The sequence below is a fragment of the Aulonocara stuartgranti genome, assembly GCF_965226115.1.
Source record: "Aulonocara stuartgranti genome assembly, chromosome: 1".
NCBI lineage: Eukaryota > Metazoa > Chordata > Actinopteri > Cichliformes > Cichlidae > Aulonocara > Aulonocara stuartgranti.
Genome location: NC_138939.1, coordinates 15,040,987 through 15,293,147, shown reverse-complemented (window position 1 = coordinate 15,293,147; position 252,161 = coordinate 15,040,987). Strand labels below are relative to the sequence as shown.

At 40.6% G+C, this 252,161-nt stretch overlaps 10 protein-coding genes across 16 annotated transcripts; 5 read left to right on the top strand and 5 right to left on the bottom strand.

Moving 5' to 3' along the window:
- The first annotated feature begins 2,028 nt into the window (after positions 1-2,028).
- On the top strand, positions 2,029-22,127 carry urb2 (URB2 ribosome biogenesis homolog). Its single transcript, XM_082534879.1, has 12 exons — positions 2,029-2,568; positions 4,182-4,332; positions 4,421-4,597; positions 4,828-5,954; positions 6,053-6,191; positions 7,282-9,724; positions 10,406-10,566; positions 10,809-10,919; positions 13,589-13,831; positions 16,832-16,928; positions 18,560-18,693; positions 21,724-22,127. The coding sequence occupies exons 2-12, from the start codon at positions 4,207-4,209 to the stop codon at positions 21,919-21,921; spliced, it is 4,956 nt and encodes a 1,651-aa protein (XP_082391005.1). The 5' UTR covers positions 2,029-2,568; positions 4,182-4,206; the 3' UTR covers positions 21,922-22,127.
- Positions 22,128-30,947: 8,820 nt separating this feature from the next.
- galnt2 (UDP-N-acetyl-alpha-D-galactosamine:polypeptide N-acetylgalactosaminyltransferase 2) lies at positions 30,948-99,792 on the top strand. Of its 3 annotated transcripts, none has more exons than XM_082501583.1 (16): positions 30,948-31,599; positions 69,764-69,851; positions 76,572-76,725; positions 79,284-79,382; positions 79,465-79,532; positions 79,628-79,693; positions 79,838-79,959; positions 83,608-83,695; positions 84,814-84,901; positions 85,038-85,141; positions 86,920-87,046; positions 90,937-91,029; positions 91,816-91,899; positions 92,956-93,109; positions 94,636-94,755; positions 94,849-99,792. In XM_082501583.1, the coding sequence occupies exons 1-16, from the start codon at positions 31,504-31,506 to the stop codon at positions 95,002-95,004; spliced, it is 1,707 nt and encodes a 568-aa protein (XP_082357709.1). In that variant the 5' UTR covers positions 30,948-31,503; the 3' UTR covers positions 95,005-99,792. The 3 variants fall into 3 exon arrangements, with proteins under 3 accessions (XP_082357709.1, XP_082357710.1, XP_082357711.1); XM_082501584.1 differs by having other exon boundaries at positions 30,953-31,599; positions 92,956-93,082; XM_082501585.1 differs by lacking the exons at positions 30,948-31,599; positions 69,764-69,851 and adding an exon at positions 70,521-70,544.
- Positions 99,793-106,691: 6,899 nt separating this feature from the next.
- Positions 106,692-118,347, top strand: smyd2a (SET and MYND domain containing 2a). Its single transcript, XM_082543259.1, has 12 exons — positions 106,692-106,955; positions 108,506-108,569; positions 109,305-109,415; positions 110,058-110,118; positions 111,401-111,528; positions 112,375-112,442; positions 112,951-113,053; positions 113,143-113,253; positions 113,999-114,119; positions 114,234-114,408; positions 114,802-114,910; positions 115,899-118,347. The coding sequence occupies exons 1-12, from the start codon at positions 106,783-106,785 to the stop codon at positions 115,980-115,982; spliced, it is 1,308 nt and encodes a 435-aa protein (XP_082399385.1). The 5' UTR covers positions 106,692-106,782; the 3' UTR covers positions 115,983-118,347.
- Positions 118,348-119,709: 1,362 nt separating this feature from the next.
- Positions 119,710-139,536, top strand: cenpf (centromere protein F). 2 transcript variants are annotated; one of them, XM_082534889.1, is made up of 38 exons: positions 119,710-119,790; positions 120,681-120,854; positions 120,996-121,121; positions 121,484-121,554; positions 121,655-121,791; positions 122,103-122,194; positions 122,275-122,548; positions 122,654-122,856; positions 122,944-123,069; positions 123,174-123,302; positions 123,670-123,792; positions 123,907-124,042; positions 124,140-124,269; positions 124,361-124,640; positions 124,861-125,067; positions 125,500-125,708; positions 126,270-126,399; positions 126,889-127,167; positions 127,292-127,879; positions 128,021-128,194; positions 128,311-129,215; positions 129,326-129,519; positions 129,605-129,740; positions 129,829-129,967; positions 130,152-130,263; positions 130,461-130,714; positions 130,792-130,900; positions 131,020-131,225; positions 131,480-131,698; positions 132,023-132,166; positions 132,268-132,457; positions 132,560-132,657; positions 132,745-132,786; positions 132,911-134,038; positions 135,656-135,785; positions 136,294-136,998; positions 137,222-137,331; positions 138,683-139,536. In XM_082534889.1, the coding sequence occupies exons 2-38, from the start codon at positions 120,693-120,695 to the stop codon at positions 138,827-138,829; spliced, it is 8,544 nt and encodes a 2,847-aa protein (XP_082391015.1). In that variant the 5' UTR covers positions 119,710-119,790; positions 120,681-120,692; the 3' UTR covers positions 138,830-139,536. The 2 variants fall into 2 exon arrangements, with proteins under 2 accessions (XP_082391015.1, XP_082391016.1); XM_082534890.1 differs by having other exon boundaries at positions 119,744-119,790; positions 120,685-120,854.
- Positions 139,537-149,756: 10,220 nt separating this feature from the next.
- On the bottom strand, positions 149,757-165,337 carry LOC309707650 (potassium channel subfamily K member 2-like). 2 transcript variants are annotated; one of them, XM_082535077.1, is made up of 9 exons: positions 164,987-165,337; positions 161,621-161,727; positions 161,382-161,494; positions 160,207-160,297; positions 159,223-159,340; positions 158,499-158,659; positions 156,115-156,301; positions 155,870-156,009; positions 149,757-154,074 (listed from the first exon to the last, which is right to left on the bottom strand). In XM_082535077.1, coding segments are annotated over exons 1-9 (1,254 nt in total). In that variant the 5' UTR covers positions 164,988-165,337; the 3' UTR covers positions 149,757-153,738. The 2 variants fall into 2 exon arrangements, with proteins under 2 accessions (XP_082391203.1, XP_082391204.1); XM_082535078.1 differs by lacking the exons at positions 161,621-161,727; positions 164,987-165,337 and adding an exon at positions 160,577-160,622 and having other exon boundaries at positions 161,382-161,412.
- A 17,582-nt stretch (positions 165,338-182,919) lies between these two features.
- Positions 182,920-193,961, top strand: LOC309707702 (uncharacterized protein). The gene is made up of 14 exons (XM_082535185.1): positions 182,920-183,262; positions 184,021-184,126; positions 184,403-184,477; positions 186,492-186,568; positions 186,718-186,842; positions 186,946-187,047; positions 187,166-187,441; positions 188,603-188,675; positions 188,875-188,965; positions 190,943-191,015; positions 191,226-191,302; positions 191,795-191,837; positions 191,960-192,026; positions 193,401-193,961. Exons 1-14 carry the CDS (start codon positions 183,226-183,228, stop codon positions 193,517-193,519), a joined length of 1,341 nt encoding a protein of 446 aa, XP_082391311.1. The 5' UTR covers positions 182,920-183,225; the 3' UTR covers positions 193,520-193,961.
- Positions 193,962-194,981: 1,020 nt separating this feature from the next.
- adpgk2 (ADP-dependent glucokinase 2) lies at positions 194,982-210,431 on the bottom strand. The gene is made up of 7 exons (XM_082542602.1): positions 210,178-210,431; positions 204,084-204,243; positions 201,508-201,698; positions 201,311-201,407; positions 201,075-201,211; positions 198,430-198,566; positions 194,982-197,971 (listed from the first exon to the last, which is right to left on the bottom strand). Exons 1-7 carry the CDS (start codon positions 210,371-210,373, stop codon positions 197,408-197,410), a joined length of 1,482 nt encoding a protein of 493 aa, XP_082398728.1. The 5' UTR covers positions 210,374-210,431; the 3' UTR covers positions 194,982-197,407.
- Positions 210,416-221,258, bottom strand: ctsba (cathepsin Ba). 2 transcript variants are annotated; one of them, XM_082542611.1, is made up of 11 exons: positions 221,093-221,258; positions 217,799-217,926; positions 217,630-217,715; positions 215,428-215,542; positions 215,102-215,217; positions 214,746-214,831; positions 214,515-214,661; positions 214,063-214,179; positions 213,563-213,691; positions 212,911-212,992; positions 210,416-210,431 (listed from the first exon to the last, which is right to left on the bottom strand). In XM_082542611.1, the coding sequence occupies exons 2-10, from the start codon at positions 217,919-217,921 to the stop codon at positions 212,919-212,921; spliced, it is 993 nt and encodes a 330-aa protein (XP_082398737.1). In that variant the 5' UTR covers positions 217,922-217,926; positions 221,093-221,258; the 3' UTR covers positions 210,416-210,431; positions 212,911-212,918. The 2 variants fall into 2 exon arrangements, with proteins under 2 accessions (XP_082398737.1, XP_082398736.1); XM_082542610.1 differs by lacking the exon at positions 210,416-210,431 and adding an exon at positions 211,580-212,632 and having other exon boundaries at positions 221,093-221,257.
- Positions 221,259-228,010: 6,752 nt separating this feature from the next.
- On the bottom strand, positions 228,011-237,992 carry LOC309702266 (XK-related protein 5-like). Of its 2 annotated transcripts, none has more exons than XM_082526846.1 (13): positions 237,621-237,992; positions 235,083-235,172; positions 234,894-234,999; positions 234,590-234,756; positions 233,076-233,209; positions 232,841-232,919; positions 232,496-232,665; positions 231,928-232,039; positions 231,655-231,822; positions 231,366-231,556; positions 231,062-231,172; positions 230,601-230,784; positions 228,011-229,360 (listed from the first exon to the last, which is right to left on the bottom strand). In XM_082526846.1, exons 1-13 carry the CDS (start codon positions 237,727-237,729, stop codon positions 228,672-228,674), a joined length of 2,310 nt encoding a protein of 769 aa, XP_082382972.1. In that variant the 5' UTR covers positions 237,730-237,992; the 3' UTR covers positions 228,011-228,671. The 2 variants fall into 2 exon arrangements, with proteins under 2 accessions (XP_082382972.1, XP_082382973.1); XM_082526847.1 differs by having other exon boundaries at positions 231,366-231,553.
- Positions 237,993-239,593: 1,601 nt separating this feature from the next.
- Positions 239,594-251,922, bottom strand: eva1ab (eva-1 homolog A, regulator of programmed cell death b). The gene is made up of 5 exons (XM_082523435.1): positions 251,325-251,922; positions 244,426-244,487; positions 243,339-243,528; positions 242,119-242,475; positions 239,594-241,190 (listed from the first exon to the last, which is right to left on the bottom strand). Exons 3-5 carry the CDS (start codon positions 243,439-243,441, stop codon positions 241,078-241,080), a joined length of 573 nt encoding a protein of 190 aa, XP_082379561.1. The 5' UTR covers positions 243,442-243,528; positions 244,426-244,487; positions 251,325-251,922; the 3' UTR covers positions 239,594-241,077.
- Between the last annotated feature and the right edge of the window lie 239 nt (positions 251,923-252,161).

The window sequence follows — 252,161 nt, the reverse complement described above, 5'->3', positions numbered from 1 at the left end:
GTCCTTTTTTGCTGTATTCTTCATTTCATGATGCTCCAAATGTTTTCAGTTGGTGAAAAGTCTGGACTGAAGGCAGGGCACTGCAGCACCTGTACTATTCTACTATGAATCCAAACTGCTGCAGTAGGCAGTTTAGCATAGTATTTGCTGAAATATGCCAGTTTACCTAGTGACACCTCCACCTCGTCCATTTCCTCTCGTACCCACATTTTCCAGTACAAATTAATTTCCCTCCCCTTCTCTTCTAGGCAATAATATAGTATAGTATAGTAAATCTGACTGACTGTCAGAACTGAGATTATGTAAAACAAAACTTTTCTTTCTGTGAGATTGTTCACCATAGTAACATGATTATTGCTGTCATATCTGCTTTGTATGGGTAAAACAGTCCTCTCTCGTGTGCTTTCTGGTTAATTGCATCATTTTCATTTTCTCCAGAGAAAAAAGGAATCACCACATAGCTGCCCACATCTGTATCTGCCTATTTCCTGTAATTTATTTGAAACCTGCTGCAGGCTCCCTTCCTCTCTTCCAGGTGGCTGTGTTGTCAGTGAAAACTGATTTATCTATGTCCCCTGATACCTGATTAAATATATCATTAGTCATGATTAGAACGAGCAGTGGGTTGATTAAATTACCCTGAGCTATTCCAGCCAAGTCCTTGATTTATGCTCATCTTTTTAATGGTAAATGGTAAAATGGCCTGCATTTTTATAGCGCTTTTCTAGTCCATAGGACCCCAAAGCGCTTTACACTACATTCAGTCATTCACCCATTCACACACACATTCACACACTGGTGATAGCAAGCTACATTGTAGCCACAGCTGCCCTGGGGCGCACTGACAGAGGCGAGGCTGCCGGACACAGGCGCCACCGGGCCCTCTGACCACCACCAGTAGGCAAACACGGGGTTAGTATCTTGCCCAAGGATATTTGGCATGCAGCCAGGATGCAGCCTGGGATCAAACCACCGACCTTCTGATTAGGGGCTGACCTGCTCTGCCACCTGAGCTACAGCCAAAAAATTGATTTTTTTTTCACAGCAAAACAGTGCTGCTTACTGTTTCTTTACTTCCCTAAGCTTTAATTCTCAGCTACATTAGCATGGCAGAGCATACTTGGATTTTCCCACAGGAAGTTATTTTGTGCCTTTGAGTGCTGCTTTACACATTTAAACTATGCTCATCTCCAAAATTTACTCATTTAACAGTTCAGTCTCATTTATTTTAGTTCTTTCTCTCTCTCATTTAGTTTCCCCTTAGTTTAGTTTTAGTTTCCCTTGTATCTCAACAAATTAATTAGCCAGCATTTCTATGTTGTCTTTATTTGTAATTGCTTTTTCCTTGACTTAAAAGTGAAAGGACCCAAAACAATTAAAGCTGTATGCATATTGATATTATGTTTAGTTCACACAAACATATGTGTTGCCTGAAAATATAGAGACATTAAAACTGTCTTTGAGGGGCGAGTGTACAGGTAGACCATGTGGTTGGCGCCCAGGTCTCTGTAGTCACTGGCTGTGTCCCAATTCAGGGTCTGCACGCTTGAAGTACGCATTTTAAGTGCGGTTACGTCACCGCCACGCGACGACGGCTGTCCCAATTCGGAGTGTACTTCAAATGCATACTCAAAATGTGCCGTCGATTTCCCCAAATATCAAGCGTGGTCCGGTGCACGATTCGTGGTCCCATATATCCCACAATTCATAGCGCGGCGGTGGGTGTGGAGAATTTTGCCAGAAGGGAGCAGCCGAAGAGGTTTTTTTTCTCCAAACTTTATTGAAATTATAAAGCGAACAGTCAGTCATTCCAGTTCAGTTTGTACAGTAGACATACAAGGCAAATAAGAGTAACAATATACAGTACAATGAAATAAGAAGATAAATAAAGGATAAATAAATAAAGGGAAAAAAGAAAAAAAGGGTGACAGACTTCATAACAACTTTGTACTTTATACTTTGTACTTTATTTATATGTATATGTATATATATATATATCATAATAATCTGACAATACTATAATATTGGCCATATTATATTTACATTACCACAGTGAGATGATTTTAGTCTCATGAACAACATTAACTAATTGTTATTTACTAACTAATCTTAAATGACTGTTCAGCACAGAAATGAAGCCCAACAATCATGTTTTACAGTCCCGTGGTCTCAGCCTCAGATACTCAACTAATCAAAGTGATGTCATGACAAAAATGAATGACCAACAAAACATTTTTCTCCTTCATTTCTGTCAAACAATGCTGTATGTAAGGTGTCTCGCGGTTAGTATCATGGTTGCTAGGCAACCTGAACAGCGCGACGAAGCGTATACCGTCCCATTTCACAAGCCTCTCACTTCCGCACTTCTCGTACTTATAGTACGCACCGTACGTAGTACGCGTAGTGCGCGTACTTCAAGCGTGCAGACCCTGAATTGGGACACAGCTCCAGTCTCCGTTGGCCGACAGGTTCATATCGTCTCTCGATTGCTTGTGCCTGGGCCGGCAGGGTGAAAGTTGAGGGGTCGTTCAAATCAGAAAACAGGAGACACGTGCGGATTCCAAAGCAGTAAGTTGAAAGACCTAAATTTGTCAGATGTGGGTCGATGGTAATAATCAAGTAAATCAGACGTTCTGAGCTGATTTGTATGCGTGCAGGCGGCTAGCAGCACCGGGATTAGTCCATGTTAGTATCAATATATGCTGCGTAGCTAGCCGTTAGCATTAAGCATGTCAGTGTGTGTTTCTGTGATGGGACTTCTACTGGTTTATCATTCTTATAAATGCTTTTTTTTTTTTACTTTATAAGTTAAAGTAACTCCGACAGATGGGCAAATAAACTCGGAACAACAAGTACTCTATAATATAAAACGACAGAATGCATAAAAACGATCAGTTCTAGATTATGAATTGATGACTTTTGTTTAAAACGGTAAAGAAAAATTTATCACTGCTGTAAAGACTTCTCGGGCTGCTTTTAAATAGTGCAAAGCGATACACTCTCAGGCCACTTCACTAGGAGCACCTTGCTAATATCGGATTTGATCCCCTTTTCATTGAGAGCTTCCTTAAATCTTCGTGGATTCATCTTGAAAACATTCCTCAGAGATTTTGATCCATGTTGACATAATAGTATTACACAACAGCTGCAGATGTGTCAGGTGCATTTCCTCACCACTGTGTGAATCTCGTCTTCCACCACATCCCAAAGGGGACCATATTGAATTGAGAGCTGATCACAGCAGTTCACAGCAGAAAATTGAGACTCGTCAGACCAGCCAGCTTATTTCCAGTCTTTTTTTGTGCTCATAATTAGTTTAATAGATATAAATAATCAGTTGTTTGATCAATAAAGTGAAAAAAAACCCCGCCTTGAATGTAGTCACATCCGGTTGTAATCCAGATGTTAGACAGATGGGGAGCAGTCTAGTGAGTACAGAGAGTTTGCAATGATGGGGATAACTGATGTCTGATAATTTAGATGAAGCCTAACACAACTGTTTTGCTGTTTGTTCATAGGTAAAACTCACAGTGTCATTACATATATATGTGTATATATACATTACAACATATGTCACAAATACTAAGACACGCATTGGTGCTAAAATAAAGTCAAGCAGCCACTTCTATAGAACACTATATCCCCTCACTCTTGACACTATTTCCTGTTATTTAAGTAGGAGTAGGTGAAGTTCAGGGTATTGACAATTACATATAAAAAGCTTTGAAGTTAAAATGATGTGGTTAACTGTTTCAGACAGCTTGTTTAAACACTGTGCCAAACTTAATTTGCTTGTCACTAAACTACTTCATGTGTATAGTAATTATTTTCATTTTATCGCAGCTATTTGGAGGATGCTAATAAACTAAAAAAATGGATGGAATAGTTTTTTCCCTTTTATATAAAAAACAGGATCTGAATATTACTTTATAACTGACAGACAGTTACATACTTCTATAGCATCTATTTATAAAAATAAAATGAAGTAAAACTTCCAATTATTGTTGCATAAAATAAGAGTCAGGAAAAGCCTTACTTATCTCTTTCTGTTTCCTTGTCTGTCTTATATAATCCCAGCTAGCTGGTTTCACCATCACTAATGATTATCAGGAATATCCAGGTTTCCTCTTTCTTCTCCTCTGTGTAACCGCTCACTCCTTGTCTTCTTCCTGTCTTTCCAGACCTTTTGCATCAGCAGCTGCAGCGATGGCTGCCATCTACTCGGGTATCCACCTGAAACTAAAGAGCCCACAGACTCCATGGGATAACAAGCTGAAGCTGGCACGTTTTGCCTGGATCTCCTCACAGTGCCTGCTGCCCAACAAAGAACAGGTAAAAGTGGAAGCTTGTGAATGTTTGTAGCGCGGTAATTTCTTTTTTGGCGTGTATTAAGCAGCAGCTAACCTAAATCTGTCTGTAGGTGCTGTTGGACTGGTGCACCCATGCCCTCTCACTCTACTACAGTAAAAAGGTGGAGTTTTCCCAGGATTTCTTGGAAGGCCTGTGGTGCTACCTTGATGATGTGCTTCACAGCCGGAAGCTCCAGTCTTTCCTCAAGCAGGGAAAGACCATCACTCTCAAGCTCAACATGGCACAGGTACTCCAGCAGTTAAATCAGAAATCATGTCTGTGATATAACAGCGCATGTGATCTCCTCTGACTCTGTCTTGTGTCATTAGAAGATAGTAAGAGCATGTCCTGCACAGTTCTGGGTTAATACTACAGTTGTAGCATGAATTGATAAAGACGCAATTATACTAAAAGGTCCCAGAATTACTAACTTGACAAGTGGAAGTTTTACTCACAGCTTTTTCTCTTTGCTTCCAGCTGCTTGACCAGCTGCAGAAGTGCGCACACGTTGGCTCCAAGTTGTCGGGGTGTGTGTCCTATATACTGAGCGTGTGTCAGTGCATTTTCTCTTCTCCTGCACTCTCATCTGTTTTTACATCTAAGTATGAACTTATGGTTGATCTGCTGGCCAAGCTCTGCTCGCTGGCCTGTCGTGAGCTGCAGGAGCAGTTGCCCATGGAATACCTAAAGAAGGAGCCTGTCACAAGTCACGATGAATCGATGGCCGAGTGTCTTCAGACTGAACCTGCAACAAATATGGAGACTTCCCAGATGGACATGCTGAATGGCAGTTCAGTAGATCAGCCACAGTCGGACGTTGACAAATCCTCTTCCAAGCCGAAGGAAAACCTCCATTCAGCTAACCTATTTGAGGTGTTGCTTCAGGTGCTGTCATCGTATTTGTCAGTGCAGCGACAACAAGCCAATCCTAGCAGAGTCTCTAGTATGGTGACAAACCACCTACTCCAACCCTTCGTCCTGCTCCGGCACCTGCTGACCTCGGGAGAATTTGCAGCGCGTCTCGCTCACCTGCGTCTCCGTCAACAGCTTTGTAGAGACATCCGCATGAAGATGGACTCCATCCTTCAGTTGGCACTCTTCCCCTCTGAGCACCTGAACTTGTACAAGGAGGAGCTCCTTCCACCTAAAGAGGATTCTGGGAAACGTGGTTCAAGAGGGACAAAGGGGCCTTTCAAGCCTGTCAACGCTGTACTTTCCAAACTGAGCGACCGGGGTTACTGTGAGCCATCACTACATTACCCTGTGAAGTCCAGTGCTTTGTGTCTGTTGTTTAAGTTTTTTCTGGAAAAGTACGGGAAAGCGAGGGTAGAAGATGAGGAGGAGCAGAGGATGCTGTGTTTCTACTTTCTAAGCAGATTAGTTCCAACTTTAGATCTTCATCTTGGTGAGCAGAAGTCACCTCCAGCTTCCATGAGCTCCCCAGAGAACTGGAACCTGGCTCTGCTGGCTGTGGAGTCCCTGCTAAGCCAGGCGCTGTCGACCGGTATTTATAATGTGGCCGCAGACAGGATACGACACAAAGACGTCCAGCTCAACTTTTACAGAGCCGTGGGACAACTGCTCTTCAACGAGGCCCAGCCGAGGTAAAGAACAACTTCTCTGTAAAACATTTTTATTCCAATAAAATTACAGAATAATTTTCTTTTCTTATGATAGAAAAATTTCCCGTCTTGACTTTCAGCATTCCATCGTGGTACCGCTGTTTGAAAGTGCTTTTGAGTCTCAATCATCTGATTCTCGAGCCAGATCTGGACCAGCTTTTATCTTCAGCCTGGATTAATGCCGAATGCATGGAAGCACGAGTGCAACGCGCCAGACAGGTCTTCATTTAACTTTTATATTTTACAAATTAAAAAAAAAAGGACAATAAATCAGTGTTTTTAATTACAAACTCAGTTCTTAAAAGTTGAGATGCTGTTATCTGCAAATCTCATAACCCCATATTTTATTTACAATAGAACACAGAAAACATATTAACTGTTTAAACTGAGAAAAAGTACCTTTGTATATCCTCATATTGGATTTTAGCTGCTCAACAGTCCCAGGTTTTCTTTGTCATATTTTTCATTTCATTATGTGCAAATGTTTTCCCTTAATGAAAGGTGTGGAGTGCAGGCAGGCAGGCCAGCTCAGCACCTGGACCCTCTTCTCCTATGAAGCCATGCTGCTTTAATAAAGTTGTAGCATTGCTAAACTGCATATTGCAGATTAACCTGCTGAAATATGGAAGGAAGACAAGGAAGTCTTTCCCTGAAACAGATGTCACCTAGATAGGTCATGCTTCTCTAAAACCTGTATATACATTTCAGCCCTTATGCTGCCTTTCAAGATGTGCAAGCTGCCAATACTATAGGCATTAATGCACACTCATATTCTCAGAGATGGAGGCTTTCGAACTGAGCGGTGATAACAAGCCAGATGGTCCCTTCTCCTCTTTAGTATAGAGGACGCAGTGTTCGTGTTTTCTAGAAAGAATTTCAAATTTGGATTTGTTTGACCACAAAATAGTTTTCTGGATTTCTGGAAGTGTTCCTTATTTCCATGACAGAATGATGGCTAACTGACGGTCCAAAGTTCAGTCATCCAGTGTTGATTTGTTAGCCTTTGTTAGATTTCTCCAAAATCCCTGAATTTTTGAAATTATGTATTATAGATTATGAGATTAAAACTCTTTGCTTTTTTAATGTTTTAATAAGCTGATGTTTGTCATGACATGTGAAAATGTCTAAATGTAAGCATTTGATATGTTTTTGTGTTTTTTCTGTGAGTTTATAAAATCTGCAGATCATTGTGTTCTGTTTTAATATACATTTTATACAGCACCACCAACTTTTTAAGAATTGAGTTTATTCATTTTAATTTATGAATATTCAGATGGTGATGTTTTAATGAAACTTTACTTGCCAACAGCTCATGGTGTGCAGCCTCCTCCAGACCTACACTAAGCTCCGTCAGCTGCCTCGTCTGTTCTCTGAGCTCGTGTCAGTGATCTGCCAGCCTGCTCTGGATGACCTTCGACCTCCTCTTCTGCCTGAAAGCATCTCCACCTCTCTCAGGACCTGCCTTCTGGACACACCTCCATCCCAAGTTTTAGAGATCTGTTCATCGGTGATGGAGGCCATTAGGAAATACATACTGCCTGACCTGGTGAAGGAGAAAACAGAGGGAGAGCGAATGGAGACTGATGGAGAACATGAGGACCAAGAGAGAAAAGACGCTTCTCTCAAACTCCTCCCCCTCAGTCAGCTGCTTCATGCTGTTTTATTCAATCTGAAGACTCTAGACAATGCCTCTCCTGTTCCCTTGGTGAGGCAGAGTCAGGACCTAATGAAGGGGTTTCAGAGCTTGATAAAGGAGTTACTACGTGTGGTTTCAACAGAGAAGAAGAATAGAAATACAAGTTCAGTTCAGAAGGCCTCAAAGAAAGGCAGAAAAAGTCTGAACCTCAAAGAGAAACCTTCAGAGTCTAAAACTGGAGCACTGTGGGAGCAGAAGACCCTGGAGGCAGCTCTCCTGCTCAGATACACCTGGGTGGAGGTGGATACACTCTTCCACATGCACTGCTACAAATATGCATCTCCTGATGAAGCTCCTTCTAGTTCTCCAATCTCTGACATAGAGAGTCTTTTATCAGGTGACATCTTACCTGCTTGTCACCGTCCGTCCCCCTCCTACAGCCCAATGAGCTGCATGCTGCTCAAGCTCCTCACTTTACAGCAGATGAAGAAGATTTTGCTGGACGACGTGTTATTAGGCGAATCCAGCACCGCAGCGCTTCTAAAAAGGTCAGCACAGTTTATTTTAGCTACATCTGAGCTGGAGGTGAGTCTGGATGGAGAGCAGGCGTGGGACAGGCAGATCAGCAGCGTGACCACCAGCTCCTACTTTGCAGCGCACTGGTATCTTGTTACGACCAACTTACCTTTGATCCTTTGCCACCTGAGCAGCGAAGACGTGCGCTGCATAGCTGACGTACTTATCAGCTCATTTCTGAACAGACGGACAGACGGATCAGAAGACTTGCCGCCCGACGCTCTGACCGTCTCCCTCATATCTTCGCAGCTTCTTCAAAGCCCAATGCTTGCTGAGTTGCCTTCACTGTTCTCCGCCACAGTTTGGTCGCTCACACAAAGGATTATCTGTGTGCTCGGGGCAGCACATACACCCGAGGTTTGTTCCACACTTCTGACATTTCAGGAAAGAGAGGCAGTCTCTTCACAGAGAGATGCCAGTCAGCCTCTGCCCACGCTGGTGAAGAAAGAGACTATAGTTGAGGATATTTTGACATCCTCTAAAACTGGAGAGATTTTTGTACTGCTGACTGAAACAGAAAGCAGGGAGCTGGTAGGCTTACTTCAAATCTTAACAATCCTACATCCAGATGGATTGAGCTCCGAGGATCTCTCCTGTGTGTTCCTCCTGCTTTTCTTTATGCTCACCTCCACCTCCTGTAAGCCAGAGAGGATGACAGAATCTGGAGGTGATGCTCTGTTCCTAGGAAAGCTGCTCGGGGTTCTCACTCATCTCCTAGAGAGTAAGAATTTCCAAAGTGTTCTGAAGCTCATGCACGGTAGTACTTTGCTGCAGGCCGCTTTGTCGTCTCTCCTGTGGCATAGAAGTAGTGCGAGAGCTCAAGCCACATGCAGCACTGATTGGTTGGATTTTATCAAAGCGGTGCAGGTCTTCATACAGACCTTAGTCAGTTTGATAATTATCAGAAACAGTAGTGTTCGACTCAACCTGGACCAGTTTGCTTCCTATCTTACTAGCGAGGAAGTGACAAGCATACAAAATGCTGAATCCAGTTCAGGGGCTTCCTTATCATCAGTTCATCTTTTGCTGGCATCTGTGACTTCTTTCTCCCAAGTGATGATCTCCAATTTGGGAAGAAGCAAGGCACTGGATCAGATTTTAACCCAAATACTTGCAAAAATAACTGCTTCGCTGGTACCAGCTGTCGAGTTTGTCCTAAAGCCCCAAACTCTCAGTGAGGGGGTGAACCAGCCCGCCAGCATCCTCGGTCAAGCTTTTCTAGTAGATGTCGTAACAGTCATGCTGCAGTCTGAGCTGTCCTCACTCTCAGTGGAGGATGAGAACAAGCACAGTGGCACCAGGCTCACTCATATGAGCCTTTATCAGGGCTTCTGCCAGCAGATCCTTAAAGAAATAAGCTCTGCCCCCAGGCCCATGGACTTCTTGGTTTCCTCTCTCCGCTTCCTGTCCTCCTTTTACCAAGCTGTGCAGATGGTGGAGGGAAAAGACACGGAGGAGGAAGGAGGGATGAAGAAGGGAAGAAATGAGCTGGATGACCTTTACATTCAGATACTGCAGACTGTGCACAGGCTACTGACAGGTATATGCAACCATATTAAAAACAAACATCTCATTCACCTGTGCAATCAGTCAGTGTTGTCCTTTCAGTAATTACCTCTGCACATCGCACACATTGACACAGGAATACAACTAAGGGAGTATTTCATGCCATCTGTTAAAGAAAATGAGCTTTTCTCTGTCGCACGTACGACAGTCAGATTCAACCCAGCTAGTTAAATTTCAAGTTGTTTGAATTTGAATTCTGTTGCAGAGGATTCTTGGGCTCCACTAGAGCAGCTTTACATGATGCTTAGTTCGACAACTTATCCTGGGGCCTTGGTGCAACTTTCTTCTGATTGGCTGCTCCTTGCAAACACAATTAAGAATATTTAATTAAGAATATCTGTTCTGGTTGACATCACACAGATCAAAAAGTAATAAAATAATAAAAGAGAAAGCCTGATAAACCCCTTTTTATGAAACCAGTCTCCCTGTTGCCTTTGTCAGTTTTAGTGACAACATTTCTGTTTGGATCAGTATATTTTATGTGTACTTTATTGTTCCCTGTGGGGGAATTCCTCTCTGCATTTAACCCATTCACTCAGTGAAGCAACCATTGCTTGCATCCATCGTGTTATTGAATGGACTGATTTATTATTAATGCAGCACATTAATGATTCTGTTTTCTTGCTAAAATCTCTTTCGATCTCTTTGATTTCAGCTCCCTGGCTGCCTTCAACTGACCTCAGTGAGCTGGAGCCGGCTGTGCAGGAGCTGTTGCGCCACTTGGTGGCGAAAAGTACCACAAGTCGATTTAATCTACTGCTGATGACGATCAGGGAAGGACTGGACATTAGCAAGCTGAGGGCAGGAAACTGCAGGGTGAGGCTGAGACTGAATTTTCCTATTTCAGATTTCATGATCTTAAAACCTGTAGAATCTGCACAATTTAGATTTTTCTGTGTTGTTAATACAATGTTTTAGATGAGAGGCTTTCTCTTTATCTACCTGACAAATGGGAGGTTGTGATTTTGGGGGTTTTTTTTCCCCACAGTGAATAAGAATGTTTAATACTCTGTGTTAACTGTTTTTTCAAACTCTTCTATCTGTTTGCTGCTCTCCAGGAGGCACTATCTGCAGCAATCACCATTAAGCTGCTGTCCTGTTGTCAGCTGCCTGAAACCTGCTCCAGAGCTCTGTGGCTCATTGCACCACAGATTATATCTGCTGTGGTGGTGAGAAAACCAAACACTCACACTCGAACACATACAGAGTTTAATGCAGTGAGAATACACACACACAAAAGCACCACTTTACTCATGCACATATATACAGTACTTAAAAGGGGCCCCTTAAATGTACAATAAAGACAGTAAGAGAGACTGTAGGCAACCTCTGGTAGGCTTGTTAACTGTTGCCTGCAGCTGCCTTTTTCTCTGCATTGCCTGTGTCAGTCGACTGGACTGCCTCTGGCGGCGCTCGGTGTTAGCTACCGTCAGCTTTGTTTCCCAAGTGGTTTCCTCTTGAGACGTGCAAGTCAAATGCTTCCTGGGTCTCTTATTGGCCCCACCTGCACCTGCAGAGAGGCTGAGGTGGAAGCTGTAAACCATCAGGAATATCAGTTGATTACATCATGGTGTTTATGCTCCAAAACATGTGCTTCTTCTGATCCTTCTGTCTAATCTCAATCATATTTAAAGTTTAATCGCATCCCCTGTATGTATGCACATTTTTCAGTTCAATAGCATGCTGGTTTGAACTGTGTTTAAAATTATTATGATTTTTTCCCCTAATTTTAACGACCTACTTTGGGTTACTGCGGTAATTTTTAAAATTGGTATTAAAATCTCTGCCAGACCACCAAAATGTCCCAGATCACCATGAAGAGAGTGAGGACAGTGTTTTAGAAACAAAATGCATTTCACGCTCGTAGTTTCCCTGCCTGCCTGTCGGGAGGAGCTGCTGTCCAAGCTAAAAGAATATAAAACCTTTTGTGTTTTTGCGGGAATGCTGTGTGTCATTGGTCAGTTGTTTGTTTCACAAAAAAAGACGGTTAAATCAGTTTGCACACCTGGTGTGGAATCACTGGAATGATGACAAACGGGGTTATGGGTGTGGGGCACGCCTCGAAATGAAGCCAGCTTTGTTTTGAGGCCAGAGTCAGAAACTGTGACTGGAAAATGAACTGGCTTCAAACTACAAGTTAAATGACTGCTTACATGTTTAGGATTTATGGGGTTTTTTTTATTATTATTTAGGTAAAAGCCATTAAACAAGAATAATCAGTTTAACATTCACATTATAGTGAAGACAAGCAGATACTGGGCCATGATGATGAGACGCGACAGTCCGATCTCCGGCTCATCATCTGTGATGGTTTTAGCGACCATGCGCTGGAAGTACATGGGACCTTTTTTATTCTTTTATTCAATAAAAATGCCTGTAATTTTTTAATGCTTGACAGCCACCAGCGCCCAAAGACAGCCACAGTCTTTTGTTCATCTTCTTTGTAATTTTCACTTATGCTCTTTTGGCCTTTTCATCAAGACCCCCACCCACTCACACGGAGTGCTCTGATAGACACACATCCCCTCACTCACGCTTTTGTTATCTGTCAAGTCTGTATTTTTATACATGTGAGAGAGAGCCTGTTCAAAAGCATAAAATATTCTAATTAAATTCTTCTTTTAAGTGAAGAGGCAGAATTTTATTAAAATCTTTTTTTCTTCAGCTCCTTAATGGTGGTTACTTGTCACGATTTCTCTTTGGAAATACACAAAACTACTTTAATTTACATGCCGATTGTTATATTTTTGTTTGCATTTATTTAGTACAGTATTACAATGCTTAACAAATGTATTAGACCACCAGTTAAAAACATAGGAAACACAAGTATTTTAGAAATCTTAAAATTATATTATTTATTCTTTATTTATTCTTTATTTATTATGTGTGTGGTAGGTAGAAAGCTTTTAATGTCATACAATAAAGTGCTGTGTAACTGTGTGTGAATGTAGGCTTGTAATATGGAAAAGTGCAAAATAACGACTACTCCAGGGTTTGGAAAACATTTCTCCTTCTTAAACCAATTCCCAGAGCCCACCAGTGAGGCGTGCCTGCATGCATGCACTGAGTCGTTTCTGCAGTTATGTAATCACCGTTAGTCACCTATAACCACGTGATCAAAATCTCACTGCATGAATAGTTCATGAGGTCATCCATCTCTCCAGCCTCATCTCCAGCTCTACCTGTCTACTCGGTGGACTGTGTTTTTTGCATGAGCTGACACCATGAATCAGTCAACAAATGCAAACTGCAAATATGTAATGTCCTTGCTAGAAGGCGTGGGCGGGGGTTGCTGTGGCCGTGGCCTTTGCTCTCTTAAAAATCATCCTCAGTACTCCTAATGGTTTTTCACCTTAAGGGCTTTCCTGGGTGTTTGAGATATTTGTAAATAGCTGTTATTTTTGCAGGGTTTAGTTCAAACTTTCAGTCCTTAGAAAACATTGACACTTGGAATTTCATTTCTGGGAGTTACTCTGAGCCAAGTACTTTGTGAATGTGGACTCTGTTGCTTTGCATGCTGGCTCATTGTCACTGACTTGATTTAATGGGACCTTAAAATACGATGAACAGGTCCATTGTTAATATTGTTAGGCACACCTGTGCTGCTGTGGGAAGTCATGTCTGCTGTGAAACAGCCTTTTGTTGTCAGTTTTGTTAAATATGTATTTTCGGTATTCATTACATCCAGAAAGCTTTAAAAAAAAAAAAAAAAAAAATGAGTTGTGAAGGAAATACTTTAATGTTTGGAAGGCTTGGATTTTTGTAGCTTCTTGCTCTCATTGTTTGTACGTGTTCATCTATCGAACCTTTACTGTGTCTTTGTCTTTCTGTGTTACAGTTCTTAGTGAGATTATCCAGTCAGGACGTCTCGCTGACCCTTCCCTTTACCATTCCCACGATAATGTCGATGACATCACTGCTTCGACAGGGGGAGGGGCAAATCACCAGCCCTCATCATGTGACTTTGATTCTTGGAGCGCTCCAGTCAGTCCCCCTTGACCACATGACCCCAACAGTCTATCATTCAGCTTTCTTGGCTGTTCACGAAGCGCTGTTCGCCATCATCCAGTGTCATCCTCAGGTATGAAGGGACAGGTAAAAGAAGTGGTGCAGGGGTGTGAAACATGCAGTGTGTAAGAGGGTCCAGTCTGGCATAGGGGATTGCTTTTTAATAAGTGAGAACTTATTCAGTTAAATTATATAAAATGTGTTTCACTGCTGCTTAGCTCTAAAATAGTTGACCATGTCAAGGTGTTGTGCGTGTAAATAGACACTGAACATTGTAATGCACATGACAGTGGCTTTGGAAATGTGGAAAAAGTATGTTCTTTAAACTGCACTTGCCTACAGTTCCTGTACAGGCGTGCCAAGAGCTTTGTTCACATTGTGCAAAGCTCTAGTTGCAGCCAAGCAGCAGAGGGTTTCCACTTTGCCACCCTTGGGATCATATCGCTGCTGTATGCAGATGACATGGTTCTTCTGGGCTCATCAGGTGATAACCTTCAGTGTGCATTAAGGCAGTTTGCAGCAGAGTGTGAAGTGACTGGCACCAGAATAAGCACCAATCTGAGACCATAGTTGTCAGCTGGAAAAGGGTGGAGTGCTCACTCTGGGTCAGGGGAGGGGAGAATGGAGCAGGAGATGGATGGATGGATTGGTACCAGTGATACTGATGCTGTGCTGATCTGTTAGGGACTGGAGAGCCCAGGATCTCACGATGGGCTTGGGAACATCTTGGTGTCCTGGGCAGAGACATGCGAACAGTAATGAAAGTTTCTCTGGAATGTCTTAAAGGGAATTTTCAAATTGCAAACAAACTTTCTCTTTGAATTGCAGATGAGCTGATTAGATTTCAGTGTCCAAAGTTCAGGATCAGTTTAACCTGTTACAAGATGTTTTTAGCCTTGACTCAAGAGTTTATGTGCTCCTGGTGTTTTATGCAAAAAGATGAGCAGTTAATTAATTTACTGCAGAAACACAGATCGTTTTTCAGCCATAACTCAGCAGCAGGTAAGGTTTATGTAAACTGCAGCTGGACTCCAAACACTGAATGACCTCCTTGATGTGAGGCCACTCTTCGCTGCTGATCTACTTTAGTACCGACAACAAGATCAAAGTGTCACACCGCTCTGATATCAAATAAGACTTTATTTCAACGTTTAGGTGAAAAAAAACAGTTATTCATTCTATAAAGGATTCCACTGGGAACATTACTCATGATCCACAACAAATAAATAAATCTCCCAAACAATAAATTCTCAGCACCAGAAGGTTTTCCAGTACACTTCTACAAAGACTTATGGCCTAAGGTAGCACCTACTTTTTTTTTTAGAATGGTCACTCAAATTCAGAACCATCAGGCTCTGTCTCCAAACATGAACTCTGCCATCATTGTCTACTTCATAAAACAGGCAAAGATCCTGTGTAACCATCCAGCTACCGCCCAGTTTCACTCGTAAATCTAGACCTTAAAATACTTTGCAAACTCCTTGTCACCACATTCATAATGCATTCTGACCAAACAGGTTTTTATTTGGCTTTGCTGCCTGTAATGCGCAGCCAGGCTGCTGGGTGCGGCTGCTCGCTTACATTATTATTGCAAAAAGCTGAATGAGCAGTTTAATTCTCATAGATAATTTTCTAATAAATTTCTACAAGATGCTTTTGTACAGCTAAAGAACATTAAAAAGGTACTTTTTAAAAGCTGTTCCTGCACTCTGCCCCCGACTTATGAAATCAGACCTACACACTTGTATAATGAAGGTCTCTGTAGGTCAAGGCTGCTGGTTTGAATCCTTGATTTGAAGAAAATGTGGTATGTGGTGCCGCTGAGCTCACAGGATGCCTCGAAGGAATTCCGCTTTCAACAAAAGGATATTGCAGCTCACCAGCTGCATGGAAAACATCACGATGTCTACTTTTTCTGCCTTGTACTGGGAGTGTTCACTTTGCACCCAAAAGGTCGTAAAAATGAACTTTTTTTTTTTATCCTGAAGAAATGGAGCCATCTACATCCCGGCCCACACGCTTTATTCTGCTCCGGCTTTGTTAATGCGATAATTTTTTCAGTTTTTCTGAATCTAAAATGTTGACAGTTTGTTGTTCAGTAACAGCGACAAAGCCGGGCTGAAATGGGGCAGCTGTGTTAAATAAAGCCAGCCATGAACGAGCTAAGTGATATCAGATGTTTGCAAGGACAAAAGACGACTAAGAGAAGGGGGAAGAGGGGAGGAAAAAGGAGGCAGTGAAGGAAAGCAGAGTGAGAAAGAGACAGGAGTAAAAGATAAGCGATAAAGAGATTAAAGGATAAAACTGGAGATGGAGAACGTGATACATGAGGGAAGTTTCAAGACAAAATAGAAAAGAGGGTTATGTCAGAGAGGTGTGAGGGAGGAGGCTCAGCAGGGAGAGGTCGGGGAGCTGGCAGGCCGGGTAGGTTGGCATGGAGCAGGTTTAAGTCGATGGAAACCGTTGCTGAGCTCCAACCAGAGCTGGTGACATCATCCCTTCCTCATTTATATTCTTCCCGTCTCTCCTTCCCTGCCTCAGTCTCCCCGAAGGGAGCAAGGTACAGACAAAAATGCATGCGTAGCTCTCGCGGGAATCCAACTTTTACCTCAGTCATTTTGCGAGCTGTAAGTTTATGGCTGCTCCGTTACAACTCTGTGAAAGCGATGTAACAGATGGATCTGTCAGGACTGCTTAGTCCATTTTTTTTTTTTTAACCGTCTTGGATTCAGTTCTCTGCTCTGTATTTGTCAGATCCTAAAAACATGTAACATTTGTCCTCCTTTGAGTGTTTTACCACACATATGACAGTATTTCATGAGTTTAGGTCGGGTTGAGCACAATTCATGTTAATGCTGTATTAGTGGTGTGAATGGAATGTAACATAATCCAAAGTCAGTTGCAAATCCTCAAGAATAAATCTAATGACTCTTCTGGGAATTTAAGAGTCTACAGTTTTCTGCCAGGATCTATTGCTTTTCAGCAATTGCAGTATAACAGTGTTTTATCAGGCAGAAGTATGACCTATTAAGATATATGTTACTGACTGTTTACTTTTTGTGTGTGTTTCCAGGCGATGTTAAACGCAGCTCCCTCCTTCTTAAATGTCTTCTACCGTCTAGTGGCTTCTATTGTGCAGGAAGGTCGGCAAAGAGGAGACGGTGACGCAGGTAACATTAACATCGTTCACTAATGTGGCCAAACCAGCTCAGTCAGGCTGTTAGGACTGCACAGTGTAAAGTTGTAGGTGAAAGACATAACAGGAAACGTTATCATGTCTTCAAGGCCCAGAAAAACAGTCTGCTTTACTCTGATGAAGGGGCTGTACTAGCGTTCACTGTTCACTACAGATGTGGCTTGTGTTTTGTTACTGTCCTCCCAACAAAAAATAACACTGCAGATTACTGAAGAATAATAAATTGCGTTGTGTAATCTGGAGCTGACACAAACTTTGTGCTATGCCCACACATGTTTCAACACTTCTGGCAGTAGCCTCCCAGAAGTAGAGAAGGTTACAGGCTCATTTTCTCATTTTAAATCCACTGTAAATTTAAGACCTCTGTTTGCAGTAACCTCCTACTTAGTCACCATAGGAACTATTCTCTGTACCAATAAGAGTGCTGCATGAGCACTCTGGGGTTTAGCTTTAAATTTTCAGCTGTCTTAATGCTGCAATCACACCATGATGATATTGTCCTCAGGCTCTTGTATCTGTAGAAATAAACATGTATGATTGATTAATGCTTCACTGTGTAATTAAAGAAATGGAAAAAAGGCTGAAGCACAGACTGTATATAAGAACTGGACATTTCTAGGGATGTACCTATCCAGCTTCTTTCAGTGTGATACAACAATATACTAATCAGAGATTTTAAGGGGACACCTGATCAGTTAGGTAACATAAACTATTGTGAATCCATTTCCCTGCATTGGTGGCAGACAACTCCCCAAAAAAAGGCTTTAGTGTGCGCACAGGTTGATGATCAAGTGTTTCCCTTAATGATTTTAGCTGTGTGAATGAAGCTGAACAGAATAACAGAATAGAAAAGCACATAGATTGGCTTGTTGTCACCTTGTTTTCAAGTTTAAGGTGCGGGTACGCCACCGGATTGGCCGCTTTGTGTGGTGCGCAACATCATCGCACTGTCACTTCTATTTACACCGCTGTTAGCTCACAGGAAGTCGCTGCAACATCCTCTGTATAATTTGTCACTCTCTGGGCTTCTGCACTGTTACGCTCGTGTCTTCAACCATAATATGGCAAGTTGCAAAAATTGAGAGGCGCACGATCGGCCACCAAAACGACAGGCCACGTTAGCAAAATTTGACGACATTTTCGGCGTGCTCTCAAATGTCTCTTTGGTTTTTTTGTTCATTAAACATTTTCATTATGAGATTATTGAGTTTTGTAAGTGCAACGTGGTGCTCATTTTGCAAATTATGGCCCCAGTTAGAGTCAAAATGGAGGATAAAGTGCTGTATCATCAAATCTGCTTTCAAGACACTAAGAAGGCAATGCTCTTAAAAGATCACCTAGAAGCTAAAACAGCTCAATTTGCTTGTGACACGAGCCATTACTAATGTCCATCTTTTATATACAGATCATGGATTTGCAGCTTTGTATCTCCAGCTGTCATTGAAAACATCCGGCCGGTCAATGCAGTGTTACGCTCCAGTTTATCTATTGATCATTAGTTTGGTTTGGGTAACATAAAATAAGAATCTTGTAAAGTAAAGAATATCTTTACATTCCACATATGAACATCTGAATAACATGAACACCTTTCTCTGTTTTCTGAAGGTCCAGACAGTGATGTGTATTTCCAGTGCTCCAGGCTCGTAGAGAGGATGTACTCTCACATTGCTGCAGCCGCTCAGAGCTTCACCGCGCTCTCAGCCTTCATGGTGGCTCAGTACGTCACAGAGCTGCAGAAGGTACACACACACACACACACACACACACACACACACACACACACACACAGTATGAATGTTCTCTGTGTCTTGATTTACTAATATTTGTACTGGAAACATATTCTTTCTGATGGTTTTTACAATTTGGTGACAGAGCAATGAAATGCCAGACACACACACACACACACACACACACACACACACTCATAGTATTACAGAAAGCCAAGACAGTTCCCCATCTGTCATCCCCTGTGATTTTCTACAGCTGTGAGTGACACACACACAGACATTGATGTATGGAAGAGGCAGCAGGATCTCAGATGATCCTTTGATCCAGCCCAGTTTGTCTGGTAGCCGTTGAGCTGAGCGATGGAGGCGCTGACGCTCAGAAGCGGTGATTTCCATTGGCCAAACTGTAGATGTTCACAAATCTCAGTGAACAGGTCCAGGATTACTGTAACTCTGAGTGCTGGAGTGAAGCTCCCTCAGTACAGTGAGTCACGTCTGGCTCCTGAGAGCGGCTGCTCTCAGCTGCCAGACTGTATTTAACATGACGCCAGCCCGACTCAGCAGTTTCCAGTCGAGTCGCATACTGGGAAAAAGAAAATGAGCAAACCGGCGGGCAGACAGACAGACAGAAATAGCGTGGAAGTCATATTTGGGATTCTTTGTACTCCGTAAATCATCTAATAATCCTAAAATTGGACTTATGGGAATAGTTTAAAGACTCTGTGCTCTTTGTAATTTAGCTGCCTCTGTGTCAGAGCTTCTCCTCGTGGCTCTTTGAAGCAAACCTCCTGTGGAGCAGCAAAGCAACATTTTATCAACAGTTTATTAAATTAAATCACCAAACATGGAGTTTGTATGAGTGGGAAAGCTATGATTTCATATCACCCTGTAAATATGCTTTTTAATACTGTAACGTTAAGGCATTTTAATACGGGAATCTATGGGGATTGACTCGCTTTTGCAGAAAGCCTCAAGTGACACCTGGAGGAACTGCAGTTTTGTTTCCCCTCGGTTAGGACCAGTGAAGATCGAGACAGTATTTGCACAAATGTGCAATCCACTGTGAGACTACTCGTCGGTGTGCAAAGTGCTGAATTGTAGATTTGAGCAAAGCTCCAAACCTCACGTGATGAGCAAAGGGGCGATTCGAACTTATCAGTCACAGGGTAGACTGATCTAGGTTTAAACAGATATTTGCATGCGTATGAATGCGTAAAATCTGGTCACAAGGAGCATGATTTTGGTGATTTTCTGCTTTGTGGTTTCTGTTTGTTTGCCCTTCTTCTATGTAGAGTTATATGATGAGCAGGATTTGGTTGCCAGTAAACAGTCCTGTGCTGAGGCCAAAAGAGGCCGTTTGTTTGGCAAAATGCAATCTCAAAACCATCGGTTGTTTTGTGCAGTTGTCGCTCTGCATGTAGTCGTTAACACTTTTGTCTTATGCATGAAGGATCCCCGGTTTGAGCACACACGCACACCTAGCCATTAGCTGGACTCTGTCAGGAAGTAAAATAAAACATATAAACGAGAAGCCAAAAATACCAAAAAAAAATTTAGTATTTTGAAACAAGGACCAGAAAACAGAACAGGAAATCTTATCCTATCATCACCTGAAAAATAAACACATGTTGGGGGTTTTCTGTTACGCTTGTTGGACCATAAAAAATTGAATATAATTGTATTATTTTCGAGCAAAAACAAGTCGTGCTTTATAAGTAAACACTGAATGTAAATATAAAAAGCGGAAATAGACGAGTGCTTTACATAGCTTTGGTTATCATGTTCATTTTCTGCCTCTTCTGTCTCAGTTTCGTATTTTTCTGCACACAAAGCAGTTACTATGTGCTGCTGACTGCTTTGTTTGCAGAAATCCCCATGGTGGGTTGTTTCCTTCATGTGTGAAGCCTATCATTATGTGACTCAGGTTTTATCTAATCGTTAAACAGGTACAGTCAGCAGCACAGAGCAGCCATCACCTCCTCGCTCATTGTCAGAGGTCTGTAGACTGCGGTCACCGCTGATAGCATCAGGTCATGGTGTGTTACACCTGTGCGTCTGTGGCAGTGTAGTGTAACAGAGATGAATAACCAGACGATATTGAATATCCACTTGGCTCGTTGTGCAGGGTCCACTGAGCACAATCATTGTTGTTTGACTATTTTACGTGTTATTAGAGTAAGACAGCTCCACCCGTCGTTGGCTGAACACGTTGCTCTGCTTCTGTCACTCAGGTGCAGATGAAACGTGTAAGACCTTCCTATTTTCAGAAAACTAAAAAATCCTCTGCAGCAGTGTGACGCCACGTATACTTGATCCCCCAGGCAAAACCCTGTACTGAATTTCATATGTAAACTACAGCGTGGGATTAAAAATACAACTTTTTACATTTTTAGCGCATTTTGGAGCAACAGTGACGCAAACTGCTGATTATTACTATAAAATCTGCTGTCATGAGGTGTCAAACTGCAAATTAATGTAGATCATGTTGTTTTTTTTAAGTTGTGATGTTTATCGATCCTATTTGAGAAACTCTTTTTGGGATGCACCTGGAAGTTTGAATCTAGGTTTGTGGACCGTTGCTATGGACTGCTCTGTATTTAGATATTTTCTGGGTTTCTGGGGAATTAATTGATCTTCATTGTTGAATTTTTGTAGTCCTACTCTGAGCATTTGCAGTAATATAGTTTTTGTCAGTATAAATGATTATATCTGTCCTTTGATGTCTCTCTAATTGAAACTTATGGCTGAACTAACGACTTAAATGTGTATTTAACTGTTTCGGCGCATAATTTCCGGTTTGAAATGTTGACATCGGGTTGATGGATATTCCAGCATACGGTATCATATTCCTATGCAAATTTGACCTTGTTAAGTGCAAAACAGAGAGGAAGAGATGTGTGTACACAGGATCATCATTTTGCTGGAACACAGATGTGATTTATGAAATGAGCAAATGATGTCTGACCTCAGATTCATATAAATTCTTCTTGTATCTCTTATTGTCTCTGCTGTCTCGTCCTCTTTCATAAATGACCTCTCCAGGTTACTCTGCGACCAGACGTGAAGCTGCATCTTACTGAGGGCATCTATCTGATACTGGACCTGTGCAAGGAGCAGGATATCAAGTTTCTGAGGGCAGGACTGCCGATGGGAGTCAGGGAGGTCTTCAACGAGCTGTACGGCAGCTACACCCACTATCACAAAGCACAGAGGCAAGGAGAGGAAAAGTACACTGTTTAACTGCCCAAATCGCCTTTGGTTTCAGTTTAGGTTTCAGTTTAATTACACAAAAGTAGATTTTCTGCTTATGTTTGATTATTTTTAAGTAGAAAATCAGTTTTGTATACCATATGATGTCACTGTTGATGTTCTTGCTCCTCGGAGTTTATTGTAAAATTAAGACGGTGGATTTTGTACCTAAGACAATAAATATATGATTTCTGCAATTTTGTTAAATGTTGTGAGAAGTCCTGTCTTCAAAACCAAGACAAAATACACTCACTGTCCACTTTATTAGATACACCTCCACTAATCTAATCAAGCGATCACATGACAGCAGTTCAATACATTTAGGCATGTAGACATGGTCAAGATGAGCTGCTGAAGCTCAAGCCCAACATCAGAATGGGGAAGAAAACTGATTTAAGTGATTTTGAATGTGGCACGGTTGTTGGTCTGAGTATTTCAGAAGCTGCTGATCTACTGGGATCTTCCCACACTGCTTTCTCCAGAGAAACGGAGAAAGAGAAAATGTCCGGTTAGCAGCAGATCTATCGATGAAAATGCTTTGTTGATGTCAGGAGTGACAGAAAAATGGCTAGAATGCTTGAATTAATAACCACAATACAATCCAGAAGAACATCTCTGAACCACACTCCAGCAACGCTTGTCAAACCTTAAAGCCTGGATGGGCTACAGCAGCAGCAGAACACACTGGGCGCCACTCCTGCCATCTAAAAAGAAGGAAACTAAGCCTACAGTTCACTCACGCTCACAAAACCTGGACTTAAATTGACCTTCGTGACCTTTAATTCACTCAATGAAGTTAAATTGGATTAAAATGCAATTTATGCAAGACAGTGTGTGAAGTTTCTGTGTAAAGATGTTTTCCCCCTACACACCTGTCCTTCATTTAGGTGTGAAGAGGTATTAAACCTGTTAAAAATAGAAGTTTGGAGAAAGGTTGCCTGGTTTCATAAGTCTGGATTTCTGGTGCAACATTTGGCAGAAAGCTGGCATAAACGGCATGAATCCATCCTGCCTTGTATCAGTGGATCAGTCTGATGGTGGTGTAATGGTGTAGGGATATTTTCTTGCCACACTTTGGTCCCCTTAATACCAACTGAGCATCATTTACTGATTATATCCAGTATTATCCATCTCTTTATGGAGTTCAGCCACTGAACAGAGACCTGCCATCTACAGAGGTTTTCTGATGACTGAGGTGGTTGGATGCATCAGTGGCAGTGATGTGACAGAGTACCGGGCTTTGGTGGACTCCTTTGTCATGTGGTGCAACAAAAACCAAGAAAATAATTGCAGACTTTAAGTAGACCAGAAATCCAGAGGGTCAAGGTGGACGTAGCGGAGGACTATAAATACCTCGGAGTTCACAATGACAATAAACTGGACTGGGTTTAAAACCACCACTGCACTCTACTGGAAGGGCCAGAGCCGTCTCTATTTTCTGAGGTGGCGGAGGTCATTTAACATGCTCAGGATTGTCTACAAGTCATGGTCAGTCCCATTTTCTATACTGTTGTATGCTGCGGCAGAAGGTTGAGGGTGGCGAATGCCAACAGACTCAATAAACTGATCTGCAGGGCCTGTAGCATTGTGGGGGTGGAGCTGGTGGTATTAGAGTGTTGGATGTTTTTCAAGATAAAGACAATGCTGAATAATACTTCCCACCCACTCCACGAAGTGCTGACCAGTCACAGGAACACATTCAGTGATAGACTGACATTACACCCTCCAAAAAACAGGAATCCTTCCAGTAGCTTGTTGAATATTAATATATATGATAATGTATCTGACAGTTGAATTTAGAAGACATGTTCTTGCACAATAGTTCACATCCATTGATGATCAGATAGTTTAAATTGTCCAGTTTTATAAATATCTCTGAAATTTCATGGGAATGTGAAGCCGTCTCATACTTTGTTTATGTTGGTTTCATGGTTGGATACCTGCCTGTAAATCACATGTACAGATTGTTAACTCAAGCAAGCATCCCTGGATACCAAAGAGTTAACTGACTCACTTAAACTTCAAACCTTTGAAAAGTTAGATTCAGCTGCTTTCTTTTGGATGAAGGTTTTTATTCAAAAAGAATAAAACAGCGTGGTGTAGAAGCACCTTTAACCTCCAAAGTCATCAGATGTATAAAATCATACCTTTTATATTTTAGAGGACAGAGAAGAAACTTTCTTTTTTATTTGATCGGCGTCTCGGGTGTGTGTTGGCTCCATGATGTATTATGCACCACCACAGCTGACTACCATCACCTTTGTGAACATTTAAACAGCTCGAACTAGCAGAGTTACAAGGATTATGTAAAGTAAAGCAGTTGCGTGGAGTGGCCTGAGGAGGGTTGTAACCAGACCTGCAGGTACCACAAACACAGTTGCACCTCATATAAATATCTGTTTAATGCATACAAAACTGCAAGGAGATCACTTTAGTTACACCCTGAACCCTAAAGACACAGCACATGTGTGATTGCAGGACTTTAAATGACTCCTTTGTCCTGTATTCTTTTTGCGTTTCAATCATTGCATGGTAACAAATATATTAATTTTAAGTTTGTAAGTTTATTAAAAATGCTTCCTCAAAATTCTTCCACCCTTCAGCATCTTTATGAGCAATGGCAGGAAATATGTTGCTGGAGTTTGAAACTTTTAAATCACCACATGCAATTTTTGGATATATTTCTACCATTTTAAAGTAAATTTATTCATTTGCACAGATCATATCATTGTGTTTTGCAGCTGTTTCGCAATGGTAACAAAGCACCGACACTGAAACATAGAAATCATACTGGTGCTGCGGCTTACATGATGATATGATGTTTCTTAATATAGTCTGCAGATCTTCAAGCCCCTGCAGCAGTGACTTTGCGTTGGTTGCCGATTTGCCCCTCTACTTCTGAAATCAACCCTGTGTCCTCTGTGGCTATTAACCGCCGGTGTGATCACGTCAGTACAGGAAATCTTAACACCGTGTTTGAAAACCAGAAGCTCATTAGCAAAACCACCTCCCACTGAAAATGTGATTATAAGCCAGCGTACCTGCTTCTTTTCTTCACCCACTTAGCCTGAGACTTCCTGACTGTAAGCCCTACATAAGAAAGAATAAATGAATGAATACATAATTAATTAGAAAATGGAGAAAAAATCCTTTTTTTTTCTCTGATGGATATACTGGGCATGTTGCTATTTTTCATCTGCTGCACTTACTCATAGCGGACAACAGCATATGTGTAATCAAAATATGAAAGTCAAAATATGACATTGTTGCAGATTTTAGGGGGACAAATGCTTGTGAAACATTCAAAGGGCTCGATATTTCATGTGTCGCAAAATTCTGTGTGCATTTTTTGCCTTTATTCAGTTGAATATAGAAGCGGATCAGACAGGAAATGTGTGGGAAGATCTGAAAGGCTGGTATTCTACAGAGACCGATTCAAAGGGGAGATGCTGCAGGTTATCCGCGTGTCTTTCAGACTGCTAGGCTCAGTGTTGAGCCCACTTTTTATTGTCGTTTCTAGTGTAGAGGCTTCAACTTAGTGCAATAAATCTACACACTTCACAGGTGAGCCAGAGCAACACATGCCTGAATGAAAACAGACACAAAACTGGGCTGGATAAAAGAAAAGATGCAAAGTGAAGGTCGGCGTCAAGAATGTTGATTGTCAGGTGGAAATTGGGTGGATAAACATCCAGAATTTAATAAAGAGTAAAGCAAGAGAAAAAGGAGACGTTTCAGTTATACATATAAGAAGAGCTCCAGGAAAAAACGCTGCCTATTGATGGAAAAGCTGATGAATTAACCGTTTAAAAAACGACCAAATGTTGATTCGATCTATAGGATTTGTAGCTGTTTTACAATGGGAAAAAAGTGATACTCATTATTTGGATTTATAGTGCACGGTGGGCACTTTTTTGGCAAGACAGATATTGCTATTATATGATCGCAGCTTTCATCTAGACACACGCTTTCATCATACATGCTCTGTTTGTTTGCAGCTGCTAAAACTGTTCATCTAACGATGAAAGCATGCCTATTTACCATTAAAAGTGTATGAAGAGCAGTTTAAATCTGCCATTGTGTGACCCTCCCTCCTCTTAGAAACACTGATCTAACAGTTTTTTTGTTTTGTTCTTTTAATATTTCTATCTTTCAATACATCAGCCGCGCTACAAAGACTGGCAGTAAGTGACAGCTAGGATTTTCATGCTTTGGAGCGAGTGTTTAAACTGACAGTGTTTGTAAACATTAATGCAAAACTGTCAAGAAAAAAAGGGTGGGGGGGCTAGAGTCGAACTCTTTCAGTATTTACAGAGATATACTGTACATATTGGCGTGACTTGTGCTTGAATCTGGATCTGGAGCTTTGATGTCTCTTAAAACTGGAAGTGCTCAGTTTTTAAATGTTGGGGGGGGAGAAATTAATCGAAAACATTTTTTTTCTTACAACCCTAAGTAGTCAGATATACGTGTTTTTAAAACTACTACATGGACTCGTCATCACTGTGCCTGCGTGTACAGAACTTACCCTCTCATAATGCATCGATCACTCTGAAAACTCCCGTCTTCCAGGTTCTGCGTTAATGGCATAAATGGAAAACGTTTTTATTTACAGGAGTGTCACAGCGCAGATCAAGAGAATTGTTTTTTTTATAAACCTCTTCTCCCCTTTGGTTTTCTTTCTTTCTCTCCCTCTCTTTCTTTCATTCTTTCTCCCTGTCCTATCCCCCAGTCATGTCTGTCCCGTTTGTAGCAACTGAAAATAAAATAAATTCATAATTATAATAAAGGTCAATCAAATGGACCAATATGGCAAGGCCATGATGATCCACTTGGTAAAATAAATCCGCTTGGCATCTTTCTTGGCCTTAAGACAACAATTCTGATGGCTAAAGATCCAAACAGGACACAAAAAAAAGGAAGAAAAAAAAACCTCGTTCCCTTGAGGTGCCGCTTGCCTCGGTAAAAGCTTCACAAATGAGGCATAAACTGCAGGTAACAACGGAGACAGGAAATGTCTTGTTAAAGGTTTTCCCGTGCACGTCTTCAGCTGTTCTCAGAAACACTGGATGCTGTTGTTTTGGCTCTTTCTGACTTCTTCTGGCTCCTTGAAAGCTCTGAAGGTGTGAGGTATGAAGTCTGAAGAGGCTGCACCTTTTAAAAAAAATGTGTGGGTCACTAGATTTTGCAAACCAGCAGCGTGTCAGAGCAAGTTTGCTTTTAGGGTCTATATATAGAACAAAGGTGTTTGTGCAGAACAGAAATGATTCGCCCTGGAGTAAAGGCTAACTGTATGACCCCCACAGCATAAGACAGCCACTGGATCGCCTCACTGTAGGATTCACCGCATCTTAATATACACTCAAAAGCTGCTTCATTAGGTCATTAGGGTTAGGTTGTACCCTCTTTTTCCTTCAGAACCATAAATTCAACATACTAACATAACAGCATCACACAGTTGCTGCAGCTCTGTCAGCTGCACAGCCATGATGCCAATCATGATGCATGGAACGCCATCCTGCTGCAGGCATCGGAAGATCGGTACACTGTGGTCGTAACAGGATGGATATGGTCAGCAACTATACTCAGACAAGCTGTATATGGTGCTCAATTGGTACTATGGGGCCCAAAGTCTATCAAGAGAATATTCCTCACACTATTACACCACCACCATCTGCCTGAACTACTGATACAAGGCAAACTAGGCCTTCAAATCAAATAGGCATTTTCACCCAAAGAAGTGGCGCTAACAGGATATTAACCATCTCCATAAACCTTAGAGATGGTTATGTTGGAAAATCCCTGCAAATCAGCAGATTCTGAAGTACTCAGACCAGCATGTTTGGCACCAACAGCCTACATTCAAAAGGCACTGACATCACCTTTCTTTCCTATTCTTGGTTTGAACTTGAGCAGGTTGTCTGGACTATGTCTGCATGTCTAAACGCACTGAGTTGCAACCGTGTGATTATCTAATTAGATATTTGAGTTAACAAGCAGTTGAAGAGGTGTACGACATGGCCTCGCAGTATGTGACCTCACTGTGGGAGTCAAGCATTCAGGTTTTTCGTGTAATCGCTGTCTAAATACTGCATATATGTCTGGAAGAAAAGCAGACTCTGTAATGACTCTAGCGATGCCCAAAGAGCCAGCTGACACTGAAAGTAACTGATGGCCTTAGTTTATCTCTGGCAAGTCAGCTTGAAGGATCGGTACACACTAATCGTAAAGTACGATGGATCTGGAAACTTTGTCATCAAGAAAGCAGTCCCCGGTCACCACAGCTTGAAAAATACTTGCACAATTCATCTCTGAGTCTGACAAATAGTTGGCAGTTGCACTGGGAAATTTCAAAACTGGATCCATTCCTCCATGTTCCAGACCTGGGGAAGAAAATCCCTTTTTTTCTTGGCAGCAGTGACTTTTAAACAGTCCTCCCAGCTCAGCTAATGTTGAACCACCTGCACTTTAAGTGAATGAGCTCATATTCCGCTGCCAAAATATTCCTCTGACTGTTATTCTCCGTGCAACTCTTTCTCCTCTGTGTTTATAACGTTAGATTTAACTAACAAATTTGCACAGAGTCTCAGAAAGCCTGGGATTCTACTTCCTGTTATCATATTGTTGCCATCTTTGGAAATTTGCCCATTAAATGTGGCTTATTTTGTAAAATTAAAAACTTCCCTCGGATGGTTTCGTCATGTTTCACTGACCCTTTAATTACAGTTTTTAGATTTCAGCTTTAATCCAAAAGCCAAAACAGACTGTAATTTGCATATAATTAAGTTCCTGTGTATATATATTATCATAACATAAAATGATAAAATACACCACACTTGTTCTTGTTTAATGGCTGCTGCACAGGCCTTTAAAAAAATAAGACCAAGAAGACAACAACATGATTTAACAAAGTTAGACATGACATTTTCTTGCTGCATAACAGCTTCACAGCCATGATCAAAGCCAAAAAGATGTCACTTGTTGCTGCTGATCTTTATCTGAAATCCTAGAGCCAAACTGACCCCTTCGGGGGTAACTTGAGATTCTCATAAGAGCTAATCAGGGCATCGGAGGCAAAAGGGCAAAACATAAAAACCTCTTTTACTTCAGTGCTGCTAAATAAGCACATCTGTTTCTGTGCTTCTTAGTCCTCCTCCCCATTCTCTCAGTTTGACTTCCATCCATCCATACTTTAAAACTACTGTAGGTAACATAAACACACCGAGTCTCTTCTCAGACCACCATAGCGAGAGCAGCGCTGAGTAAATGTGTGTTTTTCTGCATGTGCGTCTGTCTCTGTGTGTACTGCTGGGACATCTGCTGGGACATCTTTGGAGAAAAGCACAGTGTGTGTATTGATAGGATCTCTTTCTTTTTTCTTTTTTTCTTTTCTTGGACCGAGAAGCATTTTGCTCTCCAGTCAAAATCTCATTTTGTCACCATTAAAATGAAAAATGTCAGAGGCAGATTGAACCACGCAGAACATGAGCTAGACCTTTTAGTTTAGCCAGGGGTGTTCCAGCTGAGCTCGATGTCAGAGAGAGTTGGTCTGAGTGCTGCAGATCATAGAAAAGTCTATTTCAACTGTGTTTTAAAAATGTTAACAATTTTAGGCAGGACGAATGTTTCCTTTTCTTTGTGTCTGAAAGTTTTGCAGTTTTATGGATTTCGACTGCTTAAAGCCTCTGAAAGCGTTTTACTGTGAGCAAAGGAGTCTAAGCGCACGATTTTCTTCCATCGTTGTCACGTTTTTCACTGCTCCTCTCATTAGTCTAAAGATACTGGGGAGGTGATGACATACTGCACATTTGAGGAAATTTAAAGGAAACCTATGATACTCATTTCCAGATCCATATTCTTGTTGTTGGACTCTACTAAAGCAGCTTTGCATGCCTCACAAAACCCTTATTCGTCTTGCTGGGCTTGGTGCAGCCGCTCAGAAGAGCTTGTGAATGAGGCATGTTGTATAAAGTGCTCTAAGTGCTCAAGTAGATTAGAAAAGTGCAACATGGGAACCAATACATTTACCATTTCAGAATATCTGACATGCAAAAAAGGAAAATATAAAAGATTGAAATTGTTCTTCCTATTTAAGAAAGACCATACTGAAAATCATACTGTACGTGAATCGTGCTTACAAAATAATAAGACGGATGAATGGATGCATGAGTGGATGGATGAGGTCAAGTTCCTCTAGGACACATGCACATGCATTAGCTGCACAATACCTCCGCTCCTTAAACGAGGAAGAAAATAAATTAGTCTTTCCCGCTTTTCCTGCCCTTGCAGGGGAAAAAAAAAGAAACTCTGGCTAATACAGGAGACAAAATTTATTAGCTTTTTCAATAAAACCAGTTAAGCATGATTTATCTTTTGTCACTGAATGCATGGATGATGTGATAGTTAGTCACTTTATAAATGCAGACAGGCGTCTGAGGTTTCCATGGACATGTTTATATTTATAGTACATGTCCTTTGGGAAGCAGCCAGGCCACTATGAGCACTGATTACTGATTTAAAAGAACCGATAAGTTGTTTTCAAACACCAGATTTTAACTTCAACAGCTTATCAGGACCAACCAGCTACATCCAGACTGGTCTGAGCACAGAGGTAAGACACAGCTAACAAGCTTAGAATGACTGTGACTGTCTGCTTTAACGTTCTACTTAAACTCATTAATCTCTTTATTGATTAATCAGTGGATTAATTAATTTTACAGTAAAATAGCTCAGTATTGTTATTTTCTGACCATTCATTAGATTAAATACGAATATGAGTGAGAAATGACACGAAAGGTTCCACTGTGGGATTCATTTTTATGGATTTCACACCAATCTAAAGGAATGGATGCAGTTCCCATTGTTCCTTTGCTGTCCCAGATCTTTTTACTGAAATAAACCTATTTCGATGTGCAACATCATGGGCAGGAAGGAGACATGGAAAAGAAGTAACTCTTCAACCCCCCCAAAAACAAACAAACAAACAAACAAAACCTCTGCGCTGTTTAATCCGTCTCTACCTTTAATGGGTCAGTTCATGTCAGGGCAATGAAAGGTTTAAACAGGAAGCTTTCGTTTTCAGTTTTTATACCCGGTTTGCAGCAGGGAGGATATCTCTGGCGCCCCTACCGACTCCTTAGAGCGTATGCGGCTCCACACAGAGTGAAATCACGATGATCACACGTCCTCTCTCACAGCTCCCACAGACACATAACTGAACGTTTACAAGTCATTTCCTTCGGGGACTATCCAGCCCCTGTTTCTCGGTTTCAGTAAGGAACCGCTCGGTACAGCTTGACTCGCTGACGGCTCCGGCCCTCTTCCAGGCCGGTGTTTTGATTGGATTAGAGTCGGCTAGCCTTTGCCCTCTAACCTCGCTGATGTTTGCTTGCTGCTTCCTGCTCGCTCCGCTCCGTCTGATCGACTGACGAAGCCTGCCGAAGCCGCTCGGCGAAGCGCCCTGCACGGACACAGCAGACCGGGACAAGCCGCCGCTCACAGCCGAAAGGAGAGCCGAGCAAGGGGAGCCGCGAAGCGCACACACGGGCGGGGGGACGCAAAAACCAGGCAGCCATGCGGAGGAAATCAAGGATATTGTTGTGCTTTGCTGTGCTGTGGGTGCTGGGGATAGCCTACTACTTCTACTCGGGGACAGCGTTGAGTCGAAAGGTAGGGTTTCCTTTCCTCGACTGCTTTTTTGTGTCCGTGTGGAGGTTTTCTTCCAGGACAAAGCGAAGATGGAGCGCTGTGGTTCGGCGCTGTTGAGCCTCTTTTCTTCCTTTCTGGGGGCTCGGGGGGGTTGCGGCTGCACGATGCGGAGAGGAATTAGTTTTTTTAAAGAAAAAAAAAAGGGGGGGAAAGGCCTGCTTGTATCAGTGGCGAGGCATTGATTTGGTTGGAGATGTGTGGACAAGGGTAGCGGGGCTGGATGGCTCGCTCACTCCCTGGCTGGTCGGCGTACACAGACCTCCCGCTGTGCCGGGGCTCGGAGCGCGTCTGCACCAGGCAGCCCAGCTCACCACTTCACGGTGCCGGCTGATGTGACAGCGGAATCAAGCATACAGGGGGGTTGTAATTAATATAAGGCTGCTGGCCTGTCTCGCAGGGCCGGGGGAGGTGGAGGTACCGGTGGTGGTGGGGGTTAGCCTATAGAGCACGTCAGCACAAGCTGCTGCTGCTCCGATAACTAGGTAGAGATCAGGAAGTGTGCAGATTAACGCCGGGTTAAAGCTCTACGTGCACTGTGCTGTCAGGAGGAGATTTTCTTTTAAAGCGGCGTCTTTAAAACACATTTCTTCTTCTGATTTTAGACTTTGTGCTGCACAGATCCCCCCTTGTTAAAACATTTTTACACTGAATTAAGCCGATGCAACGCGGTCTATCAGCCCTGCGGTGAATCTCCAGAGATTTATCTTTATGTGGCTCATATTCTGTCCACCTCTTGCCTATCAGAGAGGGTTAAATATTAGAGGTTGGAGATGAAAGGAGATATTAAATATTCTGACTTTTCCAGTTTAAAAATCTTAAAAGTTCCTCAAAATTCTCTTTTTCACGTCCTTGTCCCGGAATGCTGTCCGGATAAAGTCACTAGATGCTGTGACAGTCCAAACTTCAGCAGGTTCATCAATAATGAAAAATAATATTTAGTGGGAAACAAATATGGGAATTTGCTGCTTTCTCCTTTTCCTAACATATTATAAAAGGTTTGAGTTCTTGACTTGGGCAACAGCATAAAGACATCACCTCTCCAACTGGCCAGCTCAGGTCTGGTGTTATGGATCAGACGATTACTTGAGAAATGACCTGCCAGATTAATCAATAAAGAAGATAATTGATATTGGTATTAATAGAAGCACCTCTCAGTATAAGGCAGTGCAAATGAACCCAAACTGCCTCCTCCAAAGTGACCACACAGTTGAACTGGCACACTTCTACACACACTTTGATAAAAACCTGAACATTATAACCTCCATTACAGCAGCTATTAGACTAGATTTTCTATAATAACCTGAAGACATGTAGCTGTCTGTTCAGCCGGACAATAAAGGTGAAACATCACAGCTGGTGGGGTGACTCTGTGCATGTTTAGGAGCCATGGATTTCAGTATCTGGCCCGTATATGCAAGCAGTACATAATCCAGGTTAAATAACCTCCAGGTGTTCATGAAGAGTAAGGCACGGCAAAGCTAAACTTACACATATCTTCTGAGATAGATGTGAGACACTGGGTTTTGCCTTGGGAGAGCACCTAGCGTGTATGTGTGTGTACCTGTGTGCTAATGTAAGTCAGTGAATTCTGGTGTGTGAGTGAGTGAGGTGTGGTCTGCATGGGTGGTTGTGTGCACAGTACACTGCCTTTATTACCTCTCCAGGCTGTGTGTGTGAGTATATGTGTGTGAATGTCCTGTGTGTATCCCACCTTTCTCTTGTCTTGTCCTATCTGTCTCTCTGTGTTTGCTTTGCATCAGTCAACCCTAGCAGCACTTTTACCTTTCCATTAGGCTGATAGCTTTCCTCACTCTGTGTGTGTGTGTGTGTGTGTGTGTGTGTGTGTGTGTGTGTGTGTGTGTGTGTGTGTGTGTGTGTGTGTGTGTGTGTGTGTGGTTCCTAGAGGGGTCAAAGAGACACTCCACAATAAGCAACTTTCACTGGCGTTGGGTTGCAGGTGGCATTAATATGGATGATGGCCTCCACCAGGTTGGTGTCTTTACACAGAGGGACATTTAATCTGGTTAAACAAAAGCGGTGCTGCACAGGTGAAGTGTTGTTTTTTCCATCGCATCTCCCCCCGTCTCAGTCTGAGAAAGCGGAAGCATTTAATGATCTCTCTCCCCCGCTTTGCTGTCATGGAATAAACTCCGTAATAAATGGACTCGACGCTTCATCAAGACTCTCAAAAGATTGACTAAATTTCATGGATGTGCTTTTTGTAACCAACTGAATAACACATTCATAGATTTTACAGTTACCGGCCGGGGTGCAATAATTCCCCAAATCCACAGTTAGGTTTATTAGTGATTTTTGGGCACTGGTTTCAGTCCATTAATGGAGGAAAAGATGGAAAAATCAATTTTCCGCAGATGTAATCAATTATTTCAACTCGGGGCTCTCCTGATGTCAGCATTTGGCTTCACAAAAATGATAATGTAGCCACATGTGTAGAGAATTCATCCTAGTTAAACCTTAATATTGTTCATTAACTCTCTTTTTTTTAAGATCAGGCTTAAAACTTTCCTTTTCGATAAAGCGTATAGTTAAGGTTAGATCAGGTGACTCTAAATCTTCCCTTAGTTACGCTGCAATAGGCCTAGGCTGCTGGAGCCTTCCCACAATGCAGTGTTTCTTCTTCACTCTGTATGTTCATACACCACTTTGCATTTCCACAGTGTGTCTTTTGTCCTGTTGTCCTCCCCTCACCGGCAATTGGTCTCGGCAGATGGCCGCCCCACCCTGGTTCTGCTGGAGGTTTCTCCCTGTCAAAAGGGAGTTCTTCCTCCCCACTATCCCCAAGTGTTGCTGACGGATGTGGTAATTGTCTGATGGTTGGGGTTTTCTCTTCGGGGCCATTTCTATGTGTTAATTACTGTGTGGTCATGTTTCATATGCAGTGCCAGCAACAATACAATAAATAGAAAGCTGGGACTCTCTTGCCTTCTGGGTCCTCGCTCTTTGTTGTGGTCTTTTTTTTTTCTTAGAGAAACACATTTGTCCCTCAAGTTTTTCCACATCTTTGTACATTGCCTCACATCTATTCTGATTTTTGTGAATGTCCCTCGGAATTTGCTGACACATGTGAGTCCTTGTACTGGTACTGTAAATATCTTTTCTTATATATGAGGCATTGATTGCTGTTCTCTACTAATCAATTCAAAAACTGTGGTGAAGTAGTATCCAGAAATGCACGGGAAGAATCGACAGTTTCTGGTGTGGTGCACGTGAGGTTAAGGCGCAGAGTTTCAGAGGGTTTTGCAGTTACAGTGTACCTATGGTGTAAATTTACCACAGAGCTGTAAATCCCCGGTTAAGGCTACTTTGCAATATGCAGAGGCTTGAGGTGACGTTTGTTGAGATTTGGTGACATTTAAATAAAATGAAATAAAATAAAATGGAATAATTGAACTGGGCTTTACAAATTTATACAAAAACGTAGTTACATTATATGTACATCAATGGCACTTATCTTTTAGTTTCAAATATCATGCAGTACACAGCTATCGTGACACCTCTAACTTGACATATCTCTTCAGTATTATAGCTTTAATCAGACTAGCATGCTGTAACCCGGAGCCAGCAGCTTCTCATGGTTAAATAAACAAAAGCTAGATGGACACATTGCTAATTAGCATATGATTTTAATGCATTTACCTAAGGCTATTATTCAGCCTATATTTGCTGAAAGGCTGTTTACACCAATACAAAACAGACCCTGTGTTAAACTGTGTATATAACTACAAAGTAGTGCCCCTGAAGGCTGCAGCTATCAAGCCTTCTCCTCATTTCTCCGCCATGGCCATAAAACACTTGTTCTGGTTGGTGTTTGAGTAGACTCATGCAGGGAGTGGCTAAACCTGTATGTCACCTCTTTGTGACAAAAGAAGAGACTAATGGAGGTGGCAGCAAATTGCTAACAAGACCATGGATGTTTTCTTAGCTGTGATTTTGAAATTTGTAACTGCTCTTATTAACTTCCAGGATCATATCATTTTTTTTGCGTGTGAAGCGTGTTTAAAAACACATAAAATGCTTAATAATTATGATCAGAGAGCCCAAAGTGCTGATTGCAAAGTGTTGCCAATTAACCTGCAATCGCTTTATAAAATGTCAGTGACTTCCTCGGTACCTGCTGGTGTTTCTTTGGGTCACGTTTTTAATTAAATTGAGATAAGGGCAACCGGCAGATGTCGATGCAGTGTTGAGTGGTGCAGCGTGAGACTTCAGAGCAACCTTTATAGCTCACAAAAACACAAGATATTTATATGCATCTCACCACCCCCTCTTATTTGTAACACATACTGCTTGCATCCAACAAGCTACACTTTATTGTGTTATTGGTGCTCACAAACACCTTGAGGTGAATTCAGCATCCTGCCAGCATGAAGAGTAGGACTCGGACTATCATGGCAGCTATTTCAAATGCCCACTCTTGAATAATCTGAAAGACCACGTCTCTGCCAGAAGAATTAGTTCAGCTGGCTTCTTCAGCTCTGTCATGATACTGTGGTGTAGATCAAAGCTCTTGGCAAATAGCATTTCCTCTATTATCAGCTGAAAAGTCCCGTATTTGGAAGAATGTGTCTCTTGTCGGCTCGTGTATGACAGTTTAAAGACTTTCTGAGCACAGTATCAGTGCCTGTAAGCTAACATCACGGTGTTGGAGGCAAAAATTAATGTGGCCATCTCTGACAAATTGTCTGCATTATTTGATAGAGCAAAAAAAAAAAAAAAAAACCCCTGAAATTTCACAGTGTTCCAATAGAAAAACCTTTGGACAAAATGTTCCTGTTGTTGTTGTTTTTTTTTGATCAAAGATATTGTGGTCTATCTTAGGGAACATTGATTTTTCTTTTAATATTCAGCCATTAGCGAGTCTGCTCGTATTGAGCCGAGTTGTTTGAAGGGAGAGAGGGAAATACTCGGCGTCATCACAGCTGATTATTATGTCTGAGGCACAGAGCAGAGGAAAAAAAGGGGGCGTGCATGTGATTCAGGTGTGCACAAACTCCACTTCTATGCGTCTGACGTCTTTGTTTTGCAGTGTGTAATCAACATGTCAGAAAAGTGTCAGCACTGAGGAGCTGACAGGAAGCTGCTACGTGCTACTCTCCCATGAACGTTGTACAACCTCATTTGTACTTTAAAAGTATTATCCTGTTATTTCTGGAAAAGTGTAGTAATTTGTGTTATCAGCCTCCTACAGTTGGAAATGGAAAAAAAATCTGCTTTTTCTGTGATGATAATAACTGTGAAATCTCTCTTCTCCTAGTTTGTAGCATAGCGGGTACTCTTTTCTTTTCCCATACTCACTCACTACAGTATGTACTACGGCGGGGAACCTCAGGGGTCTCCTAGCAGCTGGATGTGGTACAAACCCTCATATCTGCGAGCGCATTGTTGCACACAGGAGGATAATGTTGCAAATACGAGCCTGCTGCCTCACCAGGATACTCCATTAAAGTCTTCTCTGTTGGACAGACCTAAGATTTTTCTTCCTGCCAGCTCTCGAGGAGCCAGCTTCTTACAGAGTCTTGTTTTCCTGCTAATCAGTGAGGTGCGAGCAGAGCTAAATGGCTGATAGAGGAGGGTGGCACCGCACTGCAGGAAAAAGCAGCAAACGCGGGCTTTATTAAGGAAGTTATTATCTGTTGGAGAAAAGCTCCAGACAGACGGTAATTGGATTTATCAAAGAGTTGTTCTTCAGATGAAGTCTGTGACCCGCACCTATCGAAACGGTTCAACCTGTGTGTCTTAAATTAGTGACAGAACAGGGGAAAAGCAGAAGAGGGACTGTGTGGGAGCAAATCACAAACACATGCTGTAAACAGTAATGCCAGATTCATTCATCCGCACATCGACACAGTTGCTATGGAGCTCGGTTTTTACCCAAAGGTGCATCGGGCCTTGAGACGTGCAGGTAGCCTTTTGGAAAGAGTTATTCCTCCAGCGAACCTAAATGAATTAGCTCAGCGGGTATCGCGGCTGACTGAAGGTTGCAGTCTCTGCTATCTGCAGCTGTAGGCGTTCAGCCTTTGCCTGTCTGTGCCTGTTTCAAACTTCTGCTTTATCAATGCGTCTGTCTCTCATCGAGGGTAAGCTTTGCTTCACTCGCTCTGAGCGCTTTGTTGTTTTTAAAGCGGGAAACGCTAGAAGAAAAAAAATGGAGAAGAGGCAAATCACGCTTTTGGCGAGGGCGAAGATGGCGATGATGTTGGATCGCACTTGTGTTTTGTCTTCATATACAGATGAAAGACGCTGACCTCTGCTCTGCAGCGCACGAGCCCGCACCGTCTGCTGAAGACACAACACTGCACGCACACGTAAACAGACCAGCATCTGTAACATAAGATTTAGGGAAATCTGCGTGCACACACGCTGCGTCCCTCATAATAATGATAACGCGTTGGAGTTCCTGCTGCTTTATATAACTGCAATACAATCATCTAGCTTAAAGACCTGTGGATTTGAAACCACTTGAGGCAGCTCGATATTTTTATAATGCCAAAATACAATGTAATTTCAGCCAGCGTGCAGATCTGTTATTGCTAACTAACTAAATGCAGTTCCATAGAGCAATCGATAAAAGGCTTAAATTAAGCCGGGAATCCCTGGGTACCGAATGCTTTTCAAATATACGGTTTTTGTTTGAAGTATTGACCGAGTGAGCTCTCTTTTTAAATAATGATCACTTCTGACAGGTGCTCAAGTGATTCGGGGTGGAAATAGAAACACCAAAGAAGTTTTTTGTGGGTTTATTTTCTGAGGGAACCGTCAAATACAAACACTCTTTGAACCAAAGCAGTTTTAATCACGTTAAGCTTACACGTTTAGAGTCTCAGGAGAGAAAGTGTTGCTGTAGCAGAACACATCCACAGATACAAGGATGTGAAAATGTATTTGCCCCCTTCCTGATTTCTTAGTGTTGTTACTTTTTTTTGTATATTTGTCACACTTACATGTTTCTGAGCAAACAAATGTCAATAGTGGTCAAAGATAACTTGAGTAAATACAGTGTATTTCAGTGCAGTTTTTAAATGATGATTTCATTTATTAAGGGGAAAAAGCTATCCATACCTACCTGTCCCAAGAGCGTTAGATTCACTCCCTGAGAGCTCATTGATGCATCTGGGAGGTCACAAACAGAACCCAGAATAACATTTAAAGAACTGCAGGCCTCACTCGCCACTGTTATGGTCAGAGTTCACCATTGAACAATAAAGAGAGAGAGAGAGAGAACACAAAGGCTTGTCTTACATTTGCCCAAAAACACTTCAAACTAAATGAAGTTTGGTTGAGATGCTTTGGCGTGACCTTAAGCAGGCTGTTCATTCTCAAACCCTCCAGTGTGGCTGAATTAAAAGAATTCTGCAAAGAGTGGGCCAAAATTCTCCACAGTGATGTGAAAAACCCGTTGCCAGTATTCACAAATGCTTGACTGCAGTCGTTGCTGCCAATGGTAGCACAATCGGTTATTAAGTTTAGGAGGCAATTATTTTTTCACACAGGGCCAGGAAGGTTTGCATACCCCCCCCTTAATAGATGAAATCATAATTTTAAAAACTGCATTTTATATTTACTTGGGTTTTCTTCATCTAATATGAAAATTAGTTGGATCTCAAACCTTTGAGCTGTGCAGTACACTCTGGTAGCATCTCACTGTGCTTGTAGGCAAATCTGAGTTTGCATTGCAACAGGAGGATCCAGAAACTGTTTGAAACCAACCACAGTTGATCAAAAACAAAGATGATTTAGCTCCAGCATAAACGGGCATAGTTGTAGATAGTTGTGCATACGCAAAATTCACGGTTCGGTTCGGCTCGATACTGGTGTCACGGTTCGATATTTTTTCGATACAAAAAAATGTTCATGCCTTTTTAATTTGTCATTTATTAAAATTATAAATATATATTTTAACTCAAAAGTACAGTTTTTAAATTTAATGTTGCTGAAACAACAAAATAATAAATCTATCCGATCGGGAAATCACTCATCTTTGGAAAAGAGAGTTTATTACAGAGAAATGGCTCTTTCCAAAATAAAAGCTATACTATACGCTTCTTCTGGGCTGTATTCTCAGCAGCATATTAAACATATCAGGTCCCCATAAGGAGAATCATGTGCTAACGGCTGTCTAAATGACTCGGGTAAATTTTGTAGCATGCGTGCTTGTTGTTTTTGTCTGCTTTCACTTGTCTTTGTACTACGATGATGTCGGCGTAAATGTGCAGTCATATTCGTTGTGTTCCCACTAGTGCTGTCGGCGTTAATCTCGTTAAAATGACATTAACGCCACAACACGGCAAATCTCCGTTAACGACTTACCGCGGATCGCCCCGTGCGTGGGGCTGGACGGTGTCAACACGTTAACGAGCTAACTGCGCGAACACACTGGTTCCCACCAATTGAGCATTGCATGGCACATCCGACATACTGTTTTACTTTTGTCCATGATGCGCTTACCATCAGGGTCATGCTTCACATAAAAACCAAGATAGTTCCAAACGCCAGATCTGAATGATGGTGGGGGAGGTTCAGTTTCAGGTAGCGTTGAGGCAGTAGCCATGTTGCAACGAGCTTAACTTCTGTCTTGCTAGCTTGCGCTGCGCTCAGTGGATCTGCGCTCAACAGTGCAGCCTAGGCGGAGTAGTCGAATGCAGATCCACTGAGCGCTCCACACAGACAGCATCGTCAGACGAAAAGTTGATAAAATAAATAAAAAATTTTGTATTGTTCGATACATATGCGTACCGAACCGAAAGCACTGTATCGAACGGTTCAATATTGATACGTGTATCGTTGCACCCCTACTGTTTAGTGCCATCTGGGCCACATAAAAATATGTGGAACAACCAGTTTCATGATGTTTTTAGGATCTCAGATGTTCTTTCACGCTTCACCCTCTGCTCTCACTGCCTTTCCTGTTCCGGCCCACTCTTCAACCAATCAGCATTTGACCCACGCATCCACACTGAGCTAAGTGCTGCTGGTTCTTTGAAGAACTGAGCACAAGCACCCCTGTATTCCTTCACCCTGTGTAGCTAAGTACCTACACAAACAGACACCATGAATCCAGCATAACACATCAAATGTTTCCAGAAACACATTTCAGTGTGACCGTATGGCACCACTGTGCATCCTGAGTTTGAACCTGGGCCATTCTGCGTGGAGTTTGCACGCTCTACTCAGGAAATCTGGTTTTTCTCTCTCCATTGAAAAAACACATTAGATTAATGTTCCCCATTTTGGAGCAGGAAAATGTGATTTGAAGTTAAACTTCCTGTTTAAATAAAGGGAAAACTACTTTTCTAATGAGGTGGAAAGTTTGTAATTAATAAGGTACTCCATTTGGGCCAGCAATGAAATTTAGGAACAGGCAGCCCTCTTCAAGCATTTGTCCAATCAGGTGAAACTGCCTGTTTGTGTGTGTAGATGATGGAGAGCACTTACAGTCATCTGTTGTGATGCTATCTAGTGGCACGCCTGTGAAGTGTTGAATGATGGGAAACATCTTTGTCCAAAAAATAGGCGGATACACCTGTCACGGCTGTTTTATCTCACCTATTTATCCTTAAGTGATAAGTATAAAACATGCCACAGAAAGGTGTGAGCAGCTGGACTTTTAGTTGAGCCTCATTGACTGAACCAGGTCCACTGTCTGTATTATTTTGTCACTTCTTAGAAGCTCCACCATCTGGAGTTACTACACTGGAGTTTACATTAGCTTCCGCTCGTTAAGCACAGTTAAAAAAAACTACGCCTCCCTTAGATAAATACTCAAAGTCTGACAAACACACAAAGCTCCCAACAGCTTTCTTTGGAAACTTCTCCTCATAAACCTTTTGCAGCATTCACCACAGCAACAGTTGCCTTTCTGTCAAACTCTTCCGTTGTCCCATAAATGCCCACGGCTGTGTTTATGTTTATTTCCTACAGTACGCTACATTTACCGTCTGACAGTTTATTTGTGTGTCTGATTTCTGATTATGTAATTCCACTCAAATATTTCAGAATCATATTGCTGAAGCATTCAGTAAGATTTCAACTTACTGATCGCTGCTGACTGCCAGTTATACATGGAGTCAAGTAAACTGTGGTTTTCATTTCCCAAAAGCCCCGAGCCAGCATAAATTATTATTTGAAGTTGCACATGTGCCGCGTGAGAATGGAAACTCCTGATAGGCGTAGCATTCGTAAAGAATGAGCTTAAATCCTTCCCAAAGGACAAAGAAAAGGGAGTGATTATGGAGAGATGGAAGAAGAAGACTGATGATACAAGTGGAAAAGCAGCTTTTATTTTATCCCACTCAGAAGGGGTTAGTCATGACGTGTAAACTCTGAAAGCCTGACTAAAGACTGCAGGGAATAGCCAGACAGCTGTGGTGATACAAGGAGAAAAAGTGATGGCCATCAAAAAAAGTAAAAAAGCTTTCTTAACAGCACTGCAGTGGCAAAGCAGTTTATATCTGTCGATTTAAAGTGGTTATTCGTCTGTTGGCAGATAGCTTCATTACAACCTGATCTGTGGCATAAGGTCTGTTTTCATCTTTTTGTATTGCCCCCCTCGGTGATTAGTAGGGTCCTGTGGTTCAGCACAACAGCATGTTGCATCTGCGTGTGTGCTCCAAAACTGGATTGTTTTCTCCTTATGATGATTTTCTTTTCACTGGCAGACAACGAGCTTTTACGGAAAAGTTGAAAGGAATGAAGATATCCATTGTTCGGGGGACCAGCTCTGAGACGAGAGCTTTTCAAAGAGCTGGTTTTTATTTGAACATCAAGAGAAAAGAGAGCAGCCCCCCCCCCCCTTACCCCCCCTCCTCTTTTATTCAGTATGTCACAGAGAGATTGAAGCTGCGTCACAACATTAAGTTGATGTTTTCAGGACCGCAAGTCTTTAATGTGTAATCTGGTTGTCTGGCCAAACAGGCCTGATGTGGAGCTCAGACGATCATGGCATTTAGCCTTTGGCCATATTTTTGTGTCAGAGAAATTCAAATATATTTTACAGGTATTACATAAATGGAAATGTAACAAAATGAAAAACCCTTTATGGCATTTTAGCTGCTGCACTGGACTGTAATAATGTTTTAATGATGCTCCGTGTTTATATTTTTGCATATATTTGCAGAGTAAATGATCTGGACTCAGATCATCTGTAAGCTTTCTGATGTTTCTGTTTTAATGTTGCTGCTCTTTAACCCTGTTGAATTAAATGCCTTCCTTTCCTGGATTCAAACTGAGATGCTGCCTGAGTGAAGCGCGCTACCGTTTCTTTTTGACATGTTTAGTTTGACTTCTCAACCTGTAATTGCCTTTTTAAGAGTAAAGAACTTCCGTCTATGATCTTATCCATAAATTCATTCATGTATGCATCTCTGACATATTTAAAAATGGAAGGAAATAGAAGAAAAACTGTGTTCTTATCAGGGAAGTGTGTGGCAGGTGTGTAGATTAGATTTTAGTTTTGCTTATTTTGGGGGTTTTTTGCTTTGATTTTGGTTGTTAGATTCTGTCTATTACAAATCAAATTTTAAATGCAACCCAGGTTGGATTGAAATACAGGCAAACTTTTATTGTAGCCATCCAGCTCTTCCTCATCTGTAAGCGTTTACAGTAGATGTGTGTGGTTTGAGGTCTGTCACATTTGGGTGACAGGATCCCGATGCTGCCATCGTTCCTCAGCCCCAAATAAGCTGCAGGCAATTTTTTTTTCTCAAATATTTGGGGAACATCTGGAAAACTAATATCACAGTTATTATAACAGTAAATTAATTTTGTTTAAAGACTGCTGACATGGAGATTAAAAATCCAATTTGATGCAAGAAATACTGTCTCCAATTTAGATCAGATGTTTTTTTATGCCGTTAATTAATAATAATGCTAAAATGTAATATTGCCCAATGATGCATTGACCTCAGTGAAACACAGAGACGCGGCGAGAGAGAGTCAGTGGGTAGCTGTGGTTTATGTGAAGAGAGGCCTCATGGTGGGGTCAAAAGTGGGACTGACTATGCAGGGTCTCATTGGTGGGTGGGGCCATTGCAGGCCTGGAATGAAAAGTTTGTTTTTATTTACATTTTCTTATTATTTATTTTTCCAAGTAATTATTGAGAAATAAACCGTCTAAATCGGTTGAGCGTCTGAACTTTGATCCCCAAAACTAGTGAAGGCTGTCTGATGGTACTTTCACCCCTTACAAACGATGCACAATGGTTTAGTCTACCTAGATGATGAGTCATGTAAGTGACTTTTAATGTGCATCTCATCATAAAGGGAAGACAGAAAGGCGACTGAGAGAAACTCAGCTGCTTTCAAAAGCAAGAGGAGAAAACCACTATTGGTAGATTAAGAATGGTTTAGCTACCATCAGTTGTTAAAGGAAGTGAGCCAATGAGGATGTGGCACTTTATCTATCAAAGTCAATAGCACAGCTTTACACTGTGACCCTGTTACAAGCATGACTCTTAATATCAGAAAAGCCAGAGAGTGAAGCAGCAAGTCACTCTCCGGATCATGTGACACGAGGTGAGCTGATATTACAGTAAATAAAAGTTAGTCCAAGCAGTCGTTTGTACTAGAAGATTAAACTGAAATTATAGCAACACTAACATAAAGTTGCTTTAATCTTTTTTGCATATTGGACCAGTGAGGCTGTGGGCATTTTAAGGAAGCCGATGCAGTAAAAATAATGTAGGAAGTCACTTAAATGGCAATAATGATTTGGTTCTAATGAGACAGCCAACACGCCAACATACCTGTGTACGCTCTAGCTGTCATTTTCAGGTATTACTAATCTATCTATTCATTTCCTGCTCCTTTCCTTGGGTTGGATTTCTGGAGGCAGCAGTCTTAGTAGGGAAACCCAGATCTCCCTTGCTCTGGGAACCTCCTCCAGCTCTTCCAGGGCGGGGACACTGAAGGATATCCAAGCCAGCCAAGAGATATAATCTCATGTGTGTTCTGGGTGTGCCCTGGGCCTCTTCCCAGTAGGACAAGCCCAGACTCCATCATTCAGGAGATGCCCAAACCACCTCACCGTGCTCTTTTTGATGTGGAGGAGTAGCGGCTCTACTCTGAGTCTCTCTCCTCATTCTTTAAGTACTACCCCGAGCTCATTACCACAGAATAAGAAAGTGACACTTTCACTTTCATGCTTGGATCTTTTGTTACGACTACAGATCGGTACGACACCCACATCGCTGCTGATCCTGCACAAATCTGTCTGTCAGTCTCCCGCTCCACTCTCCCCTCAGTCGTGAACAAGACCTCCATGGAGGTTTCTGCACCTCATCTTAGACTCGGGAGTGCATACTCCACCCCTTTCTACCTGCAAACCATGGCCTCAGAATTTTTAGGTGCTAACTGACACTTTACCAACCCAGTGAGAGCTGGAGATCACCATGTGACGGTGCCAAAAAGAACCACATCATTGGCAAAGAGCAGAGATCAGAAGTCATCAAAGAGGACACCAAGAACATTAGACTACAGTATATGATATCTGTAAGTTTTTGGTTCAGTAACATCCCAACAACACTAGAAAAACTGTCTTTTATCATAAACCTAATTCAATAAATGCATTTTATATACTCTTAACACATTATTTTCATTTATTATGGAATACACTGATGAGCTGGTTTACCTCTGATGTGCTGTCGCTCCAAAAAGCCTGAAACCACATTAGGGTGCTAATGTCAATCCTGTATCCTTCACCCTTGTAGAAGTCTCTTTCTAGCAGTTAGTGAGCAAGAAGATGTGATTGAGTCTGATGGAAGTGAAAAGACGAAGGAAAATGAAGGATCTCCTGAGGGTGACGGGAAAGAAGACTTTTATTCAGTGCACTGTGTGAACACTTTGTTACGAGCTGCTCTAACAAACCTTGCAGGTTGTTGTATACAGATGTCAGCACAATTATTTCTTCATTAAAAGAAAGAAAGAAGTGACCGAGACCCCGACGATACCTTGAAGAGCAGAGAGGCTCCTCCTGCGCTGAAACTGACTTTTGAAATGGACCGAGTGTCCAAATAATGTCTGGCCACCTGCCAAAGTGGTGGGTAGAGAGATTTTTTTATAACAGTGCTTTGTAGGAGGTGTTAATTTCTCACTCTGCATCACATTATGGCCATTTAATAATCAACTGGCATTTGTTTTAGCTGTACTCACTTAAAATATTGTTCTCTTAAAAGTGCTCATGATGCACTCTGGCCCTGAGATGTTGCATTAATTGATTTTTCTTGTTTTTATCTGCATTTTATTTATGCTTTTACTCTCTTACTGCTGTCTTCAGTTTTAGGGTCTTTACCTTTACACTGTAAAGCACATTGAGGCGACTGTGATTTGGTGCTATATGGAAAAAAATTGAACTGAAAAGATATGTTTGAATGAATGAGGCTTTCTTTCGTGTTGCACACGGGGAAGGAAATACAGACATGACCGGTTTCCTAACTGTGGATGAGAATAGGGTGCAGCTGCTTGTGCAGCTTGCAGGTATATTACAGCACTTTGTCAGAAGTGCTGCTGCTGCTGCTTCTCATCACCTCTCCACCCTCGTGGCTCTGTCTGAGAGGCTGAAGTGAACACACTGCTGAACAGAGACGCTTATAAAAAAGGATCCGCTATAAAGTTTGCTGTGTTATTGGCCAATAGTAGAAGGTTGTAAAGTGTCTTTTTGCAGTATGTTGAAATGGGCTTCAGGAAGCAGAGGTGCTGACTCGGCTCTACCAGCTCCTTCTCACTGCTCTTAACCAGAATAACAGACGTTAACCACTGTCGGAAAGATTTTTCCCGCTGTCCAAAATTAAATTCCTGTATTTACATCATGTTAGAATCTAATACGTTCATATATAAAGAGTCTTAAAGCAGTTTTCGGGCGAGATGACAAGGGTGCGTTAGTAGATGTTTGTTTTTACGATGTATTACGCAATCTGATTTTTCTTTTTTCTTTCATAAAATAATATTACCACTCATCCCTGAAGTTAAGTGTCTGTATCTGAGCTGGATAATCCAGGCTCCCAAAGTAAAACAGTGAAAAGGGAGCTCAAAAGTAGCAAGAATAGGAGTTATCCCTTTAAGTGGTTAAAAATCTGAAGTCTGAAAATCACATCATTTAAAAAATAAAAAGCCCACAGAGACAGCGGTGCTAGTCGGGTGTTTAAAAACAGACCGTACGGCATGCTCCTCTGGTGATGCATACCTTGGCCGGCGGTCCTGTAAAAATAGCTGCATTTAACATAATGCTGAAGTATGCCTCTGTTTTAACACAAACCTTCAATTTTAACACAAACTCTGTCCAAAGTTCATGCCAGCAGAGGTTTATATGTAACAGCTTCTCCCTCTAGTTCTGCTGACTTAGGACTGTGGGACCTGTGCCAATCGTAACTGTGTGTTCATGCGCAGTGATTCATGGTAGGAAATTCTTTGTTGCTGCAAATAAGCTGCTGTATCCGTCAGGTCCAGTCAGGAATATGAGCATTGCTGGAAAACATTGTAGTTGAGTGGCAAACACTAAACCTGAAGAATCCCCCCCTTTACAAAAGCAGACGCGTCAGCTTGGACTGAATACATTAAACTGTGTGTAATGTGCACAGTAGCATTACTGCCTAGTTCATACTATATCAAACGAGGCTAAGTTCGCATTGCTGCATTAATACGGTGCAATGTATAGAATGACACTGTAGTTCTTCAGCTCAGTGTCACACAGTATTCTCCAATCGTTATCTTTTTAATTGTGGTTCTCAGCTGAAGGACACTTTGCGTCATATCATGACATTTGAAGTTTTTAGCTTTCATTTTATGCCTTTTTCTTCTTTCTAATAAATTTTGTCCACCGTGAAGAAATCAGTTTTATCCTCTTTCAACTCTTGGTGCTCATTTTAAATTTGTTGAAATAATGAGCTCTGTACATTTTGTAATCCTTTGAAGCAGAAGCTCAGGCTTCAGACTCGTCTAAACGCTTTATTTTTCTCCTCCTCTCTCTGCAGCATGGCATATGATATACGTATTAAGTGTACTTATTAAGTTTTATAATAAGTGTTATATACTTAATACCACCTCGGAACCTATTCATGCAGGTCTAGAGACCAGTCAGTGACCTCCGCTCGTTAGGGAAGATTGTGAATTCCCTAAGTAACTGGCAAGTGATTGCTGGCACCCTTTTGCAACCAGTTTCATCCAGTGACAAACCAATACCGGTCTCCAGCCCTGTGTGGCTGGAGTTGTGGAGAAATTTCAATTTGATTGCCAGCAACCAATTGTCAACTAATCAGGGAATAAACATTTCTTCTTTGCGACTGGAGGTTTTCAGGGCGGTCACAGACTAGTCTGTGTGACTGAGACATCAGGCAAGAATCAGGCCTTAATGGAGCTAAAATAGCTCATTTTAGACAGTGGATAAACTCTGGGACTCTACAAAAGCCCAGTACAAGATAAATGAAGATTATTTTTAAGTGAATTAATCAAGCCTGCTCTACTGGATTCCAGAATTTAAAAATATGATTGAATGTGGGCTTAAGTGATTGAAGTCATTCGCCGAATCCCACTCATGACTTTTTATATATTTATCTTAAAGTTTTATGGGTGAAAATGAATTGAAACCAACCTGCCAAGCTAATTAATTTCAGCCATCAATAATGGATTTACTGTAAATCTTCCACAGTTGTCACGGAGGACTGAGGCGGCTAAAGGAGAGCCAGTAATCAGCAGGTTGGTGGTTCAGTCCCTGTCTGCACCAGCTTCCGTGTCGAAGTGTCACTGAGAACTCCAAACTTCCCCCATGTATCGCTCTGTGTCACAGACAGTGTATGACTGTGTGTGTAAATGTGTCAGTGTGGATTGCAGCGTGAAGCTCTTTGAGTGGCGCAAAAGTCTAGAAAGCACTATTGTGATGCCAGCCCATTTACTGTTTATCAGTGTAAACTGACTCTGTGTGTGTGTGAGAAGGGTGAACTGTGCAGGCTGAGCAATAATGAGAAATACAGAGAGAATTGTTCTCATCACAATTTAGAGGTAATTTGTAAAACTTTCAGCAGTCAATGTTTCCTTTATCCTGTAAATTTGCAGGCTGAGCTTTGAAACATTCTCACAAAGATGTGTGTATGTGTGTGTTTGTGTGTGTGCGTGCGTGCGTGCGTGCGTTGTCCTGACTCGGGCCATATTTCACTTTCCCTCCAACAAGCCATATGGGAGTGTATTCATTTCCCTCGGCCTCTAACACCCTCCATTTCTCTCCTTCTCCATCATTTCTTTTCCCCTCAGGATTATTTGCTCTTTGTGATTCTGCGTTCTCACTCTTATCTGTCCGCACGCATGCTTTCTTTCTCGTGCCATTTGTTTTAGTTTTTTATTTATTTAGTTTGTTTGTTCTTTTGAAGTATGCCAGAATTTCAGTAAGTCACCCTGGGAGTCAATTAGACAGCACGATACAATATTTCAAGCGTGCAGAGACCCACCATAAGCAGGCTTGTGACCCACTTTGGGGCCTTAACCCAGAGCTTTGGAAACCACGGTAACAAAATACCCCGAGCTCTTGGGCCAGCAGGCATTGTGCCTTTTTTTTTTTTTCTGTCTCTCTGTGCGTTTCTGCCTTAAAAGGTAGGTTTGATTTATCTGTGCTTTCAGCTCGGTGGGGGTGGAGCAGACGTGATTATGTCAGACCCCATCAAGAGTGGCTAAGAATAGCTGAAGCCATCTCACACCTTAACTTAGGTTTAAAATGGATTGTTTAATGCCATCTCGCTTGCATGTTATGAAGCTCTGGAGTGTAACGTCATGTTTGAGACGAGGCCAAATGTGCTGTTAGAGCTGCAGGTAGCTGCCTGGTGCCAAGCTCTGGGAAGCGGTTTGAATACTTGTTTTTCGGGTGGTGTCCTCGTTGAAGCTGCGTCATCCTCTTTCCATGGATACGTGGACTGTTTCCTTACAGCAGCATCCACCTTTTTTCCGTCAGCTTTGTTTGCTCCCGATACACACGTCTCACCTGTCAGCTATTAACAACACGGCAGATGCGGAGTGAGTGACGTTCTCGAGGGCCAGAGTTCACCGTCCCACCCTGCCAGTGAATGATTCACTCACGGGCACAAGGATCTGCGGCCGTAAAGAGCCGGCAGCGAAGTCTGCGTGCGCAGATACTGTTAGCTGACTGATTAAAATGTATGAGCAAGCAAAATGGAATTATAGTTTCAAAAGTCAAATGGAAGGATTGAGATAAATTGTGGCCCCTGAGAATTTTTTATTTTTTTTTACTCTGGCTTTCTATTGTTGGCAGATCACTGAGGTCTCACACAGCAGCACACTAGAAATGAAATTAAACTTGTTATTGCTCTGCTGTTGGATCTTGGTGTTGAAAGTAAAATGTCTGTACGCTCGCTGACACTGAATTATTTAACTTGTAGCTGAACTAAGACTGTCGACCCTTCCCGTGTAGATGCAGTACTGTTTTCTCCCACATCTTCATGGATTCTTGCTAGAAAGGAGCACAGCAAACAACATTACGTGGCCAAGTCCAGAATCCTCCCACGGTCTTCAGCTTACCAGGGTTCTGAATAAAAGCTGGGCTAATTCATGCCATAATAAATCGATATATTTGCCACCATACAGCAATCTCTGCTGTGTAAACATGATGGGTTCATGTTTTTCAGTTTGGATCATCAATGCGGGTCACGGTAAAGTGTCTGGCTATGCAGATTGAAGTATTTTGCAAATACAACCTACGTGCTCCAGCGAAGTGCTTCACAAGTCAACAGTGACCACAGTGATGATTGTATGTGCAGATCAAATGCTGATTGGCTGAAAAGTGGGTTTGCACAGGAACGAGAACGATAGCGGAGTTCACCATGAAGAGGGAGAGGCGCGAAAAATCCATCGAAGATAAAAAGGGCAGCAAAAGGAGGCACGAGGAGCTCAGTTCTCTCACTTCAGTACAAAGAAGTTCTTTGTCTGTTATGACTTTGGGCAGGAACTGAAAATAAGGACCAAAAACAGCACAAACATAAAAGGGAAGCCATTTAAAAAGCCCGCAGGTTGTTTTTTAAATGTAAAAAAATGGTTGTTCTGGTGAAACGAACAATAACAAACAACATGTTAGATGATGGTCTGCAAAGCTGCGTGTAGGCTCTGCTTCGAACCAATGCACAACCTTGCTGGCCTATTTAGGTCAAAGAGATGGGACAATTGACATCTCTGCAGTTAAGCAGGGCTGCTGACTTCCTATGAGCCTGGCTGCAAGCGTGGCCTCGTCATAGGTCCCAAAGTTTTGTCTAGTCATTAAAGATGATCGAGCCTTTGCAGGTTGTGCTCTGCAATGGTGAAACTCACAGATGGGCAAACTCTGTAGCCTGTTTTAGATTTCTTCTTAAAACCGATTTTTATTGTGTTTCTTTTCATGACATCTAATGTTTTTATCTACCTCTTGGTATTGTGTGTGCTGGTTAGTAATTGCTGTTTTTAATTCCCTTTTAATATATTCAATTTTTTAAACGTTTTTTTTTTGTAGCATTTAAGCTTTGTTTGGAAAAGTGCTACATGAATACAAATAAAGGAAAGGTAAAATGCGATGTAATGGGTGTGATCGGCTCATTTGGTGCGGTTGTTTCCTTCAGTGACTTTTCTGCTTCCAACATTTTTCCAATCAACTGGAAGAGAGCGGATCAATCCAAAGAAAGAAACTCCGCTGCCAACTAGTATTTTTGGGCCCAAAATTGCAGAGCAGCGCAGGCACACCATGCACACGCATAAATGCTGGCTAAGGCATCGACTGTTTGCGTAGGCGACTTTGTAGGATCTATAGAGCCAACACGGAAGAATAACTGAAGCTCGACAGGATTCTTTGAGTTCTATTTTATAATGTCTTTGCTGATGATCAGTTGGTGGTGAAGTGGTTTTGGGGTTGTTGAGCAAAGCCTTGATTAGTTTTGTTGGTCATGCTGGGAGTTATTGTCGTAGCCCCATCATAATAATGGCCTGTAGATGCTGTTATAAATGAGACTTTTGAAATATAATCCCTTTACAAGATGCGAAACTTTCTGAAGGTTTGGTTGTACTGTTAGATAGTTTACATTTCAAATATCAATTTATATGATCTTTAAAAAAGAAAAAAGCTCAAGGGCAGTTTTAAGCTGTTTAACCTATTTACACACATAAGAAGGGATGATGAGCACTCATCCACGAGTCCTCGGGCAAATTTTCATAATAACTGAACCAAAGTGTGAACAATACACTCTCAAAGCAGAACAACCCCCAAAAACCTCCACAGCAGGTCATATAAACGGTTTGATAAATGTCTGTAATAAGTCACAGTCCGGTTACTAAAACTATAGGTCATCACTCAAAATGAGACACATAAATGTCCTCGGGGAGAGCCGCACGATGAGAGCAGCAATTTGTTTAAAAGAAGGGAAAAAAGTTTGTGTGTGCCAGAAAAAGCTACAGAACAAGAGCTGGGTGTGTAATTAGCCTTCATTAAAGGCCTTACATCTGTTCCCCTTCTGTAACTCCAGCCTGTTGAACTTGTCGGTACACTTTTACGGTAACACAAGCCGGAGCTGGTGTCACGATCCTGCCGCGTTTAGGACTCGCACAGAAACGTGACGCGCATACATCAAAGAGGGCACATCAGGGCTACATGTGTCAGTGACACAGATAGAAGAAGACATGTGTCACATTATACACGAAAACTAGAACAGACGCAAGGAACAGGGCGGCATGATTACACACTTTATGAGGAAGTTTCACCAACAATTTCATTTTACATTAGCTATGCCGAGGGTTTTACTGGTTAATGGCACAGATTTATAAACTCACCAGTTACTTTATTCAACAGTTACACCTGTTTGAGTACTTATAAATGGAAGCAAATCATAGGGCAGCAATTTGGGTCAACGCAACCTCCTGAAGTGTGATTTAAGTGGCGCTGAGCATGGTGTGGCTGTCGGTGGAAGACGGGCGAGTCTGAGTATTTTACTGACATTTTCCTCACAAAATCATCTATTAGATGAACTATAGCAGTTTACTGGGTCAAAATGCTTTATTGACGTCAGAGTAAAAGGGCAAGAGCAAAAAAAGAGGCAAACATAACCACTCATTACAGATAACATGTCAAACCTTGAAGCAGATGGCCTACAAACCACAGAAGACCACACCAGGTTTCAGGAAACTGAGGCTACAGATGATGTGCAGCCCACAAATCTGCAGGAATAGTGTAATGCTGTCACGTCAATATGGGCTAAAATCAGAGGACTGTTCCCAACACCAAGTTGAATCACGAAGAGTTTAGCATCACAGATGAGCGGAAGATGGTACAGATTGAAGTTGTGTTAATAGTCAAAAATCATGCATCCAACAAGAGCTTTTAAGTCTTCTGTCTAAAAGGAGCATCTTAACTTCAATTAATACATCGACGTAAGAGAAAACCTGCTTTAAAAAGCTAATCACTGAGTATAGGATGTAATAGAACATACAGACGGTAAAGAGTAATGTGCACACTTCTATGCTCGCAGTAGATGTGGCAGCATAGCCTTATAGAGGGACCTGATGTTGCTTTACTTTGTCCTCAGCATGCACACTGAACAACATACACACACTCTTTATGTGCCGCTTCATCCATATGTAAGCCACATCCACAAAAAGCACACCTTTCCCTTCTGACTTTAAGCGCAAACTTTTCTCCTTGTATGGCAAAGTAAATATTTATAGACTTAAAGCTCCTTCGTGTTCCCTTACACATACACACACATACACTCCTATGGTATGAGGTAATGTGCGATATCAGTTGCTATCAGCAACGTAAAACACGGATTGCCCGAGCATACTTTGAGGATCTTACTGTAAATTCATCCAGACAGTAAAATTCTGCATTTTGTGCTGCAATATATCTTTAAAAAAACACGCCAGGGGCTGCAGTTTTCACTGATTTCTCATAATGAACATGGTAATGAAGGACAGATTTGCTTAATGCAGTCTGAAACCCTTTTTGGTGGCAGTAATCACAGACCTCCACTGGTGGTAGAGTAGGAACAATCAATTACTGTTAGGAGGGAGAAGAAGGAGGAGGAGGAGGAGGAGGGGTCATAAAAGACACGATGGAGGAAGAGGGGGGCAGTGAATGGAAAGAAAAAGAGAGGAAACAAGTAGTTGATGAAAGAGTTACTACAAGTGAGCTGGAGATTTCAACATCCCCACCCGCTGCACCCAACCACTCTGACCTACTTCCCCCCCCCTCTGCTGAAACACACTCAGATGATTCAGCACTTCACTCCATCTCCCTCCCCGCCTCATCTTTCACCCTCACACTTGACATTTCTCTCCTTCTCCCTCTCGCTGTCTTTGTTTTGTTTTTTTTTGCTTTCTGTCTTTCGGTGTCTCCAGCAGCGCCTTCCCTCTTTTCTGAAAATTGAACCTGAACTCGCCCATTATCGGGAGTCATTTGTTTCAACTCCTACCAACTAACAGCGGGGGGAATAAGCAGCTTTCACAACGCTGGATAATCACTGCCGCCATGTAGAAATGTGACATTTTGAAAAGATTTCATGGCTTGGAAGAGAACATTTTGTTTTCAGACTGGTAATTGTGTGTGTCTGTGTTTTATTTATTTAATTTTGGCATTTTGCCTCTATTGTACAGCACAGAGAGAGCGAGGCAGAGGCAGGAAGGTGCTGAGAGAAGGGAGCAAAGGAAAACCAGAGAGGGCTCAAACCCGGGGCACGTATTCTACACGTCGAGCCACAGAGCCGCCTGAGTTTCTGTTTCTGGCCGTGTAATGTCATAAAGTCGAGGTTGTTATGACTTGAGTGCTGCTCGGTCAGCAGATAAAGGATAGATGGTGCAGGGATATAAACCACATGGTTGTACAGGATGCTGCGGCTTGTTTACATCCCCAGCCTTTTGTTTTTCAGCCCCAGCTGCTTCTGTCAGTGAGTGTGAATCACCTCTCCAGCTTTCTCTTATGTCTTCTTTCTCACCTTATCTCGCTCTCACTTTTTTAATCTCACTCTTTTCATGTCCCGCTGTTATCCTGGACAGAAGCACACAAGGTCCAGTCTCTGACCCCTCAAACACAGTATAAAAAAAACTGTGTCCTAAAAGATAAAAGGTACAACATTAGATTTAAAGAACACCAAAAGTCAAAGAAAGTTGTCAAAGGACTCTTTGCAGTCCTGTTAAAACTAACGCCTGAGTTATCCATAAGCAGGAAATCTAATTTATTTATTTTTTAATTATTATTTTTTAAATTTAGTTGTAATGTATGATGTTACCAGAAACTCCTTTTAAACCTACATTGTAACCTTCCACCCAATCTCATGCACACAATCCACATCGGGTCGACACAGCCCGTCACAAGTTGAATGGCGTGGAAGGATGCAGTGAACAGTTGAGAGGGGTTTCCAGTTATGTTGGAAGTTAGGACGTAGATTTCCTATGAAGTGGAAATCAAAGTTCAGCACACCCTCACTGCTTCCGTAGGAACTAAAAGGCCAAGGAGCCTTGTTGCTAGCATTCAAGTATATTTTAACACAATGCCACAGTCTTCCAAGGAAATTCACCCTAACATCAGACTGTGTACTACACAGTAGTGCCACATCTCAGAGTCCACAGGCTTCGGTTAGCATGTTAAATTTTGGCCGTACAATTTAAAAAAAAAAAGACTTCTTCAACCGTATCGCCACGTGTCCAGAAGCTAAAGCTTGCCCAGAAATGGATCATGGAACAGGACAGTGATAACAGCACAGCGGGGACTCTAAAGAATCAAGATGTTTCAATGGCCCAGATGAACTGCAGAGCTCTACGATGTGGACCTTAAAAGAGCTGTATGTAAATGAATGCCCGCAAACCCACAGAGAACTGAAGCAACACCATTAAGAAGACATTTCAGCCCAGACACTGACACTGAGTGGACAGTTGCTTTTCCTATGAAGTGTTTCACAAACTGGCCTCACAGATTATTTTTTGGCTAAATGTCTTCCCGAGCGAGCTTCACGTGCCTACTTTTTGAAATCCTCCTCCAGAGCCGCCTCCTGGATAAGCTTTTAGTCATAGATGGATAGATAATGACTCTTTCGGTATATTGATTTCCATTAGTACCTCTGGCAACAGAAGTGCGCAGCATGCCTCAGAGACGCCTTGATCAGGTTTATGCATATTAAATATTTGATTATTGTCTGAGGTGCTAGCAGTCTATCACATACGGCACAGAAAATCAATGAATCCTAGAAACAAATGTTTGGCACATGCGTTTTCACAATAAGTGTGACTATCAAATTGTTTCAGCTTTAGTGAAGAAAGACTTCACTTGTTTGGCACGGTCGACAGGAGTTTCTTACTTTCCTCTCCTGGGTTTGTTGAGCTGCAGCTGTGGTAAATCGCAGCAGCAGGAAGCTTAAATGCTTAAAACTCGATTTTTTTCCCCTCGGGCAAAGATGTTCCACATGGTGGACATTTTCTCAGCACTGGAAGTGTGGTGGTAATTTGTTTTCTAATAAATGACAAACAGCGGGTGGTGCACAATTTTGTGCCTTTCCAGTAAACACTCTTTTGTTAGAGCAACAGGTTTTCAGTAGACCGTGTGCGTACAGGCTCTTTTAATCCTTTCCTAGATGCTGTGGCGTTAATGTGGGGAGTTTTCACCTGTTCTGAAATTTGCTTCTGGGCGGCAGAAGTGACCCGCCGTGGCTGCTGCTGCTGAAAACTGAGGAGCTGATGAGAATTCTTTAGATTTTTTTGTCTTTGTGTGTGTGTGTTTGTGTGAATGTGCATCTTTCCTTGCATGTTTGTGTGTGTGAGTGTGTGTGTAGGATGCAGATGGGGTTTTGGGAAGGAAGCCAGCAAACACAATTGGTCCATTGAGCCGTCTTACACCCCCTGAGTCTCTCTCATTCTCTCTCATATGTAGACACACACAACCACTCGCGCACACACACACACACACACACACACACACACACACACACCCTGGTGAGACTTGTTACAGTTTGCACTGAGCAGTCTGAATTCTGAGCCGACTGAAGTCAGAGGCTTCAGGGTTGTGTTGTGGTTTTCAACATATTATTCTGCCCCCCCCCTCCTTTCTCTCACAGAGCATTTTTTTTATTCAGGCGACAAAAGTTATGACATTATTACAGTTACAACAAAATGGGCGCACCCTGCATTTGAAGTTAAGCAATCATTTCCCAGAGCCGTGTGTGTGTGTGTGTGTGTGTGTGTGTGTGTGTGTGTGTGTGTGTGTGTGAGACACTTTTTTCCCTCAGTCATGCCTTATTCCCCTCGGGCAGAGGGGAAGCAGAAGCACTTTTTTGGGGAATGAATTCAAGCTTCTCTCTGTTGGAGAACTGATTGAAAGTTTGGGTATATTCATACATCAGAAAACTAGTTTATTGATTTGCTTGGGGGCAGCACGGTGGCACGGTGGTTGCCTCACAGCAAGAAGGTCCCGAGTTCAATTCCACCATCAGGCCAGCAGGGTCTTTCTGTGTGGAGTTTGCATGTTTTCCCCCGTGGGTTCCCTCCGGGTACTCCGGCTTCCTCCCACAGTCCAAAGACATGCACTTTGTGGGGATAGGTTAATTGGAAAATCTAAATTGCCCATAGGTGTGAATGCGGGAGTGAATGTGCGAATGGTTTTCTGTCCCTGTGCGTTAGCCCTGCGACGGACTGGCGACCTGTCCAGGGCGTACCCCGCCTCTCGCCCTATGACAGCTGGGATAGGCTCCAGCGCCCCCCACGACCCTGAAAAGGATAAGCGGAAGCGAATGGATGGATGATTTGCTTGGACTTGACAAGGCCGAGTCATGTGACAACTCACAGTAGTACAATAATGGGTGAATTATTAACAGGAAAAAGAAACAAAGTAACCAACATGGCCAAGATTACGTTGATTAATGAGGTTCTGAATGTTCAATTAATTGCCCAGCCCTACTTTTTCCCCCCTGTTTTTTATGTGCTTTTGTAATCAATCAAAGTGTCTACATATTTATTATTCATTGCCTTATTTCCTTATCTTATTAACAGCCTTGGATAGGGTATAATGCTGCAAGAAGGTGGAGATAAAGTGGCTAACTGCTACCAGGTGTCAGACCAATAAACCGCATGAAATGCTGTGTAATTACATAGACTTATAGAAATAGATGAAACATTGTAAGACAAAGATGACTCCATCACATCCATCAGAAGGTTTTGTGTGAGACTCATTTAAGTAATAAATTGACACGATGTGACTTGTTCCAGTTTAAGCTAGCATGCCCCAAGCCTACTAGGACTATTTGTAGTGATTTAAGATCAGTTTGGGGTGATATTTGAAAATTATTTGATTCGATTTGATTTTTTATTCTTTTTTTTTTTTTTTAATGGTATACAGCACAAAACACTATACTGTGAGTACTGTTGCAGTGGTAGATAGTTAACCTGAACCTTATTTTTATTTACTAGCAGGATATACACACACACACACACACACACACACACACACACACACACACACACACACACACACACCTTCTCTAGTATGGAGCTGGAAATGAGCATAACTGGCTCTCTTAAAGCAGCTCCAGCAAGATTGTTTGTTTTGATAAAATCATTATTGTTCTAATCTGATTTTTGGATAGCAGACTATTTTCCTTTTAGCCTGACATCAGTAGAAAATTGGTCTGAGCACACACCTCCGCCTTGGGCCAACTTGCTCTCCATCAGTCACCCTGTGCAGCGTTATTCAGACAGCACAGTAGGTGAAGATCCGTTAATGCAGTGAGAGTAATCACTCTTAAATGACAGGACAGAGATCACACGGTCCACTCAGACCGGTGCGACTGAAAAGAGCTGGATAAACCTCCTACTGACTGACTTTGGTATCCTTTTAGCCCTCTCTAATGTCTCTTGATTTGCAGTTTGCTCTCTTTGTTGCTCTTATAAAGAGAGGATCAAGCATTTCTGCCAACAGTTGTGTGAGAGTTTAATCAGTGATGTGCAAATTGTTCTGCTGTGTTTCCCTTCAGCGCTATTTAGCACGAGCAGTTAGATAATTCAAAGCGTTTAGTGCTCAAGCAGAGTCTCAAATTAGTTTGGTGTGATGAAGACACCAATGATGATGAGGATGAGGCCTTTTTTTTTTCTTTGTGGTGCTGCAGCATCTTCAAGTGCAAACTAAAAGTAAAAATGTAGCGCTAATGACTGAGGGGAACGAAAGGAGAAAGAGAAGAGCAAAAAGTGGGATATGAGATGAGGGCTCGTCGGTGGGGGTTGGTATATGTAGGGGAGAAATAAAAGGAGACAGGCAGAGATGACAGGGGAAGGTGCGGCATGACAAAGAGCTGCAGGGAGGCAGGTCGATGAGAACGGAGATGAGATGCATTAAAATAAAATGAAGTAAGGAGAAAGAGGAAAGAGGGGGTGTTCACAGGTGAAGAGTTCAGTCGTGTGCGTAATTTGACAGTTTGATTTTAAAGTTTGTTGCTGCAGAGGCGCAGAAACCTGAGCCTCAAAATCGTTTTACTGGAAACAAAACTGCCCGCAAACGCCAGAAGCTTCCATCTGCATCCTCCCTCCTTATCGAACCTCGCTCTCCCCCTGTGTTTGTAATGATATTCCAGCTATGGCTGTTTTTTGTAAGACTTGTTTTGAGCAACAAGCTACTTTCACTGCTTTCATCTTTGATGTTGAACTGCTGCCAGAAGACACTGTGTGTTAGCGTGCATGTGTGAGGGGCCTGAGGATGCAGAGTTGTGATTAAAGAGGAGGGAAGAAACGGGACTTGTTAAAGATTCTTTCTTTTCCTGGATAAACGACTTGCAGCTCGAGCCGGAGAGGGGGGCATCGCTGCAGGGAGTCTGGGATTTTAACGTGGTCGCTGTGTGAACACATGCAGTCTCTCTGAGTCTCGTGTAGATGAAGATGTCAGAATTTTGTGACAATTGATTTATTTGGGAGAGGAGGGATTGTACTGTAGACGAAGCTAAATTTGGTCACCCAACGTATTGTCTTCCAGAAAGCACAGCTCTTAATTTGGTTTTCATTGTCAATGTAAATCTTAAGAGGCCAGTTATAGTTCTAACTTTGGAGTATGCTTTAGTTTGCTTTAGCCAGAGCGTCATCAGATGGGTACGAGGCTGTGTGCCTGGAGGAGACTGCGTGGACTAATCCATGGCATCTATAGATGTCCATGTCTCTGTACTGCATGTAATCCCTCCCTTTATCATTCACTTCAGCACCAAAGGGAAACTGCAGGCCTGAAAAATGAAGCCAACTCACACATTTCCTAAAAGTATTACTTGTTCCAAAAGCAAATCGACCCGTATAGATTACCATGTTAAAATGTATTGCATAAAACCGCATGGTGTGACAGAAAGGGAAGCAGATGATCGCTTTACACTTCATTTGGACTTTACAGAAAGACATTTTAATTGTGGACAAGTTGACGAGTGTAACAGTGAAACTAAAAGGAGAAAATGTAATTAATGCAGATGAGGTGAAGAATAGAGTGCAGGCAAGGTGGAGTGGGTGGAGATGAGTGTCGGGGGTGATTTGTGACAGAAGGATATATGCAGGGGGGAGGGTAGTGAGACCTGCTATGGTTTGGAGAGAGCAGCACTGACAAAAAGGCGGGAGGTGGAGCTGGAGGTAGCGGATTTGTACCCAGGGTGGTCAGTATTAGAAATGAGTTTATCAGAGGGACAGCTTGGACATGTGCAGAGGAGGGATGGTTGGAAACAGGGGACAAAGGATGTTGGATATAAATGCCGAGCTGGAGGAAAATAGGATGATGTAGTGACGGAGGACATGCCGGGGGTTGTGTGACAGAAGAGGCCACATCAGTATCCAGGTGGATTCACCTGGATACTGGAAATTTGTGTGTTTCACACTGTGCTCAGTCAGCTCGGTTCATCAGCTGCTGCCAGTCCAGGTTTACACCCCCCTCCCCTACACAACACACACATTTTGGTCCCAGTATGTTATTGCATAAATAGGAGAGACATCATTAGATGATGACTGACAGCTGTGGCAGCCAATCTCTCCTGGCACTGCCCCCTGAACCCTCGGCTTCACCCCCTGCACTGCAGCTGAGCCAAAATCAGACCCTGCTACCACAATCTTACTGAGAAAAGGGACACCGCATGCTTACGCCGTAGCCACCTCAGTAACAAGGCAGGCTCACCATCAAGCATTTCCTGTTAATCATCTATTGTGCTGTAAATGGGACAGTAATTTATAAAATCAACAGCATGCTGTGATAACTCAAGCTTAAAATTAACGACCGAAAGCACACATTTATCAAGACTGTGTTTACATGCTTGTTACTTTAAGACAGAAGTAGGGTCATTTTCTCATAGACATACAATCACGCTTCTTTCTGGAAGCAGAGTAGTTGCCCCCTGCTGGTCACTAACAAGAATGCATGTTTAAAGCTTCACTTAAAAGCTGGCTTTGCTTTTCAGACCCTGAATTGCGATGGCCATCTTTTATATACTGAAATTTGTTCTCACCCTTCTGAGAAGTATTATCTACTGGAGTACCCACAGAGTGTAACCATGAAATTACACATATAATGTAACTGTGTCTCTAAGACTTTCGCGAAACATTTGAGAGTTCATGTCCAGTTCAAGTCTGGCGACGTATTAACATTTTATGCAGCTGATTCTTCCAGAAGTGTTCTTGTCTCATATGTGGTCCGGTTCAGTTATACTCTGTACTTAAGGCCACAGTGCATGGATGCTAACCTCGTCTAAACTCAGTAAGTCAGAAGCAGCTTGTAGGAGATCTAACTTGAGTTGCACGAGAGGAGGAAATATGATTCACAGGGTGATGTGAGGTACTTGTTTAAAAAGATGAAATTTCCATGTGCTGTGATGCTAGCTGGGCAGAGACTGTTGTGACTTGTGAGAATCTTCTTTTTTTTAATGTTTATCTAACTAGACAGCCTGCATTTTATTTAAACTAATAGAAAAGTAAAGACACACTTTAAAAACCAGCTCACAGACACTGAGGGAAACTAGTTTGATTCCCTCTGGGACAGGCAGAGCTGCATGATATCTAGATTTTTGCTTTGAGCCCCTTACAGTGATATTTCTTCCACTCCTCAGGGAGGTTAAAGGTCAGGCTCAGCTGCTGACTGCCCTGCCTGGAGCTGATTAGGATCAGCATCCTGCTTAAGGACACTTCGGGAAGACAGATGCAGCCTGTCACAGTCGTCCAGTTGAAGGACGTTTTGTTTAATCAGGAACAGCACATGCTGCTGTAAGCCATGCTCAAACTGTCACACATGGTCATGAGCTCCAGATAACGGCCGAATGACTAAGATTGCAGATAGAAACAGCCACAATGAATTTTCTTAGTAGGGAAGCTGGTATGGTTGGGTGATATGTGAGCATTTTCTAAATGGCCATGTCCAACTGATAACAATTATCATGCGTTTACAGTTTAAGGTGTGCATGGGCAACTGGATTTAAAATTTACCTGTTTACAGATTTAAATTATCAAGGTGGCAAACCTCCATCCATCCATTCACCCATCCAATTAACAGCTGGTCCATTTCAATCAACCCCAAAAGACAACCAGTGTTGGACTCCATAATTGTCCAGTGAACCAACCTTAGTAGCTTACAGCCTCCATATAAACTGAGTGAGGAGCTTGAGCATCATCAGGGAGCTTGGAGTACAAAAGCATCCAGTTCAGGTGGTTAAGCAGTCCAATCAAGACATCACCTGGGAGCCTTACCTTGGAGACTTTCTGGTCACGCCCAACTGGAGACCTTGCAGATCACAACTCGTTGGAGGACTTCTATTTCAAAGGAGGAATAAAAGTGAACATATAAAGATTGACTAAATGTTTCCCCCACAAATGGAGCTAAAGTTGTTTCAATAATGGCAACTAAACCTGGGTGTGACATGCAAATTCTGTGTCAGAATTCATCTGTTGAGAACTGAGAACACAGAAATAACGTGTTGGTGCATGGGGTTATCGAGTTCATAGTCGCGTGCGTGCAGCTGTGGCCATAGATCCCAACTGTAGCCAGAGTCATGAACTCTTCAGATAACTTCACAAGAAGTGATTTCTATAAATATGTATTTGGATATATCAGCCATTCATGTGTCTCACCGCAGCGAGAGTACTGTGTGTGTGTGCGCGCGCGCGCGTGTGTGTGTTGTTGACCTCTTGACTGCTTTCCGAGTTAATCTATCCGTGGATGTGATCAGATTACTGTGGATTATACTGACTGAGGTTCTACCAAGACTGCATGACACACTCACATACACACTTGCAGACTTTCAGATGAGCGCACGATAACCAAACTGACACAGTAATGCATGTAAGCTCTGAGAACCCCACATAATAAATATGAGCTGACACTTGTTAAGACACACATGCACAGTTGGCCTGATCTGACGGAGGCTTAAAGTCCATCCCACTATTAGAAAAGCAGGTGTGATGGCTCTGGTGTGCACAGGTAGATGCTTCAGTCTGCAGGTAACAAAAAGTTTATAAAGTCATATTGTTTCTTGAAGTTGGTGTCTGGCTATATTTTGAAGTTAAAATGTGAGAGGACGGCATGTTTGAGTTGATTGACACCCTGTGGTTATTTAGAAGCAGCGCTCGCGATTCCCTTCACACCAAAGAAAAGAAACTGCTGTTTTCGAACATGATATTGGTTTTGACAGTCTCAGTGTGTGTTCATTATATTGCCGACTTCAGTGCTTTGACATACAGCGTGTTCTCGTCACGTTGTGAAAATGCTGCTCACATCCCGCCAGGTGTCATTTCCTCGCCGCCCCATCCAGCTGCCTGTCTCTCTGTGTTAAAGCCTGACATAAAAAAATTAAAATTAAAGAAAAAACCCACACACACACTGACTTTTCTCAATCAATATGTTTTCTACATTGCTCAGTGTGTGGTAAGATGCTTAATCCTGCTCTTTATAAACCACCAGCGAAGTACAGAGATAAACGCACGCTGTTTGGTGGCTTAAAGCAAAAAGAACAAACCAATCACCGCAAAAGAAAAACAGAAAAACCAAACAAAAATGGGTTAAACCTCTTAGACACTTAAAGACATGTTAGCAGCAGCTCTGTGAAGAACAACAAAGGACAGTATGACAAGCAGAAGGTGTTTTAAACATAAATGTAACATTATCCCGTCTCAGGAGACAGGAGTGTCGTGGATAGATATAGAGCTGGACACAAGCTGGCTTTACACCATGACTCATTCCTTTGTGTGTGTGTCTGTGTGTGTGTGTGTGTTTGCTTGTGTGTATAAAGTCCCTTTTTTGACTCTGTGTCATGACCATCTGTCCGATGGCAGAATAAGCAAACGGCTGCCCAAGTGACGCGATGCAAAACAGAAAAATGAAGTGAGAGACACACACAAAGAAAGTGAAAGACAGACAGGAAGAGAGCTGCTCACAGGCCGGGACCAAAGAGCGAGAAATGAAAAATAGAAATCCACTTATAAGGTTTGTTGTTATCTTCTCATGAGCTAGATGACAAGATTAATATCTTTCTCACATCCGTCCAGTAAATGTGTATCTACAGCCAGGACTCACTTAGCTTAGATTAACAACCGGAAAATTGATCCCGGCCAAGAAAGGGTCTGGCTCTTGAAGCCACTTGAACATTGTTTTAAAATTCTAGTGGAGATCATCTGAACTTTTGAGGAAATGAGGAAGATTCTGCACACAAACAATATTTCCATTTGATGAAACATTGCAGCCATGACAGAGTGTGAGCTGTAATCATAGCCTGTATATAAAAAGTGGATGTAGCCACTGTGATGTCACCTTGGATGTCAGATTTGGATTCTTATTGTTGGTATTATTTATTGTTGATTAGCAATAGACTCTACTAATAAAATAATAGAATTTCACTCATCAGAACTGAAGCACAGAAGTCTTGGACTGGTTCGTCCCCTGCTGCAGGCTGTCTTATTTGTCCGATACTTGCATGAAAAAGGAGATGCCAACAGGACAAACGTAGTCGACAGGTCCTGTTCAGTGACTGCAGGTAGCAGAGGTGAGGACAAGGAGACAGTTACCGGACCAGCTGCCTGTGTCAGCACATCTCTCAAAGCAGCACCTAATTTTAGGCCTGGCCTGGCACTTTTCCTGATCTTATTGACCCCTCGAACTGCTACAAGCTGACAGACTACAAGCCACATTTACCCACAGACCCACATAGCACTTCATCTGATTAAAATCCACGGCCAGTTTATACAGATCAGCCATTACATTTTAACCACCTGCCAAATGTTGTGTTGGTCCCCCCTTTTCCTCCCAAACACCTCTGACCCAATGACGCATGAATTCCACTAGACCCCTGAAGGTGTGCTTTGGTATCTGCCACCAAGATGTCACCAACCGATTCTGTAAGCTCATCAGTTGTTAGGTGGGAGCTCCATGGATCGGAATTGTTTGTCTAACACATCCCACAGATGCTCGATTGGATTGAAATCTAGAGGATTTGAAGCCCAGGTCAGCACCTCAAACGTAATACTCTGCAGCTTTGCAGTCCCACATGCAACAAACTATGATGCACGGTTTATTCTGACACTTTCAATCAGAATATGCATTAACCTGTTTGGCTGTTTAAGCTACAGTAGCTCATCTGTTGGATCGGACTACGTGGGTCAGCCTTGTGCATCAATCACGTGCATCAATGAGCCTTGGCTGCTCATGACCAGGTTCACTGCTGTTCACCTTCCTTGGAACACTTTTGTTAGATACTAACCATAAAGACCAGGAATACTCCACAAGAGCCGCAGTTTTGGAGATGCTCTGACCCAGTCGTCTAGCCAGCACAGTTTGTCAGACTCGCTTGAATGGATCGTGAAAGCAATCCAGTGAAGGTACAGGATGGTTCTAGCCAGGGTTCACATGAGGAGTCTTCATGCTGTGAGGCATCAGTTTTAAACATTGTAGTGAGCCTTAACAAAATCCAAATGTGTTGTTGGGACAGAAAAGAAAATCACCCCAGTACAGTTGTTATGAAGGGGAAATTAGCTTTTGGAGCCTGCCTCGTGAAGCTATTAGAGGAACTGGAGTTCTTAGCACTTTGTGTTGGCTTTATTTTTTAGCCCCAGAGGTTGCAGCTTAGTTTGATGCTGTGGAAAAATCATTGAGATTCAATTAACAGTCAGAACAAACCACATGAACCCGACATCAAGGGGTTAACAGTTGCTCAACATCGTGCCTTTCTCTGTTTCCAAAAGCCCACAGTGCATCACTGAGGTTGATTTTATTTCTCTTTAAGTGGACATCATTCTAATCAGTCATTTTTTTGTGCTTTGAGGAGAGCCAAAGAGGGGCTGAGGCCACTTTCACTAAGAGGTTTTCAAGCCGTTCATATGATGTGAGCTATAAAAATAGCTCGTCAACATCTGCTCCCTACTTACTTATTTAAATCATGTCTCAATCAGCGATTTGTCATATTTATAGTAACCATTTGTTGATAAATCACATGCCTGGCTCCTTACAGCACTGCATTGTTCTCATTATCTCCTAACGTTTTCTATCTTGGTGTGATCTGTGATGGAGAGTACTTCCCATAAGTCAGAGAGAAGTTTACACGGGAAGCACGTAGCTCAAATGTACCAGGGATTTATTTTCCCCCAACTTTATCTCCAATTACCTTTTCTCTGGTTGACTCCTCTTTCATCTTCCAGCTATTATTTTAAGAGTATTTCTTGCCTTTTTGCTCACCTCCATCTCCAACTGTCTTCTTTGTTTAAAAAAACAAACAAACAAACAAACGAATCCTTTTGGGGACAAAGAAAGAGAGAGCGAGATTGAGTTTGTTCAGACCTGCTGGGTATGTTGTGAGATGGCTAAAGAGGTTGCAAGGTCACAGATTTGGAGCGAGAAGATATCCGTGTGGAACAAGGAACCGCCTTCATTATTCAAATAAGCCAAGCTACACTCCTGATAGATCAGGGATGTTGGACTCCTTTTACATCGTAGGCCACATACAGCCCACCTCGACCGTAAGTGGGCCAGACCGGCGAAACTTCCTGTTGTGTCAGTGTAAAGACATTTCCACAGTGAATCGCTGAAAAAAGAAGAGATGTAACTAAAAACCGTTGGCCTCGTTGTGGAGTCTGTCCCTGTGTGGGTTCAATCTCGGTACCCTCTTCCCCTCTTTAGGTCAAAAAACATGCATTTTAGGTTAACTGGCACTTCTAAATCATTAAATTGAATGGTTGTCTCTCTCTCTCTCTCTGTAAGCCCTGTCCAGGGTGTTCACCTCATGACAGCTGTGATAGACTCCGCCCCCTATGACCCAGAGTTGGATAAGCAGAAGAAAATAGATGTCCTCAGTTTTAGTCTTTTTCACTTTCCTCAGGTTCGTCAGCACAGCAGCCAATCGGAGGCTTTGGTGTATATGTTGTATGTGACTAAGATCTTTTGTAATACCCCGCTACCCCACAGTATAGTAATAAAAGACTAACATAGAAACTCATAAAACCTAAACCTACATTTCCAGATACTAAAAGCTAAACTGAAGCAAGCGAATGGAGTTAAATTGAACTGAAACAAAAATCTTGAGATGAATTAAAAATGGAAACTAATGAAGAAAAAAATTGGAACTAATCACTCTAACAGACTCAGTATTATCAGCACCTGTACTTTTCCTGCTGTAGCAAAGAAACGTGTAAAAATGTCTCTAGTGCACGACATAGTGTTTAATGGTGTACTGTACAATGGCCTTCTGCTTTACTGATGCGATTAAATATCAGTAGAATCTACGGGGTGTAGGTCACTTTACCTCCACAAATTGTAAGGGCTAGGAGAAGTGTTTATTAAAAATGAGGACTTCATTTAGAAGTTTTTTTTTCTTTTCTTTTTTTCATTTCATTATATATAAAGTCCTCTGGTAAGGTTTATATCAGCTGTGTTAGGTTAGATCCCCTGGTTATCCAGTGTCTTTGTGCACTGGCCTAGGTTTGCTTTGCACATTTGATGTTGTGCATGATGCTGCTGCACATAAGCACAGATGCTTTAGATGGAGGTCTTTTCACAGCAGCGTTTCAGCATGTAACTGCTTCTGTAGTGGGTCTGCGCGGTGGACTGGGAGGCATCCAGACGTATAAAGAAACAGATGACAGTTTCCTGGTGGGGGTGGGCGTGCTGGGAGAGAGTGAAGATGTGATAGATGCCATCAAATTTGTCTTGACAGAGACAAAGAGACACCTTGGCTGATATGAATAATTGTCTTATAATCACGTTGAAGTGTTTGGTCGTACTTGAAAGACTTGTGCAAACACGAGTATGATCAGCGACTGCAAAGAATACAGATCATCAAAACTAATGAGAATTCAAGAAGGGGGTGTGTTCCTTTATAACAAGTATAATCTTAATTTGATCTCTTCTCAATCACTTATTATAATGAAAGGTGGCTTATTATTTGCTCATAATGCAGCCAGCATTTGAAGAGTTGATAGTAAAATGTCTGCAAGTTGTTTCCTTTTCAGAAAACTGCTTCACCAGGAAGAAGTCCTGCACCAATTTGTTGCTTTATTTTACCAGAAAATCAGCCCCCATGTTTTATTCTTACCCCTCAGAACCTGTCAGACTGTGTTTGCACAGGAAGTACACTGCCAGCTTTAGTCTTTATCCTACGCCGAACATTACTCTCTAACTGTGCGCACACTCATCTGTCCTGAGCACTTATAGAAATTGATTTTATGTAGGATTTTTTTATATATAGTTGTTGCAGGTAGTGGACGGTCTAATCTTATTGCAGTCACTGAGAAAAGGTTGTGGTTTCAGAACAGACTGAGACTCTGTCCACAGCAGATGATTTAAAAATTTGGCATACAGTTAAATGATGGGCAACAGTCACAGAAAACAACAGCAGTTGTTTTTGCTAATATTAATGCATAAAAAAGCTGTGAAAATCCCTATTAGCCCTTCTGTCAGAGGTAGAAATTAACAGCTGAGTACGGTCTGCGGTGGTTTGTGACATCACGTCGTTATTGCCTGTCCTGAAGGCATAAAGAAAACGGATCAATAACACATTTTGGAGAGGCTGAAGGTGAAATGCGGGCTACAGAGCAAATAAGAAAGCTGAATAATAGTATTTCTGAAGTCAAGGGCAGCAGCCTGGACCCAGAGTGAATGCTGCTAATTGTGTTCCCTGCCAGCGTATCGATCCGGTGGGTTTTAATTGTAACTTATGTGGACAAGAGGATGGATGGGTGGCTCGGTCATCTGTCCATTTGTACAAATGGTGTGGGCAAGACAATGACGGTGTTTCTCAGAAGGGCTCAGAAGATGACTTTACAGGGATAAAATGAATGAGTGAAATTATGGAATCATGAACAGAAGAGGAGGAAAGGAACAGCCAAATTAGTGAGTGAAATAACGAACGAGTCGACCTCTGAATCGCTGCCAGCATTGATTTTAAATGGCTAACGGAGAGAAACTGACAGGCTGCGGATGATCACGGGAGTGTGCGTATTTTAACTGATGATGAAACCGCTCTAAAGCACACGTTGACTGGATAATTTATTGATTTTTAAATGCTTTGACCGTTCAACATCTTTGACCAGTAGAGCCATGTTTGCTGGACATCCTGTTATCTAAATAGTGAATTTGATTTCATGAGGTTTCACTGAAAAAAGGAGCGCTCAAACTGGAGGTGCTTCTCAGGCTCCAGAAAAGTCTAAACGCTCGGTTTCAAACTGCTCTGTTTGATGTCAAAGGGAGGGAATATCCTTAATGTGCTCTCATGCGTACAGCTCTGCTCACACAGCCACCCACCTGCTGTTTAAACCTTTTTCTGAAGGAAAGCCAATCAGATCAAAGTTGGCTTATAAAGATAGAAGAGCTAAAATGTCCATCAAGGTCCAGTAGAAGATAAATGGGGATCATTTACGAGCTGGGACTCACGCAGAGCTACTCTAGCGGTGTCCAAGACTTGAACTAGTGAAGCTAAAATGAGCTCTTTCCATTCTGCATGTTACGTTGCATTGTGAGGTCCTATTTTGTCTTTCCTTGCACATTTCTCTCTGTAATCTTCACAGCGCTTCCAAATACAAACAAATCAGATGTTCATACATTCAACTCACTTCTGTTTGCCTTGCTTCAGGTTTGTTTGCTGTTTGTACCCAAGCTCACAGTGTGAGAACTGTGACTAACCGCCTTTCTTAATGTTTTCAGGATGACTGGGTGTCCAGGGACTTGTCCGGTAGGACCAAAGGTCACAACTCTGACGACAAAGCCCACGGCCCGGAGACACTGCCACCAGGTAGGAAACGTCCCCACAAATCATATATCACAACCTCTCTGGCCCAGTTACACGGCTAAATGGGGACATTCAGAGAGCAAACCTCTGAGGTGCTACAACTTCAATAGAGTCAATGCAACAGGCTGAGAAACATCTGTTTTTATTCCAGATGCTGTTTCTCCTTGTTAAAACCACACACCATATATCAGTTTTGGATGTAGCCACTGTGGCCTCAGCTATTGGGGGGTGGAGTCCTGCTTTCAGTATATTGTTGTTTTTGTTTTTTAAACCACACATCACAGGAGGAGGAGTGGATCTGACTGTAAAAACTGTGGATGCTCACTCTTATACAGTAGTGACTTGTAAATTAGTGGAGCCAAAAGCAAGCTGTGGCTTACTGTCTGTATTTACTTAAAATGAGGCCATAATTTAAAAAAAATCATACATAATTAAGGTTTGATATGAGCAATTGAGATGACATACTTGTTAATAAAGTGTTTGCAAGGGTAATAAATCATGCAAGAAGTAGACTTCTTCTTATCTTTGCAAGCACACATTGTCAGAAAAAAAATCACATTTACTTAACTTGTCAGGCTTGGCAGCTTTTATATACAGTTTATTGCTCACAATGCATCTTGACAGCCATTGGTTGTGTTGTCCTAATAACGCTTAATTTGTCCTGTGCAGACATGGGAATGGAGCTTCAGAGCTCTGGTAAGCTGTCTTCTTCTTAACTTCTTAAACTTGTAGCTAACGTAGTGGTACATTTGCAGTAGTGCTCCCGAGACCTGCTGTCCTGTAAAAGTAGTGTAGTAGTTCCCTTTAACTGGCAGGAACGATTCATGTCTGAGGCACATGTGTGTCAAATTTATCTTTTATTCTTGATCCTTCAGGATCTGTGGAGTTCGCTTTCTCATTGCTTGCAGTTGTGACTGAACTCTAGGAAAAGGCACGACACAAATGCATACCAGCTGCAGAGCATGTGCACTGCAGTCACTGTAAACCACATTCATGTATCCAGAGAGTATTCCGCATCATGTTCCCACAACCGAAACCATTTCCTTTTTCAAAACGCGGTAACACAGCAGCATAGTTTGTTTTATTACCAGTAGAACATGAACATCCTTAACCTTATCGTGTTTGAATAACCACAGCGAGGGAACCCAATGAAATACGCACATCTGTATGGTTCAGACTTAAAAACAGGTTGGAGCCGATTGCCTGTCCAAAATAATCCAGGCAGCCAATTTCGATCTTCCCACAAACCAACTATGCGTCTCCACCCAAACTCTGAGAGACATTGTTTCAGTGTCCAGCAGCCAAGAGGAGAGCAGGAGGAGAATCTGATTTCTCATTCAGCACCCATCGTCAGGCTGACTCAAAGCAGCAGAAGCAGCCAACGCCCCTCCTTCACAGGCCCGTGACCTGCGAACGCTGAACACACACTCTCTTATCTGATCCAGCAATGCTATCCAATTTGAATGTTGAAGTGAGGGCATTTCAATTTCAGGGTGACATTACACTCAGCAATGACAGCGTATCACAACATCACCCAGAGCACACAAGGACACTTAAGAAGAGCAGAAAGAAAACAGAAGGAAAGTGTTGAGAAAGCAAGAGAACAAGGAGATGGAGCCTAAGAGATACGTGGAAGAGTAAAAGATTTACTAATAAAAACAGAGTAAATAAGTAAGTCTTTGGGTTCGTCAAAGATGGGTGCTGGTTATGTTTTGTTTTCTATCTAATCCTACTCAGACAGTCATTATAAAGTAAAAAGGTGAGGCGATACCTCAGATCTTCATTTTAAAAAAAAATTAAAGCATAAAATGTACTAAACGGTGTCACTCTGAGTATGTTAGAAATGTTTCATTGTTGCACTGACGCCTTGTTATTTTTCATGGTTGTTTTTAAGCGTTTTGTTATCGTTTTACCGTTTGAGCATGCCAAAAATATGTTTTATTCAAACAAGGGGAAAAATGACTAAGATGGGGGAGGGAGCAACAGCATGCTCCTTCCATTCAACACATCCAAATCCTCTGAAACAAGAAGAAAAATTTTTTTTCAGAGAAGTCAAAACAAGCCTGCACTGGCCCTCTTCCAGATCCGAATCCTTTACAAAGTGAAGAAAAAACTCCTCAAAGCTCTCAGTATGTGTTATTCTTTCTAGTGAACGTTTGGCATCATTTGTCTTGTCTGGTACTAAACATTTATTTGCGCTCGCCGGCTACTTCGTCAGTACCAGGCTGATCCCTCTTTGCCTTCAGAACTCCCTTAATTCCTCATAGCTTCGATTCGCCAAAGTGCTGGGAAATATTGCTGTATTCAAGTCTGCCACCAACAACCATCCCACATTCAGACTCACAGTGGGGTATATAATTATTTCATCCCCTGCTGAATTTGTAAGTTTGCTCACTTCCAGGGAAATGAACAATCTCTATTTTTTTTTTAAAAATTGAAACAGATTTAAAAAACAAAATACCAGGAAAAAAACGCATTACACAAGTTAAAGTATTTAAACTAGTACACCTGTCTACAAAATCAGTTTCTTTCAGTCCAACTTCTCCACCACCATGTGTGAGACTAAAGAGCTGTCAGATGATGTCGAGGGACAGGACTGTAGACGTGAATGAGGCTGGAACAGGCTACAACGTTATCAGTAAGAAGTTCAGTTAGAAGGTGACACCTGTTTGTGTGATTAGCCAGATATGTGATGCGGGGTGGGGGGTTCAATTCTTTGTGAGCAAACTTACAAATTCAGCAGGGGATCAAATAATTATTTCCCCAATCACCTTGACCATGTCAACATGCCTAAATTCATTGAACTGCAGCCATGTGATTTGCTGATTAGGTGGGCCTAATAAAGTGGCTGCTGAGTGTAGTTATTTAAAATGATGCTTTTATAGATTTTTGGCTAGAACTTTAGCTGACGCCACTTTGTTTACTTTTCATATTTATGTTCTTGTGGATGCAAAGGAGTCGAAGCGGCTCAGAGTCCAGTGGAATTTCTTTCTGAACAAATTTTCTCACGCATCACCTCGACCTCTTCCCAAAACGTTTTAGTCTTTGTGCCAGTGAAACAACAGAGTTGTTTCAGTCTGTGTGTTTAGCGCATATTTCTGTTATTATAGTGATTTAACTTGTCACAAGCTTTAGCCAACTGTGGTGTGTTAATCTCAGTCCCTGCAAGTGGAGCGATCCAATTCTCTGCTGCGATTTTAGTTTCTAAATCTGCTGAAAACGCGTTATAAAAATTCAGATTTGACGCCCTTCCATTTATCTACTTCTTTCTAGCTATTTGCTGAATAAGACGCAGACAGTGGCAGTGTTGGTCAGAGTATTCATTTATTTATAGATGAAGTGCCGTAGTGAGTCTTGATAAATGACTCTATGTGGGCGCATTTTCAGCAGTCGCAGTCCTATGAATCTACGGAGTGTTTTGTAGCACATGGGGAAGCAGTCTTTTCCCCACTTAAGCCTAAAATAGTAACACAGCTTCAGTAACGCCAAACTCAATAACTTGGGAATCTTTTAGCTTTTGCATATTAATCAACATCCTTCTCAGTGACTACAGTGACTAAGTGGCAGGTTCGTGAATGCATCACTTGGTGCACGGGAGCAGTGTTGGTCAAGTTACTTGAAAAAAGTAATCAGTAACTAATTACTGATTACTCCCCCCAAAAAGTAATCCTGTTACTTTACTGATTACTTATTTTCAAAAGTAATTAATTACTTAGTTACTTAGTTAGTTTTTAAAAACACGATTTACAACCTGAGTAGGTGATAAAGCGATAGATCTTTCAGCCCAATTCTACTTTTTCTACATAATCCATCATACAAAATGTAATCAAATGGAAAAGTCTCTTTTTTTAACTTGTTTTATTAGTTTTAATCTTTTAACTTTATGCATCAAGCAAAACATTTAATTATATGCAACATTCTCTGACTTGAATAAATTAGTTTAACATTTAAACCTATTTTCTGCACATTCCAGCACATAAAATATTTTTTGTGTTTACACTCAGTCTTTCAAATAGATGCAAGTAAAACACAGCAGAAAATAAATAAAGTCAAAGACTCAGCGGTCCTTTTGCTCTATTTTCACCTGTAAAGCAGGAGCAGGGTAGGCGGAGGGTTACCCTGGTGTAGGTGTGCTGCGGTCAGTTGAAGAATCCGCGCGAGTGTCTCTGTGAGTTTCCCATTACGTCGTAGCTACTCGGTGCTTGTTTGGAAGTTTAGGGGTTTTTTTCGCTGTAAAAAGAAGTTTTCTTCCCACGCACGATGGACACTAATGTTTTTGTCACTTTTTATGGAATCAAACTCAAAGTAAGGTCAGTACTTCCACGCTTTAAACGGTGTATGCTCATACTCTCTCCTGCACTCGATATATGATCCACTGTTGATCTGCACACAGCTGTTGTCACGAACGTCGCACTTGCTTACGTCACTGTCATGAGACATTCTCGCAAAAAAAATCACGGTTTTAGTAACGCAGTAACGCAGCGTTCCTACGGGAAAGTAACGGTAATCTAATTACCGATTTTGCAATAGTAATCCCTTACTTTACTCGTTACTTGAAAAAAGTAATCAGATTACAGTAACGCGTTACTTGTAACGCGTTACTGCCCATCTCTGCACGGGAGCAGTGGCACAGATTGGTGCTGGAGTTCAGGCAGTGGGATCAGGATGCATCTCAATTGAAACGCATCCATTAAATACACGTCGAGCACTGGTGCCCTCTGAGCTGTCTGCTAGGCAGTGAGGGCTCATGGTTCAGCACAGACTGGGGGAATGACACTGAGCTTGAATCCTTTTTGGCAGTTAGCATCACTTAGAAACGTGATGAGGGATTTCTACAAAATGCGGCGACAAACAAAAACAACAACCAGTCAGCCGCTGTGGGCTGAAACAGTTCAGCGACCGAGAGTCGGAGTGAGAGTGAAAGCTGTTCAAACAGCTATAATTTCAGCCAGCTGATCGCATCATTGACCAGTACTGCATGACAGAGGCTGAGCGCACATAGATGTACCTGCCGAAGAGGCCTCGCGGTATCGCGAACACAGCAGAAAAACGGGGCAAACCCGGAGAGAGCGGAGCGTTAATCCGCTGAAGGAAGCGGAGTAATCAACCCCGGGTTTAACATTCATTTCACCACATCGCTTACTCGCTGCCACTAAACACAGATATCAGCAAGGACATCACACACTCTGATGCACGCGTCTCCGAGGCACCGTTACACAGTCGCGAGCGGATCATAGTCGCGAGTTTCGGTTAATTGACACGCGAACCACGTTCACGTGCTGCCACAGGAGACGCGCGCAGACGCACACGCGCTCTTCAACTTCTCTGCCATGCACGCGCTCATCTATGCTGGGAGATGGCGTAATCTCTCACTGCCACATGCTCGAGTTGTTAGCGTGACAGCTGCACCCAGCTAATTAGTTGCGTTATTATTGGTGTGTGTCTGCGTCTCAATAGTCGGAGATAAACTGTGAAACTAAACGTGACGGCTTTCTCTGTTTATTCTGCAGCGTTTCAGTATTTTGGTCAAACTGACACGACACAAAACACTAAAAAAATATTTTTATTTATACTGATCTTATAAATCATGTTTCTAAACTGCAACAAATTAACAAGTGCTCCCTCCCTGACTGTCTGCGGTGCATATTAAATGTTCTTTTGTGTTTCCTGGCTTTACCAAAGTAGTCTCGCCCTGTCGGCTGAGTTGTCTCCCGCGTATTTTCGCATACAGGCGGCATAAATTTCATGTCAGCTTTCCTCAGTGCCATGTCGCTGCCTCGTCAAGCAGCAGCTTGAAGCAGCCAGGTTTCCTCGCTGTCAGTCGTGAAGGATTCTTGCATCAGCCAGGCTGCCTCCTACATTTCATATTCCCACTGATCTGTAATCCCATTCATTCGTCAGACGCATTTGCAGCCTTTGTTGAAGGTTTTAATATCGCGTTTGGTGGTGGCTTTTATTTTTGGATGTGCTGTATTTATTTAACGTGATTTCCCAGAAATTCACATGAGAAAATATTTCGTATTAAAACCTAGGTTCACCAGTTTTTTACCACCAGTGTTTTTAATATTTTTGGAGTGCATTTGAATATTTAATATACCACTTTTGTGGGTTTATAGCATCATATTATAGACGGCGCTTTTACAAAAAGATCTGAGGTTAGAATCATAAAGCAAACCTGATTTAAATTTACCCAGTTTTACCTTTTGAATGTTGTCTTCTCACGCACACACCTGCGCTCCTTTTAGGGTTGCTATCTTTAGGCTGCACCCTGGCAATACAAACATCAACTTCTCTTTCAAAATGACCCAAATGTCCTGTGAAGAAGCGCTGCTTGTGATGAGAGCTGTGTCTCTGGCTATGACCGAGAGATCAAAGAGTAGTTTTCAGCTGAAGTAGGAGCGTGGACAGTCACAGTGGCTTTTGCGCCAGACTGTCAACACAAAGTTCTGCTGTAATGTCCCGAGGCACATGAAGTGAAAACATTTGAGAGAAACAATTTGACCCGTGCTGCATGCTGCTTTTTGGCCACATCAAACCCAAAATCAAGTCACTGCTGGTGCACAAAAAGGTGACCTTGAAGGAAATGGCACCTTCAAATGAATGAGCCTGGTCAAGTGGTCACAGAACTGACTGGGAAGCAGTGTGTGCCGCGCATCTATTGTGGATATCTCTGGTTGGAGATGTGCCTAATGTGTGTGTGTTTGTGTGTGTGTGTCCATCCAGGTAAGGTGCGCTGGCAGGATTTTGACCAGGATCTGTATGTTGGAGCCACGGTGGTCCGGCCAGGTCAAGACCCCTACGCCAGAAACAAGTTCAACCAGGTGGAAAGTGACAAACTCCGAATGGACAGAGCTGTACCAGACACGAGACATGATCAGTACGTACCTGTGTCACTGCACACACACACAGCTAATATGTGAAACACAATGACATCCCTCTTAACTTCTGCTTTTTCATGGGTGATCGAAAGGGTTTTTTTTTTTTGCGAATACATGCTGTCTTATCACATTCGTTGATTTGACTAATTGATCCCAGACTGGATAAGATCTCTCAGGAACTCTCGCTATTGTGGTTACAGTGGAAACCAGGAAGTAGCAGTGGAGCAGACACTGTCTGCCTTAGTGCTAAAATAAACCCACAGGCTGTAAAAGCTGCGTATTGTTCTGCTTGTTGTAACGGACAGAACAAAATCATAAAATGACTTCGTTTGGATTCTTTTATTAGAAGAATATTAGGTTTTAGTCAGCTCAACAGGCCTTTTTGGCAGTGAAAAGTCCATTAGCGTTGTATAAGTCTGGTTGCATGTCCTAACTTCTGGTGCTACCCTTTTGTTAATAAAGACAGAATCGCTGGATTGTGTGAAAAAATGTCAGCAGAAAGGCCTTACACCTAGAGAACAGGCACCGCTGAAGTGTTGAAATATTAAAGAGCAAGTTTTTACTTTTTCTAATACAGCAGCAGAAAAAGGGATTTATATATGTAGTATCCAAAATATTTGGAACACCATTTCCTGGACTTGTAGAGACTTCTTTATCTTGGATATATCTCACATGGACTAAGCAATACTAACAAATAACTTCTTAAAAAGCAAGCATAAACAAAACGTCATGGTGAAAGTTTAAGTCCTCTATATTTGGTATGATATAGGGTTTAAATGATTAATACAAACATTCCATATCACGTGTTTAAACTAAGATATTTATTAATGCATATTCTCATTCAATTTGTTCCCTTTAAACACATTTCAGTGAAGTTGTGACAGGGTGCAGCGTCATCTTGTCTTTAAACACCACTGTAAGCATGTAAGAACTGAGGAACAGTTTTGGTTTCTTATGGTTTTTAAATTTCATGATGCACCAAATACTTTGAGCGAGTGAAAAACCGAGACTACGGGCTTTATCACGTGAACACTTACAGTGGAGCTGTGCCGCTGCAGTACGCGCAGGTTGTGGTTTACCATGGTCTTGCTGAAACGAGCAAGTCAGCCCAGAAAATCTCCATGACCACAGACGTTGCTCCAAAACAAGTCCTTTTTTCCATATCGTACAGAAAATAGCCTCCAGTTTTCCTCTCCGCTTCAGTTGCTCCTCCGATCGCTGTTTTATTTCTTTGCAAAGGGAGAGTTTAAAGTTGTTTTTATTAATGCAGAGAGAAACTGCATTCAGTGATGCTGATTCTTGCTCGAGTCCCCGAGGCCGTGCAGATATTTCCACTACAGAATTGCTTGTTTTCATCCAGTGCTCCCTGAAGCCATGAAAGTCATAGGCATGACAAGTACCAAGCTTTTATTTTGCTCCCTAGATAATTGCAATCTACCGTGCATAAGTTCTTCAAATTCTCTGTGGTTTTATTTTTCATAATCTTATAGAATTTTAAAGACCCCTCCATACTTTGCTTGTGAAATACCTTGAAATATGTTGATATTAGACTTTTTTGATGTTATTTATATAAAAAGAACATGATTCCAAACATGTTACTGACCTACTCCATAATAGTCTAAATGATTAGTCCAGCTGCCATAGTTAAAGTAGTCACCTGGCCTTACTTATATGTTGGTCAAAAGTAGACAGTTGGAGCCATTAGCCTACTAAAAAGAGCAAGGATGTGTCTCCTATTGATCTGGTATCAATGTCTTTGTAATTTGTGAGCGTGCTGCAGCAATCATTGTGAAACATTTCCAGGAGGAAAAAATAGCCCAGTTGTTTTTGTTTCAGCAAAAGCACCTAGTTGTTTTCAACGCAGGATCAAAATGACTTGAATCTCTGATGCTTTTTCCCCCCAGTAGAAATGAACACGAATACAGCAACTATGCAAGTGTGACAGCCAATACTAATGGCACACCTTCACACGTGATCTTGTAAAACGTATCTGTTCTGGGTTTTTACCTCCAGGTTTGACAGAGTGGCTGTAGTTAAGTGACAGATGGAATAGAAAGTTTTCTTCATGCCCTTATCGGCTCCCTCCTCCTCCTCCTCCTTCTCCTCTCTGTCTTGTCACTCTCCTCTCATGTAGTGCCCTATCACTCATGTTCCTTACTTTAAATTCGGTGCAGGATTTGTCTTTTTGGGTATGCTCGCACACACAAATACACGCATACACAGGCACACCCGTCATCTCATGGGATTTTTGCCTCACGGTATGATAAACCCAGTGTCAATCCCAGCTGCAGCAGAGCATTACTCCATGAGAGTGTGTGTCATTGCATCCTCTGTGTGTGTGTCAGTGTCACTATGTGCGCCATCGTATTTATTGTGTTCAAAATCGCTTTACTGACCAGTTCCAGCTCACAGCTTGGCTCACACATTCGGTGACGTGATTGTTTGTGTGTGTGGGCGTGTTTGTCTACGCATGTAAGCATTCATACTTTAACCATTTTTTTCTCTTTTTTCCCCTAATTTTTATGTCTTTGGGGGGTTTTGTCTTGTTTTTGTGCAGTTGCAGACATAAGCAGTGGAAGTCAGACCTGCCGGCCTCGAGCGTTGTCATCACCTTCCACAATGAGGCTCGCTCTGCTCTGCTGCGGACTGTGGTCAGGTAGGCGTGTATACTGAGCTTTGTGTACTTTCAAATTCTGAGGCAGATGTGCTGTATTTTTATATGATCTCACTCTGTTTAGTGTCCTGAAGAAAAGTCCACCTCACTTGGTCAAAGAGATCATTCTGGTTGATGACTACAGTGATAATCGTGAGTTGTGTGAACACACGCAAACAAAGCTAGCATCATCAGTGTGAAAATACAAATAAACATCACTGCTCTGTGTGTGTCTGTGTGTGTTCCAGCTGAGGATGGAGCGCTGCTGGGGAAGATTGAGAAAGTACGCGTGTTGAGAAATGACCGCAGAGAAGGTACTTTAGAAGAAGAAGGTTTTATCATAACTTTTATGCCCGAAAGAAATCTCAGTGCTGCTGCACACCATGTGGGATGAAAGTGTTCAGTCTGGCAGCAGGACTGTTGTTTTTAATCACACTTCTTTTCTTAACTTCCCTCAGGCTTGATGCGATCAAGAGTTCGTGGTGCAGATGCTGCCACAGCACCAGTCCTCACCTTCCTGGACTCTCACTGTGAATGTAATGACCACTGGCTAGAGCCGCTGCTTGAAAGAGTGGCTGAGGTACGCGCGCACACAGCGTACAACTTCGTATCTTAATATCATTATAATACATTTGAGCACATATCCCAGTGAACAAACAAGTGAAAAACAATAGTTAAGATACAAATTAGATGGGGGGAGGTTTCCTCTTAAAGACTGGCATTGAATTTTCAGTTTTATCAGTCAGGGCACGCTCTGAAGAAGATCTCGCCAGACAGTGAAATTGTTGCACTTTGGCCATCTTTCTTCTAATACGACAGCTTGAAATGAAAAGTGCCCTTTTAACTGAGTTATGTTTGCATATAGCCTTGTTTTTGATTCTAATTGGTTTAAAATCTAAAGCAGAATAATAAAAAAAAGAAGCTACTTTCAACTAATCCCTTATTCTAAAGGGGTCACCATGGTGTGTTGCTCTACAAGTTTGTACACCTTGCCGACACAACCCAAAAGGGATTTGTTTCTCCTCCCGGGAAAGATACAAACTTTGTATCTTTTGCTTGTTGGGAGAATGTGTAAGCCACTACACTGTGGAGCCATTCCAAAGCAAAAGTGTGACATAAACAACTCATTCATAGTGAAAATGCCCAGAAAACCTGTTGAAATTTTAATTGGTTTCAGAGGGACAGAGTAAACCATTTAATAGACCAATAGAAGGAAACAAAGGCAGTCAGTTATGTCACTGTGCATTGATTGACACGTGTAAACACTACACTGGATTCAGCCCAATTTCTTGTGCACTGACCTGTTATCTTTAGTCAGAGTGGGGGAAAATATCGTAGATATGTAGCGGTTTGGTTTTTGGCTGCTCCGGTCTGCATGCCAAAGTATCACCGTGTAATTGTTAGACACTATTTAGTGTAGACAAAAATGCTTGTATGAATGTGTGTGAAAGGAGCATGTTGTTTAAAGTGCTTTGAGCGCTCAAATACAATCTATAATAATCAGTCCATATACCATTGATAAGTGAAAAACAGTTCACATGTTGTAATTGTGCTCATAAATGGTTTAAATGATGATACCATAGTTTGATCTAAAAAGAAAACGGCCAAAAAACTACAAAATGCTCATTTAAAAATAACAAAAACGCTGGAAACAAAATAAATCTTTTAGGGGGAAAGTTTCCGAACACTCACAGTCACTTTATTATTAGGTACTCGTCTTACCTACAACTCATTGAAAATATCCATTTAGCCAATCACATGGCAGCAGCTCAGTGGATTTAGGTTTGTAGATACAGTCAAGACAACCCGCTAACTTTCAACGTTGAATGTAGCGTGGTAGTTGATGCCAGGGGGAGTGGCCTAAGTATTTCATAAACTACTAATCTACTGGGATTTAACAACAGAGCCATCTCTAGGGTTTATAGGGAATGGCCCAAAACTACAGTAACTCAAATAACCGCTTGTAACAACCAAGATATGCAAAAAAGCATCTCTGAACAACACATTTGCCTTGAAGCAGATGGGCTACACCAAGCAAAAGACCGCACTGGGTGCCACTCCTGTCAGCTGAGAGCAGGAAACTGAGGCTACAGTTCAGACGGGCTCACTAAAATTGGAAAATAGAAGATTGGAAAAATGTTGCAACATTCAGATGTTGGAGTCAAAATCTGGTCAAAGGATGGATCCATTCTGCCTTGTATCAACAGTTTAGGCTGGTGGTAGTGTAATGGCAGAGTTTTGGACCTTTTACTACCAACTGAGCATTGTTTGGACACCATGGCTTGTCTAAGTATTGGTGCTGACCCCTTATGACCACAGTTCACAAGTTCTCAGTGGGCCTCAACAATCCCCAGATTTTTATTCAAATAGAGCAACTTTAGGATATATTGTGGATGATAGGTTTGTAGCTTGAACCTATTCGCTGGAACGTTGAAGGCAATATAATTACACAGCAAGCAAGACACGAAGTAGGCAAAGTTCTTCATGTTTCTCGTGCACGGGAGAGAACCGGACAAACGCCGTTCCTTCGCCTGACCCCAGTTGCTCTCGTCCGTTCTCCCGTAACACTGCTCTTTTATTGAGGTTACATGAATATGCATAGGTTCATTAACATATGACGTCTACATACACACAAAGAGTACCTTGCGTGTGTGTGTGTGTGTGTGTGTGTGTGTGTGTGTGTGGTCAGAGTGTGACCCCATAAATAACTTCCCTAAACCTGCTGGTCTGGAAATCCAACAGTTCATCAAACCAAAAGGCACTTAGACTAAGACAGATATAGCTACGTTAATCCTACCATAACACAATAAGACAAGGTACGACCTCTTCCCATACTCCCAGGATGTAGGTGTGCATTCCACACCAAGCCTTTGTAGCCTGCTAAAGATCACACATCCTATCACTACACAATTGATTATACACCTCTAAGCATATATGGTTAAATATTTCTAAGCATAAATGACAATCAACAATACAAAACCTAACAGTGGAGATTCCCATCATGGAAATGCAGTTGAAAAACTGTGATGCTGTCATGTCAGTGTGGAATAAAATCTTTGAGCAATGTCCAGCACCCTGTCGAATCTGTGCCACGAGAAATTAAAGCAGCTCTGGAGACAAAAGTGGATCCATTCCCAAAATAGCAAGGTTGACCTGATAATTTCCCTGACCAGTGTATCCCAGTAAAATACGCATAAAATTGATGCAATTCATGTTTTTTTCCATCTAATCCTTTACACGGAGGCTGGGGTTGGCTACAAAGCAGCACCTCTGAGCTTATAATCAGTCAGTGTCTTGTTAACATTCATGTGAGAAACAAGGAGCGCATGACTACATTTCATTCACACAGGAATGTTGGGCCTGTTTTCATTATAAAAGCCCATTATCACAGCTAAACCTGACAGTGTGAGACATGCAGATCTTGATGGGTGACAAGATCTTTTATCTTTTGGGGCTGGCAATTTGATTTTTATAAACGCAAACCGAGCTCTCTTACAGATACAGTCTGGTGATATTTAGAGCGAAGCCTTTTTTTAAAATAAAGACTTCAAAAAGGAGCTTCATGATTGACTGTAATCTTAATCTGAAATGGGACACTGTTGTTCTTTAAAAATGTATCTGAGTTGACTTAAAACAGTCTGATTCTGCATTTGATCCTCCCGAATGTGCTGTTTTGTTGTTCCCTCGTTAATAAATGCCTGGAGCCAAGTCTGAAACGCTGCGCTGTCAGAGTAATTCACTTTGTTTTTCTTTTGCTTTAGCTGCTTCTCTAAATAATGAATCCCACCATACACTGTGAAACCTTGTCTTATAAAAATGTCTCAGGCTCAAACAAATGAACTCCCCAATATCTGCAAGCTGTTTCTGTTTTCGTCATTCGGGCCGCTTGAGTAATCCTTTCTTCGAACTGCCGGGTGATGTGGCTCTGTGATTTTTAAAGCTTGGGTTTGTTTTGGTGTTGGTAGGAAATGGCTGATTAACGTTCAGTTTTACGTCATAAACGTGGCAGTAAACTAAATATAGAACATAAAATAAGCTTGCAGATGGGAATATTTACTTACGCTCTAAAATTTCGCAAACACAGTTAAGTGCTCTGAGTCCTTTGTAGTTCTGCATAATTTTGTCCTTTTTAATTAACTTGTAGTAAATATTTATTGATGATATTCCAAACCTGCATCCGTCCTTGAAGTGGCTTTGTTTAATTACTGTCTCCGTGTTTCCTTCTCAGGATAAGACACGAGTAGTTTCTCCCATCATTGATGTCATCAACATGGACAACTTTCAATATGTCGGCGCCTCTGCCGATCTGAAAGGAGGTAAAGTACACAAAAGACACACTCGACTCCTGTGTAGTCTAGTCAGTCGAGCTTGACAGCGAGGCTTTGCATTTATTACGGTTTTAGAGGATTTGCTTTTTAATGCTTTTCATTTACAATGAATTGACGTTGTTATCTCACAGCCGCATTAAGACCAGGTGTTTTGCCATCCAGTGCTGTAGCTCATAAACTGTTCTCTCCAGGTATTTCTCATACTTAAGGCGAGGCCTCCTGAGGAACATGGTATATTTCAAACTGTTTCTCACCAGGAAATGTTCACTGAACAGTGCCTCCTCTTCAAAGTATTGCAGATATTATCTTATTATCTCATGAGGCAGCACACATGATCCCCCACTTGTTCATCATAAATCTTTTAGACAGTTCCTTCTTTTATTCTGACATAGGCTGAATGGAACATCACGCCTACTTTGTACTGGAGAGCTGGTGGGTTAAAGACAGTTTAATGTCCAATCCAACTGATTTGGGCATGTGCCTTCTTGAGTATAACTCCAGTAGATGATATCCAGAAAGGACATTAATGAATTCAAGTTAATTAAATAATTGGTGTCATATATGTAATTTTACGCATTAAATATCCTTTTTTTGTCCACTGTGATGCTGATGGATATAGCTTACATACGGTGCAATGCACACTGGAAATGGAAGAACTACTCATAGCTTAAAACCCCCCACTCTTTTTTATATTAATAATTAATTAACGACTTCACATAATAAAAAATTTAATGTTCTGAATGTGAAACTGCCGTGCAGTCGCATTCTTAATTTGGCTGGATTAGCAAGTGTTGGCACTTGCATTGCAACATTTCTCTTTTTTGTGTGGGTCTGTGAGGTATATTAATGTAAAAGCCAAAGTGGTGTACTTGTTGTGCTGATTGCAGTGTATTGTAGAACAGATACATGCCAGTTACACTAGTTTAACTCTCTCTGCTAACACTTAAACAGTTACAGCAGTTGCCTTTGAAGTCAGGCAACTGCTGATTTACCCAGTCATCTAATATGAACCTGCCAAATCCAATTATACAACCAGACTGCTACTTAATCCCAGCTAATGGTCGTAATTGTGCAGTGTTTTTTTGTCTGTGTGTTTATGTTGGCAGGCTTTGACTGGAATTTGGTGTTTAAATGGGACTACATGACTCTGGAGCAGAGACGAGCCAGACAAGGCAACCCGATCGCTCCTATAAAGTAAGACAAACACACTTTCAAAAGTTACAGGTTGTATCATATGCAACTAACAGAGTATTAATCTACTCAATTTTTACCAATGCCTTCTCAATTTTCTTGTTTCTTGTATTTTTTTGGTTTTTTTCTGCCCCTCCAGGACACCAATGATAGCAGGTGGCCTCTTTGTCATGGATAAAGAGTACTTTGAGCAGCTGGGAAAGTATGACATGATGATGGATGTATGGGGAGGGGAAAATCTCGGTGAGTGGTGCAATTTAGAAGCTCATGGTAGACTGAAGAAAGTGTCTAATGGATGTCGCAAGAATAGAAAGTCTTGATTAGTGAAAGAATCAAAAATTGCATAAAACACAGGTATTAAAAGTGGAAAGTCAAGTGAAGTCGCAGGCATGTCCTGGGTTTCCCGTTTTGTCTCCAGGCTTTTAAGGTTTTAATGAGTGTTTTGGAAAATACACTCATTCACTTTCTTTGAGCAGGTTTAATAGCACAGTCCTATATGTCCATTGAGTATAATGATGTTATATCATTATGAAATGATAAATGTATAAAATGTTATAAACTTTTAATACAGAGACTAGAGCAGTCTGTTTGCATTCAAGGGCATGTGCTGCATTGGTTTGAATCATATCAAACCAAATTTGTGCATTTAAATGTTTTTGTCTTCTTTACACATTAAAGTTAGCCACGGTGTTCCACAGGGTTCCGTGTTGGGGCCGGTCCTTTTTACCGTATACATGCTTCCCTTAGGTAATATTATTAGAACTGCCCTCCATACACTTTCATTTCTATGCAGATGACACCCAGCTATATTTCTCAATGAAACTCAGTGATGACAAATAAATTGAAGTCCCTTTTTCTTTTTCTTTTAAAGCTCAAGCCAAGCATTTTGCTGCTGTCATCTGATCATTCAGTAGCGACTTTAAATAACGAAATAACCTTGCACTAAAACATAGCCTGATTTATTTATTTTTGTTTTTGTAATTTTATGTTTAAAAAGACTTGAAATTAGTAATTGAAGCCATAAACACATCAAGAACCGGTTTACTGAGTCTGCTGATTCTATGCATCCAACAGGCAGTCAATTTTTTTGCTGTTTTGTTGACGTTATGTTTGCACATCCTTATATGCCGGACAGTGATTTGGCTAAACAAACAATGGAGGATTTTGTGAGCTTTGGATAGAGCTGGGTTTGCTGTTTCCTGTTGTTTGTACTCTCAATGATAAGCTACGTGATTACTGGCTGCATCGTTATACTTGACATGTAACTGTGATAATTGTATCAAACCTCTGATCTCATTCTCTGCAGAAAACCTAATACATGTCTCTCCAAAATGTTGAACTATATCTTTAAGACTTAAATGAGCTTGCAACTGTAATCTCTTTCCCTCATAAATGCTGCACTTTTGGCTCAGAAAACCACAAATTCCTGCCCAGTTATAAAATCTCCACTCCCCTGTGAGATCTGGTGCTAAAGCAGCAACGTGGATTTGCCTCACACTGTGATCAACTCATGAGATCATCTGGGTGCCCATGCCAACAACGAGATAATATATAATCCTTCAGTAATTTGGTTGTCATATCTAGGTAAAAGATGTCTTCCTTAGTACAGTTGATCTTAGGAAATTACAGTGGCAGTGTAATAATGTTTAGAGTCAGTGCAGAGTGTGCACAATAGAGCTCATTTGCAAACAGTACAATGATATAATAGCAGCTGTGTCTCCCTTTTGCTTTTGTCTGAATGCACTTGGGAAATCGGTAAGAATAAACAGCTGACGGAGTGATTCAGGCTCCTCTCGAGGCGGTCCAATGAATCAGAACTGGATTGACAGTTCAGACATTGCTGTGCTCATTTAAAGAACGCTCATTCAAATGCTGGAGAGCAAATCTAACAATGTCAACACACTCCAAACATTCATGATATGCAGATGTGGATTAACTTAACTACTTTTTCTTGGCTTGTAGTAATTAACTTACCTGTTTTTATTCATTTTTTCCGCCTGCGTGTCTGTCTGTGTTTTTAGAGATCTCATTTCGTGTGTGGCAATGTGGCGGCAGTCTGGAGATCATCCCCTGCAGCAGAGTTGGCCACGTCTTCAGAAAGCAGCATCCTTATACCTTCCCGGGTGGCAGTGGCACTGTGTTTGCAAGGTGACACACATGCAGACACACACATACAAGAGGACCGAACACTCATTTAACCAGTCAGGTTACACGCATCACATAGTTCATCAAAATTCCCCATGTTGCAGCCTGTGCATCTCCATAATGACACTACAGTTAATGCATTTGGGTTTATTTGGTGACTTTAGCTCAGAAGGTGAAGCCACACAGTTCTCTATTTGTCATATCCAAAAACACACCAAAGCCCAGCCTTCCATATCATCAGTATGTGAATGGGTAATCAAATGCAAAGAGCTTTGGATAATAGCAGTACTTGAATTCATTCTATTTATTTATTATTATTGCTGCTGAGCATATATAAAAAAACTTGTTTTCTCCTTACATAAAATATGGGAGGGAAAATCTCTATTTAAGTAGTTTCACTGTAAATCACAAGAAATGTGGAGGCTAAATGGACTGTCCTTTATATATAATGCTTTTCTAGTCTTAATGACCACTCAAAGCACTTTTACAGTACAAGCCATATTGCTTTTATTGATCACGCACATGCATAGGGAGCAATTATGTTTACAGAATTTTGCCCAAGGGCACTTAAAACATGCAGACCGGAGAAGACGATGATTGAACCCCTGACCTTTCTGTCAAATGGTGACCTGCTCTAACACAACCCACTCTTCATTTCTAAGAGTCAGTTAAAGTTTGGAGACAGTTTGACTCAACTGTAGTGACATTTCAAGACCAAATACTGAGGATGTTTATCCTGAGGTTCAAATTTCACTCACTAAATTTAATGTGGAAACAGCCTTTGAGAAAACATTCCCACCACAAGGTTCATTTACTGGATCCTCCGGGGCCTTTTTGTCTTGTCACATGATTTTCATCAGCAGATGAGTTTGCTGTTTAGCTTGAAACAGAAGATTTTTGATTTACACTTTTCTGTGCAGCAGAACAACCGCACAGAAAAGGACTAGCTGAGCGTGTTCCAACTTTAACAGGGTTAGGAAGACTTTTTTGTTTGTTTGTTTTAAATCTGCGGTTCACTGACAGCTAATACAGTCAATCAGCTGATGTTTAAGTGACCTAGCAGTCTCAGAAAAACCTTGTCATTTTATGATACTTTTTACCATAGAAGCAGTTTAAGCTCTTCCTTTCCATTTTGATGATGGTTTTTCAATATTTATACTGGATTTTCTTTTTAAAGCACTTTGAATTTCAGTAATGTACTTATTTGCTTAAAAGCAATATACTAATATATATTATAGCCTAATATACAGTTATAATGTTAGCTCCTCATATTTATAAGGTTAGGGTACCGTCAAATAGTCTCTGCAAGCCAAAGCTCAGATGTCCGTTTGCTCTCATCTCTGCCTTTTCAGACAGTTTTTTCTAATCTTGGCTCTCTGTGATAACAAAGAGAGGGCATATCGGTGCTATGCTCATCTCTGCCTTTGAGCACAACAGCTCCACCCACCTGCAGCTTAGACCCTTAAACAAAGAGGAATAGAGATAAAAAGGCTTAATTCAGACAGCAGGTGACCTGAGGGGCTGTGTGAATTACTCCCCTGAGTCCTGGAGTAAAACTATGGAGCTGGAAATGAGCACAGATCATGTGTATAGTAGTCTCTTTCGGTTCATTATTTTCTGTGGCTGCGGTTTGTAAGTTTGTGAGTTTTACTAATGCTCTGAGAATTAAATCAGTGTTGAGTAATTAAAACAAAGTACCATCAATTAAACAAGTTCATGAATATTTCCTTCAAAAATAAAAAAAAATAAAAACTAAAAGTGAAGAAAATCTGTTTTTTCCATGTGCTGCCTTTTAGAGCTGAGATATATGCGGCACCATAAACATTGAACACGAGTAGTGGAGAATGTGATACATGGGCAGATATGGATCTGTCTCTTGAAACCATGAGTAACCACCCTTGGTAATGAGCCCAACAAACCTTCAGTCTCTCGATTGGTAAACATGTGGGAGGATAAACAAACAGATAACAAGGAGCTTGAAATGACTGTGGTTACTCTGGTATTGGCTGTGATTAATATTTTTAAAGGGGAGCAAGAAATAAAGAGCATGTCAGGGTGACATGTGGTGCCTATTCTGCAGTAGCTCCTATTTTTGAGTCGGGGCTATTAGTTGACTTCAGCCCCTCATTTCTTATCAGTTAGTTACATACAAATACCTGAAGAGATTTAATTCATTGCTCGGTAGAACCCTTAGAGGGGAAAAAACTGTGGATGAAATTCAACATTAAACCAACATTTATTCAAACAGTGTCAAAGATTAGACACCACCGGTGGACTGCTAATGTTTTCATCAGTTTCATAACACTGAACACAGTGTCATATTAGTTGCACAACCATTCCTAACAATCGAAGACATCACTTATTAATCAGTGGGTGCAGTGGAGTTCTCTATTACAGAGCAGAGAAGCTTCATCTGTGCTCTGAGGCAGCGCCTTGCCCTTCAGCCTGAATCAAGTCCCAGACAGCATCCCTGTGGCTGCTGCAGTGACTCTGGGGACCTCGGAGACGGCACCTGTTTTGTCTGCCTGGATGACATTGTAATTGTTCTTCAGGGAGCAGCATTTCACAGCAGAGTTATAATAGGCGTGTTGTGGCAGCAGCAGCTTGCTATGTGACAAAAAGCCCCTGTGGACCTAAATAAAGTTTGCAGTGTGTGGTGTCTGTATTTTTGGGATGCAGGTGCATGAGAGTAAAAAAATCCTGCAAGACAAAGAGACTGCACATCAAAATAAACCCTTAAAATACCGTAATAATGATAGGGCATCTAGTGTCACCACGGTCGCTGGTAACCTTCAGATGTTAGAAGAGTTGTTTTCTTGAAGCTTCTCTTCCAGTAAGTGGAAGCCGAGTTTGGAAATGTCTAGAAATATGTGAGCCTCACTAAGACAAAACCACTGCTCGCTATTTAAAACTGCGCAACTCATGGGTTATAGAGAATTTCTGCAGAATATGAAAGGCTTCCGGCAAGCGCGTCATAACTTTTGCTTTTGGCATCACATAAAGAGGCACTTAGTTTCCCTATAATTTGGTCAAAGCATTTACACTTTAGGGATTCACAGGTAAACATAATGAAGCTGATTGTACTGCAGTTATGGCTATAATTAACCCTGCTAGCAGTTTTAACCCTATTTTTAAGTCTGAACTGTGAAATAATTGCCTGAAAATTCACAAAAATAGTAATTGGAGTGCTTGTTTAACTTTCTCACTATGTTATCCTACTTTATGAGACACTGCATGAACCAGAGGAGCATATCTGTTCCTAAGAAACTGGATTGCAAAAATAGTGTTTGTGCAATCCATAAACAGTGAGGCCGATATAAACTGGTTCCAGTACTGAGGTTTGCAAACTGGGAGAGCAACAGAAGCTACTAAGGTCTCAGTGTTACCCCCCGTTGCTATAATCATCATTGCACTCTTTCTCTTGTCTTGATTCGGTCTAAGGAAGGACTGTTAGTGTCATACTTTGAGCTGCTCTGGACTGCAAAGATTGAGTTGTATTTTATTGACTCCAGCCGACACGTAGTCTGTCAGAAGTCCGTTACATCACTCGAAAAATAAAAATCTGACAAATTGTCAAATGTCACACGTCAACACTTTGTTTGGCAGCATGCACACGCTGTTGACCAACGGCTGCAATAACAGGGAAAATAAACACACATTCACATTTGTACAGCCAGGATAACTGTGCCCTCTGATGGCTGTCGGGGGGTGTATGAGCAGGCAGTGAGTGTGTCACAACCACCAAACAGACACGTCCATTCAGGAGTCGTGCAGTGTGCCACATACCTTTCTGTCTTTTTTTTTTTTTTTAAATCCTCACCGACTCTCGGTCTTATCCTCACCCAATATCTCCCTCGCCTTTGTGCATTTTCTTCTTCTCACCCATCCATCAGGAACACAAGGAGAGCAGCAGAGGTGTGGATGGACGAGTATAAAAACTTCTACTATGCCGCTGTCCCCTCAGCAAGAAATGTCCCCTATGGGAAGTAAGTACTATGAAGTATTAGCCCTGTGGGAGTTGAACATAATAATGGAGCTGGATCATAAAATTACAAAGGCAGCCACTTGAATGGACATAATAATTATAATTGTACTGCCAATTAGCAGAATGTAAGCCATAAAAGGTGTAATTTTTCCCTTTTATACTTAAGTGAGGATGTTAATGTAGCTCAGAAGAGGACAAAAAGTCAGTGGCTGATTTACAATACCGGAAACGCTGCTGTTATTTATGCCCTAAAGGGATGACAACGCTCCTTAAAAAGGTTGGCGCAGGATTGTTTCAAGCGTAGTGACAGCGTCAGTCATCCGCCATTAAAAAAAAATACCTACAGCTGCTGAATGGATTGACATTCATGTTCTTTAGGGGGTGACACCTACTGACTTTGTGATCCTCTTAGTTTTATGCCACCAGCAGGACAAAGTAAGTACTGTAAGTGTGTTAAGGAATGCTTTTCACCCTTATACTAGTTTCCTTCTGCTTTATGCCACACATCCAGAAGTCTACACAGCAATAAGGACTTTCGCATTCAACCAGAGTAGCTAGACAGCACTATATATGCTTATTATGTGACCTTGTGGGAACAGACTTGGCATCTCCCCTCTAGTGTCAGTCCAAACAGTTATATTTTCCCCAAAGGATCTAGACTCAGACATGCCCCGAGCCTCCACTCTCTCCCCTTACAAAGCGACTGACGAGGCGTATAATTTAAACATGAAACCACAGCTGATTCAACCCTTTAATTCTCTTCCTCCATCTCCTTCCTCTCCCTCAGTATCCAGAGTCGTTTGGAGATGAAGAAGAGATTAAACTGTAAGCCATTCAAATGGTACCTGGAGAATGTCTACCCTGAGCTGAGGTAAGAAAATGAGGGCAGTCTGTGCAATATGATGGAGCCAGTGTTACACTGCATGACATGTAATGTTGTATAATCAAAACTAAATTGCATTTACCAAATTGTTAGGAGACCACTCCTCAGCCAGAAGTTTGAAATATGACTTTGTGCTAATGTGTGGCGGGATGTTTTATACACAAATGAGACTGCAGTGACGCTAATGCCCAACCAGGAGTTATGATTCAAGGTCATTATTACATTTTCACAAGGTTCTCAGGTTCGCAATTAGTGGCTGATGTGAATGAGTCCACAAGTTCAGCAGAGAGCACCTCTGATTTAAATCTGACTGCTAGATTGCACCACTCCCAGCGTTTTTGCTACATTTTGCCTGAAGGTCAAGTTATGACCGCTGTCACAGACTCTGGTACTCTTCCAGGTTGTCAGATAGGCAAACCTTGAGCTTGAATGTACTTTTAAGTAAGTACAAAGTTGCTTACATCTAAATCTGTTGAGCAGCGTTGGTGAGAAACAAAGATTTTTTTGAGGATTACCAAAAAAACCCTTATTTTTAACACACCAGAATCACCATCGCACACTGGAACAGTTCAGGTTGTTTGGACCAAATCTTCTCCATCACATGTCTCAGGATAATAAAGTAGAACTACTGCTGATAGGTTCATGGGCTTTCTGCATATCTGTGAAATGCACATGTGCAACTGGTCAGAGTGGGACTTTCAGAGAGCGTATTCAAATTTAGCATGAGCCTGGGGCATGGTGTATCACTGCACAGTGAAACAATCTTTAAAAGCATAAAAACCACATTAAATCTCAGGCATACTTCTTGCTTTTATGTTTTCACAGGGGGAAGAACATTAAAATTGCACCTTTTTAATGCTTCTAATTTGAATAATTTAACTTTTACAGAAACATTAAAGCCCCATTGTCCTGTTTTGTCAGAAGAAAATTGACTATTTTCCTCTCTTGCTGTATCTCGGCCTGTACGCTTTCTTTGTTTGGCTTTTTAACAGCTTGAAAAACTGAATACACGCTTCACTAACACTTTTTCGTGTGTGTGTTCAGGGTCCCAGATCACCAGGACATTGCTTTCGGAGCCCTGCAGCAGGGAGGAAACTGTCTGGACACCTTGGGTCACTTTGCTGATGGTGTGGTCGGCGTCTATGAATGTCACAATGCAGGGGGAAACCAGGTAGCGTTACGGCGAGGGGACACCCAGGTCAGCTTGTAAAATCCTAACCTTAGAGACTCGTGAGTGGCAAGTGGTGTACATATGGTGAAAGCACAGGGGGTATGATAAAGGATTTACGTATTTAAGGTCACAGTGCCATACTTAAAGTAAATGTATTGTAATCAAAAGGACAAAGATGTTTAAACACGAGGTTGTTAAGACAAGAGTAGAGCAGATCTATTGAAACTTTAACTTAAATATAGAGTAGTGCATAACAGCATTTTAACATTGTTCTTAGAGGAAATGTACAGCTCTTGGAGTACCTTGAGGAGGATACACACTATGTCTGTGTGTGTAAGTTTGTGGGGAGTGTTTCTGTCAGCAGTTTCTCAAATAGTTGAATCCTGAAATAGAATGACAGGTGTAGAGAAGAAAACTGCTGTCGCTTCGAGTCAGCGATCGCTGGCTTTTTTTGGATTTACGTGTCTTGTTTTACCCTCGTGGATTTGCAGGTCTTTACTGTTTCCAGTGTTGCTTCATAAATACAGCAAATACAGCTAAGAAACATATCTGCTCACAAGTGGAAAATGTTCAGGACATGTACCAATATTCCCAAGGTCAAACCGTGAAATATTAATGGTTGTGCAACATCCTTTAGAAGACGAGACAGAAGAGGAGACGCTTTGCTGTAATTCACAGGGCCACATTTGGCAAAAAGCAAACATGGTGCTTTATTATCCTCTTATATGAAAAACGTTAGAATTGGAAGAGGGTGTACTTTGTTTTTACTATTCATTTTTTAAAATGAATAGTAAATGAATGAATGAATTTATTTATTTTTTATTTCTACCAGGGGCAAAAAACAAACAAAATTGTGAATGTAGTCAATAACAGCTGCGGTGCTGGGAGGGCAAAATGAACAACCTTGGATTTTGGGGGGTATGAGAGACTGGGGAGAATTTTAAAATGCAATTTTATCACCAAGCGGAAGTGGAAAACTGAAAAACTTGGTTATTGATTTTTAATCCCACATAATGAAAACTGCAAACAAGTCATTCGCTGTGATGTTATTCAATCCGTTCTAGCCATTCTCAAAGAGACACAATAGAAGTGAAGTACCACAAATAATGTCTCCATTTTATTCACACTCATACCAGGCAGTCTCTTTACTAAACTAACGGCCAATTATTATTGTTGTTATTGTTGTTATTATTATGGGTTTGTATACTTTCTAAAATTGATTTAAAATATACAGAGATTTTCTCAGCCACCAAGCTTTACCTGCTGGGTTTATTTAATGGCCTTAATGTGGCTTTAACATGGGCACTGTGTTCTCAGAGCAATCAGAGTCCTGCTTGTGAGATTTCCACAGGGAGCTCCAGATTCTCTCTATCACGATGCTGCCCATGGTGCCCATTTTGCAAAATACATTTTTGTTATTTTTCCTGTGTAAATAAGAGGAAAACATGATCATTACTTGATATAAAAGACGTGTTATTAGATAAAGCCTTGCTGAGAACATCCCAGCATGCTTTACGTGTACTAATATTTTACGTGTATCCATTTTTATAAAGGAATGGGCTCTAACCAAGGATAAATCGGTAAAACATATGGACCTGTGTCTGACTGTGGTGGACAGAACAGCTGGTTCCCTCATCAAACTACAAGGCTGTAGAGAGAATGACAGCAGACAGGTAAACACACACTGAAATCGCCTTTATTGTTGTTTATACCCCAAAAAAGGTACAGCGTTCAATATTTGTGACATTGTGTTGTTTGTCGTCCAGAAATGGGAGCAGATCGAGTCCAACTCGAAGCTTCGTCACGTGGGCAGTAACCTCTGCCTGGACAGCCGCAGCGCCAGGATGGGCGGACTCACTGTGGAGGTCTGCAGCCCGAGCCTCACCCAGCAGTGGAAGTTCACTCTCAATTTACAATCGTAGGGGGCGCTCCAGATCCCCGGAAGACTCGGTATAGCGAAGAGAAACACCTACAGACTCCTGAGATGCGGCTAAAAAGATGAATAGACTCAAGAAGAAAGACAAACTCTTCCTCCTTCTCCTCCTTCCTCCTCCACAGAGGTACAGCCAGTCACGTGCGCACCCTTCTCTCACCCATCTCCCTAAACGATGAGCCACGCGTAATGAAGGGAGGGGCCGGGAGACCCAAATGGAGTTAACAGGAACCTGACTGCATGTGGTGGATGGATGGTGGCGATCACGAGGATAAAGGAGACGAAGAGGCTTTTGTTTCAAAAATACATACCTCAGTGTTTTCTCATTGATGGTTCCAGCTGCAAACGGCGAAATTGTTCTTCTCCTTTCTTTAATGCTGGTGGAAAGAGAATTTTTTGGTGTACTTGTTTTATTTTCTTATTCATATTTTTTTATTTCTTGCTGTTAACTGTCCACAGAGACTTGCTTTTTTTCCTTCTTCTTCTTCTTGGAAGCATCCTGTAATGGCAGATGGAGCCTTCAGGTTGTGGTTTCGGGGAGGTGTGGGTTGTTGAGTGATGTGAAGGGAGGAAATGGACTCGAGGCCTTGAGCTTTTCCTCTCGTTTATTCTCACTGGTTTACAGAGTCAACCGAGAGAAAAGAGGCAAAGAATGCAGTTTTTCTACAGACTCTTTCTTGGTGGAGGTGAAGACAATCTGGGAGGGTTTTCGCTGCTTTGCATGGGGTTTTTTTTCCCCCCTCAGAAGTGTTGTGAATGCCTCCCTGAAGATTTTCCTGTCTTTGGGCTGTAGTACTGGCTGCTGCAGCCTCCAATACTTCCACAGAGAAAATACCCAGAGAATAAGTCACCAGTCTCTCTTTTTTTTCCTTTTTCTTTTATTTTGGTTTACTTTCTAATCAAAAAATGGAACCAACTTTTAAAAGGATGTTTTGAGTTTCAGAAAGACCAGTGATTAAAATGGTTTTCTTTACATACTCTCGCTGCTCTGTGCCTGCTCCCCGTGGAGAGGCTCAGTTTTAATCTTTTTTTTCTTTTCTTTGTTTTTCCTGCACAGCTGCTTTCCTTTGCCTGTGTCTATATGTTGCCATTGTGGAACGTTTACTGTCTAACAATCACATCTAAACTGGATTCATGTTGCAGCTTGTTCTCCAGAGCCAACAGGTGTTGCCTGCTAATGTGGCATTTCTAATAACACAGTAATGAGATTACCAGTAATGTAGAGTTTGCATAGATGTGACTGAGATGATTGCTTCTCCTCTTCCAGCACTTTTACAAAGTTAAAGAAGAAAACTACACTTAGACCTTGCAGGAGGAACAATGCAACCCTGCAGCAAAGTAAAGTGGGGTTTGTTTGGGTTTTTTTAATTCATCGAGGTGTCAGACGTCCGTCTCTCTATTGACAACGGCAAACTGTGCTTATTCCAGCCTGAGAGCAGATTTCATGCAAAAAGAAAAGTCTCGACAAGTAGCGAAGCAACTTCTGACTGCATGTATCGCCGACATGTTTCCAGCGTTGCACTGAGTCACAGTGATTTACATCAACATATTTTCTTTCCTCTAACTTTCCTGTTAGATGAGCCATCTGTTCTGAAGTTTGGAACTGCAGTAAACAAGGTTTTACTGTTTGTCCTCACTCTGTTTCTGCAAGAGGAGAGCAGATTTTTCTGATTGCACAAGCAGGACTGCGCAGCTTTTGCTGATGCAAAGTAGAAATAAGAATACTCTTTCTTTCTTTTTTTTTTCCTGCCACACTACTATGCAGATCAACAATATCTTGGTGTCATGAAACGGTGCAGTTTTTGTTACCAGGTGGTGTTACTGATACGATTTGCAGTACATTTATCTGTTTCCGAGTCCATTAACTCTTGCCTTTTAAATAGTTTGTTTGTTATGTTTTGTTTCTAATGTCCTTTAGGCTTTCACATCACTTCCTCATCTTCACTGCTATGATCTCCTGTGCTGTTAGTCACCGATGAGTAATGACAGTGGAGTTTGGGAAAATTGCGCTTGATTAAATTTAGTGTGACTCATCACTTGGCGACCTCAAGGCAACTACAGGAACACAAAATATTTCTGAACAGATGTACAGTTTGGGTACAGGAAAGCTGAAATCTCAAGTCATCTTTAAAGTCGTGCGCTCTCTGCTTTTCTCAGTCCTTCCCGCTCTCGTGCACACTCACATCCGAAACTCCTTTGGTTTTATTTTATTGAGCCGCCAACTGACAAAGACAGCTGGCCTCGGTTGCTTTGCTGTCTGATACTTTTTTTTTCTGTGTACCTGTTTGCCTTGTCTTATATGTTCATTTATAAGTGGGGTGAGTGGAGCTGAGAAGGTCAGCTGAAGCTGCAGCTGGTTTGAAAAGCCTATCCTGTGACTTGACAGGTTGCTGCATTGTGCTGCAGGGCAGGGGACCCACAACATGGCACGAGGCCAGAGAGAAACTCAGGCAAGGCCCTGCTTAGAAAAATTTGGTGTTGCCTTTGATGCTAAATCCAAAGGCCCAAATCTGATTTCATGATGATGTGTTACTTTAAACATGGAAAAGTCTGGTTTGGTTTGGAAAATGCAAAACAAAATGAAACACTTTCAGTGTCTTAAGTAAGCATGGTTGCAATACAGGAGAAGCATTAAGTGAAATTTAGGTTTGAACATCAGTTTTCCATTTCAGTGTGTGCTGTGAAATCAGACGCTTCAGTGGAGATTTTAAAGGCAGGTTACAGGAGAAATAATCTTATTAAAAGTAGAAAAATATAAAAATGTTTAATTTAGATGTATTCTTGAAAGGGCACCATTGAAGTTTTTTTTTTTTTTTTCTTTTTAGCTGATTCTCAAAGGGTGTAAATGGGAAGATCTGTCATAGGATACATGCAAAATCTGTCTCGGTTTAGATGTGTGCAAGTACACATTTTAGTAGTTAGTTCATTTACTTTTTCATCGCCTTATCGTCTAGATTATTGCAGAAATTGTGCAGCCTCTTGAGTAGTGGTGATATCTCAGTCAGCATAGAATAAGTGAAGGTTTCCAACATGCTGAGGTTTTATTTAGTAGTTTTTAGCGCCCTCTATTGCCACACATGATCAGCTGCGAAACAAAAAAAGGAAGAAGGACTTGAGGTAGTTTCTGTCTTTGCTTTATAAGATCTCCATGTGAGTTTGCTACTCCGCAGAAGCAGACTGTGCTCACCTGAGTGACCATGTCAGTCCTGTCTGCAACAGTTCCCGTGTTGTCTGAAGCCTTTTCTTTTTAAAGCTAGTCTTATACTTGTCATAAGGTTTGCTATTTTATTTCTTAATCTTTTTTATGTTACACACAGAAGAAATGACTGTAACACTTAAGTGCAGCGCCTCATTTCAAAAGGATGGTTAAATGTTTACATCTTTTGCACAACGTGCCAAATTTCCTTTTCCGAATTTGCTGTATGATGAAGAATAAGAAGGGGTGAAAGTCTTTGGAAAACAGTCTCGGAGGACTTGTTCCGTGACAGGTTGCTTGCAGTGTAATGAGTATCTTCCCTCCAGTCTCAACTTGTAGAAGCCACTGTGGGCAGGACTGCTGTTATCTGCTGGTCTTGTGTCAGTTTTATGATAGAGAGGGGATTAAAAATGGTCGTTTGCGTGTTTCCATGTCTTAAAAACTTTAAAATATTCTTTAAAATATCCATTAGAGGAGTAACAACTCTGAAACATAGCTCAACAAAAGTCATCCCCAGTATCATATCATGGTTCCATCTTTTCGTAGTGCGTTTACCTGTTTGGAGCCATTTAATCAAAAGTTAAAGCGTGCTAGGCTGCATCACAATAATGCAGAACATTTTGTTTTGGTTGTGATCCAATTATGACCAAGTGATCTTGTGCGTATAAAAAATAATTTTAGGTATGAGCCAAAATGATGACGCACAAACCAAAAAATGCCTATTGAAATAAATTTACAAGGGAAAACATCGAGTAAGAAGAATATTACTGACAATCCTGCAGATGGTCGTCTTCTTTAATAACATAAAACGTGAGCTTGAGTCAGTAAATAAGAGCATCCTACCCACTGAGCCACTAGACATTATTTATTTCGCTGTGGAGGGAAACAAGGGGTTATTTGCTAGAGTTAAACAAGAAAAGGAAGCTTGAAGCAAAATCTTTGTGTTCGTTCAGCTTTTCCTTTAAACGGAGAAAAGTTCAGTCACGACTTGTCAAAAACCTGGGACGTTTTCCCCCTATCGGCCCACCTCAAATCCCCTCATAGGATTAACAGAAGAAGGGCCCTCTCTCTAATAAGTGAAAAGCCCTGCTGAGACATCCAGCTCAGGACTGCTTAAGCTTCTCCGTCTTCTACAAGCGGCTGTGCCAATGTAAATGAGTCGGGGCACAATAGGGGCAGATCATGCACAGCAGACAATACACTGTAAAAGTCTCATCAACTGGTAATGACAGATAATAACAGTAATCAATATGGGTGGGATATGGGGTGGGGTGTGAGCTGGTGGGTTAATGTGTTTTCTGAGAGGCATGTGGCTCTGAATGGCTGGTATTCACATTACGAGGTGGCTGATGCAACCCGAGGGTTCACACATGTAAAAGTGTATATTTTTGTATATACCTACATCAGTGTGTGTACAGTATGTACATATATACACAGTGTACTCAGCTGCAGTTCCTAGTTTTGTTGTCAGACTGTACAGCGCTTCTAACTGTTCCCTGTTTTATAGATAATGCAGAAATTCAACTTTGAATGAGGAGAAATGATTAACTTAAATAAATACATTTATATATATAAACAAAAGTGTGTGACGTGTTTTGCCTTTTTATTTTTGCTGTTCAAGTTTTGACAGTCGACAACCCTAAACATGCACCATATGTACAGGGATTAAAAGGTTAAGTGTTGTTGAATCCATCTGTCAGCTGGAAGTAAATCCAGTTCTCTCAAGTTTTCCTTCATTGGTTGATCTTTTAGCGATTTGCAGTGTGGCAGCTGTGCATGAATTTTACATGTATTCTTAGGCTTTAATATTTAAAGAAGAAAAGTTTTCCATCCGTCAGTCAAGCATTGTAGCGCGCTGGCCGAGTGCATTAGTGTGAGTATTGTGCTACAAGGCAGCATATGAGTGACAAAGCAAAATTAATGCAAGACTTTTAGAAATGAATGATTTGGCAGCACAGTGTGACTCTAATAGATAATGACAGATAATCTACTACCAGTCACTTTATTAGGTACAGCTGATGTCTCTAGATTTCTACCGTGACACTTTGAGCCCCTTAGTATTAACTTTGACTATTGATTATGGGTCAAAGGATTTATTGACCACAGTTTACCATCTTCTGATGCCTGCTGCCATCAGGATTGAGTGCATCATGATTAGCAGCGTGGCCATGCAGCTGACAAATATAGAAACAGGTTTCTTCAAGATGACAATCCAATACAACTCAATCCAATAGAGCACCTTTCAGATGTGCTGGAATCATGGGTGTGTAGACAACAAATCTGCAGTTACTGTGTGATGCTATTATGTCACTATGGACCAAAATCTCAGAGGAATATTTCCAGCACCTTGCTAAATGCAACCCGATACTAGCAAGACTGACAAAATAAAGTGTCTCGTGAGTGTATATTATGTACATTATAAAGCATCCCTTGAATTTTAACAAAATGAAGACTTATATTTCTTCCATTAGTCTGCCCCAAATCAGATGTACAGCCTAAAAATATGACTGTATATTACACTACTCAAAAAATTAAGGGAACATTTTGAAAAGACATCAGATCTCAATGGGAAATAAGATGCTGGATACCTATACTGATATGGACTGAGTAATGTGTCAGGAATAAAGGAGTGCCACATTGTTTAATGGGAATTAAAATTATCAACTTACAAAGGACTGAATTCAAAGTCACCCCAAAAATCAAAGTGGAAAAAAATGTTCCAGAAGGTTAATACATTTTATTGCAGCAACTCAAAATAGTTCCCATTTGTTTGTATGGCCCCCATGTGCTTGTATGTATGCATGCTCTTAATGAGACGATAGATTGTCTGAAGGAAGGTCCAAGGAGCTGTTGCCAGGCCTGTCGAGGCCTGTGCGTCGCTCCATGGATGCGTTTCCCCAGACCAACGCTGACCCACCACCACTGATGATTAAAGATATTACAGGCAGCAACATTCCCCATGGCTTTTCCAGGCGCTTTCACGTCTCTCAAATGTGTTCAGAGTGAACCTGCTCTCATCTGTGAAAAGCACAGGGTGCCAGTAGTGGACCTGCCAATTATGGTATTCTATGGTAAATGCCAATCTGGCTCCATGATGTCAGGCAGGTCCCACTAGAGGATGCTGGGACTTCAGACCACCCTCATGAAGTCTGTTTCTGATTGTTTGGTCAGAGACATTCACACCAGTGGTCTGTTGGAGGTCATTTTGTAGCTCTGACAGTGCTCATCTTTAACTCTAGATACCCATCCTTCTTATGGGTTGAGGACCACCTTTGGCCTCGTCCAGCTCTCCTGGAATCTTCTCCATACTTCTGACAGTGCTGGGAGACACAGCAAACCTTCTGGCCATGGCACGTATTAATGCATCATCTTGGAGGAGTTGGATTATCTTTGCAACCTCTGTAGGGTCCAGGTATCGCCTCATGCTACCAAAAATGACACTGAACCTAGCTAAATCCAAAACTAGTAGGGAAAAAAAAGTCAGAAAAGATGAGGAAAAAAAAAAAAATGTCAGTGATTTTGCCTGTAAAATCAGCATGTTTATTTTTGTCTCACTGTTGCCCCTCAAAGTGCACCTGTTGTTAATTTCATTAACACTAAAGCAGCTGAAACTGATTAACAACCCCCTCTGCTACTTAACTGACCAGATAAATATCCCAGAAGATGTTATACTCTGATTTAAAAAGTGTTTCTTTAATTCTTTTGAGAGGTGTATATGGACTTACTGATCTATATAAGATGATGACAAATATAAATATATCCAGACTGTGTTCATCCTAAACCTTTGAGATAAATATATTTTAGGCCCTATGTATGTTTAGCACCACAAGAAGTCATTGACTTTGTGGTTTTCTTGGTGCTTCTCTTTTCTTTCTTCTCACCCTCCAACAACTCGATGCAGATGGCTGCCTCTCCCTGAGCCTGGTTCTTCCTGTTAAACAGCAATCCTTCCTCCCAGCTTTTCCCAAGAGGTTCCTTACAGGGGATCATCTGATTGCTCGGTTTTTCTCAGTAATGTGTGTTTTCATTTACATCTCTTGCTTCGTGTCCATGTCATGTTATACATTATTACCTTATATATATTTTGGATGTGTAACCAGGTCTTCCTGAACCTTTGGAACTCCTGGAGCTGTGCTACATTGGACAGATTAGCAAACTGTACATACGCACAGCTGACAAAATGCTGTTTTTCTTGAATCAGAGCAGCATAAGACCACCAAAGCTTGCATGCTTGCATCTATTTAGCCTTCTTAAACTTAATGGACGCTGACACCCCCAACTCTTGGAAAGTCTTCTGGCAGGATTTTGGAGCTGACCTTCCCAGATTTACTCTCATTCAAGCTTATTTAGTCTCTCACTCGACCACTGAGTTCCAGGTGTTGATGGGTTGCAGCCTTGCGTTTGTTTGCAATCAAATTTAGAATATTATTTATTTAAAGACAGTCCTTATTATACCAGTGTGCTGTTACCTTGCTGAAGACTGCTTATCTAGTTGTAACTCACACTATTATAGTAACCTGATGCAGGCCCTCTGCATCTGTTCACATCTATGACTGCTTCCCTCCTGGAAAAAAAAAGTTTACAATTTTAGTAGTTATTAAGATCAAACGGGGTAAGAGTGCGCAAAAACTATTAAATAAGACCATAAAACAAACTTTTCCATTTAAAATCCCAGAAAGTTGATCGTGTTCATCTGGATGCAGTCTTTTCAGTGGGAGAAATGTTTCATCAGTAATCCATGTGACTTCTTTAGTCTGGAGACACCGAATAAGTCATCATCCAGGATTTTCTTACCTGGATTATTGAGGTAGGATCAAGACATCATGACATCAAGCTGCACACCAAGAGTGAGCGAAACATCAATTCCCTGATCCCTCTTGCCAGGTACTGAGAAGCCAGCTGAATGGAGGAATAAGAGCCAAGTCATTAATACATAAGGTCATCAGATAGCCACCTGAAATAATAAGACGTCCACAGGAAGAGATAGATGCTACTGATGTCAAGACACAAAAACTCGTCACAATGCACAGAGGTCTCCACCTGAAGTCCAGTCCAGTATCCTGAGGCTCTAAGAGCAACAGAAAGAGGGAGGGCAAGGATTAGTGCATGTCACTACAATCCAGGATGAAAGATGACACATTTGCAAATAGATCAGGAAGATCTCCAAGAATGCTTCAAGCAGCTGAAGATGGATACTGATGAGGAACAGGAAGAGGAACAATCATGGACAATCACTCCCTTGCGTGGGATGTATTATCGACAGAGAGAGGAAGTGGCTGACATCAAGAAATCCTACCAGTGGCTTAAGAGGTCAACTTTAAGGACAGTACAGAAGTTCTGATCACGAGCTAAGGACCAGATCTACCACAGCTGACAGGACCCAAGATATGCAAACTGTGCAATGGTCCCCCTGGAGATTACACATAGCATCAAGATCCAAGCTGGGACAGCATACACTGAGAGGCACAATTTAGTGGCTGGGATAGTCAGAGCGCCTCACCTCTGTCAGTGCGCCCCAGGCAGCTGTGGCTATGTAGCTTGCTATCACCAGTGTGTGAATGGGTGAATCACTGAATGTAGTGTAAAGCGCTTTGGGGTCCTTAGGGACTAAGTAAAGCACTATACAAATACAGGCCATTTACCATAGTGTACAGGAACATCTGTGCCACATTTGGAATGAAAGTCCCCAAGTCCCAGTGGGAGACCTCACTAAAGGTGGTTGAGAACAGCAGGACTAAGATCCTGTGGGACTTCCAGTTCCAGACAGACAAGCAGCTGCTGGCCAACCAACCAGACATGTTGGTGGTTGACAAGGAGCAGAAGACCACAGATTGATGTGGCAGTCCCAGTGGACAGCAGCATCAGAAAGAAGGAGGACAGTAAAATAGAGAAGTACCAGGGGGTGAGGGAATAACTGGAGCAGATAGAAACATCAAAACAGGAAGCATCACAGGAAAAAAGAAAGTAAAGAAAATGGCATTTCAAAGACACAGATGTGAGTGAGGTGTATGAGACAATTTACAATAAGTTAGTGGGTAATATTCACTTGCTAAACTCCAATACATGCAATTGGAGTTGCATCAAATTATACTTTGTTTTTTTCTTTAGATAAGGACTCATAATAAACTGCTCCACTCCTCTCTGGCATCTCATTTTTACAATTAAGCCTTCCCAACATTTCAGCATCCACATTTTCATTGTCAGAATTTGAGATTCTTTCCAAAGCTTAGGGATTAGTGAGGTACAAGTAACTAGATCCACTATCAATACTCTTATTACGCACTTGTTTAACTGTGCTAAAGGACCTCCATCTTCAAGGGGAGACATCTGTGGTGACGTTGGCAAATCAGACTTAAATTATTGGCCCATACAATCCAAATCATCGCTCTAAAAATGAACAACTTTGGCGCGATTCCATAATTGAACGACTGGCGACCTGTAGCCCTGACCCCCATCGTAAGCAAATGCTTCGAGAAGCTGGTCAGGGACTTCATCTGCTCTGCACTACCCGACTCACTGGACCCTCTACAGTTTGCATACCGCCACAACAGGTCCACTGATGATGCCATAGCCCTGACACTACACACTGCCCTGTCACACCTGGAGAAGAGAGACACGTATGTGAGAATGCTGTTTGTAGATTACAGCTCAGCATTCAATACCATCGTTCCCTCGAAGCTGGACAGGAAACTGCAGGATCTAGGACTGAGCAGCTCCCTCTGCAGCTGGATCCTTAGCTTCCTGTCTGACAGACGCCAGGTGGTCAGACTGGGCAGCATCACCTCATCCCCCATCACACTGAACACTGGTGCTCCACAGGGGTGTGTACTGAGCCCTCTCCTGTACTCACTCTACACCTACGACTGCACAGCCACTAACAGCTCCAACATCATTGTGAAGTTTGCGGACGACACTACAGTGGTGGGTCTTATCACCAACGGTGATGAGACGGCTTACAGGGAGGAGGTCAGCGCCCTGACCCACTGGTGTCAAGACAACCATCTCACCCTCAACGTCGCAAAGACAAAGGAGTTGATAGTGGACTTCCGGAGGTGCAGAGAAGTACACACCCCCATCACCATCAACGGCGCTGCTGTGGAGAGAGTGAGCAGCTTCCGGTTCCTTGGCGTACACCTGGCTGAGGATCTTACGTGGTCAGTACACACAAACAAAACAGTGAAGAAGGCGCAGCAGCGCCTCTTCTTTCTCAGGAGACTGAAAAGATTCGGCATGAGCCCCCGCATCCTCAGGACCTTCTATCGCTGTGCCATTGAGAGCATCCTCACTGGATGCATCACCACCTGGTATGGCAACAGCACCGCCTACAACTGCAAAGCTCTCCAGCGAGTAGTGCGGTGCTCTGAACGGATAATTAGAGGTGAGCTTCCCTCCCTCCAAGACATCTACAGGAAGCGGTGCCTGAGGAAAGCGGGGAGGATCATCAAGGACTCCAGTCACCCCAGCCATAAACTGTTCAGACTACTTCCATCAGGAAGGAGGTTCTGCAGCATCCGGTCCCGTACCAGCAGACTGAGAGACAGCTTTTTCCATCAGGCCATCAGACTGCTGAACACGTCATAGACACCTCAGCTTCACTACTGGAACTTCAACATTATGCACTCCACACTGTATATAAATGCCACTTGTTTTGCACATATTCAACTCTGTATATTTTATATATTTTATTATTATTATTATTATTTTATTTTATTTTTTTACTATTTAATTTGTAAAAATGTGTATACACACACACACACACACACACACACACACACACACACACACACACACACACACACGTAGGAAAATATTTAGTATACACATCCAGAAATGCATACACTATTATATATTGTACATATATTTATTAGTTTCAGGTTGGCCATTCTTGTATTTTGCTCGTTTGTGTTGTTGTGTTTGCACATCTCTGTTGCTTGTGGGGCTCGCACACAAGAATTTCACTCGCATGTGCTGTGCCAGTGTGCCTGCACATGTGATGTGACAATAAAAAGTGATTTGATTTGATTTGATTTGATTTAATGCATGCACATAAGTCCATCTTTCTGGCCTACATTTCCAGCATGACACATCTTTAATTAAACCAATTTCATGTAATCTGAAAGGAGCGTAGTAATACCGATTAATGATTTTATCCTGAATAAATTTGCCCGTGGTATCCCTGACTAATTTTTTAAATATTGTTTTCCCATGACTCATTTTCAGATGCAGAGACAACATCTTTTTCCCAGGTCTTCTTTAGTTTGTTGCTTTATGTTACATTGTTGAAAGTTTTAAATAAGACAGTATGGTGTAAGTGCTTTTATGCAGTTTGATTTTTCTTCTTATACAATCTTTAATTCACCAGATATATTTTTAAATATTCAAGCGTTTCACGACAGAAGTGCAGCCGCACTGTCCTTACCGTCGCCTCTCCAGCAGGGGGCGATGGCAGTCGCTCCGGACACATGGAGGGGCAGGGAGGAAGAAGGAGCTCAGACAGAGGCTGATTAAAGCGGTCAGCAGTCACAGGTGGTGGTCTGTGTAAGGGACCGGAGAATCGTTACAAAATATACCATGAAGAACGAAGGCATAGAAGGGACGGAGAGGTTTCTGAGCCCGGATAAAGGCAGGGGCCTGCGGGCGTTGAGACACTTCGCGGTGGGGGAGCTGGTGTTCGCGTGTCCTGCCTACTCCTACGTGCTGACCGTGAATGAGAGGGGAGCGCACTGTGAACACTGCTTCACCAGGTAAAACTGCACCTCACCTCACTCAAACAGCTGACAGACCTCTCTTGTAACAGGTAGTTACGAGCAGGCGCCTTCCTCTGTGAAAAGGAGAACTGAGTGGAGCGGGTAACGTCCAGTTCACCGCCAGCTAACCTCATTACAGCTACGTTAGCAGTTAAACCCCTGTGCACCTACTCAGCTGATTAAAGTGGGTCAGTGAGACGAGCCAGCTCACCTGACAGATGCTGCAGCTTTTGTTTGTAGCACTGCGGAGTCAAGAGAGTAAAACACGAGTGGATTTTAAAACGATACAGTGCTTTTTAAGTACTGTGTATATACCCTATATAGTCTTAAATAGGTTATCAGTATTTACAGGTCGCATACTTGGTTAAAGGACCACTTGGTAAATTTGCAGCCCTATTGATGCCATAGTATAACGTGTCTGCTTGTCTTATACAACACGTGCTCTGGGCACAGACCTGTTAAAGATCCTCACTTGTCCCCCCAGAACGAACTACATAATGTTGTTTTTGTGTCTCCAGCTGTGCATGTAGCGGATGTCTGTATAATGTTGTGTGGCTTTATGGTAATTTGTAGTCATTTCCTCTCTCTACATGGGTGTATTGTGTCTCATAGTTATTATTTGTGTTTCTTAGACTTTTCTATTTAATTTAGATTTTCTGCACTATGTCTTGTCTTATTTTTTGTCTTCGTTTATATTTGTTGTTTTGCAACTTTTTGGGGATTAACTCTGGAGGGTGGGAGGGACTGTGTCCATGCACACACTTGACAAAGCGCTGCCTTTGTAATATCAGACTGCCAAAGCTAGCACGCTTGCACCAGTAACCGTGTAGGCTGTTGAGTGGCCTACAGCATTCAGAGAGCATCATGTGTAGGAGGAGTGTGTAGGCACACTTTATCAAAAACATGACAGGAAATTAGATTCAGTTTAATTTTAAAATCCCTTCACAACACTTTATAGCATTATATGAACTCACTCTCTGTGACACTCTTACTGACACTTTCTTACACACACATGCGTCCTACCAAAGAAGCCATTAAAAGGTTTGTAGAGCATTGAAAGGTTAGGTTGCTAAATATAGGCGTCCGTGTGTCCCAAAAGAGGAGGAGCCATGAGATGAGAAGTCAAGTCCAGGACAGGCGTGCACTGGAAGGCATGTACGCAAGTGTGTATATTTGCCCCGTGTTGTACCTTGTGCCTTATCTGACATAATTAGTGAACTGAAAATGTTTGTAGACGCTCCTGAGAATTTAATCTGAAATTAAGATCCAATGCATGTGACCCAGATGTGATTAAAATTACACTCTAAACATCTTTATGTTCCCTATTATGTCCCAGACGATAACAAACTGTCACGGCCTTCTCGTTCAATACCAGGTTGAATTTTTATTATTGTCATTTTTTTAAGAAGTTGAAGGCTGTCACTATAAAGTTTATTCCCGTATCCACCATCCAGGTGTGTCATGTTGTTTCTTCATGTAGTTTAAAAGAAAGTGTCCCTTTTACGTACAGCAGTATCTGAATGTATTGCATCTTCGTGTCATTACAGGAGAGAAGACCTTTTTAAGTGTGGTAAATGTAAGCAGGCCTACTACTGCAATGTTGACTGTCAGGTAAGATGGTCATTTTGGTCTTTTTAATGGAGATTTTGAAGTCTTTTTGTAAGTTTCAAAAGTCAGCTCAAGGAACTGACTAGGACTAGGTGTCAGTTGGTACTTTATGTTCAAAAAAGTGCTCCTTTTGCTAGCTTAACATTAGCATGCTCTCTTGTGCAGATGCCTGCAAAGAGCCAATAATGCATTAGCAGCATGATGCAGCTGTGTCTGTCCTGTAAGCAGTTTGCACTTTAACAGTGCTCTCTTATTCTTTAGTGCAATAAAATTAATGACTGTATCTCCACTCCAACATTTTCCTTCCCTGCACATCAACTAACATCAGTGCAGGACCAACAGAGGCTCCAGTTAGATGTTTTCTATTTGTCCTCAATGAAGAACCTTTGTAAGACAAGTAGCAACATAACTGCAGCTGTAATGTGATTGCTGAATTTAGTGTAGTAACACATTACATTACTGAGTTATTGACAAATGTTCAGTTATTGACGATCTGTTTAGTTCTAGTGTGATGGTACAAATCAAACTCTGTACACTGCAGTAAAGTACAGACAGAGACAGAATGACGTTTGCCTCGGTCATTAATTTATCAGTGATTTACTCTTTGATGACAGAAATGTCCGTTTAATTCTCCTTTTCTTTGCTGTCTTAATTTTGCGTATCTTGTTGTTTTTCCTTTTATAACACTTATTCAGAAAAGGATAATTTACCACTTACTGTGTTTGTGTGTTTGCACAGAGAGGTGATTGGCCCATGCACAAGCTGGAGTGTGTAGCGATGTGTTCCTACGGGGAAAACTGGTGTCCATCAGAAACGGTCAGACTGGTGGCAAGAATCATCATGAAACAGGTGAAGTGACACAAAGAAGCAGGAGAAGTAATGTTTCAGTATCCAGAGAATACTCAGAGATGAACACTAAAATGAAAAAGGAAAAAAAAACTATGAGAGATATAGATGTTCTCTACATATTACGACATAACAAAAATAAAGAGTTATGGTTAAGACGCCGTAATTACCATTTGGATGAATAACACAGCAAGAAGAGGAAGGAGCAACAAGCAAACCTTAAAATAAATATCTGAGTGAAATATGATCTGGGTCTTCACAATAATCTGACTCGACTCATCACTTTAATTTACATAGTTTTCCATGCGCAGTGTAATCACACATGTAGTTTAGATTAAAATGAACAGTCGTTGTGCAGTGTTAACATGGCCTTCTTGTGTCGTAATTTGACCACAGCGTTTAAATGTAGGTCTTATCTTGGTTGATGACAATGCTCATGAACACTGCTGTCCCTGAGCTGTGCTTGGAAGCTGCTGTATTACCATAAAGATCTTTAATGTCTAAACTCAGCTGAACGTTTATACTAGAACTGTCTGCAGGTAATTTAATTCAGCGTAAAGGGAAAATTAAGTTTAGTTTATATCGTTACATCATTATGCGATCGCTATGATTCAGGTTTTTTCATTAAACACTGTCATTTTGCAGAGAGCCACAACAGAGCGAACTCCCTCAGAAAGGCTGCTACTGCTCAAAGAGTTTGAAGCTCGTAAGTTAACGTTTGTGTGTGAGTGTGAATACATAAGCATACACTTTAGTTAGACATTCATGCACTTTTAGTTTGTGTGTGTGTGTGTGTGTGTGTGTGTGCGCGCGCGCGCGCTATCTATGTCTCTGCAGTTGTGGCAGTGTGTCTATTAATATCCTCAGCTGTAGCCTCCAGTCCTGGTTCTGTCGCTTTCATTCACTCCAAGTGTGCAAAGCACTGGGGATCTAAATCCCAAGCTTCTGGCTTCTGTAATTTCATGTTCTCTCCCTTCCTTTAACAACTACTGCCACTGTGCCCTTGAGCAATAAACTCATCTATCGTCACTGGGAAACTGTGATTATGCTGAGATGCACTTATCTGTTAATATAACTCAGTTTTAGCTCATAATTAAGAAACTAAACTCTGCTGAGCCTGTTTTCGAGCAGCAAGATTTACAGGGCATTTTTGTTTCTGTTTTCTGCAGTTGTTCTAACTGCTTTACTAATGTGCAACTTTCAGGTTTTAATGAAGTTAAACACAGTGAAACAGGTCCCATTGGTCGTAATCTCACACATGCACGAGCTCTGGTTTCCCCGAAGTGCCAACAAACGGTTTCCTGTGCTCCATTTGGGATTATTATTTAGTCTGAACTGTTGTTTCCGGCTCAGATGTGTCACCACGGGATTGTTAGAGAATTAACCTTCATACTTGTCCCTCATGCGAACCAAACAAATGGTTGGCCAGCTGCTGCCTGCTGCTACTCGTCTGTGTCTGAGTGGGTTTGTGTGATTGGCAAAGACAGACGGCTCATAGTGGTGCTGTGTTTAACACTTATTAACACTGAGGTGTTCTCATCTGCTTACCGTTTGGAACCAGATTATTATTATTATTATTATTATTATTATTATTATTATTATTATTATTTGAATCATCAGTTTAATGCATATATTTCTTTATGCTTGGAAAAAAAGGTCAAATGTTTTGCAAGAGGTCCAGTGTAACTGAATGGTCAAATGTTATATTGATATTTACGTTTTGCTGACTTAAATATCAAACTTTAAGTCAGCTGCTTGTTCACTTTTTCCTGCCAATGAGAGACAACTCAGTAGTACATGTTTATTATTTACATGTTTGGTTCTCTTTTAAATAAATGTGAATAAATTTAATTAAATAAATCTCAGTAATGTTAAGCCCAATGTCTGGTCTGTTATATTGTCAGTTGCTTTTCATGTAATTATTAATTTTCTCACTTCTTTGTCAGCCCTTTGTCCCTTATTCTTTTTAATCTTTTTCTCTTTGACAGATTTAGATAAGATGGACAGCGAAAAGGAGGAGATGAACCAGACAGACATAGCAGCGCTGCATCACTTCTACTCCAGACACATCAGTAACCTTCCTGATGAACAGGCTCTCACGGAGCTATTTGCACAGGTATCAATGAAGAAACACCAGATGGCTGTTCGAGTTGTCAGTGAACCAATGGATCCAAAAACTAAAATCTCATGGCGGCGCCAATGCAGTGTTTACCTTTATCACTGAGACTGCTACATCAGCCATTCCCTGCCCACAGTCTGCATTATTTTCCATTATTTTTATGGTACTAAACATATTTCTGCATGACATCACTACACTGCACTGGTTTGCCTTTTTGACAGTCAACAGTGCAGAGAGACTGGAAACATGCAGCACAGCTGGTCTCAAATGGTGGAGATTCAGGTTACAGTTAGTGGTGTGCACTTTAACCTGGACACCCTGACGCAGATGCAGCTACCCTGTTTCTGAATTTGTACCTTGTTCGTATGGCAGCGCTTTTCCCAAACACCTGATAATCCGTACTTGAACACTAGCTTAACATCAGTTGATTTCAAGCCTTCTCCCACTAAGAATCTTTATTTCATACTGTTTGGGGGTTAGGGGAACTTGGAACCATCTCTTCATCTTTCAGCCCTCCATCCATTCTCAGTTGTCCTGCACTTGTAGGCAGAAAGACATAAAGGAGTGCATGTTTGTTTTAACTAGGCTCTGTATCACACGCCCACTGATTCTTTGCCATTTAACTCTGCAGCTTTGAGCGCTTTAATTTTATCTGTCTGGCAGTGGGCTGTCTCCCACCTCTTCAAGCTACATCAATGGAAACCTCTTTGGCCTGTTATCACACAGCTGCATTTAATCTCCAATTTCCTCTTCCTCACTGAAGTGGGTGGCACGGCACAGCCGAGGCTGATGCAAGTTGTGTTTTCGTGTTGCTGAACCCTGCTTTTTTTTTTTTTCCTTCAGGTTAATTGTAATGGTTTTACCATAGAGGACGAGGAACTCTCACATCTGGGATCAGCTGTTTTTCCTGAGTAAGCAGCTAACATGTCGTCATCATTCAGCGCTCTGTGTGGACATTTTAGGAGATTAAATTCAAAATAAATTCCTCTTTTCATTCCCCTGAATATGTCATCCCACTTTCTCAGTGACAGTTCGCCTGTTTTATAGGAGGTTTTTATATTTATAGATCACTTTATTTATTTTGTCTGTTTATTTCATGCTATGTGAAGCATGTACAAGCAACTGTTTATGGTCATTTTACATATTACTACTTCATAGCTGACAACAATTCTACCAAGAGGTATCTGATCAGCCACTAAAATACCTTAAAAACTTGGAAAAGCAAATAGTGCTCACACTTGGCTGCCCTCTTGAATACAGTTTACAAAAAATAAAAGTATTCATGGCAGAACTGCATGTGATACCCCACAGAGCTGTAGTACCAGTGTCACAAAGCTGCTAAATGTAGTGTTTTATCAGTGTCTTTTTAATTTTACAGCTTTTCTCTCACTTGTCTCTCTCACTCCTTCTTCCTTCCAGTGTAGCACTGATGAATCATAGCTGTAGTCCCAATGTCATAGTGACCTACAAAGGCACAGTAGCTGAGGTCAGAGCTGTTAAAGAGATAAACCCTGGAGAAGAGGCAAGTAAATACATCATTTTGAAACCTTCAATTACAGAAGTGTAAAAGTCTCTTATTGTAGGTTGTTTTTGTCATGTCTCTCTCTGTAGATATTTAACAGCTACATAGACCTGCTCTACCCCACAGAGGACAGGAAGGAGAGGTTGCTGGATTCCTATTTTTTCACATGCCAGTGCACAGAGTGCACCTCCAGGTCTAAGGTACTGTGAGTTTATCTCTTAGGAGCGCATATATTTTTGATATCTTGAATGGGAGTCTGGTACCAACAAACAATTTAGTTTAAGGACTAAAACAGCAAGTACATTATCTGGGTCAGTTATTAGCTGTGTGTTGGGGAAATGCAGCAGGATCATTGTCCTCATTGTGCCAACCTGTGCTTCCTCCCACCTTTGTTTCAAACGACACCTTACACTGTCAGAGATGTGGTGGCTGTGTCCCAGTTCCACATTATAAACTAGTGTACTGTATGGGTACTAATGCAGTCTTTTGTTTATATGCGTCAGTCTTCATAGCATGTTCTGTTTAGAATAGAAATGGTACTTAGCATGTGACAAGATGTTTTTGCATCATTTTGACTTCTGCACATTTTTACATTTGGAATGAAATCTGAAAGTTTCAGAAAAACTAAAATCCCTCCTTAGGTCTTTTTTGGTTTTACTGGAATTGCCTTTTAATGATATCTGACTGTAATTAGCTTACTTTATGCACTGCATTATGAAGCAGTGACTTAATGTTGTGCTCTAAAATCCAAGCAGAACTACTGGTTAATGCATACTGAGATATTTGTATGTCTAATTTTGTTTCTTTCCCAGTGTGCTGTTGTCAGACAGTACAGCTGTTTATATTTGGTACTCTTATGTTTTAACATAGCTTCCCCCAAAGACTGTCTTGTATAAGATGCAATGTTATAAAACTCGGTATTATTTTTTTTCACTCTGTCTTTAGGACAAGGCAAAAATGGAGATCAGGAAGCTGAACCCTCCGCCAGAAACTGAGGAAATCCGATCCATGGTCCGTTATGCCAAAAATGTCATTGAAGAATTCAGGCGTGCTAAACACTACAAAAATATCCTTCTCTTATTATAATGTATTCTCGTCTTTCTCCTGATCTCTGACAGCTTTGCTGCCTCCTCTTCTTGCGCTGCCTTTTCTGTGTCATTATTTCTTGACTCTCTTGCACCCCCCAGTGAGCTGCTAGAAATGTGTGAGCTCAGCCTGGAGAAGATGGGAGCTATATTTGCAGACACAAATGTCTACATGCTGCACATGATGTATCAGGCCATGGGGGTGTGCCTGTACATGCAGGACTGGGATGGCGCTATGAGCTACGGAGAGAAGATCGTTCAACCGTACAGGTAAATCGATCTGTTGGAAATTCAAGTCATAAAGACTAGATTAATTCAATCACTGTCTACAATGGTACATTATAATTTGTAACTGTATCAAAGTTGTTTTCGTATTGCATAAAAAGAAGAAAAACTTGTTTTTATCTTGTAAGCCCTGCACTAAGAGTCTTGGAGATAAAGCAGACACTTTGTTCCTCTCTTTCTCTGATTGTATTTTACCAGTTGCTATGGGTCTTTCTTGATTTGTCACCTTAACTAAGTTATCCACTCCCATAACCACCTTTTATTCTTATTCCTTTAAGCTGGGTACATGTACAGTAAACTACCAAAAATGTGGTTTTAACTTTTTTTTTTTTACGATGATGTTTTCAGCTCATTTTGATGATTATGTTCTTTCTGCAGTGTTCACTATCCAGCGTATTCCCTGAATGTGGCGTCTATGTATCTGAAACTAGGGCGTCTGTATTTGGGGCTCGAGAAGAAGACCCAAGGAGTCAAAGCTCTGAAGAAGGTGAATGCATGTATAAATATTTGGTGTATTAAAAGATCAATTGCGTAAGCAGTTGGCTGCAAAAGCATTTGAAATGCAACAAGCGACCACGGAGAGACCGATGAGTGGACAGTTGTTCATTCTTTGTCCTGTTTTTGTGTCTTATGAGCGTCTCTGCATGTACTAGAACTAAGTCAGGGTGGAAATGGAGTAGACGTAGTCCCGTGAGCAACTAAGTAAACCCCATGATTCATGATTCAGTGGTCTGTTGGGCAATGTTTAACAGTGGTAACCTGAAGTAAGGAATTTGAACCCACTCTGTTACAGTGTTGCTTGAGGTTTGTGGACATTTGTTTATGCACAGCTCTCTTAAGGTCCCTGCACAACATTCCAGTTTGAGATTTGCTGCTGTGCTTGGAATCATTGTCCTGTTTCATGACAGTCTTGATAGTAAGGCTTTGACTATTGGGCAGATGGTCTCACATATGACTCTAGAATATGTTGGTCACAGTCAACCGGAGACCGCAAGGTGCCCTGGTCCTCTAGCTTGTGGCTGTAAATAATCACCCTTTCTCCAACCATACTTGTTCGTTTTATTTCTGAGTGTACTTTAGCATTTAACATGCTACCTGGGGTCTGTAGCATCTGAGCCATATAGCTCTTAGGTTTTTTGCAGTTTTGGTGAGCAGTGAATGATCTGACTTCTGGTGAATTTGAAAGGACCTCCACTCCTGGAAAGATCACTCCAGACCAGTAAACTGCCAAAACTATTTGTTTTATAGAAGCAGCCACACTTGTTCATCATCAGTTAATCAAGTACAGTTGAGCAGCAGGACCTGGCTGCTACTTACCCTCTTAAATCTAGCGGAAGCAGTAAATGTTTTGATACATTGATTTTAACTTTGGTGTCTGAAGCTACATCACTGTATTGACATTCAAATGCTATTACATTCAACATTTGATCAGCTGTCAAGGCAAACGTGCATCTAATCTGTTTTTCTGTCTTCAGGCTCTCGCTGTCATGGAGGTGGCTCATGGAAAAGATCACCATTATGTAGCTGAAGTCAAACGTGAAATTGAGGAGCAGAAGTAAAAAAGAGGAGCTGAAGGAGCAAAAAGAGTAACGAGAGTCCGCAATGAGGGACCTCTCCAAAAGCAGCAACAACAAAATACACGTCACAAATGCATGGCATGCATTGTTTACCTCTTCAGTTTTTAAATATTTTTGTTCACTCCGTTTCTTCTGCTTCTCTGTGAGCAGTCTTCACTCCTTAACTCATGGATGAGGACCACGTTTTGTATCTACAGCCGCCTACTTCCTGTCAGACCTGGATAAAAAATGGAGACACATTGGGGTTGCATTGTTTGAATGAGAGGAATACAGCATCTGATTTGTTTCTCATCCAAACTTGAACTACATTTAAAATGTTGGTTTTGGTTTCTTTTCATACATTGCATAAAAACAAAATCCCACCATTAGAAAGATGAAAACATTTTTTTATGCAGCCTTTCTTAAGATACAAAGCTTTTATGTGAACGGTCTATTTTCTGAAGCCCAATTTAATTTTTTTTGTCCTTTTCCTGGTGAGTCTGATTCATTCACAGTTTCCTATCCTTTTTCTTTGGCAGCAGTTATGGCTACGCAGCGTCGCCCCGGGCAGTTGTTCATGATTTAAAATTTTGTACAAAAAAGTGAACAGTTGTTACTCACAGCTGATGCATTTTTAAATCCTCAGATATTCTGGCTTCTTTCGTTCATGTCTAAACTGTGAAAATGTGACCATGCATCGTGTACTCTGTAGCACCAGAGAGGAGAATGCAAAGAACTATTCCTTAATGAATAACAAGTATCTTTTGCTCGTTTAAAAGAAGCAGGAAGTGTTGCATGTTTGACTGTTCATGTTTTCTTTGTGTGTGGCTTTTTCTTTTCTTTTCTTTTCTGTGTCTTCTACTGGGGCTTGTTGACCAAATAGGCCACAGGTTAAACTGGCAAGGAACCAGCTATTCAGTCTGTTCAGTGTATCATTAAATCGGGGTGCTGATATGTGACCAGTTTGCCTCTTAAGTCACAGTGAAGACATTGGTACTATGATCCTGGATCAGAGTCCCTTTGCTCTCAGGAATAAAAGGGGGCAGCACAGTAGCTTTTATTGCCTTTTTGTCAAGAGATGCATTATTAAACTTTGTTGGTATTTTCTTCTTCCAGACGCAGCATCGATGCAGAAATGACCTATACAGTTGTAGACAGGATGGTAAAATACACTAAGATAGCAAGGTGTATAGCTTTTACAGTAATAAAGTAGAGGGTGGCATCCTTAACTTCTACATTTTATTGTCAAGAATTGGTGTAATATTTCATACAAAGAGAAGTGCGTCTTTTAATCTAATTTGTGCACACTTGTAAGATAATTCAAACCGTAGTTTAAAACCGATGGTAACAGTTCCACATTTTAGGAAGTGCTACCTTTAGCAAGAATGCGTGTTGTAAAAGCATCTGTGGGTCATTAAAACAGTAGTTGGAGTTTAAACCCCCAAATGGGAGCTGTTATAGATCACCAAACTGTACTTCTGCTTTAGGGTTGACTAAAATGTATAGAAATACTAGGTGGCTGTGTTTAAGGTGTGTTGTTGGGAGGAAGACTTAAAAGTAATTAATGCAAAGATTATCACCAGGGCCTTTGTTGCACTCAGATTTTGTATTGTTTTTATGACACAATGATGTCAAATGGCAAAAATGTAAGCACATTTTATTTCATTTAAGCAGTTTCTGCAAGTGGACGCTTGGCCTTGCTGCCGTCTTCATTTTGCACTGCCAGAAACGATTCAGTTCTGTCGTTCTTTAAATGCATGTAGCTTCACTCTATCTCGTTTACTATGGAAACAGTTTAATGCTTAACATAAAGGTGGCAAACTGATAGTTGGAAATAAACCATTTGAAAGTCATTTTTGTAGCAAGCTGTGCAAATGGGACTCTGTCACCTGCAAAAATGCATCTAAAAGGTGCCTGCCTTACAGTTTTGCCTTGGTAACCCAAAAACACAGTTTGAGCAATTTCACCTTCTTTATTTTTGTCTTACTGCTAAAAGAAAAACACAATGTAAAGATAGGTTGTAGGCTTGTTTGCACAGGTCAGTAACCTATGTATCTAAACTTTCTATTGGCCAGAATTGAGCATTGTGTTTAATTTTGGTCAAAGACTTCGAAAATACAGTTATATATTTTGTGTTTTTACTCTGTCAGTAAAGATAAAACCTGTGGCACCAATATTGAAACGGCATGTAAGCCAGGCAAAGGGTAATTGGAAGGCCACCTGCACACTGTTTTCTCTTCTTTCTGTAATGAACTGTTATCTTTATCAGGCATGAATATTATTCTATTGGAATGCATAATCGAAAAAAATCAAGCCTCTGGCTCTTTCTGTACCGTGTCAGTGGAAATCAATAAATGACAGTATCGCACTTTGTTCTGTATTCTAACATTTTCTTCTGAATCTTTTTTTAAGCAGCACATCTAAAGCTACATGTCCTGATTGCGTAAAGAAAGCAGATATGTTAACAGAAGGGACTAATCTGATTCATAGAACAGACGCTGGCCTGATTAAGTCTGTCTGTGGAAGCAGTAGTGATGCAAGTTAGACTAAAAACTTTTTTCCAGTAGAAATCTTTGTTGAATTTGTCTTTTATTTGAGGACTAGGCTAAAAACTTCACCTGGTATGAAGCTGTGGCATCTAGGTTAGGTTAGAAATACTGCTAGACATATTTCTTTTAGAATTTGCCTTTTTAAGCGACATGTTTAAAAAGATTTTTGTTTGGAAACAACTGAACTGATATTTTTCAAGTCACAATATATATGACGAGTACCAGTCAGGTTTCAGAATCAACCATAGCACAGAAACGGCTCTTATGACCAGAAGATCAACAGTGATTGATCTGCAGGTCATCTTTGTTCCCTGCTGCCTTCAACACTGCTCACCATGACATTTTAACTCAAAGGCTTTATTATTAAGCTGATTTTTATCACATCTATAGGATAATAGATTCTGTGTCTATGTTAGTAATTTTAGATATACCGAAATTATTCAAACAGGTGTTCCTCAAGGGTCAGTACTTGGTCCATTACTCTTTAACCTTTACTTGTTCCTACATAGTACTGTCATAAATAATCATAATATATTCTACCATTCTTATGGAGGTGATATGTAGTTGTACTAAAATTTTCCTTTGATGATCTAACCCCTGTTCAAGCTAATAACCTGCACTGATAACATAAACTACTGTCTCAAAACCTTTTCAAACTGAGTGAGATGAAAATGTTTGCTCTTATTTGTGAAAAATGTGTTCATATTTATCCCGTTCTCTAAAACACAGTGAGCAAGTCAGGAGTCTTGGAATTATTTTGGACAGTGATCTCAATTTTGATAATCAAATTAACAAGACCAGAACTGCTTTCTACCACTTATAAAATATATCTAAGGTTGGAAAAGGATTATTTCAAACTGAATCTGAGGAACAGGTCCATGCATTCATCTCAAGCAGGTTACACTACTGTAACACTTTATTTACAGCATAATCAGAATCATTTGTAGGACGACTTCATTTTGCAGCAAATTTCTACACAGAAGTAAAAACAAAAACAAAAAAAGTGTTTCATGCTAAGAGGTGTATTTTACACACGAGTGGGACGTGCGCTTAGTGAGTATTTATAAACTCCTACTACTTGGTGTCGCTGTGGACACAAAGAGTAGCGAACCAATCCGCGTTCGTGGCGCAGCTGACGACGTAACAGACAGCCAATCGACATGGAGCTTCGCGGCTTGCCGTTTCCTCTGTTGAATTTTGAATTTTTCAACGAGAGCGACCCAAACAGTAGGAGAATTTGATAAAGGAGCATCGCGCCCAAAGTAAGTGCAGCCAGCCTGAGTCGTTACTGCTATGTGATTTATTTCAATTTCGAGTTAACTGTCTAATATACTAATATAGAATCTGCACTAATCTTTAGCCCCTGTCTGGATAATTTACGATTTAAATAAAAAATATATATCGATGTCATATTTGCTGAGAGCATGCTCTTCAGAAAGCTAACGTTAAACAGAAACTAAGCTATGTTTTGATCATATCCAGCTTTTAAATAAATTGACTTCTAATACGTGTTTTGTGGTTGTATTCAGTAATTTAATCGGGCATCATTTACTACGTAAACTCTGTAAAGTAGCTTCTAGCTAGCTAATCTTTAATATTAAACTAAAACCTGCTCAGGTCAGATGATGGGCTGTAATTTTCTTTTCACCGGTATAACTATTAATACTCATTTCTTGTTATAAAATCTGAGGTTAACTTTACGTAGTTATAGCTACACTTAGTTGCTTTGACTGTCAGCGTTGATAGAAGACACAGCTTTGAAGGGACTTTAGCCTCATGTGAACTGTCTGTTCACACTGAAGACGAAAACGTTTCATTATGTCTGCATAACAAAGCATAGTGTGAATTTCTGTGGCACTACCAATGTTTAAAATGGACATTTAGCCTTTTTCGTGTCTAAACTGATGCTTTTTCTTCTTTGTATATTGCTATTATTGTTATATGTACCGAAGGAAGATAAATATTGATTAGCAAACATTTGTTGATCTGATCATTGGTCACTGCCAGTAAATATTATTATTTACTTATAGGGCAGTCAGCTAGGCCAGTATCAGTCCTTGATTCCCTAAAAATGTTTTTAAATTTTAAACTAGGTATATTTATCAGCTCGTCATCAATTCATTACTTTTATATAAATGGATATATGTTTTAGTAAGGTTAAACCATGAGCTGGGCGGTGGAGGAGTGGAAGGATGGACTTCCAGGGAAAGCCCTGCAGAAGATCCAGGAGATGGAAGTCCAGCTGGATAAACTGAAGAAGGAGAAGACACAAAAGCAGTTTCAGTTGGACTCCTTAGAAGCTGCACTCCAAAAACAAAAGCAAAAGGTCAACATTTATCAGAAGTGCTTGAACAAATGTGTTTTGTGAGAAACAAACTGACACATCTATTTGAAAAGATACCCAATCAAAACATTTAAAATAAGCTTGAGAAATACTTCTCCTACTCATATGAGTCTATTTCTCCAGGTGGACAGTGAACGTACAGAGACGTCTGCTTTGAAGAGAGAAAACCAGTCTTTATTAGAGTCATGTGACTCTCTAGAGAAAGCTCGGCAAAAGGTTGTACATGATCTTGGAGTCAAAGAACAGCAGGTCAGTTTCTGATGAGAGGAAGAAGCATTTGATCATTGCAGGATAAACCTAGTTTCAGATCTAGATTAACATGTATTCAACAGTAAAGCTGAAAGGTGTTAGTTAATAGCCACTGTTCATCACATGTATAATTACAGACGCTCATATTAAAGTGTGTTTTCCTGTTAGTGTGTCCCGCCCTTTTTATTTGTGAGCAAGTTATATCTGAAGATAAAACTTTAAAAACAACTTATGTTACGGAGGAATTATTTATTTTTCAGCTTGGGAGTACAGATTTGCATAAATGGTACTCAAGTGACAAGCTCACAAGCCTGATATCCAACTAATGTTTTTGTCTAACTGAATTGTCTTCCTAAACGTAGGTGAGCTACCTGGAAGGTCAGCTTAACTCCTGCAGAAAAACCATTGAACGACTCGAACAGGAGCTCAAGAAGTGAGTTCAGTTATGCGTCTCTCTCTGTGCTGTTGTATGACTCAGAGTGATAAATTCAGTGATTTATCAAGACCTTGATGAGCACCTTATATCTGCTCAGGCACAAAAATGAACTGGATCGTTCCCAGCCTGCTGGCTCTTCCTCACTGTCATCATCCTCCTGTGAGCTGCAGACCTACGCCACTCCACAGAAGAGTTTTCAGACACCAGCATCGATCCCAGCCTACAGACAGCATGGTATTAAAATGTGTTTTTATCTTCAGGGAGTCTGCAATTCATTCTGTGTTCTTATTTATTTATTTATTTATTTATAAGCAAGTAAACATTTGATTTACAGACTTTTCTCACTTTTCTTTTAATATACATTTCTGTGTTCATGTGTAGGCTTATCGCAGTTATTTCTAGAGTGTCTCTGTCTCTAAAAATGTATATAGAATCATTTTTGCATTCAGACGTCTTTTTTTTTTAAGCTCCATCTGTTAAGGAGTCACTGTTTTCTAAATGACTGAATAAGTTTACTTTGGATTTGAATTGTGTGTCTTCCATAGATAATAGACTAGAGGAGCTGCAGGAGAAATACAACCAAGAGGTAGAAGAAAGAAAAAGACTGGAAAGTGAACTCAAAGTCTTGCAGGTCAAAGTAAGTGCTATAAATAAATCTATTTTTATAATTATGAGCATTTATTTCTTAGTAGTTTTAATATTTCTCATCTTCTCTAGCTGTTGAATCAGTCTTCAGTCAGTGTAAGTCACAAGGACATTGCTGCCCGACAAGCCGGGTCTTCCATTTTCCCATGGCAACAGCAGGATTCTGCCCATCGCCGCCAGTCTCAGGACATAATGGAAACACCTCTAAAGAGGCGAGGGACATCCCTTTGGGACGCCCATGAGGAGACGCCGATCAAACCCAGCCAGCGGATGAGCTCTTCCAGAGCAGCACCGAGTCCCAGTGGATCCTCTCAACAGATGGAGCAGCTAAAGACTTTGAACCAAGGTATTTTGTTATAAAGTATTTTATAATTAGTATGTTGGGTATTGTTCGGTGTTTAGTAACTTTTGCTTTACACTTCTTTTTTTGTGGTTGTTGTTCTTTTAACAGAGCTGCGTGGCCATGTGTCAGAACTAGAGAGGAACTTAGCCAATCAGGAGAAGGAAATTCGTAACCAAGCGTCCAAACTGCAGGACCTTCAAACGCAGCTGAACCAGGCCCGCAAAGACCTCAGCGAGCGGGACAGAGACCTGACCAAGGCCAAACACGAGCTGAGTCAGGCCACAGACCGACACCAGCAGGTCGAGTCCAAGGTAGGCGACATTATTTTATTCTGCTTAGCAGTAAAGAGCACAAGTTAATCACTAGCAAAGTTGTCTAATGATTTGAGTTGTTTTTAGTGTTCATCGGTTGAGCAGAAACTAAAACAAGTCACTGAGGAGATGAGTTGCCAGAGGCACAATGCTGAAAGCTGCAGACGGGCACTGGAGCAGAAACTCAAGGACCAAGAGAGAGACAGTCAGAAGGTACAACAGTGGGAAATATTTTAGTCTTTTAAGATTTTTATTAATAATGAAGTTTTTAGAATTTGGTTTATGAATTGTGTTCGTACCTGTTATATTTTGTGTAGGAACTTGCCCAGCTGCAGAGTTCCCATCATGCTTTGGATCAGCAGCTAAACCAGACCAGAACCAAGCTGACGCAAGAGATCCAACAGGCCAAAAAAGACCACAACATACTGCAGGCAGACATGGAGAAGGTAGATTTGTAACATCGCACCAGCACATTTATTAAAAGATTAAAGCATTTCTACTTGGTGATTTTGTTGGACGAGGCCTAATTAAAATCTTTTTATAAGTGTGAGTCGTGTAAAATTAGTGCTCACTGACTTTGTGAATGTTGTGCATTTGATGAACTGCTGAAGATGCAACTTTAATTTTGTTTTTAGTTGTATTTTTAGTAGTCAGTTTTTAAGTTAACAAAAAGATGTGTAATGAAAAAAACCCACCACATCCTGAGTGTGTTTAGGCTTTCAGAGAGGAGCGAAAGCCACAACCCTAGAGGAAAAGTATTTAATGTATCTTAATTGCCTTGACCTTAATTTGTATCACACTGCTCCTTTTTAGATGTGCTTCCAGAAGAAGCAGATGGAGAAGGAGATGGAGGAGCAGAAACAGAAGCTGCTGAGGTCAGAACAAAGCCTTCAGGCCTGTCAGACCAAAGAGCAGGACCTCCGCAAGAAAATGGAGGTGGGCTGAAAATCCGTTTGCTGTAATTGTGAATTTGCAGTTCTGCTTTTAGTGCACTTCTCATCATTGTAGGGCATGGATTCATGTTATCCACTCATTTCTTCATCCCTCCAGGAGCTGCAGAAAGAGAAGAACAGTATGACTGTCCAGTTGGACCAGAGCAACAGGCGCCTCTCTCAGCTGGAAGAAGAGAAGAAGAGTTCAAACCAGAGCCTCAAACGTACCCAGGGACTGCTAGATGATCTCAAAGGTAAATTTGTTTTAGGGATGTCAGAAGTAGCGGTTAGTCTTGAGAATTAATCTGAGGTTATTTTAATCTTAAACTGATTTGTCTTTTGGATCTTTAGCTAAATCTGAAGGGCAGGCAGAGGAGCTGAAGAAACTTCAGTGTAAACTGGAGCAGCAGGCTCAGACTTCAGCACGTGAACAGGAAAACTTAAAGAAAACACTTTCTGATGCAGAGACCAGAAATGACAGGTAATCATCATTTCATTTTCATAATCAGCATTGTGGAGTAGGAATAATACATTTTGTTATTAATCCTTGTAAATATTTAATTTCACTGTAGATCTCAGAATGAACTCCAGAAACAGAAACAAGAGTCAGAGAGGCTGAGCAACAGGGTGACGGTGCTAGAGAAGGAGAGCCAAGAGTTGAAATCCAACCTCTCTGCGAGTCAGAATGAATGTAAGGAACTGAAACGAGAACATCAAGCTCTGCTGGACTGGAAGAATGAGAAGGAGAGCTTAATTAATGAAACTGAAGCTGTGCAAAAGGAGTTCGCAGACAAAATTACCAGCTTGGAGAGTAGTCTGGGCTCCCTAAACGAGGCTAATGATGAACTTCAGGTAAGGAGCAGTGGTTTCTAGACTCTTGTTTAAACTGAAAAGTAGAAAATTCGATTGCCTGGTGTCAGAATTAAGTTTTTTGCTGATATTCTGATAAATAGCTTTAATTAAACTAATTTTTACTTAGTGTCAAGAATAACCACAGTACAAAATCTACTGTAGCAGCAGCCTTGAAGTAGATTATCCCTCACCCTGAATACGTTTTCTTTCATTACTGCAGAAGAAGCTCACGTGTGTAGAGGGAGAAAAGGCCAGTCTGTCTGCTCACATTGATTCCCTGAAGGGAGAACTCCTCAACAAGTGCACAGATCTGGAGGAGAAGGCGCATCAGTACAAGGAGCTTCAGTCTCAGTTCTCTGAGGCTGGACAGAAACATGCTAAAGACTTGGAGAACATAGGAGTGCAGGTGGCTCAGCTTGAAGCACAGGTGACTTATAGTTATTTATTTTTTATAGTCTTTAAAATATTTATTTCAATTTCATTAGCAACCATTATTGGAATAAATCATGGACAAACATCCGACCCCTAATGAAAGCTGCTTCTTAGGCTCCATTTTTACGAGAAATGTTCTATAGGAAAGTGAAATTTTGAAAGTGGTAATACAAAAATATAGCGTATCTCTCTCTTTTGTAATCCACTGATGTGCTATGCACCATGCTTCATATTTTCGTTCTGGTAACAACACAGCAAACCCATAAAGTTTTTTTATTAGTTTTTCTAATAAATGTTTTTTCTAATTATTAGTAATTCTAATAACTGTACTCGATATAAAGGAGTACATAAACTAGTAAAATCCATTGTCAGCACTTGCTGAATCTCTCTTTCTTAATACGATTTCATTTTTTAATAACTTAACTAGGTCAAAGATCTGGAGTTGCGTTTGCAGAAGGAAATCACTCGAGCCGAACTCGCTGAGAGGATGAACACCGACCTGCAGGATGAGCACAAGGCAACCTGTGATCTGGTCCGCTCCAAAGAGCAGCTGGTAGAGCTGGGGAGGGCTGAGATCAGCCAGCTGAGGGAAAGCCTTGCTCAGACAATTGCACAGCAGGAGGAGCAAAATGCCAGGTGGGAGTTTTTCGCGCAATATTGGTAAAAACTATGATAATTGAAATAAGGTAGAGCTGTGGAATGACACATTATGTCCTGTCTTAGCTTTGGTAGAAGATCGAAGAAAACATTGTGAGAAAGACAGCAATGTACGTCGTGGCATATTAACTTTCCAACACTGTTTTTAGAAGCAAGTTGCATGAAGACATGAAAACACTGTTTGACTCATACCTTCCATCTGCTCAGTTGTGATATGTACCATGCTACAGGTGGTCAGAGTGCAAAACACTGAGTCAGAGCTGCTTTTCTGGACAAGCTGTGTTGACACCATCTACCTGCATTTTTTCAGCATTATGTCCTGAATCAACAACAAATAAATGTTCTTTATATATATATATATATATATATATATATATATATATATATATATATATATATATATATATATATATATATATATATATATATATATATTCATTAACGCCCATTCCATATGGAATGTCCAGTAACTGCTGACAATATCAGCTGAGCTTTGGTTTTAATGTCTATTCTCTGTCTTTGATTTGTAATTTCACTTAGGTTAGCAGAGGAGAAGGCAGACCTCCTAAAGCAGTGTGAAGAACGTGTTTCAGCAAAGGCTGAAGAGACTGAGCACATCAAGCTGCAGTTAGAGGAGGCCCAGCAGGAGCTGCTGCTCACCAAAAACCAGGTCTGCTTTAGTTAAACTGCAGTGGAAGCTTTTTTTTAAGAGACTTCTATTTATTCTCAAACTTTTACTTCAATAAGTGAATAAAGTTGGGAAACTGAAAAGTGCAGGAGAATTAAACAGGAAAATAAGACTTCTCTAGAGTAAAATCTGACCTATGCTAGTCTGCCTTTGGTTGCTTTTTGGGTTATTTTTATCTTGTCACTTTGGAAAGGACACTTTGCCATATCAACAGGCCTGAACTCAAACCACCGTCCAACTGGTGTCTGTATCCACTGTATGGACAGGAAGTAGTTGCGTGAAATCCAGTTATGAGGCTTTAGGTGATGCTCTGATATATTTCTGCATATGTTGAGATATTAAGTAGTTTTTGCTGTCCTACATTTAGTAGTACATTTAATCACTATAAAAACTGTTTGCTGAGCATTTGGTGTAATTGTGTTGTTACTGCTTTTTTTAAATTAATTGTCCTCCTCTTCTTCTTCCTCTTAGATCAGTTCCTTAGAGCAGTTCCTGAAGGTCCAGGAGCAACTGGGAGCAGAGCTGCAGAAACAAATTAAGACAATGACAGAGCAGGAAGAGGAACAAATTCGGATGTACAACAAAAAATCAGAAGAACTCAAACAATTAGAAATGGACCTCAGTGATCAGCGGAAACAAACAGAGAAGAAGGAGAAGCAGCTCAGAGAAGCTGAAGTTCAGATATCGTCTGTGGAGAAACAAAAAGCCGAGCTGGAAAATGAAATTCAAGATTTGAAGAAAGAATCAAAGGTAAAATCTAAAAATCTTTGCTTTGTTGTCTGGTTATGTGCGGATATTTTAATTATGTTCATAATTAATTTATTTACTTGCCTATTTTTTCTTACCAAATATAAATGAAATCTTTTTAATTAAGATCATTCAGCACAGTCAGACCGAGAAGATCAGCAGCCTCCTGGAGCAGATTTCATCCTTAGAAGAAAAGGTCGATGTGAACAAAGATGCAGCGGAGAAGCTTCCCGTCTTGAAGAATGAACTGGATGTAGCCACTCAGTCCAACGTTGACCTTAAGAAGTCACTACAAGCTCTTGAGGAGAATCACTCCTCCGCTATAGAAATTAAGTCTAACCTGGAGAGCACTCTGGCCGAGAAGATGAATCTTATCTCTGCTTTGGAGAATGAAGTAAAAGATCTCACAGAGAAGATGGGTAAAGAGTCAGAGCGTCACGCTTTGGAGATTGAAAACTTCCTCAAAAAAGAAAAGAGCCTTGACGAACAGCTCGAAGCCACAAAGAAATCAGTCAGTGCTGCCAAAGCAGAGTCGAGTTCACGTCGGGAGGAGATCCGGACCATGAAGGCGACTCTGTCTGCAGCGTCACGCGGCTTGGAAGAGAGAGACAGCACCATAAAAGATCTGAAGGAAAAGCTGAATAAAGCTGAGGCAGAACAGACCAAAACCTCAGAACTCCTGAAGGAGAAGGTGGTCGCCATGAATAAAATCAAGGTTGGTTCCAAATGTGTTCCTGTTTATGTTCTTGTTTATTACAATATTCTTAGACACAAAGGAAGTGTACTGTTGGATAGTGTAGCAAATCTTTTAGTTGCATGTTCTGAGTTATTAATTATCCCCCTCCAAACAATTAAGGTTCAGCTAGAGATGCTCCAGATGGACTTGGAGGACAACGAGACAGCCATGACCTCCTTTGACAGTCAGGTGGAGCAGCTTAAAGGAACTATAGAGTCACTGGAGGCCATGCTTGCTCAGAGCCAGACCCAGATGTCTGAAATGGAGGCCATGCTGGATGAGGGCAGAGCCCAGGTTGGATAATTGTTCTTCTCAAAAGTGCTTCACTCACACACAGTGTTTGCTGATTCACTGTTGTCTTCTGTCTTTGTCATCAGCATGCTTTCACTAATCAGCGGCTCTATTTTCAGGTCTCTGTCTTGGAAGCCCGCTTAGATGAGGTCCAGTCGCAGAACTCTCTCTTGGAGTCAAAGTATGTCACAGCTAAGGAGGAGTTATTTGAGAGAACCTGTGAAATAACTCGTATGGAAGAGGAAGCTATCCGACGTCACGAACTGGAAGAGAGTGTTGCTACATTAGAGGCTAAACTCAGTCAGATGACACAAGACAACGAAAAGCTGGAGACAACTCTCGGGGAAACCATTCAGGACAAAGAGAGCAGTCTAAATCAGCTTCTCCAGGAGAAAAACAACCTCGAGACTTCTCTGAAACAGCTAATGAACGACAAAGAGCAAGTCGAAGGTGAAATGGTGCACGTAAATGCAGAAAAGAAACTGCTCGAAGTCACTGTAGACGCACTGTCTGAGGAGAACAAACAACTGCAGTCTAATATTGAACAGGTAACTGAGGAAAAGCAGCAAACAGAAGCCAAGATTAATGAAATAACTGCTCGGAAACATGAGGCTGAATCTGCCCTTAGTCAGCTCACTGAAGCAAAAGCCCAGTTAGATGATATCCTGAAAAAGACGAATGAAGAAAACGTTCAACTTGCAGATGAACTGCATGCATTAACTTCTGAGAAAAATGACCTGGTTACTAAATTGAATCAAGTAGTAGAGGAAAAGGTTCCGCTGGAATTGAGCTATAATCAACTCTCTGAAGAAAACATCAAACTACAGTCTAATGTGAATCAAATAACTGAGGAGAAGCTGCAGTTACAGGAACTCATAAAGGGCCATGGAGATGAGGTTGCTTCTCTCAGAGAGGAGAGCGAGTGCATCCAGCACTCCCTGCTGACCTCAGAACAGGAGCGCCAGAGACTGAAGGAGCAGCTTGAGCTGATGGAGGAGAGGACTGAGGCGACGAATAAAGAGCAGTATGTCTACATGGCTGTGTCTGCTTTGAAGTTTGTATTAGCTTTTTAGCTGTTTGCTCTGCTATCTATATAATGGCTGAAATCACAGTGTGTTTTATTTTGTATCACAGGAGCGAGCGGTTTACAGCAGAGCAGGCTGAACTGCACCAGAAGCTGGCGGGCTTGCAGAAGGAGCTGACTGTGTTTAAGCAACAGTATGAATCACTGCTGGAACAAGTGGGCCAGCAGCACAGCCTCATTCAGCAGCTGTCAGAATTCAAGAGCCCAGCAGACAGAAACAACATGGAGGAGGCAGAAACTGATGGTGAGTGAGGAAATGTTTTTTTTTCCTTCATAAAAAACAGATTTCCACTTTCCTTGAGTACATATATTTATATTTATCTGTTTAGTTTACCCAGCTGAAGCAGCAGCCGAGAGTCAGGTAGAACCAGCAGTTAATTCAAGCCTCTGCACCAGTTCGGAGTCCCTTCCAGTAGAGGAGGAACTTATGGTGTCTGAACCGACTGAATTTGCTGATGCTTTCAGGTGCAGTGAGTTTTATGCCGCCTTCTGTTTTGTGTTGACTGTTTGTATGCAATGAAAAACAAAGCTAACCTCCCCTCTGTCATGTTAGCGAGGTCAAGCTGGTCTTTAAGGTGGACGCCACCAAGCAGGAGGTGACGCAGGAACAGTCAGAGGAGGATGGGGAGGCGTTTGTAGCAGATGTAGAGGAAACGAAGACGAATGAGGAGGAGCAGCTACTTCCTGAACAGGTTAAAACCGCTGTAATAGTCACTTTTCCTTCAGTCGTGCATGGTACATCATTAATCTTTGTTAATATGTTGTATTCGTTGTCTGTTGTATATTCAGATTGTTAGGAAAATTGTTAATTTCTTTGGGAATACATGAGGTTCATAATGGAGCAATGTTTTCATTATTTTTATTTATTTTGTACAGGTTTCTGAAGAAAGCTCCAACTCCAGAGATGTTCTTGTAGATGAGTCTGTAATCCATGACGTGTCTCCACAACCTTCCTCCTTCAGTGAGAAAAGAGACACGAAATCGTTTGGTGAGTAAATCAAATATCTAAAAACTGTTTTGTTTATTTATTATTTATTGTTTTGCATTGAGTTCATACTTCATTTAGGTTTGTCCTTATTTGAATGCATTTTTCTTTTGTTTATGGAATAAAATAACAAATGCTTATTCAGCTTAGGCTGAATATAAATATTCAAATGGCATTCAGACACATCTGTCCATCAACAGAGTCATCCCTGGTAAATGATGAACTCGAACGTTACAAGGAAATGATCAGAAAACAAGAAAAGGAACTTGAGACTCTGCGCTCAGAGTTCGACCTGCTGAGCTCTGACCTGGAACTGAGAAAGGAGCTGACCTCTGAACTGGAAGTCCAGGTTCAAAACCTGGAGCAGAAAGTTCATGCTGCCGAGGAAGAAGCCCACAGTGCATCCTGTCAGCTGAAAATTGCTTTGGATTCAAAGAAAAATCTTTCTCATGAGGTAGGATGAAGATTTGTCAAATAATGGAACCAGTTTTTTGTGTTTCTTTTACGTTAATACCATGTGCTCATATTTAGCTGACCCAGCTGTCCGAGGAGAAGGAAACTTTAACTCTACAGCTACAAACCACTAAGTGCCAGCTGACTGATGTTATGGAGATGCTGGAAGGACTTGAGATGGCCAAAGGTTTCTTTTTACTTTATATTAGAAAAATCACCACAACTCTCAGAAGTAAAGATACCCCTGAGAGTTTCCATTTAAGGTCATGCTATTAGATTAAAGGTTGTTTTTGCTTGGTTCTGTAGGTGGATGGGATGAGAAGTTTCTTCAGCAAGAGAGCGAGCTTAAGAGGGTTCGCTCGGAGAAAGCTAACCTGGAACAGCACATCCTGGGAATGGAGTCTGAACTGGAGACTATGCAGGCTGAGGGGGCCAGACTGAAGGGTGAGATGGAGACTCAGAGGAGGACTTTTTCAGGCATGGAGCAAAAGATAGAAACACTCATTACTGAGGTGAGCAAAGCCTGCAAGCTAAAACAACACAATACTGTGTATTTAAAGGCCAAATTTATGTGAACCTTTTGGGGACCAATAAAATAAAATAAACTAAAACAGAATTTGCTCTCAAATCCCCTTCAGTTTCCCCTTGTACAGAAATATAGACCAAAGCTTTGGTCTATGTTCTGTTGTAAGCTTGTTGTCTTCTGTTGTTGTAAGCTTTCATCTTGCAGAATACCCAAAGGTACTTATAAATCTTATATCTGCAGACAACTCAGCTGAGATCTGAACTGGTGTCTTGCACTGAAGAGCGAGATGAGTTGAGCCAATCCTTGAGCCACTGGAGGGAGAAAGTTCACAGTCTGGAGAAAAATAATTGTGACACAAGAAACCTCATTTCCATCCTGGAGGATGACATCAGAGCAGGAAGGAAGGAGTATGAAGCCCTGCAAAGCAACACAGACAAACTGAGGACAGAGAGGCAACAGGTACACATGGAAATTTCCACAGAAGGGGAGACTGGTTAGACATGGTTACGCCCCAGTTACGACTTTTGACTTATATGGATGCATCTAACAGTGACAAGACTTGCTTTAGCCAGCTGAATCAGATCAAAGCAATGATCACCTAATCCTCCTGTAGTTTTGAATAGATTCTCAGGTCTGATTTATGCTAGATCCTTATGAAACTTACGATATGTTAAATTACTTTTCTTTTAAACAGATTTTTTTTTTGGGGGGGGGGGGGGGGCTTGTTTGTTGTGTTTTTTGTTGTTTCCTACTAAAACTTCATCTATTTTCCTTCACATGAAGCTGGTGGAGCAAGTTAAAGAGCTAGAGCGGACAATCTCCCAGCACTGTGGAGAAAGAGAGGAGCTGATTGGCCATCTTAACCAGATAAAGGAGGACCACAGTTCCTCCAGTCAAAACACAGAGTCCATGGCTGGAAAGATAAAGGTGAGGAGGAAGTGTATTATGAAGTATGTCCCTGTATGTGGGAAGTGGAGTCAAAAGCATTTGGTCATAACTCCACTTGTTTTTCCTGATTCCCACCTCAGGCTTTAGAGGGAGAAGTGTTTCGCCTTTCCCAGTCTTTAGAGTCGTCTTTATTAGAGAAAGGAGAGATTGCCTCTCGCCTGAATTCCACCCAAGATGAGGTCCAGCAGATGAGAACTGGTATCGAAAAACTCCAAGTCCGCATTGAGTCGGATGAGAGGAAGAAAAAGAAGATGGGAGAGCTCCTTAAAGGTGACTCTTAACACTTTTGTTCCTGATGGAAAGAAAAGTGTAAATTATATAACCTCCACAGTTTTGTTATGTTTTGGTCTAAATGTGACTATATCCTTGCAGCCGCCCAGAGAAAGTCTGACTCACTGCAAGATCGCATTGATTCCCTGGAGCGAGAGAAGGAAGATGTAGAGCAAAGTTTAGAAGAAGCAGTGCTGCAGGTATTTAGTCTCACAAACAGTCAAAAAATTATGATTATATCTTACTGATGCTGACTCAGAATCCGATTCTGCTGCGCTCTCCCGCAGGCGGAAATGGCTAAAGCTGAGCTGGAGGAGGAAAGGAGAATGGTAACCTTGTATTAAGACTTTTTCCCTCTATCTGTGATGATTTTTGTCTTCTAATTATAAAATGTGACTGCAATCCAAACAGACTGTTAATCTGCTTCTCCTGCCTTTGTCTTTCTTGCTTCAGGTGGAGGAAGAGAAAAAAGAGCTTAGTGCGAAAATCTCAGAGCTCTCTACCACTCTGGAAAGTTTGAGATCTGAGAAAGAACACATGGAGAGACAGCTGGAAATAAAAAACAGAGAAATCAAGGAACTGAAGGCAGCTAAGGAGGAGCTGGAGAGAGGACTGGAGAAGGCAGAGGCAGAAAGAAAGGAGGAAGAGGAAAGACAGAAATGCAGATTAGAAGAACTGGAGAAAGAGATGAAAGGGGAAGCAGAGAGACAGATTAGAGTGTTGGATGACCTTCAAGCACAGCTGGAAGCCTCTCGGCAAAGAGAAATTTCACTTGAACAAAAGGGCACAGAAGGGGAAGCAGAGAAAGAGAGGATGCAGGCTCTCCTGGTGCAGTTAGAGGAGGAGAAAAAACATCTGCTGAGTTCACTACAGGAGTCACAGACAGAAGGAGAGAAGCTCCGCTCTCATGGAGAGGAGTGGGAGACAGAAAGAAACAGCCTGAGGACCCAAACTGAAGCTCTGGAAGAAGAAATACAAGAGCTTAAAACACTCATAAAAACTACTGAGGACAAGATGGAGGTTTTAGAAAAGGAGAAGGAGGAGGACAGAGATCAGAAGCAGGCCTTGGAAAGATCCGTCTCCTCTGTTATGGCAGAGAAAGAACAGATCGAGGGAGAAAATGGACGACTTGTACAGGAAAAAGAAGAACTGCGCACAGCTCTTTTATCATTAGAACTAGAGAGAGATAAGCTGCGCTCCTCTCTGTTATCTGTAGAAGATGAAAAGGAGAGATTAGATCAGGGGAGAAGTGCGTTAGCCAGCGAGAGAGAAGAGCTTCAGTCGAGTCTCTCCTTGTTAGATAAAGAGAAGCACGACTTGCAGCAGAAGCTCTCTTTCTTAAATCAAGAGAAGGAGAGAGAGGAGGAGGAAAAGCAAAAGATAGAAGCTGAAAAACAGGAACTGAAGTCTTCTGTGTCTTTGATGGAAGAAGAGAAAAAGAACCTGTCTTCAGCTCTGCTTTCACTGAAACAAGAGAAGGAGAAACTCGCAGAAGAGCACGAGCATCTTAAGACAGCAGTGACCTCCATGGAGAAGGAGCTGGAAACACACAAAGTGTCCATCTCACAACTCAGTGAACAGGTATATGGAGAGAAATACCCAGATTTATTTAGGTCACAATAAAATGGAAGAAAAAAGGACTGGTAGTACTCACTCCATGCTCCTTTTTTAGAGGTTGAAACACTCTAAAAAAAAGGGGGTGGGGCTCGATTAAAATAATTAATCGAATTAATTAGAGGCTTCGTAATTAATTAATCACATTTAATCGCACAAGAAAATTTGCCCCAAAGTGCAAATGTTATTGTAATTTTAAAGGGTTTTTAATGGGAAACAGAATAAATAATAGACATGGACATGAATATTGTAAACTCAAGCTCTTTTAATTTATGGGGGGGGGAAAGCATTTAAACTGCATTTCACTGCAAAACTGAGAAAAAAAAACATCCCTGGCCAAAATTTAGCAGACTTAAAAATAAAGTGTTATTTTAAGTACATTTTCCAAATGGTATTGTCTTTAAATAATAATATTAATTTCAACATAAAGTGCAGTTTCTCTTCTTAACAAAACAGCACAGAAACATAAAAGCTTATTTGAACAGCTTTACCTTTTAAACTCTGAGTAATCTTAGAAAAAATTATTTTGTACATTGGGCTAAAACAGTGTGATCATCCTCCAACATTTTAGTGCAAAAAATTACAAACTTATTGGACTCACAATATGCTTATTAAATGTCCGTCTCTTTCAGCCAGTTACTTAGACAAACTAGCCTGTTCACATTTTCAGAGCCCAAGGCAGCTCTCTTTTTTGTTACTATGTGACCTGCAAGTAAGAACAGTCTGTCACATGGGACAGAAGTGGCAGGACTAATCAAATACGTGCAGGCCAGGACAGACAGCTGTGGGTGGGTCCCTGCTCGACTGGACCACCACTGCAGCGGGGAGTCTGTCTCGCTGATGGTGGATTCTGCTCTGTACAAACTCAGGGCTTCCTTATCTGAATCTGTAGCACATTTTCTATCTCCCTATCTTCTACCACTGATAGTGGTCTACAGTCCAAAGCAATCCATTTTGCAAGAGAGTTTGTAAGTTTGTCTGATGTTGACTTACTAATTTTGGCCCTAAAGCCAGTCATTTCATCAAGTTTGGGCTGGCAACACCTTTTGTTGGTACTCGAACTGGTAGCGCTAACAGCTCCCACAGTTTTTGTGCCCGCTGTAACATGTTGTGCATTAAGATGGTACCATAACCGAAGAACTTCTTTTTGTACAGTTGGCACAAAACCATGCTTTTATCAAGGCTTCCATTGAGTAGTCTTGAAATTTTCTTCCAATCAATCCTAGCAACACACTAGCTAGCTGTGTGTATCAGTGTAATTGGTATACCAGGAAATTGTGCATTGACAAAAGTTCCCCTTTGCTTGGAACGCAAGTGTGATTAAATGCATCAATTTTTGTTAACGCTTTATTTTTTTTAAAAATTAATTAATTGCAATTAACACGTTAAATTCCCACCCTTATCTAAAATACAACTCTCTGTCCAGACAGGTTTGCAATCACTCAGCAGATGTCAGTTTTTAAATCTAAAATATCCAGTATTGTATGAAAAAGATGAGCCAAAAATGTTTGGAACTGACATTTGTATGATAACACTGCATATGAAAATAATTTTTCTTTGCCTCAATCTCTCCGTCCCCTCCAGGTCTCAGAGCTAACATCGCGTGCAGCTCGTCTGACTAAAGACAAAAACTCTGCCCTGAGCAAGATGAGTCTTTGGATGAAGACCTGCAAACAGCTGGAGCAGGAGAAGGAAATGATGTTAAACGGCTCAGGTGTGCATCCATTTAACAGATTTACCTTTGTGTTTTCTGTTATGTGTTCAGCCTTTTATTGTCAGATTAAGTTGTCCTTACATTGATCAAACCCTTAAAGTTAAATGCAGTTTTTGATTTTATTATAGCAGTCCTTTTTATTCCTGTTTAATGGCTTGAATTGAACTCTTAACACTTTTTGCCTCATCTGTTTTGTGTGTATATGCAGATTAGTCGATGTCTCGAGGTGATGGATTGTTTCTTAAGTGTATGACCTATGAAACTCTGGCTGTTTGAATCTGTTTTTAAGTCTGTTGTTGGTAGGCTGTAGTTCAAAGGTGTAATTATCTGTGCTACTGACAGCCTTTTTTTGCTTATATTAACTTAAATGCCAACAAGTTTTAAAGCTTGTTTTAATATTTGTTAAGGTTATCACAGTGAAGATTTCACTTTCATGTTACTTTCTTTTCTGACAATTTTCATGAAGTGTTTTGTTTTGTTTTGAATATGGGGTACATTTATGTTTCAGGGGCAGGGAAGAGCAGTGAGGAAGGGCCGACTGAGCTGACCCAGCTGAGGAAGGATGCAGAGAAACTAAAGGAAGAAGTGGAAAACCTAAAGTCAGCCTTGGAGCAGAAGATGACGGAGGCTGAAGAAAGATTGATGGCGTCTCAAGAAAAAGACCAAGAGGTGAACAAACTTAGCGCTGCACTTGATGGAAAGAGAAAGGAATTAGAGGAGAAGGTTAAAGAGCTGGAGGAGATGAAGACTCAGTTGGAAGAAGTGAACAAACTTCTGGAAGAGAAAAGCAAAGAGGCAGATGAGAGCATGGAGAAATACTGCAGCCTGATGCTTGAGGTTCACAAACTGGAAAAGACCAACGAGGCTTTGAAAATCCGACTGGAGCTGATTGGTGCTAGCCAAAATGATAATGACAGCCACTCCAGCAGCACCGAAGGCCGCCAGCGTTCAGGGAGGAAGTCTTCCACCAGACATCAGGAAATAAAAATCGACGACAATACCGAAAACATTGCTCCTTCGACTACTCAGAGATCTCCCCCGGGCTCAGGGAAACGAGGTCACTGTGAAATCAGCACTCGAGACAGCGCCCAGGAGGCCCTACACAATGTGACAAAGAGGATCAAAGCCAACGCCACGACCACACCCAAATCAAGACCTGAACAGGAAGATGAAGAGTTCAGACCAGAGGGACTTCCTGAGTTGGTACAGAGAGGTTAGTGGCTGAAAGTGTGCTCTGCTTTGTTACAGAGATCCTACAGCTTTATCCTTGTATTTAAATACACCACCATCAGTTTGTGAGTGTGTGTGTGTCTGCGTGTGTCTCTTTCAATTAGCTGAGTAAGCACAGGTGCAGTTACACAACAGAAACAAAAATCAATATTCATGTATACATTTATTCTCTGTGCAGTGAAATAAAATCATTATTTGTTCCTTAGGTTTTGCTGATATTCCTCTGGGGGAGGCCAGTCCTTTCATCATCAGGAGAACCACAGTGAGGCGCTGCAGCCCTCGGCTGGCTGCCAAACAAACTGCATCTGATGGCAAGGTGAGTAATGCAGGAATCTCTTTATTTTTTTACAGACACAGCGCGTTTTTTGCTACTTGTTTCCTTTAGTTAGTTTCACAAGCCATACTCTCAATGGGCACTTTATTGTGTCTCTACTCTGGTATTGACGCCACATGGTATATTAATGCACTGTAAACAGGCAAAGTTGAATAATGTGATGAATAATGTGAAAGGTGTTCGGCACTGCAGCTTATTATCTGTGAGGAGCTGTAAGAACCTCTAATTGTCGGACATCAGCTGAACTTTTAGATACAGTGTGTATGTCACAGATAATAAAGAACAAAATGTAATGATGGATTTTTTAAAAAAAAAAGCAAATTTAAACTTTGTGTGTCATTTCTACTGACATCATTGGCATCCAAGAAAGTGGACAGGGAGGCCAGAGTGGGAGAAACAAGAATCTTCCACCAAGGGTCATTATGTGTATAATTTAGGTTGCAGTGGCCCCTAATATGGCCACAGAATGTCCGGCCCCCCTCGTCTCCTTCGAGTTGTTGTCACATCACGTCAGGTCAGTGAAGCAGCAGGAGATTAAAAGACTGTAAAGATTTCAGGTCAAATTGTTAAAAGCGAAAGGATTTCCCCTGCTTTACTGAACCTCTGCTGTACACCACAGTATCAGAGTAACTGAAGTGTGACTCGAGGGTCATACCATATGAAATCAACTGAATCTGAATTAAGTTCCCACCCTTTATATATTTGGTATGTTTAATGAGGCCATGTCAAATTTTACCTTCATATTATGGAAATTTACTGAGTTATAGCCCCTTGAAGGAGTGGGATGACATTTGGTGCTTTTTTTATTCAGATCATTTTTTTCCAGTACTTTCAGCTCATAACTGAAAAACACATTCAAGCTCTTTAAAAAAAAAAAAAATGGAACCAAATCAATTTTACACACATTCAAAGAGTAACCATTTGAAAACACATTTTCATTATAGCACAATTTCTTCTGTAAGCACTATTATATCTGTTAGTATTGTGGGAAATAACATAGTTTTAAACGAATCTGCACCCATTTTATGTTAGCAACACAGTAATAGAAGCATGCATTGTAATAAGTCACAATTTCTAAAAAATGACGCCACCATTGGGATAGGTGGCTGCTCAAAATACGTTATGACATATAAAAGTCGTCTTTACGTTTTGATCAGTGTGTCTTCTAACTTTGATTCCTTCTCTGTCAATAATTTTCAGTCTAATCACTTTTAACACACAAATGGGAGCCACTCGCTTGTTTTTCATGGAATCGTCCTGCAGCATAAATCCTACTTTCTGATTCACTTATTCACTCTTTCATCTGTCGTCTACTTTTTTTTTTCCCTCTCAGGGTTTGGGGCCCATACCTCTGCAGAGTCCCTCTGCTGCTATGGCAACAGACACCGCCAACAGGAAGTGTTCCCCGAGTTCTCGGAAGACACCAGAAAAACAACTAAGAGAGCAAACACAGCAAGGAGACAACTGTCACGTTCAGTAGATCAGCCTGGACTTGCACGTACACAGCCTTCCACTTAGAAACACACACATGTACGTCACAAAATGTTAACGATCCATGTTTGTAAAGTTACACGGATCTTTAAAGACATGTTTATTTTAAAGGTGTACTCCTTCCTAAAATGCACTTTTCCTTTTGGGTTTGCGGGGCTGTGAGTCACATTTGCTGGTAAATGTTTTTCTGCCAGAACTTTATAACATTAAATTACTTCCTAGGTGTTGTTCTCTTCAGGTTGCTCAAGAAAACAAAGCACTAACTCCAGTAAGGTGTCGAGGCAGTTTAATATGTACACATGCACTGATTGTCTTTGTAGAAATGTTCATTCCTGTCATATCGTCTTCCCTTTTTATCTTCCTAACAGTTTTCTCATGGAACTTACTTATTTTCTTTTGTACTGTTCTTTATGTTTGTAGATAAATATTGTTTTATGTCTTTTATTATTCCGAATGCTATATCTATAGTAAATGCACCTGTTTCATTGATCTGTCTTGTAAAAAGCTGAATGTCAATGGCAGCTAAGATTTTCTAGATTTTCTATTCCAAAATTAGAACAAATATGAAAACAGGTTTTTGACTCCTTTCCTTGCTTAATAATCTTTGTTTCTCTTTTTTAGACTTAGTCTTATTGACCAGTGTAAATAGTTAGTAATGCATAAAGGCTTTTTTACTAAATCATTTTTACTGCTTGACTTGTGTGATCTCATGTGTCCTGTCTTAACTGATCGAAAACTGCTGTAAAGGGTAACATGACCAGAGTCCACACAATACACTGTGCTACCACAGGGTGGGGAACCTGAACCAGTCACAATGTAGGTCTGCAGGATTGTGAAGAATACCAGTCAGTGCAGGATGCCCCTCACTTTTTCTTTCTTTTTTTTTTCATTAGAATTTATCAAAGACAAAAATATACATAAAAAAAAGGAACATAAAATAAAACAACCTGTATGAACAAGAATAAACAAAAGTAAACAAACGGGTGTACCAACTAGTTAACATATACAGGATTACAGAGGTTTAAACAAATTCAGGTCGCCTTGAAAAAATATGTTTCCATTTATCCCAAATCCAATCAAATGTGTCGTATTGAAAGCTGTTAGAGAATGAAATTTTTTCTATTTAAACAACCCATACAGTCATTTGGTGATGGAATTTTAACACTTAGCCATTTCTTAGTGATAGTCTTTCAGGCAGACTCAAAATACAATATAACAGCTTGGTCACTTTATCCACATTTACTGAGTATAAATATCCAAACAGTAGTTCATCCCAATTAAAGGGAAGTTGCATACTGAGAATAGTCTAACTCAGAATGGATCGAAACTCGGAAGGTGTTTATCAATGGACAAGACCAAAACAAGTGGAAGCGCTTTACTCCTTGGGCCCCACAGTTTCTCCAGCAGCTGGAGGAGTTAGAATAATGTTTATTTTGTGCAGGTGTAATAAAAAATCTACAAAGACTCTTCCAGCCTAAACATCTCCATATATTAGAGCTAGAGATTCTCCACTGAAAAGCACATTGCTGATACCAAGTGTCATTTGAGATGACCATATTTGTGTCTTTCCCATTTTTGTTTAATGTAGATTGTATTCAAATTCTTAAGCTTTTGTAGACCCTTGTACAGTCTAGAAATCACTTTGAGATCCACATGGTATGCCATAACCAGTGTTGGGTAAGTTACTTTAAAATAGTAACTTAGTTACATTACTAGTTACTTCTCTCAAAAGTAACTCAGTTACTTCAAGTTACTCGTTACTTTCAAAGTAACTAGTTACTAGGGAAAGTAACTTTGGTTTTACTCAGAATTCTCTTGTTAATGTGTTTCTTCCATAACTTTGCCAGTCTTCTAGCTTGCTTACTTGCCACAAGTGCACTGTGCCACCTACCAATAGAAAGGAAAAGATCATGTGCATATTTCCACGAGAGAAATCCCACGCCTGGACCGTCATTGACTGCTGCCATGATTCTAGCCTACGTCACAGCGTCATGTGCACCTTTTACATCCAACACAAAAACTGCAGTCGTGGTGCTTTCGATTGTACTCGGAAATTCTGCCTTCTGAATAGGAAGATGTAGGTAACACCAGACTGCAGGTGAGCTGCATACAGAGCTGGACTGGGACAGAAAATTGGCCCGGACATTTTGACTAGAGACCGGCCCACCATTATAGGAAAAATCATAAAGCCTTTGAATGAAAATAAACACTGTTGTGACAGTGATGTACACTGTTTTGATGGTATATATGCATCAATCTATCAATCGTTTGTTGTAAGATTCAGATAATTATTTTTTTAAAAGCTAGACATTTTAAATGAGAATAAGAAAGAAAAGTATTTCTTTGTGCCCCCCTTTCCCTGTTAATGCCCTACCTGGCCCCCTGGCAACACTTTGCTAGACCCGCCCCTGCACAGTTACCAGCTGTCAGTAGAAAAGGATCCTGGTGTTATTTGTCTCTCAGAAACAGTTCATAACTTCCCTTCAACTCATTCATGTCACCTAAAAGGTAAACCTGTTTCTCCATCACCTGTTCAGCTCTGATGATTCAGTAAGGACATCTCCTGGTTTCATCTTCATGTTTCCCTCTCACCACATATCCAAACCGACATCATGACCAGCAGCTTTACAGCTGTGGCTCCAGCAAACATCAGCTGATACTAGAAATTAATATTAAATAAATTCTAACAACAGCTGATCAAGCTTAAACGTGCTGCTGTTGTTTAGCGCGACATCCGCTGGTTTCCTCTTTCGGCGCAAAGTGAGCGATAAACAAACAAGAGAGAAAAGCCGATCAGCTGATCATTGATCAGTTTCATGACTGAAGTAGAAACGGGAGAGGGAGGGGGAGAATGAAAGAAGAAGAGGCAGCTGTGCAGCGTAAACACAGAATAACTCCAGCTTTGTGCCTTTTTCATTGTAGCTGAATTACGGGACAAACTGTTCCTTTTCACCTCAATAAGAAACGCGTAATATTTTCTCTGAATACCAGACAGGACGGTTGGCAACTCTAATAACTTATAAACAAAATAAAGTTCAACATCAGTAACATCATAGCACCACCCAGCTGTATAGAAACTCCGTCATGCTAGCTAGCACGCAGTACGGAAAACGTCAGAATAACAAAAATAAACTCCACCTAAACTTGGTTCATATCTGACCCAGAGAGACTGCAGGTCATAACTTCTTACCTGAAGTTCAGTTCACACTTGGACCGGCGGCCGCCTCGGGTCTCTTTTCCTTCTGCGCCCCCTTTCCTTCATCCACCTGCTGGCCTCCACCACTTGCTAATGTTACTGAATCTGTGGAAGCTCCGCGATAGCCACCACACGAAGTAACGAGTAACGAGCCTATCTAAATCCCAGTAACGACTAACGCGTTCCTGATTTTGGCATAATAACTAGTTACCGTGCTCGTTACCACAATAATAACGTAGTTACTGTAACGCGTTACTTAATAACACGTTAGTCCCAACACTGGCCATAACAAATATAATCAGAACAGGAAGAAATAAAAGATCTGTTCTCTTAAATATCACCAGTCAGTTTTTCAGGCAAGGACCGAAGCCACAAAACTGTAAATTATTTTAAAAGTGAGACACATTATTTAGCTCATTTGTATAGGCCCTTTAAATAATGTATAGCTTAACTCAGATGCAAATTTCAAAGCCTAATTAGAATGAGTAATTTTACAGGGGACAACTGGGACACAAACTAATTTCCTAATGACAAAGTTTGGAAATTATCATGATATTGTGGTTTCTACGGCATCTGCAGTGTTCAGGTGACTTCTGATTTCAGCAACAAATATACCAAATACTACTTACCAGGGTGAAATTGGATCATGGCCAGTCAAACTGCCTCAAATTTAGACCACAGACAGTACAGAAGATGGACGTAGCTTCCAGTTCGGAAAAATTAACCAAATGGGGGAGTGCTTTAAACTTGCTTTCCTTTTTTAGTGGCCATCAGTGGGTGATAGTTATGATTGGAAAAAGTCTTCTGGGGAACAAATTTTCTGACAGTCAGCTGTGTGAATTTTGGTCATTCTGTGTTTCACAAAGGATTATGCATGTAGTTTCAAAGCCTGAACCTCTCCTTTATTATCACATTGATTTCATAACACCAAGACAACATTGGCAAAAATGGTCAGGACTTTATAAACCAACCAATTGCCATGAGTAATCATTGCCTTTGTTACCTGGTGAAGTTCAGGCTCTGGCTGCAGGACTGGGGTTGGCATACACTCAACTTCAACATTAGTCTGAGTCTTTCGCTAGCTTTGTGGTACCGTGCTCTGTGTGAGCGTGTTTTAATTCAAACAGCACCAAATCACAACAACAGTCGCTTCAAGGTGCTTTATAATAATACAAGGAGAATCTCAACAACCCCCTATGTGCAAGCACTTTGGCAAAAGTGGGAAGGAGAAGCTCCCTTAATCTTATCAGACTGAAGGAGGGCCATCTGCTGTGATCTTTTGGGGTAAAGGGAGGAAGACAGCCAAAGATTAATAATAACTAATGATTAACACCCTAATGGGGTGATATGGTACTATAGGGTTATTAAGATAAGATGAGGCCTGATTATTTAAGACCTTGTATGTGAGGAGCAGGAGAACGTATCAGGAGCATAACGCAGTTGCTGTTTTTTTCCTTGGATCCAATTTTACATTTTAATATCGCGCTCTTGTCCTTTTGTGCAATAAAAGTATTGTTCATATCTTCAATCCTCAGAAGGTGTTGAGCACATCTTTTACCAGTGATTAATTCAATGGTAGCGCTGGGCAGGATGGCTGCTGTGTTTGCTTCGGATTACTCCTCACCCCTGAAAGCCCTGGGAACACCCCTGATCTTAATATTATTAATGGGTAGGGTGCACTGTTGAGAGGGTCACTCGAGGATATTCTTGGATCAATTCCTTAACCAGGCTTTGACTTGTGTGGACATGTGGTTGGGATCATTGTCTTGCTAAGGTACAGTGATTAATTCAATTTGTGCACTGGTGTCACATTCTTCTTCAAAATGGCTTCATTAGGTCTCCATGTTCACAGGGGTAGTTGTGATGTGTTCTTTCCATATTTTCTTACTCCTGCCATACCGAACAGATTTTAGTCATTTCGGTTCATTAAACAGAGTCAGAACTGTCCTTGAGGATTCATGGTAAAAACATGTTGAAGTATCTGTGTTGATATTTTGTTTCCTGACTTCTTCAGGCGCTCCTGTTGGTGAAACAGCTGACAAGCAGTACAGTAATTCTTTGGGATTTGAAGCTTTAGGACATATTAGAAAAGAAATGCTTTGAATCAATATTATTGATCTTCTCTTTAGAATTTAGTTTTTGAGGTATTGATGTGTGGCGACCTTTTGACCTATTGGTCCTCTAAGATCCTGTAAAGACACATTAAGAAAGGACACATGAGGTATTCGTCAGTTCTCCTTGGAATACAGTGGAAGGAAGCAGAAGACGCCATTCATTGAGCATGCCCATACATTTGTCTCATGATAGCAGCAGTTACAAGGACACTAGCAAAAGCAAAACTAGAGAAAAATCAGTCAGGAAGAATACTGACAGAGCAATGGTCTGTGGCCACCTCCAACAAAACCATTCCCTTTTGGGGGCGCGCGGGGTTATACTGTATTCAAATCTGTGCATCAGATATGCCGTCATTTCTTTTGATTCTCTTGCTCTTGAAAGGCACATTTGGCAATTCTTATGAATCTGCACCTAGCATAACATCTGCAGTTTTGTGTTACCACTTTTGAGTTGCCAAAACTCTAGTATACTGAGGTTATGCATGGTTATATATAACCATGTGATATAAACTTGTCAGCCTTTTTGGATAGTCAGTGACAAGTCAGTGACCCCAATTTTTCCATAGCAACCCACTTGTCGCTGGGAAAAAATTGTGTATTCCAAAACTGGTTGGCTAACCCTTGTGACTGCTTTGGTTGGTTGTTGGTCACTGATGATGCTGTGATCTTAGTTTGGACCTGTCTACAAGCACTGTACAACTACTCTCGAAGCTGTAGTGAAACGGGGGACTGCAAAGTAAAAGTTGTATGTTTTGAAAAATAATAGCTGCATCACCCTTTCTCAAGTTTTTTTGTGGAGAACCATACAAACTCACCAGTTTTAGTGAGAGGTAGCAGCCTCCAGGAACCACTTCCAACGAGTTGGGGAATATACATTACGTGTATTACGTCTAATATGTCAGACAAATCTCAAGCACAACACTATGGCTTCTCTCCCTTATCAGACACTTTCACAAATCTTCTTCCTGCCAATACTTCAAATCAAACTCTGAAAGGATGTTTGGTTTCCAAATGCAATACTGGCATGCTTTGAAACATGCCACATTCAGCCATTCGCATGAGCACTTTCTGCTGTGCTTTTTTAAGTGCTCTCTTGCTAACGTTCACACACATTCATCAGAGAGCAACTTGGGGTTAGAATCTTGAACATGAATATATGGCATCGAACCACCAACCTTCTAATCAGTAGATGACCGGCTCTACCTGCTGAGTTACAGCCACCATTAGTTATACTCCCAATCATTCAGCACACTGGGTTTCCTTTTATGAAAGTTTTTAAGGGGAAAGACTGTACAAAGTACTGATTTTGAAAATTACTTTGTTCATAGTTCTCTGTACAGTTGCATATTACAGTAATAACACGTGTGTATGGAAAATTCCAGAGCACACCTGGACTTGCCTTGTGGCGTTTGGGAACTCCTTCATTCACCTGGTTAGTTCATTCATCTGTCTGCCTGGCAGCGGGTGAGGGAACAGTAGGGCATGCTGGGTTATGGGAACTGAGAGCAGATGACACAGTCACACATCTCAGAGCGGATACAGTCCTGCTCTGATGTCTCTGGCTGGAGCTGTTAGCGGAAGCTGCAGTGCCAGAACCAACTCTGGCCCAGGACACGGGAAGTGAGTAGATGGGTCCGCTGAGCTATGTTATCACTGGCACTCGGACTGGAGAGTGTGTGTTTGTTTATGCATGTGTGTGTGTGTCTGTCTGTAAAACTGACAGACTGACTGACTGTCGATCCCTCCGCTGTATGCATGATTTGTCCCATTCTTTACCCGGCAACACTGTGTAAGCAGCAGCTCTCAGAGGCAGAGGAGAATCACTGGCAGGAAGTGTCGCCTGGTGTGTATGAACAGGACAGAGAAGAAGAGTTTAACAGTCAGTGGTTTAAAACTAAATTTTGTGTCTGAAGTGCTGAAATACAACCCAGTGAAGCAAAAAGCAAAGCAATTATTAATTAGCCCTCGTAGCTAATTATAGAAAATCGCTAACTGATTACTTGCAAATGAATGGTTCATTTGAAGAGTTCTAGTCAGGATTTAGAGTGCATCATAGCTGTTACCCTATCAGTGCACCAATCAGCATAGCATTCTCCACGTCTTCTTCACACTTTGACCCTACAATCCAACTGACGTAGGCAGAATCGGGACGCATTGCTGATGGCCAACACCTGGAGAACCAGAAACTCAAAAAAAGATTCGGTTGCAGAACAAGCTGTTTAGCATTAGCAGAGATTTAGCAATTTTGACATGGACATAAATCTTCCTTACAAATGTGGGGCCATTTAAGAGGAAAAAGATTTATTGCCAAGAAGCGCTGTTACAACAAAGAATTTGTCAACCAAACACAAATGTCTTAGCTTTTTGCGCTAAATTTATTATACTACAGAAATAAGAAGATATTCTTGGCATTAAACAAACTGCACTGCAGTGGTTTGAATCATATCTGATAAATTTAACTTTGTGCATGCTAATGTGGGGTCTTCTTCACAAACAAAAGTTAGTTCCACAGGGTTCTGTACTGGGACCAATACTTTTTACTTTATAGATTCTTCCCTTTGGCAACATTAGAACAGACTCTATACATTTTCATTGCTATGCAGATGATACCCAGTTTTATTTATCCATGAAACCAGATGATAAAAAAAATCAACTAGTTAATGTAGCCACGTTTTATATACATAAAGATCTGGATGACTTCTAATATTCTTATAGTTATGGCTGGATCAGGTGATCCTGATCTATCCCTTTGTTATACTGCAGTAGGATTAGAGTGCTGGGGATTTCCTATAATGCATAAAGTGTTTCTTATTTAGATAGACAGACTTTTACTGTGCAGGAAACAGCGAACATAAGAGTGAAAATACTAATTTTTTTTCACTCCCTGTGTGTTTGCAAACCACTTCGTGTTGCAATGGTTCAATGAAAGTCCAGACTTTGGCGGGACTCTGAAGAGTGCTGTGGTTAAACAAATGTCCTCTGTAAAGATGATTTAAAAAAAAAAATTATACCCTGATATGTAAAACCTGAAAGTGCGTGTATGACAACATTTTCATGCAGCCAGCCATCCATGCATTTTATTATGCCATTTAGCCAGGACTCAGACACTTATAATCTATTCCAGTACAATGCTCACTTTCTCTCCAAGCCGGTAAACACCCACCACCTTTAAACTCCACAACCCCAGTTAAACAAACTTTATGTTCAAGGTTGAAGTTTCAAATGAATTTTAAAAAAGCACCTGAGAGTTTCTCACAGGGTTATTAATACCCTATGTTTATGGCTGAAAGGTATAGATCATTTTTCTTTTACTACTGGCATTGGTAGTGAGCTAAATGAAGCATATGTCCTGGTTAAGTGGTGGGAAAAGAAGCCACTGGAGCCAACCTAAGTCTTCTAAAGACAGTAATACAGGAAATGAAAATAGATATAAAAGAGGAAAGCAAAGAAATAAAAATGAAGTCAAACTAATAAATGGCTTGATCATAAATGTCTTACATGTTTCCACTTAGGTTTTTCTTAGAGAGAAAATTTGCACGTGTTGGCTTTCACTGAGGTGTCTCTGTGCTCCTCTTGGACGAGGATAATACGTTCACCTAGACACAGAGTGTGTGAGCTATTTTTAACAGCCACCATCACTGGGTCCCTTTTTTTACAGCACCTTTCTAAGCAAATAATTGCCTGTGCACGAGGAGAGCTAAAAATGGAAACCATTAGAACAGAATTAACATAAAAGCCAGTGGATGCTCCGGTTCATCGGACTTCTGTAGATTTAATGTTTTGAAGCACCTTCAACGAAAGAATTAGAACAACATTTACACTGGACCTACGTGCTCTGTAGATATGTGTTGTATTTAACAATGACCCAAGGTTTTGTTGATTTCTTGAGAATTTAACTTTTACTCTCAAATGTAACACATGCAGAGGAACTACTTTTAAACAGATGGGGACAAATTAATTTTAGAATATGCATTTTCTTTTTTGATATGGCAAATTACAGCAATGGTTAATTAGTGGTTTCTTTGTTGCTACATAGTGCAGGATGGGTAGTTCGGTTTCTTTGATTTCTGAAGAATTTGGTCTGGTTTTATTTGGGGAGGGTGTTAGCTGCAGAGACATATTGTATAGGAAACTGACGAGCACAGTGTCTTTCTAAATGCAATGTGCTGATTAATGCAGATTATTCCTTCAACTTACAGTAGCATAAACAGTTTTGTTTTGTGTGTTTTCATGTGTAAGTTGACCTATAAAGCTACACCCTTTTTGAGCAGGATGTGACCTTTCCCAGTGTTCAACTGCCCAAAAGTCCACAGTGTAGTAGAGAAAGGGTTACTCACTGAGCATCAAATTCAGGTTGTATGTATGAAAAAACAAACAAACTTGAATGCATAGGCTTAATGTACTTTGCACCCTGCAGCTGTTTTCAGTTCTAAATTACTTTTACCTGATGATGTGCACACAACTACTGCGGGGGTGTCAAACTCAATTTCACTAAGGACCACACTGGGAAATGAACCTAGACATGTTTAGATTAATGACATGCTGTAATTTAATCTAAAAATAAAAACATCCTGAATAATACAGTTACATATAATCCCCATAAGGGGCTCGATAGGAATTCAGCCCCTTAGTCAAAGAAAAAAAAAACCTTAATATTGTCCTTGTGCACGTTTCTTAAAGTTTCACTCAGTCTGTTTCATAAGACTGAATACAAAAAATGAATGGTTGTGTTGGGAGAACAATGAAGATATTTCGCCATTTACTTTACGTCTTGTATACAGTTATTTGGTGCACATAAAAATGTGCACATTTGCAGAAAGATAAACAGACATAAAAACCAGATGCCGAACTTAAACTGAATGATTCACCTGACATTTCCTCTTTACAGTTGCTTCATTTTGAGATTCAGCTTGTGCTTTTTCATGCAGCTGCATGGCACTTACTGACTCTGTTGCCCCAGTGGTGCATAATTGTATGAGACTGACTTATCAGATACATGGGCTTTTCTTTACACTTAAAATTGCCTGTGCAACCGGTCTGTTCTATGTTTTGTCTGAATGAATGAAGGGTAATGCTGTAGGTGATGTCAGATGCCAGAGAACTGGTGGAAAGAAAGCGAATGGTAGCTTAGAATTTAACAAATGTTTTTTCAAGCTTCAATTATATCAAATTGACAAATAACTAACCACATCTGCTTAATTCTCAGACAATCCACAAAGCGGTGCGGCTTCGTAGCTTACCAAAGTCGTACTAAAACATTTTTTGACAGATTTTTGCGTGCCGTGTACCGCATAAAAACGGTTCGAGGTCAGTAAGCACAACCTGAAGTTATACATAAGGCGCACCAGAATATAAGGCACACCGTCGATGTTTGAGAAAATTAAGTGCGCCTTATAGTGCAGAAAATAAATATATATATATATATATGTACACATATATATTCACAGAATTGGCTACAAAAGCTGAGCACCTTGAATTACACACTGGACAGAGTAATTGTTGAAAGTCGGTATATTTTCACTTCGTATGTCATACAAAAATCTTTGTCACATTCGAGATTAATTCTACAGACATTTTCTTGTTATAACATTGTGTTCTTCCAGACTCATTAGTGTCGAGTAATTTCACCAGAGTGTAGAAAAATATATTCATCATCATAAAAAGATGAACATATCTAGAATTGAATAAAAACAATGTAAAGGTTAGTTTATTTAAAAACACAAAAAAAAGACAAAGCAAACAGATGAGGCAACATCAGATTACTACTTCCGTTCACTGTTAGTACCTAACTACACAGATTTTAGGTTAGTACAGAAACAAAAACACATCTATAGAAAATTCAAAACATTTTCTTAATCTGTTCCACTAGCATGTCCAGTGGGTGTATAACCAAAGTCCTTACATAATCTCTAAAGACAATCCATATTATTTATTAATACAAGCTTCTTAGGACTCCAAAAAAAAATCTAATAATTGGTACTTTGCTAGATTATTGTAGCAGATATAATCTAATATATTCTGGTATTACACTTTTATCTAACAGTCACAGTTTATCTTTGGTAATACAGAAATTGCAGGCTGGGTTACAGAATCATAATCTTTTTCTTGTCACAATTATTAGCTCAATTCAAACTCACTTAATTGTTCGATCTTATTTGTCTGATTATTATTTCAACCCAGTTTATCTGTATGTTTTGTTTTTCATGCTCTTCTTGTATGTTACAACAATCTGAGAATTAAGTCCTCTTCCTTGGATTATTTGTGAGTGAGAAGTTCGTGTGTTAAACCATGCAGTTGTCACTAATGCCACTTCACAATAACAGTCACCACCTTCTGACCGGATGGATAGGTTTGCTCTCAAGCCTGCAGCACAGTGTTACGTTCAAAGGCAGCAGCATAAAAGTGCATTTTCAATGGCAGGTGTACACACATGGAAAAAGCACTGTGCACATTCACTCCAAAACCTTCATCTTGTCCTCAACAAGGCAAATTCACTTCCATTACATCGCTACAGTGTAAACACAAATGGTTTGATATTTCATGCCTCAAAAACAATTTCCACTTTTCCTATTTAAGAGCTCACACATATCCACGTTAAATTATATCTTTAAAATTGCAAACACAATATATGTCTTGCACACAAATAAAGATGATTAACACTTTTTGCAGTCTAACAGTTGTCTGCAAGAAAGGTTTTGACACATGCAGTATAAAAAAAAGGCATTCACTGTGAATTATGTTAGCTTTGGATTGTCACCCCAATACGTCATCAGAAAAAAATGTATGTTGTTTAACAATAAAATAAAATACACAATTACCTGATTGAAAACAAAAGAATCACCAGTATTTGGGGGAACTGTGTCGCATACGGTTAGCTCCATATGTATTTCTTGGTACACCACCACAGCGGATTTTAAATCAAATAACCAGCATCTGACTGACTTTCAGCTTTAATTCAAGGGGTTTAACAAATACATTAACTGTTTAGGAGTTTCAAAATTTTTTAGAAGATTTTCAGAGGTTCAAAAATAATGGGATAACCCAGTTATTTAATGGCCAGGTGAGGAAATTTTCTTAATTATTTCTTTACATCTCCAGAAAATAAAAGATTTGGATTTGACTCCAAGTGTTGCCATCGTTAGGTAAAAATTTACCTCTCGGAGAGATCGCAAAAACTTTACTACTGGCCAAATCAACAATCTGGTACAGAAGGCATGCACTGGCCATCTTAGCAACACCAAAAGATAACTAACATGTATGATGACAGAATTATTTCTTTGATTAAGAAAAACAACTTTCAAGTAGATATTACTTTCAGAGTGTAAACTCAAGAGATGCTTTTAAGGTGCAAATCACTGATTGCAAGGATAGGAAAGCCACATTGGACTCCCTAACCCCACAAAATGGACTTAGATTAATAGATTAACTAAACAAAAGAGAAGAGGTAGGAAGATAAAAGTAAGGAGAAAGAGAGAAATGGCTCATGGTCTGAAGCGTAGCACGTCATCTGCCAGACACGGGGGAGGTGATGTTATGGCATTGGCATGAGTGTCTGCTAGTGGAACCTGATCACTAGTGTTTATTGACAATGCAACTGCTCTGATCTCAACCCAGCAGCAGGTGCTTTTAGCTTTTAATAAGTAAATGCAAAACGAAATGCACAAAAGACCCACAAACAATCAGCAACTGAAGGTAGTTGCAGTAAAGGCACAGCAGAACATCTCCAGGAAAAAAAACACAGTGTTTGAAGATGTTCATGAGTTCTACACTTTAGGCACTCATTGACTGCAAAGACTTTCATCCAACTATTAAAAAAGACTGTAGAAAAATGGCTGTAGTTCCTAAAGAGTAAAAGTTTTGTAAACCTCTTAAATTAAAGTCTGCACTTCAATCACATCTTTAGTGTTGAATTTAAAATCCAGAGGTGATGTACAGAGGCAGAATAACAAAGCTGTCTCCAAATACTTTTGGACCTTACTCTATGCGTATATATATTTACGGTTACAACTATGTGGGCATTGCATCATTGAAAAGTAACTGGTACAGTACACCATAACATATGAATATTTTCCACATCCAAACACAGATACAAATTCTACTGATACAGAAGACAGACTGGATGAATGTGATGGCGAATGACCGAGCTCTGTACTCCATATGTAGCAATGTTCCTTAAATGGAGTTTACCAGTTTGGAATGGCTTACTGCTGCAGATAAAGCGTCCAGTCTTTAACATATCACCATGCAACTCACTGAACTGGTGCAAAATCGATAGTCCTCTTCACTTCACTTTGTGTTGTGTTTGGTCTTGTGGGCAAAGTGAAGAGTTTGAGGCACTGCAGTGGTCTGATAAATCTTCATAGAGCCACTTGTTTTGAAAAAAATACATCTGCTGTAAAATCACTGCATTATTTTTATGCCCTTTCCTTAAAAATGAGAGGAGCTTCGTAAGTACAAAGCATGCCCTCTATTAAAACACATCATTAACATGAAAGCATCATATAAAGATTAGCAGTAAAAGTCAAGACCGAACCACAAATAACTGGCTATCGCGATTTTTTTTAAAAACTGCAATTAAAAATCGTGGAAAAAGTAATGGCTTGTGGGTAATTATTAAACTGAACGAACTGAACTAAACATGCAAAATACATTTATACATTTAACAACATCATGTGGAATCAATAACACTGATCAAGTAACAGTACTGCTTTTTGGTATTACAGTGACTCCACTGTAATAGTTGAATGATCATAGTCACAGTCATGCCTGCCTGAGCTGCTCTTTAAAACATACATAGTCAGCTAAAGCTTCGGATTAAAAAATACGCTGTACATGCTTTTAAGTACCTTTTTGTGCAGAATTAAAACTGCAAATATTTCACTCTTGACAACAATAGTAGAAAATTACACAAACATGCTCCCATAGGGATTTACTTCTAAATACAGAAGGCCCCTACTACAATCTACAGACATCCTTCTCATCAGATTGACTGACTTTTACAATTCTAATGCCAGTATGTTTTTCTAAATATACGCCTCTTAAATGGTGTTCATGGTCTTTGTTAACAGCAGGCTGTGATTGTCATTATCATAACAGCAGCACAGTGACTAACTACGTCCTGGGTTTATTACGAGCCAGGGACCTTTGTTGGATATTATACTCCTCTGTCTCTCATTAACGCCTGCTTGCCTCTAGACTGACTGAGCAATAGTGAAAAAAACAAAGCAAAAACAAATATGTTTAGTTGTTTCAGTTATGAAGACAGACAGATGCAGATTTCCAGATTTCCTAGCTTTTCAGTATGTCCTTAAATGTAACTTCTGTAAGATTTAGTTGACAAACACCAAAAAATACAGTTCTGTATGTTGTTCACGCTCTTTCATTGTTGGGGTTGAGGATGGTAAAGTGGAATATGTGTGCAAGTGTTATCAAGCAAGGCTTTGACTCCTCTTTCACGTTGAAGATGTCTTCTGCTGGGGCCACTTTCAATATTTTGATTTCTGAATTCTCAAGCAATGCCTTGTACCACCAGTTATGACAAACAGAGAGACCTTGGAAGGATCTTGAGAGGTGCCGACAGTCCTTCTGCTACTTGAGGTGCTCAATAATTGAGATCTCGCCTCTCTCCAGATCCGGTCCGTTCAAGACCAAAGCGCCATTTATGGCCGAAGGTGTTGATCCGTGCAGTCCGGCCTCCTTCTCGTTTTTGTCCCGTTCATTGTTGAAATTGACAGACACAACCCGCTTGGGCAGGGTGACCTCGGGAGCCGGGCTAAATCCCAGCTCTGAGGACAGCTTGCGTTTGATTGATGCAGCACGCTGGAACTTGTCATGGATCTCAATGCTAACACGACGACGGGTTTCTTTGAACTCTGCAGAGACATTTGCCGTCCACTCTGCAGCATGCGCCCGGATCTCTCCAACCTGCAATGACACAAAGATATAAAGAGGTCAGTAGAAATGCATTAGGATGACAGGAGACACATGAAAGCCAGCAACAAAAAGACTTTCACAGGTTTACTTTTGTGGTTTTTATCTGATAACAATGAAGGTAATATTTGCACACCTATTTAAAATATACTTCACCATCACCGTCTCATCCTCAGGTGTATCTAATATATCAGGGGTCTCCAACTCCAGGCCTCGAGGGCCGGTGTCCTGCAGGTTTTAGATATAACCGTGGGTCAACACACCTGAGTCACATGATTAGTTTGTTACCAGGCCTCTGGAGAACTTCAGGACATGTTGAGGAGGTAATTTAGCCATTTGAATGGGCTGTGTTGGACCAAGGACACATCTAAAACCTGCAGGACACCAGCCCTCGAGGCCTGGAGTTGGAGACCCCTGTAATATATAATCAAGCATGTATTTTGTGTTGCTGATATAAACAGGACTCATCTTCATGTATATTTACTACAGAGTTGCTGTTGTGATTCTTTGATAGCTCTTTTCGACTGCAAAGTATAGCTCACTTTCTTTCTGTGTGTTTATTCTATATTCATTACAAGTGTGAGTGCATGTTTGTTGTTTTCTGATCATTCTGATGTTTAAAGCTCAGATGTTCGTCTTTGTTGTATTTCCAGATTCTTGTTTACTATTCTAGTACTGTGAATCTTAGTTCTGCTAACACTGAGTTTTAATTTAGTGTTACAATATTATGGTCGGGTTTCTGTCTTGACTTTGTTATTGATGCCTCCAAAGAGTTTCTCTGTATCATGTTATTCTTAGTTTTTTGTCTCTTACTGGTTATCTTTTTGGTTATTTCCTGTTTTACTTTGATAGTTAGTCGTCTCTGGAGCCTTGCTTTTACTTCTCCCCACGACTGTCTTGATTTGTCAGCACAAATTCCTCATTTATACCAGCTGTGTATAAATAGTCCTGCCTTCAGTCTTTGTGTCAGTGTGTGTGTGTGTGTGTGTGTGTGTGTGTGTGTGTGTGTGTGTGTGTGTGCACTGCAGCCATACAATTTATGGATAATAAGATCCACAGAGCCATTCTGCTACCCCATCTGGCCAAAAATGAAATCTCTTGAAGATAGTGATAATGTCTGTGCGTCTAACTGCATCTGCGGTGACTTATGATAATAACACGCCTGCATCTACAGACCAGTGAGATGGCATATCACAGCAGGACTGCAAGATGTGATTATGTAATTGTGCTCTTGACAAAAATGTGACTTTCACACTCCAGAGGATGTTTTTGATAATAACTGGTAAAAATGTATGAAAAATTCTTTATTCATGCTCACCAGCAAAATTCAGGTAGCACAAAGAACACAGCTGTATCACTCAGAAGGAGACCCTGACAGTTTTTTAATAAAAGGCTGGAAATGTCCAGAAGTTCCTTTTTGGAAACAAGGTTGGATTTATTTTGATAATCTCTGTTATATTTAGTATTAAAGTCATTTGATATTAAGCTTCATCATCACACATTGTCTAAATGATCTCTATTTCCCTCTGGGGATGATCACAATAAGATCCAGTGCTTGTGTTTTGATGGCAGTGAGTCGATTGGATTAGAAAACAGTCGTATCACTGAAATAACGTTAAACAGAGGGCAAAAGTTGAAGTGGCGATATGGCATAATGTAGCTCGAATAATGAGTGTCATTGTACAGAAAAAGGCACATGGTGACAGGTACACATAAAGCTGATAAAAGGAACAAAAACAAGCTGCAAAAAGTTAGATGAAGCAGAAAATAGAAACCGAGGGTATCGTACCTCTTCTTTTGTTCTCTTGGAGATGACTTTCAGCCAGTCTCCAATCATACTGAGGATAGCAGCAAAGTAGGCCAGCCCAACCAGAATCCAGAACCACACGACTGGTTTGTAGTAGTCCATGTACTCAATATCTGACCCACCTACACACACACACACACACACAGATTAACGAGACGGATCAACATGACTCAGAGAACCAGGTCCAAACTGTGTCTTAGCATTAAATCACTGGTTGTGCTTTTTACCTGCCACAAAGTCCCCAAAACCAATAGTAGTCAAGGTGATGACGACAAAGTACAGGGACTCCAGCGCAGACCAGCCCTCGATGTGTTTAAAGATGGCTGCCGGGAGGGCCACAAACAGCAGGCAGCCAAACAGCACGAACAGCAGCGTGGATATGACCCAGATCTTTGTCTGACTGATCTCCCCATGCTACACGGGAAAGAAAAGGACATCATTCAAATACTCAACATAAACTTTGTGTGTCTGCAGGCAGGGAGAATCCAGACATTAAGTATTCAGATCTCAAAGGTATAATACTGGATTAGATTCCTGCACTTGACATCACACTCAAATAAAAGTACAAAAGTGTCACCAAAGGAAAAGATGAAAAATGAAAGAACTCAGTAGATGTTGATGTGGAGGTTGTGTTAATCTATGTACACAAGGCTGGCTCCAGTTACTTCTAATTACTCCAGTCTACCTGTGAAACTGCATTTAGTCAGAATTAAGCTGTAGTATTACTCAGTCGAAAATGTTAATTCTGTGGAAACCTGTGTAATGACAATATTTCATATAAAATAAAAGACAACGTGTTTCTCTCTCAGGTTAAACAGCTAAAGTCATTAAGGATTATTATAAGGATTATTATCTGGTAAGCATTAATGTTTGCAGAGTTGAGATGTTTAAGGTGGGACCAAAGTGGAGGACTGACTGATAATAATAATAAAACAGACTGTTAAACAGAATACTCTGAAGTGAAATGCCAAATTAGCCTGACGCTGTTAGCAGTAATGGCATTATTCCATAAATTGGTCCCGTGGGTGCAGCTGAAGAGAAAAGACATTCACTGAGGATAATGCTGCAGTCTCACACAGTCTGCACTGAGCAATCAGGCTTTCATAGTCACACAGGCACTTACACAATGAACTTTTGTCTTCTTTCCTTAATCACAATATTCATTACTCAGTCCCTCGGGTGCCCTGAGAGCAGCGGGAGGAGGAAATCATTCCAAAGTATGTTTCTGTTTTCAGATTTCTGCTCCTTCAAGACTACAAAACATATTATTCACACCAGCTACTTGAACTTTGAAGACGTGACTGCGAGCTGAGTCACCTTTGTCTCTCTTAATAGATCTGCAGGCTTTTTTTGCAACATGTGAGAAGAATGTGACAACACGATAAATGAACGAATCAGCTTGAAAATGAGTGCCCTGCAACGACAAATACAAAGAGATCTTTTTCTAATTTGGATGAGCATCAGGTGTTTTAATGAGCACCGACTCCAAAATAAAGGAAATGATTTGTTTGTGTTCATGTGTGTGCCTTCTTCTGCATTCCCCTGTCCCTAACTTCTTAGTAAGTGTTTTAACACTTAAAAACACAAGTTAGTTAAACTTGAGGGATGGCACAAACCATTGTGAATTTATCTCCTTCGGTGCAAATGAAGCAACAAAGATGCTCCTAAGAGACAACAAGAACAAAACCCCCCAAAAGGGAGTGATTTTGCAGGTGCTTGCTCTATCTTTATTCCTGATTCAGTTTTCTCTAGTGTTATTCTTGTGTTGTTAGTGTCTTTTTTAATGCTGGTAGGATGAGACTGAACCTGCTGCCCATTCATCTTATACAGAGAGTCCAGCCATTGCGAGAAGGTTTGCTGTGTCCCTCAGCACAGAGTAGACAAAAATACCAGGAAAATACCAGAAGACGGGCCGTTAATGAAATAACACATGGAGACATGGCATCAACCCAGCAGCAGGACCGTTATCTACTCCACTGCGTGAGCAGGAACAGGAAAAGCACTGCTAGAAATGAGAAATGACTCTTCAGAAATGACAGCAGGTTCACACTGAGCATATGTGACAGGCATAAAAAAAAGGCCTGGAGATGCCGTGGCAAACGTTATGATGCTTGCAACATCAGCTCTGAAGAGGATTGAAGTCTTTCTAATTCCTTGCACTAAATGGACAAGCTCCAGACTGCATATCTCAACTTCTTCCTAAACAAACTGCTGTTCACTGTCTTCGTTCACAAGCTTAAAATCTATTAGCTGTCCCCTCATACAAAAGTGAGGACTGTGGTGGATAGAGCCTTTCAGTCTGTGGCACCAAGGCTCTGGAACAGTTTACCAATCCAGCTCTGTTTGTCTGACTCTGTGAAGTCTTTGAAAGAAACAGTTCAAAACTTTTCTGTTTTTTCAGGTCATTTTTAAGCAATAAATTGCAAAAAAGAAGAGCCAGATGTTGCGAATATGATACAAAATCAAACTCATATATGCAAATTAATACTGAATTATTGTTTTGTGAGAAGGTTCAGTAAAAGCTCTTCAAAATATTTACATTTTCTGGGAATTATTTTCTGGTTCAGGCTTTGAAAGTTTAATGTGATTGTGTTTGATGCTCCACACTCACCACGAACATCTTCTCCACTTTGTCAATGCCCTTGCCAAATATGGTGCCGAGCTGGTCTCCTACACCGGCCAAAAGGAAGCCAAACAGCGGTATCCCTAACAAAGCATAGACAATGCAGAATATTCTCCCGCCTTCGGTGTGGGGAGAGATGTTCCCAAAACCTGCGAAGAGGACACATCACCAGTGATTTGATGATTTGAATCCCGGTATTCGCTGCATGAAGACTGCATTTGTGAATTTGTTTGGAAGATATCCAACCACTACACTCGAAACACTGCTGGATAGATAGTGAAATATATTAGCTGCGTTTTTAAATTACACTTCTATAACACTGCATGTTTCAATTTTTTCCATTTTTGAATATATTCTATCTAATTACAAAAAAGAGTTAATATAACTCAACTAAGGTGGAATTACAGTGTCATGCAAGTAGAAATGGCCACTGTGTTGAAAGTGAGGAGAGTTTAAGAAATCTATACACATGCATGCACAAAGGAAATGTATGGGGAAAGTAAGTGTGCTAGTTTGATTATATCCACAAAGCAGATGTATAATCAATAACTAAAGAAAGGTCACTGTTATGTAGCTAACTGTAAGAGCTATATTTAGAGGACTGTCAACTCAAAAGTAAACATAAATTAATTAAAAACGGACAATATACAATGTGGTTCTTTCGGTCTGAACATAGATGCTCTTTGTGTGAGTGTATGTGTGTGTTTCCTACCAATGGTTGTGATGACAGTCCCAGCAAAGAAGAAGGCAGAGCTCAGGTCCCACAGGCTGCTGTTGTTGGTCATTGTTCCTGCAGGGTTTACTCCTGAACGGATGGCGGACACAACTTGCTAAAAAGTAGAGAGAAAGAAAAAGACAGCCAGAGTCACAGACAGCAACAAAATAAAGTACGACTATTAAAATACAAGATACGGGAAAATACGATTATGAATATAAACATAAATATGATTGTTTACAGTTTACATCAGCAGATGGAGTAAGCGATAACAGGGTGAATTAATTAGAGGTGATATTGCAGATCTCCTGTCTGGTAAGCTGGGATGGCATTCGAGTATTATACATGATAAAGTGTTGTTGTGTGTGGGCACAGCTTTAAAATGTATTTAAACATCATCCCTGCAGAATGAGGAGTCATTCAGTCTAAAAGCCACAGGCAGAAAAGATCTCCTGTAGCGCTCAAACCTGCACGTCAAAGCAGCCTCTTACTGTGAGTGCTGCAATGACCAATCAGGGTCCCATGCATTGTTGGATTGTCCCTAATGCTGAAGAGTTTCATCAGCATCCTCCTCTCAGACATCCGTAAATTAAAAACCTACTATAAGACACTTTTCTTTACAGATGTGCAGGAATGTGTTTTTGTGCTTACCTGTGTAACAAATTAAAGAAGGAAAATATATGAAATATCATTGTAAACGACGCAAATATCTACAAGTGATAAAGAAAATACATTATCTTGAGTGAATTTAAGAATTTCTGATTTTGTTGGGCCATAGCTGGAAGACCAAGCAAACAGCAAGAGTCTGAAACAGAGCAGAAACTCTTGGTATCTCAGACGCTCTTCCTTTTAAAGCTAAAGGAGCTGTCCATGGTGCTGAAACCAGTGCTGCTGTGCTGAATCATAGTAGGGTACAGTACATACGCTGCTCTACTTAATGCATGAGTTTAAACATTAATATTAATGTCAGGTTAGTCTTACCTTAACCAGCTCCTCCAGCTGGCTCTGGTTGACACAGGAGTGTCTGGAAAGGAACTGCAGCTTCTGGGACAGGATGGCCAAACGCTGTTCACTATTAGAAAGAGGAAAAGTACTATTATGTCAACTGAACAAAGTTTGATTTGGTTTATAAACATCAAAGACTAATGGAATTATATATATGACAGCCTAAATATTTTAGAGTAGGACTAATATGCTCAGTATTTCTGTATTGCTCATGGGAATCATTTGGGGGCTTTCCTACTTTGGTGAAATAAATAATCTCAGTCGTGTCTTTGTTAACTGTGGGAAACGAAGAGTTCACAGCCAAATATACAGCACAGGATACTGGGAAAAATCAAATCTTTATTACCAGGCTGAGGCCATACATGGAAGGTCAGTCACTCTGGCAAACAAATCTGGCAGATAGAAGATCAGAAGCAAGATCCAACAAAATAGGCAAAAGATCACTCACATCCGGTCAGAAGTAGTAAGAACACAAAGGCACAAAGAGTACAACAAAACACGAGGAGCAGCAGGGCGTGTCTACAAGGGTTGTTTTTATGAAGACAGCACAGTCTGGAAAATGGGAAGTAAAGAAGTTGGGCTACGGATACCAAGGTAAGTGACTGAACAGAGATAAAGAGCTGGAAAGTGAGCAAAAGCTGGAAGCAGGAAGTGTATGACAAACAGATATTTCAAAATATAACAGGAAGTGAAAACACAGAAATCCAAACACGTGATATGAAACTAACACAGAAGCCCAAAAATTAAGTGTAGTAGAATTGTACATGTTTTAATGACTCAGTCAGTTTCATGCTCCCAATCAAGAGCAGAAAGTACTAGCACAGACTTGTATATATTCTTTAGTCATCTGTGTTGAAGACTGCATTAAACTAGGGCTGTTTCAGGAAGTGCACTACAGGGTACCCAGTGGTGAGCTGAAAATACATAAAGCTAAAAGTTTACATCTAAACATTTATGACTTTAATAAACATAACATTTAATATATTTTTACTTTAAATAAATATTCATAGAAGATCAAGCACACCGTACTTATTTGTAGGGTCTTAACCTTTGCGTTCATTGCCACAGATTGGAGAGGAGCAGTTATGCGAGTCGTGGGACAGCTAAATAGATGGATGGATGACTGGCCTACCTCTCTTTAACCTGCTTACCTCTCATGGGGCTGCTCCAGGGATCTGAAGACTGCTGCTCCCATCACCAGGTACAGAACCACCAAAAGAAAGATGGCTGTCACCGTCTTCCACTTCATCACTGTGGCAACCACCTGCAACACTTCAGCTTGTTAATCAAACCATATACATACCTGCATGCAAGAGGTGTCCCAAAATAAACTACAATGACACCACAGGGTGTAACAAAAATCCTGTGAAAACATCTCATTTGTCCTCACCTCGCTCTCCTCCGGAGGCGTCAGTGTCATTGGCTTTGTGGAGAAGGAGAGGCGGGGCTTAGTGTTGTGAGTGGCGGATTTAGGGTCCAATAAGTCTGGAGCTGCCACTACCAGGGGAAATGAGAAAATGGCATTCAATTATTTTCCCTCCCATGCACTTTTCTCCCTGCCTGTCTCTGCTCATACATGCTCCAGTCAACAGATTTAGCTTGTTAATTTTAGAAAGCCTTATGAATAAATCACCAGCAAAACTTTGAAGTGGTTGCTACATGCTAACACTGGAAAAGGGCTGAGTCGGGCCCTTAAGTTGAGTTTAGCTACACCCGCGTGTGTAACACGTATCTGTGCTTTTATAAAATCTAACATATGATGAGTGATGTGCATCTTAAATATAGACAAATATGGTGAGAGTATGAAGGCTATGACTTTCTAAAAGAGCAATAGAAAAGCAAGGGCGAATGTTGCTAAAGATACCGCAAGAGGAAAAAAAGGTGCTGAGGCCTTTGTAGAAGAAGTGTTTTAAATTATGAAATGTACGTAAAATCAATTCACTCTGCAAATCCTGAAAGAATTAGCATAAAACCATTGTTGTATCAGCTGTTTTATTCTGCTGTAGTTTGTATGCACTTTGCATGTTTCTTTAATTTCCTATAAAGGGGACCTATTCTAATGGTTTCCCACCCTACAGTATTTTTATACCTGGACTCTCCTAAAGTAAATGGTAAATGGCCTGTATTTGTATAGCGCTTTTACTAGTCCCCTCTAGGGACCCCAAAGCACTTTACACACCCAGTCATCCACCCATTCACACACTGGTGGAGGCAAACTACAGTTGTAGCCACAGCTGCCAGACTGACAGAAGACTGACAGAAGCAAGGCTGCCATGTTGCGCCATCGGCCCTTCTGGCCAACACCAGTAGGCGGTAGGTGAAGTGTCTTGCCCAAGGACACAACGACCGAGACTGTCCAAGCCGGGGCTCAAACCGGCAACCTTCCGATTACAAGGCGAACTCCCAACTCTTGAGCCACGATCAAAGTAGAGTTTCATGATTCACAGCTGTTGTACTCATGGCCAGAGCAGTGTGCTGGGGAGGACCATATTAGGGATATCCTCTCTCTGTGGCGTTATTTAGACCCAAACCCAAAAAACACTGTCTTGAACTGGATGCCAAGTTTAAAATCTGAGCTGTTGAGCTGGTCTGACTGATTCAGCTGCTGATATACTGGGATTTTCCCAATCTCTTGGGTTTATAGAGAATAGTTTAAAAAAGAAAAAAGTGATTGTCAGTTCTCAGGACAAAAATACCTATATGATGCCAGAGGTCAGAGGAGAATGTAACAGCAACCAAGGTATGCAGAAGAACATGTACAACATGTCAAACCTTGAAGCCAAAGGGCTATAGCAGCAGAAGACTGCACCAGGTATCACTCCTGTCAGCTAAGAACAGAAAATCGAGGCTACAGTTCTAATATGATTGGGAAAATGATTTCTGCTGCAACCTTTGGATGAAAACATGGATCCATCATGCAGTGTATCATGAATTCAAGCTGGTGGTGGGGGGATGGTGTGTGGAGAAATTTCCCTGGCACACTTTGGGCCCCTTAGTACCAACTGTTTAAACAAGTTGGTACAAACATTATGTGTAAACCCTAGAGATTAAATGGCACTGCATACCCGAGTATTGTTCTTAACTATGTCCTAAAAATATTCCTTCATGATCACAGCCATCTTTTAATGGCTGCTTCGAGCAAGATAGCGTACCAGAGTTCAAATCATGTCAAACTGGTTTCTTGAACATGACACTGTACTCAAAAGCCCTCCACAGTCACCAGATCTCAATCCACTAGAGCACCTTCGAGACGCTATCATGTCAATATGGACCAACACGAGGAGTGTTTCCAGCAGCTTGTTGAATCAATGCCATAAAGAATTAAGACAACTCTGATGTGACCTCTCCAGAGTGTACTCTACCTCTTGCCTTGTGACAGCTGGGTCAAGCAACCATGAAAACAGTTAAGAAAATGGATAAATGGATGGCTAAAATAAGGGGTAATAAGTCCTGATTGATTATGCTGTAATTGCAAAGATAATACATTCTTTTTCTTTCCAAACTTTGCTTTCTTGTCTCCCGGGAGGAGACACAAATCCCACTGGGTTTGAGTCAGGAAGGGCATCTGGGGTAAAAGCTCTGCCAAATCAAACACTGTAGTGACCCACTGTGAATAAAGGAGCAGCCGAAAGCAGCTTCCTTTCCTTTTTCTTTTGTGACCAGGACAATGGCATTTGTAAATGTAATTATTTCCCACACAGAATGGAATACGCCTCACATTTAACATTCATCTTAAATGATATGTAGTTACAAAACAAATCTTATAAAATAAGACAACAAGCAGATGAATAATATATATTTTCTCTATTCCTATCTAACATAACAGTTAATACACAGGACCTAAAACTACATTACAAAATGTGATATCCACTTAAAATGTTCATTGTCTTGGTTCTTTACTACACTTAACAGTCCTAATAATTGGCAAGGAAAGTATGTTCTGGGTTAAAGAGCACGGAGCTGAAGAGAAGAGAAGGCAAGACTGGTTTAGGCACATTTTCTACTGGAAATATTAAAAATGTTAAGAAAAGTTCATTAATAGTTCCTCAAATAATTGCAGTTCACACAAATACAACAAAAATAGATGAAATCAGACAAAACTGCAACATTTTCAAATTCTTTTAAATGTTTTTCTTTATATATAGATTTATAAACAAAAACTGTATCAGGAGAAAAATAAAATATATTAAAAATAAAAAGGTCAGAAGCGTCCATCCTGATCACGTGCACTGCTGACCTACCGTTTATCTTAGAAGCACTCCTCTTCCTTCCGATAGTGTCTTAGGCAAAAGTTAAACCATCCCCCTCTCTGTGATCATCAGTGTAGGGTTTGTTAATATAATGTTAGCAGTGAACACATGAATCATGGATTCTCTTTGACGGGATTAGTTTTCGAAATAAAAAAGGAATTCAAAAAGCCTTTTTTCTGGCAAGCTGAGACAGTTTAGCTGAATAAATATTTAGTGAAACAAAGCAAACACGTGCATGCAGCTGTGCAGGAAGGAGTCAAGACTTAGTCACACATAGGAACTCATAAACACACACTTCAGCCTCTCCTCTCACTGTAGGTGGATAATTAAGAACAGTCTGCCGAGTTTTGCGTAAGTTTTGGGACTCCGAGTTAGTTTTTGTGAAATTTGGGGTGAATCTGAGGTGTGGGTGATGCTGGTGTAACATTTTTTTTTCACAAACTTCATGAGGTTATGAAGAAGTTTCAGGATAAGTTTTCTCCCATACAAACTGTGAATTCACTTACTCCTTGTTGCCTATCCGATGCCCTCCGCTCTCCTCTTCTCCTCGTCCGAGGCTCTCACTGCGTTCGGGGGAATCTTTCCTCTTCTGCGTGTCTCCTCCCTGCGGTGCTGAAGAGGGGGGACGAACTGGCGCTCCGTTTTCCCTCTGCTGTTCTACTTTTACCGCTGATGGGACGATAGTGTTGAGTCTGCACCTTTCTCTTACTGTCTCCGCGCGCAATTCCAAAGGGTTTCCTCCGGTGTGTCTTTGTCGTTTGTTATTCTCGCTGCTGTTTCTGCTCTGGAGCATCCACTGCGCTCTGTCTGCGCCCTGGCTTTTTGAGCGCACCGCTGGACCGGCGGAATAACACCGAGAGAAAGGAGGGGTTGGAGTGGGGTGGAGTAAGGACAGGGGTGGATGTGCAGGACACAGGGAGGTGCTTACTGCCCAGGGAGGTTTCTAGAGGATTTGAGGGGTTCCAATAAATGTGCAGCGAATCTGCTGCACGTTTTTTTTTTTTGTCATGATTCTGACTGCTGATCGATACCGGAGCAACATGCCTGAAGCTTATGCACAAAAGGCAGACGCTGCCTGGTGATGGCCATGTGGTGATTCCCTGGGGCTGAAAAACTAAAGTAAGAAAAAGAAAAGAAAAGCAGAATTACTTCTTTGCTCCCTACAACCTGGTACAAGATAAGATACATTTCTTTATAGACAGTTTTTTCCCCTTCATAATGGTAGGTGAGGCCTCACTTCTGCTAATTTGAGTAACTAAATTCAGTTAACTGTTTTTGACTCCAACTCCAGGCCTCAAGGGCCGGTGTTTAGCAGGCTTTAGATATCACCCTGGGTCAACACACCTGAATCAAATGATTAGTTCATTGCCAGGCCTCTGGAGAACTTAAAGACACGCTGAGTAGGAAATTTAACCATGTAAATCAGCTGTACTGGATAGAGGATCAAGGACACATCTAAAAACCTGCAGGACACCTGCCCTTGAGGCCTGGAGTTCCCTACCCCTGCATTAGGTAATAGTACCTGGTAACAGGTACCTTTTTAGTAACCACTCAGCAAGTGGTCCAAGCAATCTGACGCAATCATAAATGTGATGTCAACAGACTGCATGCCACGATTGGCTGATCAGTGGCATTGCTCATGAGAGCGTTTCCTTCATGAAAATCAAAACCACATTTACCTGGCAAAGTAGGTAATAGCTACACAAAAAACCAACACCGTGGTCCCTGTGTCTGACAAATAGCAAAGCACCGAGCAGCAGGTATACCATCGCTTCATCTTACTTTCTTGTGGTGTTCATGATGCATCCAAATTACATCACAAGACATTTGCCCGCGTTTCTATAATGACCCCAGCACATTAGGTGGGACTCAATTGTAATGGAATTCCAGTAGAGCTGAGCTGAGTCACACTGACCCAATTCAAGTAGTCACTAATGGGAAAGGGCTAATAGAGACAGGCAACCATAACACTTATGGTCAGTTTAGAATCACCAATCAACCTAACCCCATGCAAATCCATCTTTTATATAAAGTCTATAGTATTCACACAGAAATAAAATCATGTTGGACAAACCTCCAAAAAGTGTTTATTATTAACAAATGCTTTGCACAAGGTAGTCCGAATGATCTTTAGTGACCAGACCTGATTTCTCAGTAGGGAAGTTTCACTATAGTTTAGCTGCCAGAGTGAAGTAATATGCTTCATCAAACAGGTGGATAAAAGAGGTGATGAAGTATGCACTGTTGGCAAACGATGGATGCAGGCATAAGGAATCTGAGTGGTGAAGTCAGAGCGGAGGCACCATAAACCTGGAGTATTTCTAATGTCCAGCAGGGGGCGACTCCTTTCATTTCAAAAAGAGGTCTGATTGTACAGAAGCCTTAGGGAAAACAGCTTCTTGCTTTATGAACTCAGTAAAAACCCATAGTCTCATTCATTATGATTTCAGTCTTATTGAATACATTACTTTGTGCATTATAGCTGCCACAAGATTGCAAAAGATTGCCTGCCTACCTGGTTACTGATAATTTATATAAGAGTGCAGAGTGTCCCGAACACACTCAGCTGAGGGTTTCAAAACCATCATCACAATGACAACTTCCATCTTTTATTTAAAGGCTGTGAGAAGATTAAAAAAACAAAGTTGAAATGCTGTGTTTTCATTGTATATTTTTCTTATTAGTTGTGTAAAAGCTAAAGGGATTGGAGATAATCTATCTGAATTTGAGGAGCAGGGCAGTGCCTCAAACACTCCCCCAACCAGCCACACATTTAAAATAAATATCTACTTGCACCACACACCCATTTGATCTTGTCATCCTCTCTCAAAGGCCACCACTGCCTCTTGCCTAGCTTGTTGGTCCGTTATTAATAAATGTTTGTCATTCACATTTGAGGTTGGGATATTTGCTGGTCAATTGGATGCTATAAGCTGACATAAAAAATAGTTTATACATAAAACATGTGAATGGTTTCAGTATTTTAGGTTATTTTCTATAGGTTTCAGTATAATTAATAATAATAATAATAATAATAATAATTAATTAATCTGTAATATTCACTGAACCTGAAATATGTAATTTGTGGCATGTAATGCATGAACTGACCTGCTATAAAACACATTAGCAGGAACATTATTATCAGTCTCATTCCCCGCAATCAGACACATGAGATTGTCTTTAGAATACTTACTCGTGTTGCTATGGTCACAATTATTCTGACTTCTTTGGTTTATGTCGTCTACAAAGAAAAATACAAAGAGAATCTAGAGAATATCCAGAGGAGACACACAAATATTGTGGAGATTGAACCAAATTTAAGTTATTGAGGCTGCTCAGGTGATCAAATAGGCAGAAAATGGCTAATATTGCACATGGAGGAAGCTGCTTTCTTCTCTGTAGGGAGTTAAGTTTACAGAAACTAAATTTGGCAGCTTCTTGAGGTGAAGGTTCCTGTGTTGATGTGGGTCAAGCTGCTGTTCACACACTAATTAAGGCCCTGGAGGTGCAAAGTTCAGCATTTTTGACTGTGCTCAGGAGCTTTTTTTAATTTAAAGTGTAATAAAAACTACCTTCTCTTTTCCCGATCTCTCATGTTCCTCTGGTCTCTCTGTTCGCTCTCTGTCTCCCAGACACTGATGAGAAATTAATAGTAGTTTAAATGTTCATTTCTCCACCCCATGACTCTAACAGTTACACTTTAATTACACAGCTAGATAAACTTGGATACCCTGTGGTGTGTGCGTGTGCGTTCCATAACTTAAGATGAGGTAACATGCATATGTAGCTTGTGGTTTATGTGTGTATGAACGTGCATATAGTGTGTGTGAGTGTGCACAACCAAACCTCACACACGCTTTTCACCTGTCTAAATTCATTAAGTCAAAAAAAGTCACGCTGCGCTGTGTTACACAGATGTAACGTGCCTCGCTATCATCCTGTAATAAACCAAAAACGCGTTTTCACCCAGGTGTCATCCACATATCTGAACCAGTGACTTGGTGGTGTTCCAGGGTAGGATAGCAAAGCCCTCTTTTCCACTTCTTCCATGTACAAATTGGCCACGATGGGTGAAACTGGGGAGCCCATGGCACACCCATGTTTCTGCCTGTAGAACTGACCCTTGTATGTGAAGTAGGTGGAATGAAGACACAGTTCCAAAAGCAAACACACTTGGTCGATGCTGAGAGTGGTCCTGCTGCTGAGGTTGGGGTCATCCTGTAATCTCTTACGGACTACCTCCAACGCTTCTGTGACTGGGATGCAAGTGAAGAGAGCTGTAACGTCGTACGAGACCATGGTTTCATCTGCCTCCATAATGACATCTCTCACCTTCTCAACAAAATCCAGGGTGTTCTGGATGTGGTGTTCAGAGCTGCCCACCAGCGGGTTGAGGATCGAAGCCAGAAACTTGGAGATGTTATAGGTGACAGAGTTGATCATGAAGACAATTGGTCTTAAAGGTGCACCCTGTTTATGTATTTTTGGTAAGCCATACAGCTTTGGTGTAGATTCCCCTGGGTACAGCCTGTGGTATGAGGTCCGGTCAATAGCCTTGTCTTGTTCTAACTGCTTCAGACAGTCTATCACCCTCTTCCTGTAGCAACTTTCTGGGTCTCGTTTCAGGGGCTCATAAGTATTTTCATCACTGAGTAGCAACAAAATTTTCTCATGATAGTCTTTCTGGTTTAGCAATACTCTGCACCTACCCTTGTCTGCCGGAAGGATGATAATGTTGTTGTCATCGCTAAATGATGTGAGTGCCTTGCTCTCCTCCATGGTGATGTTGGATGCTGGGGGCTTTGCATTGCTGAGACAGGCCGAAACTTTCGTCCGTAGTTGCTCTGCTTCCACTTCTGCAATACTGTTGTTACGAATTGCTGTTTCTGTGGCTGTGATCAGCTCCACTGAGCAGCAGTTCTCTTGGTTGAAATGCCTTCTTGATGTTGGAGGTCAGAGGAGAATGGCCAGACTGCTTTACGTTTAGAGGAAGGCAAACAACCCACAACAGTAGTGGTCTGATGTCTCCTAGGCCTCTTAGTACTGACTGACGAGCCTACCTGAGAATTGTTTCAGTCCATTAATGACCACAGTGCACACACCTTCTAATGGCCAACACACCATGTCACAAAGCTCAAATAATTTCAAACTGACTTCCTGAACATCAGTTTGAAATATATTCATTGTACACAAATGGCCTCCACAGGCACCAGACCTCAACCCAATTATTATTAAAAATCTTATTATAAACTCAACTAAGTCACAGAAATCATCAGAGTGTTTTCCACTTCTCCAGCCTCACTGTCATTACACTGATGAAAAGCTTGTTTCAGAACCAAAGACCCAACTGTTCATTTCTAAAAGTGCTGCAATGACATTTGTTTGGGTTTTCCCTACCTTGTGTCATGGCGCAAAGGGGGTTAACAAGTGTTTCTAACTACCTGCCATGTACGTTATTGTCACCATCTGAAATGATTTTTCCAATACTCCAATAAATACTCAAAATCAAGAGTAAACAAACACATAAAACACTTTAATTAGGATCCTGTCACGCATCCTTTTTCTGCCACTGGAAGTCACCTCAGTCACTTGAACTGCTCATGTCTTCTTCATTCTTTTATTGACCTAATATTTATAAATAGTAACAACAAGTTGTTACCATTTATACAGTTCTGGTCCTCTTTTTTATTTATGTCCTCATTTATTGCTTTTGTCCTCATTTATATCTTACCCAACATTTATTTAGCTAAAAATAGTTCTGAAATACTTTTCGGCAGCTCAAACTAATTCATCATGCACATGCTTCCATATTTTCTTTTTGTCAGTTAATTTATAAGTCTGCTGCAGGGTGGTACTGATGATCACAGCTTGATAGAAATATTATTTCAGTTGCGTCTTACGTGCCTGTGTGTCTGATTATCTGTGAGTTGTGTCTCGTGCTGCAGCCGAATATTTAGAAATTGATGATAAAATAATGATAGGAGTCAGTCTGATGTCTGATAATCAGGGATGCCGATGCTTAGTCACAGCCAATTTGCATAGCTGTGACCAAATATAGGCGTCTCACTTTAGCTCATTTTACCATTTTGTTTGTTGTTACTGATATGCAGTCTGTCTGAAGGGTAAAAATAATACAAATGCAAATATTCTCCTGCTATGGAATTAAGTCTTGTCTCAATGAACTTGCTAATAACTCGCTCTCTGCTGATGTGGAAACAAGATCCTGTTGAAATAGCATTTTTCAATTAATTGTTGTTAGTTTTACAATTTTGCGGATCGTGAAACACGAGGAATCATGAAGACCTTTAATTATGGAATTAACAAGGAAAAAACAACAACTTCACGCAACACTTGTAATTTTTTAATTGTGTTCAGATGATATCTTTCTCCATCAGTCTAAAATTAAACACGCTTAATTGGAAATGGTGACCTCTAACTTCCAGTCGTTAAACACAATCAGATTTTAGCTCCATAATATTTTGTGGGTTTTGCTAACCAGCTAAAAATGTGAAGTAGAACTTGAGTATCAATATGATTTGTGTAGAGAAAACTGAAACGAGCTTATTTATATTATGACCTGAATAGTTTATTTATTTAAATAAGATTCCGCTTGGTTCCTTTTTGTAGCATTTAGTCTTTTGGTAATGTTAAAAAGTACTGCTGTAATAATACTGTACAAAAAAGAGTCATTGCTGTTTTTGTACTAATGCACAGCCTGCTCATGGAGAGTGTAGGCCAGGTTACTTTTTTTATGTATAATTTCTATAAAACGCATAAAAGAAATTCAATGATCTGAAAAGAGGACAGCTGAAAGGATACACATGTGTGTGATCATGTCTGTTTAAAATGTGGCGATGCAGAACAGATTATGACAGGAACACATTGATGACAAAAATGAAATCTGACAAACTTGTGAAAAAAGTTTTCAACAGACTGTGAAAAGTTAAAAACACTCCATTATTCAGTAGCTTGTAAATCCACCTTTAGCAATAATAACTTTTAGTAATCAATAACTTGAATTTGAAGTAACGCATGCAACTTTTACACTTTCACACCCTGTTTGAGGGTTAAGACCTGGTCAAAGTTAGAATTCTAGGTTAAGTGAAAGTGAATGAATTCATTGACAAATTCAGCACTTGGGTCTGCACCAATACACCCGAGACAGAACTAACGACGCAAAGAACATAAATATAGACAGAGATTTCTTAAATTAGCCTGATTCAGCTAAAAAAACAAGGGAGAAAGTAGAAGAAAAGGTAGAGAACATTGGACAAGAAAGGGAGATATTAAAAAGGTATTAAGCTACACGCTCCATTACTACTTCATCCTTTTTGTCTTGCACGTGTTCTTAAGTTGTGTTAGTAAGTGAAGGTCACATGTGTACGTGTGTGTGCCACTGTGCATGACACAGCCTGTGTAGGTACTGTGCAGAACAGTAAGTGGGCTGACATAAACATACTGTATGTTTGTGAGGAAGTATTTAAGGTGATTGGTCGTGACAGTGTGGTGCCCTCTCAGTTGCCTGTGGAGAAATGACCCTGGGTCCTCAGGACATCATGTGGTGATTGGACCAAAGTTTGCAATTAAATGTCCCTAAAGCGGAACAGCCCCTTGTGTGTGTGTGTGTGTGTGTGTGTGTGTGTGTGTGTGTGTGTGTGTGAAGTGCTTCCTCTGGTTGATGTGAAACCCAGAGGAATTAGCTTGTGGAATGTGACAGCAACTATTTCAAACAAACTCATAGTATGGAGCTGTCCTGTGTATGTTAGTGTTTGTATGAGTGTGCAGTGCAAGTCACACAAAACCTTTAACTTGCAGGATGCAAACATTTTGTCCAGATCTGCCAGTCATCATCATCATCAACTTTATTTATAAAGCACTTTAAAACAACCACAGCTGACACAAAGTGCTGTACATTGGAACTGTAAAATAAAATTACATGAGATATAAATAAAAACCAAATAAAAGAAGAGTGAAATCATTAATTAAATAACTACTTCAATTAAAAGAAGTAGTATGTTACATCAATTTTGTTCTAAATGTTTTCTCTGTGTCACATTAGTCTTGAATGACTGCTATTGGCATTCTTAAGTAAATTGAAGTTGGTTTGAATGCTACACTCCTGTGGTAGGAGTGTGGAAGTCTATTAATTAGTTATTCCTAAAATTAGACCACTCCCAAAACAAAGTAACATCTACCTCACTTAAAATTGATAAATAATGTCGGTGCAACTCTTCACATTATAAACAGCATTTTGGGCTACACAGTTTTTCCTGAATTGCAAAAACACCAGCTTCCATTACCTGAACCAAACTATCGAACCTGTTTTGGAAGGTGGTTGTGGGAAAAGGATCGATCAGGATACAGAGGCAGGAAAAATGAGCTCACAATTGAGGAAAGAAAATCCAAAGAGGTAAAAGTCACCAGCAAATCCACCAGTAGAGCACAAGGGAAACATACAAATAAGCAGACAAAGGGAAACTCAAGATTATGTTTGTGTTGAAATCAGTCAGTTTTCCATTGGAAGGTTCCTAATTAACGGAAAGGACGTGGTAGTATCTGTGTGACGACCATGAGAGATTCTGTAAATAGTAAGGAAAGGTGCTTCAGTGCTTCCTTTATTACCTCCTTTAGTAGAGAATACAGTAGATCATCCTTTATAAAAGGAAATGAGATCATTCCATCCCATAAATCATAACACTCACCATCTGTCCATTCATGAACACAGACCACAAACATGACATTTCCATAACCTACTGATATGCTTTGAACTTTCAGCTCAGAAGTGTTGTGTGAAAAGAAGTACTGTGATAAAATCTGCTTCCTATCGAGTTGTTGCCTTGCATGAAGAACATAGATTTATAGAAACTCTCCATATCAAGCTTAAGATATATATTATTTGATTAAAGTGTGTTTAGGGTAGGCTATAGTTCAGTTTGCATTAATAAGGTTTATTGTTGTATTGCTAGCCTTTAGGAATATCATGAATTAATTTTCCTCTTTGTGCCACCAGGGATAAGTAATGTTCCTAAGGAATTTTACATTGGTCATAAAAATCCTAAACAAAGAGAAGGAAATGAGCTCACAGCTCATTCTCACCTGGCAGGGAAAAATAAAAAAATTGGGATATTCAATTTTAAAGGATAATTTACTTCCAGCTTTAGTTCCAGCTTTTCACATTTATTTTTCTACTGCTGTCCTTCAAATGACTTGCAGAAACAGCACAGTAAGAACGCACTGTGATGATTTTAACTCATCTTGTGGACAGTGTAATGTCAATGCTGCAGACATCTGCCATCACATTAAAGCTTCAAAGCTTCCCGTGACCTCTTAATAAGGGCCAAGTTAAGAGAAAGTGATTAGGAAAAGGGTGTAGCGGGTACATTTTTGGACCATTTGACTGCACCCAACTGCACACACTGTGGGCTGATTGTAAAAGGATACACAGGTGGAGCCCATCAAACATGGGTGAACTGAATGATGGTCGGGCAGCCAATCAGTAACAAGGGAAGTTTTTATTGTTGTTGTATTGAATTTTTGTATGTGTGTCTGTATGAATGTAGGGTAATGTGAAGTGATTTGATTGATTTGTTTATGGCTTGGGGAACCAAATACAATGCTCCACGATATGGATAATACAGTTATTCTATTCTATTCTATTCTATTCTATTCTATTCTATGCTAAATTAATGGAAGAGTAGTTAATCAACAGTGAAACATGAAAACTAACAATACAGGATGCAGAATTCAGACTGTAGAATTCAACAGGTATAGAATGTGAAAACACTAGAAAAGAAACAAAACATTTTATTTAATCATTTAACTTCTTTCATTTCAGTTAGACATGACCAGAGTGAGCCAAAGGCTGAAACAGTACCAACAATTGTGTACAAGAGGTGATGGATGAGAGTTAGAGGTGTACCTCTGATGTACTCATTTCTAATCTTATTTATTTTGGGCTCTCCTAAAGAAACTCTTACTACCTCCAGCTGTGCCTCTTGTCTTTCTGTTCATACAATTGTCTTTAAACCACACATTATAAACAGGTCTCACTACCATCCCTTTCACACTATCCATCTGTCACTAATCACCTCTTACACTCACCACCATCTACTCCACCCTGCCTGCACTCTCTTTTTCATCTGTCTTCCTCTCATTCACACACGTATATCCTCTCACCTCTACTGACTTTCATTCCTCTTCTCTCCGGCACATACCATCACCTGTCCAGCCTTCTCTCACAATTCTGTCTGCGAACATCATCGTCCACTAAACTGCTGCCTGACCTCGTCTGTCAACCTGTCCATCACTACTACAGACAAGAACGCGCTCAGTGCTGTACTTCTGCATCAACACTCTCAAAGCAAACATAGTTCTCTGTAGTCCTCTTTCTTGGCATGAAGCACATTTCTGCTCACCGATTGTCACTTGTAAACTCTTTTTACTGCACGATATTGATTAAACAACATCCCTCAGCAAAAGGTTTCAGCTCCAAGAAGTAAAAAGAGTCTTGCAGATCGGCCTAAAGCATTTCTAGATGGTGCCTCAGAGAGGTTCTGAGCTGTTATCCATGAAGTGACAATGGTTGATGTTGTTGTGGGAAGCCCGTGCAGCGAATATTGTTAGGAGGACATGTCTACATAAGCAGCAGTGACTGTTAATGTAGTTGTTATTGTGGTAAGCATCTGTTGATATTACACTGGGGTCCAGGGTTAAAAATAGTTCACTCAGTTTGGATGGTTGGGGGCCCCAAAATAGTGGAACCTAATCCTTGTTACATAACTGAATGGAGGAAAGGCTTCTGAAGGGGACATGCGTGTCTGCCAGTGCACGTGCTCGTGTGAGTATGCATTTGATTACACTTGGGTTATGCTAAAGACAAACAGACTCATGCTGTTGCGTGACTTGCTGCTGGGAAGTGAGAACAGCCGTCAGAAAACAACAGGTAATTTTGTCAAATTTGAAAGGGAAACTGTATATTCTGCAGTTACATCACGCAGACCGCACATCACCAAGTCCACAGGAGCATTACCACAGAACTTCTCTTCTCCCTCGGAAGTTACCATCCAAGATCAATGTTCAGTACAACTTTAGCTGAAAAATTAAAACCATTATTAACTCATCTCTAATGTCTGCACTTCATTAAAGTTCATTGTTCAGATCTTCTAGTTTCAGAATATTCACATGTTTAGCAAAATCTGACCCCACTCCCAACTGTAGATGGGTTGTCAGTGATGCTAAAGCCGTGACTTTTATATTGATTTGTTCACAAAACTATATATCTTTTGAATTTAATGAACTTGAGAGAACTGAAGCCAGATTATTTCTTTAAGTAGATAAAAATAAATAATATTTTTTAAGATTTCCTGCTGGATGTTGGTTGTGTTCAACTCCAATTCCCTCAAAATTTGGGTTCTGTTTAAATTGTAACTAAAACCATCATGCATTGATTTGCAACTGTTTTAGCTTCCAGATCAGCTCCCACACTCCTGTAATAGATGCAGTGTGTGGTTTAAAATCATATTCCTGAAGTATGCAACGAAGGCCTTTCCTGAAATAAATATTGTCCAGATGGGAACACATGTTGCTCTAAAAAATAGCTTTGGTCCATATGGCCACGTCTTTGCTATGTAATATTGCAACGTGCTTTACGCAGAGTCTGAGTCCATGCAGTGATTTCCATAGAAAATATGACATTTTTGATGATTTTGTGCTGCAGATGATGAGATATTCCAGCTCTTCTCATTTTTACACTGAAGAACATTATTGTGAAATTATCTGACAGCTTGTAGATTTGTTTTTTGCAGACTTCTGAAACTCAGCCTACCTTTACTTCTGAGGAACTGTGCCTCTCTGAGATGTTCTTTTTTTATACCCAATGATGTTACCGACTTGTTGCCAATTAAACTATTTAGTCTTTCCTCCAGCTGTTTCTTTTTAAGTCTGCTTACTTTTCCAGCCTTTTGTTGCCTCCTGTCGCAACTTTTCTGAGACATGCTGCTACAATCAAAATCAGATTTTCCATGAAGTTGTTAAATGTCTCAGTGTAAATATTAGATGTGTTCTCTGTGCTCTATTATAAATAAAATATGGGTTTATAAGATTTGGAAAGCATTGCTTTCACGCGAATTTCTTGGGAATTGAGGTTTTAGTTACCTGATTGTTCTTGTAAAGAGATTACTTTAATAACATTATTTGGACACTGGGCTCCATCACTGACATAACTACAACACTATATAGAGTTTCCAGTTCTAAAGTGCCGCTTGTGTCTTTACTCTTTATACAGTTTTCCTTCTCCTGTCATCACTTTTTCTTTATTCTCCTTACATCTCATTATTAATTTAGATTCACTTTGTGCAAATAACTGAATAAGCAAATACTTTTTGTTTCCTCCCCTCTTCATTCTCAGATGTTATTCAATAAAAAATAAATAAAAATTAGTCAATAAATAAATCTAGCTTTAAATGAAACAAGAGTTGGTTAACTGAGTGTTACAGCTGAAAACTAGAGAATGCAGAAAGAGAAGCTATGAGAGGATATGGGGGCAGGACGGGTGAGGAGAGCGAGAGAAAATGCAGCATTGCCATCTGCTTTTACAGGGATGGCGATCAAAGTACACACAAGAGAAACATTTTGTGTTAAAAATAGAACCGTGTGGTTAAAAGAGCCGCAGTACTCACCTTCATGTGATAACACACGAGGTCATACACAGCCACAGATTTGTTTGGAGGAAAGAGAACAGAGAACGTGTACACTTATATTTACATTTGGACCCACACAGGTGTTTTATTTACTCACCTGTGTGGGAGCACTTCGCTGGGCTGACTTTCCTGTGAGACTCGCGGCAGATAATTCTTCTTAAAGCATAACGACTGGTGGCATTACGTAACAGACTCACAGCACAGTAAAAACAGCACAGGTGTTAAGTGAAGTGACATTGAAGTGGTACAGTGAGTCAGCATCAACAATACCACAACTGTGAAAAGAAAATAAGGTGATTTGATCATCAGTAATTGCGCCAGTTGCACCTGAGCTTTTATTACTGCGACATGTCAGTTTTTTCTCTGAGGGAAAAAAGCAGCATCTCAAATTATGTGAGTGTACACAACCAAATTCAGATTCTTTCATTATGGAGCGTCTTAAAAATAATCTGTGGCCTCTTAAGTTTACCTTGTGTTTTCAGTCAAAATAAGAGGGGGGGGGGGGGGGGGGGGGGGGAATGAAGAGGGGGGTTCAGTTACTGGGGTGGTTTCAGTCTTAAACGCTGCTTTAGGGGCAAATTGTCACAAAAGACGTTTATTCATCTTAATGTCATCTAATGGGTTTAAAAGTCAACTCAGAATGAAAACTAGAAGAAGAAACAAAGTACAGTGAGCATATGACTGAAGCGAAATAAGGACACTCTCAGTCACAGAAACTCATTTTAAGAGAGACTGAATTCAGTATTAACCTTCATCAGGGAATTGTTGATCAGGTGCTGGTTTAGCTCACAGGTTTAGCAGGCAAGGCAAGTTTATTTGTATAAACTTGTATAAACAACAGGGTGATTCAAAGTGCTTTACAGAGACATTAGAAACAAAAACGAATAAAAAGCATGATTTAAAATTGATTAAAACAAGCAAACTAACTAACTAACTAACAAACAAACAAACAAACAAACAAAACAGTATATAAAATCAAAAATCAAAACAGATAAAATCAGAACAGTAGATAAAATCAGTAGTTAAAATGTAAGTTTTGAAATTTAAGCTTAAGTGCGGATTTGGTGCTTTATTCAAATGCAGCTGAGAACAGGTGAGTCTTCAACCTGGATTTAAATAAACTGAGTGTTTCAGCTGATCTGAGGCTTTCTGGGAGTTTGTTCCAGATATAAGGAGCATAAAAGCTGAATGGAGCTTCTCCGTGTCTGGTTCTGACTCTGGGAACTGATAAAAGACCGGATCCAGATGACCTGAGGGATCTGGATGGTTCATACTGGGTCAGGAGGTCATTGATGTATTTTGGTCCTAAACCATTCAGAGCTTTATAGGCCAGCATCAGAACTTTAAAGTCTGTCCTCTGACGGACAGGCAGCCAGTGTAAGGACCTCAGAGCTGGACTGATGTGGTCCACTTTTTTGGTCTTAGTGAGGACTCGAGCAGCAGAGTTCTGAATGAGCTGTAGTTGTCTGACTGATTTTTTAGGTAGACCTGTAAAGATGCTGTTACAGTAATCAAGCCTACTAAAGATGAATGCATGGACTAGTTTTTCCAGGTCCTGTTGAGACATCAGATCTTTTATCCTTGATATATTCTTGAGGTGATAGTAAGCTGATTTTGTTATTGTCTTAATGTGTTTTTCTAAGTTTAGGTCTGCATCCATCACTACACCCAAATTTCTCACCTGGTTTGTGGTTTTTAGGTGTATAGATTGAAGTTCTCTGGTGACCTGTAATCGTTTTTCTTTGGCACCAAAGACTCTGTATCCTGTATACTCAAAGTTATTACCTCCAATAAATTACACCAAAACCTCTCTGTGAAGTGTGAAATATGTAAATATATATATGAAGGGGAAAAATGGCAGCTGATATTGCAAAAAAAAACTTGAAACACAATTTAAAAAGATGAGCAGAGATAGAAATAGATCACACAGATATAGAAATATTGCTTTGTTAGTAAGTAAGTGCCACTGCTGTGAACAGCAAACAGCTTCCCTAAGTCACGACACAGATACACAGCAGCACTGGGCAGTAGGGCTTGTTACTCTTTTACTCATGCATTTTCTATTCAGCCAAAGAATGCACAGAGTGAGAATGGGAGACTCGTGTTAACAATCTCTGTGGTGTAAGAGCAACAACACAGCCTGTCTGCCACATATATAAAACGTGCTTTCTCACTGAATTGCATTACAATTACACACATGCACACAGATACTGTTCAGCAGCTCATGGTAACAATTATACACTAATCTCTCTTCCTGTAAGTGAGTGTCAGAGGGATGTTTGTGTACCAACCAGCTGTGAAATAACGAGCTACTACAGTGCTAAGCCACTCAGTGGGTCACGAGATGTTGGAGCTTATTTATGTGCTTACATGACTATGACTGCTTTAAGTCTGGTTATGTAATGTTATGGCTGGTCTTTTCCACTCACCCTTTCACTGGAATACCAAATACTTACCCTTTTGACCTTTGTTAATATGTGTGTAACTGCATATGATTGAGTGTGTTTTGTTTCTGTTTGAAGATTTGTTTTTTCTCTCCGAGTCTGGAAGCTTGCGAGTTTCTCGTGTCTAAAATCCACTTGAACAAACTTTAGCTGCTTTTATATTTAGGACTCTGTGTGTGTGTGTGTGTGTGTGTGTGTGTGTGTGTGTGTGTGTGTGTGTGTGTGTGTGTGTGTGTGTGTGTGTGTGTGTGTGTGTGTGTGTGTGTGTTGTGATGGAGACTGAAATTTGTATTTTTAAATACGATATAAATACTTCAAGCTATGAAGCATTTCTTACAGAGGCCTTACACAGATGTACAGAAGATAATGTTTTCCTATTATGTGGTCAAAACATGCAGCTTTGCAAACATGACCACTTACATAATTATCTTAGTAATTAATCACATCTATATAGAGTTTGCATTGGCCCTCAAATGCATTCGTCTAAATAAGATGGCCAATATTGCAGATGTTTTGACCCAAAGCCACATTGTAGGCTCCATACATGTGCATAAATAGCTAAAGGGGGTTGATACTGTCCTTCAACCACATAGTCAAAGCCTCAGAAAGATGGATTTCTCCTTAAAGATCAATGAACATCCCGGTGGTGGGGAATGTTTGTTTGTATGAGGGCATTTCCATGTGTAATCATCCCGTCCTTCAGTTGAGTAAGACCACAACCCAATTACATCTGAGCAAACAAGCAGACGGGTACTCCGGCTTCCTCCCACCGTCCAAAGACATGCAGCTTGTGGGGATAGGTTAATTGGAAAATCCAAATTGCCACTAGGTGTGAATGTGTGAATGAATGTGAGTGCGAATGGTTGTCTGTCCCTGTGTGTTGGCCCTGCGACAGACTGGCGACCTGTCCAGGGTGTACCCCGCCTCTCGCCCTATGACAGCTGGGATAGGCTCCAGCGCCCCCCGCGACCCTGAAAAGGATAAGCGGAAGCGAATGGATTATGGAAACAAGCAGACGTGTGTGGCTAACCAGCTGTTGAGACGTTTAAGTGTAACATCTCAAAGGATGATTGACACACAAAATATTAGGGCGATAAATGAATATAATATATGAATCTAATTTTAGCATCTTAACCCACTGGGATTAATTACAGGTTAAAAGTGGGTGATGTAGTTGTGCAGCTCATCAAACCTTCAAAGTGTTTCCACTGTATTTTCAACAAATTATATCAATTATATCCTGCCTGAAATAGAACAGATTTCCACTAATATTGTTTTTTCCAAAGAACACCTATTTCCCCATTTCCAGTTCCATACATTATTCTTGGATGGTACTAGAGTTGCTTTTAATAATTCAATAATAATCCGTAGATCGTACACTGGGCCTTGATGCAGCCCCTCAGATGACGTACTGTCTAGAAAGAAAACTATTTTAGATGTCGCTCTTTGCCAGGATGTCCTAATTTTATGCCAAGTTTCTCCTGATTGAGTATTAACTTCAGAAATAGATGCTTTGAACAGGAGGTGCGTGGGTTCATTGTGCACCTGAGATCACACTAAACAGTGTGATCTTAACTGGTTAGTAATCCATATTGCTCTATTTTGTAATAAAGTAGTTGTTTTAAAGGTCAATAAACACAATAACAAATTTCATTTAAATTTATGTACATAGCACCAAATCACAACAACAGTCATTTTTACATAGTAAAGTAAAGAACCTACAATGATTGAAAATCCTAACAATCGGGCAACCCCTTATGAGCAAGCACTTGGTGACAATAGGAAGGAAAAACTCAGGAAAACTCAGAAGGAAGACAGGGCAATACACACACTGTGAGAGAGAGCCAGAGATGAACAATAACTGATGGTTAAATGCAAAATACATCATTCAAAACATCTGGAAATTCCATTTTAACATTGAAGGCATATGTTTTGGGGAGCACGGTGGTTAGCACTGTTGCTGCACAGCAAGAAGGTCCTGAGTTCAATTCCATCATCAGGCCGGGGTCTTTCTGTGTGGAGTTTGCATGTTCTCCCCGTGTTTGCGTGGGTTCCCTCCGGGTACTCCGGCTTCCTCCCACTGTCCAAAGACATGCAACTTGTGGGGATAGGTTAATTGGATAATCCAAATTGCCACTAGGTTTGAATGTGCGAGTGAATGTGAGTACGAATGGTTGTCTGTCCCTGTGTGTTGGCCCTGCGACAGACTGGCGACCTGTCCAGGGTGTACCCCGCCTCTCGCCCCATGACAGCTGGGATAGGCTCCAGCGCCCCCCGCGACCCTGAAAAGGATAAGCGGAAGCGAATGGATGGATGGATGGATGGCATATGTATTCAATAACACCCCACAGCTAATACAGATTGCTTAACTTACCTTGACCTGTGTGTGTGTGTGCGCGCGCGCGCTTTGGGGTGGGGGTGGGGTTCTGAACAGCTGCTCCTCTTAAGGATGAAGAGATGATCTGTTTCCATCTTCACAGCACCAACCACCTGACCACCTGCACGTTGTCACCACATCCATAAACCTCCACTTTCCTGTTTTCATCTTCAGCATCCTCCCATAATATCAACTCTGAACATGTCTGAATAAAAGCAGGGGTTAAAAAATATATAATGTTTTTATTTTTTACACTACGTTAATACATCTTTTTTTTTATTAATACCTTAATACCTCTCCTTCATCATGATGTTTAATAGCCTATTAATATTATATATCATAAGCATCACATCAGGATCATAAGAATCAATTAAAATAAAATGTTGCAGTGACATCTTGTGGTCAAATACCAGGAGTGCAGTGAATAGTGTGGCTTATACCGTGTCTTGCTTGATGTGTGTAAGGTTTTAAACAGAAATATGCAATAAAGCTGGTTTCCTAATTTTACACAGTATTTGGAGGTGTGTGTTTTGTTGTTGGATAAAGCTGCACTAAGCCTGGAAATAAAACAATTGCCAATACCCAAACACTAAGACATTTAACCACATGTTGACTGGATCAAGTTTATCTATGGATGCTGAAACAACAATTGGCAGTTATTGCAAAAGACGGTATATAAGCCTGTCGCATAGGAGTATAAAATATATTACTTCCTTTTTATGTTTGTTGGGGAAACAAATGCAGCAATGTAAAATAAAGTATTTGCCCTTCATACGATGAAAGCCACACTATCAGACTTCAGACCGTCTTTCAGCTTTAACTTAACGCCCCACACAAACATACTCTTTACTGGGGTCTGGCCAGCCCTTTATGAGGTAATGCGGCTCATTGACACGAAACATGAAATAACCCTGACTATAAACGCCGTGAGTGATTGCTCCACCCCGACGACTGGGATCGCTGAGGACGTGGACAAGGCGTGGCGGAAAAACCGGACGGAGAAGCACAAAGAGATCGACAAAGCTTGCGCAAACTCACTGACACGACAGCGGCTGAGTTCTTCCACGTGGACCCTGTCATTGACCAAAACACACTACTGTACTCCGTGGCAGCCTGGGGGCGCGCACGCAGTCGCCTTTGCGCAGTGCAGACCACACGGAGGCGCGAGCAGGGCGGTGCGGGATAGAGGTGATCTCCAGATATGAACCCGTAAGGTGTCGGAATTAATGCCTTTTGCTGCTCATACATCAACTATGCAGACAGGTAGGCTCGTTGTCACTGTGAGGAGAGATTTGAGCTGTTTTCATCAGCTGCAGCGGTTACGATGCGCTTCTTAGTTAACGATACTATTCTTTCACAGCTTTCTTTATAAATGTGTTTTATTTAATATAAGACTGTGATGTCAACGTGCCTTTAAAGGAGGCTGTGTGATCAGGCAGTAACAATGAGTTGATGGTGTAGTCTTGCGTGCTGTGCCAGACTAGCATCGCTGCTGCTCCACAGGAGGAGGAAGCTGCCGGTTATTAGTCTGCGCATCTCTGGGATCTCTTAAACAGGCCATTCAGCTCACAGCAACGAATTTTAGTTCAAAAATCTAATGTTTGCTGGTCTAAAAGGTCTGGCGAGTCACAGAGAAATGATTCATGGAGACAGCATGAAAGGGCTGCAATGAGCTATAAATAGATAGAAAGATTTCAAATGATTTTTCCATAATGGACCAGGAAGTTTCTCATCTATGTGACGAGTGAAAGCTGTATGACTGCAGCTCTGCAATATTACTGAAGGGACTGGTTTTTGTGAGGTTTGTTTGTGTTTTTTTTTTCTGTAAGGCAGCAATTGCTGCATTGTGTGACCACTGCAATGCCCATAAAAGTTTCCTCTAGTTTCATTAACACAATCAGAATTAGTAATTCTGTGCACTGTAAAAACTCAACCATTCTTATTTATATGAATTAAAATCAGTGATGAAATGGTTTGGGAAGAGCTTGCACAAAGGTAGTAACATAGCTGTTTAATTTTAGGTGTGCTCTTGGAGTGTCACCTGGACCAGCTGGTTCCGCGTGTTCTGTCTCTGACCCTGCTGGTACACCTGTGCCTGGCTGCACCAGGTCTTCCAGGAACACAGAGGTAACGCCCCTTCTCTCATCAAGTTTCACTTTCTCTTCTTTTTAATTCATATAAAGGCATAAATATTCTCAGGCTTTCATAAATATGCTGCTTGATTTGATTTTATTCTATAATTGATTATTCCTTATTCCCATTGGATATAAATGTTATATATGAGGCTAGCAGATACACTCTGTTGCTGTTTAGCAGAACAAAATAAAGAAATTAAACCAAAAACAAAAGCAGTGATGCAGGAAGAAGCTCTTTGAATGATTTGTTTGCTTATTTATTCCACAGGGAGGAATCAGTAGCTGCCCATCCCCCTTCTGCAGCACTACCCAATCCCTTTGGCTCTGGAGAGGAGGAACGCAGGTGAGTGGCACATGTACAGTCTGCTGTTATTGAACATCTGAAATCATTTCACTCAACAGCAGCTTTCTGACTTGGCTGTGGACTTTGGCTCCTCCGTCGCGCTAATGATGTGGCCTGTACTATAAAATGATAAGATTACATGTACCTAAGAGCTCATTTATGCTGCATTAATTTCCTTTGTGGGGCTCTCCTCACCATACTGCAAATATTATCTCACCACACATAGCTGCTACTGTACTGGAATAGTTTGAACTTGCCTGTAATAAATTGTTCAGAGAACAAAAGAAGAAATATAACCACACGACAGATGCAGCTTCTTTCCATTTGTTGGTAAGATTAAGATAATGTGTACACGCTATCATACTTTCATCTTAAGGGTATTGCATGAAAGACCAGATAAATGCTTGTTAGCTGTATGGAATAGCAGTTGGAATTTACACCACCCTTAATAAATAATACATGTTGGCTCAAAGCAGGCCTTTGTGCTGAATCAACATTTGTAAAAGGATTATTCAAGCATTTAGAACCTCTCACTGTTGCAACATTGCTTCATTTATGGTATGTGATGGAGTGCATGAAGTTTAAGATGTTAAAACAAATGATGCCCCGAGAGTAGTCTCAGTTCTTACCACCAGATCTTGCCTTAATACCCTTTTAAGTCTCATGTAAAGCTCATGACTCATAGCTGATGATGATCTGTGACAGATTTTGATTGAAGCAGCTGTGTTGAAGGCACCTCAGTTGTGCTCTAAAGAAAACACCTTTGGCCTGAATTTTGTCATTGTTACCATCTAGTTCATGTAAGATTATGAAAGGTAGAACCACTGCTACGACGTGTTATGTGTTAAGAATGTAAAGAAGTTTCTATTATTATATTAAGCGTGTGTAACCAGTTTAATACACGTTCACTATTTGTCAAGAGTCTATTTACAAATATAGGAAAACATTTACAAGTACACATCTGCCATCTGCTTTACTTAAGATTACATATACAAGTACACAGCACATGTACCTAAAATATGAGTTTAAGGCATGTGCCAATGAACGTTTCTCACTTCACAACCATTTTAAAAGTAATAGAAGCTTAAACCAGTGTAATATAAAGACTCAGAGCCTTGATTTAACAAAACAGTGCTACTGGACTTCTATGGATGAATTTTTCATATTCTTTCCAGCAAGGTGAATATATTTAAAAAATATATATATGTGTCAATAATAACATTGCCGAGCAACACGGTAGCGCAGTGGCTACATCTGTTGTTTCACAGCAAGAAAATCATATGTTTGGCCCCAAATTCCTTCCACAGTCCAGCAACATGAATTTTAGGTTAATTAGTTTATTCTTATTGATTGAAAAAAAAAATCACATTGCAGAATTTTTCATCAGTCATTAACAATAAAAAAGAACCGGAGCTGAATTGAAGTTTAATAAAAGTGTGTACAGTGATGTCAGGAAACTCATTGTTTAATTTCCTTAATTTCCTTTTTCTTATTCTTTTTTTTTGGTGCTCCCCACCTTTTAATGACTTCACGCTCTGTCAGTCCTTTAACTGTGCAAGTTTATGGTTATCTGTCTGTTTATATCCAGGGTGTACCCTGCATCTCACCTTGTGTCACCTGCGATCAGCTGCCATCTAAAGCAGTTAATAGAAGTATTGATTTCTCTTCTAACCTCTTCTCACAACATGAGACACAAGATGTTTTGTACATCACTGAACATGATTGAAGGGGATCTTTAACTTCTTTTAAACATCTTATAAATGATTTAAAGAGCTAAAACAGGCTCTGTGAGCAGAAGTCTGTGTGCATCTGAACTGAAATAGTGAAGTCCAAGTTTTTGGAGACGGGAGCGTGGGGTTTAGGAGCTTGAAGAGTCTGGCACAGGGTGCTTGAGTGTTATACCCTCTACCAGATGGCACAAGGGTGGAAAGAGTCTGTAGCACATGGCAGTTGCACTACCAATCTGCTTTGTAACATTTTTTATAAACTGTGCTTTGTGTTGTGTGTACTACAGTTTGAGACAGAGTTACATTCAATCAAGCCTGAAGAATAGAGGACAAGGAGGACCAGAAATCACCACCTGGGAGCAAGGTAAACAGTGCCTCTTACCAGTAGATATTACACTGATGGGTTCTGACTAGGATCACCATTGCCAAATAATGTAGCCTTTATTAGTCAGAATCTAATAAAGTCTTTTTATTTGATCGTATAATTGTGAATTGTGCTGTGCTATGTTCCAGAGGTATTCTTCCTGTTTGGCCTTTATGATTATGATCGCAGTGGGTTCTTAGATGGCTTGGAGATGATGAAGCTCCTCTCAGATTTTAACTCCCATCATATACCTGGAGCAGAGGCCAGTGAGCAGGTTAGCAGGAGCGACTCTATGTATGTGTGTATTTGAACTGACAAGGTGTTGGCCTTTTTCATTCAGTCGGCGATATTTGTGTATGTTTGCATGTTGCTTTCAGGTGGTTTCTATGGTAGATTTCTTACTACAGACTCAGGATCTAAACCAGGATGGTCTGCTGGCTCTATCTGAACTGCTCTCCCCTTCAATCACCCACACACAGGTACTGCAAATGTATTGGAAATACTGTTAATACTGTTAAAGCTTTATGTCGTTTTATTCACACTTTCATTATATTTGGCTGCAAAAACAACACCTCATCATAACTTTCTACCTTAAAGGACCCAAGCAACAACAATGCACCTCAGCAGGAGCAGGAAGCAGTAGTGGAGGAACAGCTATCAAACGCTATTGCTAACGTGGACAGTGCCGGAGCAGTGGAGCAGAGAAAGGAACAGATTCATGAAGAGATTCAGCTTCAAGAGGACGTACAAGGAAAGGAAGTTGAACCCATAAAGCAAATGGATGAATATGAGAGACATCAAATCCCAGAAGTCACAATAGAAGATCTGGGGCAGGACCACAATATTCCTGTACATCAGGGCCAACCAGAGATATAAAACACACACACATAAACACACTGGAGAAAACACCACTGTCATCTAGGCCTCAGTCTCTTATGTACTGTATGGGAGAGCTTCTTAATCAGCATCCCCAAAAATGGTCCCCTTCTGGATCTGAGTTCTGAGTTTCTGCTAATGCACAATTCACTGGACTGTTAAACATGTAGATGGGTGGTCAAAAGGTCTTTCTGGTCAAAATATTCCTGCCACTGTATTGGGATGCTCAATGATTCCCAGAGCTTTTAAGGGGTTAAAGGCAGAATGTAATATTAGTTGCAACAATAAAACTGAAGCCATGATTAAAAGAGACCTTTTAATGCATTTTTTCTAAGTTGGAAAATGTGTTATTACTTTAATTGAATTTATTTACCATTTATTTACCATTTTCTGCCATGATTATTTTATGCATTTGTTTGCTTTATACCACCAGTTTATGGATGTTTCCTCCTCCCCAGATGTCAGTAGGCACTGTGGATTCACGTACATGTGGATGGTGGACTTGCTGCACTTTTAGCTTGGTTTTTTTTAATGTTTCAGATTCACAGTTAGTTCAGCTGAAATGAAAATTCGCTCTCCTTAATATTATATCAGCAAGAAAAATGAGTACATATTGAATTCACTAGACAAGGAGTATGAAAGAAAATAATCTTTATGGTGGCCCCATTGAAATAAAATGAAAAGTAATGTAAAATGCTATCATTATCTACATACTTGAAATGTTTTTAGTGTGAAAGAGTGTACTATTTGTTAATTTTTTTAAAAAAAAGTGTTTTTTTTTGTTAATTTTTTAAAAACCATTTTATGCATTTATACGGCGGAAGAAAATAAACAAGAAACAAGTATTTCTCTGCTCTCTTTGTTTGTTTTCAGTCTGTCTTATGTTTAAATGTGATACTTATAGATTAATTCGTAGAATAGTAACAAAATCCTTGGGAAAAAACCGTTATAGTATGAAAATACATTTACGTGGCTTCATTATATCAGGAACTTCTGACGGGGTCACGTTGTTGGAAGGCTTTTTTTTAACGACTTCTTCAGCATGACGGAAAAAAATAAATTAACTAATTAATATTGTGTTATTAGTAGCTCTGTGTAATTCGACAATGAAGGGTTTCTGGCGACAAAAAGATGGCAAACGTCAGAGGCGTTGAATAGGTGCCCTGCCATACGGTTGCTGGGCAACAGAAAGGCGACCGGACAAACATGGCGGAGAACAGCAAAAGTGCAGGTTGGTAATAGTAACTTTCATTTTCAGTTTGTTTACAAATTGAAAATATTGAGACCACAGTGAAAGTTTCAGTCTAGCTGAAACTCTGTGGTGACCCGTCATAGTGGCTGATCTTTGATGAAAGTATTGTCATTATTTTCTCCAGAACTAAGCCAGCTAAGCTAATGCTTCTCTATGTTTTCTTAATTTTGTCTGCCAGAGGCCACCGTGCTTAATACCAAGGTCCTCAAGAAGCTCAAAGGCGCTTTTCAAGCGTTTGACACAAAGTCTGACAACACAGTGGATATCAAGTGGGTAAAACAAGACAAGCCATTTACTTTATTACTGTAAAGATACTTAATAGGTACTATGAAGCTGATTACTATGAAAATCCAAAGGACCTTAAACGTTTTAACAAGTGCACAAGATGCAGTTTTGTGAGAAAATCTTGAGCCACCCCTCAATTCTTTGCATTTTGTTGTTGTTTGTTAATTTTTAGCAATAGCTCTTTCATTTTTATTCCAGTGTTGCACTTTTTTTGCCACCCCACGTAACACTTGCCTTTAGCATAAACAAGACAACTCCCTCAAGGGACAAGACCAGTGTTGTGTCAACACCAAAGAACTCAGCAAACTCAAAACAATTCAGCAAAGAACCTGTTTTAAAATTTACTGGTCACCTTTTATTAGCAGACTGTTGCAAAAACACATAATGTTTTTCCCATTTCTTTAGTTGAATCAGCAAAAAAAAACAGGGATCTTAGTTTTATTTTGAAAACAGAAGTGCCATAGATATTTTTGATGTTTTTGAAAGAACTGGGCCAAACATCGGTGGCAATCATAAGCAAGTACAGCTGTATTTCAGTCAGTGGCAAAATTCCTGAAATTATGAATAAAGAAAAGTACTGACAGATTTTGATTCAACATGGAATAACATCTGATTGGTAAGAGGTCCCATTTTTCATCAACGAGTCTAACCCCAAACACAGCCGATGCAGTAACAGCATACCTGGATAGAAAAACACAAAATGAAACACTGTCTGCCTGGAGAACTATTCCTGAAGACTACAGAATTACAAAATTACAAGAATGCTTGCCACAGAGAACTCAGGCTGAAGAATGAAAATGGTCATACTAAACACTGACTTTCAAGAGAGAATTACACAGTGTCTTTATTTCCACTTATGAATGTACATGTTTCAATAAATTGCTGTAAGAAATATCCTTAAAATCTCACCAGAGCCTTGTGCAACCTGAGGAGCTCTAATCAGCCACACAGATGAAAACATCTGGCAAACAAATGTGCATGTCCTTTCTTTTCAGCGACAGTGCAGCGTGTTTTCTAAGCCAAGTGTGTGATTTCTATGTAAAATTAAACTAAATGGTAGAGTAGAATATTTTTAATTAGCATTATTAGAGGTCACAGCAACTTTAATTCCTAGGTATTTTTTTTTACTAACTTACGCAGATGCAGAAAGGTCGAAACACAGCTGTTTATTTAAATCTGCTCTCAGTAGGTTTCCTGTCTGTAAGTTTTTGAATTTCTCACTGGAGGTTTTAAATAGAGTGGAAACTGCACACAATGTGTCCTCCCTGCTAAAGTAACCAGATCCAAGTCGATGTCTGTATATAAACAGTCTGTATATCTTTTATACAGTCTGACAAACTAAACGTGGACTTGGACAGTTTAGGACATTTTGCTAATCTAAAATTGTTGGTCTGTCCAGGGAAAAACGAATTATTTAGGTTAGAGATTTGGCATTTAGTTTGACAAAAACAAGTATTTGCGTTTCTAACTTCATTTCTACATAAATAACATGAACTTGAAAGTCAAGTGGCCCAATCTCTGAGAGCTGACTACTCCTGGAGCCAGGATTCCAGTCTTTATTGTAGCCACACTTCCTTTTCTTTGTTTTATGTCCATCACATTTGCTGAGATCTACATAACTTGTGAGTTTCCCTGTTAGATATAGCATAGGTGTCCATCCTGCAGTGTGGACTTCTGAATATTAGAGGCAATGAAAATGTGGGACTCAGTCTCAAGACATACAAAATGCTGTGCAGTTGAGATTACGCAGCTGTTTCCACTGGTAAATTGTTTGGTTGAAGTGGGTTATTTGGACACTGGCTGTGAGAAATAAAGTTTGTGGTTTGTCTCAAGGCTTTCCACTGGCTGAGTGGGCCGTAGGACATTGCGGTGAGATGGTTCATAGCACACAGGAATTAGTGAAACTAACTGAAACTGTCCTTTTAAATACTTTTAATGCACTTCTTGTCATTGTTTTCTAGGGAGATTGGCACCATCTTCTATTCACTAGGTTTCTTTCCCACTCAGGCAGACCTACAGAAGTTCACATCTGAGGTCAGCACAGCATCCTCCCGTAGTCTGGTTCTATTTTGGAAGATCAGTAATGGGGTGTGCAAACAGGGTTCTGACATTGTGCATTTCAGTAATGTTACAGAATCTCCTGTGCCATTATGTGACTGTTATAAAATCCTGGGTAACATTAGAAGCATTGTTTTTGTTAGAAAATTCAAAGCAAACCCCAACAGCCTATTCCTGTGCAACCAGGTGGAAGATGAGCGCTCAGGATATATCCACTGGGACAGATTCCTCCCAGCCATGACTAAAGTACTACTGGAGGACAAGTAAGACAGTTCAGTTATATCATTGTATAAAGAAATTTCTGATTTCTGTGTATGAGAAGAAGGCTGAGATGCAAATAGGAGTTAAGTTAAATCAAATTATCTATTATACAATGTATTTTTCTCTTATACTGAAGGCACACATGAATGCATTTCATTACTAAGAGTTTTGTGATCAGTCTGGTAAACATTGTGTAAACCTCAGTACTCTATTTTTGATCAGTGGTGTTTCAGGTCGGGTTTGTTCACCACTCAGGAAATACTACATGTCAGCCTTGTTTAAATAATTTATATCTCTTGCTTTTACACGTGAGCTTTTCTGTGCCTGAAGCTGCTGAAGTTTAGATTCAGACCAGTGTTAGCCTTAAACTCTTAAACAAAGAAGCAAAGAACAGCCAGTGCTACATCACTGATGTAATGATTTGGACATTAAACTCACTGTTTGCAGTATTTGGCTTGTCATCATTTCATTACTGCTGTGTTATTGTCTGTTAGGTTCCCTCCCATCTCTGATGAGCTTCTGCTTCAGGCCTTTGAGGTGAAATTTCCTGCTGTTTCCTTGTTCCTCATATTGTCCACTTTTTGCATAGGGACGCTAGTCTGGCAGTATAGGCATGTGATATTTGCTAAAACACAAAGGCACTTACACTCTGTTTGCAGGTTCTAGACAAAGAAAAGAGGGGATACCTTGAGCCTGAGGAGCTGACAAATTACATGACAAAGGAAGGTAAAACTGAGGGTTTTGTTTTTGTGTGCAATTAGAAGTAGATTACAATGACACAGTGACAACAGCAATAGAGATTTCTTACTGAGAAATGATGTGATCTGCAAGCGAAAAATCAGCTTTACAAATGTGATAATTATTGAAGTGATAATGTTAATAGTAGAATGAGAGGCAGAGCCTTCAGACTTCAGGAACATCTTCTGTGGAACCAGCTCCCAGTTTGGATTTGGAAGACAGACACCCTCTCTACTTTTAAGATTAGGCTTAAAACTTTCCTTTTTGCTAAAGCTTATAGTTAGGGCTGGACCAGGTGCCCCTTAATTACGCTGCAATGCTTCACTCACTATGTGCATACAACCACTCTCTATTGACTCATTAGTTATTATTAAACTCTGTCTCTCTTCCGGATGATCTGATATCGTCGTGTTGGTGTTGTTCCTGGAACAGCATAGTAAATGTTGTTCCAGGATCAACATTGCAAGTGACCAATCACATTCTTGTGACGTTATTCTTTGGCGCACCAAGCCATTTGTGCATTTATGAAATTCCAATGTTGCAAGGACAATATCAATGCTGCTTAGTGTTTATTAAAGGGTCAGGGTCAGGGTCCGTTGATCGGCGGACAGAGGCGGTTTCACGCAGCTTAAGTACAGTTTTTTGTTTTATGGCGGTTTTTCTGGAAGTCACAAAAGTATGACGTCACAACATTCTGATTGGTCACTTGCAATGTTGATCCTGGAACAACATTTACTATGTTGATCTGGGAACAACACCAACACGAGGATATCAGATCGTGCCTCTCTTCCACCCCTCTCTTTAATCCTGTCTTTCTCTTTTAACCTCCCACTGGTCGTCCCCTCCTTGAGTCAGGTTCTGCCAGAGCTTTCTTCCTGTTAAAAGGGAGTTTTTCCTTCCCACCGTCAACAAGTCCTTGCTTAAAGGGGGTTATTTGATAATTGGGGTTTTCTGCATATCATTCTGGGGCCTCTGCATTACAATATATAGCACCTTTAGGTGACTGCTGTTGTAATTTGGTGCTATATGAATAAAACTGAATCAATGTAGGCAACAATTTGTGTGTACTTCACAGTAAATACAATAGATTGGTCCATGGCTTCCTATGTTTGCTTAAAAATAATTGGCATTCCATTTAGTTTTACTTACACAATGTTAATTGCGTGTGTACAGATCACTTGATATGCACGGATTGTTTGAATTTGTTAAGTTGAATTATTTATACCAGTTTTGATGTACACAATTGTAAAATAATTTTGTGTTCAGATTGCTTGGTGTTTGTGTGTAGATTGGAACAAACATCTGTTTTTTCTCAGGTAGATCAGCACGTTTGTGACTTGATTTTTCTCCATATCATATCAGGTGAGCCGTTCACTCAGGAGGAGATGGATGAGATGCTGACAGCGTTCACTGACGAAGAGAAGAAACATATCTATTATAAAGATGTTATCCCACATCTGACTCTAGAGCGTAAAATGTAGGCAGCGAAACAAAGGTTGCTTAATCAGCCTGTTGGTGCAGCCAAGTATGAAAGCATAATGTACAAATGCCAAATGAAATGTATGTAGGCAGTCTGTATGTCACCAAAACTGTTATACAATATAATCTTTATGTCTGTTGTGATAAAGAAATTAAATGTGCATACTTCAACTGGATTCAGATAAGAATACCATAAGAGTTTGAATGCTCAAGCCCTCGTTCCTTATTTAAGAAATGTTAAAAGGTTTCTCCAGTTTGACATTAAAGGAAAGTCCAGTACAGTATGAAATTACTGGTGTGATGCACTCCAGTCTCTGTGAATGTTAAAAAAACAATCACTAAAATGGCTTATGTTGGGTTTCTGTGCAGACATAAAAGAAATCATGGTACCACTGGTGCTGTTCAAATGTTTTTCTGAGGTAATCTGGAGTTACAGAAATGAGCTACAGCTGAAGAAGCTGTATTTAAGAAAGCTGAAGGCTTGCTGCTTTCAGAACGTGCGCCCAAAATAGAGGGTGAGGGAACATGCTGGGTTATAAAAATAGCACAGGCTCCTCACCATCTCTGCAGTGGACTGCAAGTATGCAACACTTCTTTTGCATGGACAACATTCATTTTTAATCATTTGTTCATAGACAGAAACCTTGTAGTTATTGGGTTGGACTTTGTTTTGCTTTCAGAACTGCCTTAATTGTTTGTGGCATAGATTCATTAAATCACTAGAAACATTCCTCAGAGATTTGGGCATATTGATATGATAGCATAACACAGTTGCTGCAGATTTGTTGGCAGCACATCCATGATGTGACTCTTCTGTTTCACCACATGCCAAAGGTTCTCTGTCGGACTGAGATCTGGTGACTGGGGAAGCTATTTGAGTACAGTGAACTTGTGGTCATGTTAAAGAAATTAGAGAACTGAAATGATTTGAGCTTTGTGACATACGTTATCCTGCTGAAACAGCCATCAGAAGACAGGTACGCTGTAGTCATAAAGGTTGTCTGTGGAGTTTAAATGGTGCTCAGTTAGGACCAAGAGGCCCAGAGAGTGCCAAGAAAATATCCTCCACGTCATTGCACCACCAGCAAACATTTGGTACCAGGCGGGATCCATGCTAAACTTGCCTGTTGTTTAAATGTGGGCCTGTTGGTGCAGCCAGTGGACAAAATATGAAAGCATAATGTTTAAATACCAAATGAAATGAAATGTGTTAAATGTGAGGAGAGGAAACAACCTTCATCGCAGTGAATTATGTTGTGACAAAGACGCTGTGATGTTACATCCAACAGTATTTGTTAACTAGTGTCTAAAATAACTTCTGAATTCAGCAGACTTTGTTCTTAGAATTGATTTTTTTTTAAAGAAAGAAGTAGATTATCTTCTTGTCTAAAATGTAGTTTGCAGCCAAAATGATTGTGAACATTTTCAATAAATGACCCCTAAAAATAAGAAAAACAACAAACCAATGATTGCTTAATCAGCATTTTATCAGGCGATTCTGCATCAAATAGTCAAACATGCATGAAATAGTTAAACACAACATTGAAACATGGATGACATGACTTATCTAGAGGTTAGATAAGCAATGCGGTGGTGAAAACAACCACTTCACTATGTGAGCATGAACACATGCTATGGTTTCCATTCACAGTAAAAACACAACCCGTTACTCTTTAAGACATAAGGAAAGATCAGCCTATAGTGATAGAAAAAGTCTGTATTAAAGGTTCCCTTTTCGCTAAACCCCAAATGTAAAAACAGAATAAGGCTCATTATCTTTCGGTCAATCAATCAATAACAAAACACCATGAAATCATTACAGCCGTGATACAGAGAAAAGATTTAAAGGGATATCCTGTTCTCTACATTTCCCTTTTTCACACTCTGTAACAAAATAAATGTGTTCCTCTTAAAAAAAAAAAGCATGTTTGGTAAAATTGATAAACGAACAAATAGATTAATCAAGAATGACAAAAAGTCCACTTGCATGTTGAAGTTTACCTGTGAAAGTGAAGGTGGATCTGTGGAAGGAATATGTGTGTGTGCGAGTGAGAGAGAGAAAAATAGCTGGCTATGATCCCAGTTAACTCCAGCTGCATCAGTAAATACAGGTTTGAGTCCAATCCCAGAAGGTAATTAGATGATTGTGGAGAGGCTGGGTCCCCCTTTCACCAAAAGATCATCTCAGTGGGGGTTTAAAGTAACAGGGATTAATATCTTGACTCTAAATCCAATACGTGACGCAAAGACTACATGAAGAAAATATGATTTGAGTGGTCCAGTATTCCAGACATTGGGGGTATTCATGATGCGCAACAGCATGGATTCAAGTAGATTGTTAATGCCCCTTTAAATAACAAGTGTTCCACTATATTCAGTCATATCACGTGACACACATGTCAGGAACTTCACTGTTGCAACAACATTGGCTAGGATAGTCCACACTGGTTATTTGGTCTTTAAAGAGCCATAAAAAACAGAAGAGCAAAAAATAATTAGAAAGAGGATGTAAAACAGGTATGACGAACTAACAGAAGAGCGACAGGAGATGGAAAAAGGAAAGGAAAATCAGAGCATGGAGGTAGAGAGGAAGATGTTTGACATCATGTGCAGCTACCAAAAGTGGTCTCTTAACATTGATTTTGCATTATTGCACTGCAACGGAACCACAGAGGAATGACAATCCACACACAAACACACCCAAACCACTAAGCACACTTTTCACATACACAGGGAGGAACAGGGCCTTTCTTTGCCTTTTTAATGCAATAGTAGGGGGAAGAGGAAGGATAGCCTGTCATTAAAAGAACATTTTGGTGTCTTTAAACCTGCACCTGGGATTACTTTGCAGCTATTTAGCGGTCAATATATATATTTTATCCCTACTACACCAAAGGACCGCAGATTTGGTCCTAGTTTCAAAAAACTTCGTAATTTTTCATTAAAATGCTTCAGATATTTTCAGTCATAGGTAGGTTCAAGTTCATCTGAAAATGTGTGTTGCACAAAGGCAGGTGAAGTCTAAAGCTTGTTCACTGGTCTGAGTTGTAGAGTTCAAGTGGTTGACAAGATCCACCTACTTCTGATTCTTCTGAATCCGTTTTCTGCATAGTGAAGCCCTGCATTTACATGACTTAAGGAGGATTTTATCCTTCAGCAGAAGTTGTGCAAAACAATTAAAAAGGCTACTAAAAATGCTGTACTATTTAAAAAGAAACTTAAAACCCTCCACAACCTACAGTTTGGCATCTGACTTTATCCATACCTCGTTCCTCTTTATCTCATATTGACTGAACATCTTCTTGTAAGGCATTGGATAAATAGAGGGCAGCTGATTTAAAATCAACGGAGTCAGATGATGGATGAGTTGACATGGAAATCCAAGTAAGAAACAGCAGGACTGATTTTGTTTAAAAAAAAAAAGAAAAAGAAAAAAAGAAAAAAGAAATCCAATTGAGGTGATGTGCATGGGTTTCACACGCAGAAAAAGACAAGGAGAGATTAAATCAGTGATGGTTTAACCTAACTGATAAACTACAATAAGTCTAGTTAGCAGATATTTCACTTAATTACTTTAGTATAATTTTTGATTGCCTTTTCTTTGTATCGTTTTCAAAAATCAAACATTTGAAGGCCTAACCTGATAGATAACCACTGTTCTCCATCATCTGACTCCAACTATGAAGGATAACAATTTTCCTTAATGTGCACCTCAGGCTGTGAGACACAAAGGACGACTCATCAGCCTGATACCTGCGTCAGTTTCTGAAGGCTAGTGTGCATCACACCTAGATCAAGTTTCCAGAATCACGCGGTTCACTAACATCTGATCAGCACGACACACACACACAAACATACACACAGACAGACCACTTGGTGTCTGTCCTTCTCTAGATTTGCAGAACCAGGCCAGCAGCTGAGACGTTGTCCCCTCCACCTGCAGTCTGATAAACCTCAGTGCACACCAGCACTGGTGCTACACAGATGTCATAGTCCTCTTCACTCCAACAGCTGACAGGCCTGGTCTCCTGTAAAGGGATACGCTGGCTTCCCTCCTGTCGGCTAACGGAGAAAGAGTCGTCCATTATGAGCCTCGCCTTGCTGGGATCAATGTCATTAGAGCCACAGACGTGGCGGTTAGCTGTGAGCGAAGCCTTGGCAGTGGCTGACATGGTGTTCTTCCACTTGGAGCCACGAGTCACAATCATGGCTTGAAAAGCCAGCGTGTGGACATGGAGTCGGGTCAGTGGTTTGACTGTAGCTCGGGCACCATTTGCCCGACTTTCTGCACTGGCTTCCTTGTGGCGCTGGTTCAAAATGCGATAGACCTCCCTCATCTGGTCAAGAACAGTAGCTACACGAGGGTTTGGGTCTGACAATACGGTGATGTTGGAGCCTTTGAGCGAGCTAAGCAGGTTTGGAAGTTCCTGCTCATTCATCCCCAAAGAGTCCGCCTGGAAAAGCAGAATTAAGGTAACTCGTTAAAACCGATTTTACTATTTACTACTTTTACATTTTCATCAGGTCTGCACATGTGTGTTGGCTGCTTTGTTATGCTGAGTGGAATAAACTACAGCCTTTGTGTTGAGTGCACAAAGAAAACCATGGCTTTGAGGTCTAGCCACAACAATATTCATTATGTGTTTACAGTATTGAAGAGGCTTGATTATGGGGCAAAATTTGCACCTTTGAAAGCAGCAGAACATCGCATTTCTTCAAAATATGATTATGCAAAAGTGGAAAGCAAATACAGCTCCCACTGAGTCAGCCTGCTTTGCTTTGAGTTTAACTAAGCAAATCTTCCTGGCATCCATCTATTTTCACAAAGCTGACTCATTCTGTTTCTGTAAATAAACATTTTACTTCTTCAGTGTTGGTGATATCATTTTGCTCATTGATCAGTCAAACATACATGGGGAATGACGTAGTGGAGCAGGTCTTCCATGATGCTCTCTTCCACAAAACTTGCCATTTCAAAATGAATTCCAATTTGAGGGGATGAGGAGGAAAGCAGGTGTCCCAGACGGGAGAGGAGGGCTTCTCTCTCACCTGAAATGATCCAAAATAGGTGGAAGATTAAAGAAGAGTTGTAGACGCTGTCAGGCAGATCGCAGGGTGTCAAAAACAAAACAGAACAAAACAAACAAACAAACAAACAAACAAAAAAAACAAAAACAAAGAGAAGCGAAAGGGTACAGTGATGTTAAAGGAAGGAGCAACTCAACAGGAAAGACAAAAGGGTAATGAAAGAGTGGAAAAACAGCAGAGACATGGGGGAAAACAGCAGACCAGAAGACAAAGGTACTGTCAGATCAAATAACACACAGCTGATCTGCTGTGCAAACAGCCTGGCTCAGAGGGGGAAGCTGGTTATCAGCCTATGATACTACCTCTGTGTTTTGTTCTTCTTTTGACATCAGTTCTTACATACAGTGGGGCAAAAAAGTATTTAGTCAGCCACCGATTGTGCAAGTTCCCCCACTTAAAATGATGACAGAGGTCAGTAATTTGCACCAGAGGTACACTTCAACTGTGAGAGACAGAATGTGAAAAATAAATCCATGAATTCACATGGTAGGATTTGTAAAGAATTTATTCGGAAATTAGGGTGGAAAATAAGTATTTGGTCACCTCAAACAAGGAAAATCTCTGGCTCTCACAGACCTGTAACGTCTTCTGTAAGAAGCTTTTCTGTCCCCCACTCGTTACCTGTATGAATGGCACCTGTTTGAACTCATCATCTGTATAAAAGACACCTGTCCACAGCCTCAAACAGTCAGACTCCAAACAGCCATGGCCAAGACCAAAGAGCTTTCGAAGGACACCAGGAAAAGTATTGTAGACCTGCACCAGACTGGGAAGAGTGAATCTACAATAGGCAAGCAGCTTGGTGTGAAAAAAATCAACTGTGGGAGCAATCATCAGAAAATGGAAGACATACAAGACCACTGATAATCTCCCTCGATCTGGGGCTCCACGCAAGATCTCATCCCGTGGGGTCAAAATGATCATGAGAACGGTGAGCAAAGATCCCAGAACCACACGGGGGGACCTGGTGAATGACCTGCAGAGAGCTGGGACCAAAGTAACAAAGGTCACCATCAGTAACACACTACAACGGCAGGGAATCAAATCCCGCAGTGCCAGACGTGTTCCGCTGCTGAAGCCAGTGCATGTCCAGGCCCGTCTGAAGTTTGCCAGAGAGCACATGGATGATACAGCAGAGGATTGGGAGAATGTCATGTGGTCAGATGAAACCAAAGTAGAACTTTTTGGTATAAACTCAACTCGTCGTGTTTGGAGGAAGAAGAATACTGAGTTGCATCCCAAGAACACCATACCTACTGTGAAGCATGGGGGTGGAAACATCATGCTATGGGGCTGTTTTTCTGCCAAGGGGACAGGACGACTGATCCGTGTTAAGGACAGAATGAATGGGGCCATGTATCGTGAGATTTTGAGCCAAAACCTCCTTCCATCAGTGAGAACTTTGAAGATGAAACGAGGCTGGGTCTTCCAACATGACAATGATACAAAACACACCGCCCGGGCAACAAAGGAGTGGCTCCGTAAGAAGCATTTGAAAGTCCTGGAGTGGCCTAGCCAGTCTCCAGACCTCAACCCCATAGAAAATCTGTGGCGGGAGTTGAAAGTCCGTGTTGCTCGGGGACAGCCCCAAAACATCACTGCTCTCGAGAAGATCTGCATGGAGGAATGGGCCAAAATACCAGCTACTGTGTGCAAACCTGGTAAAGACCTATAGTAAACGTTTGACCTCTGTTATTGCCAACAAAGGTTATGTTACAAAGTATTGAGTTGTATTTTTGTTATTGACCAAATACTTATTTTCCACCCTGATTTACGAATAAATTCTTTACAAATCCTACCATGTGGATTCATGGATTTTTTTTTTTTTTTTCACATTCTGTCTCTCACAGTTGAAGTGTACCTCTGGTGCAAATTACTGACCTCTGTCATCATTTTAGGTTGGGGAACTTGCACAATCGGTGGCTGACTAAATACTTTTTTGCCCCACTGTACAGCTATCACCAAATGTGGCCAAAATCCAGCCAACTTCAAGTGTCACTGGTCAGTATGCTTAACTATGCTTAAAGCCCTGAGCTTTCATAGACACTACCTGATAAAGGTGCATGGGATCATATATCCACGATCTCCTGATTACAAACCCTCAACAATTTGCGTCACTGTGAGAACAGCTCCAGGTAACAGTGATACACAGCTGGGACATTTCGTGTCCTGCCTCTAGCACGCTCTACTCAGACACCACCCTCGTGTAAACAAATTTGAGCATTTCCAGTAGTGAGAGTTGACAATCTCAACTCCAGACAATGACCCAAATTATCTACCAACTTTGTCCAGAGTTCATATTTAAGGTGAAACCTCTTTCCTTTTGATAACTACAATTAGTAGAATTTTAATCTCCAGGTGATATGAGAGAGTAACGCTAACCTCAAACTGCTTTGGTTAACCCAGGATAATACGTTCAACGTCAGCGAGCCCAACTGTGCATCAGAAAGAAGGGAACACCTTTCTTACCTGACCGGAAAGGGAAGTTGTCCATCATTTGGAGCCCTCCCACCACCAGTAGGTCAGGTTTGAAGTCTATAAGTTTCTGAGCAAACTCCTCCATAGAGGACAGGTAGGGGTTATTGGCATCGCTGTGAATGATGTATCTACAGAACACAAACACACAAACAAAGTGAACAACTATCACCTCAGAGCACCGTGTACACACGCACTCCACGCTTCTGATGCATCTGTATGACACCTACCTATTGGCTCTACGTGAGGTATAGCGCCCCCAGCGGGCACCAGTTGGATACTCCAGAATCAGATGAATGTCTGGCTCATCTATCACTTTACCTGCCACTGAGGAGATAAAAGGAATATCACAAAGTACATAAAAATTACAAAACGGAAATTTCATTCAAAGTAAAATGGATGCATCACTTTGTCTTATTTCGAGTACCTGTAATGTGCTGCGACAGGACATCAGTAAAATCGGTGCTGAAAGTTCCCCCTAGCAACACATCACATCCCTCGGTTGCCATGCGACTAGCCATTACTGGAGCATTGCCGCCAACTGACCATCTGTTTCCAGGTAAGTCACGGGCCCCCTCGACCAGCTCGCTAAAGAGGGTTTCATTTAGCATAAAACGCCTGTGGGAGAAGAAAAAAAACTTTGGTTTAAACTGTGAAAGTGAAAACTGACATTACTGTGATTTATGGTGCTTAAATTACATTAATAACTTTCCACAGAATGAAAAAAACAAAACAACAGCATCTGCCACTAATATGATCGCTTAACTTCTTTCCTGCATATTGATATGTCCTGCACCACCCTGGGTTAAGAGACTGAACCCCAAGTTGCTCTACGATCTAGTGCTCTAGTGTGTGAATGGGTGTGTGAATGGGTGGATGACTGGATGTGTAAAGCGCTTTGGGGTCCTCAGGGACTAGTAAAGTGCTATACAAATACAGGCCATTTACCATTTACGATGATTTCATCGGAGTATGAATGTGTTTATGAGTGTGCTTTGATTGTTCCAGCGCTAGCAAAGCTCTATATAAGAACCAGCCTATTTACCATTTATCCTCACATAAGTCTCTTGGCATCCCAAAAGTCATAGAGAAACCCATTCTGACCTTCTCTATACTTTTCCATCAACACTCTCAAACATCACATCTTCAGTGCTCTCTGTCAATATGAGACGATATTGCTGCTGTCTGATCATCACCATCTTAACCCACTTTCAAGAACTCTTTCTCATAGCTTCATCGTATGGCTCACCAGCTTTATCCCTCTGTAGTTGCTACAGCTTTACAAATCGCCCAAGTTCTTGAAAGTTGGTATCGTTCCACTGCCATCTCTACTCAACATCTCCATACCTCCACAAGTGTTTTATCTGGACCAACTGCCTTTCCTCTCTTCATCCTCTTCAAAGGTTCCCTCACTTCCTCCTTACTAATTCTTTGCAATTCCCCACACACTCTTGCTGTCTTCTCTCTCTGCTCCTTAAAGTACCTCTTTCAGTCTTCAACACACTCTCTTCAGTCATTAGTACATTTCTATCTGTATCCTCCACAATCCTGAAACAGTGCACATCCTTTCCACCTGGATCTTTTCCTTTCCACCTCCTATGCCACCTCTCTCTTCCTAAACACCTAGACTCCCAGTACTCCCACTGCTGCAATGCAGTGGGAGACGAAGGCTGAAATATATTACTTCTATATCCATCCTTTTGAGCATTAAAAGTGGGGTGATCATAAAGAAAAGTGCAGTAGGACCCTCACTAAACATACAATATGATCACCCTCAGGATGCCAGAATGCTGGATATCAGAATGAAACAGCATGAGGACTCGGCTTGGTTGCCAGATAATTGCATCTCATTCTTGCTTATCAGTTAACGCAGCGGTCCCCAACCTTTTTTGCGCCACGGACCGGTTTGTGCCCGACAATATTTTCACGGACCGGCCTTTAAGGTGTCGCGGATAAATACAACAAAATAAAACTAGTACCGATACTGAAAAAAAAGATTGATTCATAACACACGTGAAAAGACCCAGGAAAACCGAGTTAACGAAAAAAACGATAACAAAATAACGCTAAAAACCGATAAAAACCCTGAAAACCATACATTTCACACCCGAGTCTCAACTCTCGCGGCCCGGTACCAGTCCGTGGCCCGGGGGTTGGGGACTGCTGAGTTAACGCTCACACAGCAGCTTTCTTATAGCCTGAAGTCACAAATATAAATACTTGTTAAAACATTTTTTTTTTAAATGCACATCTCCAATGATAGGTAGAACAAACAGCCGTAATAACAAAGCACCCTTTCAAAATAAGCATCTTTATCCAGATAAAAAACAATTTTCTCTTGTTCTTTGAACATATTATTAGACATTTATTCATTTAGATTAGATGCTTCAGAATTACTCTGCATGGTATTTACACAAAGTCTAAATACATTCAGTCATTTGGCTGCCATTAAGAACGTACAATCCCCAAAACGGGCAGTATAAGGACCAGAGAAATAAGTTTAAATGTTAAAAAAGACACAGTTTCTGTCTCTAACAGAAAAGTCTTAATTCATGTTAGCGCGCATTCTTTTTCTATGTGGGTTCCTGCTGATTCTGTAGTCTTGTTGCCCTTAGGGTGTTTTATTCCAGACAATGAACAAGAGCTCACAGGCGCCAGAACACGAGCAGTCAGCAATGACTGAGCAGATCAGGGAGATTAATTCAACTGTATTCTCAAGACTTAAAAAGCCTTTTCAAACATAAACAGCAGCAAAAATGAAAAAAAAAAACAAAACAAAAAAAACTGTATACTTTCAGTACAAACACCTCAAATTCCAGTTTAAGATTAAAAGGAAAATTCAGAAGAAAAAACTCAGAGCACCGATAGGACTGCAAATATTTGAATAGCCACAATTTTATTTATTCAAAGTACATGTGTATCTATGTGTATATACTCAAAATTTGCTTCCAGATCTGGACCTCTACTTTTAAATGGGCTCATCTTCACACAGACATCACTTACTCTGCAGCTGCTCCTGGTGCAAAGAAATATGCAAAGCTCTGAGCCAGCTGCTCCACATTTTCTAGGTAGTCATGATGCAGGGGCTGGTCTGTGGGCTGGATGCCTGTTTTATTAAGCAGTGACACACTGTCTACTATCAGGTCAACACAACCTCCAAAACCTGTGAATGAAAAAGAGAGAAAGAAACTCAAAGAGGCAATATTCATTTGGAAATCAGGACAGGGAGAACACTGGTATGACTAGTCACACTGCTTTTACCTTTGTGCTCCAAAGCCACTAAAATAACCTCACAAATCATGTAAGGTGTGCCCCAACTTCATCAGCATTTAAAAGCAAACTAGACAACATTCCTGCTTAGCCCTTGAGTTTAGTTGCAGGTTGAATTCATTTTTAAATTTTAGGCCTTTTCTATTGTTACTGGACTACACTTGACAGTGTCATTTCTCTTCCTTTTACAGGTTATAACCAGTGTTTTTTGTTTTTTCTATCACTGTTTATAATAACAATAATAATTTTCCTTTTTACTATATCATTGCTGTTTTTTTGTATTGATGAAGTTTTACGTTATAAACATGGTGCCATGCTACGATTTCTGTGATAGCATATGCCGTATGAAGTACGTGTGTTTTTCCGCCTGAAACAAAATGTGCTAAATATATACAATTTTGTTTGAAAATAAAACATACTAAATAGTGAGAAATCCACACAACCTGCAGCTGCTGTGCCCAGTACGGCTGCATTTATCTCCAATCACAGCTGAAATAGTGACACACTGTCAGAGTTTCAGCTGCTGGATCAATCATATGTCCCATCAGCAGATATAGAAGCTCTGAGCTTCACAGATGCCGGTCATGTCTGAACAGGGGCCAACGCTTCAGGCAGGCAGGCAACTTGTTTAAGATTTGAATAAATTTTGCATGACGCTGGCGTAAACTTTACTCATGCTCCTTTGTCTGAATTTGCAACCCTATCTTTTTTTCCTGCTGTAGCTTCATATAAAAAATATAAAATAACCTTTTGGGATACAGTTAGATTTGCTTTCATAAGGTTAATATGAATATGGTGCATTTTATAGTCCTTCAGGACCCTGTCACAGAAAGCAGGTTTAGTGGAAACTCAGAGTTTGTTAACCCTGAGAGGAGATGAGTGAGTTTACTGTTCCTGAAACAGAGCCAACTTAACCTAACCTGTTCCCCTATATATTTTATTGAACAGAGCTTCTCTCTGAATGTTCCCTCATGCTGCACCTGCACCATCTCTATGACACCATTTCATTCCCCCCATTATTACAGTCAATGTCAAAGCTGTTTACATCTTTACAAACAGTTAAATGCTGGTTAATCTTCTTATTAAATCAATCATGAATGTAAGGATAACAGTGGACATCAATGGGCACTGTGGATTAGCTCAGAATAAAATAAAGAAGTTGCCCAATTGTTAGTTAACTTGCACTGCACATTTTGTAATCCCTGTTACAATAAAACTAACTTTTATTGCACTTTAGGCAAAAAAAAAGAAAGAAAAAAAACCAAAAAAGATCAAAGATCAATAATTTCTCATGCTGGAATAAATGATGCTACTGTTGTTGTCTGCGCCACTTAAGATTCTTAAATGGGACTAAATGCAGTTTAAAGTGAGATTTTAAAAACAGGCTAAAGACTGGATGTTGAGCAACATTTTGAAAAGCTGCAATATCCGAAAAGGATTTGCACCACTAAATCAACAAAAATCTGTCTTCCTTGTGCTGTGGAAATCCAAAAGTCAGTTTACAGCTGAATAATTATATTTAAGAAATGTAAAATGTCATATTTGGTCACATTTTTAACCATTTATCTGTCTATGAAAAATCAAGAGTGGGTAACTGATGACTGAGTGGACTGGTTGAAGTTTCATCTATTTCTGGAGCTGAAAACTCAAAGAGTTAATTAAGACAGAATTTAGAGTTAGCATTTGTCAAACCTGTTTCTGGGTCAGGGCTCAGGTTAAGTGTCAGTAAGCCATTATTTATGTTGTACTGTTCAATCCTGCAACTAATAGCAATAAACGTTAATCCGTCCCTCATGGCCAACTCTGCTCTGATACGAGTGCTCAAAATAACAGACTCCAGCACTTTATTTAGCGTTAGCACAATTGAGCAGCAGCATCAATAACAGCCTGGTAGCACACCCGGATAGTGTCTTTATTGCGGCTGGGGATTTTAACCACGCGGACCTGAAATCTGTACTTCACAATTTCCACCGTAATGTGAAGTGTGCTACCAGAGGAGATAGAACGTTGGACCAGGTGTACACCAACATGGCGAATGCGTACAGAGCCCAGGCTTATCCCCACCTGGGTCTGTCAGACCATCTCTCCCTTCTGCTACACCCAATATACACACAAAAGATCAAGAGCACTGGGATTACAACCAAAACCGTGAGAACATGGCCGCAGGATGCTATTCCGATGCTTCAGGACTGTTTCCACTGCACAGACTGGGATGTATTCAAGGTGCAGGACACTGACAATCGTGTCGCATTGGACAGTTACACCTCCACTGTCTTGGACTACATCTGTTTCTGTGTGGACAATGTAACAACTTGGAAACGATTCCGTGTGTTCCCTAATAATCCACCCTGGATGACACACGGAGTTCAACAACTTATTCGAACAAGGAACAACGCTTTCAAATCCGGGGACCAGGAGGCATACAGTGCTGCCAGGGCCAACCTGAGAAGAGGCATCAAGACTGCCAAGCAGCAGCACAGGAGGCGTATCGAGGCCAGGTTTGAGAACAACACAAACCCAAGGCAGGTCTGGGAGGGCATCAGGGCTATCACGGACTACAAAAGAAGAACACCATCACCCTCAGCCGACAGTTCTACTCTGGCTGAGGATCTAAATCTCTTTTATGCCCGTTTTGACAGGGAGAACACCGACCCTGTCCTGTCCCCTCTCCCCTCAACCGACCCTGCTCCGGTCCTGAGCACTCATGAGCTGAGGCGTGTGTTCCGGAGCATTAACACCAGGAAGGCGGCCGGGCCGGATGGAGTGCTGGGCCGGGTGCTAAAAGACTGTGCTGCGGACCTGGCGGACGTCTTCACCTCTATATATAACACCTCGTTGTCCTGTTCACTGGTACCATCCTGTTTCAAAGCAGCAACCATCGTTCCCATCCCAAAACAGTCAAATGTCACATGTCTGAACGATTTCAGACCTGTGGCACTCACCCCCATTCCCGCCAAATGCCTGGAGAGACTGGTCATTAAACACATCAGAGCTGCTTTTCCACCATCCCTGGACTCGCACCAGTTTGCATACAGGGAGAACCGGTCAACCGAGGATGCGATCGCCACAGTGCTGCACACATTACTGAAGCACTTGGAACACAGGAACACCTATGCACGGCTCCTCTTTGTAGACTACAGCTCGGCTTTTAATACCATCCGGCCATACAAACTCCGTCCCAAACTCCACCAACTGGGACTTAACTCCTCTCTGTGCAACTGGATTGTGGACTTCCTCACTAACCGTAGACAGAGTGTCAGAGTGGGTAAGAACACCTCTTCCACCCTTGTGGTCAACACCGGTGCCCCTCAGGGGTGTGTTCTGAGCCCTCTGCTATACACTCTCTTCACCCATGACTGTATTTCCTCCTGCGCGTCCAATCTCATTGTTAAGTTTGCAGATGACACTACAGTGCTCGGACTTATATCCAACAATGATGAGACAAACTATAGGACAGAGGTGCAACAACTAGAGTCATGGTGCCACGACAATAACTTGGTCTTAAACACCAAAAAGACCAAGGAGATCATTGTAGATTTCCGGAAGAGGGGTCATAACAACCATCTGCCTCTCTTCATTGGCAGTGAGGCGGTGGAGAGGGTGAGCAGTTTTAAATTCTTGGGGGTAACTGTGACCGAGGACCTGTCCTGGGGCAACCATATCACCTCAGTTGTACGGAAGGCCCAACAGCGCCTCTACTACCTGAGGAGACTGCGGAGCGCACACATTCCCAGATCTCTGATGTTGAACTTCTACAACTGTGCCATCAGCAGCGTTCTGACGTATGGATTTCTAGTGTGGTTCCCCAGCTGCACCAAGGCCGATCAGCAAGCACTCCAGCGGGTGGTGAAAGAAGCTGGCAGAATTATTGGAACAAGTCTGCCAGAGATCAGTAATATCTTCCCCACTCGCTGTCTGAGGAGGGTGCACAGTATCCTGCGGGACCAACATCACCCTGCGCGCCACCTTTTCCATCTGCTGCCCTCAGGGAGAAGGTACAGGTCTATACAGGCCAGAACATCCAGACTGGCCAACAGCCTGTATCCACAGGCTGTGAGGCTCCTGAACTCTCTGCCCCCCTCTCACGGACAATAACCATATCCAACTTCTTAATAGCAATGAACTGGTCTGCATTGGTGCATCATATCTTTATTCTCTTCCCCCTCCTGCCCTCCCCCTCTTTCTTAAATAGATAACTACCATATCTGATATCATATCTCACAGTACAATAATATTGAATGGGTTGCATTGTTGTATTTTGTCATGTTTCTCAGGTCTTTGTCTGAATTTCTACGAACATTATTGCTAAGGATTGTCTTATTGCATTGGAGTCACACTGGGTTAAATATGTACACTTGGGTTTTAAGGGGTATTTATTATTTTCTTCTTTTTTTTGGGTTGTATGGAAGCCCCAAACGCAATTTCATTGTTCTTGACAATGACAATAAATAAATAAATACTAAAATACTAAATACTAAATACAGCACATGTTGCCAGTATGTTGTTGTTTATTTTTCTGGTTATTTATGAACCCTTTTGGCACCATGAAAACAAGCTTTTACTTATAGTTTGTTCTAATTTGATGTGACACACAAACACATGCAACTAGTCAACAACAGCAACAAAAACAACAACAAGGCAACAACAAGGCTGATTCTGATCTTTTGGCAGAAATTTCTTATAATCGCATTTACATCAGGTTGTACTGTTGCTGAGCTTATTGGTAACCTATTGGGTAAAGGCTGGACAGACAAGTTGATTCTTATTGAGTGTCTGTGCGATGGTCCAAAGCACAAGGTTTTAGGACTTGCTCACGAGACAAAACACTGGATTACTATAAGAATACCAGAGCTTACATCACATGAGCCTGCACAGTTGTTTTTAAGAAGTTCAAAGTACAACCAAGGGTTTTGCTGCTTATAAACTTCTGGCAGGTAAACTCACAAGACTGTTCAAAACATCTTAACTATTTATTTCTAAGTGGGGTTTGTTTACTCAAGCATAAATAAATACTCTAATATATCTTTATTATAAAAAGGCCAAAAATAAGAGGAAAGTGGACAGACATCTGTTATTTAAGATAACACAAACACTCTTCCTTAATGTCATGCAGAGAAGTTGTCATTATATTCATAATCTCCCCAAACCATCTGTTTTCATCCAGAAAAAAACCCCCAAGCTCCAAAAAATATTAAGCTTCCTTTGCTAGTTAAGTAGTGTATATATTACTGATAACTGCAGATACTGCCCCACCTTACACATTACTGAAGTGAATGTCATAATTGGCTCAAGTCATTGTTGAAATCATTGGATGCATCCTTACTGGAAGATAATTACCAAACAGGAAAACAGCTAAAACACACACAAAAAAACTGATCTTCTGTTTAAAAGAAAGTGGAAAAGTTGTATTTTAATTAAATATATTTTCCTTTATATGCCAAACGCCAAACCTGTAACCCGGAGCACACTCATTGAGACTTTATTTCTAAGCTGGAACTAATCATCTTATCTGGTGACCACCTTTCATGGTTATTGCCCCCTCCGCACCATCTATTCAGGCTTCAACACACAACCTTATTTATTTCCATAAGAAACCCCTAAATGTACTTTTCTCAGTTTACTAAAGTTTGACATTAAATATGAGGCAAATATTATCCACTGCGTTAACAACTTATTTTCTGTTAGTGAATGCGGGCAGTGACTAATGTTACTGTTATTCTGGCGCCGTTTACCTGATCGATCATTAATCCACAAACCCCTGAAATTAGGTTGCACTCATACAGTCTATGGTTAGGCTAGCCACCGTTAGCTAGCTCGTAACGCTTACCAATCGCTACTCTGGGTCTGGCGACGTTATTCATCCCCACTTTCTGCTCAGCCCGGAGCAGGGAGGAAAGGACTGTGTCCAGTCGGTCGTCCAGCACTGCATTCTGGGGTGACCGGAACCAGAGGGCCAACACAACCACAAATAAGGACACGACAGACCCATATTTCACCCACGGTACCCTGCCTCCCGCCTCCATCGCTCGCTCTCTTGCTCTGTGTACAAGCGCTCTCTCCCCCTGCGCTGCAGCTGAAAAGCTGTGCTCTAGGTTGTCTGTTTTGGTCGCCCGAGTGTCCCGGATGTACCTTAATGGGGCGGATACCGAACAGTGGATTTTCTGCGATACTAAGAAAAATCACTTCAACTGCATTCTTGTCTCTTTTACAAATACCCCCCCCCCCCCAAAAAAAAAAAAAATCGTCGCTTCAAATTCTGTTTTAAGAGGTGCTGTTTAGTTGGGGAACGGGAAACGCTTACGTGGAAAACTAATGAGGGGAGGGACGTGGACGGGTTTGTTTTTGCTGACAAGGCGGAAGTGGCTCGTTTGTCTTTTTTTCAGTTTAACAGTTTAGCCTTTGATTAAAAGTTCACTACACAATTATTGCGGCGAAAACGATCCTAAATATGTTTTTTCCAAATCTATTAAAAAGCTTCATGAATTGGATAATGGATCCGTTATTTTATAATTTTCTGTTATGGAGACAAGAAAATTAATAAGTAATCAAAATTATACTTTTCTAACTATTTTATAAAAAGTTATATGGTGCCATTGTTAAAATTTGAATAGCAGAGTTGCATATGATATCAGAGTAGAATAGATAAATATATCATTTGTGTTTGTAGATTATTACAAATAAATATTCAGGTCCACAAATGTTAATACTGTTTACTTATATATGCAATATTTGTTTCATATGGATGTCCACAGGATTGCAAATTGGTACTAGTGTTGTTGTTTTTTCCTCAGAAAATGATCCAAGTTGGGGAAAGTAATGGACTGAAAATGAAGGCTAAATGTAGTTTTATGTATACACATAAGGAAACATTGAAATGAATCCATATTCTTTTGGTAAAGTTGGTTAGTGACACTGTGCTGTTAGCGACACTGAATCCAGTCAGTCAGTCAGTCAGTCAGTCAGTCAGACACACACACACACACACACACACACACACACACACACACACACACACACACACACACACACACACACACACACACACACACACAAAAAGCAAACAAACAAAACAAAAAAAACCCCACACTTTTGCCATGCCACCCTTTTTGAAAATAAGTTTTGGTAAGAGCATTTCATGTATGCTGAGACAAATTGCAGTGCAGTGATCTTATATGTAAATGTTAAAAGAAGTTAATTAACAATTAAAAGAGATGTGTAAACAGAGCAAATATGAAAGAAGCACCTTTATTACCAACTTTAATTGATATGCTTGTAAGGCAGTTTTGTATTTTAAATGGTTTGGAATAACTTTAACAACTAGGTTTACATTTTGTCCCAGAAGTGTGTATTTTACACAAATAATTTTGCATTTTGCTTCAAATTCATTGGTGGGACAGAAAATGTGATTGTCAAATTTTGTATTTTTAATCAATTGGATGTTGCTTTTTCTGGTATATAAATTACAACCAAAACCGAGATGCAGGGAGTCATAATTGCATTAAAAATAATAAATCATTTAAGAGTTACTGGCGGAAAGTTATGAATCATATTGTCATGTGTAATCACTTGAGAATTAACAACATCAAAACTTTACATTTGTGATAGCTCAAGTTTCTCTATTATCTGCTTAATCCAGGAAAAAGATTTTGTAATAGCACGCACACACGCGCGCACACACGCGCGCACACGCGCGCGCACACACACACACCAAGATTTTTTTTTTTTTTTTTAAATTTCAAAACATAACAGTTATGCGCCAATATTATAGTTATAACAGGCAGCCAACACTGCATTTAATTTCCAACCAAGTTTAAAAACACTAACTGGCACCTGTGACAGTCCATCCTGACATTATGGAGTAGCACTGAGAAATTATAAATTCAATATAAAAGCTGTGATCATTACAAATTAGACACATTCGTCAAAATGACATTGCGCTGTTCTAAAACAATCCATGCTGTCAAAATAAATTTAATCACTTCTACAACAGTAATAGCCTGTTTTGAAGCAACCAAATGCTAATGCCTGTCTAAAATAAAATTTCTCCTGTCTGTCTAAGAGGTGAAAACATCAACTCCAGCACTTTCTCCTCAGGTTCATCACATTTCTGTCACATCCCATCTGCAAATTCACCTCGCTTTAGTTTTTAAAGCCGGTGTGCAAAGTGATCAGCGCGCTTTAGGTAAAAAGGACTAAAAGCAGTTAATTTTGTCAGCTGTGTCTTCTGGTCAGTGGAGTGCATCGCCCTCTAGGGATAGTGTAATGATGCTACAGCTGAAAACCTGCAGGTACAAAAGGAGAAAAATGGGAAATTAAAGCAAGGATGACTCTTAAAGTTGGCACACCAGCCTGCTGGACTTGCATCAAGTTAATGTGGGTCTACATGTAACTGACAGCAGAAGAAAATCTGAATCCATTTCTGAATTATGCATGTAAGAAAAGTCAGAAGTACATTATGAATAATCTTTTAAATCCATACTTAAAAATAATAATAATAAAAAAAAATAAAAAAAATAAAATAAAAATCTCACACATAAAATCCATCTGTTTACCATCTTACCTTAGTTTTTATTTGGGAATCCCTGCCACAATCTCAGATTCAATACCACAGTGATCTGAACCACGCAGGAATTTAAAGTATCCTAAAAAACAAAAAAACAAAAAACAAAAACAGAATTTACTTCAATTTCCTAAACTGAAGAAAACACGTGAACATCTATAAACAGCACCATTTGCCCATTTTGAGTGAGGGAGTATTACTATAATTTACTGTAAGAGAAGAATTTCTCATTTACTGGTAGAGTTGTGTAAACGAGCTAGAACAATGTCAAGAAAACATTTGTAAAAGTTAAAGACGTAAAGACCCCCTTTCAGAGCATTTAATGATTATTGTTTAAAAAAATAAATAAATGAATAAAAAAAAAATAGAGCGAACAGGGTTTCAGCTTTGGTGTCATGAAGTCAGTCTGTTTTACATGTAAAATAAAGTCAAATATAGAAGTGTGTGCTCCTGATATAAATAATGTATAATTAAAAATAATACATCTGTCTTAATGAAGATCAAGTCCTTGCGATTCTGAACAAAATACTGATTCAGCTATAAGACTCCCCATTCCATTTTACAGGATTATACTGTAGTATTTTCAGTAGTGACTCCCCTTGCATAGCATGATGACTACGTGTGTTAACAGTATTAAACTGCCTCTGCTCACCATTATCACCCCAATCAGTGTTCCAGGAGTTGGCACAGAGCCAGTAGGGAGTGCCATTTTCCTCTCCCCAGCCCAGGATCTTGATGGCGTGACCACCGACAGCAGAACCAGACACATGTTGATAAACACCTGGATAAGACAGAACAAATCCATTAGAGCTCACCTAAAGTTGTTTTTTTTTTTTAGTACAATATAGTGAAGAGACTGGGTGTGTATTCTAATAGTGTCTATTTCATACTAAGTCACATTCAAGGCACCTTAAATACTAGAATATCAAACTGCATCTAGCTGCAGTTGGAGATTTCCAGCATGAAAGCCTGTTAACTTTTCACACACAAACCTCTGCAAAAGCTAAACAAAGAGGAGCTTCAGTTCAAATCAATGTTAAGAGGACACAATCCCACACTATATGCTTATGCTTCAGCCACAAAGTAAAAGTGAATTTGTGAAATGGCAGGCAGGGTGACCATTACATGTGTGATGAGTTCATGTGTTCTTACCAGTCTTGTACAGAACAAAGTCGTCATAGACTGTAAACGCTCCCTCTACAGGGCCGTTCTTGTAGATCTCATACTGAATCTGCTGTTCGTCTGATGGCACGCTGTAAGATGTTTTACCTGCAACACACAGAGTCAAGATATGTGTGCATACAGCCTTGTTCACCAACATAAAAAAAATAATAATAAAATATTGCATGTAGAAGTTTATAATATGTGTAATTAAAAAAAAAAAAAAAAAAAAAACAACAACCAGAAAATCAAAGTTCATCTGCACAATAGCTATTTGAATATCAGGATAAGGAGTTCCCTCAGATTTCATATAATATCCATTTGTTATAATTCAATAACAATTTGTTTTGTTACGTTGCAATTATTACTCATAATTATGCAGACTGAGACAATATTACAAACCTTATTTATGATAAATATACATTTCTTTCTGCTGCTCTTACCATAGTGCTTGTCCTGTGTATAGCTTGGTGTGTATCCAGACTCACACTGGCGGACACACTCTGGTGTGTCACCACCCTCCCCAGTGCAGGGAGGTCTGCTGCCATTCACATGGTGCTCACAGGGGGCGATGGTGTAGGGCCTGCAGCCTGCAGACACAAGGATATAGTGTCTCTACTGTAATCACACCCAACATGCGCATAACTGCATCAATCTATCAGAAACACACTCACCAATGTGGGAATCATAGAGACCCCCAGAGACCAGCCCTTCATTTGCCCAGAAGTCCCAGGCAGCTGAAGGGTAGCCACCATTACATCTAAAAAACACACACACAGAAAAACAAAACATTACTTACTAAAAATGAACTTATTTAAGGAAAGCACCAAACTTTCTTTCCCTCTCTTAGTACCAATTGTATCATCTATATCTGCTGCTCTTTTCCCCAGATTAAGGTTTTTATGTCATAGTTTGGTTCATTATATTTAATTATCAAAGTTCAGTGATCCTGGTAAATAATTATAATCTTAATAGCTTGATCTTTAATATTTTAGTGATTTCAGTTATCTGATGGGTAAGAACTGCTCACCCCATGCCACAGCTGTCACAGCAGGTCAGCAGATCCTCTGAGGAGATCTCCACATTGACCTTCCCATTGCTGTGAATGCATACACGATCAGAGATGGCCTCTGCAGCACCAAACGCCTGGACCCACAACAACAAAGACATGAAGCAGGGAAACAGATCATCGCAAAATTTGAAAAGCAAAGGTTTCATTCTTGTCCTAAGAGCTGAGCTCCATTCTCTTCCTTAATGAGGGTTTGTTTTTGTTTTTTTTAAGTTTCTTAGGCAATTTCAGATTACAGAGCTCTTGAAGAGTCTAGCTACATGTGGTGACATTGAGCAGCTTCTCACCCAGCAGGATCCACAGGAGCCCTGGTCTCTGATCTCTTTCAGAGTGGGACAGTTAGGCCACTGCTGTCTAGCATCAAATTCTTTTGGCAGCTTCAAATCTCCAGCATATTGAACCCTGCAGAGGAAACCAGAAGTTTTACTTACTATTGTTTTAGTAAAGTAGGGCTGCACAATTAATGATTGTGCAAAACTGAATATGCATGCTCCATCAATCCAACCAAAAGCAAATTAAACATACCCTAAACCACCGCTTAAATACGTGCCTACATGAGCCAATCACAGCTGTTCCCTGCACTGCAGAGGTTAAAGTTGACTGTACTACTCTGGACGAGCAACACCACAATAAAATATAAATGCAAGAAAAGTCAGATGCCTTCCAGAACTCAGCCCTGAAAGCAGATCATACACTCTTTGGAAACATTTTGGATTTGGCACGGGTGATCCTAACTAGGGATGGGTATCGAAAACCGGTTCTTGTTGAGAACCGGTTCCCACCGGTTCAATTCCTTGGAATTGTTTGCCATTTTTGCCAGTCGCCCTGAATGACATCACCACGTTGCGGAGCGTCATTTACCTGGCAGGAAACATGGCGGCTCAAACACGCTTGATTATACTTTACGAGAACGGATGACGACAGAGCAACTTGCAATACTTGCAAAGTAGATCTTTCATTTAAGGGAGGAAACACTACGAATATGCAAAAGCATTTGCTCACAAAACACACGATGACCTTAAATGAATGTCATGTTTTTAATTCCGCTCTGGACTAGTGAATCTCAACCCAGCAGCAGCGGTAACGTTTGCACATCCTCTCCCGTTAATGCGGCAGATAAATATTCAACTAACAGTGCATATTATGTTAGCGCGATCTGCCTTATTACAAAACCTGCCATTACTGTGCATTTAGGTGACCATGATGAGAGAGACAGACAGAGTCTGGCTGGCTCAGATGCTGGCAGTTCTCGCTGCAGTCTACCGGTAGCGTCTCCTTTCAGGCCAGGATAGACGAATGTCACCGAGCAGTGACTAAGTTTGTGGTCAAAGGCTTGCACCCATTTGCCACAGCAGATGCCCCGATTTACGGTAAGTGAATGTGTTTAATTGTAGGCAGGGACATTACTGGATATTCTTGTGTAATTGCTACAGAATAATTTATGTTATACTTTGTTATTACTACAGAAGAATATTGATTTTATTATTTTACATTTACAATTTTTTTTTCCGGGGACCCTGTGACACCCCATTGAAGAGCCGTAGGCTGGATCTCTTAAGATCTCACTGTTGGGTTTGTAAGGCCATGTTACTCCTAAATTTCTATCTTGTTCAAAGAGAAGATATAAAACAAAGTTCTAAGCTAATCGACCTTAGTGTTCTCCTTTTTTAAAAAGAATTGATAAGAGAATCGAATCGTTAAACAGAATCGAAAATGGAATCGGAATCGTGAAAATCTTATCAATACCCATCCCTAATCCTAACTAGAAGAACTCATATGCAGCGAGTGCCATAGAGTTGTATCTGCATCACAACTCAACTTATTCAACTCCCTGAAAACCCATCAGAAAATGCAGCATAATGACTGCAGGAAGACTTGTATGTGATGCAAGAGCTGCTAATGTGAATCGACCTGCATCCTGCAGACATCCATAACAACAAGCCTATTCCTCCGGCTCACAAAGGCATACTGAAATCACCACAGACTTGTCCAATAAACAGAGAGTACTGAAGGCTTCAAGAAAACAGTTACCTTACTAAACAAAAGATTACTGCCTTAAGCAGTGGAAATACCCACGCTGTATGAAAAACACTCCAGGGGAAAGGGACCCACAGCTGTCGAGTACTATGATTTATATTCACTTTAATTATGCAGCTACAATGAATGAAGTGAAAGACTTTAAATTCAGCTTCCAAGAGATGCTCTCAGGTGAATAAGCACATTATTTAATTTTATTAAAGAAGTTTTATTTAACAAGAATGTGGCACAATGTAAAAATTAAAACAAATAATTTTGATTTCATTACTCAAAATAAGTGATTAGCATTTTAGCCATAATCATGTAGCCCTATTGGTAAGTTTCCAGTGACACTGAGAATAATGTGAAAGTACAGTCAACTATCCTGTGGTCAGCGTAGGTTGAAATATTCTGATGTCAGGGATCGTTAGAGGACTTGTTTCGCAACCACAGAACATATGACTAAAACTCACATGACTGGCAGTTTGGGTCCCTTCAGCATTGTACCACACAGCTTGCGCACATAACTATAATCGACGTTATGGAAGTTGTGGCCAGCCTGCAAGACAGGGAGGAGATTTAGTCAAACACTTTTACTCTCAGAGGTCTGTCATAAATTAAATTAAAAAACAATTCACTCACCTTCCAGGTAGTATTCAGTTTATTGATGTGATTGACCATCTCACTAGACAGTGGATGGAGGTGGGGTCTGGCCAGGCTCACTGACAAGCTGGCAGCCAACAGGAGGAAGGCTGCATGCCACATCTTGCCTGAAAGACAAGTTAATAAGTTTGGTTTAGCTGTGGTAATTTATTCTGTTACTGCATCATGTCATAAACAAAGACTTCATTTCAGTAACCGGCTAAATGAGCCTTTTGATTTTCTTGAACATTCACAAGTCTAGCTAGAGTTCAAAAACAGGAAGTAGAGGTTTATTTGTATTTTAAAATCCTCAGCTGTTCTCCAGCTCTGCTGGATTTTCACATTTGTAGTCAATACACTGCTGCAGCTACACACAGTATGATATTCACCCTTTAAGATAGACTCCTGAAACTACATCACCACTTAAAAGGTCACAGCTGATTGAACACCATCACACTGCTTGAAGCTACGAGTGGAAAAAAAAAATGATGCAGAGAGAGCGGAGAAAGACCTCTTAGAGTCAGTCATGCGTCAAAGTCCCCTTCAGTGGTTAAAGATGCTGCCTCAGCAAATGCTCCAATGATTTCAACTATTTTAGTCGATTTTGATAAGCAGCCACGCGGTAAAGGAAGAAAAAAAAAAAATTCCTTTGCACTCCCCCCACTGTTAAAGATTCTGGGTTTCAGTTCATATGGCACAGACGACAGGACCAACGATACAGGAAACTGGCTCCAGTGTGTGAATAATACAGGCCACATTATAGAAAGTAAAATGCAATGGGGTGAGCCGAAATTAGTTCCATTACAGACAGATAACGTAGCCTACTAAAAAGAGGAGTGGAGAGTGCTCGGTAATAGCAGGAAGTCCAGAGAAATCAATACCAGTGCAGACACTCTGCTTCTTCTGGGATCAGATGATCTAACTACAAACTATTTAATCTGATGAGACTGTGCCCCAAAATTATTTTACAAGCAAAAGTAAAGAACAAAGGCTTGTACATGAATGCATCCAGCCAAAAATGTTTACTCTGGCTTACTGTGCCAGTAAGCCAGAGTAAACATTCCATTGAAAACAGAAGTCAGTTATGTTGTTGAATACGTGAAATCCCCACACCTGCTCAGACAGGTCCTGTTTTAAAAACAAAACCACAAGCCTGCTTGAGAAACAGAACATGTGAATTTCTGTGAAGCTGGTTTCTATCACATGATGGATTATGAAAAAAAAAAAAAAAAAAAAAAAAAAAAAAAAAAGCATATCAAAAGGAAGTAAGAACAGGCAGTTTCCCGTAGCAGAATGACACATTCGCTCTGAGATCACACCAAAGCACTGCCTTGCTGCTCAATAAAAGACAGCATGTTTACAGGTCATGTGCAGAGAGATTTCTGAGTGTCCTCCAGTTTTTGGATTATTTTGAATTCTTGTGCATGTGCTATAAAAACAATAACTGTTATGCTAAAGAAACCATTCCATGTGTGCAAACTAAGTACAGTGTAATATTACACACACACACACACACACACACACACACACACACACACACACACACACACACACACACACACACACACACACACACACACACCTTATTAAGGACAAGACAAATTTGAATGGTAGAACATGTTTGAAAGACACCAAATGGTTTTTTGGTTAATTCTCTAGAGAAGTGGTTTCTTTCTATCAAAAGATTTTTTTTTTTTTTTTGTGGAAGTGGATGAGAAACCCGCTGAGCTGTCTTTTCCAAGTACTAAGTCAGTACCTTTGAATGCACTCATGCCACAGTTGAGTTAAGCTGCTGAGTCATACTGAGACCTTTGTTTAGGCACAGTTCTGTTCATGTAAAGAAAACCCTCCACATTAAGTTTGATGACAGTTTAGCGTTGATATTAACACATTGTTAAAGGCCAAGAGGCCATAAATGTTCCCCTGTGTGGTTTAAGCGAAAGACAAAAAAAACTGATGAGTCAAAGCCAAAGCCATCGAAAGACATACAGGAGAAAGGAAAACTTTAGTTTCTAAATCTTTTCTTCAGTTTCTTATCTTTCTTTTAGATAAGAACCAACCTCTGAAGGCAATTCAATCATTTGAAACTATTTATGCTCCCTCTTGTCTACTTAAACTTAAAAAAAACAAACAAAAAAAAACTTATGGCCTTCTTAAGGTCCTTTTACCAAGCTGCTGGAATAGTTAGTGTACCTCGACACCCTTTCAAAAGATAGTATTTCATTTCCTACTGTTTAAAGTGTGCAGGTCCAAAACTTGCCACGGCTGTTGACATAGCGAGATTTTACTGGAGGTCAAAGCATACGACTCATGTTTTTCATATTCAAACAATCTGACAGGGGCATTGCTTTCCTGGAAGGAAATTATAGGATAACATTTCATCATAGTATAAAGGTGTTCAGTTACAACTAGTTTGTGTAGTTTTTCCCCTGTCGATAACTGAGCCACCAGATCTACACACTAGTGGGGGAGCAAACGTTGTGGGTTTTTCCTTTAAATTGTCACACAGTTTTATGCCCACAAGGTGTGGTAACAAACATATCGGACTACATACTTTACTCTTGATCACTTCCTTATTCCTTCCTATAACGCTGAGGTGTTTGAGGTACGTGACAGTAGAAGTAAACCTTTCTTTGTTCTGAACAATACACCGCTATAGTCCTTAGAATAATTTCACTTCTCTCTGGTTAACCCCTCCACCTGGGAGCCTCTGTATGCAGCTCACATGTTCACAACTAACTAAACAAAGCTTCAGTATATAATTTGTTTCCAGTTTTTTTCCTCTTCTTTTTGAAAGAAAAAGGATGGCTCAGAGGACGCTCTTATGAAACACAGTTTCACTTTCCATTTCCCCGACTGAATTCAGGATTATATTACACAATATTCTAACCCCCCCCAAAATCCCTTTTTATGTTATCGAAATACTGCCTGCCTATACCAAAACGCACAGAATAATCAATAACGAATGATAAGAATAAGTCATGTGTGTTTCTTTGGGGGGGAAATGGCTTCACCCGTTTCAAAACATCTGACCGTGAAGCTAAAACGGGTCACCCAGTCATAAACAACATTCAATCCATGCAATCAAATAAGCTAACTGGCACCCAGAAGCTCAAAATCGGTTTTAGCATGTTATTGGTGACGACTAGTGATGAAAATATGAGCTATACTTGGCCTTTTTTTAACCTGGTTTCTATGAGTTTATGTGACCGATTTAGCTAGCGGTCAGCTCTCCGTGTAAACGATGTAGCGGCTAAAATCGGAAGAAAACAATAAATAACAACAAATATTTACCGGCAGTATGTTTTTCAACCGATGAGTTTGATCAGCTCTACAGCTCCAGGTCCCCAACCTCAGCCGGCTAACGTAAGTACAAAAGAGTATTCGGGCGTTAAAAACGGCCCCTTTCAGCTTTTATTTACTCCTGATAGCACGTGAACTGATCACATGAACTCAAAGCATGTGATCTAACCGTCATCCACGCGGTCATCGAGCTCTTCCGTTAGTTTAAACCAGTCCTGACTTCTTACAGATAAAGTCAACCATCTGAATTAGAATCCATGAAAAACGATATATAAATATAAATATTTTTATTTTAATGTTAATATATGCATTTATTTATTTATTTTATTTTATTAATGAAAATGTGGAAGAACCGCTGGGTTGTGCTGTGTTAGTTGTTTGTTTGTTTTTGGAACTTAATCAGAATGAAAACCCTGCAGTTTAAAAATTTATTTGGACGCATTTTTTTTTTTTACTTAGATGATATTCTATTTATTGTAACTGAAACTGACTTCGATATTAGATTTTGATTTTGATATACCTTTATTATATCATGGTATTACAATGTGACATAAAAGTGATTTGTGAGTTTTGAGGTATTTGTCTTTGTCTTTGCGTTGTGTAGTATAGTAAAACACCCAAATTATCATCCTTATATATAAAGGTAGTACTGCCAAGGTGTTACAGGAATAAAAAGTAGAACAGCTGCAATCTAAATGAAAATGAAATGTAATATAACTGTAATGCATTTGTAAGCAAGCTGCGCAAAACTTTTAATGGAGATGTGCATGGTGGTCAAATAAAAACTGAACTGAAAACTGTGATATAATTTCCAGAGAAAGAGTACTGGGCCCAGGAAACCTTGGTGCTGTGCTGGTATCAGGAAAAGATGATTACATTTGGTCAAAACACAGTTAACTGGGACCAGTGAGATTTTTTCAAGCTCAAATAACCATTTGTTATTTATCTGTTTAAGAAAGTCTGCAATAAATACACAGACTGTGTAAATTATCTTTTTTCCCCTATATTATCTCTGTACTGCATGTGGATGTGTTTTTGAGCCAACATTGGTTTTCATGTGATTTTTACATCTAGTTTTATTCATCTGAGTAGTGTCCTGTGATTTGACCCTGATTGTGCTTTTGATCACTGACCACAGAGAAAGAGATGATTGTCCAGCTGCTTTCTCTTCCTTTTATGACTGTCATCTGACTTTGAAAGTGATGAGTTGAGAAAAAAAACGCAAGCACACCACATCAAATGTAATTATTTTTTTTACCAAGTGGCGTAAGAGCACATCCTAATTCTAACAAAAAAGTGCTTTCACCAGAGCAGGTGACTCAGTTTCACATAGGAATATTAGACTGTATTAAGGAACAGTCTAGGGTCACGTTACAGTTTGTCAAAGGACTATCTAGTTTTGAAAATAATTATGTTTTTGTGCATTAATAATTCAGAGCAATCATATTTTTATGATATTATGATGAAACCGTCTATTATGGAACTGCTTGTTGACATAGATCTCACTTCTCAGCTCCTTTGGCTAAATTCTTGAATGACAGCCAAAGTTTTTAGAACTTTATGTAAAATATTTTACAACAATTTGAAGTTTAAAAAGAAAAGTTTAGAAAATGACTAAGTAAAATTGGCCACAATTTGAACAAATAATATTTACAAATGTCTTTGAGTGCAAAATAGAGACCACTCCAAAATGTGCCAGCATTGCTTTATTTTATAAGTCTGCACATGAAGAACAATTCATGTAGTTAAAAAAAAACCTGCTCATTGAAGGGGTGTATGTCAGGACTATGAGTATTGTAAAGCATAGTTATCCTTCTTGTGTTACAACAGGGTTACAACAATTTGGGTGCATTGAGGAGCGACTCAAACATCCATTTTATTGAGCAATAGCGTGCATGCTAGGCTACAAGGTACAAAACTGTGTGAGGACTTGGTCAGTGTCCAGAGAGATAACAGAAACAGGCTGTCCAGTAATCTGTTTTATAACTGGACTACACACCGTAGGCCCTTCCATTATGAAAAACTGTAAGCGCTCTATTTCTTTAAAAAGTAGAGAGTAAAACCTTTTACTTTTCAAAAGTATTCACTGTAAAGCTCAACAGCAGTGGGTTAGCCTGAGATAAATAACAGTCTGATACAGTAGGTATGCACTCTCAGAGAAAATACGCACTCAAGGGTTGCACTTCTTGAGTCTGCTGTCATTCTGATGAATTATTTAAACATCTTGAGCATCTTTGTTTACACAGTGTCAAAGAAATGTTTCATTTTGCAGCAGTGATTTATATTTTGGCACCAAAACTTGATTTTGACACATGAAATTAAAGGTTTGAACAAGCTATAGCCTTTTGCACGTTATTTATAATGCTTTGATGAGTGTATGAGATGTTTTGATCTTTATATTTGATGACCTTTGAGAAAGTTTCCAGAGATGTGCTAGGATAAAGCTCGTGCTGCTGCACTTCCACTGATATGTGTCTATTTCTCAGAATCATAGTGATGATAAATTAATCACTGGTAAGCAATAAAACCCAGCACACTGGACTTTGATCATGGCAAATGGCTTTATTTTTGTCATATCAACAGCACACTTAATGACACGACTACCATCCACAGCTCTTTTGTGGAAATCCTCTCAGAGATGAGGTGATTTGTACTAATGAAAGGAGGTCGTCCAGTGACAAGGTGACGAGGTTATAATGAATCAGCAAACTAACTCAAGTCTGTCAGTGATAACTATCTGCTCTCTAAACATCCTCAAACTTTAACACAAAACCTTGTCCAGATCATTTCATGAACAGTAAATGTGATCAAATATAAAAGAACCTTTTAAAAGTACAAAATGAATCAAATTACAAACACAAGTAGATATTATCGTATACATCGCGTACACAAAGCAAAGCATGTTATTTCTATTTCAAAGCGATATGCATACATGAGGCAAGCGTGGCAGCTAAAGCTGTCTTCGTACAAGGCAAAGCGATGACGCATTTAAAGCATGAGTGTGGATATTTTTTCATAAGTGCACTAAATACGTTAGCTAGCTTATTGCTGTTGCGTACACATACATTCTAGCATGTGTTAAAAAAACGGTAATGTGCAGTTACATTAAGTAACGTGTAGGTAATGTGAGTGCTTCTTTCTCTATGGGAGTAGATATAACTCTCAGTCTGCCTGTATGAATGAGCATCATGCAGTGACTTAACTATCAGAAAGCTGCAGTAAATGGACACCAGTTTGAAAAAGCAGTTTCTACCAAAATCAAGTTTCTAGTTTTAAAATCACTACTTTGCTCAATGAACTCAGTTTCTCAGTATCCTAAAGTGCTGCTTGTGTTTCCTCTCCTTCCTGCACATTAAAGAAAAACATTAACAGACCTCATAGTTACTACTGCACAGTTATTGTTTTGTTTTGACACAAAGCAATAAAAGTAATCCAGCACAGTAAAAAAAAAAAAAAAAAAAATAGATAAAGTCACATGGAAGACTGACATAGTCACAAACATTATTCTGCGATTACAGTTTAACTTCGCACACAGGTTTCGTGACGTTAATACAGGTACTGACCACTTCAGACTAATAGCAGCGCATAATTTCGAATTACTTTTGACTGTGCCACAGCTAATTTTTCTTCTTCTGTTAGCTACATTCATCATCATCATCATCAACTTTATTTATAAAGCACTTTAAAACAACCACAGCTGACACAAAGTGCTGTACATTGGAACTGTAAAATAAAATTACATGAGATATAAATAAAAAACAAATAAAAGAAGAGTGAAATCATTAATTAAATAACTACTGCATTAAAAAAGAAACTAAGTCTCACTGAGGTTAAAAGCCAAGGAATAAAAGTGGGTTTTAAGACGTGATTTAAAAGTGGACAGTGAAGGGGCCTCTCTAACATGCATGGGCAAATTATTCCATAATTTTGGAGCCACAATAGAGAAGGCCCTGTCCCCTCTGAGCTTCCTCCTGGATCTCGGTACCTCCAGGAGCAGCTGGTCAGCTGACCTGAGAGACCGACAGGGTATGTGGGGATGAAGAAGCTCAGAGAGGTAAGGCGGGGCAAGACTGTGTAGGCATTTAAAAACAAACATAAGAATTTTAAAATTAACTCTAAAAGACACAGGCAGCCAGTGCAGAGAGGCCAGCACGGGGGTTATATGCTCTCTTTTTCGAGTTCCTGTTAGGAGTCGTGCAGCCGCATTTTGAACCAGCTGCAGACGTGAGAGCAATGACTGACTGACCCCCACATAAAGTGAGTTACAGTAGTCCAGGCGGGAAGAAATAAAAGCATGGATCACTGTTTCAAGGTGCTGCCTCGAAAGAAAAGATTTTAGTCTTGCCAGTCGCCTTAAATGATAAAAACTGGACTTCACCACTGCTCTGATTTGGTTGTCCATTATTTAATGTTTTAAGATAAAATTGCAACGCGGAAGTTCAACTGTATTGAGGTAGGTGGTTTAACTGATGGACAGACTGAGGAGTGACACAGATTACTAGATATAGTTAATCCTTTGTAGCACAAGTAGAGGTGCAGCTATTCAGGTAGGACAGGTATGAAAAATTAGTTTCAGTGCTGTGTATAATTTCATAACAAAGCGGGTCTTTGCTAACAAGGACTGTGTACCCTTTTATGAAGCGCATAATCTGTCTTGCATTTTGAATACACTCCACAGGACAGCACACAGTACATTTTGATATTACACCAGTTAATAAGTAGGCAGTGAAGCGAGATTTAAGATTTGAAATTAAAATGTAAAACTTGAAAGTACTTGTATTAATCTGAAGTGTTAGCTCGAACTGTGCAAGTTTAACTCCCACACAGAAAATATATCTTCTTCATCATTGATCTTAACAGTGCACAGAAATGGTAAAGTTTCCTCTAGTTCCTTATCCTGCGTCACACATATTTTATCGCACTTCCCTTCTTTCGTCTGCAAAGGTTCAGAGCTCAAAAAGTGTTGTTATAATCAGTGCACAAAGATATTTGATTAGTAAAACCCAAAAGCAAGTTATATAAAAAATTAAATGCATCTAATAAATGAAACATAATCCCTTCATAATCACTATTTTACTCATTCAATATTCTATCTAATTACTCTCCCTTCCTGAATTGGCCTGTTTCAGTGTGTATGTGATGTAGGTAAATACTAATATGTACTTCACTGCAAGTATAAGTAGTTTCTTAAAAAGTGGATAAGACATCCAACATCAATCGCCTTGTGATTAAGAAAAGGAAAGACAGAAAAGAAACGTCAAGAAACGTAAATGTTTGCCTGAAGCTGAGTTGATTTACAGTGGGGCAAAAAAGTATTTAGTCAGCCACTGATTGTGCAAGTACCCCCACTTAAAATGATGACAGAGGTCAGTAATTTGCACCAGAGGTACACTTCAACTGTGAGAGACAGAATGTGAAAAAAAAATCCATGAATCCACATGGTAGGATTTGTAAAGAATTTATTCGTAAATCAGGGTGGAAAATAAGTATTTGGTCACCTCAAACAAGGAAAATCTCTGGCTCTCACAGACCTGTAACGTCTTCTGTAAGAAGCTTTTCTGTCCCCCACTCGTTACCTGTATGAATGGCACCTGTTTGAACTCATCATCTGTATAAAAGACACCTGTCCACAGCCTCAAACAGTCAGACTCCAAACTCCGCCATGGCCGAGACCAAAGAGCTTTCGAAGGACACCAGGAAAAGTATTGTAGACCTGCACCAGACTGGGAAGAGTGAATCTACAATAGGCAAGCAGCTTGGTGTGAAAAAATCAACTGTGGGAGCAATCATCAGAAAATGGAAGACATACAAGACCACTGATAATCTCCCTCGATCTGGGGCTCCACGCAAGATCTCATCCCGTGGGGTCAAAATGATCATGAGAACGGTGAGCAAAGATCCCAGAACCACACGGGGGGACCTGGTGAATGACCTGCAGAGAGCTGGGACCAAAGTAACAAAGGTCACCATCAGTAACACACTACAACGGCAGGGAATCAAATCCCGCAGTGCCAGACGTGTTCCGCTGCTGAAGCCAGTGCATGTCCAGGCCCGTCTGAAGTTTGCCAGAGAGCACATGGATGATACAGCAGAGGATTGGGAGAATGTCATGTGGTCAGATGAAACCAAAGTAGAACTTTTTGGTATAAACTCAACTCGTCGTGTTTGGAGGAAGAAGAATACTGAGTTGCATCCCAAGAACACCATACCTACTGTGAAGCATGGGGGTGGAAACATCATGCTATGGGGCTGTTTTTCTGCCAAGGGGACAGGACGACTGATCCGTGTTAAGGACAGAATGAATGGGGCCATGTATGGTGAAATTTTGAGCCAAAACCTCCTTCCATCAGTGAGAACTTTGAAGATGAAACGAGGCTGGGTCTTCCAACATGACAATGATCCAAAACACACCGCCCGGGCAACAAGGAGTGGCTCCGTAAGAAGCATTTGAAAGTCCTGGAGTGGCCTAGCCAGTCTCCAGACCTCAACCCCATAGAAAATCTGTGGCGGGAGTTGAAAGTCCGTGTTGCTCGGCGACAGCCCCAAAACATCACTGCTCTCGAGAAGATCTGCATGGAGGAATGGGCCAAAATACCAGCTACTGTGTGTGCAAACCTGGTAAAGACCTATAGTAAACGTTTGACCTCTGTTATTGCCAACAAAGGTTATGTTACAAAGTATTGAGTTGTATTTTTGTTATTGACCAAATACTTATTTTCCACCCTGATTTACGAATAAATTCTTTACAAATCCTACCATGTGGATTCATGGATTTTTTTTTTTTCACATTCTGTCTCTCACAGTTGAAGTGTACCTCTGGTGCAAATTACTGACCTCTGTCATCATTTTAGGTGGGGGAACTTGCACAATCAGTGGCTGACTAAATACTTTTTTGCCCCACTGTACATTAAGATTTTTGCATTGGTGTGTCATGTTATAAGAAATTCTGCACAGCAGCCTGGCAGACAGCATGTTGAGTTATTGTAAACTGGTGATTTTGTATTTTCTTTTGGTATAAAGGATCCAACAGCTCAATAACTGCTCATGCTTTAAATTTTAATTACAAGCCATAGCTACTTTATAGTCATTTTGATTTCTCTTACATCCTATCCAAGGTTACCTCAGTTGACACTTAGGTGTAGGTTTTTTATTTTTATAGAGTAATAGTTAAAAATGTAGTTTGAAGGATTATTATTTTATTTTGACAAGTAGTCCAGATTTTAACTTCTGTAATCTACAAAATTTCAACTCACCCTCTCACATATCAGATGTTTCCTCAAATTGCTCTCATGGCTTGCATAGGAATATACTTTAATACAAATCCTTCAAAGTCCTGCTATTAAAACTGAAGATTTGTCTCTTTTGATTGATATTTTGGTCAATGTGACACACTTTCAGCAATTATTTCCTGTCTAGCAGCACACAAGGGGAAAACATGAGCAATATTATACCAATCTCTTTCTATGACAGTTATAAGTTAACTTAAAAGATTCTAATGCTGAGAACAGCAAAACTGGAAAATACACCATCCTCCACCCAGGCTTTTCTTTTCCTTGTACCCCAATCCTACTTACACTGCCCTCTCTCTGCTGTCCACATACTGGACCATCTGTTTGCGAGCGTGGGAGATAACTGGAGTGAGAGGAACAATGGGTGTACCAGGTGTAATTGCACCAGGAGTTGAAGCACCGGGAGTTGAAGCGGCAGGAGTCGAAGCGGCAGGAGTCGAAGCCGCAGGAGTTGAACCTACAGGAGTTGATGCTGCAGTAGTTGAACTTACAGGAGTTGAAGCACTAGGGGTCCCATCTGGGGTAGCACCCGGTGTTGTACCAGGAGTGGCAGGGATGACGATGACAGGGGTGGGGCCCAGGCTTTCTTGTTCTACACGGGGCTCCAATCTGGGTGTGGATGTGACAAATCGGGCCTCCCTGATCCGGTAGGGACTTCGGTAGGTGGAAATGGGTGACAGCTCTGAGCCCCAGCCAAGATAGCTCCCACTGGAGGGAGACTGCACATCTGCACTAAAATACAATGTAGTGCTTGACTCTCCAGGGACCCCTGATTTTTTATCTGGGGAACTAATCAGGAGGGGGGAACGCCGCTCAGGTGACCAGCCGGGAGTCTTGATGTCTAAAGAACCCACCGAAGAGGCCTCAGTCAGAGACGCCTCTTTGCTGTCGATGTGGCGGAGGCTTCCTGGTTGTTGAGGAGACGAGAGCGACGGTGAGCCATAAGCAGCGCTTTGGAACTCCTCATCACCTTAAAAAAATAAAACATTGGAAAGAAAAGTCAGTTTAAAACAATACACACGTATACTGCAGGGGAGTCAGTGCTAGAGGTAAGAAACATAGTGCAGTCTATATATTTGCTGTCTCTGTGATAAATAATAAATGCACTGTACTAAAGGTCATAGCTTATAATGCCTGTAATATCCTAATTTTTCTTTTAGCTAAGAATGAACAACGTAACTCTGGTATGTTCAGGGTATAGACATAATGTAGAGAAATCTGACTCTACAAAGACACAGAGTGCTGCACTGCTCTCCTGCTTTACACACTACTGCACACTTTCTGCTCAGCTCCAAACAGCAGACAGACACTGTTACTAACTTTCTGGCAAGATTCTTATAGTTACGTAAAACTAAACTAAAAACTAAACAAATATGTGCATTTGGGATCTTAGAAAACTAAAATAAAAAGAAAACATTGAGGAGGTGTTCTTAATTTTAGTCGTTGTCAGGTCAGTTTGGTGAAATTTTCAAAGAATAAAAACTAAACAGAAATGAGAAAACCCACTGTGGAAACTAACACAAACTAAACTGAAATAAAAACAAAAATAAAAAAAACTATAATAGCTCCGCTTGCCAGTGAACACAGCAGAGCATTGAGCTGCTAAAGAGATCGATATTTGTCATTAGAGTTGATCTAACCCTCCGACAAAAGAAAACAGAAGCACTCTAGAGCAAAATTCCCCAACGCGCAAAGACTACACTAAAACATCGATGTTTTATTATGTTTTTGTTACAACATGCTGACGTCAGTCTGTCTGTATTGCAACATGCTGACGTTAGCCTGCTTTTAGATTAACAAGCTGATGTCTGACCTTTGACCTTGATGCATTACATACTAAAATGGTGCATTTTATCATCTTTACCCACGTGATTGGAGCAGAATTGGCTGAAATCTTTAACTTCTATAAGCTGTTACTTAAAATTTTAAAATACAGTCATTTATGGCATAATTATCACTTTTGTGTCGTAGGGCAAAAGAAAAAGGAAAGTTTGTTGTACAGCTCTGTCCATGCTTTTTCATATGAAATATTACTTGATATGGCTTTTTGTACTTTTTTTCAAGGTCAACTTCGACCTTGGGCACTAACAATGAAGGTCAAGTCAAATGCTTAGCCAACCTAGGTTCCCATGTCCCCGAAGAAAGTGTTTATTGTTTTGATTTTTGAAGACAAACCATAGAAAACTGTGTATAATATAAAGTAATTTAACCTTTTCCCTCTGATAGTGCCACGCTAGAGTCTTCTTCTGCAGTTTCTTCAAAGATGACCTCCTGGACTGGGATGATCTCTGGAAACCTTCTCATATCCTGAATAGTTGTGGGAGGAGCTTTTCTCACTGGTCGGGCCACTATAGTGCAGTGAGCTGGCTTTGGTGGCTGGACCACCTCTCTCACCTGGATACATTACAGACACGTGAGCCTCAGACTACAACAAGCAAACATAATGTATCCTTTACAGAAAAACAAGCCTTTTAGTAGTTATCCTGATGTCTACTGATACTCCTGATATTTATTCTCATGACCACACTAAATGCCTACTGTCCTACTGAACTAACCCACCAGGTTTCAGCTCATAAGTGGCTTAAATAAGCAATGTACTGTATTCTTAGTTTAGAATAGACACAGTCCCCCTTTGTGGTGGTCTAGATAAGATGTTAAACAAAACTCTTGCCTCTGAAACCTGTGAAGGAGCTGGTGGAGGAGGAGGTTGAGCAGCAGCAGCAGCAGCAGGTTGAGAAGCTGGTTGTGCGTGGTAAGAAAGCTGTGGCTGAATTGGTGGAATCTGACAAATCACATCAAAAGTATGAAAATAAACTCCTTTTTATATAATCACATTTTCTTAGCATTGGGTCCAGGTTTGGAAAAACAAAATTTTATCATACTGATCAAAGTCACACCTTAAAACAAAGCAAAACAAAACAGTAAGTTTTAGGAAGTCCAGCTACTAAGATGTAAAACTCAAAAAGACAACTAACCTGATGGACACGTAGGTCATCAGGGGAGTGAACTTCTTCAGACAGACCCATCAGTCCAGCCAGTCCCCCCTCACCATATGCAGACCAGATCCTTGAAACATCCCCTGTCTTCAGAGCTAAGCGAATCAGCAGCCAGTGGTGATGCTTCCAGCCCTCCCATTGGATAGGAAGGTCCATGAGAGTCCCACCTCCTTAACAGAAGATGCACAGTCATTCTTCAGATAGATAGATAGATAGATAGATAGATAGATAGATAGATAGATAGATAGATAGATAGATAGCAACAGACCAGACAGTGTTGCATGTCGATGAAAAGTGGGCGTGACTTTCTCCTCTAATGAGAGTGTAGAGCCACGCTCCATGCAGGCCCCGGCTATTCCCCTGTGACGAATACTCTGGAAGATTTCAAAAGACTTTGGATGGAGGAAACGATAGTACAGCACCAATGCTATCACTCCTAAAGACAAAAAAACCAAGTGTCAGGAAGAGGAACATTGAGGCCTTGAAAAAGTTGTTGTGTTCCCTTTTTATAACTTGAATTTGCACATGTTCTGCGTCTCACCAATGAGGAAGCTGCAGAACACTGCAGCTGGGATTCCCACAGTATCCCAGGAAACCATGGCAAACATCCAGGAGGATGCCAGAAGAAGAAAAGCGTTCTCTAAGAACATAACCTGAGGAAGAATAAACAGACATCCAATCCCAAATCAAGATTACACTGATTTGACATTTGAATCGTTTATAGCTAATGCATGGCATCTGCTGGATGTTTTTCCCCTCAAATAATATGAAAAACACTCTATGATCCCAATAATGCGAGTAACTATCTTTGTTAGCACGGTAAAAAGCCGTCTGTGAAAAAAGTACTAATGTGAAATTTTCAGCATTTTATGTATTCCACCTAAACGCTAAAGTAAAAAGCAAAGCTCTGCACAGCTGAAATGCAATCATTTTCAAAGTCATTTTCAAATATTATGTATGCTTTCAGGTTTCTGATGATGTACTAAACTTACAGCTTTTCTTTTTCAAATGTAATTTGTTACAGTGTCTCTGTTTTGTCAGAGCCCCCGGCATATTAAACCCACAATATCATGAGCAGACAAGCTTGAAGTGAACACAAACACACATACCAGATAAAACCCAGCCATGCGGTATCTAGATTGACCGTACTTCACGTTGAGGAAGAGGAAGATGTGAATAGCTCCCAGAACAAGATTGAAGAGCCTCCATCGGCTTGTTGACCTTATGATATCTGTCTGCTGGGACACCATCCAAAAAGTTGCTCCCAGCCAGTGGACACCTGAAACAGACACAGTCCTCTTATGCTTTTTCTTTTTTTTTTGTACACTGTTACAGTGATGGATGCTCATATTAAACAGGGTCAAAGTTTCAAACAGTTTTTCTACTGTTCATTCTGTGTGATGTCAAAGACAGAGGCTATCCCTAGCTGCCCACAACTGGCTGTGAAGACTCACCGATGACCCCGAGGATCCACTGTTTGAAGATACGTGTGAAGAGCATGAGAATGGCAAACCTGGATCCCAACATACTGACCTGCAGAAAGAGAAACCATACGTGTACCAAAAACACAAGCAAAACAACAAAACACATGCTTATGACATGCCAAACACAGATGCAGTAGCATTACTGATACTGTTAGATACTATGTTGTAAACACTGCTTGTTGCGAAAGCTGTTAAACATGCCCACCCTCCACAGCAGTCGACAGAGCATGGCAGCTGGTGTCATTTGCAAGTGTCCTGGTCTGATGAGTGAACAGGCTCTGGCATAGAGCACTAAGGCCCAGCCAAGAGAAACCAAACACACTGCAAAACACACTGAGGCTGGCGAGAGAGAGAAACAGTGTGTGTCAGAATGAGACAGAGAGAGAGAGAGAGAGAGAGAAAGAGAACAAGGACAAGAAATATGAGTACACTGAAATACTGAATCACACAAGACTTCAAGATACAAAACTGTCACAGGCATAATGCTGGAATCAGATTTACAGCAGCAATACCAGTTAAAAGGGTATATTCTGAATTAGTTCTCTGTTAACATTTACTTTAACATTATTATTTTAAATAAATCACAAAACAAGTATGTTATGAACTACCTGGTCAGCTGAGGGTACTGTCAAAAACTAAATGACACTGTTTATTTAAAGATTTATTTCAGCTCTTCCCTTATACACAAGCCATAGTAGATCATAGTAGATGACTTTTAGAGCACATGCTCTTTGTGATCTAACCCCTAACGAATCTGTCTCCTCCAGTTCAGGAACTGGGGATATTTTCTGATGTGATAGGCTGAAGTGTAAATGACTACACCATGAAGCAACACTTAAACTGTACATTTTCTAAATTTAACCTTAGATCACTTAACTTGAGAATAAAAGTGGTCCTAAAAAGAGCCCTGTTGCACACCTTTCTTTATTCTCAAAGCTAACAATTTGAATATTTTTTATTAAAAAAAAACTACATTAATCTCAAAACTCTCTGAATAAGAGAGACCTTACAGCCAGCTAAGGTCTCTCTTATTCATCTTAATTTAAGTCCCTACCATCTTCTCAAAACTATCTGAGAGTAAATTTGTTTATCCGCTGCTTAGCAGTGAGTAGTTAGCACACACTGGATTTATTTCACTAATAGCTCAATGTTCCATCTGGAAATAATACAAAAAAATGAACAGGCAGACTAAGCTAGAAAAGACTACAACAATTATCCAACACTGAGATTTTTTTATAGCTGAAGGTTGTTAGTCCTGTTGCAGCACTTTCACATTAAACTTTTATTTCATCTTGATTGCATAGCCAAAGGCCATAAGAGAGGCATTATGAACCTATCCACTGCTGTAAGATAGGCATAGGTACACTCCGACAGTAAGTGGTGATGTTACTGGTAGCCAGTAACATCACCACCAACAAATACTATCCAAATTTACAACAACTGATTACCTCCTTTTATTTTTTCATTATATATTTTTATCTATCCATATTTTGTGTATTTTATTCTGCACATATTACACATTCTATTCTGTAAATATGTTATTTATTGTGATTATTACTTGCTTTTCTTTTACCGCCAATCTGAGACAGTACTCCTACTCCATGTACTATTGTAGAAAGTATGACTGTGCAATGACAATAAAGAGTTAAAGTTTAATTAAATGTCCTTTTTCTGATCTTATTATCAAACTTGAACACACGCTTTCTGGTTTCTGACTACCTGGAGATTTGACTCCTATATCAGTACAAATTAGCACATAAGCGTGGAGTAGCGTCTCGGGGAGGGTGACGACCAAGGCTTCGAACAGACGTATGGCAGATGCATCAGCCTGCTGCATGATCTCACTGTACGTATCCTCATCTGGCAGGCGCATGCACTCCCACAGCCTGTGAAAACCAAAGATGAAAATAAATTAAGAGTTATACAAAGAGAGAGAGAGAGACCTTTCTCATTTATGATCATACAAATCTGGAACTTAAACCTGATTATTGGACACTGACTGATTAAATTAATTAATTATTACCTTTTGAAAAGTCCCAGATGCAGTATGTGTGTCCAGGTGAGAGACTTCCTGCGAATTCGTCCATCTGACAGGTACCAAAGGTAACTCAGCCACTGGGGACCCCAACCTGATCATAAAGAATTATAAAAATGAATAACAATTTGTTTTTCTAGAGTTATTTATTGATCTGTTTGTTGTAGATGTTGTCACCTGGCAGCAGGAACAGGGCAGTGAAGCCAGCAAGATAGCCATAGTTGTAGTTGTGACCGATCCACAGATAGTACACGAAGCAGTAGATCACTGAGGAGAAAGGGAAAGATGTTACCTATAGCATGTCACGCTTACAGGCTGCAAACACTCAGACAAAAAAAACTTGCCATACATCCTGAAATACACATGCAGGCACTACATGCATTTATTTAAGTAGTGAGTGAAGTATATTTAAGAGTGTTACTTAAATAAACTGTTTTGTAAAATAGGCTACATCTCACAGTGGCCTTACATAACATGACATAAAGTGCTCTTAGGTTTAACAATGAACTGTGAAACTGTGAAACTCAGGGATGTTAGATGTTAAAAATAATAATTTATCCCACAAACCTAACAGTAAAATAAAAATACCAATATTTTTCCCTTTTTGCTTATTTTGTTTTCACAGCATTCATCTCTTCTTCTCCTTTCTTTGAATATTTGGCCAGAGCAAAATTAATGTGAAAGAACAGATAAATACTGGTAAAAGAATTCCAGTTGGCCATTATATCAACATCAGCCAATCAATCATCACTGGTCAGTATACTGATCCATTTCTACCTAAATTCTTTTCTGACATGAACATGCACTCAGCTGATTATGACTTTGCACACAACACGCTTGACATTTTTTTTATAAAATATAACAACTAACTCACAAATCAAACAGTACAGAAAGTTGTTAAAATAAGATCAACTTTGCCAAATTCAAATGGTCATTGAAACAAAACACAGTGCACAGTAACATGGTTCTGCTCTCCGGCGTAATAAGTACATGTAAGAAACATATTAATTAAGTAGAATTCCCCATGTCCTTGTCCTTTCAAATCTCATATCTTTACTTTCACATGAGTGAGTGATACTGCCTAAACCAGATGTTATTTGGATGAGCCTCACCAGCACATGCAATTATATGATTAGCATGATTGTTGCATTCACTGACTGTCTGATCTCAGACACCTGAACACCATCTGCTCAGCAGTGGAGATGCATCTAAATCCTGAGATCAAGTGTTCCTCCTCATTGTGCCGCTGAGCTTTCTGTTTGTTCTGCTTTACTACAGTTATGTGTCCTGCAGGTAACCTGTTGCAGCTCTGTGAAGCTCAGTTTTTCAAACTGTTTCCAGTTTTTGCAAGTGTTATTATTATTATTTTTTAATAAAGCTAAGGAAGCTCTGTAATGATTCTCTCCCATTTATTTTAATTACTTTCTTAAATGTTTTGTGGAGATAACTGAACTTCTAATACTAAGAAAATTCCTATTTTTATTTTTTACATGGCATTTACTTTCTTCTTGCATCTGTAACATTGCTGGATCCTCTTTGTTGGTACTTGGTTAATAAATTTTAATCTTTGCCACACAGAATAATGGTTCAGTGTTGTTGTTTTTTTCTTGTGTTCTTTGCTGGGATTCATATTTTGGGGGCAGCTTTGTTGCTTGCTGTACCACCCTAGTCTTGAATAGAAGGGCAGAGTGATTATACCAACCTCATAAACTACAACATTACTGCAGCGCATACACCCACATACACCCATTCTAAGAACAGCTGATCTCTTGGCATTACACTGACTCTGATTTTAGATATATTGTGTGCATGTGTTAATGCAAACGTTGCACTCTCTTCTATAGGATTGTTTATGTCAGGACTAACCTAAAGCATGTGATCAGTGGATCATTGCCAAAACATGCACATTTCAGTCTGCAGTGTGTCTCCACACTTTCTCATTGACCTCTGTTGTGCACTTCATCCCATCCAAGTTTCATTGACAACAGGCCGGCTGATGCCTCTCCTCTCCACATCACACTCTCTGAGGCTCTGCAGCTCTGCCTCCCTCCATCCCTGCATACATGTAATCTGAATCGTTTCAGCTCCGAAACAGGCGGGCTGTCCGGACAGACTAGGCCCCGTCCTGGGGTACGCCCATCCCCTCCGTCCATTCATGTACCTCCAAAAAAGAGCGCTGAAATATGACAACATGGCTCCCCTTTGTTTTTATGCAGAAAACATCACCCAGACCAAGAAAAGGCACAGTTCAAATTATAGGAAAAGTCTGACATGAGTCAGCAGTCCTGCCGCATACAGGATTTCATAACGAGCGGTGTACAAAAATAGGAAAGAGACGCTGTGACTGCGGACTTCTGCTGAGGCTCTATTATTCATGACAGCACAACGGAGACGCTGAAGTAAAAACAAATGCACAACTTTGTATTTTAACGTAGAACAAGATGTCACCCTAACCCCCCCCCCCTGTCTCATCCAGGCATCCCTCTGCATCCACTGTAGTCCTCACACTGCACATCCACACGCCGTGGCCAGAAAAGCACGCACAAACGCGCACGCACACACAATAAAGTAAAAAAAAAGGGGCAGCGTTTTGCACAGGTAGGTGATCACAATCGGCCAAAACAGCGACTGAGGCATAATGCTCAGTTATGTGTGTGTGTGTGCATATGTTTTGCATGTATGGATGTAGGTGTATGTGTCCCAGGTAGGACTCACGCGCCGTCCTCTCTGCAACCAGGAGAAATGCGGTAAAGAAGAAGACGCAAACTTGGCAGCACGGCATGCAGGCCCCTCCATTACTGGGGGTGGCCGAATAGTCTCGCATCGTGGAATTAAACCCTGAAAAGGGAGGTTTTCGGGAATAACAGCAGCGTGCTAGTCTTCAGGCCGGTCCGTGCTGTTCTGGTCTCGGTCGGGAGTGTAGCTGCAGCAACCCGCTCTCCCAGCCCCGTGTCCCCGTCCCGGCGTCAGCGCTCGTCCCGTTAAAGCGATAGCACCGATGTTTCAGGACTTAGTAAGATGCATTGGTATTGCCTAGATTTTTATACAGTCAAATCAGATAAATATGAAGTTGTTCTCTAAGCTAAGATTTTGGACTGAAATTGTAAAAGCGAAATGATTTTTCCCTGCAATCTTCTGCTCAGTCATTTTTGTTTTGACATTTTGTCATTCAAGACATACAACTTCATAGGTCAAGAATTGTGTCTTGTGTCTGTATCGTTCTGTCTGGTGTTGCACTGTCTTTGCACTTTGTGTAGTCCTGTGTTGATCGTCTGTTATATATTATAGGTTTCACCATGGTCTTGAAGGAACGTTGTCTTGCTTCACTGTGTACTCTACCACTGTACATGGTTGAAATGACAATAAAGCCACTTGACCTGAATTAATGCATTAGGTAGGGTGATCTTATGATGGTGAAATGATAGCTTTGCGCATTTATGTTAGACATATATTTTTCAGCTTACTGTACAGTTATCCTGTTTTGGGTTAATTTAATTTTGCCTTTCACTTTATTTATTTATTTATTTATTTATTTATTTATTTATTTATTTATTACATTTGTACAGCTGTACATAAATAATGGGGTGAATGGTTATGGCTGAGTTTTCCAGGATGAGCTGCAGAGGCATATTTTGGACACCAGATGGCAGTAGAGACAGCGTCACAGTAAATAATAGAGTACACTGCTTGCACTGGTTTTTGTCCATTAAATGATCACGTTTTTGTGCAACTAAGTGTGTGGGTACCTGCAGTGGCGATATCAAGGTCAAAACCTTTCTATAGGTGATTCTGTCATGCTTTATGCCCTACATTCAGAGCTTTTCTTCTTTGTCAAACCACTTCCCTGTCCACCACAACCCTTGGCTTACACTCAAAGCCGAGGGTTGTGGTGTTTGGGCTTTGGTGTTCATTCAAATAATTACTTGAATGAACATAAAAAAAATCATGGAAAGGATTTCCACATGATTAAATTGCTTTATTTTACCATCATGCAATGCTGTTATTCCAACTTAATGTACTTGAGTTGGACCAACTTAATCGATTAATGTTGAATAAACTTATTTGCTGCAGTCAAGTCCAGAATAGAAAGCCATTTATTAAAGTGTAACTCTGTTCCATGATTATTTTAGGTTCATTTAAAGAGTTATTTTTTGGAGTGTTCAACAAAATATAGTCTGGTCAACATAAAACTTGTCATGGACATCTTTTGCCCTCCAATTTAATGGATTTATAAAATTCATATGGTTTTATAACTAGTAGTATAATAGTAGGTGGGCTGGAGCCTATCCCAGCTGTCAGAGGGCGAGAGCCAGGATACACCCTGGACAAGTCTATCACAAGTAACACCGTATGGCCTCTTGCACTCACATATGGGTAATTTAGAATCACCAACCACCCTTGCTAGATCGTATCATCTCAACAATAATAAATTTAACTAAAATTAATTTCATGCACTGTAGGAACATAAAAAATTTTTGTTCAAATTATTTTGTTCAAATTACAATTAGACTCTTTCCAGTCGTTAAAGGTGACTGTACACACCATTTCCCCGGACCACATGCCCTCGTTATGTTATTCTTATTGGCACGATTCAACAGTGTACATTCAAACTGTAACCCTCACCATCATGGATTCTGCCAACAAACTTAGTAGAGGTGTGTACCACGGACCCAAAACAGACCAAAAAAACCACTGAAATTAAAGTTTATTCACTTTTTCAACTCTTCAACACAGATTTAAATGGAGCATGAGCTGCTAATACATTGTGTGATATGCAGAAAGACCTGCAGCTGATTAGCTGCCATCCTAAGCCATTTCTGTCATAATTATTAGTACACAGTCATTAGGAGATTCAGAATTCTAGCAATATAAGCACCAGTATATCTCCATCTGTGCATCGAGTTATTATGCTGCTCTGTAGAGTGGAAGTTTTACATCTATCTCACCACATTTACACTTTTTCCCTTCTGTTGCCTTTAATTTTACAGTTTCCAGAACTCACAGTGGGATTATAGCAGGTTCACAAACAAATAAGAGTAGATGAGAAAAGTGCAAAAACTCTAAAATGTGGACCATATCTTGATACCAGTGTTTAAGACAGTAGTTCTCAGACTGTGGGTAGATGCCACTTGTGGGGCATTGAGTTACTGCATTAAAACGAAAAAAGGTATCATGGGGACCCTATAAAAAGGCTCTAAAGCAATACAATGAAAATCATGTGACTATAGTTACATGGATGACAATCACCCAATGTTAGTGGAGTAGGATTAAGTGGGGCGTGCCAGAAAAGGTTTGAGAACCACTGATTGAAAATTAATCCAAATGTTATGCAAATGTTTTTGCTTTTATTTGGCCTTAAAACAAAGTACTAAAGAGAATAGTATTGACAATAATTAAACAATAAGTTATTGTTTAAAATCTTTCATTAGATTCTGTTTAAATTCAGTCATCATTAAATTAAGTTGACAGAATAAATAAAAAACATTCCCATTAGTAAATTGGTAATCTAATGCACCGATAGAAAAGTGGCTGTTAAAAAGCTGATACTTTCCAGTACAGATGGTTGGATTGTGATCAGTTTAACAAGCCAAGATCCTTGCTTTGGTGACCCCGTGTGAATAAGAAAGCAGCTAAAAGCTTGCTTAATCTCATCATTTCATTTCAGACTGTACACTCACACACAGCTGTAGCCTCTGTTATGCCCCCTGTTTGCTATACTTCTCAAAGCACTTGTTAATAATAGAAAAGTTAGAAAATCCCAGCGACTTTATGGCAGCAGCTACATATCGCAGATTCTCTGAAATATCTGCTACGGCTGGCAGCAGTGGTGGTCATCTGTGCTCTTTGTGTCTCTACCAGTTGATGTTTCGGGGCATTCTTCTTCCAAAAATGTCATTGCTGTCTCTTGTTGGATGACTGAACTATCGCAGCTCATATGTTTTCATTAATTTACACAGTAGAGGGACTTCTCCAGGCATTTCTGTCAGTGACAGTTTCACAAGAGTCACATTGGCACAATACATCAGTCCAGTAAGCTGATGGCTATTCATGTCATATAGTATTTATTCACCTATATAGCTATTAGATCCGTTTCCATCCATCAGCTGTATGTTTGTTTCCTTCTTTTTTCAGTCTGTATCTCAGTCTGCGCATCTCTCTGTTTACTGTTGTTTCAATAATATCTGTTAAGACTTTGAGTGACTGTACTGATGTCTGGTTGTCCGTTCATCCAGATCTCTCGGAGGATCCTCTCCCGCTCTTCTAGCCTCTGGGCCCGGTCCAGCTCTGATGACACACACACACAGAATAAGTTTTATGGACACTGTCCATTCATGTTACTGTCAGATTTATTATTTATTTATTATTCTATTTGAAGATAGGAGCATGTGTGTGTGATTATGTCTGGCTGCCGTGCTCATAGAGACATAACCAGAGCGTCACACCAACACAGTGTGAGATTTCAGCAGTCTTATTCTAATTAATTCATTGCTGTGGACACTGTGCAACATGGGTGAACAAACAGTATATAAAAGATGGCTTCCAGGTCTGAAAGGGGAAACCAGACGTGCTTTAAACTTGCATTCTAATCCAGCAGGGGTGACCTTTGGTTGCAAAAGAAGGCTGTTGGTATTGAAGTCTATGAGAAAATGAGTCTTTTGTAGACTTTGGTAAACACTTTCCAGATGAGTGTTATGTCTGGGTTTCTGTTAGCTAGTTTGTGGACTATGTTATTGGGCTTCTAATCCACCAATAAGTTATAAACACCGAGTCTGCCTTTATGTGTCTACGTCCTATAGAAGCTTGTTTTCACCAATAAAATGAATAAATAAATCAAATTGCCATGCAGCTAGCTGAGAAAAATTTAGGAGTGCATGCCTGTCTGATGTTTGTGTTGCAGTAAAATGATGCATAATGAATCATAAATACAGAGGAGCATGTGTTAAAAGAAGCACAACACAATAACTTTATGTTAAGTCTGCTATTTGAGTAAATGTACTTTCAAAACTGCTTTTTATTAAAACATTTCACTGGACTACGATTCATATCTAAAGGATCGGATCATCTGAATCACAGCAATACTATGATGTCATATGATGTGTGGGGTATCAAATTAGGAGACCTTATTTTAAAGGAAACAGCTTGCTGGATGTGTGAATGATGTCTTAGTGTGTGGATGGTGACATTGGTGTGCGTCAGTGTCTGCCACAGATACCCTCAGCCGATGTGAACATGGTGGCGTGCATTAGGGATCTCTCAAAGCGTCTGCGTCTCCGGGCTGATGGATCAGTTGTGTCATCCCAGTCCTCAGACTCACTTTCCCCAGTGGGCCCAGTCTCTCCAGAGGGGACGACGGCAGTATTGTCTGGGTTACTGTCTGCGGGCTGATGGTGGTGACAGCTGTGATGCCGACGATGTTGGAGTCTGTTCCTTGGGCGATGGGGAAGATTGTTAGTGTTGCCATAGTGGCAGTCTGCTCGACAGTGTATTTGGAAGACGATGGCGCACAGTGTGACAAGAAGGCCAACGCACACGCCGCCAAGAAACACAAGCGCTGTCCTCTCGGGCTGGTCTGTAAGAGAGGCAGGATAAATTAACAAATAAATTAACTGCTGTTTCATCCTTCTCTCAGTCCCTCCCTGCACAGTCTTTAGTCTTTATGTACTACGTTTTCAGACATCCCTCACCTGTCTGTTGTCTTTACACTGTTTCCACCTTCTGACCTCCACACATCTGTCTTTGAGCCAGTGGGCCAACGTCGCCGATCCCTTTTCAGCTTTCAATGCCAGAAAAATGTTTGACATGTTTGTATCTGCTTTGTGTTTTCTAGATCAAATTAATTTTAGTGCATGGGCCCTAAAGCCCCTAGTTTGGTCTCTAGAAGATCAGACCAGTGAAACCTTTTCCTTCTTTTATATAGTGTAAAAATGCATGTATGTTCCCATGTAAAAAGAAAAAAGAAATCAATAATAGGTCTTGCTTTTTTCAAAATGAGTCAGTCTACTGTTATTACAAAGAAATATTACTGCCGTAAATCAAAGAACCATCTTGGTTCAGTGTAATGTAACAGAGCAGCAGTAATATTTTTGTCAGTTAGAAAGCTGTGAAACATGTGGCTCAGATTAAACTAACAATGCAGACAAACACTCTCATGAACTAATCCTTTCTTCATGATTTGATACACAATCCATCCTATGTGGGAAAATACAGTCAAAGTGTGATAAATGATTCCTTTTTTTCTGCAGTTTTCACATGTTCTGAAGGCAGATGTCAAACTTTTAACAGACCTGTTCTTGCTCTTTGTTTCATACCCCTAGTAGGTTTATGTGCTAATATTATGTGCTAAGTTAAAGAAATTAGCACATAATATTTGCTCATCACATCAATCCCACATAAAAGCTTCTTTTTTCTTTCTTTCAATTGGACCTACTGTACCTGCAATGAAGGTGTAAGCAGCCAGTATGTTGCTAAGCAATGCCATCTCCTGGGACACCACCTTCACTTCCATATTTGGGCTTCCTGTTGTTGGAGCGCTCATGTTGTGGTTACTATTTTTCCTGCAGAAGTCAGTTCAGCACCTCATGATAAGGAGGATTTTCCCTGAATTCTTAAACCTGTAAATACCCTAAAACATAAGAATGAGAAACAAATTAGAAAATGAATAGCGTAAGTAACTTCAATAAGTCATGTACTAAAGCTAAACTACATTCATGTGAAAAAGTTTGTTTTCTCAGGACTGCATGCAATCCTCAGAAGAAGAAAAAACAAGTATACCCTCACTACAGGAATTAAGAGGGAAAGTAGCAAATAGGTGTTGCTAATCAAATGCACATGATTGATCGTCAGAAAATGTGAGCACCGCTATAGTTTTGCCAGTTTGCTGGTTGAGAGCATTTAAATGAGTGCTAACACAATGCAACGATCTTCCCAAGTGTGGAGGTCCCAGCAAATTCACCGAAGGCCATGCAATGCTCAGTGAAACTGCAAAAAAAAGAGTTACAGCTCATACTTTGCTGGCCTCAGTTAACATGATATTACATTTTGTGACAATACAGTTAGAAAATGACTAAGCAAGGCAGCAGGGCTTAGGTTTGCCCCACCTGAACAAACCTCAAAACAAACAATGTTGTTTGGACAGAAGAGACCAAAGTTGGAGATGATGTACAATAGCATGCTTGGTGAAAACCAAACATGCATGTCAGGGCAAACAACGCATGTGTCAAGCACGGTGGTGGAGGAGTGATAATTAGCCCTAAATCCTGGCCACAAATGGATCATGAAATAGAACAATGGTACCAAGCAGAGCAGCAAATCTACCACGTTTCACACGTTCATGTGAGCCAGTTGTCCACATTAAAGTGAGTACAGGGGAAGGGTGGAAAATAAAGGTACCCCTGGTAACCCCTTTTCAGTTTATCAACAATCAAAACTGTGGCTTTATGGAGACAAGTCAAAGTGGTTAAACTGTCATTTAACAAATTAAAGTTAATCACAGAGGACTTTGAAAACACTGATGCCTTACCCATCAATCTGTACCTCCCTCCCAGTTTTCACCATCATTATCAACATGCCTGAGCTGTTTTCCTGCAGCATTTAAAAGGGGAAAAAAAAACAATAATTAGGCATCCATACCTCAGATAATATTTTGTTTTTGGCACAAAAAACACGCATGTATTCACACATTCTTTTGTGCACTTAAGTCAGTTTTGCAATATCTGTGCAGCACACAGACATGAACACACACGATTTAGTGCAGAGCTCATTCACTTGAGAGAGGGTGTTTGGAAGTAAAGGAAAGCCAGCGTGGAGATTTTCAAAACCAAGTATTTTTACACAAAACAGTTCATAGACGTGGACATTGTTTTAAACGTGAAGATTGAACATCAAGGATTTGATTCAGAATAATTTCTTACTTTGTCGACCACTAGGTGGCAACAAACAGCTGCGAGTGTTGCTGAAAGCTCAGGAGTTCAAGGCTTCCCATTAAGACTTTGCGAACCTGGCAACAGACTCAAGCACACATGCTGCCGTGCACCAGCTTATAACTGACAAAGCAACTTTAGTGCTGAAAAGCGCTCATTTCAAATGTGCTAAAGTTGCAATGCAGATGTGTGGAAAGAAAATAAAAGCATAAGAAGGTTGCAGTAATGTCTCAGGACTTAAACAGCTTGGCTGTAGCTCTGCATAGATGGATGTTTGGCTTTGAGCACACTGAATTGTAACTTAAATCACGTTAACTTTCAGCTTTAATGCTGTGCCTTTTAAAGCCTAAAAGAAGCACAGCCTAGAATCAAGCTCATGTTTTTGGCTTGCAGACAGTGCTATTCGTGCTTTTAGATTGTTTTAGTGTATCAGCCTGAACTACATCCTCCAGCTAAAATCTTTGCTGCTACCTAATATTGCAGCTCAGCCGAAGGGGACATTGTTAATGTTTAGTTCCTGTCATGCTGTCATGAGCATGAGTCTCTTCGCACAGACAGATGCGCTTCTTTTTACAGAGAAAATGATTTCTACATGAAAGGGCTTACAACAACGTTTGTTTTTGAGTAACCGATTTCTGGGAAGTTTATTTTCCCCCACATGTATTTTTTGTTTGCTTTGAAGAACAGTTCAGCCGGATGCATAGAATTACAGGCCAGAGCAAAAATAAATGTAGTGGTGGTGAATTGTTCCTTTAAATTGTCTACATTTACTCTACGGTTTATTACCGTCTCTTGTCAGTGAGCTGAAAACATGAAAGTGGTTTTTAACATGCGCACATTTGGCGCTGACCTGGAAATGTGCTTGTTTCAGAGAGACAGTCCATCAAGTCCGGGCTTCAGAGAATGTCATAAATTACCCACACTAACAAGAAGTGTAAGGGGGGTTTTATTTTTATTTTTATCTAGGCCACAGAATAGAGTGTATTATATACGGCCTTTGGTCTGGACATAAAGATCCAAACTTAGACTATCCGGGGCATTTCTTTAAGCTCAAGCATAAAGAGTATGACATGATGGTTGGTGTCATATACAGTAAGTGATGATTATTAAACACTGAAATGAGTAGCTAAATCTCAGGGGGAGAAATTATTAAGTTACAATAAAGCAATATTAATAGTAATTAATAGTAAGAAGAAATACAACAATAACTCTTTAGAATAACCAGCTTAAATTACAAATCATTGTGTTTGAACTAGTTTAGTTCTGTATTTAAATTTCATAGCCCCTGTGTTATCAGTGTTACTGAACTCAAAGCTCGAGTGGCTTTTGGTGTCATTTGGACAAAATAAAAAATTTGAATAAGCTTTCAGAATATTGTAATTCAAGTCTGAAATGGTCTGGACGTTTCTAAAATACTTTGCACAGTCTCGCCTGTTACAAAAGACTCACAGGTCTTTTCATATCAGAACAGATCATTTATGATTCAGTGTTGGAAATAAGATGCAGTGGGTTAAACAGAAGACCTTCAGAGCACAGTTTATATCTTGCGTGAAGCCAAAAATCAGCTCTGACATGTTCCTAGCACATATGGAGGACACATATGGAGGACGTGCATTGCTTAAAGCGTAGAAGTATGACTGCACGAGTGGGCTGTCTATTCCAGCAGTGTTTTTCTTTTCTTTTTTTTTCTGTATTTCTGCAGACTGCAGTTTTAATGGTTCACATGATTCTTATAATGTGTATGATGGAGTTTGAATGACTTTACTTGTACAGCACCAAGAATAAACCTGTCCCCATCAGCTAGGCCATCTAATAAAAGCTCCCTCTTCCTAAAGATAATCCTAGAGTGTAAGAAAACTGAATTTATACATTAACACCCGCAGCCCTGCAGACATTTACAGTCTTGTTAGAGATAAATGAAAACTTGTGTCCTAAGATATTCTTATTCTCTGTAGCTGCAAAAAATGATGACGATAATGATTAAGCAAAATTTCCAGAAATGACATATCAAATCTGAACAATGCTTAATGCTTACACAGAAAATGTGCAAAGCACCTCAGAAAGACTTTTCTTTTCTAGCATCTTCTTCAAATAAAATCTCGCTGTAAATAAACTTTATTTAATTTCATAAATGTGATTTCCCCACAGATTTAATACACGTTGTGTGTTCTCCATCAGATTACTTCACGAAGACTCTTTTCTTAATGCCAAACAACAGTAAAGATATCAGCCTATGAAAAGGCAGCGTTTATAAAAATGAACAATGACACTTTTAAACATGTAAATCTGAACTGTGTAGAAATACAAAGATGCCAAATACAGAATGTTGTGCTCTTGAGCTGCACAGCTGTAAAGACACGGCACTGAAATTTAAACTTGAACAGATGAAAAATGGATGAAGCTCTGAGAGAAGATCAAACTGGCCTAATTTCTCTGGATGTTTTCAGCTGTAAAAACGCTGAAGCGCAGTGCTCTTGACCTGTCGGGAGAAACTAAGAGGACACTAGAGAACAAATCTGCATTTTATCTGTCACGTTTCTGGAAATATGGGCCAAGCGAGAGTCATTTTTGTCCCCTCCTTACTTACTGTTAGGCATAAAAAACACACACCTCGCGCTTTTAATTATGTTAGAAAACAAACTGAAGAGTCGAAAAGCAACTTGTCATCACGGGACATACAGAAGCAAAGAATAAAAAAAACAAAAAAGGCAAATCGCATTTCATTAAAGTGCAACATAACACGAGCAAACACAACCTCCAAGCCCTTCTAAAGTCACTGACTGTCAGGGTCATTTTGTGATGTTGTGTGTAAATGCTGCAGGACGTGACTGCCCTTCTCTCGCCCACTCCCCTGCTTACTCTTTCTTTCTGTCTTTAAATATGACAGTATAGCTTCCTGTATGTTACAAAAAAAAATAGCATTATACCATCATTAATAATTTATAGTTATGGGTATTAATCACACCTTTTAAAAAAATGTAACACCTATCTACCTTCACAAACAAGCCGCGGGACAAAAAGCAGATGTTCATCAGTATTAGAGTTGAGTGGTGAATGAAAAGTCATGCAATAAATTCCTATCAGCCAGCTGATCGCCACAGTTATGTAATGACATTAGTATGAGACGGTTGGCCTGCTGCCAGCTCATTACAGTCAGTCACACTCTGTTCAGCAGTCTAGAAATAATAAGCTGTTTACTCTGATGACTCAACTACATGCGAAAGGCTTTTTCTCACTCTGTACTTCACAGTCGGTCGATCGCACTGCAAAACTAAGATTTGCGATGCTCTTCTTTGCTTTCTTCCTTAAAAGCACTTTTTTTCTGATTGTTTGTCCAATAAATATGAAGCCCGTAGGGAACCCGAAGTCCTGCAGAACCATTGGATCAGTGCTCTTGTGTGCATGTGAATGTGAAGTCGTAAAAAGGCGTGGCAGTCCTTTGGGCACTGTTCACAGATTTAGGCAGTGGCCGGTCTTTCAGTCAGGCTTTTTGCACTTGTGCGTGCCATCTTTCGTCTTTTCATCCCACTGAAGCAGATGTTTTTCTTTGAAGCTCTCCTGACCCAACTACATTTCAAGCATTTCAAGTGACCATGTCAATATTGGCGGCTTTATGAGCATGTTTGTAGCTAATATGTCTTTGTGGTGATGGTGTGGCCGCCCTGGTGAGTGTTTCTTCAAGGTTCACAGAGGAGGTATTTGGGGATTCAGCCATCTTCTGTATGGTGCACATGATCAGAGAAAGCCTAGTTTCTGGAGGAGTGTTGCTTAGGGCAAAACATCTCTGGTGGGAACTTTTTCTTTCCAAGAAATGCAGAATACTCAATGAACGCAGTGCACGTACAAGGCATGAAATTCCTTCTGCTGATGTGGAAGTGTTCATGTGAGGTTCATGTGCTCACCACACTTTTTGTTTACCTTGCAAGGTCTTTTTTCATACTTATTGAATTGTATGCTGATATGTTAGAGACATTCAACATTTCAGCCCTGGATATTTATCTTTTTGATGCTGATCGTTAGAATAAAGTGCCTACATGACCCCCACAGCATGCAGTGCAAGAGATAGGACACCAGTCCATCAGTTATTGGAGGCAGTTTTTGGCAATCGTGCGTGGAAACAGCAGTGTCATCAGCAAAGAGGCCTTTTTTGACCTTTTAACCTTTGTAGGTCAAACAGCTTCTTGTGGGCTTCACTGTGGAGGTAGGTGACCGCAGTAAAGTGGCCAAATGACCAGAAAAGAACATTCAAAATAGCTGAAATTTCAAAATAAAGATGTGGTTTGTATAGTCTTGCATACTCTGATGGGCATGTCGCAGTCACAGATCTTCTTCATGTTGTCACTGAAGGAGTTCGCTGGCTTTTCTCAAGGATCATGAAATATTGTATCTGCTCTCTATGTTGAATGCTCTGTGAAGCCGATGACGGTAATAGTAGAGTCCCTGTTTTTTGCTACTTCTCCTATGATTGCCAACCGTTTCCAAGCTTGTTCAGATTTAAATGCACACTGACCCTAAATATGAGACGTGGAGCTTCTTCAGCACCAGGTGAGCAAAGATTTACTCACCATACAGAGTATGAATATGCTATGACAGTTTTTGCAGTTCCCTCTGTCCTCCTTGTTCTTCCAGATTGTGATGATATTGGCATATTTCATGTCCTGGGACACAGCTCCCTCCTCCCAGACAGAGGAGTTAGTGGAGTTAGCCAAGGACTGGTCATCTGGCACACAAGAGCAATGGTTGGCCATCACTGCTTTTTAAACAGTACATGCCTGAGTTCTTGATCTCCTTTTAGATTACTGGATGTCCATGATGCTTTCACTGCTTTGACTGGGTTTCAGCTTTATCCCCTCAAATAGGTCGACTTTAACCTATTTGATGCCCACATCTGCTCCCACTGTATTCAGGAGCAGAACTCAGGCATTACCTACAAGGGCGGCTCTAATCGCTGTGTTTTGCCAACAAGAAATTTAAAACACATATTTAAACTTTAACTGAACTCATGAATTTGCTTGGAGGGGTTTTCACGAATGCTAAAAGTTTATATCTCATATGTTAGATTGGCTGGATTTGTTTTAAATTGGGTCTGCATAATCTAGGGTTATGGCTCAGAGAACGTGAAATTTTGCAATGATATGATTAAAGTTTGTGTGGTTTGTTATACTGTATGTATAAATGTACATTTTTAGCAAGAACCCCGGTTCGATCCCCGGTGGACACAGAACTCCCTCTGAGGTTGCGTCGGGAAAGGCATCTGGTGTAAGACTATCTAAACACGCAGAACTACTCGCTGAGGTGACCCCGTATGAATAAGGGAGCAGCTGAAAGTGGCTTTAATGCTAATTTTAAAATACAGAAAATTAAGAAATCAAAAGTCCATCGCTCTCTTTTCAAAACATGCAAAATCAATTACACATAAGTCTTTATTGAAATGCTTTGAAATTCCCATAGCTACAGTTTAGATCATCTCACATATTAAGTCACTTCTATTATTTTACTAATATTTTATTACTAGTCGTACTTTATGTGAACCATTTTTTATTTTCCTAAACATTTGAACATTTTTGCCCAAAGTATTGGATAACAGAGGTGAAGCCGGCAGAATAAAGTGTGCTTTTCTTCAGGTATTTTGTTGGGCAGTTATTCCCAGCTTTGTTCGGTGATGATGCTTCAGTTTGTAAGAATAGGTGTGGCAATCAATGGCTACCTATGGCTCAGTCATTTACTCTATGGGGATGCAAAGTTTCAGTGATCACATCTCTGTGTGTCACTGCAGTCCATACATGTGATACCTTTCCCAGATATTATCCAGAGTCAACAGGGTTATATTTTAAATCTTTTTAGTCCCATCACTGCAATGAAAGCAATAAAGGCATATATCAAGCTCCTTATATATTAATTTTTTTCGAGTGAAGTCTCCTAGACTCCAGCCCGAGGTGTAAAACATGTTGCGCCTTTGTTTTCATACACACTGATGCTCTTCTCTCTTTTCTTTTTTTGCATGTCTGGCCAAATTCTTATGTGGCACAATAGCTCTTTGTTTTCCTCCATGTGGTTGAGAAAACTATATAGTTCCTCCGACCCGTGGTGTAGTCCACCACGACACTAACAGAACATACAAAAGCTCTTCCTGCACAGGCTCAATCCTCCACATCATGCTCATCACACTTTAAGCATATTTCTTCCCCCGTGTGTGTGACTGCTGATACTAATCTAACGTGACACTGGCCTTTCCCTCTGCTGCTGCACCGGAGCGAGAGTGTGCACGCAGATTTAGAAAAAAAAACAAAAACGGAAACAAGACAGAAAATTAAAGAAAGGAAAAAAATTACTTGGCGGCACAAAGAGTAATTATATGGAGGGAAAAGTAATCGAGCAGTGAGAAAGACAGATTTGAGACTTCCTACAAAATCATAATAATTATAAGCAGATATAAAAACCAGCAGTGGTGTCACCATGAGCAGTTATCAGCACATGTAAATAAAATGTTTGTACTTACATGTTAATAATGTGAAGAGCCCATCTGCTCTCCTGTCCTCTCATTCCTCCTTTCCTCTTTACTCTGGTCTTCTCTTTTCTCCTCCTCTCGGTACTCCTCTACTCTGTGCTCGACTCTCTCCTCCCCTTTTTTCTCCTCTCCTATTATCTCCACTCTTCTCTTTGCCTTTCTCTCAAAGAATACCAAAAGAAGACTAACAGTACAATTATAAGTATAAATCTCCTCTGCCCTCCCACAGTTGTCAGACAGGCCCAAAAGCCTCCGTCTCCTCTTCTCTTTCTTATGTAGATACAAATTAAAAATGTCAGTCATTCTCCTTTCATGCCCTCAGTTCTTCTTTCTTTAATGCCGTAGCAGCAGGAGGAGAAGGTACACTGCTCCGACTGTTTTCCAGAGTGCAGCTTTCCTTTATTCCGTTTTAGTTTTCTTTTTAGAGCGAGACATAGGTCAGCTCCTCGGGGCAGAAATGTGACATGAGAGACCCCGACAGGTCTGCCGAATCTCTCTCCTCTCTCTCCCTTTCCCAAACGTCTGCATGCCCTCCTCTCTGACTCTGCTGCTTTTTCCTCTTTCGCTCAACAACGCACACACAGCAGGACACATGTGCAGTTGTAAATGAAGACTCGCTGCCTCTCCTCATTTGCGCTTGGTCTGTTTTTCATGTGGAGCGCTCAGCAGGAGGGAGGAGAGAGAAACACTGAGGAGAGGAGAAGAAGAGGGACAGTGGGGCAGGAAACCAAGCAGAATACAATATTTCATGTGCAGTGTTGAAAAAAAGTGCTATAATTTAGACGCATCACATGAAATTTCAGAAAATCACATCACGCCTGCACCCTG

Coding starts and splice junctions, on each gene's coding strand:
- urb2 (XM_082534879.1), top strand. CDS start 4,207: ATGGCTGCCATCTACTCGGGTATCCACCTGAAACTAAAGAGCCCACAG. Junction 4,333..4,420: donor TGCTGCCCAACAAAGAACAG/GTAAAAGTGGAA, acceptor ATCTGTCTGTAG/GTGCTGTTGGACTGGTGCAC. Junction 5,955..6,052: donor TTCAACGAGGCCCAGCCGAG/GTAAAGAACAAC, acceptor CTTGACTTTCAG/CATTCCATCGTGGTACCGCT.
- galnt2 (XM_082501583.1), top strand. CDS start 31,504: ATGCGGAGGAAATCAAGGATATTGTTGTGCTTTGCTGTGCTGTGGGTG. Junction 84,902..85,037: donor AACCCGATCGCTCCTATAAA/GTAAGACAAACA, acceptor CTGCCCCTCCAG/GACACCAATGATAGCAGGTG. Junction 91,030..91,815: donor AGAAATGTCCCCTATGGGAA/GTAAGTACTATG, acceptor CCTCTCCCTCAG/TATCCAGAGTCGTTTGGAGA.
- smyd2a (XM_082543259.1), top strand. CDS start 106,783: ATGAAGAACGAAGGCATAGAAGGGACGGAGAGGTTTCTGAGCCCGGAT. Junction 113,254..113,998: donor AGTGCACCTCCAGGTCTAAG/GTACTGTGAGTT, acceptor CTCTGTCTTTAG/GACAAGGCAAAAATGGAGAT. Junction 114,911..115,898: donor GAGTCAAAGCTCTGAAGAAG/GTGAATGCATGT, acceptor TTCTGTCTTCAG/GCTCTCGCTGTCATGGAGGT.
- cenpf (XM_082534889.1), top strand. CDS start 120,693: ATGAGCTGGGCGGTGGAGGAGTGGAAGGATGGACTTCCAGGGAAAGCC. Junction 129,741..129,828: donor GAATTTGCTGATGCTTTCAG/GTGCAGTGAGTT, acceptor CTGTCATGTTAG/CGAGGTCAAGCTGGTCTTTA. Junction 132,458..132,559: donor GATGGGAGAGCTCCTTAAAG/GTGACTCTTAAC, acceptor ATATCCTTGCAG/CCGCCCAGAGAAAGTCTGAC.
- LOC309707650 (XM_082535077.1), bottom strand. Junction 161,495..161,620: donor CGCCTCCGGAGGAGAGCGAG/GTGAGGACAAAT, acceptor GAAGTGTTGCAG/GTGGTTGCCACAGTGATGAA. Junction 156,010..156,114: donor TTTTGGGGACTTTGTGGCAG/GTAAAAAGCACA, acceptor GTGTGTGTGTAG/GTGGGTCAGATATTGAGTAC.
- LOC309707702 (XM_082535185.1), top strand. CDS start 183,226: ATGCCTTTTGCTGCTCATACATCAACTATGCAGACAG. Junction 184,127..184,402: donor GGTCTTCCAGGAACACAGAG/GTAACGCCCCTT, acceptor TTTATTCCACAG/GGAGGAATCAGTAGCTGCCC. Junction 186,843..186,945: donor GAGCAGAGGCCAGTGAGCAG/GTTAGCAGGAGC, acceptor TGTTGCTTTCAG/GTGGTTTCTATGGTAGATTT.
- adpgk2 (XM_082542602.1), bottom strand. CDS start 210,373: ATGGAGGCGGGAGGCAGGGTACCGTGGGTGAAATATGGGTCTGTCGTG. Junction 201,699..204,083: donor GCACCAGGAGCAGCTGCAGA/GTAAGTGATGTC, acceptor CTTCTCCCACAG/GCGTTTTATGCTAAATGAAA. Junction 198,567..201,074: donor CAACTTCCCTTTCCGGTCAG/GTAAGAAAGGTG, acceptor GGATCATTTCAG/GTGAGAGAGAAGCCCTCCTC.
- ctsba (XM_082542611.1), bottom strand. CDS start 217,921: ATGTGGCATGCAGCCTTCCTCCTGTTGGCTGCCAGCTTGTCAGTGAGC. Junction 213,692..214,062: donor CTTTGTTCTGTACAAGACTG/GTAAGAACACAT, acceptor TGTCTTATCCAG/GTGTTTATCAACATGTGTCT. Junction 212,993..213,562: donor CACTGATTGGGGTGATAATG/GTGAGCAGAGGC, acceptor TTTGTTTTTTAG/GATACTTTAAATTCCTGCGT.
- LOC309702266 (XM_082526846.1), bottom strand. CDS start 237,729: ATGCGAGACTATTCGGCCACCCCCAGTAATGGAGGGGCCTGCATGCCG. Junction 235,000..235,082: donor TGCCCTGTTCCTGCTGCCAG/GTGACAACATCT, acceptor CTTTATGATCAG/GTTGGGGTCCCCAGTGGCTG. Junction 232,040..232,495: donor GCATGGCTGGGTTTTATCTG/GTATGTGTGTTT, acceptor ATTCTTCCTCAG/GTTATGTTCTTAGAGAACGC.
- eva1ab (XM_082523435.1), bottom strand. CDS start 243,441: ATGAGCGCTCCAACAACAGGAAGCCCAAATATGGAAGTGAAGGTGGTG. Junction 242,476..243,338: donor TGCTTACACCTTCATTGCAG/GTACAGTAGGTC, acceptor CCTCTCTTACAG/ACCAGCCCGAGAGGACAGCG. Junction 241,191..242,118: donor CATGTTCACATCGGCTGAGG/GTATCTGTGGCA, acceptor GTGTGTCATCAG/AGCTGGACCGGGCCCAGAGG.